This window comes from Notamacropus eugenii, chromosome 2 (genome assembly GCF_028372415.1).
Source record: "Notamacropus eugenii isolate mMacEug1 chromosome 2, mMacEug1.pri_v2, whole genome shotgun sequence".
Lineage (NCBI taxonomy): Eukaryota > Metazoa > Chordata > Mammalia > Diprotodontia > Macropodidae > Notamacropus > Notamacropus eugenii.
This window is the reverse complement of record NC_092873.1, coordinates 69,771,450-70,058,493: the sequence shown is the minus strand read 5'-3', so window position 1 is coordinate 70,058,493 and position 287,044 is coordinate 69,771,450. Positions and strand designations below refer to the sequence as shown.

At 47.2% G+C, this 287,044-nt stretch overlaps 2 protein-coding genes and 1 long non-coding RNA gene across 8 annotated transcripts; 1 reads left to right on the top strand and 2 right to left on the bottom strand.

The window, feature by feature from the left end:
* Positions 1-27,302: 27,302 nt before the first annotated feature.
* On the bottom strand, positions 27,303-34,092 carry LOC140525422 (uncharacterized). The gene is made up of 2 exons (XR_011974035.1): positions 31,213-34,092; positions 27,303-30,854 (listed from the first exon to the last, which is right to left on the bottom strand). It is a non-coding gene; the product is annotated as an uncharacterized lncRNA (long non-coding RNA).
* A 16,347-nt stretch (positions 34,093-50,439) lies between these two features.
* Positions 50,440-57,610, bottom strand: LOC140522646 (uncharacterized). The gene is made up of 6 exons (XM_072637987.1): positions 57,445-57,610; positions 56,668-57,267; positions 56,044-56,236; positions 55,652-55,808; positions 53,538-53,635; positions 50,440-52,252 (listed from the first exon to the last, which is right to left on the bottom strand). The coding sequence occupies exons 1-3, from the start codon at positions 57,608-57,610 to the stop codon at positions 56,178-56,180; spliced, it is 825 nt and encodes a 274-aa protein (XP_072494088.1). The 3' UTR covers positions 50,440-52,252; positions 53,538-53,635; positions 55,652-55,808; positions 56,044-56,177.
* Positions 57,236-244,203, top strand: ADARB1 (adenosine deaminase RNA specific B1). 6 transcript variants are annotated; one of them, XM_072640834.1, is made up of 13 exons: positions 57,236-57,347; positions 117,189-117,330; positions 136,862-136,895; positions 151,714-151,831; positions 182,739-182,813; positions 189,345-190,279; positions 197,704-197,818; positions 199,954-200,122; positions 202,006-202,154; positions 202,587-202,755; positions 219,663-219,844; positions 236,929-237,107; positions 237,993-244,203. In XM_072640834.1, exons 5-13 carry the CDS (start codon positions 182,786-182,788, stop codon positions 238,173-238,175), a joined length of 2,109 nt encoding a protein of 702 aa, XP_072496935.1. In that variant the 5' UTR covers positions 57,236-57,347; positions 117,189-117,330; positions 136,862-136,895; positions 151,714-151,831; positions 182,739-182,785; the 3' UTR covers positions 238,176-244,203. The 6 variants fall into 6 exon arrangements, with proteins under 6 accessions (XP_072496935.1, XP_072496936.1, XP_072496937.1 ...); XM_072640835.1 differs by lacking the exon at positions 151,714-151,831 and adding an exon at positions 145,058-145,130; XM_072640836.1 differs by lacking the exon at positions 151,714-151,831 and adding an exon at positions 140,920-141,120.
* Positions 244,204-287,044: the final 42,841 nt, after the last annotated feature.

Below are 287,044 nucleotides of genomic sequence, written 5' to 3'. Positions count from 1 at the left end.
CTTCCAGGCTCCTAGAGAACAGAAATCACCCGGCTTCTTAAAACCCTCTGTAACTTGCAGGTCTTTTGGGGCCAGGCGCCATCTCTGCTTCTTCCTCTCTGAGCAGTGGGCTGAGAGAAGAGATGAATTGTCAGCAACTTGCAGCCATGGGATCCCCCCCCCCATTCCCTCAGAGATGAAGCCAAAGGGTCCTGCAAACAGAGGGTGTTCCCACCCCCCTCAGTCCCTTGGGGAGGGAAGATCCTCCCTATTCTCATCCTTTCTTTCACTCCCTGGTCCTCAGAGCTCATTTGTGTCCATTGGTTTCCAAGCCCTCCTGAAGTATTCCAGCACCAGGGACAAATCCATCTTGGGTGGAAGAGGTGAGGGCCTTGCTATTCCCCGAGACAGGGTGGAGCACACACACACTCCCACTCATGTTCATACTCATATACATTCACACTCACAGTCCTGCTCTCACTCTTACACACTCACACTTAGCTGGAGCCCTCATCAAACTCTAGCTTGGATAAACCTTCCATCCTGGAGCTTCTGAGTTGCTTTGAAATGCTGTCACATGCTTCCATAGCCGGGGAGCCTGGTGCAGAGCAGAGAGAGCCAACCCAGAAGCTATGAAGACCTGGGTTCAAGTGCTGCCTTTGATACATCCTGGCTGTGTGAGTCTGGGAGAGGCTCTCTCTCCTTGTTCTCTTAGCAGCATGCTGAGAACAGCTTCTGATGTGCGCCGGTGAAGGGACTTTCCTCAGCTGAGAGTTCTCTGATCCCAGATCTGGGGCTTGTCCCTGTATTCTGAAGGCTGAATGTCATAGGGGAGAAAAGCACTGGACTTGGCTTTGATGGATGTGAGTTGGAATTCTAACCTTCTGAGTGACCTTGGGCAAGTCCCTATCCCTCCTTGGGCCTCAGTTTCCTTGTCTGTGAAATGAGGACATTGACTAGATGACCTCCAATGCCCCCAGCTCCAGCTCTAGGGTTTTGGGAGCCCGAGGTGCTTTCAGGGACTTGGTTCTAAGAGCTAGAGTGAGGAGGGGGGAATTGAAGCATCTTTCGTGTACTCTCAGTCCTTGAGGAACTGACAAAAGTTCCTGGAAACCCCTTCCCCACTCTAGTACCAAGGTCAACAAAAAGCAAAGGGTTTGAGAAGGGGCTGGAGGTGTGCCCTCTTCCACCCCCATGGCTTGTGTCTCTTCTTGGTGCCACCAGAACAGCTGCAAAGTCCCCTTTCCCAGATCTCTGAAAGGGGGCTTTGGAAACATTGCCTGTTATCTAGTGTTCCCAGACATTTTCCAAGACCCTGGCTCCCACCTTCCTGACAGAGCCTCTCCAAGGAGGGGCTGCTGGCTGTCTGCTTACTGTCTACCCAGATGGCTTTCCCTGCTAGGTTCTGGGGCAATGCCAGCAGGCTGACGTGCCAGGGGTTCTGGGGCTTCCTCCTTCCCACAGTGGAAGCCACACTGTCAGGGGAGAACAGAAATCCAGCCGCTTGCCTGAGCATGTGCTCTACACAGGAACAAACAAAGCCTGAGAGCTGTGTAAAGCTGGAGGCTCATTGCAGGAACTACTGGGCAGCTGACTCAGGACCTGCTTCTCCTAAGACTCTGGCTCCCATCACATTCCTCCTGTAGTCCCAGCTTCCAGACTGACAGTTCTCATACCCTTGGCTATAGCTTTTACTCCTCTGTTTCTTTCAAAATTCAGAATCTTTCCCTGGTTTCTGTAGCCTTCCTGGGTCACCCCAATCCTAAAGGACTCCCACCTCCCTTCCCCTCTCACTTTCACTAGCCATTGACTGCGTGGGTAAGGTACACCTACCTTTGGATCCAATCACTTGGTCATGGTGGTGGGAAGGGAGAGAGAGAGAGAGAGAGAGAGAGAGAGAGAGAGAGAGAGAGAGAGAGAGACAGAGAGAGAGAGACAGAGACAGAGAGAGACAGAGAGACAGAGAGACAGAGAGACAGAGACAGAGACAGAGAGAGAGAGAGAGACAGACAGAGAGACAGAGACAGAGAGACAGAGAGAGAGACAGAGAGAGAAAGACAGAGAGAGAGAGAGAAAGACAGAGACAGAGAGACAGAGACAGAGAGACAGAGACAGAGAGACAGACAGAGACAGAGAGGAGAGACAGAGAGAGGGAGAGAGGGAGAGAGAGGAAAGAGACAGAGACAGAGAGAAGGAGGAGGAGGAGGGAGGAAGGGGGAGAAACAGAGATGGAGGCAGGGAGTGTGTTGTTAGGTCATGTACTAGTATATTATCACTGTGCACTAAGTTCTGGAGATAAAAACACAGGCACAAATAAAGACAGTCCCTGCCTTGGTGGGGCTTACCTTCTAACAGGGGAAAATGACAGAAAATGTAATTGAGAATAGTGGAGAGCAGCCCCTGCAGAAGAGATGACCCGTCGAAACCAATACAAACCTTTGGCTAACAACAAGTCTGGATCAGCCAATGGCACCGGCTTTTGCTGAGTGCTCACACTGTGCCTGGGCAAGTGGGCACAGAGATAAAAAGGCACCAACTTCTGCCTGGGAGGAGCCGAGGGGATAAAGATGAGGTCCAGACAAAGCCTTCTAGGAATGGGTGAGAAGGGAAAGGACCTTGTGGCAGGAGCAATCAGGGAAGGCTTCCCAGGAATGGAGGGGCCTTGGCCACAGGTGTATCTACCACTTGTGGGCACAGCAGCCAAGGGTCTGATTCTGGGCCTGAGACCCCCAGTGCTGCCCCATGCCCTTGACACCTGGTGGGAGGAGGAAGATCCAAACAACTTCCATGACAGCTGTTGGCATCTATCTCAAATAGAAACAGTCTGACTAGCTGGTGCCCAGGGATCCCTGCAGGTGCAGTGACAGAAAACCACATGTTCTCATCTCTTTTTTATTAATTTATTAATTAATTTAATCAATAAATTAAAATATTAATTAATTTTATTAATTATTAATTATTTTAATTAATTAATAACATGTTCAAGTCAGCTTGGATGACATTTCAATGCCCTGTGATGTTGGGCAGTGGCTACTTCTGTTCTGTTCAATGGGTCCCAACCTGTGCTGGCCTTTTAATGGACACATTTGGGAGCATGAAGGCTGGGCTTAGCCAGGACCTGAATCCCCGGGGGCAGATTCCAGAAGGAAACTCCCCTGGGATGTCAGTTGGGAGGCACATTTCTATGGGTCTGAGTGAGGAGCTGTAGAAACCCTTCAGAATCACTGAGCTTGGGCAGAGGGAGAGCAGGCTTTCCTGCTCAGCCCTGAAGGTCAGAATGAGGGATAGGGGAGGGAGGTGTGAATCAAGGATCCACGAAGAATCAAGAGAGACTTTTGTCCATAAGGGCTGCCTGAGCCTGGCACACACAGTGTCAGCAGGGAGGGAGGGCTTCCAGTGGAGGCCGTGTGGGTGATCCCTCACTGGAGACCCTGAAGAGGGGATTCCGGATCACACCACAGGCCTGTGAGCCCCCATCTAGCTTGTAGGGAGGCAGCAGGAGTTACCTGGGCACAAAGCCCAGTTTGGCTCCTTCCCACCTGTGTGACTGTTCTCATTTCACTCACCCTGGATGGCCTTGGGGTCCCTCCCTGCTTTGACTGTGATCCCAGGAATCAAGATTGAGGCTGACGCACACATATAAGGCCACACATGGGAAAGATCTATATTTTGGAGTTTTTCATTCCCAATGCTCATGCAAGGCAACAGGGGCTCAGCAGAAGATAGTAGAGAAGGCTCTGAAGTCCAGGGATCCCCGAATGGGCCACCACACCTTGTTTCAGAGAAAGGGAAGCAGCCCAGAGTGGGGAGGGTCTGGAGCAGTAGATTTGCCCATCAGCCACCTCTCTTCCAAGGATGGCTATGGACCATGTCAGTGTGGAGGGGAGACACATGGAGACGCTGCTGGCCTTTGAGATGCCAGGCTCTGGCATCCCTGGGCTTCCGGGTCCTCATGATGGTTTCCAGATAGCAGTCTCAGGACAAGTGGACCCTGGGTGATTGATGCCAGCTTCTCCTCTCAGCTTATAAAACACAAGAAAAACGGCCTCAGGAAGCCAAGATGTCCACAAAGTAGATCCAAACAGAGATAGCTGCCTCCCCCACTGTGGTCTAAGGCCAGCGAGCTGTCCCCAATTCCTCCTTTTCTGGGCCATAAAGTCAAAATGCTTCCCTTTTTTGGGCTCCTCAAGGCTCCCTAGTGGGTTAGTGACTGGAGAGCCCTCCCTCAGGGGAGGCTGCTCAGGCTCCGTAGCTTCCACCACCAAGTGGAAGGCTATCAGGTGGTGGGAGGGGGCTGCTGATCTGGGATCAGATAGCTGAGAGCAGAGTGTGTGATGAGAACTGGGGAGGGGTGATTGTGGGGGGAGGGGCAGATGGAAATTGGGCAGAATGGTGGACCAGCTGGATACTCTTGGGCTTTTGGCCTTTGTCCTCCTCTTGGGTCACCATTGTGCTGAGTGGGCGTCTTTGTGCTAGTCTGTACTGGCCTTGGCTGGCCTGGGCTCAAGGCTTTGTGGTCTACATGGAGTGATGGGGTTTATGTTTTGGTCTTTATCCACTTGGGTCATTAAAATGGAGAGTGGGGGTGTTCCAGTGGCCTGGCTTAGTTTGAGTCAAGGCTGTGGCTCCAGCACCAGAAAGAAAGGGACTCCCTAATGAACTGGCAGTCACATCCAGTCTCTCCAGGGTCTCTTGAACCTGGATTCAAGACCCAGACCCTTACCCCAATTTGCTGCCTCCTTGGTTGGGACTCCCATGGAAGGAGGGAGGGAGGGTGAGGTTGGGCCATGCCCAAGGTCAGCTGCAGCCCAGGTCCAGGTGCTCCCAATGACCTCCTCATGACATTGTCCAGAAGCAGGCCATCCAGAACGAGATGGCCATGGTCGGGCATGTTGAAGGAGCCGGAACAAGCTGGGCTGGATCATTTCCACCATGTCCTGGGGACTCCTGCACTCAAGGGACCCCCTGTGTTCTCACATATGCATTGTTGGAGCTCTCTGGCATTCTTTGCTCTGGGGCCTTAAGGAAAGGGAGTTGGTGCAGAGTATATGTGTGTGTGTGTGGGGAGGTGTGTTGTATGTATGGTGTTTGTGTGTGTACATGTGGTGTGTGTGTATGATGTGTATGCATGTGGGGCATGGTGTTTATGTGTGTGTGCACACACGTGTGCAGTGTGTGTGTGTGTAGTGATCCTATCTGGGGTCTTGAGAGGTGCTCTATGCCACCTAATTCTTGGTGATCCCACACTGAAAAGAGCTCTGGACTTGGGCTCAAATCTCTCCTCTTCTCCTTCCCCATGTGACCAGAGGAAATTCACTACTGTATGCCTCAGTTTCCCCTTTTGTTAAATGAGGATAATAATGTTCCCACCTCACAGGACATGAGACAGAATAAACCCCCTGGGAAGTGCAGAGCCTGAACAGGCCACACTCAATCTTGTATCCCCTTGCTGTGTGCCTGAAGGCATCCCCTCTCTAGATACAGCAGCATCGTGGTAAGCGTCCAGCAGGTCCAGTGGAGCAGCCTTGAGTGACAGGGTCCCTGGGCTCAGTCCAGCCTCAGCCCCTCAGCCTGTGCTGGCCTGGCTCAGGTCTGGTCACCACTCTGGCCTCCCCTTTGGCCTGGGTATCTCTTAGCTCCCTGCCCTCTCACTGGCTGGACTCCTGGATGCAGAGGCATTCTGACCCAGCACTCTGTCATCCTCCAGGTGGGCCCTTTGGGCATCCCCGAAGCCGATGATAGCAGAGTGTTTGTGCCAAGGCAGGGAGCTGGGTCAGGAAAGTCTGATACTGCTGAAGAGAAGAAAGCCTGCTTTGACTTCTGCTCCTGTCTCTGGGCCTTGGGGAGCACAGCGAGGTACTTTTCTGTTCTGCAATAAGTACATTTTTCTGTGATTTACATCAGGCCCCCCAGAGGGCCGTGCCTGCTTGTTCTGGGGCAGAGGTGACCCTGGGCTCAGGCTCCTCCAGCTGAGTACTCGATCTATCCTTGGGTTATTGCCTCATGGGACTCCAAACTCTACTGCCCAGAAGGCCTGTACAGTTGCTGAGGCTTCATTCGTTGACCTGGCATTGGACTGCTGTTTGAAACCTAGTCCCTGGACCTTCCTAGGCCTGGAGCTGAGACTCTGGGCAGGCTGAACTCTGCCTATGGAAGGATGTGTCAGGCCCTGGCATGATGGCCAGGCAGAACCAACATGCCATGAGGAGGGGATATGAATGAGCCCATGAGTCAGGTGCCAGGCCAGCAGCAAGCAGGGAAAGGAAGGAAGGGAGGAAGGAAAGAAGAAAGGAAGGAGGGAAGGGAGGGAGGGAGGAAAGAGAGAGGAAGAAAGGAGGGAGGGAGGCCCCAGTCCCAGTCCAGGGTATCCCCACCCTCCTAGGTCCCCAGGCTCTCACTCACTTTCCCCCCTGTATCCGATCTGTCACCAAGTCCATTTGTGCCTGTCTTGGTAACATCCTTCCAATGTGTGCCCTCATCTCCCCGGGTGCTGCCCACAGCCTGGGCCAGGACCTCATCACCTCACCCTGCTCTGTTGCCATAGCTGCTGTAGTGTCTGCCTGCTTCCAGCTCACCATCCACTCTCCCATCAAAGTGATTTTTGGTGTGAAGCTCAAGTGTGAACATGTCACTTCCCCACTGTAAACTCCAGGGGCTCCTGTGGTCTCTTGGGGCCAATACAGATGGCTCAGTTTGCAGCCTCCTCACCCCCATGCCCTGCCTCAGGCATTCTCTCTGGCTTGCCCCCTTCCTGGAAGTCTCCCCCTCTTCATCTCAGCCTCCTTTAGGTCTCAGCTAAAACACATCCTTGGCTTTTCTCTGGGACCCTGTCCAGCCCACCTTGTCTGTTGTGTTTATCCATACTTGTTTGGATATCATCTTCCCTTTAGAGAGCCATGCCTGGCATACATGTGCATGATCAATGATTCTTGGCCAACTGATGGAGAAACTGTGTAATTTGCCCAAGCTACCCGGCTGGTCCGTGTCAGTGGTGGACTTGAACCCAGGTCTCCCTGATTCCCTGGACCGCTCTTTAACCACTGGACCACTCTGCCTCCTGGCTGACATGAAGGCTTGACATTGTCCTAGTGCTCCACCATCTTTCCTCACTTCTAATCCTCTCCCTGGTGTCCGTGGCTCCTGAGGGCTGGCAGTGGTGGAGGAAATTGTGCCTCCTACCCTGAGCTTTGGGAGCTGCCGCCCCTGAGACCAGGCATCCTGGAGGTAGACTCCGGAGAAGTTGGAGGCTAGCTTGTTGAAATAAACACTCCATGACTGACTCCAACTCATATCTGAATGCTGATTCTTATCACCAATAAGGCAGAGAGGAAATTATTGGAGTTTGTGAAACAAAGCTGGGGGTAGGAGCTGACACCAAGCCTAGAATGCATTCCCAGTATAGCAGGGCTGCTGGGGTGGGCTTTGGGTTGCTGGATGGGCTCAGGGCTGCTGAGGTGGGTTCTGGGCTGCCTTGCAGGAAGAGCCCTAGACTCAGACAGGATGGGATCTTTTGGGGCTCTGAGATGTTCCTTCCTCTGTGCAGGTGGTTATCCAGTGTCTACACCATGTTGTGGGGTGAGGAGGGGGGCTAGTAGATTCAAGATGGTCCAGAACAGGGTGCCCAGGATGACAAAGTCTGAGAACCGGGTAATGGTGAGAAGAGCTGAGGAAAGGGGAGGGAAGATAGGGGTGGGTGGGAGGGACCTAGGGGGCTCCTTTCTTACAATGCAGACACTCCAGAAAAGGAACAGGGAGACAGCCTCCTTGTTAACCTCCCTCCTTGCTGGGAAAAGCAGGGGTGCAGGATGACTGATGAAGAAGAGGGGGCCGAGGAGAGGAAGAGGCCATCCATGCATCAGCCAACCCACCAATAGGCTTGGGGGGATTCTCGAGAGGGGAGTGGATCTCCAAAGGAAAGGCATGGCCTGGGGCCCTGGGGGCCACATGTGGGAGGTTGGATTGGAGGCTCAAGAAGTCCTGGGCACCTCCCCTGTACTCTGCACCCCAGGTTAGTAGGACCAGGACTCTGAGCCCAGTCCAGGAAGGCTGCCCCTGGCACACTAGGGGGCTGAAAGAGATAAGACATGTAGAGCCATCACTGAACCCAGGAGGAAACTGAGGAAACATGGAGAGATGGGGCATTACACAAGGAGCTGTGAGAGACCAGAGACTCCAGCCTGGGGCTCCATGCTGGCATCCTTTCCCAGGGCTCTCCCCACCGGAGGAGACACTCCTACTCTTATCCACTCACATATTCACTTTTCAGGGTCTGAGAATCTGGTGGGAAATTCATGCCCTGGAGATGGCCCCGCTCAGTGAAGCAGCTCTAATAATGAAGGACGGGCCTCACCCCCTGGGCTTTGCTCAGATCTGAGGAATGAGCTGTGACAAGCCAAGCTGGGCCTCACTGCCTACTGGTTCCCCGGGTGATAGGTGCCCCATCCCCTCCTCCCTCATGCCCCCTTCTTTCCGGCCTGGAGGCACCTTTGGTCCTCACCTGCTGCTGAGGCCAGAGGAGGTACAGGAATGGGGTCATCCTGAAGGCTGGGACCTTGACCACGAGCCTGGCACGGGTAGGGGCAATGGTCTGGCTAGTGGAAGCTGGCACCCTTGTCAATAGCCCGCTCAGAGCAGACCTCTCTTCGGCTTCCTCTCCCCTCCCCTTGCCCGGTGCAGGCGAGCTGACTCTGCACCCCCTCAGAACTGCTCTACTGGGGGAGGACTGGGGCTGGAGCCCGGGGTGCCCTGGGGCTACCTGAGTCTTCAAGGGATTTAACAACCTCGGAGCAGTTGGGAGGCACCAGGGTGCATCTCACTCAGCGTCAGAATTCTCTGCTTCTACCAATGAAGGGTGGGGGTGAGAGAACTGCCGACTGGAGATGAAGATGGAAAATGGAAATGTCTTCCGCCCTCCCTGCTTCCTTCATCCTTCCCTCTTTCCTCCCTCCATCCTTCCCTCCTTTCTTTCTTCCTTTCTCTCTTCCTCCCTCCTTCCTTTTGTCCTCCCTCCCTCTGTCTCTCCATCCTTACTCCTCCTTCCCTCTCTCCTTCCTTCCTTCCTTCCTTCCTTCCTTCCTTCCTTCCTTCCTTCCTTCCTTCCTTCCTTCCTTCCTTCCTCCCTCCCTCCCTCCCTTCCTTCTTCTCTCTACGTCTGGCTCTCTGCAAACACTCACTGAGCAGCTGTTAGGGCACAAGATCTGAGGTTTAGTCCCTGCCCATTGGACACTTACAATCTAGCAGGAGAGAAGCAACATAGACGAAAAGAACCGGAACACAAGGCAGACTATACCTCAGTTTCCTCTTCTATGAAATGAAGGCAAGAAGTATTTGGTGAGTTGAATTAAACTGAATGGAGTGGTAATCTGACTTGGTCTCTACCAAGCTGGAGGACTTCTCGGCTCCTCTGCCTCCTCTAAGAAATAAGGGGGCTAGATTGAATGAAGCCATCTGCCCTGAGTCCTCAGGTGCCTGTGGTGATTCTGCCTCAGGTGCAGATGCTTGGGCTGCTGTGATGAGGCACCCCAGAGGGACCTAGCAGTTGGCTCAGGTGATAAGATGACTCTCTGAGTTTCCCCCTTTTTGTACATAGGACTGCAGCAGGACATGGGATGATGGCGTCCGAGGGTTAGGTTAGAGAGGCCTTTGGGAAGGAGCTTTACCCTCCAAAATTTGGAAAGCTGATGTCCATTTCTTTTGGTTAAATGTCTAAATTTGGGGTCTCTGTTGCTGCAGCTGGAGCTATAACACCCCCCAGTGACTCTGAGACTCTGCAATGCAGAGGGGGCTTTGTAAAGCATCCTGCTCCACTGTACCAGAACCTTAAAATTCCTGCACACCCCAGGAGGCCGAGGGACCAGCATGATACAAACACAAAAGCTGATGGTCAGCTGCTGAGAAGAAAAAACAGGAGGGTATTTTCCACATGTGAGCAGAAACCAAAGCATCACAGAGGACTTTATTTAGAAACAGAGCATTTCTCTCATCGTTGGCCAATCTGGGATTCTGTAAATGTCTTGGCCCGAGATCCAAAGGAAGGTGTCTGAGTGTTGGAGTGGCCTGTGACCTTGGGTTGGGTCAGATTACCTGGCTGAGAGGACTCTGGCTTGGGTGGGAAAGGGCTTTTCCAGTGTGAAAAAGGGGGTGGGGTCGCCCCACTCCAGCCTGGCGACCAGGTCTTTGCCCAGATCAGGCCCTGATGCTGCTCATTCCAATCTTTGTTGAGAACAAAGTCTGTGTGGCACTTGAAGCAAACCCAATTTGTAAAAAGATGCATAGGTCCTGGCTGGCAGTGGCCTTACCCAGTCATGTCCCCCAGCTGTCTCCTCACCAGCCTTGCCTAACAATTTGCCATCAAATGGGTGCTCCCTGACCCCACCTCTCCAGTTCTGGAACCAATCAAATGAACTTTGTCATTGTTCCTGGATGGGGGGGGGGGGGTGTGTGTGGCAGTGCCAATACTCCCCTTTGGCTCCATTCACCATCTAGGTAAGTGTGGGTCCCTGACCAGCCCTCACCCCGCTATGTGGGCCATCTCCTTCCATGGGGGCAGGCTCTGGTCTTGTTTTTGTCTTTCTATAGGACTTGGCACACAGTAAGCACTTAAATGCTTTCATTCAAAACTAAAAAGTCCTTGGGAACAACATTCCAAATTGTTCCCGTGGCTACAGCATCAGGAGGTGGCACCAGCTGAGTGACTCACCGGACTTTGAGCTTGTCTGGCTCAACCAGGCAGGGTCTCTGAGTTCCAGATTCCCAGAATCCCACCCTGAGGCTTGGCTGGAAACTAGGACCCTGGCAAATGGGAGGGGTGGAGAACGACCACGGGTGGCTGGTGATTTTGAAAAGCAGAATTAGCCTGCCCACACACAGCCTGACTGATGTACCCTCATGGCTGGCCAAATCTTTATCCCCTTGCAGTGGGTGAGGAACCTCCTGCCAGCCTGTCAGGGCTTGGCATCAGCAAGCTTGTGCTTGATGCCTTCCCAGCTCAAGGGTTGGTTGGAGCTCATGCTCCTGGCCTGTCCTTGGAGAGGTCAAGTTTCCTCCAGTACCAGGGCCAAGGGGCCATTGAGGCCCCTTTGGGAGGGCTCTTCAGAGAAAGGGGGATGGATGGCATGAGGCAGAAGATGGGGTCTCCCAACACCCTTGCCTTTCTCAGATGCTTTGTTCACAAACAGCTCTCCCCAAAACAGATTTCCCAGGACCCCACTAGGGCCCAAGGCTGTTCACTAGCCCTCCCATGAAAGCACGAAGTCTTTCCTGTCCCCTCTTTCCTTCTCTGTCCCAGGCATTCTGCTCAGCAGCCATTGAGTTCAGGTCCCAACTTTGACAGAAGAGTAAACTGAGGTGCAGTGAGGAGAAGAGACTTTCCAAGGAACCACAGAGATTAAGTGACTGATCTGGGATTCCAACTCAGAGCCTAGGGATCCAAACTGCTGCTCCTTCTACAGTACCAAGCACATCCTTCTACCATATTCAGCAATTACTAGGTGATGCTGAATGAATAAAAACTTCCACAAATGAATGAAGGGGTCTTTCTGTCCAGAGTCAACTAAAAATCCTTAGTGAACTCTGACCCTGGGCCCAGGCCAGGAAAGGTACTGTGCTCAGCCCTGGGGGAGGGGCTGCCAAGACAAAAGGGGACTCAGGTCTGAGCCTGGCAGCTTCCAGTCAGTGATTGCCCAGATCATTACTGTGGGTTTGGGGTGGGGTGCTGCCCTTCCCCGGGGTCCCAGTCTGGGCAGTTCTCTTCCTCCTCTTTGCAAGCCGGCTGGCACCTTCCTCCTACCCCCAGTCACCAACTTCCTTGATGCTTTATCTTTCCTGTTAGGGACTGTCTTGCTGGCTTTTAGCTAATCTCTGGCAGGAGGAATGGCTGGTAGAGAACCTTCCTCTGAAAGTCTGACTTTGGTTGCATGGGCATTCCTTCTTGGGTGATCTCACCCAAGACTGGCTGGGCACTGGGCAGCCTGTCCTCTGTTCATGGGGTCCTTGAATGGGGTGGGAGAGCCCAATACACCTTTGGAGAAGCATCTAGGGAGAACTGGGGTAAGACCAGTGTGAGATGGGAAAGAGAGACTGGAGCCCTGCATAAGCACCAGTATGGTGGTTGACCCAGCTTCCCTGCCCCATCCTCCTCCTCCTCCTTCGAATAGCTTGCCTGGGTTTGCTGGCAGACCCAGGAGAGCTGGCTGTGCTGTACAGATGCAAGCATACCAGACACCAGCAAAGCGCTCCAGGGAGGTCTGCTTCCAGTCCCTCTTCAGGGTCAGGAAGTCACCTGAAGTCAGGGACTGCTGCAGCAAGCTCTAAGGACAGGATCATGAGGAATTCAAAAATGTCTCTGCAGGCTCATAGACCCAGCGTCTCTCTCCCATTTGTGGAGAAGATATAAGGAGTTTTGCAAATGAGGATGATTTATTTAACTGGAGGAGAGCCAATGCATGTTTGTTCTCCCAGGAAAATAGAAGCTGCTTGAGGACAGGGTCTTCTGATTTGTCTCCCTGAGGCCTGCTTGCTGTCTGGGCACACAGTAGGTGCTTAATATATTTTTGCCAAATTGAATCAGGGCTTACTTGGCCTGGGAAGAATCCATGGGCACGCTCTGAGAACAAAAGGTTTTAGCTGACAACATGTCAGACCCTGTGATCCAGGAGAGGGTCTAAAGACAATTGGGCGCCCCCATTTCTTGAGCATTCATTGTGAGAGTAAGTCAAGAGTCAGAGAACCAAGGTGGTCTATAATGAGAGATGGAAGACAGCAGAATTGGGAAGGAGAGGCAGCTGCTTGGCCTCCTCATCTGCCCTTCTGGCCAAACCTGAGGCAGCATAGACAACAGCTGGCCCACTGAGGGATCACACCATCTTAGCAGAGGCAGATTCCATTTCTTTAGGACTTTAGGGTTTTTTAAATTAATTTTTAATAAACAAATATTTATTTTATTTTGCTCCCATCTCCTCCCTTTACTGAGAAAATGAAAAAAACCACCCCAACCCTTGTAACCAACATCAACTAATCAACCAAATAAATTCTCATATTGTCCATGTCCAAAACGTGTGTCTCTGACGGGAGGTGGGGAGCCGGCTTCATCCCACTGCACTGGCGCCACAGGGGTGGTGTTTTGTACCACGATGCTGTCACGTTCTGAATGGTTCTCTGGTTCTGCTCACTTCTCCGGCCTCCTCCGTTTGACTAAGTCTTTCTAAGTATCTCTGGGGGCCGTCCCTTTTGTCCTTTCTTATAGCCCAGTCATCTTGCATTATGGTTGGTCTTCTAGAACTTGTTCTGCAACCGATGAGCACCCTTTTGTCTCTGGTTCAGAGGACTTTAACTTTGACAAAGTCTGCTCCTGGCCTCAGGCTCCTGAGAAAGATGTGGTAAGCATAACATTTGTGTTTTCATTCTTTTTCTTCCAGAGAGAGACGGAGACACTGAGAAAGAGGGGGGAGAGGGAGAGAGATAGACAGACAAAGAGAGACAGAGGAAGTGCAGTCCAGCAGCTATCTATATAATTGAAGTTCCCTACATTGTGTGCCAGGCCTGTGATGTGTTTTCCAAGCTCTTGATCTGTTCTGCCCAGGTAAGCGGTAAAAACCCTTTTGTATTCCTGCCTCTGTGGATCTCCACCCAAACGCTCTCCACTCCTCCTTCCTCTGGCACCCTGGTGAACCTGCACTGCTCACCAGGTCTTATTTCTAATTCATTCGGTCTCTTTGGAATCTCCTTTGCTTTCGCAGGGGAATCTTTCTCGGGTTATTCTCGGGGGTCTTTTTCGGACGTGCCAGGGAGGACGCCTTTGCCTTGCTCCCATGCCTGGGAGATGGTGAAATGAAAGGTAGTGGGTTTTAAGCAGGCGGTGTCTGAAAAATCGCAGCCGCCCTTTGCCCTGCTCTGGAGGGACGCTGCAGGTTTTCCGGTCCAAGAGCCTGTCTGCAAAGGGGCTGCCGCAGTCATGGGAGATCTCGCCCTGGGCTTTGTGCCTTAGCTGGTTTACAGTTTTATTTTTAGCCTCAGGAATTCAGCACTTGAAGTTATTTGGGTTTTTATGGAGAAAAGCGAGGCGAGGGGAAGTTGGACTCCTCAGTCCCAAGCCAGGTCCCAGACTGCTGAGGTGCCAAGACAGGGCAGTAGCCCCAGCAGGGGAAAGCAAGGCGGCGTCCTCCAGACCGAAAGGTAAAATCGAGGCCCAGTGGTGTGGCGGGGTAGTGTTGTTCCTTTGAGGGAGAAAGACTGCTTCCTGCTCTGATGCGCACTTAGAATGAGATGGAGGTCACAGTCCACCGCGCCCATGGCAGGAGACTTGCATTCTTCTGGTCTGGGCAACCAACACAGGGGAGGGTCTGGGCTCAGGACGCGGCCATTGGCCACCCGAGCCTACCAATCAGACCTGAGAAATGTGAGGCATCCCAGCTTCAAGAGCCCACAGCTGGGAAGCCAGGAGTCCGAGATGGGAAGGATGTGGTCTGGGAGCTGCCCGCTCTGGAGATGGCCGAGGGGACGGCCTCCTAGCACCCTGGTCCTCCTTCCGGCGCGCCTCCTCTCCCATTTCACAAATGAGAAAGCTGAGGTCTAGAGAAGGGAAGTCACATGCCTGAGATCACACAGGGAGAAAATAGCAGCTGGGGGTTGGCTGGAAGTCTTTGTTCAGACGGGCCGACGGTCGGACAGACAGACAGACAGACAGACAGCCCCTGAGAAGGATGAGGTCAGTACAGCCAGATCTGAGGCAAAGTGGGAAGTTTTTGGAGGCAGGAAGTTCACGAGCAGCTTCTGACCAGTATGAGGTTGTACAGTGCAGGGTGCGAGGCCCCTCTTCAGGGCATCCCTTGACCCCTAGCCTTCCTGAGCCCCCCCTGCTCCCCAGTGCATGGAGTCTCCCCGTCTGCCTCTGGCACCTGCTCACATGCCCCAAGGGGACAGGCACCATGCAATTTCTGGGAGGTGGCTAGGCACAGTCCTCTAGTTAGGACCGGGATTCGAAGCTAGTCCCTACCGCTCATTTCCTGTGTGGTCCTGGGCACACAGGCCCCTACTTGGGTCTCTGCTTCTGTCCAATGAGGGACTTGGCCTCAGGGGGAAGACTCCAGACTCATTGAAATCATTCCACTGAGTGGTGCACATTCAGACAGTGCACTTTAGGGCTCTCCGGTCTCATTCCTCATCCCGAGCCTTCTTCCCATCTTCACCTGTGGGGATGCTGAGGTTATCTGGGGCCTGCAGTGTCCTGAGACTGTCAGAGGAGGGCAGGGAGCAGGAAGCTTCCACCTGGTCAGCCGTTGGGGGTAGGGGTGGGGTGGAAGCCCCCGGGGTCACAGTTCGAACAGTGGGTCACTGATTCCTTGGAAAACTGAGAGCTGGTCTCAAGTGGAGGGAGTGAGCCTGAAGCACTCAGGAAGGCCCTGAGCCCTCGAAGACACTAGATTGGCACCCAGATCAGGAGCCAACAGCTGGGACAAAACCCTGGGCTTCCAGGGCCCATCTGGTATGTGCAGCATAGATACTGTCATTTTAGTTCAGGCACAGCCTTAGAATCCCATTCCCTGGGAAAAGATTGGCTGCTTAAAATCAAGGCAATCAAAGGATCCCATGCAAGATACAGACAATAGGTACATGAGTAAACACATGTGCAAGGCAGGCATGTACATGTCACATATATTATGGAGACTCTTGTCATCTCTTACTGAGTGTCCTCTGAAGGGAAAAGAGCCAAGCCCCAAGAGGATCAAGCAGATGCTCCTTTGACTAGTCAGGTGCCAAGGAGAGCCGGAGGAGAGGGGCTGCCTGGTCGAGAGCCAGGCACGTGGCCAACAGTTTTCATCCCCGAAAGGAACAGAAAAGTCTGTTTGCCAGCTGAATGTCTGCTTGAGATCAACCGGAATCAGGCAGCTCTTGGAGGTGTGCATTCTTTCCTTGGCCTTGACAGCATCGTCTCCCCTCAGCCTCAAAACACAAAGTGGTCTAAGCTCTGGGCTATGAACTAAGGCCCTTGAACAGCCTTGTTTGAGCCCATGGGCACCTGCTAAGGCTTTGGGCACCTGCTAAGGCTTTGGACGCTGTCCAAAATGGTAGCCCCACCTCTTCCTGCCTAGCTCCCACAGCCTCTTCCCTCCCTACTATTAACATATCTTTTTGTATATCTATGTGGACATGTTGTTCCTTTGGATCCTGAGCACCTAAAATCATGCCTAGCACCCAGCAAGCACTTCATAAATACCAGCTGATTGATGATTTTCAAAGGCAGTGTGGTGCAGTGGAAAAAACTTTGGGTGTAGACCCTCCTCGCCCTGCTCCTCTTCCCCCATGAAGTGGTCCCATCATCCTCCTGCCCCCCGCCCATGGACCCTTAGCGTCATCTTGGATGCCTTTCCATCTTCCTATCTCCATTCAGATGACTCCAGGAGCTTCCCCTCCATCCCCAGTCTCTTTCTCCTTCATCCCCTTCTTTGTCCCCTTCTTTCTTTTGACAGAGCTGTGGCCACAGCACAGACCCTGGTCACCTCTCATCTGGCCTGTTACAGAGAGCTCTTCAAGGTATCACTGCCCCCCCCTTCTTCCCATTCCAACCTCTCCTCCGAACACCTGTCAAAGTGATTGACTTTCCCCAAGAAACAGCTCTGCTAGTGCTCAGTAAACTCCCCTGGTTCCCTATGGCCTCTGGGGCTGGCTGCCCTCTGTGTGCTCTGTGAAACTCTTCTGGCATCTGGTCCTTCCTGGCTGTCTGGGTGCTCCCCCTCCTGCCTCTGGGCCTTCACCATTGCTTCCCACATGCCCTCACCCCACTCTTGGGTGGCAGCCCAAGGATCCTGTTCCTCCTCTGTTCCCTCCCCTGCTGTCTCCCTAGACCTGGTGACTGCCCTGAGACCTGTGGCCACCACAAGGGGTATCAGCACTGCTGGCCTAGAGATGGGAACAAAGTGGGCCTGAAATGATCCCTGGCCTGAATCCTGCATATAGATAGCTGGGAGCCCTGGACCTTCCTTGGTCACCATGTGCTGCAAGAGAATGTCAGAGAAGGATTAATTTCAGCTGTACCACTAGAACATGAAATGTTGAGAACACTGGACCCTGGACTGAGAGCTGGGACAGCCTCAGGAGCCACCTAGAGCAGGAGAGGTTCTTAGCCAAAGTCATCATCAGACACTAGAATTAGGACTGGTGAGGACCCCAGAGTGGAACATCCCTCCCCCATTTTACAGAGAAGGAAACTGAAGCAAACAGAAGCTGCATGACTTGCCCAAGGTCACACAGGGAGTTAGTAGCAACCCCACAGATCTGTCCATTAGACCTACACTTCTTCAGGATGACATGAGAAGTGAAGTGTCCCCAGGCCAGGGGGAGAAGACTTATCAGAGACTATTGATGTAGAAAGATGCTCCACGATTGTACAGAAAGGATGATGGATAACAGCAAGGCTACCCCAGAAGAAAGGGCCAACTTGGTGACTTCTGGACAAAGGAGAATGACCAAGCCCATCTCTTTGGACAAGGACTTTGGTCCTTGGGCTTGGTAACCCTTCTTGGGCCTCCTGAGGAAGGACAACAGATTGGCTCTCTTTTCATGGCCAAGGTTTTCAGGATGGCCCTTTTCAGAAGCAGGAGAGACATCTGCTTTTCACAGATAGTGGATTCTTGTCCTAGAATGCTAAGAAAGGCTATAGCTTTGGCCAGGGGCACCTGCACAGATGGAGAGAAAACTCAGAATCCAAGTGTGTGTGAGATAGTGACTGCCTCAGGAAGACAGAACATGATGGTTCCCTCTGAGTACTTTCAGAGAGTGCTGGATTTGGAATCCTGAGATCTGTGTTCAAATCCCACATCTACTACTTATTTCCTATATAAGCTTGGGGAAACCTTAGCTACCTCATCTGGAATGAGGGTTAGCAATTTCTAGGGTCCCTATCAGTTCTAAATCTTAAGAGCTCATTTGGGTTTATTGAACCCTTAGAAAAATCTAATGGGTTGCTTGGTACCAACCCACATGGCATTCCCAGGGAGCCTGTTGGACCTCTTGGAGATCTGCTCCAGCACCCCAAGAGTTGCCATGCAATTGGTCCCATTCAAGGACATTTCAAGCACTCAGTTCAGTTCTGGGGGTCAAACTTGAGGAGGACATTGACAAGCTAATGAGAGTCCATGAGAAGGTACCCAGGATGGGGAAGGGCTGCAGCCAAATCAACTTGTTCGCAGATTTTGCTTCAGTGTCGCCTGCAATCCAGAACACCCCCTTTTTACCATCATTAAGAGTGAGAGTTGTTCATCCCAAGATCAACCACCTCCTCCCTCCAATTGGTGCCACTCTCACCTTGAGCCCCAGATGTCCTCTGGAGCCTCACCCACTCAGCAAGTGACCAGAGAGTGAGGAGATGGGCCAGGAGGTGGGTGAGGAGGCAGCCAAGGGCCTTCTGTTCTGGGCCTCTCTTGGCAAAGGCTCCAGGGGCCTCCGGGGCTTGGATACAGTCCCTGTATGTGGAGGCTGTCTCCCATTTCCATCGTACTTCAAGGATATGGATAGAGTCTGTCTTGGGTTATGTTCTTGCCCCAGGGCAGGGCCTCAGGAAGACTCCCCTGTTGTTGTTTTCAGTATAGGCCTCTGAGTGCCAACTTGAGGGTGTCAGGGCTACCAGGGACTACAGGAAGAACTGAAGGCCAATTTCCCATAGCCCCTAACCCATCAGCAGGGAAACATCTGCAGCGAGATTCCTTGTCATTGGCCCACAGAAAGAAGTGGCTGGCATCAGAGCTGTTCCTGGGCTAAAATGTTGATTTTGGATGGGCAGCCATTTTCCCAGTGGATTTTTTCCAACAAAGTAACAAAATAAGTTGTTTCAGACTTTGTGTGGGCAGAGAAACAGGTCTGCCTGCGACAGAGACACTGCAAATGCCTTTGAAGGGGGGAGGGTGGGAAGGAGGGGTGCCAATAGACAGAGAGGGGTAGAAGTGAAGCTCAGCTGCTCAGCGCCTGCTGGACCAGCGCCTAATGGCTCAACAGCCCAGCACCCAGCACCCCGTGCAGAGGCCTTGCACACACAACCCCTTTATTACCTCCAGAGAGGGATGGGGAAGTTGTGGGGGCTAAGCCCTTACCCTAAAAGGCCAAGACTCTCATTTTACAGGTGAACTCAATATGCTCAATCAGTAGCTAAACCGTGTATGTCCTTCGTTGATGAAGAAGACCACGCTATCAGAGAAATGATGACATGACTTGCACTTGACTTTGTTTTGAGTGAGGGAGGGCTGTGCAAATCACCAGCCTCACTTCTCCTCCAGAGCCACCTAAATCCAGTGACCAGTTAGTCAGCTAACTAGGGACTAGTTCAAGGTGTTCTGGCTCAGGCAAATCTTCCCTAAATGCCCTGGCTGCAACTCAATCCCCTTTTCTGGGTTCCCTGGGTATCTGAGAGGAGAGAGGAATAATCCTCTCTCCTCCCTGCTTCACCCTACCTCCTTCCCCCTACATCCTCCCTCCTCCATCCTCCATCTTCTGAGATAAACCTGGAGAAAGCTCTTGTGGGCCTCTCCTGGGGTTTTCTTCCTTTGAATCCAAAGAACTCCAATTTCTCTAACATCCTCACCACCCTTGTGTTCCCGAATGGGGTGGCCCATCCATGCTGCCCTCCAGACTCCAACACTAATGAGAGATTCCTAGATACAGAGAGAGCAGGACTGGTGAAATGGGGCAGAGGGGGAGGGCTGGCCCTGAGTTCCAGGCCCTGCTCACTCCTGTGTGACTCTGGGTAAGCCCCTTCCCTGCTCCTGGGCTTGGGTTTCCATGTGTGTCAACATGAAAGTTGGCCTAAGGTCTATATGTCCACACTGGCTCCCCTGGTAGAATGGACCCTCCCCAGGGCAGGGCTTCTTTCTTTATGTGGTCTCTCTAGTCCCAGAGTCCAGCACACAGTAAACACCTAATATGTGATTGTTGATGAGTCGGTTAGGCAATCTCTCAGGGCCTTGTGGAGGTTTATGGGGAAATTCCTGTTGCCAGGCTAGACCTAAATATTTTTTTTGGGGGGGGGAGGTGGTATTACTTCTGGTCTGTGTCTCAGACTCTGGAGAAGATGCTGCTTGTGAGATGCTAGAAGACCCTGACTCAGGTCTGGAAAATGTCATTCAGACAACAAAAGAACAGCAGGGAGGAAAAATGGCTTCTCTTGGAGAGGTTGTGTTTTGGGGGCTGCTCCTTAAGGGCAGAATCCCTGCCCAGAGGCCCCTGGTCCCCATGTCCCTTCTTCTTGCCCCCCAGTGCTTGATGGCAATGCCCCAAGGCCAAGACCATAACTCTCTCCTCAGACCAGGCTTTGCAAGAGCCCAGTGGGGGCAAAGCTGCCTTGGGTGCCTGTCATGGGCTCAATCCAGAAGAGCCCCTCTACCTGGCTCGGCAATCTGGTGGAGCCAAAGAACTACTTACCTTGGCCACCTAGCTCCCTGCTTTATTTACACCCTGAGATGCAGACCCTGTTCTCTTGACCCACCTTAGGAAAGGGCCTAATCTGGGCTGTTGCCATTGGCTTTGACTTTTCCCATGCTGTCAATAGGCTTGGGGCTGGTGATCCTGAAACTGGTCCCCAGAGTGGAGCTGGAGATCCACCAGCAAGGAGGGTTGAGATGCCTCCCCATGTCCATTCAGGGTCCCCCCACTCTTACCCAGCTGTGGCCTTCACTTCTTTTTTAAAAAATGACTAATTTATTTATTTTTAATTTTCAACAGTCACTTCCATAAGTTTTAAATTTTCTCCCCCTCTCCCCAAGATGACACGCAATCTGATATAAGCTCTATAGATACCTGCTTATTAAACACACTTTCACATTAATCATGTTGCATAAAACAATTAAAACGAATGGGAGAAACCATGAGAAATAAACAAAACAAAATGAAACAAAAAAGAAAATAGTCTGCTTCATTCTGCATTCCAACTCCATAGTTCTTTCTCTGGAGGTGGATGGCATTTTGCCTCAAGAGTCCTTTGGGAATGTTTTAGGTCCTTGTATTTCTGAGAAGGGTTAAATCTATCAAAATCAGTCATCGCGTACTGTGGCAGTTACTGTGTATAATGTTCTCCTACTTCTTCTCACTTCACTCAGCATCAGTTCATATAAGTCTTTCCAGGTTTTTCTGAAGTTCATCTGTTCATCATTTCTTATAGCACAGTAATATTCCATTACATTCATACACCACAACTTGTTCAGTCATTCCCCAACTGATCAACATCCTCTCAATTTTTAGTTCTTATCCACCACAAAAAGAGCTGCTATAAATATTTTTGTACATGTGGATCCTTTTCCCATTTTTATGATCTCTTTGGGATACAACCCTAGAAGTGGTATTGCTGGGTCAAAGGGTATGCACATTTTTATACCCCTTTGGGCATAGTTCCAAATTGCTTTCCAGAATGGTTGGATCAACTCACAACTCCACCAACAGTGAATTGGTGTTCCAGCTCTCCCACATCTTCTCCAAAATTTATCATTTTCCTGTTTTGGCATGTTAGCCAATCTGATAAGTGTGATGTGGTACCTCAGAGTTGTTTTGATTTGCTTCTCTCTAATCAGTAATGATTTAGAGCATTTTTTCAGATGACTGTAGGTAGCTTTAATTTCTTCTCTGAAAACTGCCTGTTCATATACTTTGACCACTTATCAATTGAGGAATGACTTGTATTCTTGTAAATTTGACTCAGTTCTCTACATATTTTAGAAATGAGGCCTTTATCACAGACATTAATTGTAAAAATTCTTTCCCAGTTTCCTACTTCCCTTCTAATCTTGGTTGCTTTGGCTTTGTTTGTGCAAAAACTTTTTAATTTAATGTAATAAAAAATATCCATTTTGCATTTCATAATGTTTTCTACCTCTTGTTTGGTCATAAATTCCTTCATTCTCCATAAATCTGACCAACAAATGTTCCTTGCTCCCCTAATTTATTTTTAGAATCAGCCTTTATATCTAAATTATGTACTCATTTGGACTTTATTTTGATATACAGTGTCAAGCATTGATTTATGCCCAGTTTCTGCCATATTATTTTCCAATTTTCCCAGCAGTTTTTGTCAAATTGTGACAGAATTACCCCAGAAGCTGAGGCCTTTGGGTTTATCAAACAGTAGATGGCTATAATCATTGAGGACTGTGCTTGTGTACCTAACCTATTCCGCTGATCTACCCCTCTATTTCTTAGCCAGTACCAAGTAATTTTGATGATTGTTGCTTCGTAATACAATTTAAGATCTGGTATGGATAGACTTCCTTCTCTAGCATGTCTTTTCATTAATTCCTTTGATGTTCTGGATCTTTTATTCTTCCAGATGAATTTTGATATTATTTTTCTAGCTCTAGGAAGAAATTTTTTGGTAGGTTGATTGGTATGGCACTGAATAAGTGAATTGATTTAGATAGAATTGTCATTTTCATTATATTAGCTTGGCCTACCTATTAGCAACTGTTGTTTTTCCAATTATTTAGATTTTATTTTATTTGAAGTATTTTGTAATTGCGTTCATATAGTTCCTGGGTTTGTTTTGGCAGGTAGACTCCCAAATATTTTATAATGTCTACAGTAACTTTAAATGTAATTTCTCTTTCTATCAGTTGCTGTTGGGCTTTGTTAGTAATATATAGTAATGCCGATGATACATGTGAGTCTATTTTACGTCCTACCACTTTGCTAAAGTTGTTTTTTATTTCAAGTAGTTTTTTACTTGAATCTCTAGAATTCTCTCAGTATACCATCATATCATCTGCAAAGAGTGATAACTCAATTTCTTCTTTGCCTATTCTAATTCCTTAAATTTCTTTTTCTTCTCTTATTGCTAAAGCTAACATTTCTAGTACCATATTGAATAACAGTGGTGATAATGGACATCCTTGTTTCACCCCCAATCTTATTAGAAATGCATCTAGCTTATTCCCATTACATATAATACTTGCTGAAGGTTTTAGGTAAAGGCTACTTATCATTTTAAGGCAGGCTATCTAGTGTGTTTAATAGGAATAGGTGTTGTATTTTGTCAAAAACTTTTTCTGCATCTATAGTGACCCTCACTTCTGAGGGTCTGAACCAGAAGGGGGTTTTGGACATGGCTAGTCTCTGTCTGGGTTGTAGTCCTGGAGGGCATGTTGGACCAGGGATCCTATTAGGTCTTGGGGGACCTTCATCTCTGTGTTCCTGCAAGGAGGGCAAGGGGCACTTCTTCTGTGCTCCCAGAGAGCCAAGTTAGAGTGGAAAGAGGATGGGCCTGAATGTAGGAGGGATGTGGCTCAGGACCTGCCTCTGTGTGTTACTGGCTGTGGGGGCCTTAGGAGCCCTGGTGGCTCCATCTCTAAAGGGGGGACAGTAACATTTGTTGCACTTCTCAGCACCATGTTGACACTCTGGTCAGAGAATATCAAACCTGAAAGCCTCAGAGGAGCTGAGAAATCACCACAATTCCTATTTAATGGTTCCTAGGCAGTGGGACACCATGCACAGAGAACCAGCCTTTGGGGAAGGAGTGTGCTAACCCTACCTGGACAATCTCTTCTCTCCCGAATGTCCCAAGTCTCTCTGCATTGTCCTTCCACTTTGTGAGGGTGTAGTGAGAGGGGAAGGGAGCTGAATAACAGAATAATGCACCACTCTCAGACACAGATCTGGAATTTTTAAGGGGCACCTGAATCTAAGGATGGGTTTATCACCCTTAACATGCCCCCAAGGCCACACAGCAAATTCAGGGTTGAGCCAGAACCAGATGCCAAGTGGTCCAGTGCCTAGCTCAGGCTCCTCTTTTCTGGAGAGGAGTAACCCTCAAGCTCCTCCAGTTCTATGGACAAAGGCTCAATGCTAGAAAGGGTCCCCTTTCCCCCAAACAAACAAACAAGCAAATAAAAGGAGAAAAGTGGGCCTCAATCATTCCCTCAAAATAGCCAAATCTAAACACTCAAAAGAGGAGGGGTTTTAGAAAACTGTTGAAAGAATTGGACCAAGAAGCACTGAGAAATATTATGGATTGAGAGCAGTGAAGTCAGAAAGATGAGAAGAAAGCATCCTTGACAAAAGTATGCGGCTACAGAAATGCAATTCATATTTCTTCAGGCTATGATCAAGTAAGTGAGGGGAACCCTGAAGAAATCGAAGGGAAAAATGAGACTAGCAAAAACACAAGACTGGAGAAAAAAAGACCTGAGGATGATGAAGAAGACTCAGGATGGGATCATGATGAAACTCAAGAGTTTGGAAATATCAGTTGGAAATGTAAACAAAGCAACAGACTCAGTGAAAGACAATATTTTCCCCTCACTGGGGAACCAGAGCAGAAAACAGAAAAATAAGCCAAAAAGCCATTTTTCTAGTTAAATAACTAGAATCTACACAGATGAAAAAGATGGGTGTGGAGGATCAAACAGGGAGAGTTGGAGAAGGAACAGATTTTCCCAAAGCTTTGAGGAAGAAAAGACTGACTGCTGAGTTTCTGGAAATTATCCTCAATTTTCTAGCACTACTGAGTAATAAGGACAGACTATCCCAATTCTGCCAATTGGACAGAATTCCTGGGATGCCAACAAAGATAAGCCTCCAATCCAGCTCCCCTAGACACCTCATTGCAAAGCTTCAAAACACAACAAGGTGGAGGTGATTTTTTTTTTTGAGTGCCAATAGAAAAGCAGACTAGAGGAAAAGTAGCCTATATCTCAATTCAGATTAAACAAGATTTTCCACAAAACTGAGAAATGAAACACAGCAAGAGAGACTCTATGCCCTGATCCTCTTAGCAGGTACCAACACCTGTTTGATTGAAGTAGGAAATCAGTTTCTTAGAGGAGAAAGCAAGGTTAAATGAGAAAAGGGCTTGATCTCTTGGGGATGATGTTAGGTGACTTAGTGTATGGAGGTTTGTGGAAAGAATTAGAAGGATTTCTGAGTCCAGGAGAGCAGAGACCTTTCACATAGGAAGGCTGTGAAACTCTGAAAGCCACTGGAGGAGCCAAGCCTGGAGCCAGAAGGAAGCAAAATGGTGGGGGGGGGGGTGATCCGAGACGGAAGGAATGTCACAGTGGTTCTCTCCCTTGACTGAGTTATCAGAGAGGCTGGACCAGCAGCAAAGAAGGCATCCAAGCAGGGGCTGAAGGAGGACCAAGTAGGCAAACTGAGGAAAGGAGGCCTTTGGGGCACATGCCCTTCTTCGAGTGGAGAGAAATGTGTCTTTGGGGCTCTCCACTGGCTCTGACCTTTGGAGCCCAGCAGGGAATCTCACCTATACCCCCCTCCCACAGCCCCCCACACATACACACATCCATGGAACTTGATGAAAATGCCACAAAAAGACTTTGCCTTTCACCATAAATTTGAGCCAACTTTTTCATGGACTTTATGGGACTTTTGTGCGAATATGCCCCAGACTTTGGGGAGGATGTTTTAATATCAACTGTTCTTACTATACCATCTCAACAAATAATCCCCTTTAAAAAGCTAATTGACTGGCTAGCTGAGGTGGAGAACACATCAGGTGGGTGTGCACCTTCGGAGTTACCCTCAGAACCCTAAGGCAAGAGTTATTCGGTTATCTCACCTGGGCACCCAGACTACCCATGCCACTGGGAACTGAGAAGGAGCCCTGGAGGGATGCTGCAGGTAGGAGACAGAACATGCTATCCCCCAAATTAAGAAACAGAGGATTCCGTTTTCCAGCCAGTCTAAGCATTTTGTTTTTGAAGACAAGGGACATCCACAGGAATCTCAGGAACTTGAGGAGAGAGGAGCCAATCTTAAAGCAGCTTTCAATTATGCAAACCTAGCAAGAAAGTAGACCACAGTCAGGATGGAAAACAATTGGCTGGAATTTGGCCTCAGCCCCTCTCCAGAATGTCAAGAACTGACGTTCCCAGTGATGTTGGTGGAGAGCCTGTGTGATTGGCTATCATGGGGGAATCTGGGAATGCCAAACCCTAGAAAAGATGGAAAACTAAATGAGAGAACCCCAAGTTAGGGTTCCCAGCCTCATCCAGAAAAATGACACAGATGGCAAGAGGGGGCCGACACTGGAGGGCAGGGAATGCACCATTCCTGAAGTGAGAAGTGGTCCAACCACTCTGGGAAAGCCATTCTTCTGCTCTGACCCAGAGCTCCTGCTGCTAGCCATGTGACCCAAATCCATGAGAGAGAGGAAAGAGACTGGAGCCCTCTGTTGTAGCAAAGCTCTGGAAGCAAAGGGGATGCCTATCCATCTGGGAAAGGTTAACAGGTCATGGTCCATGCACATGATGAAATATGACCATGCTGTGAGAGCGGAAGAGTAGGAAGCCCTTCTCAGCACCATGCTCAAATGACCATTTCACAGCGTCTGTGGTCCATAGTGGCACTTCAAACCTTCTTCTGTTGTTGTTTTTTCAAAAGAAGTCTGAAATTCGAAGATTATGTCCTGGCCACTCTAATGAAAGATGTTGCCCAAATCTAAACTATAATCTTATGATGGAACAATTTTAACTCCTGTTTCTAGAGGCCTTTTGAGGTTGGCAAAACACTCACTTCCCCATGACCCTGTGAGGACAGTGGGGTGTTTTATAGATGAGAAAACTGAGGTTTGTACAGATGAAATGACTTGCTTAGGGTCAGCTAGTGTCTGGGGTGGGATCTGAACCCAGATCTCTTGACTCCCAACCAAGCACCCTTTCTGTGTGAAAGGCAAAACCATCCCTCCTTTCACAGAATGTGACCATGCCAAGAGCATACTGTTTGTAGCAATGACCTTCCTTGCTGGTCTTTCAGCTCTGGACTTGGCCACAAAGGCCACTGCAATGGGCTGGCGAACATCTTCCAGAACCTTCCATCTTGATGGGGATTATTGGACTGAGGATGCCAAATTGGAATCCTCAGTTTGGACTACCTTTGTTTTTCTCATTCATATCCCAGCACTTAGCATGGTGCTTGGCATAGAGGAGATGCTTAAGAAATGTTTATTGAGCTGAATTAAGTATATGCACTTGGGGAGTGTTTAATGTTCTACGGGTCTCTGCAGGGATGATCCAGGTGGACACCAGCCATCCAGTGAGTGATGACTGAAGCTGGATCAACTGCTTCCTGACAGCAAAAAGGATTCACTGCACTCCCAGGCCTTGGCAGAGTGGGGAGATATTATGCCAATGGCAATCAAAGAGAGAAGTCAGGGTATGTCCCCGAGGTCGTTTGCCAGAGACGCTCCTGGGGAACTCACTGGATGGAGTGTTGACCTCAGAAGGCTTGAGCTTTAAATTCTGCCTCAGACACTTACCGAGCTTAGAGACTCTGAACAAGTAACTCACTTGAATTCAGTTTCCATTGCTTTCCCTATAAAATAGTTCATGATAATTCCTGTATTATGGGCTTGTTCTTTATTTTATTTTAAAAACAAGTATTTATTTTCTCTCCTCTCCACTCTCCAACTTAAAAGAAAAAAGAAAAACAAAACCCTTGTAGCATATATGCAGTGCGGCCAAATCAAATTTCCCTACTGACCATGCCCAAAAGGTTTCACTCCTTCTGAATCTTGAGCCATCCCCACTGCCAGGGTGAGTAGCAAGCCTTATCAGGGGTCTTCTCCAATCCTGGTCACTGCATTAATAAGCTTTTGCCTTGTTTTCGTACAGATCCTTCTCCTGGTCATGCTCACCGCACTTGGCAGTGAATGAGGAAAGGATGTTTCAGGTCCAAGTACTGCCCGGAAAGAACCCATCCCATGCCCACAAAGCCAGGATGTCCACATGGCTGACCCACAGTATGGTTTCCTCATGGGCCCCTCTATCACTGTTCTGCTTGGGTGCATGGCTGATGGGGCCCGGACCTGAGAGAGGGTGGTGATGGCCAGCCTCACTTTCCCCGGGTTCATGCACACCAGGCCAGATGCCTAAATTTGGCCCCACACTTGGTTCATTCTTCTCTTTAGGCCTAGACCAGAGGATACAGATATATTGTTTCTTTCTATATGGAAACAGAGCTGGTGGGTACCTCCCTCCCCTTCCATGCCCCTCCAGCCTCAGAGGGCCTGCAGTGTCTCCTGGGGTGACACAGTTCACTGTAGGACAGCCCCTATCAGCAGGAACCCATAGGTGGGATTCCCCAGGGTCAGCAGCCAGGCCTCTGTCCTCGGTCTCAAGGCTACCTGCTGCAATGGAGGGATCCTTTGGTCTCACTCTGGGCCCCTCTGGCCACTTCCTGTTCTCACAGGCTGTGGACACAGGCCGGAAGCCCTTCCTTCCTAAGGCCACAGGCCCTGGAGAACGGGAGATGAACTTAACAGGGGAATCTTTCCTCACCTCAGCTGGTTCCCAGATTTAGCATACAGACTCTCCAGGGCCTGGCAGGTGCAGAAGACTTCGCCTCCACTGGGATTTGCACCTGGATCCTAATCAGGGTGTCCTTGACCTGACTAGAAGCCTCTCTCCTACAAGCTCGAGGGCATGCATGGCTGTGAGAAGCTCCCTGGACCTGGATAGCAGGGGTTCAAGTCCAGGGTTAGAGTCTTATCTCCAGAGTTTGCTGGCAAGTCGTGCAGCCTCCATGGGCTTCAGTTTCCTCATCTCTAAATAGCTGTGATAATAACAATCAGCATTTGCAAAGTTCCTTCACGTCCTTCCGAACAACAAAGGGCGCAGGTTCTGTCCCCTCCACCACCAAACGCAGAGGAGCTGAGATGTCGGCTCTGAAGGCTGCAGGTGTGTGACCAGCGACCAAAGCTGGCCTGCAACCGACCCCTCCGCAGGGCGTCTTTCAGATCTTGTCGCTGCTCAGGAGATGAACATTCTCGGCATTCGAGGCTTGGTTGGAGTCAAGGTCATTGTTGTCTGGGTCTTCTCTCCCAAGCTCGCCACACGTTGACCTCCTCACGGTCCCGCACACCTAGGACGTGTCGTCTTCCGTCTTTGGGGGAGTGCCCTCTCCCCCCCCCCACCTCCCTTCCACTCAGCCAGAATCCTACCTTCTGCCAGGACTGCTTACCCTCTCCAACAACATTGGAAATGCATAAATTATGCATATATTTACATATATTCCATCACTTCCCCCTTTGGAAGGGAATCTTTCTGAGGACGAGGACGGACTGTGTGCGCGTTTCCAGTTGCCTAGCGAAGTACCTGGCACATAGTAGGAAATGCTTGTTGGATTGATTGAACAAGGGCCTGGGATGATTTCTGTGTAGAGAGGGTGCACTCCTTGAGGGCAGGGACCGGCTCCCTTTTATATTTGCACCCTCAGCACCTGACGCTCGTCGTCGTTGTTATTGCATCATTTCCAATCGAATCCGACTCTTTGTGACCCTATTGGGGGTTTTTTTGGCGGAGGTAATGGAGTGGTTTGCCATATCCTTCTCCAGCTCGTTGTACCCATGAAGAAACTGAGGCCAACAGAGGCAAGTGAGTTACCCAGGATGACACAGTCAGTGGAGTGTCTGAGGCTGTATTTGAGCTCAGAAGGTGAGTCTTCCTGACTCCAGGCCCGGCTCAGGGTGCCTTTTATTTCGGGGCTCCCCCAGCTGCCACATCGGTGGTTGTCCACTCTGTGGCGGGGCTGGGGTCTTTTACTCCTTCCACTATCCCTAAGATCATGGACAGTGTTGGCCAACGTCTGGGCTGAGGGTCCCACCTGGTTATTTTGGGACTCAATGCAAAAAGAAGCGTTGCCCTATTCCGCAGCCACGCCCTTCGGGGCTGGGCCTCCAATTCAATACCACCTGGAAGGAAAGGAAACGTGCCTCAACCTCCCCACGCTGAGCCTCGGTTCCATCAGCTCTGAAGCAGCTGGTGGTTGGTGGGGGAGGGGAAGAGCCTTGGGACACACTTTTCAATAGGCCCAGCCACAAAGTGCTGAGGGACAGTGGGCAGGGCTCTCTCACTTGGAGGCAACTGAGTGGCTCAGTGGATAGAGAATGCTGAACCTGGACTGGAGAGAAAGAGTCAAGTTCAAAGTCACTTAAAAATGGTCGAATGCCTCAGTTTTCTCATCTATACAGTGGACATCATGATAACACAGGATTGTTGTGAGGACCAAAAGAGATGATATCTGCCAAGCACTTTGCACACCTCAAAGCACTATTATTATCCCTTTCCCCATAGCTCCCCATTCATCTGTCATTCGAGCCTTAAATTCCACCATTAGCGATTTATTCCTTTGAGTGGAGAAGACTTTGGTTTTCAAGAGTTGTCATTAAAATGCAAATACTACTGGGAAAGGCGACCCTCTAGCTTTTATTCCCTGGTAGGTTGGTTGATAGCCATCTGAGAGAGCAGCCTTTTGGGAAAGGGTCCTGGGGCCCCAGCAGGGCGGACAGGCAGTGTAGAGGCTGTGAGAGGGGGTGAGAGGCTCTAAGAAGGGAAGTAAAACCAGGCTTCAGGTACCTCTCAGGTGTGCTAATGAGGAGGGCTAAGGACTAGCCACTACAGTCTATTCCTGTAGATTGGAGAGGGTGGAGACACTGGGCTGGAAAGAATCGAGATCCACAGCGAATGGGGAAGTGGAAGGGCCTGTAAAGACAGAAAGAGGGAGGATGGGTACCCTTAGATGCCAGGGGAGCCCTGGATCGAATGAGGAGCCCCCATGGCAGTGGTGATGATGGTGGTAGCAGGGACTGCCTCTGGGGAATCTTTCTTCCTGCTGTTTGGAGGAGAGAATGTGCTGATTCAGGTGGAAAGAGATGCCCACCAGAAGTCTACCTGGTAGAGGGCTTCTCAGGACTACACTCCATTAAAAAAAAAAAAACAAGCTCAAATAAATGACTTTGGCTCATTTTTCAGTTTATGTGAGGTGAGAAAGTGCTTGTTTAAAAGTGACTTGAGAAGTTTTGTGATTTTGCCCACAAAGAAATTGAAAACATCTGAACCTTTAAAAGCTGAAAGTTTCCATACGCCTCATCTTTGCTCAGCGTCCCCTGGGTAATTCTGGGAAGAAAAAGAAAAAATAACAAAATTATAAGTAATTGAAAAAGCACTTCAGTGTGGAGAGCTCAGAATTTCTCCCCATGAAGGCTCTGAGACTGAGAGCTGTCAGCCTGAGTGATAAAAGAGGGGATTTCAGGCCCAAGCTGGGCAGCAATGGGCGGGGTAGGGGTAGGGGGGTGTCTTCCTTCACCCTCACAACCCAGCATCCCTTTCTCTATTCATGCCTTTTAGGGAGAAAAAAGAAGGAAAGGAGAAAGGAATCATAAACAGAAAGAAAGAGAGAGGGAGCGAGAGAGAGAAAAAGGAAGAGAAAGACAGAGAAAGAAACTTCCCTGCAGAGCACAGTAATAAATCCTACCTGGATCAGGCACCTTCCTCCAGCAGCCTGGGCTTCTAAAAGACTGTCCCAGCTGTAACCACGACTCCTCGACTGCAGCAGTCTCCCATGCCCACTGTCCTATCCCTTTGCCAGAGCATGACTGTTTCAGGCTGGTGGGGGCCATTGGGGGCCGTTGGGAAATCTTTGCCGTCGTGAATGAGAACCATGACCCACCCAGCAGAAGAGGATGTGGCTGTTTGATCTTTGTTGGATGTTCCAACATGTAACTTTAATGAGTATTCTTCCCTCTAGGTTGAGAGCCATGTTAAGCCTTCACTCTGCAGCCTAAAGAGAGACAGGCCTCTGTCCTCCCTCAATAAACAGAGCATCTGCCCTGAAGGCACAGAAGACACATGCACCAGATTTTTCCCATGATGCCCAGCTGGGAGGGCAAAACTCCTCTCCAAAGACCTCCAGTCTGGGCTGAATAGAATGAAGTTCTACAGGGATCAACGTAAAGTCCTAGCCTGATGCTCCAAAGAATCAAGGGCTCTAGGAGAGAATGGGTAGGACAAGAGTCATGCCCATAAAAGTTATTTGCTGACTCTGTGACCTGCACATGGCCCATGAGTTGGTGGTCAGTGTTAGCCTCCAAGCTGATGGAGTCTGTGGGTGAGTCACCCATGAGGAAAGCTGCCTCCAGTCCATGGGCATCAGGGAGGAGGGAGACTCTCCAGGACTCCAGGCCAGTGCTGGGGGGAAGCCAGGGACATTAATGGAGAGTGGCTATATTTCATAGCCTGTCCTGAGGCGACTGCCCAGGTAGGGGGACCAGGGTCCTCTGCTTAGGGGGAAGACTTTTCAGATTGCTTTTTTGGTCAGCTTGAATGAGACCCGTCCTCTGTTTGATGAGTGATTTCAGAAGAGTGGGAGGCTCTAGGCATAACCAGAGGAGCCAGAGCCCCACTGAGAGTGAGGGACACCAGATGCATCATGCTGGCTGTGGCAGGAGGCTTCCTGAATTCAAGCAATGATGTGTCTGCCTGGTCCACCCATCTTGGGAGGCTCCAGCTCTGGCTGCCCTGCTTTAGGAAGGACATTTCCGTGATCTAGAGTGAGTCCAGGAGAAAGATGTGCACATATAGACCATGAGAAGAACTGGGTACATTCAGCTTGAAGAAGACAAGACTGAGGCAGTACTCAAAGACTGTCTTCGGTGTCGTGGAATGAGAGCTCCCTGAGGGCCAATTCCTCTGTGTCCTCAGCACACAGAAGTGCCTAAACTAAGCTTGTTGATTGATTCATGAGTTGATAAGAACATTCAGAGAATATCTGTCATGGAGTTTCAGAGCTGGGAAGGGCCTCAGGGTCCATCCTGTGCAGCCCCACCTCCCAGAGAAGTGGTCAATCAGCCTTTGCCGCAGGGCATCCTCTCTCTCAGCACATCCCACCTTGGACAGCTCTCACTGGGGTCTCCTGGAGGCTGAAGAGGGCAATGGGTGGATGGCTGACTTGCAGGCAGGAAGATTATTGGTATGGTGTGTATGTGGGGGGCTTCCAACTGTCTCTGCAGCTGCTACCTAGTACTCCCACACCTCAGTTCTGTTGAGTGCAACAGGTGACCCCCAAGGTCCTTCCCAGCTCTAGTTCCAAATTCTAGGTTAACACTGGGCTTTTCAGCCGCCAGAACATGGGAAGCACATTCATCCTGCCATGACATTGAATGTAATTTCCTTTTCATGGGTGGAGAAGGTGCTGTTCCATCTTGGGGGACCTCCGCCTCCCCTCTGCTTAGCTCTGGTTCCTTGGTTCTGCTTTTTTGCCTCAGGAACCCAATCCCATCAGTGCTTCAAGTAGCTTTTATCTCTCCTCTAAAAGAGGAGCCCTCCTTGGGCCCAAGTAGAATCTGGTCCCCTTTGTGATGTCTCTGCAGAACTCATGTGAGCATGGCCCCTCCTGGACCATGGCCCCGACATTGGCTCCTCCAGGGTCGGAGGCTGCTGAAAGGCCCAGCTCGATGTCTCCAGACAAGAAAACCTGGATCAGGAAGACACCCTGGGTCACAGAGTAGTTTGCAGACAAGTCATCGGCAATGAAAAATCTGGGGATGATGCCTGTAGTTTTGTGAGCTGCTTAGAGGCCCTCTGGATGAAAAATCTGTTGCCTGGAAAGTGCTGCCGGATGGCAAGAGAGGGACCTGGCTCACTTGCCAAGAGGGACCCTCCCCAAGCAGGAGATTCAGCCCACTTAATTAACCCCATTAAACATGACCCCCTAAGGCAATAGTCCTTCTCCCTTCTTTCTGTGGGCCCTTTTCCGGGACTTGTGTTGAGTGCCACAGGGGCCCAGGAAACGTCCATCCACATGGATGCTGCCTCTCTTTCTTCACCTCATCCTTCCCTGGAGTCTAATTTCCCACCCGATTTTAAACAACAGTGTAAGACCTGCCACAGATCAAGGATGTGGTTTGGCAGTAGCCTGGTTCTGGACAGAATGTTAGACAGAAAAGCCACCTTTGCCAACCCTTCAGGAGCCTTGCCTTTGGAGGTAAACACTGTGTGCATACTTTTGGTGCAAACTGAAAAGCAAACAGCTTACTTGGAATTTGATTACACAAGAATTTAGGAAAATCAATGAATTATGAAGGGACTGAAAGGGAGACAGAAAAACCAGAAAAAATCGGAATATAAAAAGAGCACCAAAAATCAGACTGAAAAGTCAGTCAAAACAATAACAGTATTCCTCAGAGATCTGCAAGAAGTTTCACTTTGCATCCAGAAGATTGGACTCCTTCCAGCCACTTTGGGGGGAGGAATTCCTCCTGCACCGTTATTGTCCAAATCTTGCTTTGGTGAGTCCACCTGAACACAAAGCCACACAAAACCCCCAGGCTCTGGCAGCACAACGAGCCACACAGCTAACTACTTGTTGAGTGCAGAGTGGAAGTGGGGAGGACTCACTGTGGCCTCAGCCCCCAGGCAGATCCTAAACCAAGCAACCACTGAGACCTCATCAGGCCAAAGAGCTCAATGGTTCATGATGGGTGCAATCAACATGCCTCTGAGGAGAAGGAGGAAGAGGGGGAAGGGAAGGAAAAGGAGGGGGAGGAAGAGGAAAAGGGGGAGGGGGAGCTGGAAAGACTTATACAAGCTGATACTGAGTGAATTGAGAAGAACCAGGAGACCATTGTACATGGTAATGGCCGCATTGTGTGATGACTGACTTTGATAAACTTAACTCTTCTGAGCAATGCAAGGATCTAAGACAACTCTAAGTCTTATGATGGAAAATGCTGACCACATCCAGAGAAAGAACTGTGGAGTCTGAATACAGATTGAAGCCAGAATTTCTCCCACAGTGCTTGGTGTGTTGGCCAACGGCCAGCCGTGGGGTCACTGGGTCTTCCCAAAGTAACCTGTTTTGCACAATGCTAAAAGACACAGTTTACCCATTCCTCCCCTCTCCAAAAAAAGAAAAAGGGACCACATACCATAAGAATGAAACAAAAATAAGCTTAATTTCTTCATCTCTTTGTCAAAAAAAATCATGACAGGTCTTTCTTTCCCCTGACTTCTCATGGGGAATGAAAGATTTTGAAGATTATTTTAAACAACTATAATTCTCAAGTGCCCTGCACACCAAGCTCTCTGTTTACCAGTACCATTGGGCTTAGAGGGTGTAACCAAGTCTCCAATTCATGAAGCAGAAGAATGAATTTCATAAACCAAGTCTAGCCAGGGGACCACAGAGAAATGAAGTACAGAGGCAACTAATGTTCCACGTGGCAACATGGCTGCCTACAAAAGGAAACCCCTAGACTCTGACATGTGCTGGCTCTGGAAGTCAGGTGAGGCACCTGGCCTTTTCCTGCCCCCCTCACACATCTCTCCGAGGAGAAGGGGCAGAAAGGTTCATGATGGCACTCGCAGAGAGAGTGCCTTACAGTAGTGACCGAGGAGGTTGAGTAGAATAAATGTATATACATTACTGAGAAATTGGCTTTAAAGTGGGAAGATCTGGGTTTCAAATTCTGCCTCTAACACATCCTGGCTGGGAGATGCTGAGCTGGTGCCTTTACTTGCCTGAGACCCAGGCAACTCTGTAAGAGGATAAGCTGCCCAAGGCCTGCAGCTCTTGTCCTGGTGGAAGGGTCTGCCTTGAGAACTGTCTAAGCCGATGAAAAGGCAGATCCTGGGAAAGCAGTAACAGTGATGAGGATGTTTACAGCATTTATATAGACCCACTATGTGCCAGGCACTGTACTGAGGGCTTTCCAAGTTTATTAATAATAATATACTTGTATATTATTCATATGAATATGGATATCTATAATATTCAAATATATTAATAATTATTATTATTATAATATGTAGCAACAACAATTCATATCTGAAGGCTCCCAGACTTTGGGTTGGGAGAGACACTAGATGCCATCAAGGCCAACCTACTTGTTTTACAGATGAGGAAACTGAGGTCTACAAAGTTATGAGTATCCTACAAGTATGACTTAGGTAATAAGAGAAAAGCTGGGATTCAAACCTGGGACCTCTGCCCCGAAATACAACCCTGCTCTCTACTGGACCAAGCTAGGCTTGAGACTTACTTATCTTATTTGCTCCTTAACAACACCCTGGGGAAGTGGGTAGGACAGGTATTAATGTTCATGATCTTGGGCACCTTAAGCCAAAAGGACACAGTTCCTGACTCAGGCAACTTCTGGGCCAATGGCAGAAGCTGGAGGCAGTTATGTGAATATGAGGGATCTAAGGGGGGGCAAAGGGCAGTCTCAGACAAAGAGCCAGGAGCTGGAACCTACCTGGCCATGGCTGGAGCTCAGGGGAAAGGAGAAGATGCAGAAGGGAAGGAGAGAAGAGAAGGGTCACTGAAGCCACAGGAGCCAAGGAAAGACGAAGGGGGAGAGTGTCCTTGTGGTGCTCCAAGCAGCCAAGAGGGAAGTGAGGGAGATGGAGGAGGAGGAAAAAGAGGAAAAAGAGGAAGAGGAGGAGAAAGAAAAAGAGGGAGAGGAGGAGGAGAGGACGTGTTTGTTCTCAGCAGCCCAAGAATGAGGCTGATGTTCATGGCCATGGTATTAACAGGGGCCAGCACTCACATTCTAATGGCAGGTGGCTCAGAGGAGAGGACACTGGATTTGGAATCAGGGAATCTGGGGCCAAATGTGCCTTACCAGCTGTGGGGCCTGTAAAATCCCTAAAATGCCCCATGCCTGTTTCCCCTATCAAGTGAGGAAAACACAACTCCTCTGCTCCCTCAAGGGGTGTGAGGATCCTGGAACCAGACACTACCTGTCAAGTGCTCTGGAAGGTTGGGGGGTGTCCGAAGGTTAGTGGCTTTTGTCATCATCCTCCCCCTCTCATGGCCTCTTCCTTGTCTAGGACCTCTCCCTAAAAACTCCCTGGGGATCCTCTGACTCCCTATGTTTTCCTCCTGGCCTGAACTGCAGGGAAAGCAGCCTCTGTGGACTGTGGGCTGTGGACAGCTTTGGGAAGCAACTTGAGATGCTGCTGCAGGTGCATGTGAGGGAGGGGACACACTGAAGCTTGTTCCACTGCTGGGCCTCCCTGTCCATCCAGGCCCACTTTCTGAGGGGCAGAAGGAAAGTGTGCACCTCCTGGTAATAGAGCACCCATCCTTGAGAGCCCGCCCTATGTTGGCTCTCTTGGCACATCTCTGCTCCAAAATGTTTCTTATTTCCCGGGAATGTTCTTTCCTCTGGGATTGGCTGGTCCCACGTTCTGCTGGGGGGAGAGGGAGGGCAGGAAGAGGTGCTCAGGATGTGTGGACAGATGGACACTTGAGCCTTCATGGACAACCTGTAGGGAGCATTCAGGGAAGCCTGTAATCATCTCTGGACCTTGTCAAGAGTGGCTGCTTGGGTGGACCTCCCCTGGGGATGCAGCAGGGCTGCAGAGTGGGGACTGGGAAAAGACCCCTGGTTCCGGTTTGCTTGGGCTCTGGAAGGCACAGAGGAGCCTCATTTCAGCCTCTCAGATGGCTGCCCCTGACAAAGCTGCTGCGGAGAGAATATGGCCCAGGCTCCCACACGTCCGGAGAGAGTGAAGATGTGAATTTGTGCCAGACTCAGTGACAGGATGGAAAATGGATAGTGAGTGGCTAGCACATGCCCAGAAGAAATAGAAGTGTGGGGAGGGCAGGCATGAGAGTCATATAAGTCCCGGACTGATGACAGGAAGACTTGTTCAAGGGCTCTCAGTCTAAGACCATGGCTGAGAGCAGCCTAAGTGCTGACCTTCTGCCTGGTCCTTGGGTCAGTGGCAGATCATTACTGTCCCAGAATCAAGGCCACCTTTTCCCTGCAGCCCCAGATAGTGATGCTGACAATCTCAGAGGAATCAACATTCTCACATCCCAGAAGAATCTGCAAGGCAGGAGGAGCAAAGGACAATGGAGAGACGCACGAAGTGGGGGGAGTGGTGCTGAGCCCACTTAGGATGACTTGTGCCCTAGAAGTGGTGAGGCTCTCAGCAGAGACCTGAGGACCCAGAAAAAAAGAGTGGAAGGGCTGGCCTTTGATGGGCCCCAGGGGTTGCCCTGAATGGAAGGACGTGGAGGAGTATCTCTCCCTTCTTCTGGGGCTCTGAGGGCAGCCATCTGCCAGTTCCACTCACTCTCCTGATTCCTAGGCTTCCTCTCCACCCCTGCCCTCCTGTTGGTATTTTCAACATCTGTGTGGATGTCTTCTCAAATGCTCTGGCCTCCTCAGCTACATGCCCCTGATTTCTATGTGGGTAGAGTTCTGGACTTGGAGGCAAAAAGTCCCGAGTTCAAATTCTGTTATAGACAGTGTGTGACTTTGGATAAATCTCCCCACCTCTTTTAGCCATAGTTTCTTCATCTGTAAAATGGGTGTAATAAGCACCTACCTCAAAGCTTGTATTGAGGACCCAGTAAGACTATCTGTAAAGCAGCCTAGAAACCTAGAAGTCCTCCAGAAATATTAGCTCTTAAGGCAGGCTACATCTTCCCCTCAGGATTCTGGAGGGAGGCTTCTCTACTGCCTTGGCTCTATCCCCCATCACAGTGAGGCCCCCAACCCTCATCCTTGACTTAACTGCCAGCAACTGGCACCAGTTACCTTTAAGCAATTAACATCAATTAGCTTTTTAAAAGGGCTATTTATGCAGAGGTAACAGGAATAGACAAAGAAGCATCACTTTCTTCACCTCCCAATTCTAAGACCTAGGTCCCCCACTCCACCTCCTCCCTTTCATTCCATCCCCTCAGGCTCTGGGGTGAACTGCATGTGGCCTGGATCCCACTAGGTCCGTGTTCCTCACTGCTGAATGAATCTCGGGGCTGCAGGCAGGGCTGGGGGCCCCCAACATTGCAGGGTCTCAGCTTCCTCAGGTATGAGATGATGAAGGTCAAGGTGGACTAGAAGGGACTGAGGCCAGCCCTAAGCTGTGTGGTCCTGTGGACTTAGGGCAAATGGGGAGGGGTCCAGGAGGCTGGAGGGGCTGGAGAGAGGAGGCCACAGGAAGTAGGAGCTTTCCCAGAGCCCAGGCCTGAACCCAGAGGCTGGCCGGTCCCCGTGGTTTGGGCCCCTGGAGCTGGAGGCAGGGCCAGAGCATAAGTCCTCCCCCTCCCCCCTGCAGTCAGCCCAGATGGACCAGACAGAAGCTGTTTTCTGTCCCCCAGAGTAAAACGGCCTGAGGATGACTAAAGCCATTGGATCTCCCCGTGGAAGGTCACTGATAACCTTGGGAAGTGGGGGGGATGGATTCAGAGCAGACAAAAGAACAAACGTTTATGAAGTGCCTACTATGTGCTTCACAAATATGACCTCATTTGATCCTTATACACAACCTTGGGAGGTCAGTGCTGTTATTATCCCCGTTTTACAGATCAGGAAACAGATTGAGTGACTGGTCCAAAGTCACACAGCTGGTAAATGTTTGAGGTTGGATTTGAACTCAGGGCTTCCTGCCTCCAAGCCAAACATTCAGTCTATCCACTTGTCCCACCTAGCTGCCTCCTGTGGGTCCAAACTATCAGTTCCCTGAGAGTGGGATCAGCCTGACTACGAAAGTCCATTTGGGATTTGCATCACAAGTGAATGTTTTCTGAGCCTGGGAGACAATAATTGGAGACCTCACTGGGCTTCTGGGGAGAAGGAGACCCTGGAACTTGGGCTTCTGGCCCTAGAGCTGGGAGGGAGCTCAGAGCCCTAGAGGCCCAGGCCCAGGGAGTTCTGAGTTTTGCTGTCATTCACTCAGGGAGAAAGGGCAAAGCTGGGATTTGAACCCAGGGCCTCTGACCTGCCTCCGGTGCCCAGATGGACACTGCTCGAGTATTTACTGAGAGATTTTTCCTTAAAAATATCTTTCACTTGGCAGCCAAAGTCCAGCTTCCTTAGCTCCTGTTTTGGGTGTCCTAATAACACTCCCAGAGCATGGAGCCAGAGAACCAGGACCCGCCTATTTCCTGCTGACCAGCCAACAGAGTGGTCGGCCTTGGCAGAGGGCAATGGAAGGAGCCCTTGGCAGCCAGGCAAAGGGATGGTGGCTCGGGCACCACCACCAGGGTATTTTTAGAGCCTGGAAACACATAAAAGGTTCAATACCCCAACAGGGCAGGGGGGAGAAAGAACAAGGAAGTCCTCATCCCTGAGTTCAGCCTACATTGCCCCACGGCCCCTCCAGCCTCCTGTCGTCCAGCTGGTCAGTGGTGACTAGCACAGGTCAGGTCTTCTGGGGACTATGAGCTGGACCAAGGTCAATGGGGGTGTTCAGAGAGCATCCGTTAGGACAGAAGAGAGCTTAACGGAAGTATGTGAGCCCCTCCGCTCTACAGTGGGACTCACAGCCTTTGACTCTCTGGGCATAAATGATCTCAACATAACTCCCATGCCATCTGGGACCTTTCAGACTCAGGGTCAGCAGAGCTCCCCCCTCATTTTATAGAGGAAAAACCTGAGGTTCAGGAAGAGGCAGGGACTTGCTCAAAGTCACAATGGCTAATGGAGGACTTGAATCCAGACCTCAGGATTCCAGAGCCACTGCCTCTGCCTCTGTCCATCTGCCTCTTGGCTGCTCCACAGGTGCCTACACATCCTGTCAGGAAATTCCAGAGTTGCTTTGACTCCTTTAGGAAATATCACCCTGTCTGAGTCATTCAGTGCCCCAGCAGCCTCTGTCCTTCTGACCGGCCAGGCCACAGCTATCTATCCTGCTTCCCTTCATCAGACTTCCTCCCCACACCCTTCAGACTTGCCTATTGTTGGAAGTCAAGAATGAAGACAGAAATGAAGATGAAGCCAGTCAGAGCAGACGGAGGCCCCTGGGCAGCCTGCCTGGGTCCTCTGAGCAAAGACCCCAACAGGCTGTCATAGCAGGTGTGCTGGAGACCCTTGCGCCCTGCAAATGCCAGTCATAGGTAGGCCTTGGGTAGGCAAAGAGGTCTGTGGTGATGGACAATCCAAGGAGCCCCTTGCAGATCTGGGTCTACCCTTGCTCCTGTCCTGGTCTTCCCCCTTACTCCCCTTTCCAGCTTTCATTGAGAGCCCAAAAGGACTGTGGAACATGGCCTTCCCAGGTCTTTGAACTGGAGACTGTAACCAATGATAACTGAGGAACTGGAAAGAAAAGGGTCTCTCTAATTAACTCCAGGAAGGAACCTTGAGTCTGGAGTCTGAGACTTGATAACCAAACCTTCTTGGAGAATGTATTCCCTCTTCTGTCCTAGTGGTACCCCACCTCTCTACTGCTCTGTTCTCCCATTTCCAGGGCCTCTGCTGAGGCTTTCCTTGTCCAGGCTTCACCTTCCTCTTTGCCATCTCTTTCTTCCACATTCACCATCTTTGTGACTTCTGGATTGGTGGCTCTGCCATCCACCTCCCCATATGTCTCTGGATTACTTTTACTCTTCACTTTTTGATGAACAATAATCTTCCATTACATTCATATGTCATCCTCACTTCAGCTCCTTCTCAGGTCCCTGGAATCTGCCTCCTTTCCTGCTCTTTGCCAGCGTAGAGGGAATTGCTTTGAATATTTCTGGTTTTCTTTGACTTTTGGTTTTGGTGTCTGCTCCCTTGTTGGGAAGGCCTGGAGAGGCAGAGGGAGCATTACGGGCTCAAAGGGCCCAGGCAGTCCAGTCTCTTCTCTTACCTGATTCTAGAAGGCTGACCAGTGGGGCTGGAGCACTCATCCTCCTATACCTCTGACCACATTCCTCCCCTACTCAAAAAGCCTCATGGCTCCCTGTGGCCACTTGGATCAAATGCAAGTGCCTCAGCTCACTAGCCCTCTGTGTTTTCCAGCCTTCTTAGACCTCACCTCACCCTCCACAGACTCTTCCCTTGGGTGACCCCCACCTGTAAGCTGCTCCTCCTGTAAGACCCTCCCTCTCCTGACAGGCATTTTCTCTGACTGTCCCCCAGGCCTGAAATGCTCTCCCTCCTCCTCCTCACCAGCTTCCTCAAAGCCCACCTCCTCCAGGAAGCCTTGGTACTTGTTTGCAGGTGGTCTCCTTAAACTGGGAGCTCCTTGAGAGCAGGGACTCAAAAAGGTTAGTTTGGTTTTTTTCTTGGCATCCTCAACACTTTAGGGCAGTGCCTGGCACACAGTAGGTGCTTAATAAATGCTAGTAGCTTACAGTTTGGAGAGATGATTGGGGCTGATGGGCCAGAAAAGAGAGAGAGAAAGACACCCAGAAAATGGAAAAGGGCCTTTTGCACAAAGATATTTCTAGCGGCTCTTTGTGGTGGCCAAGAACTGGAAATTGAGGGGATACCTATCCATTGGGGAATGGCTGGACAAGGTGTGGTATATGAATGTAAAGGAATACTATTGTGCTATAAGAAATGATGAGCAGGGAGACTTCAGAACAACCTGGAAAGACTTACATGAACTGATGCTGAGTGAAGGGAGAACATTGTACACAGCATCAGCAACATTGTAACAATAATCAGCTGTGAAGGACTTGTCTGTTCTCAGCCATGTAGCGATCTAAGACCATCCCAAAGGCCTAATGACGAAGCAGGTCATTTGCCTCCACAGAAAGAATGGATGAAATACAGACTGAGGCAGGCTATTTTTCACTTTCCTTTTTCCTCTTACTAGTCTTCTTGTACAAAATGACTAATATGGAAACGTTCTACATAATTTCACACATATAACCTATGTCTGAATGCTTACTGTCTCAGGGAGTAGGGAGAGGGGAGGGAGAGAGGATTGGAGGGATACAATTTGGAATTCAAAACTAAATAAAAATGTTAAAAATTTTTTAAGAAAAGAAAAGAAAATGGAGATGGCTTGGGCTCGATCCCTTTTGTTCCTATTTTCTGGCTTTCCCTGGAGACCTCTCCCCCGGCCCTCTAGCAGGAGCCTGATGAGAGCTCTCTTAGCAGAGAGTTCATGACCATAGTGCACTGGGAATGCTCAGCCCATCCACTCCCAAATACTGCTCTCCCTCCTGCCCTTGCTCCCAGGCTGGTGAGTCCCTAGGGGGGCCAGCCACTCAGGGTGGCCCATTAGCAGGCTCTGCCTTCCTGGGGGCCTGCAAGATGCCCAGAGGCCTCCTCTCTCTGGGCACCAGTTAAGGGACACAAATGGGATCAGGCTTCAGTTTCTCATGCTCCATTGGACAATGGCAGGAATAAAGGAGGCAGTGACCGTGAAAAGGCCCCTTTCACCCTGGCATTCCTGAAGAATGGGAGGAAGGCCTGGGCCAGTTGGAGGACCAAAGCCCCTTCCCCAGGCAGGAGGAAACCAGTGCAGACCCTGAAGCATCAGGCTTCTTGGGGGCCCCAGAGAGTCTGAAGTTCACGTGCTAGCTAAGTACCAAGAGGGCAGAGCTGGATGATCTGGAGAATCTCCTTCAACAGCTTCTGTAGTGACTCAGTCCCCTCTCCCTCCTCTCCCTGCCCAGGCCAGGCAATCTTCACTAGGCTTTACTGCAGGAGCCTCTGAATGGGCCTCCTTGCCTTTAGCCTCTCCTCTGCATATATCCTCCTACAGCTACCAAGGGGACATTCCTAAAGCCCAGAGCTGACCATTTCACTCCCCTACTCAAGAAGCCTCATGGCTCACTGTGGCCACTTGGATCAAATGCAAGTGCCTCAGCTCACTCTGGAGTATAAAGCCTTTCATCATTTTACTCCCACTTTCCTCTATAGCATTTTTGTAACCTCCAGCCACTGGCAGCTGGCTCATCCACAGATATGACATTCTGTCTCCCATTGCCACGTCTTTGCCCAGACATTCCCATTTGCTTAGAATGCCCTCCTTCACCCCACCATTTCAGAATCCCTCTCTTCCTACCAGACTGGCCAGGAAGCCTTTTCTGGTTGAGACTGCAAAGTGTTTTCTTTCTTATCAGATATTCTTACAGCATCGAATCTCCTTTGTCCCCCTTGTCAGCTACCCCACATTTACTAATAGGCTCATCGCTTTGGGGCTGGCAGGACCTGAGAGGCATCCGGCCCAGCCCCCTCTTATTACCGATGAGGAAGCAGACTCTGAGAAAGGAAGGATGACTTGACCCAACTCATGCCTGGCCTGTAAGTATCTGATATAGGATCGGAACTCAGGTCTCCAAGTCCAGCACCCCCCCCACCTTCCCAGGCTCCCTCTTTGTGGTACAGAGACAAGAAGCCAAAGTGGTGAAGAGAAGTCAGCTGCCCTATACACAGAACCCAGGACTTGAGCCCGGCCCTGGAGCCCCCTGGGGGACGAGCTCCCTGAACCTCTCATCTGTACCAGGATAGTTCCCCCAGGAAAATGTAAGCTCCTCCAGGGCAGGGGTAGAATCTTCCTTGTTTCCCAGAGTCCAGCACAGGGCCTGGCCCGAAGAATTGGGTGTAAGGGAGATTCCTGAACTGAACTGAACAGACTAAGCAGAAACTTCCAGGGGCCTTATTTGAGGGTAGATACAACCAGGCTGCCTTTTGTGAACCTCTTGCTTTGCTTTACCTAGGAATCCAGGTGAGTTGGGAGATTCCAGATGGGCACAGGAGTCACGGGGTGCTAGGAGGGGAGGGGTCACATAGTAGACAGGCCATTGGAGGATGTCTGCTGGGACAATGTTCTGATTCGTGAAAGCTGGCTGCCTCTGGAAGTCCCTGCTGCCCATCAGGGGAGGCTGGATGGGCCTTTGTTGGGGGCCTTGGTGAGCATCTGCGCCTCTTCTCCCCTTGCAGTCCCTCAAGGATCCAAGGGGTCTGGGCAGAGCAGAACATGACTCAGGCCTGGGATCTGACCTCACCTAACCACCAGAGGTGCAGCTCCAGGGTCACTGAGCCAGTGCCTAGTAGACAAACCTTCAGCCCCCTCCCCCTAATAGCTTTTAGAGGATGGGGGGAGGGGCAGCAGGCCCTGTCACCCACAGGCTTCTAATGAACTCTCTCGTTACGGTGTGATTCAGGTGCCAACTGTCTCCACGGCTCCCCAGGAAGAGCAAGAAGGGGATGAGTGAGAAATGATTCAGAGGAAAGGGCAAGAAGAGCTCTCTCTAGCTTGTGGAGACCCCAGTCAGTGCCACTGACAGGTGGGGAAAAGCTGAAGGGAGGTCATGCACTCTGGCTACGTGGGCATGGAGGTGGTCCATCTGGAAAGGCCAGTGGAGGCCGATGGGAGGAATCTGCTGTCCAGGGGGAGGTGTCCAGTTCAGTTGCTGTCCAGCAGGAAACTGGAAATGGCCCCCTGTGCCAAAGGCAGCTATGAATCAGCAGCAGACGGGTGGGGAGAGAGGAAGAGAGTGAGCTCTTGGAGGGAAGTAGGGCAGGGGGCTGCCTGGGGAGGAGAGGTGGCAGGAAGCAGGAAGAATTGAGGAGCCCAGACCTGGAGGGCGGTGGCCTCAGAAAGCCCTCAGCTTGTGCTGCATTTGGTGTCAGAGACTCCCAGAACACAGGCTCATTTTCTTTCTGTCTCTGTACCAGCAAAGCATTCAGGATCTTTTGCTTGAATTATCTGGGGCTTACTTAATAAAAGGCAGAATTGTCCTGCCCCAGGTAGCACAATCGAGTCAGAAGCAGAATTGGGGGCAGTGTGGAAAAGTGGATGGGGCCTTGACTGGGAACAAGAAGCCCTGGGTTCAAGTCCTTTCTCTGACACCTACTAGCCATGTTCTCCTGGGCAAGTCACCTCCATACTCCCTAAGGTTCCTTTGAGCTTGTGCTCCTGAGATCTGAACCCAGGTCCTCTGCTTCCAGGCTAGTATACTTCCACTGCCTCCCAGGGCCTCAGTAACATGAAGCTGCCTCTTGATCATCAGCCTGTCCAGCTTCCCTCAAACCTCCAGAGCCTTCCCTCCGTCTGTCATTTCCTATGTATCCTATAGCTTGCTCTGTACAGATTTGTTTGCACTTTAGTGTAGAGGGCAGGGAGTGTCTCTTTTGCCTCTTTTTGCATTCCCTACACTTAGCTCAATCCCTGGCACACTATGGGTGCTTAGTAAATGTTGATTGATGGAGAAGAGACTTGAGGCAGGGAGATCAGGCTGTCACAGTGATCTAGGAGCACTATCTGTCTGCATGACCAGAAAGCAGGGGTCACCCAGGAGTGAGGAAGGCAGAAATCTGGTAAGTGGGTGCAGAGGCTCAAGGAGGGTCAAAGACACCAAGACCCCATAGCTGGGAGGCCAGAATGGGGCGGGGTGGCTTCTGCAGGAAGTGGCTGGGTTTGTGGGGAAATATTGTGACTTGGAGTTTGCAGCGTCCTTGGACAGCCAATCCCTTGGGCTGTTGGCCATGGGATCTGAATCTCTGGCCTGCGGATCTGCGAGTCATCTACCTAGAAATGGCAAACCCAGGAGAGCTGATATGGTCACTGAAAAAGAGAAAAGTGTAGAATAATCCTGGGGACACCTCCGGTCTGGGGCAAAGGAGACTGAGGGAGAGCAGAACCTCAATAAGCTGACAGAAGATGGGTCCAAGGAGTAGAGCTGGGGGAAGGGGGAGGGCCAGATTTAGGGTTGAAGGGAGGGAGGTGGCCTTGTCAAATGCCCCACACAAGTCCAGAAAAGCTGGGGCTTGGGTTGGTTGGTTCACTTTTCTCTATCTCCTCCATCTTCCCCCAAACCCTTCTGCATCTCCCTCCCCTACAATTGTACCCTTCCTCAGAACAAAGAAAACCATTTCAGCAAAGTCAGTGGGAACAGTGACTCTGTCTGACCCTGTCTACCACCTGCTTCCTTCCCAGCTTCCTCTGATGGAGGGTTTGAGACTATGAGGGTGGTCCCAGAACCTGAAAGGCCACATCACAAGCATGACCCTGTATGTATCAGTTGCTCCCTGATCAGCACCATGCCTAGCAGGGAGGACCATCCATCCATCCGTTCACTCATTGATGGAGAAAGCATGTGTGTATGTCTTGTTGGTGTTGGTCTCCCCAACTAGACCGGGAGCTGCTGAGGGCTGGGTTGTGTTTCTGCCTATCTTTGTTTGGCACAGCATCTGACACATAGTAGGTGCTCACTAAATGCGTGCTGACTGACTAACAAGCCTATTCCTCAATGGAGGTTTTCAAGCCAAGGCCAGATTACCTCTGTGGAGGAGGGGACATGAAGGTTGGAGTGGGTGTAGGGGTAACAACTGTCTGACAAAGGAGCAGTCTGCCTTGCAGGTAGTAAGCTCCCTGTCACCAGGTACCTTAAAGTAAAGGAGTAAAAAGCCAAAGGCTGAGACTGGAGGTTTGGGGGAGCACAGTTTAGGAGCAGGAGATAGAGGCCATAAAGGAGCTGAAAAGGTGCATCCAGGTAGGAGAGGAGCTGGGTGAGTGCACAGATAGCTTGGAGGAGGAGGAGGAGGAGGAGGAGGAGGAGGAGAAGGAGGAGGAGGAGGAGGCAGGCATTGTTTGGGAGTCTGGACTTGACAGAGCTAAACTTGTGTAATCCAAAGACTCAGCAACAAAGCTCCTGTGGGATGACCATAACCAGTGACTTGGCCTTTTGGTCCAGTGCCCAGCGGGGAGCTGCGATGCTTGCCTCTGGACGTTCGTTGCCCATACCCTGGCCAAACAGACTTCTCTCTCCCTGCCTCTGACACCCAGACCAGTCAGACTGGGGATGGACTCCTGGTGGGGGGCCCTGCCAGCTGCGGAGCCAAGACTTCCTGGCAGACTCAGCCTTGACTTGTACAGCAGCTGCTCTGGCTAGTCAAGATGTCAGCATCTTTCAGCAGAGAGGTTAGAACCTGGGAAGGAGTGAGCGCACCCATGGGAAGGCTTTGTCCCGGACGTAATAGCGGCCTGAGGGAGCCTGGCTCTGGGCTAGGGCTGGCTGAGAAGCACTGGCACCACCTCAGGAGCTCCTGGCAGGTTACTAAGCTGGGAGGACCTTGACTTCCCCATTTCTACAACTGGGAAAGGCAAATGGACTGCTCGTGAATTGAACTGTGCAGATTGCCCAAGGAAGACACAGCTACTTAGGAAAATTCTGGTGCCCTTGTCCTGTGAGAAGGTCCATCATAGTCTCTGTCACCCTGAGAAACCTCTGCTCATGTCCCTCTGGCTGCCCATCCTGATTCTGGAGAACTCAAATTGCTCTGGAGTTCCCTCCCTGCCATTTCGAGTCCCCATCTGCCTCTACTGCTATGGCCCATCGTTCATAGTTGTAACCACATGGAGCAGACAAGAAATGGCTGATCCTTCTTCCCCCCTCAGATTCTTGGATACAGGCCTTCTCTTCTTCAGGCTAAACCACCCTAGTTCTCTCCCTTGATCTGCACATTCTATTATCACTGACCTTCAACAGATGCCCCAAGTTTGTCAGTGTCTTCAAACTCACAACTGAACCCAAGGTCCCACCATCTTGATCTGTCAGCAGCAGTCACACTGTGGACTCATATTGAATTTTCAGTCTACTAACACTCCAGGATCCTTTTCAGATAAACTGCCATTAGGACGCACCTCTCCCATATTTTGCTTTTTGAACCCAAGTGGCCTTTGATTCCAAGTGGCCTCCTCTCCACGTTGGTCCAAATGGTCTTCAGCCAAGGGCCACAGAGCTGTCTGAGCACGGCCTTCTGTGACTAGCTGCGACTGAGAAATGCTTGTAGTGGTGAGTATGAAAACTCAAGAATGAGTTTCCTTGGCTCCAGTGCAGACCTGGCTGGACACATGGGCTCTCTTACCTCCCTCTGTGACTCCAGACAACAGTTTTCCATTTGTGTGCTGGATGTGGTGTCTACATTCTCCTGCCTTGCTTGCCTCTCCTTTCTCTCACATTTCCCTGGTATTTCATGCTGCCCCTCTGCTAACTGACCATCCTGCTCTATACAACCAGCCTTTTGTTTCAGTCCCCTCACAAGCTGAGACTTTTCTGAGGCTGACTTTCCCACCCCAGCCAACTTCCCCCAGCTGGCATTGGGCCTGCCAGACCTCATCCAGTGCTCTGTGGTTCCAGTCCCTGGCTAGCCTCTGCTCGTGGCCCCAAGGGGCACAGTACGGGTCAATGTTCAGCTGTGGAAGTAAGAACTGGCCATATGCCCAGGACCTAAAGAAGAATGAGCAACACTCATGACATTCAGGTAGTGGGGCAAATGGAGAGAACCATCTGCACAGCAGGCGATAATGGTGGTGGGGAGGAGTGCCTGCCACGAGTGGACACTGTCTGGGGTTCTGTTCCCCTAAATTAATGGAAATTTAAAACTGGTGGAGATAGATCAGACGCCAAGATGGCAGTCCTGAAACATGGGGGCAGAGTCACTGATGGTGACCGAGAAAGCCTAGAAAAAACCCAGAGCAATCCTGTTACCCAAGTCAATTTTTAGTGGGACCAATAAAAGCTTCCAAAAGCTCTTTGGAAGGCTGTGGTTGGAGATTTCAGTGTGCAAGAGAAAGATGACTGGATTTGGAGTTCAAGGACCTTGATTCAAATCCTTTTCTGCCATTTACAACTTACATGATCATACATGAGTGCCTTCAATTCCCTGGGTCTCAGTTTCCTCACGTGGACTCTGTGACCTCTGAGCTTCCTTCCAGCTCTAGATAGATCTGATCCTAGGAGGATAGAAGTTGTTTCTACACTGTAGACTTGTGTTTCGAGAGAGAGAGACAGTGTGGTATACAGGGCATGGCTCAAGGAAATTGGAATCTCATCAACTGCACTTACCAGCTCTGTGACCCCTGACCACAGCAAATATGTGTAATGGGGGTGAGTGACTCTCTAGCCTCTCCCCAGCCCTGCCCAAAGGGGGATCTGGTCAACCTTGAGAGGTCAGAAGATTTGGACTTCCTATCAGAGAATTCCAGGAGAAGTGGTAGCCCAAGGACAAACACATGGAGGGAGAGAAGACAGCTTTAGAAAGTCTAAGCCTGTTGGAATGAGCCCTAAAAAGGCACTGAGCTTCAGAGCTACCTGTCAGGGAATTCCATGAAGGCTCCAGGATGGGAGGAAGACTCCCAGTAATCATGAGCTGAAAGTGACTCTCTTGCCACACACAGTCCTGAAATTTGAGCCCACTTTCCCCCGGACTCTGTGTGTTCTTGTGGGAGAATGCATCCCCAGTTTGTGGAATGTTCTGCACTAATTCTTAGTATTGCCTTAGTAACTAGCTGTTCCTAAAGTTTTGGTTGGCTAACTGATAATCAGTGGGGAACATGGTGGTGGGGGCTCACGAACAGCAGTCCTAGAAAATCCCACAGCTTCTCACAGTTACCTCAGAATCCTGAGGGGAGGCTAGCTATTCATCCTCTGGTCATTGATTGACCACAGCAAGTGGGAGCTGGGAATAAGCCAGAGATAGAGCCTCACCAGGAAAGCTTTTGGTGAACTTTCGAGGATTGGGAGTCACTCTTAGATTGGTCTTGTCACCTTCAGGCTCTAGTTTGTGCCCAAAGAGGTACCTCACCAACACTGCCACACTATGGCTCTGCCCATTTCACACAGACTCCAGAATCTTCAGTGGCTCCCTAAGGCCTCTAGGGCAAAGTGCCATGTGTTAAACCCAGCCCCATCTGGCTGCTTGAACCTGCATTGCCAGGCTTATTCCACGACATTCCCTGTGACACACACACTCTCCTCTCCAGGCAAACAGGTCTCAGAAATGTCCACCTGCACACTCCTTCAAGCAGGAGTCCAGTGGCTCCTCATACACTCCCTTGGGCCATGCCCTTGGACCACCCCCTCCCCCTCCTTGGGATTATGTAAGACTTTGCACACATTTGAATGTGTTTGTGTTGTTCCCTCCCCTATTTCCCTCATGGCAGGTTCCCTTAGGGCAAGGCCCTTTCCATTTTGTCTTTGTATTTCCAGGGTCCAGCACAGAGCAAGGCACACACAAGGAGCTGAGTGAAGGTTTGCTGATTTTAATCAACCAAGTGTAATATGGGGAAGTGTAACAGATTTGGAGTCAGAGGTGGCTGGTGTTGGTGTCCAGGGACCTGAGTTCAAATCCTATTGCTCCATGGATGGCCTTGGGCAAGCCAATTAATGTCTTTGAGCACCATGGATGGCCTTGGGCAAGCCAATTGTCTCTGACCCTCAGTTTCCTCCTCTGTAAAAAAGGGAGTTGGATGAGATCCCCTTTAAGGTCCCTCCCAGCTGCAAATCTATGAACCTATGAATCACTAACATATTATTATAATTTGGGGGCTAGACTTGTGATTTCATCAATGCAGGAAATGGCTGGTGTGAAATTCCCTCCAGGGAGATGGGGGTGAGAGGGGTCAGCTAGGAGCTCCATTTTAGTTTTCAGTATTCACTTTGATACGATTTTGAGTTCTAAATGTCCCCCTCCCCCAATGGCAGGTGATCTGAAGTAGGCTTTACATGTATGATCATATTAAACATATCCACATTAGTCCTGTTGTGAAAAAAGAATCAGAACAAAAGGGGAAAACAATGAGAAAAAAACAAAAGGCAAAAACAAAAAGAGCAAATCATCTGCTTTGCTCTGCATTCTGGCTCCACAGTTCTTTCTCTGACAGCTTTTCCCACTGTGAGACTTTTGGAGTTGTCTTAGATGCTTGCTTTGCTGAGAAGAGCCAAGTCTATCGAAGATGGTCACACATAATGTGGCTGTTATTCTGTACAATATTCTCCTGGTCCTGCTCATTTCACTCAGCATCAGTTCATAGAAGTCTTTCCAGGATTTTCTGAAGTTCTATTCATCATTTCTTATAGCACAATAGTATTCCGTTACACTCATATACCACAATTTGTTCAGCCATTCCCCAATGGATGGACATCCTCTCAATTTCCAAGTCTTATCCACCACAAAAAGAGTTGCTATACATTTTTGTTCATGTGGGTCCTTTGAGGGACTCAGTTTTAGAGCATCACTTGGGGGTCCTGAGAGGGTGACACTGGCCACAGAGACACTTTTGTATACCTCTGAAGCAGGATTTGAACCCAGGTCTTCTGGGACAGCTGTGTCTCCCCTGCACTAGGCCACTGAATCCCTCATGACCATTGTCCATGTTTTCCTCCATCTCCAGTTAAGAGCAGCCTGTCGATAAACAAGGAGTCTGGATGTATGTGGAGCTGCAACTTGGTCTCCTGGCACACTCTCCACTTTAATAAACTCATGCTGGCCTCCCAGGAGACCATCATTTGTAAATGATGGGAGGAGGCATGAATTGAACACTGAGTGTTCTCCTGCCGTGGCACAGACCCTGAGGCCAGCCATCTGGCGGTCCTGTAGACTGAGCTTCTAAGGGAGGACAGTAGATCATTCCAGGAGAGCCGGTTTGCTGGCCCTAAGAAGGAATCCGACATCTTCCCACCAGAGAGGATGTTCCTCGCTGAACACCCCACACGACCTGAGCACCTTCTGCATGTAGACTACAACTCTAATCCCACTTGGCCTGGTAGTCTATTAATCTTCGTTTGGGGCAATATTTTTCTAATGTAATCTTTCTGCACATCAATGCTGCAGTTGGTCCAGGAGGAGGTGGCTTCTCTTCATCATCGCAGGAAGCGACCTATGTCTTTTTGTTACATTCACCTCTTTCCCCATCAGTTCTCCACAGAGGAGGCCCTCACCTGCTTGGCACCTTCCTTCATCTGGTGGGCACAAGTGTGGTCCTCAGGCTGTATGCTGGGCATCCTTCCCTGTCTCCTTTTCTGAGTCTTTATAGCCCTTCTTAACCAAAGGTCTCTGTGGGGGAAAAGTGGCAGCAGAACTGTACCCACTGTGCGCCTCTCCATCTCCCCTTGCTTTCCCTACAACTGGGATTCTTTAGCACAGCCAGGGACTGACCTGAATAGTACAGAAACATGGCCCCTTTCTCATGCATGTCTGCATGTACTCTAGAGAAGCAGATCCTTTGTTGTGTGCATGGGAAGCCCCCAAGGAGGCAGGGAACCCTGCTCAGAGACACCATGGCACTCTCCTTGCTGGAGGGTACAGATGCACATTTATTTATTTACAGAAATGGGCTGGATCCTTCCAGGAGAGACACCAGAGGGGTGGGCCTTTGCTGGGGAAAGGAGGCCTGCACCACCTGGCCTATGGCGCAAGGAGGTGTGAGTGAGCACAAGCCTGTGTTATTGGATTGTTAGAAAGAAAATCTCTGGGCCTCAGTTAACTGGACCCTTTATCTTCGGAAGGCCAGGAGCTCTCTGATAACAGCTCTGCTCCCCCTTTAACTGGCCAGTCCTAGGGACAAATGCATGCTGGGTTGAGGAGGACCCTGTCCTTTGTGACCCTTGTCACCCCTATAGCCATGCCTGAGCATAGCATTGTAGGCTTGGAAGCTCAGATCACTGGTACAGTGGGCTAACAGGGTCTCAGGCTAACCCCTTTTACACCACCAGATCTTGGGATTTGTGCCAGATGGGCACATCTCTCTAGCTGCAGGCCAGCATTGTGGGGTGGGGGGTGTTAATGACCAGAGAGGCCAAAGGGGTGGGAAGGAAGTCCTGTCCCAAGGAACCGAATTTGGCAATGTAATCCTTGGCAGTGTCTGACTTTGGCACCCTGTCTGCTATCCCTGTCTGCTCCACCCTGGTGGGCTGAGGAGAAGCTGTTCAGTCTTAGGTAGGTAGGCATCAGCCTGGGAAAAACTGAAGGGGAGGCCCTGAAGAATCCAAATTGGAACACCTGAGAGCTGGTCTGGGGGCCTTTCCCTCCCTCCAAGGGATTCTGTGGGTGCCCACTTCTCTAGACTGCGTCGGTCTGGAGGCTGCTCATCCCTGCACCCCCCACCTCTGTGATCAGGTACCTGGAGACCCAGGGGAGGCTGTAACGGCCACTGTCGGGTACTCCCTCAAGTACACTCTCCCCCTCTGCGCGGGCGGGTGAAAGGAGAAGCTTGTTTGGTCATTGACTCGGCCCCTGCAACTCCAAACCCTCGGCTCCCTCACCATTTGTTACTGATGTTTTGCTTATAAGATAAACTTGTCAAGTTGATGGGAAAGCATATAAAAACGGTCAGCTCTACCTTGCCAGCATCCTTGCAGAATATCAGCGGGGATTTCTCTGATGGATTTTAGTCAGTGGTTCCCGAATACACTGTGCTGGGGAGTGTTTACACTCTTTCTGTGGAGCACAAACATACTGTGAGAGTGCGACACTATGAACAGAGACCAGCTCTTGATTAGAGGAAGGCCCGGCTTCCAGTCTGGGCTGCTTCCAAGCTTGCTGCTCCAAGGCAGTCCAAGGACAGGGAAAACCTTCCTACAATGTGGCCTCCTCCCTCTCACTTAGGCCCTCCTGAGAGACCCAGGGCAAGTCTCCTTGGGGCAAGGGAGCACACAAGAGCAGGATGGGGGGAGGGGCATCTGGGGAAGAAGGGAGAGAGCCCAGATCCAGAGTTATGAGGGACCTAAGCCATCTCAAGCAAATCAACAAACGCTTATTGAGCTCCTACTGTGTGCCAGGTCCTGTGCCAAGCAGTGGGGGTACAAAGAAAGGCTTACAGTCTAAGGAGGGTGACCAAATGGAAAAACCAAAGATAAACAAAGGAGATACAGATACACTGGAGACCACCAGGAGGGGAAGGCATTAGCCCTGAGGGTGAGCTGGGAAGGCTTCCTGAGGAGGATCATATTCGAGCCTCAAAGGAGACCAGGGAAGCCAGGAAGGAGGGAGAGCATCCTTGGAGAAGATCACCTAGAGGGGCTGAGGGATCTGGCCCTAGTCCTGTAGGTGATCAGCAACCACCAAAGGAGAAGGGAGAGCCTGCTACCAAGGACCTGGTCACCCAGACAGCATGGCTCTGTGGTCAGAGGCAGCAGTAGCTTTGGGCAACTGTTCCCAAGGGAAAGGAATTTAGAGAGTACCTACTATGTGACTGGGACTGTGTGCTGAGCACTTTTTAATAATATGATCTCATGTGATCCTCATGATCACCCTGTAGGGTAGCTACTATGATGAAACTTGAGACAGTGGGGTCTGGGTCCTGCTTGAGCCCTCTTGCTTTCTCAGTTTGCTCGAAGTCTGTTCCATTATTGGTTTGTTCCTGGGTGTCCACAACACTCTTCCAGAGGCCAGGAGGCAGCAGAAAGGGGCTGACCAGGAGGGTGTGGACTGAAATTTGCTCATTACCTCGGGAGAAAAAGATTACCCTTTGGCAAGAGCAGGCCTGACGCTAGACCTCTGAAGGAGATGATCTCAGGAGATGATCTCCAAAGGTGTTTTACACCCCATAGAAGCCTGGCTCAGCCTCTACCATCTTTGTCCTGGTCAGTGCTGATCATATGTTATACATGAGGCATGGAGCCAAATGGGATCTCCAGTTGAGGCAGCTGGGGAGAGTTACGAGAAGCCTCACCCCTGGCCTAGACCCATGGCAGCTGGGTGCTTGGATGCTGTCTTCCTTCTTTCCATCCCATCCATTCCATAGCCAGAGCTTTAGGTTTTCAGGGCTGTTTGGGGGCTTAGGAGGTGGGTGCTGGGAGGCAGTTGGAAGAGTACTGACCAGGGGTGCTTGGGCGGGGCTCTTCTGCTCTGGTTGATGAAGGGATGGGGCAGATGACCTCTAAGAGCTCTCTCAGCTCTGAAGTTATGGGGGACCCAAAGCTTAACTGGATAGAGGCCTGAGGGAGGGAAGAAATACCTCCGGCAGTTCATTTCAACTTTTATTAAGTACTGCCTGCAAGACCTTGGAGACAGATACAGAGATGCAGAGAACCTCACCATTGACCGCAGGAGGCTTCTGTTCTGGGGGAACACATCCTGAGTACAGATCAGTCTTACAAGGGGAGAGCGGAGGGCATCCGTCATTACCAGTCTATTACACATGGCTTGCTTTTCTCTCCCATTGTGTTCCCTTTGGGTTCAGACCCTCAGCTGCCAAGGGCCCCATCCCTGTTAATTGACCCCATCCCCGTTATTTAGCCCCAGAGGCAGCCAAAGAGAAGGTCTGAGTATCTGCTCTACCAGTAACTTGCCACTTGACATTGGGCTAGTCACCTCCATTCCTTGGTTCTACTTGAAAGGATGTAGCTGGAACATAGAGCTTGGGGTTTAGAGCTGGAAGTGACCCCCGGGGCCTCTCAGTCCAACACTCTCCTTTTCCTGGTGAGGTTACAGAGGCTCTGATAAGTGACTTACCCAAGGGCATTACGCTAGAGCTGGGATTTGGACCTGGCTCCTTCCTCTCCCTCCACACCCAGCCTCCTTGGGTCCTTCCTGTCTTTGTCCACAGGGCTTTCTCTTGGGTGATATCTTATGCTTTCTTCTTCAGGTTCACGTCCCACTAATACGTGCCCTAAAAGGAAATGTAAGCCAGCTCCTTGAAAAAGAGGGGAGAGCCTGTGTGTGCGTGTGTTTGCATTCCTGTATGTGTTCGTGTGCCTGTGTGTTAGCATCCCTGCACTTAGCAGCCATCAGACCCTTAAGAAGGGAGAGGGGAAATGAATGAATGAATGAATACTTGCATGGGGGCCTGCCTGCGCGCAGAGACCACCCTCCCCTCTCCTTCCCACCCCATCCCAAGGTCTAACCTGCCTTCTTCAGTCACGTGGCTCCGGAGGGGCTTTTGCTCCCCAACTGTGTACGTTGGGGGGGCTTGCTGAGCAGCCCACAGAGTCTCAGCCTACCGCTCCCCTCCCCCTCCTGGCTGGACGAGCCTAGAGACCTAGGCCATGGCTGAGGATCGCAGGATCATCTCCCGTTTCCACGTCTCAGTCTCCCTACCTGTAAAACAAGGGGGTGAGGCTAGATGGCACCTAGGGACCCTTCCGACTCTGCATTCTTAAAGGTCTGGACCCCCATCAGGCACCTCTTGCTCACTCCTTGAGCGCCTCTGGGAAAGGACCTTCCTTTCCAGAGCCTCAGTTTCCCCCCCCTGTAAAAGGCCAGACCCCTTCTCCACCCAAACACGGAGGCGCGTCCCCGCGCCGGACTTCCATGCTCGTGCCCGTCACCGCAGTTGGATGCTTTCTGGAGAAGCTCCGCCCACACCTCTTGGGCACTTGGCCACGCCCCTAGATGATCGGCCCCGCCCCAGGCCACTGGGGCTGCCGCAGGGTCGATGGCTCGAGGAAAGCCCCGCCCACAGACCCTCCCCCCTCAGACTCTTCAGCAGGCAGTTCCGGCCCAATAGGAGCTCAGTGGCTCTCTCTTACCCCGCCCAGGACCCGCCTCCTGAGCGCCAGGATCCTCCTTTGACCACTTTGGCTCGGGTAGCCGCAGGGCTGATGGCTTCGGGGAAGCACCGCCCACAATCCCAACCTTCAGAGAGCTCCGCGACCAGCTGTTGCCCAATAGAAGCGCAGCGGCCTTCCCCCGACCCGCCCCCTGAGCGCTTGGGTCCGCCTCCGACCGATATGGCCTCGCTGCGGCAGCACGGACGGTTTCGGAAAGCCCCGCCCACAGATCCTCCCTCAGAGGCCTCCGCGCCAGCCCCAGTCCAATAAGAGCCCAGCGCCCCGCCCCGGCTCCGCCTCTAACAGCCAGGCCCGGCCCCCGGGCTCCAGGCTCTCGCGCCGGGCCGCTGGGGCCCGAGCTGCGGCAGGCAGGAGCTGCGGCCTGGATCAGTCCGAGGGTGAGGAGGGATGTGTGCGCGTGCGCGCGGAGAGCCCGGGGGCGCGTCCCCGCGCCCGTGACGTCAGGGCCCCGCCCCCGGGGCGGGGCGGGGCGGGGGCGGCGGCGCGGGCACTGGCAGGCGGAGGGCGCGGGCGCGGGGCCGGCAAGGGCCAGTCGGGCGGCGACGGCGGTGGCGGCAGCTCGGGGCGCGGGGTCCACGCGGACTGAGCTAGGGAGGGACGGCGCTCATGGCGGCCGCGCCGCGCGGCCTCCGGGGACGGTGAGTGATGGGAGCCCACGCGCGCTCCCGGGCGCAGACTCGGGGGGGGGTCGGGGGAGAGGGGAAGGTGGGGAGACCGGGGAGGGGGCGGCCTCACCTTCCCCACCCTCCTTGAGTGGGTCTGACGTCCCTCCCGTGAGGTGTCCACGCGTGGGCTCCACGGAGGGCTCCCCCCCTGACCTCCGTCCCATCCATCCCTCTGTGCCTCCGGTGCCCGGAGCCTGGGGCGACCCCGCGTGCGCGCTGCGTGCTGGACAGGGCATGTGTATGCACGTCTGCATCGGGGTGTGTATGTGTGTGCGTGTGCGCGCGTGGGAGCCCCCGGGTTCGAGCGTGGCCTCCGCTGCCCCCAGGACGCCCTGGGGTGGAGCAGGCGCCCACCTGCCTGGACAGAGGGAGTGTGCCCCTCGGGGATTCCTCCGCCCTCCCGGCCCCGACCCCAGCCCAGACCCCAGCCCCCCCCGCGAGGCTTGGGATCCCTGTCTGGCGCCCCGGAGAGCCCACAGGACCCCGACCTGCAAAGGTGTTCCCGGGCGCTGCCAAGGTTGGGCACCGAGGCTAGCCGCAGACACCTGGTGAGCGAGCCCAGTCTCCCCATTGGGCTGGATGTTGTTCCCTGCCGACCCCCCCCAAAGCATACGGGGGGGGACCCCCTCTTCAGTCTGGCGCTGGTGCCTTTGCCAGGCTTACAAAGACACTCCCCACCCCCACCCCCAGTGCTGCATTTTGACAGCTTCGGGCGGGAGGACGAGCGCATCCCACCTCCAAGCCTGGGCATCGGAGCCTGTGTGGCCGACTGTGCGGCCGCCGCGTCGGACCGCCTTGGCAGATGCTTATGAAGGAGAAGCGATGTGGAAGGGCCCTCAGCCTTTCCTCCTTTCCTCCATCCCTCCCTTCCTCCCTTCCTCTCTCCTTCCTTCCTTCCTTCCTTCCTTCCTTCCTTCCTTCCTTCCTTCCTTCCTTCCTTCCTTCCCTACTTCCCTCCCTCCTTCCCTCCTTTCCTTCCTCCTTCCCTTCTTCCCTCCCTCCACCCTCTCTTCAGGCACTAGAGAAGGGACCTTTTAGGATGCCTGCAGACAGGTGTACACACAGCTGGGGAGTCGAGGCCAGAGCAGAGTGAGGCTGCTGCTGAAGTAGAGCTGTGGACCGGACTCTTTACAAGATCGAGACTAGGGGCTTGGGAAGTCAAAGGAGGTTCCTTAGGGTCCAGGGGTCCAGTTGGAAGCCTAAGGTGTGGTTGGCCAGCAACAGCCAGCCAGACGTGCTTGGATGGCAGCTTTCTGGGGCTGCTGGCTCCTTGCGAAGTTGGAACAGCCTCTCCGGCGCAGAGAGGCCTCTGCAGAGAGGGGGCAGTGCTGAGAAGGACAGCGATCTGGCCCTGGTAAACTGACGACAGTCTCTAGGCCTGGTGGGCACCAGCGCTGGGGATGAAGTCATTCTGGGGATGGTCCCGGAGACGTAACTGTTTGGGGACAAAAAGGGGGCAGTCTGGCTGAGGAGCTGAACTCCTTCTGTCCTTGGGGAAATGCCAGGGGCCAAAAGATGCCAACCTATTTGGAATCAAGCCAGTGCTGTTATCTCCTCATGTGGCTTAGGTCTTCACTTTGCAAGGAAATCGAGATGCGCCCCCCCACCCCAGTTTACCCAAACTGAAGAGGAAAATAGGGTTCTTTTGCCCAGCACTTCATTAGCTACGATCTTAGAGTCTTAGATCCGCATCTCTGCTTGTCTTTGTGTGGTTTGGGCTGTGAAAAAGAGAAAAGTCTAGAAGCATGTGTGCTAGTCATCTGGCTTGTCCGAGGTGAGTCTGGTGCCTGGGGACCTCGGGGAGGCAGAAAAGTAAACAAATCTGCCCCTCCATAAGCTGGATTTCTTTAAGATGTAAGTTTTATGCTCCTTTCCAATGTCATGTTCATTTGGATTTTTACTATGGGAAAGAGTGTGGTTAGGTTGGCAGTGAATGTAAGAAACACATTGGAAAAAGGTATTTGAGTAGAGCCTCATATGCATAGCATCTAAGAGGGTTATGTCAGAGCCCCAGACCTAGAGCTAAGGGACCTCTGAGGCCACCCAGGCCAAACTGCTTTACAAAAGAAGAAACTGAGGCATGGAGAAGTGAGATGGAGATCCTCATGGCTGAGGATCATGGGCTCCTGGAGGGAGGGCTGTAGGGAGCCGGGAGGCTGCTGAGGCCTGGCTCCTTTGTTCCTAGAGCTGGTCAGTGGGCTTGCCCAGGGTCACACAGGATGAACCAGAGATGGGACTCCTCTGCAAGCAGAGATCCCTCCAGACCCACTTCCTACAGGATTGTTCCTCCAGGTAGTTGTGGTCAGTTTGGGTTATGGTTCAGAGACTGACAGAATTGTTTTAAAATGAAGAAAGTTATCTTTGATGTGCTCTATGATATTTACTCTTAACATCAAAATTAGATTTTCTTTCATTCAAAAACTTGGCTCTTTTCCTGGTGCCCTTTTGAATGGTGTTTTGTCCTGGTCCAGTTGCACATGAGTAACTGTGCTGTGTACCACCTTGTGGGCTCTGCCTGTGCCCTGTGTGGCTCTGACTCTTTCAGGAGCCTTAGGCTGCAGCCACCACCATGTCCCAGGCACCCACAAAGGGACTTACTTTATGGCCAATGATGGAACTGGCTGATAGGAGGGGGCGTTTGGATGGGGCTGTTTGCTTTTCCCTCCTGCTCCACTGGCTATGTCCCCAGAGGACTGGGAGCGCCTGAAGGAAATGGGGTGGACTTCCTTTTCACTGAAAGGGGCTAGAACCATTTTTAGGACAGTGACCTACAGTCTTAGGGTAGTGATAGTCCCTTCTCCAAGCCCATTGCTCCTGATTGACTTCTGGTCTCTGGCTGTGCTCCCCATCCCCTTGGCGCCCCTCCCAAGGTTAGGGTTGTGCTCAGGAGCTGCCTAGCCCTGCCATTCTTTGCTAACTTTCTTCCTGGAAAAAGTGGTGGTGGGAATCTTCGTTTCCTCACTGAGTTACCGGGAGGAGAGACTAGCTTCACAGAACTTGGGGAGTGGACAAAGGACTTGGGTGCAAATTCCACCTTTGCCACTTGCTGCAACTGCTATGATCTTGGGCAACCTTGGGACAACCTTTGAATGCTACTGAACATAAGCACAGGGTGACCTTGGGTGGAGTTACTGAGCAGCGATTTGTTGGAAGTCGCTGTTCGACTATTGACCAGGACTGTGGTTAGTCGAACAACTGACCCAGAACTGAAGAGCTCTGCTTTGGCTCCTCTTCCGGAGCACTAGGCTGCTTCAAGCTGTTGCTTTGCTATGTGCGCATCACCAGAATGCCCCCTGGTTCTGAGGTCTTGGTGATTTGTGACCAAGCCTAGGAGGACTGAGCTCAGGCTTCCTGCTCCTGCCACCAGAGCTGTCTGAGGGGGCCTGGCAGCTTGTCTGAGCCCCTCTGATTGGGACAGATGGGCCTCGTTGATTTGCTCTGGCTTAGCTTTGCCATCTGTTCCTCTGGCCTCTGTATTTGGGCCCTGTGGTTTCAGAGGTATCAGGCTCCATGAAGCTGCCTCTGAACACTGGGAAAGTCAGCCTGCCTGGGCACCCAGGCCTGTTCGTCATTGAATGGGAATGTCGAGGCCAGGCTGTTTCAGGGCCAGCTTTTTTTTTTTTTTCCAGTCTTTTAACACATGTGACAAAGGTGTAGCTGACATGTGTAGTTTGTTTCCTGGATTCTTCTGACTGTTTGGCAGGGGAGCTCACACTTACCTTTTCCTTTTCACCTTCTGAGGTAAAAAGTGTTAAAATATTTTAAAATAAAAGTTGCTGTTTTAAAACTTCTGAATCTGAATTTGGAATCTGCCTCAACCTGAACCGTGAGTCTGAAGTCATCTTTAAGTCAGGCCAGCTCAGTCAGTCAGCCTGGGACTGAAGGTTTGGGCAAAACCCCAGTTTTCTATGTGCACTCTTTACTTTCACGTTGTCTCAAGATTTCCCTGTTTTCCTCTTCTTGAATTAAGGATTTATGAGAACTTGGGGAATTCTCCCCCTGAGGCAGGTTTAGGCCTGGGCTCAGAGAGGTTAAATAAACTTCCCAAGGTCACAGAGTAAGTGGATGAGACAGGAGACAAACCTAGCTGCTGTCTCCAATCGCCTGGTCTCATGGCCCATAAAAGGAAGCTTAGGGAGGATTTGGGAAATGGCAGATTTAGGGACCAACCCCCTTATTTTGTAGATGAGGAAACAGGGAGGTTAAGGGACTTGCGCATAGTACCCCAGGCACTACCTAGCAAGTCCCCTTCCTCCCTCCCAGGTTCTGCACTGAGGGGATCCATAGAGAGGCAGCATTGGAGGCCTGGCCTTTTCCCAAGTGTCCTTTCCAGGTCAGACCTTGTGCAGAGTGCTACAAATGTCATCTCGCTCAATCCTCACAACCCTGTTAGACCAGTGATGTTGTTCTACTCCAATTTTATAGCTGGGGCAGTGAAGTGATTCTATTAGGGCCACCCAGCTAGTAAGTGTCTGAAGTCGGAATCCTAATTCAGCACTTCCCAGGTCCAGGTCCCCTGGCTTCACCTGCCTGCCTCCAACTGTACAGACAAGGTACAGCCAGTGGGGATGGAAGGGAAGCTGAGAGGGAAGGCTCCGAGAGACCAGGGCTGTGGCCATGCTGGGGTCTGCTCCTGTGGTTCTCCAGGCAGGACTTCAGGCATGAGGCAAAGCTGCTTCTCAATTGTAAGGTGGACACATTTGGAGTTGAGTCCTGAGCCAGGGGATCCAAGGGAGGGAGGAGGGGGGACCTGAGCTGTGGCCCCACAGGCAAGGCCTTTGCCTATAAGATGAGGAGGTTGGACAAGGAAATGTTAGTCATTGGTTCAACAGATATTTGTGAAGGGCTCCTCATTTGCCATGTACTCCTATGCCAGGGACTAGGGACCTCCTGGCCTTCCCAGGAGGAGAGAAAATTCATTTCTGTTGCAGCCAGAGATGACTGGGCCTGTGTACAAGCTCTGTTTCCTGACTGATTTGCTGGTGTCCTTTACTGTGCAGCCAGGTGAAAGGATTCCCTTTCTTCTGGGAGCTAAGATGCCCTGAGAAGCTCACTTCCCCTGCCTCTTCCTCCCCAGCCCTCCCAGTCACATGGCTCCCTGGCTGACTGCTCTGGGAGCTGTGCCTCTGCTGAGGAGTGGTCATGTATCGAGGCCTGGGTTAAGGGGACCTTATTGGTTTGGTTTGCCTCTAGATGACATGTTAGAGCAAGGCTTTCTTTTCCATGCCAATTTTTTACACTTAGAGGCGTGTAAGATTGCTTACTGACAAATACATTTTGTTAAACCTAGTGGGTCATTTAAAAAAATACCTGAGAAATTCAAAGGTCAGAATCCTTAAATGTTAGAAGAGAATGAGTCCTTGGACAATTCTTTAGAGCTTTAAGCATTATAAAGTGTGGGTGAAGTTATTATTCTCATTTTATGGATGAGGAAACTGAGGCACACAGAGGTGAAATGAGCCTAGGGTCCCACAGCCAGTAAGTAGTCTAAGGTAGAATTTGAACTCATGTCTTACTGACTCCAGGTCCAACGCTCTGCACCATAGTGCCACCTAGTGCCCCAGCTGCCTGGACAGCATCTAGTCCAAAGGCCTCTGCTGGTCCAGAGCAGTGGTCTTTCCCTAGAACCTGCAGGATCCTCTACCATCAGAAGTTCCAGGCAATAGCAGCACAATGAAATGATCCTAGGGAGAAAAGGATCATCCAAGCCACATGGGGAGCACTGTCTTGGGGGGAAGAGGATTATCTGAGCCACATGGGGAGCACTGTTCAGGGCAGCAGCAGAGAGGCCTGAGCTGCCCAACTCTTCACCTGTGTCTACTTGATCTGCCAAAGAGAGGAAGTCTGGGCTGAAAAGTGTCTGGTAGGATCCTCAGGTGAGGGAAGGAAGCAAAGTCCTCTGGCCCAGATGGGCTTCTTACAACCTGCGGATTCACTGATGGAGTCATGGTCAGTGGTATTGTAAGAGGTGCTGCAGGGCTGGGGAGAGGCAGATGGCTTAACTTCTAAAAGAAGTAGATGCCCTGGAGTGGAAGTTGTAGGCCAAGATAGAGTCTTGGGACACATAATTAAAGAGCTGGCAGAGTCCTGGGACACATTATTAAAGAGCTGGTTAAACAGACACTTAGAAAAGAATGCTGTAGTCCCAAAGGGCCATCATGACTTCTCCAAGATCAGATTGTGCCAGCCTTAGCTCCCTTCCTTGGGTGATGGATTCCTGGACTGTTAACTCAGAGGAACAGTATGAACAGCTTACCTGAATTTTAGCTGATGAAGAAACCAAATAGCTTGGATAAGAGACATCCATCGAGTTCCAAGAGTCCTTATGATGCACCTTCCTATGCATTGTGTGTTGTGAGTGGATGGAAACAACCGCCAGTACTAGGAAGGAGACAAAACCAGCTGCTTAGGATGTCCAAAGCCTGATGTAATCAGGTAATCAGGGAGGATCCCACAGAAAAGCCAGTCTGCCCTAGCTCTCTAGGAGCTCTCACTCTATCAGGGCGCAGTCGCAGGGTGGATGGCAAGGTACAGTGACAAATCTCCAACTGTCACTTCCATCCATAAGACCATATTTGATGCTGAACCTTTGGACAGGTGGCAAGGCTTTGGGCTCCAGGAACTTTGTTTTCTGAGGTAACTGTGACTGCCGAGGCATGGCATGATGGCCAGGGGTCTGCAGGGGTGACCACTCCTGGACAAAGTGTCAGACAATGAATCCCATGCTGTCCTTGTAGAGAAGATGAAAGCCGGATGATAGTACTGCTGGGTGAATTTGAATTGACTAAATGCCTGGACCCAAATCATAGTCATTAATGACTCTGTGTCTGCTTGGCAGGAGGCAGAAGGTCTCTAGTGGAGTGCCTCAGGGATCTGTGCTTGGCTTATACAGTTTCATGTTCTTGTCAGTGATCCTCAAGAAGACATAAATGTCTTGCTTATCAGATTTTCAGGTAAAATGAAGCCAGGAGGGATCCATAGCATGCCAGTAACACAGATTCCAAACAGATCCTTCAGGCTGCAACATTCATTGAGTTGAATCTAAACAGATAAAATTCGGTAGAAAAATGTGGACTCTGACACTTGCATTGCCAAATTACCTGAATTAGTTCCAGGCATCCAAGATGAAGGAGAGGCAGTGAGATGGCTAAATGGAATCTTCCTGAAGGAGAAAGTCAGTCACTTCCTCCTCCCTAGAACTTTGAAAGAAGTTCCCTTTGGGCCTATGTTAGATTAGGTGACTCCCAAGGTCCCTCCCAAAGCTGCCGTTCTATGATTTTGTGTTTGAAAAACATCAAGGATAGAGGTAAAACCCAGGAGGGTGTTGAGAAGGCATCATTAGTGGAAAGAGCTCTAGACCTGGAGTCAAGAAGGCCTGGATTCCCATCCTTCTTCTCGCCTTTTCTGGTTCTGTGATCTTCGAGCACCCACTTGGCCAGAAGAGATCATATTAGTAAAGTGCTTCCTGTATCTTAAAGCCCCAGGTGAATGACTGGGCTTTAAATGATCATTACTGACTTCTTGTCTCTAATATGTTTTTGAGAAGGATTTGTACACTTATCAAGGGTATGCTTGAAAGAAAGTATGAGAAGGGAAAGTGGTTTTGCTAATGAATTTCTGCAACAGAATACATTTTTGCTGTCACACAGTTTGCTGAAAGATGTAGAGAATGTAAGCTCTGATTATAGTTATTGTATTTAGAGAAAAGACCACTACTTGAGGCTGGAGCCATCCAGCCCTCTATTCTAACAAGAAGTCTCCTTTGCATGTATTAAGATCACACAAGAAATAACGTGGTTCATCAGTCCCCTGACTCTAGGAGGGTGCTGCCTGTAGAGGGGTATACTGCTATCCTGGATTCCATCTTGTGAGGAATCCAGCTGCTAAAGGGACGCTCACTTGATGTCGAGGTTCTCCCCAGGTCCTGTGACCCAGATAGTGACGCTGTACTGATGACTCAGCCCCAATGAGTTACAGCTTCCTCCATGAGTCCGATGGCCACTCAGAGTGTATGTCTGATGATCCATATGGGAAAACCCAACTGCATTGTATTCTTCCTGTCTCGGGTCAGACATAGAACTACATGGTCAGTATTCTGGATGAGCATTGTGGATGGATGATGAACCTGGCCCAGAATTTAATAGGAAGAGAAGGGTTTGCAGTCCATCCCCATTAGCAGTGGTATGGGGACAGATATCATCCAGGGAATGGAAGCCTGCGAAACTATTGGACCAGTTGGGCATGTATTGAGTGAGAGAGGGTGGAGACAGTCTGAGCAACTATTTGGTTTCTACAAGGCATCAGAAACCCCAGAGGAGGGTCTCTGCCACTATGGGTGTATCCTGACTGGAGATTCCTAGGAAGGCATGAGCACAAATAAGTGAATTGTAGTCTGGACTATGTTGATGGATTCACAGAACCATGAAAGGATTGAAGAGGGAGCCCAGAGAGCCATGTTTCTAATTATTAAAGAGCTTAACCAGTTTACATTCTTTTAGGAATTAGCTGCTTAAATCCTTTGGACAGTCATCCACCTGAAGATGGCTTTTTATCTTACCAATTTGTGATGATTCTTTTTGATTCTGGATGTCCCACTGATTGTCTGAAAGAAGCTGTTGTTAATGTGTGTGATTTCTGTTTCTGTTTTCTTTCACCTCTTTCTGAGAAATCCCTTTCTATTAAGAACTACATGTGCATGTGCCCCTATATCAAAAATCTTATGGGCATTGTCGATTTCAGTGTCAGTTTCTTGTCAATTCTGAAGCCTATATTGGCAGAATTTTGTATTTGTTTGTATTTTGGCAAGGTGGGAAACAGCTTGCAAGCATAGGGCTCTCTGGCACATTGTCTTGTTGTGACTGGTCCCTGATGTAAGGCAGTCAGCAGTCTATACTGAGAGCTTACTGGTGATTGTCCACCAGTGCGCTAAGCACAGAGTTGCTTAAGGTGGCTGGGCTAAGAATCCGAAGAAACAAATGGCCAGGGAAGAAAATCTAGTTGAGTGTTGATTTCAGGCTTTGTGCAGCATTCTGGGAGGTACAGAAGGAGAAGATACGGCTCTTTCTCTTGGGGAGAATATAATTGACTCAAGGAGAAAAGATCCTCTCCAGATGAAGCAGCTAGTTGGATTGCTCGATCACATGGCCCTGACCACAAGATGTATTGAGAAGGGAGGGGTCAGGGTCAGGGTTGTGACTTCTAGGCTTCTTCCTGACTTTATAAGGGTGACTTGCATATCCCAAAGTGGTTCCGTGGATAGAGCACCAGGCCTGGAGTCAGAAGAACTTGATTTCAAATCTGACCTCAGACACTTAATAGCTTTGTGACTCTGAGAAAGTAACTTAACCTTGGTTTGCCTCAGTTTCCTCATCTTTAAAATGGAGATAATACTAGCACCTCCCTCACAGGGTGGTTATGAGGGTCAAATGTGCTTTGCACGGTGTAAGCACATAGCCCAAAGTCTGTGTTATTTAACGTTAGTTATATTATTAGCTATTACGATGATGTGGGGGTGCTCATGGGGATCTGAATACTCTTTATGGGTGTGTAAAGAAATTTTGTATCAGGTATTGGTCCTCCAAACCTGCTTGTTTTTGTTGGTTGCAAACATCATGGACTTTTAATTTGGCAATGAGTGATTCACTTTAAGAAGTAGCACTGCTTTTCTTTTCATAGATTCACAGTTTTTTAGCTTTAGAAGCATGAATGAAGGTACAAAGGACACCCAGGAATGAGGCCCCTGCCCTCTTCTCTTCACCCCAGAGTCCTCCCCTCTACCCCAACATGCACGCAGACCCATATGCTTCTTGAACTCCAGTTGGGCCACCAGATGTGGCTTTTTCTTGCAAGGCTCATGGGAGAGCTGTGGTGGGTGGTACTGCAAGAGGCTGAGGACAGAGAATTCTGGAGAGCAGGTAAAGAAAGCTGAAAGCTGACTCTGTCTCTGGAGGCGCTTGGCTTCCGCAGAGCTGTCCAGGGTTCTGAACTCTACTGCTGCCTGAAATTCTTTCTGACCTAGTGAACCAAAGCCCTTTTTCTGCCTCAGCATTTGCCTACCTGGAATCCTCCCCTCTGTGCATAAGCCCTGCCTGCCCCATTTGTACTCTCTGACTCCAGCTCCCCCTAAACTCCCTGCCTGTCTAACCCCAGCTTGTGTACATGTCTGCTCCTAACTCCTGAGGTGATTCCATGTCATGAGCATGTCTCCTTTTCATTTTATAATATCTTTGCTGTCCTCCTTTGTGTGACTTCACCCGCATTCTACACTTGCCTCAGCAGCGCCCCACACTGGCTGCTCACTTCACTGGTGGATGATTCTAGCAAATCTCAGCCATCTACCAGAGGTCAGAGGGCAATTTAGTGGTGGTCCTAGGAGAAGAACCCATTTTTCATTTATTTCCCTGTACCACTTCCCCCTCTCAGATGGTTTTTCAATAACTCAAACAACAGAACTTGCCCTCAAAACTAAAATAATTGTCAGTAAAGTTTTTTAGAAACTGAAAAACTCATTTTGGATGATGTATTTATTAGAAAGACCCTTACAGTGAAGACCTCTGAAGTTAGACATGAGAAGGACTTTGAGGGTTGTCTGGTCCAATTTCTTCTTCTTACAGATGAGTGAACTATGGAGAAGACAGATAACCTGACTGCCCAGGGGCCCTGGTAGGTTCTCTTTCTGGTTATTTGTCCTTGTGGCTGTGTCCTTGGGCCGTCTCTGTTGGCAAAGACAGGCTGTTCTGGCTCTTTGTGCATAGCAATGGGAATCTTTTTAATGTTATTATTAACCATCATTTTTATTCAATTCTGAAACAGTTTTCTGTGACTTAGATGGTTCACTTATATTTTTCAGTGCTTAGAGAGATAAAGAAAAACATGGATCAGATTATGTATACAAACATCTAAAAGCATTCTTCCTACTTCATGAGCAGCTGTGTTTAAAATACAGTATTTAACGTTGAATTGGGAGCCTGTTAGCTAAGCTAACTGACTTTTCAGAGTGGGCAACAGATGAACATTTGTGGTGGAGCACTGGTGATACCCGAGGCATCATCAGCCCCTTTTGGACCCTCTGTAAAACTTTGATTGGCCCAAGTTTTCTGTGTTTATTGGAAAAAACGCAGAGGAGAATTTGGGGTGGTTTCAGAAGCACTAGGTGACCACTACGTGCTGGCCCTGCTCATCAATCTTTGCTTCTAAAATTGGGAAACTAACCAGATATCAGTGAACCTCAAAGGGAGGAGTCCGGTAGAGTCATGCACTGAAAATAGGAATGTCTGTGCTTTCGATGGAGGGCGTTAGTGCCATTCCCTGTTCTGCCAACAAGGGGATGATCAAACTTTCCCTGGGAGGTTAATAACAGCAGCAAATACAAGGGAGTGAAAGGCGAGATGGAATTTTTTGTGTGGGGGAGGTTGGCACCACCATTTGAGGGAATCAGGGAAAGCAGCAGCTTCATGCAGAAGTTGGTTCCTGAACTGTCTCATAGCTAGGGGCCTGGCACCTAGCAGGTGCTTAATAAATACTTATTCTCATCTCCATTTTACAGATGAGGAAACTGAGACTAGAGAAGATTCCTGGGATCATTTAGCTGTTAAGTGTCCAAGGCTAGATTTGAACTCAGGTCTTCCTGACTCTACTGTAGCACCCTGTCGACTTGAAGTTTCTGTTTGCCCAAGTAGAGAAGTGTTCATATTGGGAGTTCCCTTGATGTGTGAAATCACACATCTGGCCCAAGAAGGAGAGGAGGCGGCAGCTCAGCCTTTTCTCCATCCCTAGTGGGCGTCCTTCTGGCTGCTTCTGGCAGGGGCCTGTTCCATTCCCCCACCTCCCTTTTGGCATCTTTTCCATAGGCTTCCTCATTAGCCTGTAGTCTAGCATCAGCGCTCCTGGTCTTAGAAGCCCAGGCCATAGCTCTTTCACTTCTCTGGCATCTGCTACAAACACAAGGGGTTGTGACAGTTTTCTTACTATGATGCCTGCTATTCTTATAGACATTGGAAACATTTCAGCTGCATGTGCCCCATGGAGCATTCTCAAACCATCCTTTCCCTTCACCTCCAGCTGTGACCTACTCTAAACCTCCAGCCTTGGGCCACTGCCCCTTCTTCCTGATGCTCAGCAGCTAAAGATGACGGTGGTGAGGATGGGGACTATAGGACCTTCAGCCCTCCTACTAACCTCCAGCTTCTCATCTTGTCCCTGTCTACCCTTGTCCCTATCTACCCTTGTTGCAGCTGGATCCTGGGAGGATTCTTAGAATTTCAGATTTCTCTATAGCTGGGCTGAGATGGAAAAATGACCTTTGGCTAATACTGCAGTTGTTGGAAGTCAAGTTGGTTAAAGTAGATAGGAGGCAGCTAGTGCATAGTGCCAGGTGTGGAATCAGGAAGACCTGAGTTCAAGTGTCACCTCAGACATAAACTAGTCGGGTGACTCTGGGCAAGTTACTGAACCCTGTTTGCCTCAGTTACCTCATCTGTAAAATGAATCAGAGAAGGAAATAGAAAACCGTGCCAGGATCTTTGTCAAGAAAATCCCTGATGGGGTCATGGAGAATCCGTCATGACTCAACAACAGTAAACAACCACAAAGTCAGACATTTGTGGGTATAATTTTTAATCATGATCTGGCCTTGTAAAAATCTGACTTTGGGTCAATGGTTTTTGTTAAATGAATTCTTTTTGTTTTAAAGTGGTTCCCACTTCAACTGCTTCAATCTCTGTCCCCATCAGGGTTTGGGGGGAGGGTTCCTTTGGTGGAGGTGGGGGATTGTAAAGAAGATAAGACTTCTGAGTTCCTCTTGGTTGCATTTGCCTTAATTAAGTCAACTGGTGATTTCTGATTGGTGTGAAGTGTGTTCTCTTCACTCCCTTGCCCTTGCCCAGGGCCTGGCTCTTAGGGGTCTTTAACCCTTCTGGCATCTGGGGAAGCCCATAGATATCTTCTGGTGACCACAACATCCATTAACTGAAGGAAATCCTGACTTTCCATTAGAAAAATTGGATTGAGAACCTCAGATTAAGAGTAGTCATAAGGGCTAGGGCAGCCTGAAGGTGCCAGGGTGCCACACAGTCAGATACTGTTTCCTCTGTGACTTCTCACTTGATAACCTTCATATCAACCTGGTAGATGCGATACAGCAGAGATATTTTTAGATTGAGAACCCAGGAAATCCCCTGCTGGTATGTGGCATCTCCAGGAAAGGTCTGGGATGGTTGATTGGGAGGTGAAGCAGCAGGAGGGTCCAGAGTCTCCTCAAGGAGGGTCCAGAGTCTCCTCAAGGAGGGCCATGAAGCGGTTTGGGGTGGGAGGGGAGAGTATGGCAGGGAGGGATACTGGGGGGATCTCTGGAAGGAAGTGGGCTTTTTGAATCCCCTCCCTGCCCATAGCTTGGGTCTGGGGAGGGACAGATACCATGCGTTAGGGGGACCTACTCCTGTAGGAGGAGGAGGAGTGGTTGGCTGGAAGTGGTCACTAAGGAGTTGGAATGGGGTGGAAAGAGGGGAGGCAGGGCCCTGACTGGGCCTGCCTGGCAGATCAAGAAAGGCCTCCTTCCCCACTCCTCCCCCCCACTTCCCATCCCCAACTCCCTCCTCCTGCTGCCCTTGTGGCCCTCTCCCCCTCCAGGAGGGCTGCAGTGCCCCCCAACAGATCCCTGAAATGATAGTCAGGAGGCAAGATTTAATTTAGGAAATCTGCCACCAACCACCCCAGAAAAATCATTCATTGAATACATTACTCCCCAGGGGAGGCACCCCTTGGGTCACCTACCATCATCCTGGGGGCAGAGAGCTTCCAGACTGCTCTTTCCATGCCTCTTCAGGGAGCCGGCTAGTTTAATTTCTCTCGCCTTTTTTGGGGGAGTCACCAGCTGCTCATTTCCTCTGTCCTTCTCCCTGATGAAGGCCATGTATTCTTCTGTGGGTGTCACTGTAGTTTTACTGCTCTTTCTGGAAGAGACCCCAGTAAGTCCCAGAGGGCTGCCTGAGCCTGCTGGGAATCTGTATTTTTATACTCAGTAAAGATGAAAGAGATCCTTTTACACTGAGAGTTTAGCTCTTGCCAAAGGGGGTGAGGTGGATGAGCACCACGAGGGCCAGTGCCCTCCCATAGGATGGCCTTCCCCTCCCAAATGGACAGGCTGGGTGGTTCTGTCCACCTATCTCCCAGCGCAGTCTTGTTCATTGTGTGGACCCTGAAGTCTTCTCAGGGTGTCTGAGCTGGCACAGCAACTCTTCCTTCTTCCTTTTTGTTCACACCACCACTGTGTCCTGGACCAAACATCTGCATTCCAAGGCTGTCTCCTGGGAGCTAATCTTAGCACTCCTCTGGGCTCTGAAGCCCTTTGGTTAAGAGGGCCTCTCTGCTATTCATCCCAGCCATGGGGTATCACTAATAGATAGGGTCCAGGATCACATGACATGCCACAAAGCCTCACTAGTGGATCATCCTCTGAGGCTTTTGCTGGCCTCTGATCTCACCAGGGGACAGAGAAAGAATTCAAGTTAGAGGCAATCTTGATTTCTACGATTCTTAAATGAACGATTTCCCATATGTAGGGCACTCTCCTGGGCCAGATGGCAGGAGATTGGGTGCCGGGGTGGGGGGTGGGGGAACCATCCTCCAGCAACTTTCCTGCCCCTCCCTCTCTTCTCCCCAGACAGAGGAAAGGGGGCTAAGAAAGCTCTAGAATAGTCTTTGGAAGTCACTTGACCCTTCTTGTTCAACCCTAGAATGCAGATTGGCTGTGCTGCTGCTTGCAAGACCTGTGTGCCCAGACATGGGGCCTTTGGGGACCTTCTCAATACCACTTGGTCTCTGGCTTTTGTTTTGTGTTAGTCTTTTGGGGGAAATTTTTTATGTGAAAACAATCTCCAACATTCTTTTTTTTTAAATTTTGAGTTCCAAATTCTTTTTCTCCTTTGCCTCTCCCTGATAAAGGTTGTACATGTGCAGTCTTGCCAACTATACCTCCATACTAGTCATGTTGTGAAAGAAAACGCAGACCAAAAACACCCACAAAAATAAAGAATGTGAAAACATAGTCTTCTTTGACCTGCATTCAGACTCTAGCCCTTCCCTTTTGTTCCCTCTTGGATAATGTTTTTTCCAATTATATTTTATCAGTCTTCGATGTTCATCACTCCTTTGTCCTCCCAGGGAATGGGGCTGTGTTGAAGGCCCCTTGAACCTTGATGTGGTCACAAGGTCACACATCCTGTCTCTGGGGACTAGGTACAGCACTAAAATCACCATGTCCTTCTTGTTTGGGAAACAGTTTGCCTCCCTCCATAACCTTGTCTCCTTCTGGGCTTGGATCCCATAATCTACAGGTTTTATTGCATGTCACTGTCCCTAATGCCTTGTATCAGGGACAATAATAATAATTTAATATAGTGATTTAAGATTTGTAAGATACTTCACAGACATTACCATGGGAGGTAGATATTGTTATTATCTCCATTTTACAGTTCAGGAAACTGAGGCAAATAGAAGTGAAGTGACTTTCCCAGGGTAACATGGCTGGTGTCTGGGGCAGGATTTGAACTTAGGTCTTCCTGACTTCGCCTTGAGCTCTCTATCCCCTGGGCTACCTTGATGCCCGTGATGAAGTATCAGATGTCAGAGGATAGCCTGGTGCCTGAGCCCTGGCCAATTCTCGGGGTATTTTCAAGTGAAGAGTGTCCCAAGTTAAGTAAACCACAGCCAGATTTATGTTATTCCTAAGCTGGACTTTCTCCCAGCCTGGCTCTTTGGGAAGTGGGTCTCACCTCAAGAGAGAGAAAAAGAAACACGTTTCTGTTAAGTGACTCATCCTCTAAGTATAAGCCTCCAAGGTCCATGCATATCTCATCAGGTATCAGAAAGTCCTGAGTTCAAGACCAGTCTCCACTCTGCCCCCCCCCCACCCCCAGCTGATGACTGTTGTTTAACTTCTCTAGTCTTCAGTTTGCTTAACTCTAAAATTGATGGAGTTGGAGAAAGAGGATCATGGAAGTTCCTTCCAGAAACAAAGGGCCATGATTGTGCCTCATTTTCTAATGGTTCAGTTCAGTGATGTGAGATTGACCCCTTTATACCTGTTATGCCCTTAAGGCCTGAGGAACAAGGACTGGACCTGTGATGTGATTGCTTCAGGGAACTCTAGGGAGAGGTCATGCCCTCTACCAATGCAGGTCAGCAACACCTCTGCCACTTAGAGTCTCAGGATGGGTTGCTGGGAGCCCCAAGGGATGGAAGCAACTGGTCATGTTGTGTCAGAGGTGCCCTCCAGCCTCCAAAGTCAGTGCTCCGTCCTGCACCTTGCCTCTCCAACACAAAATGTGCCATTTGGTATTTTTGGTTATTTGAGGGCAGGGTCTGGGTCTCATTTAATCTTGGTCTTTTCTCCAACTCTGGGATGGGACTCAGCTCAGAGCCAACATGAAATAAGTGTTTGTCCAGGTGGGAAGGTTTGTTCCAGATGCCCTAGAATGCCTTTCTTAATAGAAGTGATGGGTAAGGTAGATAAAGTCTAACCAAGACTCATCTCCATTCCTCCCTGTGGCTTTGGGTTAGATACAGCATGAAAAAGTATCTAATGTTTTCAAAAACTGAGAATGTGACTTCTGAGTCACAGAGTCAGCCCACTCACCTCTGTGCACTGAATTAGCTTCCAGGACCTGCCTGACTGTGTTGGGACACAGGATAGCCCTGGATATTCGAGCCGGCAGGGACCTTCAAGGTGTTAGTTATACACTGTAGTCTTCTCACCTTACAGACAGGAGAATGAGGCTTGTAGGTAATAAAGAGAAGAATTTCCAGTTCAGGGACATTGGCATGACTAACTTAACCGCCCCCCGCCCAACATTGTTAGACTTTGTTTTAATGGATCCTTGAAGGCAGAACCAGGAACAACAAGAGAAGGTGGTTTGTGGTCAATGTAGGGGATGCTGCCTAATGCTTAGAGTGTGCATGGATTGCCTGGGAAGGCAGTAGCCTCCCCTTCAGTCAGTTAGTCAGTCAATTAACAAGTATTTTTTCAGGACCTGCTTCATGCCAGATACTGTTCTGTTACCAAGAATGAAGTGTCCTTGCTCACAAGGAGCTTACCTCATTAGAGAGACAGGCAGGACATATGTGTGTGTGGATGTGTTCATACACACACATGCTTATACTTTCTGTACACTCACATACGTGTACATCCACACGTAGCAACAATGTCACTGGGATAGTTACCAGTAAGTGCCAGTAAAGAATACTGGCAAGGTGGTTTGGGGGGCAGGGTTAGGGTACTGGCAATCGGGGGATGAGGACCAAAGGCTTGATGCCAAGGCATGGCCACATGTTTGGGAACTTGAGGATGGTACCCTGGCTCAGCCCCTGACTATTCTGGACAGCACCTCAGCCCCTTTCCTTCCCTGAGATACTGTGGTTGTGCATTCCACTTTCTCTGCGGGTTACTTATTCAGCTCAGTGTTGTGTGAAGAATGAAGGCATGACCTGCCTTTCTCCCCTATCTCCTCTGGGAGTGCTCCTGTCATTCCTTAGCCTGCAACTGTGGCATGTCTGTGGGGTGGGTGCCCAACCTTGTACCAGGTTCTGGGGGCACAGAGAAAAAACAAAATAGTGCCCACCCTTGAGGTGCTTCTTTTGTATGGGAGGGAAGCAACATGTTGGTGTCCATAGAGAGTATGGGCTTCCTGGGGCAAAGTTAGGGCAGGCTCCCTAGAGGAGGTGTGCTAAGGCTTCCTTCATAGCCCCTTCCACTCTTCTTTCTTCACTGGCTTCTTGCCTGTTGCCCTACGAACATGCACAGATCTCCCTTGGCTTACAAGAGTGTTCCCTTGCCTCAGTCACTCCTCACTTTCTCCCCCTCTTCCTCTGCTCCTTCACAACCACACTGTCAGGGAAAGTCCCCTGTGATTGCTATCTCCAGCTCTCCCTCAGCATCCCTTCTTCCTGGGCTCTCTGAAGGTACTAAGGATTAAACCCTTTTCTGACAGTTCTGTCTCCTCCAGCAGATCACCCCCTCCATCACCCCTATTCTCTCACTTATGATCTGTCTCCTCTGTCCAGTGGCTCATTTCCCTCTGTCCATGTCTCCCCATCCTGAAACCCCCATCACTGAATCCATCTGTCCTCACCTATGTCTCATGTCTTGCCTCCCTTTGGTGGTCAAGTACTTTCCTGAGGCTGTCTGTACCAGGTACTTCTACTTCTGACTTCATCCCTCAACTGGAGCTGCATCCTCCAGAGTGACCCATGATCCCTTAAATGCCAAATCACATTTCCCCCTTCTCATCCTCATCCTTCTTGAGCTCTCTGACACAGTCTGTTACTCTTCTCTTTGATCCTCTCTTCTCTCTAAGCTTTCTGGATACTTCCTGGCTCTCCTCCTCCCTCTCTGACTGCCCCTTCTCCAGATCATGCCCTGTAACCATGGGGTTCCTTAGAGGTCTGTCCTGGGGTCTCTTCCACTCATTCTCTAAGTTTCTGATGACCCTGTCAGCTTCTGAGAGTTCAGTTACTGTTTCTCTTATCCCCAAGCTGACCATTTCCAGTGACTCTTGTTACCTCAGTGATAACAGATACACTTTTGGAGCCACCCCCAGAACCACAATCATTTTTTTCAGCCTCATCGGACCATATCCATCTCCTGCCAAACTGGCCTTCTCTGTGCTCTTCACAAAGGACTGTCATCTCTCATTTCTATGCTTTTGTGCCAGCTGTCTCCTCTGCCTGGAATGCCTTCCCTCCTTTGTATCTCGTGACTTTACATTTGTGGTGTGCATATTTTTTATAGGTTTTTGTTGGCTCTCCCTTTAGAATGTCAGCTGCTTGTGAGCAGGATCTGCTTTATTTTATACAATATTTGTCAAATAGCAAATGCTTAAGCAATGCTTGCTGATTGATGGATCTTTTTACGGATGGCTTTGCTCTCCTCATGTCCATCTCTCATCATTTCCCCTAATACCGGTATCCTAGATTTGTGACCCCTGAGCCATCCTCCCTCCTCCCCCACATCCAGGCAATTGTCTAATCCGGCTTCCTCACAGCTGCCAAAATCATCTTCCTTAACGGAAGTCAAACCACGTCACTCCTATCCAGAAGAAATGCCCATGGCTTCCGTTTGTCTCCAGAATAAAATGGAACGTCCTCACACTGATGTTTAAACCTCCCTCACCAGTGTTTCTGAATTCATGACAGATAGTAAGTTGTGAGAATTAGGAATGAGAAATGGAATTCCCCAAAGCATGTCATTCTATATTTTTCATAATATTTTATTTACATGTTTAAAATAATAATGAGTGACCATAATAAAAAACAGTGAATAACTTCTCTGTGTCAGGATTATACTAACCATTTCAGAGGTTCCCCTCCCCCAAATGCATGATGTATTATTATTATGAAAAAATCTATTGTGATAGTGATTTGTAACATATCTGTGAACAAGTAAACTGATTCCTTTAATTTTTCTTAAAATACTCCCAACATTCTTCATAGTCTTTGCTCAGTATTATGCATATCTAAAAATTCTGTCTAGTAAATAAGAAGTGTTTAATAGTATTTACAAAGAATTGTAGCCTATAGTGAATTTTCAAATACCGGAAAATGTCAGCAAACATCATTGAGTAGCATTCAAATAATATAGCATTCAGATTTCTTAGTGAGATTAACACTGCTACATAGAATCACCTGTCAAAACGGTCAATTTAAAGACTTACTTTGCTTCCAAAACATGTTATTTCTTAGAACACTGCTCATAGCACTAATATAAATGTGCTATGCATGTAAACTTATTAATTTTTTCATATTTGCAAGAATGACTGTTATCAGCAGACTATGAACATATTAACATGTTACAAGCCAGACTGACTCACTAGATCATGCCTTCTCCTCTCTCCCATGTACCCTTTCCGGGTCACAGAAATGTTGAATTTAACCTCTGACTCTGTGTATCCATCAGCTTTTCCTGCTCTTACTTTCATCTCGACATTAGTGGATTCCTTCAGACCAGTAAGATCTCTGTAGTGATTGTTAACCTTTAAATCTGGCCAAATTATAGTAGGTTTTTTTTTCTGATTTCTTGACTAATTTTTCTCATGATTTGAGATTTAGAAAGACACAGATATTTCCCAAGAAATGCCAGGGAAGAATTCCCATATAGAAATACTAGCTCCTCATATTTGAGTTCCAACCTGGAAGCCCTATTATACTTCAGGTGAACATTATTAGGTAATAGTTATGATTGTAAATAACACAAAAGTAAAAATACACATGACAAAAAGAGATAAGCAGGAAAACTATATTAGCCTTAAAGAACCATAGATAGTGAATCAATATTACTACTTCATATGCATACATACATATATACACACATATATAGATATGCACACATGTGTATACATACGTACATATGTATATTTGTATGTCTGTGTATGTGTACCTGAGAGCATAACATCTAAATACTTAAAAGCTAATCAAAATTCAGGGAGAAATAGTGGAATACTTCAATGTATCCTTTTCAGGTGTAGACAAATCAAAGAAAAATATGCACAAGAAAGAAGTTAAGAATCTGAGAAGAACTTTAGAAAAGCTAGATGTTAGTGGTTATTAAATGGGGACATAAAGGAGTTTACCTATTTCTCAGCAGTTATAGCACTTTCACAAATATTGGCTACGCATCAGGGCATAAAATTCTCACAAAGATATGCAGAGAAAGTTTTTTTTTTAAAATCCTTATTGACTACAATGTAATAAAAATGTATTAAGTAAAAGGCTTATTAAGAAAGAATTAAAAACCAATGGGAGACTAAAAACAATCCTAAAGAATTGTTGAAATAAAGAAACATTCACAAAAACATTAGGAAAGTTCATCAAAGAAAATGACAACAGCAAGACATACCAAAACTTTTGGGATGCAGCTAAAACAGTTCTTAGGGGGAAAATATGTCTCTAAATGCACATATTAATAAGAGAGAAAGAACAGTTCAGTGAGTTGATGATACAATGACAGCAACAAAACTAGAGAAGCAACAAATGAAAAAACAAACAAGCAAACCCAACTAAACAACAAAATAGAAATCCTGAAAAATCTAAGAAGAGATGATCAAAATAGAAAGAAAAGAAACCTATTGACTTGATAAATAAAATTCAAGGCTATTTAAAAACAAATGGATAAAATAGTTAAACAGTTAATTGATCTGACTAAAAATAGATAAAGAAAACCAATATGTTTGTAATAAAAAAGAAAAAGAATTCACAATAATTGAAGGTAAAATAAAGGAAATTGTCGCACTTATTCTGTCTAATTATATGACAATAATACTGATGATGAAATGAATATTTCCAAACTATAGAATGCCCATATTAACAGAGCAAGAATTTAGTTATTTAAATAACCCAATCCTAGATAAAGAAATTAAACAGGCTATAAATGAACTCCCAAATTAAAAACAACAATAACAGCACCACAAATCAGGACCAGATGGATTTACCACTGAATTCTATCAAACATTCACATGAGAATTCCAATAAAATGTAAACTGAAAAAAGAGAAAAAGAAGGGATCCTTCCAAACTCTACCAAACAAATAGGGTCAACCCAAACCAAGAAGAGGCCAAACAAAGAAAATATAGACTAATGTTGCTAATGTACAGTGATGCAGAAATATTAAATAGTATTACCTGAGTGGCTTCTAACAACACATTAAAAGTTTAGACATTTTGACCAGGTTTTTATGTCAAGAATGTAGGTATGATTATATCCTGCTAAGGGCCATATTAATAACAAAAAAGAATAAAAACCATATGAGTATCAGTAGATGCTGGCAAAGCATTTTACAAAATCTAACAGTTCTGTTAAAATTTTTAAAGAAAACATAGGGATACTTCTTTTCTTAATATGGTAAATAATATCTTTCTAAAACTAAGAGTCAACATAATATATAATTGGAAAACTTAGAAGCTTTTCCATGAAGGTCAGAGGTAAAGCAAGAGTGTTTTGTCATCCTTTTACTTGGTATACTTCTGGAGTTGCTAGCTATGGCAATGAGAGAAGAAAAAGATATTGAGAATAAGCACAAGTGAAGAGAAAACGGAAAATAGCATTAATACCTTTTTGCAGATGATATCTTTTAGTGAACCATAATCAACAAAAAATCTATTGAAACAATAATTTCAGAAAAGTTGTGAGACACAAAGTAATTCTTTTACACTATTAGCATTTTTATTTCTTGCCAACAAAACTCCATGCGAAGAGATAGAAAGAAAAATTACATTAAATTATATATATATACAATTTTTACATAATTATATTATATAATTCTGAGTATATGAAATACCCAGAATCCTATCCACCAAGACTCATAGGAACTGCATGAATATACCACAAAATAGTCTTTACAGAAATACAGAACTAATGGGAAAATATTAATTGCTCATGGGTAGGCTGTGCTAATATATTTATTTGTTTGTTTGTATATTTATTTATTTCCAGTTCTGAATTTCATTCCTCCCCCCACCCACTGAGAAGACAAAGAGCACAATATCAGTTATGTATATTGGGTCATGCAAAATATTTCTATATGTGCACATATTTTTAAAATAACAATACTGTCTAAATTACTTATTCAGTGCCTTACCAAACTATCGAGTTTATTTTAGAGAGCTAGAAAAAGTAGTAATGAAACTCATCTGGAGGAACAAAAGATCAAGAAATCAGAAGAAAAATTATGAAAAAAGTAAGAATGAAAGGGATGCCTAGTGGTCCCAGATCTCCAGCTTTTCTAAAAATCTGTAATCAGCAAAGCCATTTGACACTAGTTAAGAGATAAAGAGATCTGCCAGCGGAACAGGTTAGACACACAATATATAGAAAGAAATGATCATAGCAGCATAGTGTTTAATAAATCCAAGGACCGCCCACCACTGGTGGGGGTGTTGTTTAGTCATATCTGACTCTTTATGACTCCAGGGACCATAGCATGCCACGCCCTTCTATCGTCCACTATCTCCTCAGGTCCCTGCTGGTGTAAAAACTAATTATTTGACAAGACAAATTCTAGGAAAGCAGTCTGGCAGAATTTAGGTTTAGATCAACATCTCATACCATTTTATAAAGTCCAAGTAGATATATGACCTAGAAATAAAAATGTAACATCATGCATAAGTCATAAAAAAGAAAAACCTTCTCATATATATAGATAGAAGAAGAGTTCATGACCAAACAAGGGTTAGAGAGCATCACAGAAGAGAAAATGGACAATTCTGATTATATAAATTAAAAAAAGGTTTTGAACAAACAAAACCAAAGCCATTAAAATTAGAAGGTAAATAGCCATCAAGGAGGGAAAAATCTCATCAGAAAATTGGTAAGGAGCTAATTCAAACTTACAAGACTTAAGAACCATTCCCGCAATACCGTTGTGTTTGTCCTTAATTTTTGAAAAGGACCATGACATTGGAAAAATGATGACATGACTTGCACTTGAGTTTGTTTTGAGTGAGGGAGGGCTGTACAAGTTCACCAGCCTCACTTTCTTCTCCTGAGCCACCTGGATCCAGTGACCAGATATTCATCAGGATGACTGGAGATGGCTCAGGATGTGATGGGAGACCTTGGCCTCTTTGGCCTTGAGCCTATTCAGGTACTCACTTAGGGTGAGGTAAGGCTCATACAGTGAATAGGACTGTTTAAGAAGTAGTCAGGGGGTGGCCCCTTTAATGAACAAAAGAAAACGAAATCAAGCTGGAAGGGAAAGGAAACAGTTACAATTGATCATCACCCTTTAGCCAGGAGGGGTCCAGGAAACAGCTCTTAAGTGAAGTTTGGGCAGGCACCTAGTCTATGGACTTCAGAGTACAGAAGGTTTAAGGTTTATGGTCAGGAGGGGAAAGGACAAGATAGCGAAGCGAAGCAAAGCTGGCCAGTAAGCCCCAAGTTAACTGGGCATGTCTGGCCATCCCAAGTTACCTTCCTTTCGAGAGGAGAAGGCAAGGGAGAGGGAGACAGATGGGAGAGGATGACCTGAGTTCCTCAATAAATAAAAGGCCAAAGGATACACATACATTGATTTTAAATAAAGGTATCCACATCAGCAACAGTATTTGACAGTGCTCTAAATCACCATTCTGGAGTTCCATATCTCATCAAGTCGGCAAAGTTAACAAAAAAAGGAAAATTACAACTGTTGGAGAAGTTGTGGGAAAATAGGCACACCTAATGCAGTGTTGGCACTGTGATGTGGCCTGACTATCTTGGAAAGCCGTTTGGAAGTGGCCCCCAGAATCAGTGAGTCATACATACCCCTTAACCTAACTGTGCTGCTAATAGGTCATTTTACTTGAAGATATCAAAGACTCACTTGTACAAAAATATTAATGCAGCTCTAGAATCAGAGACTCATCGAATGGTATGGTGCACCAATGTCCTGGAATCACAGGACACCATGGGGAGTTCTAGAAGGGAGGGTTTCAGAGAAACATTAGAAGACTTGCATGAACAGAAACAGAATGAAAGGGAGAGAACTGAGAGCAATTTACATGCCAGCAACATTGTAAAGACTTGAGAGCTCTGGTCAGTGCCATGGCCTATCATCGTTTCTGAGGATCTCACCTACCTCCTGATGGGTGATGGAATTGTAAAACGAGACATTCATTTTCAGACACTGGGCAGGAATTTGTTTATCTTGACTATGTATATTCATTACAAAGCCTCTCTCACTTTGGTTAGGGAGAGGGATTCAATGGAAAGGGCTGCAAAAGAAAAAAGAAAGGAAGAAAATGTTTTTGAAATGCCCAGAAAGAGTCAGTCAATAAGCATTTATTAGATACCTACTATGTCTGCAACTCAAGGAATTCAGAATCTAATAGGGGAGGGGAGGTATATAACCTACAAACACATATTTACAAATGAGCTGTATACAGGATAACTAGGAAATAACGAACAGAGGGGAGGCACTGGAATGAAGAGGGTTTGGGGAAGGCTTCCTATAGGAGATGGGCTTTTAGTTGTCACTTAAAGGAGGCCAGAGAAGTCAGTAGTTACAGCAGAGGAGGGAGAGGGCTCTAGGTCTGGGGGACAGCCAAAGAGAATGCCCAGAACCGAGAGATGGGGGATCTTGTTTATTGAAATAACCAGGAGGCTGGGGTCACTGGATTGAAGAGGCATGTCAGGGAGCAAGGTGTCAGAAAACTGGGAAGGGAAGGAGGGAATGGGTGATGAAGGCCTCTGGATGCCAAACAGAAGGTTTTGTATTTGATCCTGGAGGCCAGAGAAAGCCTGCAGTTTACTGAGTAGGGGGCAACATAGCCAGTCACTTTGGGCAGAAGGGAGACTGGAAGGAACCACAGACAAGCAGGGTGTTCCTGAAGCAGTAAGCTGAATTCATTTACTCTTATCTGTGCCCGAGAGATGAACAGTTTCACAGACAATCCTTTTTTTCTCTTCTGTTGTGAGTATTGGCATAATAATTTTAGTTAGTGTTTGTTAAGTTCAGGAAGAAATCTTTTTTTTTTTAATGGTTATTTATTTATTTATTTATTTAATTTAGCTTTTAACATTTATTTTCTTTTTTTTTTTTCCTGTCAATTCTTTATTTACCATGTTTGTTGAATTCATCTGCTCTTTTCTTCATTAGTACATTTATTCCTTCATTCAATATTTGCTATTTGCCTGCTGTGAGCAGGACAATATTTTTTTTTTCTTTTTTTTTTTTTTATTAATTTTTTTATTTTTTTTAATGTTTAACAATCACTGCCATACAATTGCGATTTTATCCCTCCCCACCCACCCCCCACTACCTCCCTCCCTCCCCACGACTGCATACAATTCTGTATAGATTCTACATAAACTTTCCTATTGAGTATATTTTCACTATCGTCATGCTGTGTAGTCAGACTAAGATAAATGAAAGAATCCGTATAACAAATCAGAACATGATACACAAACAGATACACATACACAAACATGATCTGCTACATTATGTGAGTGACTTCCATATTTCTCTCTCTGAGTGTGGAAGGCTTTTTGCCTTGAGGTCCACCATTGGGATTTTTTTTTTTTTCAGAAGTTCTTGTGTTATTACAAAAATCTAAGTCTACCAGAAAAAACTCTCACACACTGTGGTTGTTGCTGTGCATAAAGTTCTCTTGGTTCTGCTCCTTTCACTCAGCATCAGGTCATATAAGTCCTTCCAGGCCTCTCTGAAGTCTTCTTGTTCATCATTTCTTATGGCACAATAGTACTCCATTACATTCATATACCATAATTTATTCAGCCATTCCCCAATTGATGGACATCCCCTTGACTTCCAGTTTTTGGCAACTACATAGAGTGCTGCTATAAATATTTTTGTACATGTGGGACCCTTTCCCATTTTTATGATCTCTTGGGGATATAGTCCTAGTAGCGATATTGCTGGGTCAAAGGGTATGCACATTTTTGTAGCCCTTTGGGCATAGTTCCAAATTGCTCTCCAGAATGGTTGGATGCGCTCACAGCTCCACCAACAATGAATTAGTGTTCCAACTCTCCCACATCCTCTCCAGCATTTATCATTTTCTTGTTCTGTCATGTTTGCCAATCTTATAGGTGTGATGTGGTACCTCAGAGTTGTTTTGATTTGCATCTCTCTAACCAATAGTGATTTAGAGCATTTTTTCATATGATTATAGATAGCTTTAATTTCTTCCTCTTTAACATTTATTTTCACAAAATTTTGGGTTACAAATTTTCTCCCCTTTTATCCCCTCCCCCCCAAACACCAAGCATTCTAATTGCCCCTATGACCAATCTGCTCTCTCTTCTATCATCCCTCTCTGCCCTTGTCTCCGTCTTCTCTTTTGTCCTGTAGGGCCAGATAGCTTTCTTGACCCCTTAACCTGTATTTCTTATTTCCCAGTGGTAAGAACATTACATTTGATCCTAACACTTTGAGTTCCAACTTCTTTAGCTCCCTCCCTCCCCACCCCCAGGAAGAAATCTTGCTTTGCATTTAAGTTTTCTGGGCCATCACATGTTAAGCTTCCTCAAACACTGTCTTTGAACCTGAACTCCGCAGCCTCTACCCTGAGAACTATGGAGACTCTCAGCCCCCCAGCCTCTTGGCTCAGAACATCCACCACTGTCTCTTCTTGCCTGCTAGAGCTGAGAGCCTCCCATCTGGCTTCTCGGCCTTGTCCAATATGTGCTCCTCTCAGATGCCAGAGTCATCTGGCACAAGGGTGACCATGTCACCATCCCTTCCTTCACCACCCACCTAGTGCCTGCAGCTGACCTTTTCAGGCACCCTGCTTACACTTATGTGACCCTGTCCTGGTCTGCTCCTTGTACCTCACCTGTGACATTCTGCCCTCTCAGGCTCTAAGAATACCTAGTTTTCTCAGAGATCAGACCAAGGATTGAACCTGGGGGAGGTGATGTCACCAAGAGGAAGAAGGTGAAGAGAGGAGGGCTCTGAGCCACACCTGGAGCAGGAGTACCCACCTTTAGCAGCTCAGTTATGGATGATGATCCAGCAAAGGAGATAAAGGAGGAGTAGTCCCACATAGCCCTAGGAGGGGAGAGTTTAGGAGTAGGGGGAGGTCAAGATGGAGGAGAAGAACCCAGAAAAGGTCATTGGACTGAGACAAGTCACTTCTCTCTGGGTCTCATTTTCCTCATTTGTAAAATGAAAGATATGGGGGACGGTGTCTAAAAGAGTCCTTTTAGCCCTTGGTTCATGTTCCTATGATGAGCAATTAAGAAATCACTAAAAGTGAGGTTATCTGCTTAATTGTAAGGGATTGATGAGTGAGTAGAAGGTGAGAAAGTGGTGGCAGGGAGGGTAGACAGATTTTTTAGGAGTCTGGCTGAGAAATAGAAGAGAAATAGAATGGGGCAGCTTGAGGGGTCGGCAGGGTCAGGTGAAAGTTGTTTTTAAGGCTGAGCTAATCTGGGTAGTTTGCAGACAGTAGGACAGGAGCCAGTGCAGAGAGAGATTGAAGATTGGAGGGCTGAGGTGAGTGATGGGGCAGCTGCCAGAGGGGGAGGTTTGTGTGAGTGAGCTGCATTGGGTTTGCTTTTAATAGGATAGATGAATAAATATCAAAATGCACATGTTAGGCACACATACACCTCCCTTCTGCAATCCTTTAACAAATGAATGGAAAAAAACTGACCTTGTGCCTTTAAGAATTGCCAGTGGGCAGTGCAAATACATGTCCCTGTTCACTTCTTAGGAGGGGACATCAGGGACATCAGGTTGGGAAAGCATCCTGTACGCCTTGGACAGCACCCCACAGTATTGTAGTTGGTCGAGCTGGGGGGAACTCATCAGAGTATGTCTGAATCTTTCTGGGGCATGCAGAAAATTGGGAGAATCTATCCCAACATTTACTTTAATAAAACTTTCTTAGGCCTTCCTCCTTAGGGACCTTGGACAGCTCAGCCTCCTTCCCCTACAGATGATTCATCTTTAACCCAGATACTCCAATGCATCCCCATCTCATCGATTTGGATGCACTCCCTCCATGGATGCAATTAATCACCCAAAGACCTTCCAGTGTCTACCCTGCCCCACGGGATGCAAGTATGTGAGTGAGGCAGCCTTTCCCTCAAGGAGTCCACTCTCTCCTAGTCCAGTGGTTCTCAGAGTACAGCCCCAGCACCCCTAGGGGTCCTTGAGGTCAAAACTATTTTCCTTATAATACTGAGACCTTATTTGTCTATTCCCTTGTTCAAATACATAATTGTGTGAGGCCTGATTTTCTTCATATACTTTTACAGAAACAGTATATCACAACAGATTGAATTCAGAAGCTGATAGGAGAATCCAGCTGTTTTCTATTAAGTTAGACATTAAAAAGATCTGTAAAAATGTTAAAAATGCTATTATTTTCATGAAGTTTTTAGGAAAATGATTATTCCATAAAATGTTATTCATGCTAACATTTAATAGATTATTAGTCTGAAATGAATTAATATTTTGAAGTTCATTAGCTTTAATTTCTAATATAGAAACTACCATCAGATTCAACCTACGTAAATGAAAGCTCTTGAGAGTCCTTAATAATTTTTAAGAGCTTAAAGGGGATCTGAGATAACAAAATTTGAGGTCTACTGTTCTAGAGGGAGGTGAGGGGGGGTGGGCAGGGAAGGGAGTTTAGGACTAGACAGTCTCAGGGGATTTGGAGGAGAGCCTTGGGCGTTGGCAATACTGACTAGTTGGAGCAAGAGGTAAAAAGTGGTTGGGGACTGGAGGGAAACAAGCAGATTACAACTCACTCATATCTGTTTACCACGTGCCACTTGTCTTATCCAATTGATTCCCACCCAACTTGGCCTCTTGTCCCTGTGCTCCATGCCTCCCCACACCCTAGGTGATGGTGGCATACTCGGTTAGCATATTTTTTCCCTCTCACCCCTCCCAACCCATTTCCAATCTCCTGTCATAGTTCTGAGGCTCTTTCTTACCCTTTCTGGAATCAGAACAGGGTCATTTTCAATCTCTGACCACAGTTCCTTTCTAAGTCTTTGGCCTGGTGAGACCCCTACATGGGTTGGGTCAGGATAGCCATCATTTGAATGGCTTTATTTGATGTTTTCTCCAGCTCCCCCCCCAACTGCAAGCCTGAAATCCAGGTACCTGTTTTCAACAAGAAGGAAGAGCCATGGGGAGCTGTGGGGAGGCCAGAGGCCATCATGCTGCGTTAGCTCAGTGTCCCCTCTGCATTTTCCAGTCCCTTGTCTAGTCAGAAATAAACATTAAAGGGAGACCATTCATACCTACTTGGGAGTTATTCTTTTTATTAATTCATTGTTTGCCATTTCACTAATTCTCTATTCGAAGGCAGGGCCAAGAAAGTGAATCACACAAGGCAAGTGTCAGGCTGGTTTTGGACTTGAATTCTTTCTTCTCTTGTTTTCCTCCCAGTTTGGAAGAGGAAACACAGACACAGACACACAGACACACACAGAAATATACACACACACTCAGACATATACACAGAGACACAGACACACACAGACACACACAGACATACACAGACACATACACAGAGACTCAGACACACACAGAGACACAGGCACAGACACACACAGACAGAGACACACACAGACACATACAGAGAGACACAGACACACACAGACATATACACAGAGACACAGACACAGACAGACACAGACACACAGACACATACAGACACACAGACACATACACAGAGACTCAGACACACACAGACAGACAGACATATACAGACACATACACAGAGACACAGACACAGACAGACAGATACACACATACAGACACACACAGACACATACACAGAGACGCAGACACACACAGACACACACTTTTCCCTCATCCATATTCCTTCTTCCCATCTTTATAAAGCTTTTAGAGTAGTTTATGTACATAGCAATGGTATCCATGAAGAAAACAGAAGGGATCAGGTAGGCTTTTAAAGGCTGTTTTCCACTGAGAGGTATAGGGAATGGAAGATGGTGTGATGGGTTTCCACTGGTTACCAAAACAAACAAAGAGAAAAGGAACAATTGCTTGGCACAGCAGAATTCACTGCCAACCAGGCGTTTTCCAGACATTGGTAAAGATCATATCCGATCCCTTGATAGACACACCCATAGAACTAATGGTGGCTGATGTTCCTTTGGTTGTTAATATCAAGGGAAGCTGGGAGACATGGGTCACCAAAGGGGTTTGTCACTGTCATGCAGGCTGCTCTGCCCAGGGCCTTTGGGAAAGATGGATTCTCCAGATACACATGTTTGCATGTGATGTTATATTGATTTCAATAAGCCCTGAAATTATGAAGCACTCCTAGTAATATCTACGTCTACTTGAGATCATCCTAACAAGCCACAATGGAGAAACCAAGTAGATGAAGAATACGTACTGCCCAGATTGGAAAGTACATTTGGATGGATAGCAGTTAGTCCACTCAGTGGGTAGAACTGCCAGGCCTGGAGTCAGAAAGATGTGAGTTCAAATTTGGCTTCAGACACTTACAAGCTGTGTGATCCTGGGAAAGTCACTTAACTAACCTCCGTTTGCTTAGTTTCCTGATCTGTAAAATGGAGATCATAATAGCGCCTTCCTTCCAGGGCTGTGAGGATCCAATGAGATAATATTTGGAAAGTACTTAGCACAGTATCTAGCACATAGCCAGCTCTATGTAAATATGAGTTATTATTATTGTTAGTCATTATGGGTAGCCCCAATGGGTGAGGCATTAATGTATAGTTCCTGGGCAAGTACTCCAGATGGACAGTTGAGCCTGAGTCTCTCATTGGCAAACTGAGCAGTACTTTTAGTGACCCCAGGCCCTGATCCCAGCTCTAAAATACCCTTTCCCCCTCCACACCAATATTCTGTGTTGAGCTGAGTGTTATGGAAGACGACAATCTCAGAAGAATCAGAATTCCAGGGGACCCAATGAAAGCTACATGGAGGAGGGAGAAGAGACACAAGATACTGGGGATCCTTCTGAGTGGCTGAGGAGGGGCACCGGCTGGGTGCTGCAGTGGTATTTGAACACTGTATAAAACAAAGGAATGCCCTTTGTGGGGTGCACAGATGCCCCACTAGAGGATTTGTCAAAGGGAGTGGACAGAAGATATCCATGTGAGAGGCTGTGGATAAGTGAGTGCTGAGCTGTACCAGTGGACTCAGTAGCGTGCTGGTGAGCGTCTTCCAGAGCTGTTTCACCTCAGGGCTGTGACTTTGGAGTTTAAAAAAAGAAATATTTGGATCACTGTATTTCTGTGTAACTGGTTTCCTTGGCAATCCATGTGTTTTACTTTTATGCATTTAAAAATCATGTTTCTGAGGAGAAAGATCCTTAGGCTTGGCCAGACTGCCTGTCAAGAGGTGCATGACACACACAAGGTGAAGAATCTCTGTTTTAGGCTGTGGGGGTCTTCACTGGTAAAGATGAGGAAAATTGGGTTGTTGTGAAGGAGCTGCTTTGCAGAATATCAAGGGCTGAAAATGTAGTCTTCTTTGGCATTATGCGTAGACATCCAGGCTGAATCATACAACAATGACTCTAGGCTTACAGCTGAATGGGACCTCGGGCTCAGATCATCCAAATTGATGCCAGGGATGGGGTGATGGGAGAAGAGGTTTGGTGTTCCAGTCTTCTGCTGGAGTCTTCTAAGACTCCGACAAAGCAGACTCACTTTCTGGCTTGCCCAAAGGATAGTTGTGTCTTTTAAAAGGCAGAGGACCCTAAATGAGGAAGCTTTGATTCCAGATTTGGTTCTCACTAAGTAGCAGGAACTTCTTGCTCAGGTGGGGATCATTGTCTGCATCGGTGATAGAGAATTTGGGAGAGAGGAGAGGAAAGCCAGCCAGAGGCAGATGGGCCCCTGAGGTTTGGGGAGAACACATTCTGGGGAGCTCAGAGAAAGGATAGTTAAGATTCCAGGGACTAAAATTCTGCTTGTGAAGTCAGCCCAGGTGAGGAATCATGGCTTTCAAGAACAAGATTCTAAGGCAAAGAAGAGAAGTGGGTAGTTGTCTCAGCATCCAGTGTGGATCTAGAAGGAACTCTCCTAAAAGCTCAGATTGGGGAAAAAAAGACATGGAACCAAAGACTGGTAACAAGGTGGGGGTGGTGGCAGCAGTCCTTGAGGAACAGTGATGGGAGAGCCAAAACCCACGACAGGCAGACACCAGCAAGGAAGGTTCAGGCCAACAAAAAACTGGATTAAAAAAAACTCTAGTGGAGGAAAAAAGAGGGTCTAAGCAGGGCACAGACTGTACTTGAGACCAGTTGGAACCGGGAGAGCCAGCAGCAAACCCAGATAGATGTTGGACCCTTTTGCTTCTCCTCCTTTGTCTAATAGGGAACTAACACCAGCTGAATGGGGAGATGGTCACAGATGCCTGTGTGCCCTTGGTGAGTTCAGGTCTCTAGACCTGGAGGAAATGTATTCTCAGACACTAAAACGTGACGGCAGATGTGACTTCTGAGTTCTGCCAGTGGCTATTGAAGTGTGCAGCAGGGACAAAGGGAAGATGCTCTGATCTCCAAGGAAGGGAGGATAGTTGAGTGAGTCCTGAATAACAGAGCCATGACTATCATTTTGATTCTTGGTGAAATTCTCAAATCCATGTAGATTAAGGGGATGAATAGTGAACATCTAGAAAAAGAAGCAGTGGCCACAAAGAGATAGCCCAGCCTTGGGGAGAACAGGTCATGACAGAATCATCTCACTTATTTGATTTTTTATGAGGTTAGTGTCCTGAGACCGATGACAGAAAGGAGGCAGATATATTTGCCTAGATTTTAACAGTCATTAACAATCTCTTCTGTGTTCTTCTTTTGGGAGAAAACATGCTGAGAGCTAAGATAGACAACAATGTGACAAGGAGACTCTGGGCCTTGTGATGTGGTGTCCGCTTATAGAATGAAGTCAGTGGCACTCCAGGGATCTATGATGTGTGTCATTTTTGTAAATGAGGCATGCTTTTACCAATGCTTATCCAACTTGAGGTGAGATAGAGCTGGGAGGGAAAGCTAAAACCCTGGAATGATCAAAGCAGGACCCAGAAAGATCCTGCCAGGACCGAAAATTGTGCTGAATCTAATAAAATGAAATTGAATGGGCACAAATTTTAAGGGTTTAACTTGAGTTTCAAAGTCCATTCAATCATCTCATCTGAGGAAGATTTAGGGGCCTTAGCAAACCACAAGCACAGTGTGGATCAATGGTGTGAGGAAGCCAACCAAACTAGTGCAGACTTAGTAGAGGCCAGGAGAGGAGAGGCTGGAATTCAGCTGCACTTTGCCCTGGAGAACCATTTTTTGGTGCCAGAAGCCCCAGTGGTGGCTGCATCTCCAGGTCAGGCAAGATGGGCCCTGCAGGGGATCTTTAGCTTTTATTAAATGTTCATTGTGCTGAGCACTAGGGACACCAGGGAGAGGGAAGAGCACAGCCCTGCCCTTGGGCATCTCCTGGTCTGAATCACTGTGTACAGACAAAACAGTCCAAGTGGGAGGTAACTCCGAGCTGAGAGACTAGGGGTGGGCTCACTGAGAAAGGCCTCTTGTAGAAGGTGGGATCTGAGCTGGTGGCGGGTGAAAGGTGAAATGAATGGAGGAAACAGAGGTTCTGTCCTCCGAGAATGTGTGCGTATTAAGGAGTGCATGTTGATCGTTCAACAAACTGGTTCCCTTTCCTCAGCTCAGGTCTGGCTCAACCAAATAAGACCCATTAATTGAAAGGTAACGATGCCAATGGTAGTCCGATTTCTAATTGGAGGAAAGATGAGGGACTTCCCAAATTGGGAGAGGGAGATTGAACAGGTGCAAATACCTGAAATAAGAAGAAAAGATGTTCCCCTCCCCCAAGTGTTTGTAAACAGTCAAAGTAACGTGGAAACAATAGCTGATTGACCAGGACAGGGCCAGTTTTCAGATAAGACACATGAGCTTCTTGAGATGTAGAATTGTGAGAAAACTGCTTGGCTCCACCTTTGGATCCCACCTTCTGGGTCAGCATAACCCAGGTCCTTGGCAAGGGTCTCTAAGCAGCAGGGAGAGGTGGCCCAGCTTCCCAGCCACCCAGGACCAGGTTCAAACAATGCAATAACGTTTTCTCCCAATTCCCCCAATTGAATGCAGTTTTCTCACAAGGCAGACTTTGGACTAGATCCATAATTAAATAGAAAAGGAACTGAGCTAGCTCCAGAACTGCGTCACAAGATGAAATCAGTGGGGTTCACTCAATTCCCACAGTTAACCTCTTGCTATCCTAGTCCCCTCAATTCCCTTCAGCTGAGTCTTGAAGAAAGCCAGGGAATCCAGGAGATAGAGATGAGGGGGAGGGTATGGGCAATACAAAGGCCCTAGATGGGGAGATGGAATATTGTGTTCTGGAAATAGCCAGGACAGTGTTGCTTTGTCCCAATGACTGGGGGGCAGGGACAGGGAAGGGAAGGGCAAGGTGCTTGAAGCCTGGGAAGAGAGGAAGGGACCAGGGTATGAAGGCTTTAAACGTCAGAGGGAGGTCTTTGTGTTTCAGCTTGGAGGTAAGAGAGTCACTGGAATTCACTGAGCAACATGTTCAAGCGTGTGCCACGGGATGGGTCTGGGGCTAGGCTGAGCCAGTGCCTGCAAACCTTCAGGAGCCAATCAAAAACATTTTCAGTGGAAGCATTTACACTTCAAAAACCAGTAAATGCCACAAATCAGGGCTTGTTTCCTGGACTGTCTGGAATCATGAAAATGACAGAGAAAATGTGTAATGCAGATTAAACTGAAAAGTGCATTTTTGCATACATTTTTTTCCTTAGAGGTACAGTAGTTAAACATTTATTAGCATACCCCTGACTGCAGTAGAGAGAGACAAGCAGAAGGGAAAGGTTGGGTATGAGGTGGTGAGGGCCTATGTCTGGGTGCTGGTGGTGTCTCTGGAGAATAACTAGACCTGACAGCAAGTGGGGGGTAGATGAGGTCGATGCCAATGGGGAATTGAAGGTGAGTTTGTGAACTGGGCTGGCTGGGAGGACAGTGACTCCTTCCTGGGATGTTTGAGAGGAGAGGGGTAGGAGTAGGGCAAAGAAAATGAGTTCAGTTTGGATGTGTTGAGTGTATGAGCCCTTGTAACAAATATACAAGAAATAAAATTCTAAATATGTAAGAAGTAGTCAAGTAAAAAAAGGCCCACATTGACCGTGTCCGTAAAACATATATGTGTCTTCATCTGCACCTGGAGTCCATCCCCTGTCTTTTAGGAGTGGGGTGCTACGTTCCATCACTGTCCTCTGAAATCCTGATCAGTCATTGCGTTGATAAGAATTTTCCCAGCTTTCCAAGTTGTTTCTTTCTGCAATGTTATTATTGTATGAAATGTTCCCCTGGTTCTGCAGACTTCACTTGGCATCAGTTCATACACATCTTCTCAGATTTCTCTGAAACCATCCCCTTCATCCTTTCTCATGGCGCAATAGCATGTTACTCACTACTGGCCATTCCCCAGTGGGTGGGAACCCCTTCGTTTCCTGTTCTTCCCATTAATAAAAAGTTTCTGTACATCTTAGTGGATCCTTTCCCTTATGTTTGATCTCTTTGGAGCATAGGCCTGCTACTTTTTAGCTATCATTCCAAATGGTTTTCCAGAATGACTGCAGTCATTCACAGTTCCACCAATGGGATCAAACTAAGGGACCTCAAACCCACTGGCAAGTTAGAGGGTGTCTACCCCAACTGTGTGAAGCCTTTCCCCAGTGGAATGGGTGGATTTAAACAATTGGTTCCAGTGGCCATGACGGTGGCTGAAGAAGGCACTGTGGAGTGCTTGGAGCTTGGTCAGACATGTAAAGTACCAAGGTCATTCACTACATCCTGGGCCATTACCAGTCATCCTGACTCTTGTCTTGTCACTAGACTTCGATGACTTTAGAAGAGAGAACGAGGCTGACAATTTTTCTCAACTCTGCCTCACTTAAATCCAGTTCATGTGTAAGTCAAGATATCACCCATGATGTCATTGGTTCAGGTTGGTTGTTGTGTTTGTCCTTTGTTCTTAAAGAGGACCACAACATCAGGGAGATGATGACATGACTTGCAGTTGACTTTGATTTGAGTGAGCTGTGCAAGGTCATCTCCTCCAGAGCCAGTGGCCAGATATCCACCAGGATGAGGGGAGATGGCCCAGGATGCAATGGGAGACCTTGGCCCCTTTAGGCTAAGGCATTTTCAGGTTCTCACTTTGAGTGAAATAATGCCCATACAGTGAACAGGCCTCTTTAAGTAGTTACTCAAGGTATGGTCCCTTTAATAAAAAAAAAATTAAACTGAGAGGGGGAGACCCTCAGGGTTCCTGACCAGAAGAGAAATGGTTAATATTTAGTATTTATATTCACTCTGTGTTCAGAAGGTGGGGACCTGTTGTCTAATCTATGAGCTCTAGAGTGAACTGGGCTTAGGACAGAACAGGGCAGGAGAGGAGTCCAAGGTCCTCTTTGAAAGTGAAGGATGAACAACAACAGTTGAGGAAACTGAGGCAGACAGAGGTGAAATGACTTGCCCAGTGTCATGCTACTAAGAAATGTCTTTGACTGGATTTAAATTCAAGCCCAGCTTTCTATCCATGTACCACCAGATCTCTCTCAATTTAACTGCTCTCAGTCTCAGTTTCCTTGTCTGCAAAATTAATATAATAGCACCAACCTCCCAGGGTTGCTGGGATCAAATGAGGTACTATCTGTACAGCACTTGGCAAATCTTCAAGAGATGTTTGCATGTTAACCATAGTTGTTACTTTCTTGTGTCTTCTGATGTCTCCATAGGATCCTCCTTGAGAGTGGACAGATTTTATCACTGTCAGGAGGTGGATTTCCCTCTCAGGTCCTTCCTCCTGTCTTTTTGTTATTGTTCTAAAGAAAAGCTGTGGCTGCTGTCCTTTCTCTTTGGAAGTATGATGATGTGGCTTCTCACTGAGTTGGAATGATCTCCTTTAGTGTCCACCTATTCTTTGGAATTTTAGAAGCCATGATGTCATCTGCAAATATGAGGGACGCTTGGGTCTTTGCCGCTGTTCATTCTTTTGATTCATTTCCCTTGTCTCCCTATTGTCATGCACATCTCTAGAAAGATGCCAGATCATAGTGGTGAGAGGAGTCATCTTTGCTTTACCCTTTTTTTTTAAATAAAGAAATCTTCTGTTTCTCCGTTGTATAAAATACCAACTTTTGGCTTCGGAGAAACATTTTTTAGCATATTAAAATTTTCCCTCATGTAACTATTTTTGTGATAGTTTAAAAAACATTAATGAATATTATATCTTGTGAGAGGCTTTTACAGTCTCTATTGATATGCTCCTGGGGTTTTGTGGGGCTTTTTTGCTTTTAACATGATTATTTTTATCCATTTCTTTCCTAACATTGAATCATTCTTGCATCTCTGCCCTAGGTCCATTGGGAACAATGTTTTTTGGTCTTTTTGCTGTGCTTGTTTTTTAACATTTTGTCCTCAATAGTAATTAGTGATACAGGTACAGCATTGTGTCTTTGCTTGATCCACATTAGGCCCATATTTTTCTCACAAAGCTTAGTGGAATTATTTCTTTGTGATCATTTGGCCTCCTCTAGTTGGTTCCTCAGGCCAGACACCACCTTTACCCTCTGCAGCCAGAGGAGGTGAGTTGGAATTTCACCTCTGCTGCTCAGGACTTGGGTGACCTTGGCCAAATCTTTTCTCCAGGCCCTGCTTTTCTCCTCTGTAAAAGGAGGGTTGGACCAGATGGTCTTGAACATCCATGTTGGGGTGTTCATCGACTGGCACTCAAAGCTCGGCAGCCATAGGGTTCGAGTTTTCTTTGCTTTGGGTGGGTGTAGTAGGGAAAGCACTCTGGGAGGTTACTCTGTACAACTACCTCTGGGAGCGTTTGTCAGCGAAGCCTCCAATTGTGGGCTGCTTTTCCTTTCTAGCAACTGCTACTGGCAGTTGGGGCTTCTTTAAGCTTTATTTTTAGCACATTCTTCTAAGTATGGCAACATTTAGGACGGCTGTAATTTATGCTGAAGTGTGGATCAGAAATAAGACAGCGGCCCTGTGGCGCCTAAAATAGGCCCAAGCGCAGGCCTCTCCCCCAAGGCTGCGTTGCTGTTGCTCTGTCATCCAAACCAGGAATGTTCAGAACCATCCCCTTGGGTACCTGGAGGCCTCTCTTGTTCAGGTGGTTCATTTTCAGCAGAGGGCTTGATGTGCCCGGGGGCAACACCTCTTGCTGCCCATTTTCGGATTTGACCCTTTCCCTTTCAGGGGGGCAGAGGAAGAGGAGGGTGCTGGGCACTAGAGTTTGCCCTGGATGCTTCTTTTGACCGTTCTCTGTATCCCTGTCACTACATAGGGCTCTGGACCAAACGGGGACTTGCCCAGCACCTTGGCTCCCATCATGGGCCACTCCCACTGGTCGACTGAGCCTCAGGATGCACTGAGATGCCAGTCCCTCATGGTGGTAGCTTACTTCAGCAGCCGAGGCATTGTATGCACACACACCACACACAATACACGTGCCACACAACGCACAATGCATACTCTGCACACCATACATACACACAGTGCACATGCCACATACCCCTTACACATACCACATGCAATACATACATGCACACACATACATCCACAAATTTCAGTAGCTGATCCTGACTCCCGATTAAGTGAGCCAGCATGGGTAATTTATAGATTGTTCAGACCCCATTGTTTTCTTTATTCTACGTATCCTGTAACTAGGAGCTAGTGGCTTTCCAAGGATTATCCTCAGACTTGAGCCGTACACACATTCAAGGGAAAAACAAGGCTTCTGAGAGCTCGCCTGCAGTAGTGGTTTTGGGGGAAATAGTCTGAAACTCCTCTGGGTCTCCTCACTGACATCAGCCTTATCGCTGCTTGTGAAGTGGGTTTAAAATATGGAAAAATGCCTTGTGGCTTTTTAGACCATTCTCCTCCCTGTGTGCAAGGGGCCAGAGTAACCATGGAAAGTTTTGTTACCAAGTGTTGTTGAGTTTTTGTACTGACGTGGCTTTGCTTTCTGCACCTGGCAGAGGAAACTTTAATGTTTGGGTGTTGTCACCAAGCTGAAGAGTTCCCCCTACTCCAATCATGATGGGGCTGGGGTGATGCCGGGAGTATGACAAGCCAGGAGGAGCGTGAGAGGGAGATGAGAGATCGGGGAAGGTCTGGTCTGTCCTGGTGCTGGGGCCTGAGCAACAGTGAATTCACTATCATTTCTCGAGCACCCAAAGGTCTGCAAAGAGTTTTACAAACAAATCATTGGATCCTCACAATAACTCTGGGAAGTGGGTGCTGTTATCCCCATGTTGGGTGATTTGCCCAGGGTCACAGGTGGTAAGTGGTTGGGCCAGGAACTGCCAGAGTTGAGGTTGGAGCCACTTCTCCTGAGCCCATATTCCATACTCTGACCACTGTGTCCCAGACACTGTGGAGGAGTAGGTCTGCCTGAGATGGGTGTGAAGGAAGGAGTGGGGAGAGGGACCAGGGGAAGAGTTTTTGCCTAGGCAGCCTGTCACTGAGTCACCGGGTTTGGGAAAGAAGAGGGTGCCTTCTAAAGAAAGGTGCCTGGTGACCTGACAGCCCCAGCTCAGATCCTGGTCTGAGACCCAAGGACTTTCTCACCCCTGCCTTTCATTTTTTGCCCTGGACATTTGAGAGTAGAGGCTCAGTGCTGGAGATGCTGGGGGTTCCTGACCTCAGTAATGACCTTAGATATTGGGTCCAGCCCAGAGTTTCTGTCTTTCTGGGTTTCTGTTATGCTAATGATGGCAGATCTGAGGTGGAAGCTATCTGATGTACCCCCCTCCCCGCCCTGCCCCAGCTTGGGTATTTGGGTATTCTTGTAGGTCTCTTGGGGTCTGTGCTTTTGGCTACTCCTTCCTCCAGGCCTGCTTCCCTTTCGGCTGGACTTGTCTGGGGTAGGATCAGATCGGATTACCCTTTGAGATCCAAGGGTTACTCCCAGCTCCTCCTGAGGCATCAGAGTTAAAATTATAGAGTTGTACATATTGTGCTGAACTCAACCAGAGGGAAGCCTTGGGTTCAAATCCCACTTCAGAAACTTGCTATCCCTATGACCCTGGTCAAGTCCCATCACCTCTAGCTGCTTCAGTTTCCTTCTCTGTAAAAGGAAGGGGTTGGATTTGGTGACTTCCAAGGTCCCTTCTAGGTTCAAATACAAGATCTTATGATATATCTTTTGGGGTTAAGTATCTGATGTACTTATGATTAAATCAGCCCCTCAGTCTGACAGTCATTCCCTCCCTGACTCTCTGCTTGGGTCTCCCAGTGATCTCCGCCAGTCCTGCAGCCAGCTCTGTCTTGCCTGTCTCTCCTGGCAAGTCTTGGCACTGTCCTTGGTCTCAGGATGGAATCTGAGCTGGAAGACCCTCTGGGGCCACTGAGTCACAGGGAAGCAAGGATCCATCTTAGTATATGCAGACTGTGAGCTGACTTGAGGGTCAGAAAGACCGGTGATGTGTTGTCAGACCCCGAGGCCACTTTCAGAGATGAGAAGACACAGTGCAGGGGCTCTTCCCTTGGGAAGCCACTTCATGTGGATGGGATGTCAAGCTTGGTGTCTTCCGGTTCCTCATGGTGCCCTGCCCCTCCTTCCCCTCCTTGGTCCTCTTTAACTTTCAGCCTGCTGCCTAGGCCCTCCTCCTCTGGCAGAGTCTTCCTCTGACTTTCCAGGACTCTTTAGCCACCATCTTGTCAGCCAGATTTCCTGGATCAGCCTTCCTTCAAGCAGGAGACTCCATGGCCCTGTCCAGGGCCTATTCTCTTTCTTCTTTCTGTTTCCCCCCTTGGATTAGCCAAACTGCTCCCAAATCTGTCTTGCCCTGGTGTCCTTCCTGAAGTGCAGTCTTAGGTGGAATGAAAAAAAATTGGTGGTGACTCCCCTGTTGCCAGCTGACAGAGGGCATATCTGTGGGGAAGACCTATGGGCACCATGATAATGACAACAATGAATAGTAATCAAATATGATAGTCACCAACATTTTTATGGCCTTTAGGTGTGCAGAGCACTTGACTTGTGTTCATCTCTACTGATCTTTTCAACCATCTGGTGAAGCAGGTACTATTATTATCCCCATTTTACAGAAGAGGGAATCTGACTTGTCTATTGACTTACCCAGGGTCACACTGCCAGTGAGGTCTGAGGGAGGATTTGACCTGAGGCCTTGTTGACTCCAGGCCCAGCACTCTGCTATCTTGCCAGCCCCTCTACATGAGCACAGGGGAGGTCATTCTCACCTCCTTGCAGTCCACCCTTTCCCCTGTCTTTCCTCTGCCCTTAGTGGGGCCACCCTCCTTACAGACCCCAAAGCCCTCCCCAGGCCCTCTCCATGGCCTCTTGGCCTGTTGGTTCTAGTGTCTCTCCTGGAAGGATAGAATGCCTGAAGTGAGAGCTTCTTTGTGGGGGGCAGATGTGAATGCCTCGAGGGTTCAGGAAAGGCTCTTGTGATCCCGGATCTAGAGTGACTGCTGGTCCAGACCCATGATCTTAGAGATGGGTACCCGAGACCTGAGCCTACATGGTAACAGGTGACCAAGGCAAGATTCCAATCCAGTGCTGACCGCATCCCTTAGCCAGGCTCCCTTCCCCTTGCACCTGGATCACAGCAGCAGCTTCTGAATTGGTTTCCTTATGTCATTGGACCTTGATAAGCCATCCCTCACCCAGCTGCCAAGATTACCATCCCATCCCAGTCCTTAGCCCTGTTCACCGAGCTCCAGGGCCTGTGGGAGGGGGGAGCAGAATAAAAGTCCTCAGTGTGGGGAGTTATCCTCCACAAGCTGGTGCCTGTCAACTCCTCTGGAAGTATTTTTTCTGACTCCCCTGAGGCACAGACTTCCCTGTCAGCTCCGGGCCAGGGCTTGGGATTTGGGCTCTCAGCTTGATGCTTCCTCACCTTTCCCTCTTGGAATTTGTTACCCTCCTCCAGGCAGCCTGCCCTGATTACCACCCCAATTCTTACTTGGCTTCCCACTTGCTCAGTATTTGCTAACTTAGGCCCTGTGCTCTCTTCCTTGTCCCTGAAGACAGGGGCCATTTCCTTTTGTTCTCTCATCCCCAGCACTTTGCAAAATGTTGGTGCTTAATACATGCTGTTGAGTTGACCTGTGGGATCCAGCTCTGGATACCTCAACAATGTACTCCATTCAAGAAAACAAGGAAATGCAGCCAGGTCCTGATTAGTGCTAATTAGGAATTCCCCAGGAAGTCGGTGGCATTATTCAAATTCTCTGCATATTTCCAACAGACTGGAGCCAAAGGCCATAGCTCACCGAATTGTGAGTGTGAACAGAGAGAGTTCAGACTTGTGTGACCTTGCAGAAGATCTGTGTTTCTTCCCTGTGGGCCCCACTCTGTGGATGCTGATTGAAACTCTCTGTATACTGAGACTCCAGATGGTAGAACCCTGGTTCTAGATATAGAGGGGCCTGAGAGACTTTGAGCTTATCCGCATGACCTCAGCTGGGGAGTCTGTTCGTGCCAGGCCTCAGTTCCCTCAGCTGCAGACTGAAGGGTTGCCCACATGAATCTCTATTGCATAGAGCTTGACTTTGTAAGTAGATTAGACATCCCACAGGTGACTTTCAAAGCTGTTCTATTTGTCTGGAATTCCTTCTGGCCTTCCTTCTCTTTTTAGTTCTTTTGAGGGAGAGAATACTATCTCTAGCTCCCTCCCTCTCTTACTCTATTCCCCCAAAAACTGTAAAAGAAAAAGAAGAGCCTTTTCACAGCTATATATAGTCAGGCAAAAAAGAAAACCCTACATTGGCTGTGCTTAAAATCTGCGCCTCATTTTGCAACATGGGTCAGTTATCTCTGTGTCAAGCAGGGGTTAGTTAGCATGCCTCATCATCAGATCTCTTTTCTTTCAAAAATTAAATTTTATCTCAAAAATGAACAAAATTCAAATGATCTTCCTCATCCCCCCCATATTAAAAAAAGGAAAACAAACCCTTGTTCCAAATATATGCAGACCCTCCCCTGCCCCCTCCCCCACCCAGGCAGATGCATCATTCTGCACCTGAGTCCATCATGCTAGTGGGGAGCTGGGCAGCTGGGTCATCAATGGACCTCTACACAGATCAGCCTTCTTAGGTTTCTCAGAGCTGCCTTTACAACATCATCCTCACTGTGCGAATCGTTCTGCTATCTTCACTCTACATCTGTTCATACGAATCTTCCCAGTCTTCACTGAAACCATCCTTGTCTTCATTTCTTGTACATAATAGGATTCAATCACACTCATCTGCCATAGTCTTTGACCATTCCCTCATGGATGACCAGCCTCTTAGCACCACAAAAAAGAATGACTATCAATGTTTTTGAATGTGGTCCTTTTTCCTCCTTGAATCTCTTTGGTGTAGAGACCTAGTTACAGGTTCTCTGGGCCAAAAGGCTTAGTGACTTTGGGAGCATGGTTCCAAAGTGTTCGGAATGGTTGGGCCATCTGTGTGCTTGCTTACTCAGAGTTCTGTTGACATTTGACATTTTCCATTCTTGTCAGCTTTTCGTGCAAGGCCCTGTACTAAGTCTAGGGAGGCAGAGACAGAAACAACCAGGGGCTTACATTCTAGTGGGAAGCGGAGGACTGTGGGTGCTCAAATAAATAAAGACAGTGCAAGCCCCAAAATAATGCAGAGTATTTTCAAGAGGGAATGAACATTAGTGCTTGGGGTCACCTGGATCAAAAAAGCCATCAGAGTAGACATGGCAGCTTCTTTCTTTCTCCTCACCAGCCCAGGTACTTTTGTATTGTACAGGTCCCCCAACTGGACCAGATACTAGGAAGCAATTTTTATGGGGTTTTCTTGGTACAGATACTAGAGTGGTTTGCCATTTCCTTCTCCAGCTCATTTTATACATGATGAAATTGAGGCAAACAGGGTGAAGTGACTGGCCCAGGGTCACACAACCAGTAAGTATTTGGGAGAGGATTTGAACTCAGAAAGAGGAATCTTCTTGACTCCAGGCCCAGTGCTCTGTTCACTAAACCACCAACTGCTCCAAAGCTGTTTATTTTTGTGATTGTTGTTTCATGTCTAACTCTTCATGATCCTATTTGGGATTTTCTTGGGAAAGATACTGAAGTGGCTTACTATTTCTTTCTCTCACTCATTTTACAGATGATGAAATTTGAGGCAAACAGGGTGAAGTGACTTGCCTAGGGTCACACAGCCAGTTAGTGTCTCAGATGGGATTTGAACTTAGGAAGGTGAGCCTTCCTGACTCCAAGGGCAGCATTCTATCCATCGTGGCATGTAGTGGCCCTCAATGATCTTCTAGCTCAGCCCCAAATCTATGGTCTTGAGGTCCTTCTACAGAAAGAATGGTGTTCCCAGACTTGAGGTTCATGGTCTCCATGGATGGTAGACCTGTTCTGGAGCTCAATCAGCTAGGGAGAATTTCCATGGCTTCTGTGGCCATGAACTTTCTGGAGAGGCCCATGAAGAGGGTCTCTCCTTCCCTCCCTCAGGAAATTCAGGTAAAGTAGCATTGTCTTGAAAAGGCAAGGAATTATGGAGGTCTCCCATGAAAGATTCATCCATCCTGACTGTACAGGTCATTCTTTCCAGTGCTCTTCTTCATATGATGTGCAATGGATGAGCTGATATTTTGTCACAATTCCTTCCTCCTCTTCAGGGTAAATCTATGATCTCAAATGAGTCTATGGAACCATTCATTCCCTGCAGATGCTGAATTAATGAGGTGTTACTGGGTGTCATATTTTTAGAAAAGAGAAAATGTTTATTCTATAGAATATTAGTGACTACTCGGCAGGGTTATTTCTGAGAGTCTCATTGGAAAATATATTTTCATTGTAGCAGTAACTTCTAGAAAAAGACAGGGTCAAAATCTTCCTGTTTATGTTGGTTTGATATCACTTGGTACTGAAAGTGTTGGTGATAAGTGTTGGGCACAGGTAACCACAGATGGCACCTCATTTTCCTTCCATCACATATGTGCTCTAGCCTGCCATCTTGTCCCTCACTGTTGATTCAGCAGCTTGGCCTTTTGCCATTTAAATGGATCATTTTGCTAACTTTGATTTGATTTCTAGTTTAATAAAAATGCCTAGGATGCCATTTTTGTTTGAATCCCACTATTTCCCTCTTATTTCAGCTCCTAGAACTGCTCCTTCTTGTCCTGAAGGCTGCTCTTTCTCCTGATCACTGTGTGCTTCCCTTCTGCTAATTCAAATAATAAGAATAACATATAATCATATGATGTCTTAGGATCAACAAAGGGCTTTCCCCCAACAACCCATGAGGGAGGTAGGGGATGTAAACATTGTCACCATCTTGAGATGAGAGAATGGACCATCAGAGGGAAAATGGTTGGTCCATGACCATAGAGATAGGAAGGGCTGAGATGGGGCTTCCATCCTGGTGGCCTCTTCTTGGGAGTAGGTCTTCATGGGGACCTGTTCTTCTTTCACCAACCTCCTGTCTTTGTCTCTCGAAGCAGCTTTGATCTCATCTTCCTTTAGATCTTTCTTCCTTGTTTGAGTCTTAGACCTATGTCAGGTGTTTGGTGTGACCTGGGAGGCCCTGCTCAGAACCAAGTTTGTAGAAAATCGGAGGAAATCCTACATTTCAGTTTGAAGTTTGTGACAACACAGATGTCCTTTTCTCAAGTTTGCCAGCTCCTTCTGATCTGCGTTCAGGCGCAGAGCCTTGCTTTAGAAAAGCTCCTTATCAGGACCCACAGACCAGAGGGGCCAAGTGCCATTCTGCCCCAATTTCTCCAAAGCTTCCTTCTCTTTCCATCATTTTCAAGTTCATTCCCCCCCCAATGGCCTTGTTTTGCTCAGTGCATTGCCCTTTTGTCTTCCCAGTCCCCGGGCTCCTAGTCACTCATAAGACTTGCTTCCCATTGCCAGGCAGAGACCATGGTCTGCCAGCACTTCTTTGGCAGTCAGTTTCTTCATCAAACCCTGTTCTGTGCTGCCCACATCACCATCAGACAGACCCTGCATGTTGTCTGACTTGTGCCGTCTCTTTTCCCCCACTTAGAAACCTACATTGTCTTCTCATTTCCTACACAGACAAGCCCAAACTGGCGGGCCTGGCACACATGGCCCTCTTCAGTCTGGCCCACATCATCTCTCCAGACTTGCTCTCTGACTCCATTCTTTCTGGTGAGTTTGTTGCTTTCACAAGTCATCTTGCTTGTTCATGCCCCTGTGTATTTGCTCAGGGCTTTCTCTCTGCCTGGCATGCCTTCCTTGATCCACTCCTTTAAGACCCAGCCTCCACCCAGCCCATCTTCCTTGCCAATCACTTCTGCCAGTGCTGACTCTTTCTCCTCAGATCTCCTGTGGGGCTCATTGCACCATTGGGTTGGTGCTCCAGGGTTCCCATGCCTTCTGCAGGTGTTTGTAATGCCAGCTGGCACCAACCCTCTGCCTTCCAACTGGTCCTTTCAACAATGACCATAGAGACAGAACATTCATCTGGGAGGCCCCAAAGTAGTTAATGCTCTTAGAGGCACAGCACAGGGAGAGTGTGACCCAGCAAGACAGAGGCTGTTTTCTGGAAGCTGTGAATTACACCAAGTTGTCCTGACTGAGGATGACTCAGATCGAGGTAATTTAAACACCATTCACCCTGGTGACAGCAGCCTGTCTGCTGTGATGCTGTAGAATGCACACTGCTCCTGAGGCCCGTTTCCCTGACAGAATCATCCTTCTGCGGTCCAGAGGCTTTCTAGATTAAATTCTACTCAATGAGAGAGTGTCCTTATTAACTTCTGCTGAACCTGCAGGGGCAAGATTGCTCTGTGGATACTAATAGTAACCATATCAGTGGCCAGGAGTGGTCGGCTGGTTTCAGGGTTGCCATGATGCCTTATTTCCATCTGATCCTCTCAGCAGCCCTGGGAGTTGGTGATGTTATTTATCCCTGTTTTAGTGATGAAAACACTGAGACTAAGAAATGTTAAGTGACTTTCCCTGCTAGTATCTGAGTGTTTAAGTTTAAGACCCACCCATGATGCCTTTGGCTTTCATTATTAATCAGATTTGAAATGTTATTACAAGAACCTTAGCATAGGGCCCTGCTCTGGAAGAAACCATAAGGGCATCAGTGTCTTGTTGCCAATGAGGAAACTGAGGCCCAGAGAATAGGGACTTGTTCTATGGCAAAAGCCTGCATCAGGTCAGGCTCCTGCATTGTGCCAAGTACCAGGCTGAGCACTCTCCCCATTCTCTTCTGTCATCCATTCAGCCACTAACATGATTTTCCTAAAGTGTAGGTCCAACTATGTCAACCTCTTCCCAGCCATTGCCTCCAGGAACAAATACAAAATGCCCTCCTTGGCATTCAAAGTCCTTTGTAGCCCAGCTCTCTCTTCCCTTTCCAAGCCCTGACATGTTCTCTTTGATCGAGTGACCCTGGCCTCTAGGCTCTGGGTCTTCTCTTTGACTGCCCCAGTCCTAGGATACTCCCCTTCCTGCACTCTGACAACTGAGTTCCCTGGCTTCCTTTCAGTCCCAACCAAAAGTCCACCTTCCACAAGAAGCCTTCCCCCCTTTTTAATTCTGGTGCCTTTCCTCTGGTCATTATAGAGCTGGCTTTGGATAGATTTTTGTGTGTTGTGTCTACCACTAGACTGTGAGTTTCTTGAGGACAGGGTCTGGCACACAGTAGGCACTTAATAAATGTTTGTTCACTTGTTGACGACAGGCAGTAGAATTCTGTGACTCAGCTCAAGCCCTCCCTGCCCTGGGCCAATCAGAGTTCTAGCTGAGGTATAGCTGCATCAGACAAGGTGACCTAAATAAAGGTTCACAGTTGACTGTACCAGATGAGCTCATGGAAGAGGAAGACAAGGTCACAAAAGACTGTTCCCAGTCGTCTGGTGGAGGAATATTTCTGGCCCCCAAAGCTGCTCCAGGGCAGGGGTCTCGAAGCTGGCTGGGTACTGGATGGGGCACCAGAGGATCAGTGAGGTGACAAAGCATTCCTCCTTAAGGGGGGTACTCCAGCTGCTGGCCAGGCTCCCTTTCCTTCTGGGCACAACGACCAACATGCACAGAATGGGATGGGGACAAGGATGGTGGTGACCACAGTGCCGGCACCCACATGTCCTGTTACTATCCAGGCAACTGTCAAGCTTGTGTGTGGATCAAATGAGACAAGTCTAGATTCCTTGCAGATCTCCAGACATGGCCCCCAAGGGGAGTTGTTAAAGTACATTGGGACCCTCCAAGGGCCGTGACAGATAGATGTGGTCTCTGTCAGCATGTCAGTAGGGCTCTTCATTTTCCTTAAGAAAGAAGATGACTACATTTTTTAGTATAGCAGAATTCTAATTTCTGGATAATTAAATTATAATGGGACTGTCACTTTAAGCAGGGAAGTACAGTGCCTTACTCATTATAAATGGATTTGTTATTGTCACTGAAAGCCCCCAAGTGAAGGAGCTGTGCTTCCTCCTTGTGTTTCTTCGAAGCTCTCTTCCAACTCGGCCCTTATATCCAGGTGTCATGGGTCCAAGCTGAGAATGAGAACATTCACTGGTTCTTATTGATCTACTTCTTGCCTCTCATGTAGGACACAGAGGGTCCTGTCCCTGCACCCCACCCGAGAGTGGGTGCTCCAGCCCAGGAGGCCTCAAGCTTTCAGGAGCTTCATCATCCTTTCTCTGCCTTTGAATGATTTTGTCCCTTCATTTATTTCATGATCCTTTTCAAGTTTCCAGTTCATTAGCGATGCCACTGATTAAAAAGGCAATTGTTTTGCATATTTAGTTGTATTTTAATGAACATTAATCAATTATGTTCCCATCAATTTATCAAATCATATTGCCCTTTTATTTGGCCTGTTGGTAGTTTAATTTTTTTTACCTTTGGCTAAGTATTTTAAGATTTTTTAGTAAGAGGGTATATGAGGCTCATCTATGAAAACACTTTGAATTCTGTGTTATATATAATATGGTGGTTGTGGTTATTATTCAATTGTGTCTGACTCTTCTTGACCCCATATGGGGTTTTCAAGGCAAAGAGGCTGGTGTGGTTTGCCATTTCCTTCTCCAGTTAATTTTACAGATGAAGCAACTGAGGCTAGCATGGTTAAGTGAGTTGCCCAGGGTCATACAGCTAGTAAGTGTCTGAGGCCTAATTTGAACTCTGGAAGGCAAGGTTTCTTGCCTCCAGACCTGGCAGTCTATCCACTGTGTTCTATACATAATATACAGCAAAGTCTATAAGACATGGTAATGCCTTTGGGGGGAGCAGTTAGGGGTCTATGGACTGTTCTAGCAGGTGACTTGCAAAGGACTCTGGTCATACACACATTTAACTTACCTGAATTCAACTCTCCATGCTCGACTGAAAAAAAAGAACCAGGATAAAGAGCAGTGGTGGGGGGCGGGAGGAGTTTGCCTTTGTGTGGAAGTGGGCAAGGAGATGGGGGTGAATCTGCCCTTCCTACCTTCGCTCTTGCTCATACCCTCAGAGTCTCGATGTGCTGAGGTTGTGGGACAGTCCTTGGTGCTCCCCTGGGCCTCTTTGGGAGCCCAAGTAGTGTGAATGCCATCTGACACGCTCTTGATCTCACCTCTTCTGGGTAAAGCCCTTCCAGGATGGCTATGGTTTTGTTTGAACTACAGTAGCTTAGCTGGGGATAAAGAAAGATACCATTTACCTTCAATCGTTTCCATAGCAACCATTTCTCTGCACCATCTGCTCTTTGATACAGTTGTGAGATCACAGATCCCTTGAAATGGAGGAGGCCAAGGGCTTATAGACACCTCCAAAGTCTCCTGCCTGGAAAGCCAACAGGCATGGAGAGGAGAAGAAATTGTCTCAAGGTCACCCAGCTCAAGTGGTGCAAGAGCAGGACTGGGAACAGCTTTTCTTCCTTGCTCGAGATGATTTAGACCTATGCGTAGTGGGTACACAGGGGTTCTCAATGGCAGAAGGAGGAACAGTGTTTGCAAGTGGCAGGCAAGATGACTTTGGCTCCCTGTGAGGTCAGACCACCTGAAATGAGAGTCATCTGCAAGTGACTGGGCTGCCGGGGGTAGGAGGAAACAGGTGACCAAGCTTGAAGGGCCTGGGAAGGACTCTCGCTCTGATGCTGCACTCGCTGGCCTTTGAGGCTCTTTCCAGAGCTGTGATTCTGAGTCTGGTTCCTGTTGGAAAGCATTAGACACCATCCCCAGGAGATGGACTGATACTGTGACTGCTAGCAGCTGCTCACTGATTCAGGGGCATTTCAGAATCAGTTGTCTGAGGGAAGATGATGAAGCCCCAGGCGAGTCAATGCTTGTTCTCCCTGTTCTCCAAGACAGGACAGGGAAGGACACGTATTGGATGTGAATTTGGGGAGTGTTGGGCACTGCAAGTGCCTCCTAAGTCTGAAGTTTGATGGGGGATCCCGAAGAAGACCTATCCAGGGCATCCTTAGAAGGGATAAGGCACCAATTGGCCACTGTCCTCCACCTTGCTCAGACCCCCATCTGGAAGGTGTGGTGAGGAGCTGTAGAGTGTCTGGAGGAGGGCAGCCAAAGAGTGGGAAGGATTTGGAGTCCATACCCCTGTAAAGGTCACTTGAAGGAACTGGAAATGTTTGATCTGGAGACAAGAGTGGTCTGGGGAAGATGGGGTCAGAGAGCTTTCTTTAGGTGTTTGAAAGGTTGTGTATGGAATGATTTCTTTGGCCTCCGAGGGCAGAACCTGGAGGAATGAGGGAAGGTACAAAAAAGCTGATTTAGGCCTGAGGTTGGGAACACCTTGCCCACCAAGAGGGTCCTCCCAGCATGGGAGGATCAACCTTGAGAGATGACCTCTCTTGGAGGCCTTCAAGCAAAGGCAGACTGACCATTTCTTTGGTAGTTTGTAGTGACATTTTCTTTCCTCGCCCCCTCCTTCTTTCCTTCCCTCTGTTCATCCTTCCTTCTCTGCTCCCTTTTTCCTTCCCCTCCTTCCTTCACTCCCTCTCTGCACTCTCCCTCCCCCTCCTTTCTTCCTTCTGTTTTCCCTCCCTCTCTGCTCCCTTCAAACTCTATCCCTTCCAGCTTGGAGCCTCTAGTCTTTGCAGCCATGACTATCTCAAGGCTTTGGGGCCATGTTAGGGATGACTGTGGGTGACATTTGGTTTGGTCCTGCTCTCTCCCAGGTGTCACCCTTCGGTGTTATTGAGCTCTCCTTTCCCCTTTGTCTTTCATTTAATACACAGCCCCATTTTATGTGTCTGCATCAAGTAAAGGCCCTGATGAAACTTGCTTCCCTTTCTTGCAAAGCTCTTTAGGTTTATTATCTCATTTGAGCTTCACAACAACCCTATGAGGTAGGTGCTCTTATTAGCCCCATTTTACAGATAAGAAAACTGAGGCCTAGAGAGATGAAAGTCATACAGCAAACAAGTGTAAAGACGGGATCAATTCTGGTCCTTCTGACTCCAAGTCCAGCATTCTAGCCCCTTCAGCAAGCTGCAGATTTTTTTAAATGCGTATTTATTGAGAAAGACAGGAAGTATATAATGAGCAGAATGAAAAATATTGTGTTCTCTTTTCCCTTTTCCTTCCCCTTTTCCTTTAAACTTAGTAACCATCAACAAGAATAAACAAGATCGTATATGTTTACATATATGTGTATTGGTGTATATGTACGTATGCACATATATGGTACACACACATATGCAGTTATATGAATAATCACCTTTTCCACCATTTCTCCTCATAGACACTTACTTCTCTTATTCATTCTTTTATTTCCAAACACAGCCACAATTCCCCACACAGAGAAAATTCTAGTTCTTTTGAATCACTGAATTACTAAGTAACTGTTTGATTCTTACCCAGATCTTCAGAATCAGCTTATTTGGGGAGAAAGTAGAAGGAAGAAACAAATCACTCAAACAGGATCAAAGTAGCCTTGGAATGAGAGTGGCCCATGGACAGTGACCAGGTTCTGAAGCAGAGCTTCACCAGCAGTGAGAACCATGAGATGAGCAGCCATTTGACTGCTAACTGATCATACTTGTTGGACGGGAATTTCAAATCCCCTGAGCTCATCTGCCAATAAACTCGTGTTTACATTTTCTGGTTGGCCATATCTGGTCCCCAGCCCCAGCTTAGGTGTTTGGCATTCTGATCTTTCTATTCAGGTGCAGGGCTGTTGGGGGAGCCTTCTGAGGCTGGGGCTGTGTTTCCCCTCCAGAATGTTAAATATGGAACTATGTACATATATATCAGAAATACTCATTGTTTGGCAAATTTTCAGCCTGGAAATTGGCTTAACTTTTTCCAAGTCACTGAAATTTCTGAATCACAGAATTGGAAGGAATTCAGTGATCTCCCAGTTTCAATCATGCCAGAAAGCGGTCTTCACTCACATCAGTGGTCTTCTGGGCTCTGTCTTTAACCCCAAGACCTTCAGGCCCCAGCATTTGTTGGGTTCTGTCACCATATTTCAAGCCCTCCAAATTTCCCATGTCCAAGTTAGTTTGGCAACTGCTGCCCTAGGTCTGGAACCTTAAGCAGAAGTCACCTTCTCAGCCACCCAGGACCCTCACAAAGCTCCCCCAAACTCTATTTTCAAAAGAAAGACATAGAGGAGGGAAAACCAGCCAACCTTCAGGCTTTGTTCAGTCCTCAGCTGGCAGGCGCGGTGCTGGCACCAGCACCAAGTTCCTGGATCAGCACTGATTCAGCTCCATCTCTACCTTGGAAAGAGATGCTTGCTGGGAGGGTGGATGATTGATGGTCACAGGGGGAGCTGAATAACAACAGAGTCGGCCTGAGGGAACGGGAGCATCCTGGAGAACTCCGGTTGTTTTCCTGGAGAAAATCCCATTGCCCATGAATAGGAAGGCAGCACTTCCTTTATTTCTACAGCACATTCCCTTACCATCTCTCTTCCCATTAGATGAATGTATTCTGTGCTTTGAGTTCCTGTAGCAGTGACTGGCCTCACCATCCAAGCATCAGCTCAGGTTGTTTTCATAGATTCTGATTGGGTAGGGATTTCAGTCAGAGACATGCAGTCAGGAGCATTTATTAAGCACCTGCTATGTTCCAAGTACCCTGATAAGCACTAGGGATACAAAAAAGAGACAAAAGACAATCCCTGCCCTCAAGAAGCTCGAAATCCAAAGTGAGAGACAAGTAAACAAATCTATACAAAGCAAGCTCTATACAGGATAAATAGGAATAATTAACAAAAGGAAAGAATTGGAATTAAGAGAAATTGGGAAGGACTTCCTTTAGGAGGTGGACTGTAGTTGAAACTTAAACAAAGCCAGAAAGGTCAGTAGTTGGGACAAAGGAGGGACAGCATTCCAGGATTGGGGGACAGTCAGGGGAAATTCCTGGAGCTGAGAGATGAAGGTTCTTGTTCATGGGTCAGCCAGGAGGCCAAGTGTAAGAAGACTGGAAAGACAGGAGGGGGCTGGGTGATAAAGCACTTTCAATTCCAAACAGCGCTTTGTATTTGATTCTGGAGGCAACAGGGAACCACTGGAGCTTACTGAATGGGGGGGGTGGGGTAGGATGGTATGGTGTGGGGGTGACTTGGTGACAATTGTTCTTTAGGCAGATCCCATCGTTGGCTGAATTGGGAAGATGGATTGGATTGGGGAGAGACTTAAGGTAAGCAGATGGCCCAGCAACTATTGCCATAGTCCAGGTGTGAGGAAATGAGGGCTTGCTTCAGGGTTGGGGCAGTCAGAACAGAGAATGTGATGTATTGGAGAGATGCTCAGAAGTGAAACTGACAAGAGATGCTGCAGAGGTGAAACTGACAGGAGATACTGCAAAGGTGAAATCTATAAGAGATGCTAAAGAGATGAAACTGACAAGAGATGGTGCAGAGGTGAAACTAACAGGAGATGCTGCAGATGTGAAATCTACAAGAGATGCTGCAGAGGTAAAATCTGCAAGAGATGCTGCAGAGGTGAAACTGATGAGGATGAGGTGAAATTGACAAGAGATGCTGCAGAGGTGAAATCAACAGGCCTTTTCACCACATTGGAGATGGGCCAGGGTGAGACAGAGTGAGGAATCCAGGATGACTCCTAGGTTGGGAGTCTCAGGGATTAGAAGGAGGATGTTACACTCTGTCATAGAGAAGGGAAAGTAGGAGGATGGCTCACATAGCTCACAAATCTGAGGCCAGATCTGAACTCAGGTCTTCCTGACTCCAAGACCAGGACTCCATCTACTGTGCCATCTAGCTGCCCTTCTACTTTTTCAGTTATCTTAAAAAAATCCACCAACTTTATTTTGATTCTATTTGCTGCAGTAAATGTTTTTAATTTCTGTGTCAGTGAATAGTCCTTATGGGATTATGCTGAAACTGGGAGAGATTAGGGTTCTTTGAGGGTCAACTGTAAGTTATGATGTAATTAAACTTAATAAATGTTTTGGTCTGTTTGGAGACTTACCTCCTTGAGGGAGTGGCCTGGCTGTGGAATCTCTAGGTCAAAGAATATAGACTTTTAACCACGTTAGTTGCATAATTCCAAATTGCTTTCTGGAAGATTAGTTAAACTAATTCACATCTTCATCAACAAAGCATTAGTGTATCTGACTTTACAAGTAATCATACCCAAAAAGAAGTGTTCATTTGGCCTCCACCCTTGGCTCTTAGGCCTTTTTCCACCAAGTGCCAGCATCCTCCTCACCTTGCAAGATCATTTTACCTTGACTCTTTCATCCTGAAAGTTCACTCTGTTTCTGTGGCCCCTTCATCTGATTGTTTGGTTCTCCTCAGAACTTTCATTTTAAGGAAAGTTATCTGTATCTATATTTTGTGTGTGTATCTATCTGTCTGTCTGTCTGTCTATCTATCTATCGGTACAGTAGATAGAGTGCTGGGCCTGGAGTCAGGAAGGCTCCTCTTTTTTGTTGTCTTCCAGTTGTTTCAGTCACGTCTGACTCTTTGTGACCCCATTTGGGTTTTTGTTTTTTTTTTGGCAGAGATACTGGAGTGGTTTGCCATTTCCTTTCCCAGTGGATCCATTTGTCAGGCAATCAGAGGTTAAGTGACTTGCCCACAATCGCACAGCTAGGAAGTTATCTGAGGCTAGATTTGAACTTAGGTCTTCTTGACTCCAGGACTATTGCTGTATCCAGTGGCACTAAGACTCCTCTTCCTCAGTTCAAATCTAGCCTCAGCTGTGTGATGTTGGGCAAGTCACTTAACCCTGTTTCCCTTAGTTTACTTATTTATAAAATGAGCTGGAAAAGGAAATGGCAAACCACTCTAGTATCTTTGCCAAGAAAACCTCAAATGAGGTTACAAAGAGTCAGACACAACTGAAATTATTGAACAATATAAAAATTAATATATACACATACAAAATCAGTATATAAAATTTATATATGTATGTATTTATACATGTATTTATATATGTATGTATATATCACATATATTTACACACATATATGTGTGTGTTAGATATATTTACTGAAGCAAATATTCATTTATTATAGCACAGTAATATCCCCTCACCGGGAGCTCAGTAATTCCCCTGTCCATGGACATCTTCTTTCCTTCCAAAATTCTGCTATATCAATTTAGGTGTCCCCAGGGCTTTTATTTCTGTCTCTGACCTGCTTGGACTATCTGCTTAGTAGTGGCCTTGCTGGATAAAAGAGCATGGGTGTTTTTGTCACTTACTTAGCATCATCCCAAACTGCTTTTTCAAATGGTCAGATCTCTTCACAGGTTTCCCAACAATGCCTCAGCGTGTCCTTCTTTCCACAGACTGTCCAGCTTTTCCAGTCCCGTCTTTTGTCATCCTTGCCAGTTTGCTGGGTGTTAATGGAATGAAAAGGCATTTATGAAGTCCTCATTGTATACCAAACACTGTGCAAAGCATTGCAGGGACCCATAAGAAGGCAAGGGAGTCCCTGCTTTCAGGGAGCTCACTCTGTCTCTGGTAACATACAGAAGAGGATCTGCAGCAGAGCACATGGAAAGGACTTCTGGAGGCCAGACAGTGAGGTCCAGGAATCCTTTGGGGATCTTAAGTGCTTTTGTTTTGCATTTCTCTTATTTGGGGATTTGGAACCATTTCTCCTGTGGTTGTAGGTAGTTTTCTATTCTTCCTTTGATATGGTTCATGCATGTCCTCATCCACAGCTTCAGGGGACAGCATCAGCGCCGGTATATGGAGTGAAGCATGTTCTTAATTTCTAGGGCTTGTGGTGAACAGGGTTTTTTACGTTCACAACTCTCTGTCTAGTTTATTGCCACATTTTCCAGCCCAATTTAGCCCTGGGAGGCCGGTTTCCAGAAGTAGTGAACGAAGAGATCCTGGCTCTCCTCAGCCAGACCAGCCCTAGGCTCAAGGGCTTTTGAAGTGCAGGCCACTGGAAGCAGAATTTGTCAGATCATCAAGGCTTGCTCATGCTAATTAGGCAGGGATCTGAAAATACCTTCTATTTAGAAAATACACAGCATTAGTAACTTAGGAAATTGATTTTATATTTTGTCAAGACAGCACCGGTTTTAAGAATGCACCCCTAAGGTCATTCACTGTGTGCTGACCACTGCATCCTTGAAAAGCAACCCAAGAGTGCTGTTTTTCAGCAGAGTGAATGGCCCAGGGCCCTGTGTCCAGCTTCCTCTTCCAAGGTCCTTTCCAGCTCTTCTCTTCTCCCAGCATCTCATGCATGCCCTCCAGGTATGGGAGGACCAGAAGCATGTGCCCAGAAAATATGGCAGGTGCTGCTTGGCCTTTCACCATTAGTTATCTGGGTACTTGGCCATTTGTCCAGGCCACTGACTTCTACATTGTGAAATGGAAGCTGCTGCTTTTTTCCAGAATTTTCTTATGTAAGAGACAATCATCTTTTATCTAGTAAGAGGCCGGTATCTGAGCAGACTTTTAAAGATAGTATAGAATCTTTTTGCTGTGATCAATGTCCAAGCTTGACTAGCCTTTCCAGCCAATTTCCAGGGAAATGCTCCAACTTTGTCTAGCTCTTTGCTCTCTCTGATGCTGATGGATGCTGCCTTGGCTGCCTCTCAGACTGTCCCCTCCTCCATTCCCACTTCTTGGGTCCCATCTGAGTGGTTGCCAGGCTGCTTTCATAGCTGGACATGACTCCATCAAAAGGGACAGAAGTGCCTCCAATTCGAGCATCAAGACAGTCCTATAGGGCCTCTGACTAGGGACCCGTGGCCAGTTTCAAACATTTTTTAAAATATATTTTAATACCTATATGTCAGTGTGTCAATAGAATTGGCCTCCTTTGTAATTCTGTGTATTCTATTTTAAGCATTTAAAAGCAGAATTCTGAGAAGGGATCCTTAGGCTCCCCCAAGCCCTCAGTGCCAAAGGTCTCCCTGATCTAGAATGTTTGCCTTGCTGTGTGTCCCATTTTCGTCTTCCTGCTCTGAAAGGAGGTGCTAGATGGGACTGGTCTTATTCCTATGAGTACTGCGAATCCCATTATTCATGATCATCCTTGAAAGAATGTTGAGATTTCGTCTTTCCCCTGGGCTGAGGTATCTGCAGGAAGCAGGTGAGTCTGGCCATGGGAGCTTCTGCCTCCCATAGCCCTTAGGAGAAGGGAGTTTCAGAGTGGGCTGGTAGTGCTGAGGCTCTATGGGCAGGTGCCTACACTGGTGTTAGCCTAAAGTCCAAGGGTGTCTGATTGAAATGAATGATATAGATGTTCTAACAGAGAATACTTGTTCTGTTGTTGTTGAGTTGTTTTTCAATCATGTCTAACTCTTCATGACCCCATTTGCGGTTTTCTTGGCAGAGATCCAGGAGTGGTTTGCCATTTCCTTCTCTAGTTCATTTTACAGATGAGGAAACTAAGGCAAACAGGATGAAGTGATTTGCCCAGGGTCACATGGTTTGTGAGTATATGAGCCCAGATTTGAACAAATGAAGATGAATCTTCCTAAACCTGCACTCTATGTACTATGGCACCACTTCAGACCATGGAGTTTGCCTTCCTCACAATTTATGCCAGTAGTGAATCCAGTCATGTTCAATATATGCTTCCATTGGACCAAGGAGTCTGGTCTCCCTCACAGTGCTGGGTGCTCCTCTCCCTAGGCTCCATGAGTCAGGACGTTGTCCGAGGTCCTGTGGTCCTCATTTAGGTCCTGTTGGAAGCTTCACCCCTCATAGTCTCCTCTGAGACCTCACCCTGCTCCAGGGGCTTATGTGTCCTCTTAGGCCTTGCTCCCTGCCCCATTCCCTTTGCTTCCTCTAAGACTGGTCCAGGACTTTTCCTTTTCTAAGATAATTGGTCTTAGTAGCTTTTTATCTTGGGTGACTAGCACTGGCATGTTGTGAAAGGCTGACTCCTCCTGTTTGGGGGGGAGCCCTACAGAATCTGGGCATGGAAGCTGAGGAAGGGACTTGGGGCACAAGGGGCACCCTGACCATGGGGCCATGTCCCTTGTCTGGGGGCATCTTGTTGGAGAGGTCCCTCATTGCAGGAACTCCAGTGGTCATTCATCAGTAAGCGTTAATTAGTCCCTCCTCTGCCAGCTCATGGGAACATAGAGGCTGTTCTTGGGAGTACTCAATCTTAGGAATGGGACAGGGAATGGTTTGTGCCCAGAGAAGCAAAGACCAGATGGAGTCAGCATAAAGAACAAGAGATGGGGAGGAGAACGACCCGGCCACTGACTCATGAGAACCTTCTGAAGGAGGCCAGGGGTTCTTGAGCTGGGCTTAAAGGAGACACAGGGACAAGAAAGTGGAAGGAGAGGGAGATCAATCTGGAAAGGCCGATGGAGGGGAGCCTGGAATCAGGGCAGCCAGAGCTGGCAGTCACTTGTCCAGGAGTGGACCCTGGGCACCTGGCATGAAGGCACTGCCCTGGTCAGGAACATGGGTGATGTTGGGAGGCAGGCAGGGATCAAGACAAAGACAATGACCTCTCCCTGTCGGACCTGGGGCCATCTCTGGGATCATCAGGAGCAGATGTGGCCCTAAGTGCGGGGTTGGTTGTGGCAGCCAGTGGGGGAAATATCACGATGGTCAGCAGAGACAGAGGGGAGGTGGGCAGTGGTGGTGACCAGTGCCCTGCTCCCTTCAGGCAGATGCCCTTCATTGGTGGGCAGGCCACTATTTATTTACAGTTTGAGTTTGGAAGGCAAACGCCTAAAAGATGGGTTTCTGGTTATGAGTCCACATGCACCATGTGGCAGGAACCACTTCCAAAGGGAGATTGTCTGCTCTGAGGTCTCTCTGGTTGTGACCCATCTTCTTCGGAAATGTACATGACATCAGTATTTGTGAAAACAGTCTCAATGTTAAATTTAGGTTATTAAGTTATTAAAGTGAGTCTCTTTCTTTGGTTCAACAGAGTGAAGCTTTCTGTGTTTGGTTCTGAGCTGATTGAGTGATCTAAGGAAACTGTCCAAAGGAGCAGCCCATCACTCCTTTGGAGTCCCCTCCTTCCAGCAAAGGGGGCTGTCACCTTGGAACAGGGGAAAGCTATCTTCAAGGTAAGGTTATTTAAAACAAGCAGTGAAATTACTTTTGTTCAGGTTAAGAAACTTAAATTGAGAAGCAACAGGGACAGATTTTGGGGAGACCTGGGTTCAAGTATGCTCTTGACTCTCCTACCTGGGGGCCCACCATGCAAGTCCATACTACTCCCTGCCCCAGGGATAGGATGTATCTGGTTGTTTGCCATATCATCAGTGACCCACAAAATAATCTGTATGGTTCTGTGTTCATTCATAAATGGCACATGTCCACTCCTGCAGGTAGTCCTCAGGTCAGTTGACTTTGAGGCCCCCAAAGGTCTGCAGACTCCAGTGGAAGCCCTGCACTGGGGGCAACCCATCTACCTGAACTTTGGCTGGTAAATGTCCATATTCCCTAATGTCTACCACCTGGGAAGTACTGGCTAGTTTTAAAGAACTGGGTTTGAAGCCCATGGAAGTTCGTTGTCTAGAACTTTAGGAAGCAGGCTGGAAAATTCCTGTCCCCAGATTTAACATGTGCAGAGCTATAACACAAACATCTTTTTGGAGGTACAGTCACACGACAGGTATCTTTCCTGGCTCCTCTTCTCTGCTGAAGAGTCTCTCTTGAAAACCAATCACTTTCTCACTCTCTGTGAAAACTATACTTTACCAGGGAGGGACAGAGGAAGCAAGATTATCAGTGGAACAGGCATGAGCTAGCGATTTCACCCCTGCTAGACTCTTGTATGTTATGGGAAAGGTCAGCAGATTGGGAGCCCGAGTCTGTCCTTCATCAGAGGAAAATGTGTCTCCCTTCTCTTCAGGTTCAGTGGCATTCCTGAGGGAGCCCTTTGCCAGGAGACAATCAGCCAAGCTCTGAGTGGTCCTGACCCATCTCCTTACCCCATCCTACAGCCTAGGGGAAGCACTGAGCCTCATCAGTTCTTTGAAGAAATCTGTGTGTGTGTATGTGTGTGTGTGTGTGTGTATGTGTGTGTGTGTGTGTGTATGTGTGTGCCAAGGGTTGAGGACTGGTAGGGTCAAGTTAACTAATCAAAAGTGATGCTTTGAATGAATTAGCCTCAACTCTGGAGCCTGAGCCAGCAGGAAGGAGCTGCTGATGGTATTAGTGGAGTGGCTTTCTTCTCTGGGAGCTGGTCTCATTGGAGAGATCTCATGGAAGCCTAGTCCTGGCTTGAGTCACTAGCAAGGACTTCCTCACACTTTTATTTTCACTTAATAGTATTTTTTTCTAATTACATGTAAAGAGAGTTTTCAACATTCATTTTTGTAAGATTTTGAGTTCCAAAATTTTCTCCCTCCCTCCCTTCCCTCCTCCTTTCCTAAAACAATATAGGTTATACTGTACAATCATATTAAACATATTTCCACATTAGTCATGTTGTGAAAAAACAATCAGAACAAAATGGAAAAACCATTGGAAAAAAAAACAAAAAAAAATTAAAATAGTTTGCTTCAATCAGCATTCAGACTCTGTAGAGGGGGATGGCATCTTCCATCATGAAGTTTTTGGAAATGTCTTACTTAGATCATTGTATTGCTGAGAAGAGCTAAGTCTGTCAAAGTTGCTATTACTGTGTACAATGTTCTCTTGGTTCTGCTCACTTCACTCAGCATCAGTTCATGTAAGTCTTTCCAGGTTTTTCCTAAAGTCCACTTGCTTATCATTTCTTACAGCACAATAGTGTTCCATTACATTCATATACCACAACTTGTCCAGCCATCCCCCAGTGAATGTGCATCCCTTCAATTTCCATTTTTTTGCCACCACAAAGAGTTCCTATAAATATTTTTATATATGTGGGTCCTTTCCCTTTCTTATGCCCTCTTTGGGATACAGACCTAGTGGTCTGCCTCACACTTAACAAAAAAGAGATTTACTTACCCAGACAGGCCATTCCCTCCCTCCCTTTCTCTCTCTCTCTTTCTCCTTTTCCTCTCTCCCTCCCCTTCCTCCCTCCTCCTCGTTTCCCTCTCTTTTTTCCCTTTCTCTTTGCCCCCTCTGTCTGTCTTTCTCCCTTAATTGGTATTTCCAATTCCACCTCTTTTCAGAGCCCCAATGTCTCATTGGTCCCTCAGATGCCCCTTTTCCCCTTGCCCTGTCCCTCTGCCCTGGCAGCTTCCTGTCTGTGCCCCCATATTTGGCCCTGTCCCTTCATTCACCTCTGGTGTTCACCTCCACTACACCAGTGGCTCCTCTTCCCCATCATTCAGAGGGTGTCCCCTCATTCATTGTCTCCTGCCTTTCCCAGGCCTTCCAGCCTAATTCATCCATCCCTGATGTTGTGACCAAAACAACTCTGCTTGCCCCATTTTCCAGCCTTTGTGGAGTTCCAGAATTCCAGTCTTTGAAAGGGCTTGGTACTAATTTCCTGAACTTGTGACTCTCTGTCCTCTTCACATACCCTTTACTCCCCCCCTCCAGACCTTTGCTCATACTGTTTCCTGCTCTTAGCATGCCCTCCTTCTCCTACTACAGTCCTGGATGCCTTCTCCTGAGCTCCACCCTTCCAGGCTCCTGTGTGCCTCTCTTTGGTGACTCTCATCAATATAGGCTTCAGTTCCATTCAGGGAGCCATTCTGAAGGTCCTGAGGTGTGTGGGGTTCCAGGTTAGGTGGAGCTTCCCCTTCAAGTCCTGTTCTGCATTGCAGCTCTCTTCTGCTGTTTTAGACTGGGAGTACATTGATGGTAGGTTGGCACATTGGTCCTGCCCTGAGCTCAAGGACACAATATATGAAAGATGCTAAGACAGACATTGGCCTTGAGGATCTTCCTTTCCAATATGTAGAGACAATACATGGGGTGGGGGGGGCAGCAGGAAGACAGGCCATGGAGATGGGGAGAGGGGAGGAGTCAGTGGCAGGGAGGGGGCTCCAGCATGCACAGAGCATCAGGCTGGAGTCTGGAAGAATCAAGTTTAAATCTAGCCTCAGATGCTTCCTAGCTAGGTGACTCTGGGCAGGTCACTTTGCCTCTGTCTGCTTTGTGTTCCTCTCCTGCAAAATGGGGATAATAAGACTGTTGTGAACATCCAGTGAGATCATGGATGTAAACCACTTAGCCTGGTGCCTGGCACACAATAGCAGTTCTCTCTCCCCCCATTTTAGATCCCAGCTTTCCCGGAATGAGGATGAGAGTATAAATGATGATGCTGGAGGAGGGGGAAGGCCACAGAAAGTGCTATGGGTGACCCTCAGGGAGATTGTGTGCTTGGTTTCCATGGTTTGTGTGTATGCTGTTGGCTTTTGCTGTAGAGGGTGGTTCTTGTAACCAGCTGCCACCCATCCTTCTGACCAGGACATGGGTCACATGGGTTACTTTGGAGGTCTGACCAGGTCACTCATCTGCTCCAGAAACTTCCGTGGTTGCTTCTTGTCCCAGAGTCCCCAGCTGGGCATTGGCCTGGGCCTCGGTCCCCAGGCTCGTTTCCAGTCATTCTTCTCCGGCCAATCTGCTCCTGCTTCCTCTAGCTCCTCCATCCATCTGTCCCAGCCTTGTTGCTTCCTTGTAGACCCAGATGGGGACTATTCCTCATCTCTCAGTGGTCCACACTATTTCTTCCCTGAGACTGGAGGGCTCTGATTCCTAGTGCACTTTTTCTACCTCGAAATAGAGGGGGTACCATGCAGGACCCTGGCCCCTGGGCATTTCCTCATTAGTCAGGCCTCTGAGGGGGCGACAAGGGGGGGACCTCGGCAGAGGGTTCTAAAGGATCGGCTTGTTCTCACAATGAGAGGTTGTGACTTAGGATTTGTGCTCACTTTGGAGACCCTGTTTCCCTTTGTCCTGAGTCTTCATTCCACAATTTCTGGGGGAATTCTTCAAAGGGGCAGGAACAGAGGGTCCCTTCCTACCTAGAATGCCCAGGGCACCTGCACAAAGGGCATCCAGCACTGGGTTCTTGGGGAAGGAGGGTCTCCAAACAGGTCCTGCAGATGCAGGCATTTCAGGAATACTCTTGGGGTACGCTGGGCTGTGATTTCAGGGGGTTCGTTAGGCCTGTTTTTCTCATCATCGTGTCCCGGGCTCCATTCCCAGCCCTCTGCTCCTGCCTCAGCGGTCATTGCTGAATCCAGTAGACTTTTCTCTCCTCCACCTCATTCCCTGGGCCCTGAAGCATCAGGAATCGCTCTCTCTATCCCTGGCAGCTCAGACTGGCATCCGGCTCAGCCCATATGCCTTCTGTCCTCAGCCTCTCCTGCATCCAGCGTCCAGTCTCCGGCCTCGCCAGTAAGCTCCCCAAACAACTTCCCAGACAGAGCCTGCCTCAGGCACCCCCCTTCTCTGGAAGCTGCAGAGGTTTGTGCTTTCTCCAGCCCTTGAAAGTCTGGCCCAACTTGACTTTTCAGGCATCGCCTTGTCATCTGCCTCAGTTAGGAGAATGCCCCTTGCCCTTCACCGAGCCTTGGTATTCGGTGCCCTTAGAATGTCCCCCCTCCTTACCTTTGCCTCTCACAAGGCCAGACCTTCTTTAGGCTCCATCCATGTGCCATCCTAGCCAAGGCCGTCCCGGATGTCCTGCCCCTGTGTCTTCTATGTCTCTGGGCTATTTGATTGATTGGTCACTGGGGTACCTGCCTAGGGGATTTTGCCTCCCACTCCCAATATTCTTTGGACGCCTGAGGCAGCCTATGACAGATTGGTCACGACTGTCGTGTTTTTCTTTGGTGGTGGCCCCACCAGACCAGACCACCCTCTCCCTCCCCAGGGATTGTGGTTCTACAGGAGTCACACCGTGAGTGCTAAGCACTTTTGCCTCCTTGTTCTGGGCAGATTCAGAGTTGAGGGGAGCAGGAATGTTGCCAGATGTTTAGATTCCCTGTGTGAACACTGGACAACTCATTGGGAACGGTGGGCCGACCTGGGCTTGCCCCCGCGGGGCTTCCTCAATGAGAGTTTTCTCATTGTTCAGAGTTGTCTGTAAGAGGGACATTCAACCAGACAGAACCCCCCCCCCCATTTCTTGCTGCATTGTAGTCAGCCAAAAGCCCCCTTTTGTGGCCAAACACTCCCACCTTGTGGTCAACATGCAGAGTTCACTCTGCTCACCTGCTGGTTGTCATGGTTGGCAGTCACCTTCAACCTGAAGGTGTTTGGGGGTGCATTTGGCCATTATTCTGCTTTGATTGGGGCAGTGAGGTGGCACAGGGCCCAGAGACAGAAAGATCTGAGTTCAAATCTGCTTCAGACACTTGCTAGCTGTGTGACCCTGGGCAAGTCACTTCACTCTGTTTGCCTCAGTCTCTTCTGTAGAATGAACTGGAGAAGGAAACAGAAAACCACTCCAGTATCTCTGCCATGAAAACCCCCAAAGGGGACATGAAGAGTCAGACACGACTGAACCACAGCTACAATCTGCTGTGATGTCTGCGCCTCGGACACCTTTGGCTTCCTGCTGGACATTCTCTGGGCATCACATAATAAGCATTTATTAAGCAACTTCTACATGCCAGGTACTGAGGATACCAGAAGAGGCAAAGGACAATTCCTATCCTCAAGCAGTTTACAATCCAATGGGAAGGCCAGCAGGCACGCAAGCTCTGTACAGGATCAGTCGGAAATAATGCACAGAGGGAAGGTCCTGGAATGAAGAGGGCTGGAGGAAGACTTCCTGGAAGAGGGGATATTAGGTGGGACTTGAAGGAAGCCAGGGAGGCCAGCAGGCAGAAATGAGGAGAACCCCTTCAGACATGTGGACGGCAGAGAAAACTCCAGGAACTGAGAGGTGGAGGGTCTTGTCTGAGGAACAGCCAGAGGCTGGGGCACTGGATCAGAGTCCATGGAGAGGAGTAAAGTGTGAAAAGACTGGAAGGGGAGGAGGAGGACCCCAGTGAGAGAGGAAGGGCTTTGAACACCAAGCAGTGTGAGGAGCCTCTGGGGTTTGTTGTTGTTATTGGTGTGTGTGTGTGTGTGTGTGTGTGTTTGTGTGTGTGTCTGAGACTGTGGGTATGTGTCTGTGTGTGACTGTCTCTGTGCATCTGTGTGTGTCTGTGTGTTCATATGACTGTGCATGACTGTGTATCTGTGTGTGACTGTGTGTCTGCATGTGTGTCTGTGTGTGTGTCTGTGTGTGACTCTGTGTGTGATTGTGTCTCTATGTGTCTATGTGTGTTTGTAACTGTGTATGTGACTCTGTGTGTATCTATGTGTGACTGTGTCTCAGTGTATCTGTGTGTGTCTCTGTGTCTGTGTGTGTATCTTCATGTGTGACTGTATGTGAGTGAGGTTCTGTGTGTGTCTCTGTGTATCTTGTGTGTGTATGACTGTGTATATAACTGTGTGCATCTCTGTGTATGACTGTGTCTCTGTGTATCTGTGTGTGTGTGTTAAGGGGGCAGTGGTGACATGGTCAGACCCAGGCTTTCGGATTATCACTTTGGTGACTGAATGGAGGCTGGACATCCAATTTGAGAGGTTTGAAAGGCAGCCAGAGATGCAGGACAAGAGGTCAGCAGGGAGACTGGGGCAGGACAGGTAGATCTGAAAATCCTCAGTGTAGAGATGGTTATTAAAGCTATGGGTGTTGAAGAGATCCCCAGGTGAAGCAGGATAGAGGGAGAAGAACAGAGGGCACAGGACAGAACCTGGGGGACACCAGTGGTTAGAACTTGTGGTCTGGAGGAGGACCATCATAGAAGTGGGAGGAGAACCAGGATGGGGAGGAGAGTGTCCAGGAAGAAAGGGTGCCTCCCGGTGTCCAAGGCTGCCGAGGGGTCAAGGATTGAGAGCAGGCCATTAGATATGGCCACTAAGAGATCACCGGTCACTGTGGAGAGGGCAGTGTGAGTGGAATGATGGGGTCAGAAGCCAGACTGTAAGGGGTTAAGAGTGTGAGAGGAGAGAAATTGGAGGCAGCTGGTGTAGAGGGGCTTGGAGGAGTTTAGCCATAAAGGGCAGAAGAGACACAGGACGATAGCAGGAGTGGGAGGGTAAAGTGAGGACTTTTTTCAGGATAGGGGAGACTTGGACCTCTTTGTAGACAGGAGGGAAGGAGCCAGTAGAGATGGAGAAAATGAGGGTAAGTGTGAACGTGGAGGTGACAGAGGGGGCGATCTACTGGAGGAGATGGATACAATGAGGTTGCTTGAGCAGGTTGGCCTTGGGAAGGAATAAGGCTGTCTCATCACAGGAAACAGGGCTGGAGGAGGAAACCATGACAGAAAACACCTGAATGGGAGGAGATAAGGAAGGAAGAGAAGGGGGAGTTCATGGCAAACAACCTCAATTTCTTTCTGTAAAATATGAAACCAAAAGTCTCAACCGAGGAGCAGGGGGAGCCATAGGAGGCTTGAGGAGGTATGGGAAGGTTTGGAAGATCTGCTGTGGAGAGTGGGGCAGTGAAGTGAGGAAGGAGGTGTAGAAGGATTGCCTGGCAGCATTGAGGGCCCAGCTGAGGTAGTGTAACATAAATTTGAGGTGGACCCAGGCAGAATGGTGGCATGATGTTTTCCATCTCCAAAGGTGTGAGTGAGTCAAGGCTGAGGCTTGGCTGGGATTAACTGAGGATGTGATAAGGGGGGCAGAGATTCAAGAGAGGAGGACAGAGTAGAGTTGAATTGGTTTAGCAACGGGTCAAGGTGGGTGGAGAGGAGAGAGGTACTAGTGTAGGAGAGATGGCCTGGGAGAAAGCGGAAGGGTCACAGGGTTGAAGGTCATGTGAGGATGATGAGTAGGGTTATGTAAGAGAAGGCAGAGGAAGAGACAAAAAGTCACTGGTCAGATAAAGGCATTTCAGAATTCTTGAATGTGGAGGTGACTCATTCGTGAGTGAGGGTGAGATTGAGGGTGTGACCATCTCTGTGTGTAGCTGAGGTAGAGTGGAAGAGTGGGGCATGGGAGGAGAGTAGATTGAAGAACTAAGTGGTTGGGAATTGGAGGAAGAATCAATACTTATGATGAAGTCCCTTAACATGAGAGCAGGAGGTGGGAAGGAGAGAAAACTTAGAAGCTCTATATAGAATTCATGGAAGAGGAGACTTATAGGGTGTGTGGATAACAGCTTCCAGGATTTTGATTGGGTGGTAGAGATGAGTAGTATGAACCTCCAAGAAGGAGAGGTTACTGTGATGATTATAAACTTGATATTGTTTGATTATACTTTAATGTCATGGGATAATGCTAGGATTCCAATATGGCATCCCTGAGCCCAACTGGGCCTAATGCTCAGAGGAACTATGGGCCCAACAGACACACTGGTTCTTTTCCACTGTTAACTCCATGGTGGGCACATAAAGCTGGCTGCTTTGGAGGAACCTTGAGCTATTCTCCTGATGCCTTGGTTAACATGAGACCCTCCCACCAGTTTATGGTCCCAATAAAGGAACTTCCCCCTACTTGAGCTTCACTACTTCAGGTTCCAATAAGGGACTCGAGTCCTTCCCCACCACATCCGGGTCTGGTTAGAAATACCCCCTCCCTACATCTGGCACTGACTTGTTCTCAATCAAGCCTCCCAGCTCCCTCACCCTCTGGCTGAGGACAAGTCTGTCGATTTAGATTGCAATAGTGGATGCATATACTTTGCTGGACCATACAGCTTATGATCATCTCATTTTCCTAGTAACAATTTTCTAGAAATCCCCAACCCTGGAATTTGCTTTAACTTGACCCATGAGAGGCCAAGTAAAGCAGTTGTTGAGTGATGCAGGAAGGTCATGGGGAGCAGAGCAGCCCATCCCAGTGCTAGAGGATTGGCCAGGGAGGCTGAGTCATAGGGAGAGCCAGGTCTCTAGTTTGGTCTTTAAAATAACCCCGAGGTGGGGATTTGGTTATTATCTCCATTTTACAAATAAGTAAAGTGAGGTACAGAGTGGTGAGATGATGTGTTCAGGGCCAAAGTGTCCTTGACTCCATGTCCAGGCCTCGTCCTCTGTGCCCCATCGCTGCCTCTCAGATGTCCAGAACATGGAGAAATAGATCTGGTTATCTTTGGGGGTAGTGTTGCCCCTTCTCCAGACTTCCTTGTACCCTTCTGGTTACCAGCGTTTACAACTTCAGTCCTGTGTGTGTGTGTGTGTGTGTGTGTGTGTGTGAGAGAGAGAGAGAGAGAGAGAGAGAGAGAGAGAGAGAGAGAGAGAGAGAGAGAGAGAGAGAGAGAGAGGAAAGAGAGAAAGACAGACAGAGAGAGAGAGAGAGAGAGAGAGAGAGAGAGAGAGAGAGAGAGAGAGAGAGAGAGAGAGAGAGAGCTTACTTACAGAATTCTTCCTGGTAAATCAAGCAAATCCTTACTCCTGAAACCATTTCCAGTTCCCATTTTATAGTAAGTAGGAAACAAAACAGAACAATTCCACTGAAATGCAAACGCTTCCCTTCTGTTAAAGTTTTCAGGATTCCCAAACAAAGAGATCAATATTCATGTTGGCACACAACCTTGGCTAAGATCCATTTGCCTAAAAAACCTAAGGGAGTTTCCACTTTCCATTGGGTCGATGGTAATTTGAGGGATGCCTTTGCCCTTGATTTGGTCCATGATAAGCTAGGAGATGCATCCACTCTCACTTTGGTTAACAAAATGACTTTCCCTTTTATTGATTTGGCTGCTGGTCTCCAGTTTTCCTTGGGGGATTAAATACGCTCTCCCTCTTGTGTGAATGGCTTTCATTCTGGGGGAATGGCCTGTGGAGTTGTGGATCAAGAGCTGCCTTGGGGCCAGGAATGTACCCGACTCTAATCCCTCCTGGCTAGGTGACCCTGGGTAAATTATTTCACCTACTGTTTCTCTCCATGACTAAGACTCACAGGTGCAAAGAAGGAGGCAGCCTCCACTGATGGAGGCTGTTTCTTCCTCTGGAGTTATTGGTACCAATGAAATCACCTGTCTAGGCCCTATCCCTTCTATTCAAGGGACTAAACGATATCGGCTCAAAATTTAAGTTTTTTAAAAAAATGAATGGAAATCTATTTTTTTTCCTCCTTATCTCCTCCTCTACTGAAAAAAGCCCCAAAACTTTTGTAATAAATATGCAGAATCAAACAAAACAGATCCCTCCATTGACCATATCCAAAAATGTACGAATCATTTTGCACCCTCAGTCCTTCACCTGTTAGGAGGTAGGGGGCAAGTTTCATCATTGGTTCTCTGGAGTCCTGAATAGTCAATGCATTGATCAGAATTTTAAAATCTTTCAAAGTTCTACAAGGGCCCTACCACGTGCCAGGCACTGTGCCAGGTGATGGGGAGCGATGTACAAGGAATGTAATTATCCTTCCTCCCAAGGAGGGGGAGATGACAAGTCCATGTAGAATCCATAGAAAGTGAATAAATAGAGACCTCCACAATGTGGTTAAATATAGGTCCACTTGGAAGGAAGAGTTGAGGAAGGCTTCATTCCCAAGATGGCACCTGGGCCATGTCTTAGAGGGAGTGAGAGATTCTGCATTGCAGGAATGGGGGCATGGAGACCAAAGAGGGAATGCCACAGGGGAGGCACAGAGGGGAGGCACAGAGAGAAGGTACCAGAGGTGGTACAGAAGGGAGGCCATGAGTGAGGTACAGAGGGAAGGGCACAAGGGAGGCACAGAGGGGAGGCCATGAATGTGGACAAAAGTCCCATGGGAAAAGAAGAGAAAGAAGATGACAGACACTTTGGGGCCCCCCCTAGGGACAGAGACACTGGCTGAGTTGAGAATGTGGGTCTGAGGCTGGGGATAGTGAAGAACCAGAGCTGACATGGGTTGGAAGTAAGAGCAGTGCCAGTCTTGGTGCCCAGGACAAGCTTGGGCCATCAAAGAAAGTGCAAGAGAAGAAATCATGGGCAATTTTGTTTCATTGGTATTGTAGGCATTTGGAGGAAACTGAGGATCAGAGATGGTCTGACCACAGAAAGGAGGCTGGGCAGCACAACCTTTACCTTCCATCTTCTCTACCAAGGGACAGTAGCCAATAAGACTCAGATTAGTGAGAGTGCCTTCCTGCCCACCTGCCTGCTCTTGAGTCTCTGCCCTCCCCTGGTACAAGTGAGTTGCACTCCCTAGGCCTGAGAGAACTAGTAGTCACCTGTGCTAAGCAACAGTGAGGGATCTATTTTTTAAAACTTTTTAATTATTAGGAGTTTTCCCTCCCTCCACCCATTGGAGAGAGAGAGAGAGAGAGAGAGAGAGAGAGAGAGAGAGAGAGAGAGAGAGATGGAGAGACAGAGAGATGGAGAGACAGAGAGATAGACAGGGACAGAGACAGACAGACAGACAGACAAAGAGAGACAGAGACAGATAAAAAGAGAGAAAACATCTGTATCCTGTAAACACAATCAGGCAAAACCAGTTCCCACATTGGCTACAACCAAAAATGTGTTTCTGATTGTGTACCCAGGTCCATCATCTCTTTGGTGTGGAGGGCAGCCTCCTCTTCATCAATGCTCTGGAATCTAACTGTGGCATATGAATGGAATGGAATACTGTGGTGCTTCAAGAAACAAAGAAAAAACAGCTGCAGAGAGAGCTGAGACAACAGTCAATGGCATCTGAATGTGCTTGGATGATGAGGGTACTAGTGCATGACTAGGGAAGGGCTAGTGTCCTGATTTTCCAAAAAGGAAGGAATAGTATGGAAAAAGTAGAGGACAATGATCTTGACTTTGATTCATGGCAGAATCCTAGAGGTGTCATTAAAGGGAGGGATCAGTGATATCCAGAAGAGGAAGTGGTGACCACAGAGCCAGCCTGGCTTCATGAAGAGCAGACCAGCTCACATCCACCTTACTATGCTTTTCTTCTTGGTATGACAGGGTTTTTAAAGTGGTAGGTTAAGGGCATATCCAAATTACAGCTCGCCTAAGCTTTATCAGAGCTTTTAATAATGTATCTTGTGCTTTTCTTATGGAAAGAGTTAAACAGATGGGGATCAAATAATTGTACAGTTAGATGAACTTAGAATGAGTTGAATGACTGGACCCAAAGAAGAGTCATTAAGACTTGGCTTGGAAGGAGATCTCTAGTGTGGTGCCTTGAGGATCTACATTTGGTCCTGTGTGACTTAACATTTTTACCAATGCCTTCTGTAAAGGCCTAGAAGACCTACTGTTCAAAGTTGCACATGACCCAAAGCTAGGAGGGATCGCTACTGCTCCTGGATGATAAAGTCAAGCATCAAAAGGACCTTGATAGGACAAAGCATCAGGTTGAATCTAATAAGATTCAATTGTATTGGGATACATGTTGAGTCTGATACTTGGGTTCAAAATATTGACTTCATGGGCCCAAGATGATAGAGACTTGGTTAGGCAGCAGTTTGTCTGAAAAAGATCTGGGGGGTCTTATTAGACTTTCAGGCTCCATACTTGTTTGTCAGTTTTTTAAGGTGATAGCCAGACAAGCCAGTGTCATCTTGGACTCCATTAAACAGGCCATTTTGATTGATCTTAGAAGTAGAGGTGATAGCCACTTTGTACTCTGCTCTGGTCAGATCTAGGTTCTTGAGACCTAGAGTGTTGTATTGTGCTCATTATGGGGCACCACATTTGGGAAGGACGTTTTTCCTACTGAAGTTTGTCCAGAGAAAGGCAAACAGTATGGGAAGGACCTTGGGTCGATGCTAAATGGATAAATGAAAAAGCATTTATTAAGACAAGAAGGACCTTGACAGATACATACCCCATCAATATGCAGTGAATAAAGACAAAGTAGATCTCAACCCAAGGGAACCTGGGAGAAGGGGTGAGGCTTACTGAGGGCCCGTTCCCTTCAGCAGCTTCCAGTGATGCCCCAGTAATCCCACTGGGAGTCTTTCCTCCAGGCCTCTTAATGATCTCCGGGCTGCTGAGCATCCCTGCTTTTAAAAATCAGCTAGACAGACAAGGGCATGTTTTATTAGAAAGGAAATCATTAAGCATTGATAGACCCAACTGAGGTGGCTGGTGGTGTCACCATGCACCATGCACAGAGCCCTGGGCCTAGAATCTGAAAGACCTGCGTTCAAATACAGCCTCAGACACCTGCTAGCTTTGTGACTCAGGGCACATCACTTAATCTCTGCTCTCGTCATCTGTAAAATGGGGTTGCTAAGAGCACCCCGTCTCAGGGTGGTTGTGAAGATCCAATGAGATGTTTGTAAAGCACTCAGTGCAGCTCTGTCATGTAGCAGATGTTATAGAAATGTTTTTCTTCCCATCCACTCCCCTTGCTTAGCAATGATTTACATTTTAATTGATTTCAGCACATAAAGTTAGTAGCTCTAGGTCACTCCCTTCACCTTTCCGTTAGGGCTTTTCCTTTCATGGATGGGCAGAATTAGCCTCTCACTTATTCCTGTAGATCCACTGTTTTCACTTTGAAGCTTTTGAGAGGTTGCACCGGATCTCTTGGTCTTTCTCATTGATTGAATTACATGACATTAATGGACCACAGCCTTACGAACTATGGTTCTGTTGTTGATCTGTCCATGGCTTCTAGCTTTGCTTTGTCTGAAATGATCAATAATTCTTTGATGAATTAATCAGGCAATATTGACTACGAGCCTGGGCCAGCCACTAGGCTTGACTCTGGGGAATACGAGGGCAAAGAATGAAACATCTACTTGCAACAGGTTTATGCTCTAATGGGGGAGGGGAATGAGAACATATAAACATGTTTGCAGTATCAACATAAAGTGACTATATAAATGTATAGATGTGCGCATATATACACACATATGTGTACACAGAGACATGTGCATATACATATATTTTTATGTATGAAGTAATTAAATGGGAGGGAAGGCACCTCCTGGCACTGGTAGGATTGGGAAAGGCTTCCTGCAGAAGGTAGGGCTGCCCCCAGAGAGTGCATCTCCTGGAGATGATGGCACTGGCACCAACGGTGACTCTAGTACCATGGAGAACATCCTCAAAATTTGTGCCCTTGTCCTCCCGCTTGAAGTTCTGGTGCTGTTCTCTGACCCAGAGCTCCTGGAGGCCAAGGGCATGGTACTGGGCTGGGACCGGAGACTAGAGTCCCCAGTTAAGGGTGGAGGCAATGGAGAAGGTCTTAGAGGACACAGAGGATGAGCTTTGGGCTCAGCAGTGATGGGGAATGAATTGCCATCTTGTTACATTCCAAGTGATGCCTGGGTATTATTAGGAGAGTATGACACCCAGTGGTCAAGTAGAAAAGGGTTCCTACATTACACTAGAGTTCCTTTGGGCTTAGATTCAAAGAGTTAGTGTCTGTGAAGCACTGTGTAGACCTTAAAGTAGGTGCTCTCCTGATGGCCAGGCTGCAGCTGCTTTCCTCAGGGTCAGTCTGGGCAGATCCCAGAGATTCTCGCAGAGCCCTTTAGGTCTCTCCTCCCCATGGCTGGCACATACGTGCTGGGTGAGCTCACTCTGGTGATTTGGCTGGACATGGTCATTCCTCCAGATTACCTGTTAATGTGTGTGTGGGGGGTATGGCCTGGTCATTCTACCAGAGGTTTCAGTTAAAGAAACCAATATGTGTGGAGATACTGCAGAGAGGCCAACATCATTGCAGCAAAGGGCACCATGCTGTGATTCTCTCTGGAAGCACAAATGACAAAGGCCAACAAGTTTGCTGACCCAGAGCAGCCTTGGGATAGAGGGGAGGTAGCCTGGCCTGGGGGCAGAGTGCTAGCCTCAGAGCCAGGAAGTCCCTCACTATCTCTGAAGACCCTAAGTTGCTGACCTGAATGACCTGCCTGGGTAGAGGGTCTTTCCCCCCTTGGAAGGTCTCATGCATCCTACCCCTGTCTCTCTGGGTAGAGGCAGTATTGTGATGGAGAGAAGGCTGAGCTTGCTGTGAGGAAGACCTAGGTTCGAGTCTGATCCCTAATTGCTCTGTGATGCTGGGCAAGCCACTAACCACTCTAAGTTTCAGGCTGTCCCACCAGGTGCTTCTTACCCTGACAGACCCTTCCTGTGTTCCTGTGCTGCATCTCCATAATTTCTAGCATCACCTCTGGCCCTACCCTGCAGATGCATGACTGAGGCTCCGGAGATTGGTGCTTCTAGCAGTGGACAGACCGCACTCCCCTCTCCACTCTCTGTAGGAGTGGCCATAGCTGCCTGTTAGCCCAGCTAGCACTGAGAATTGTAAGTGCTGCCACAAACCAGATCCAAAACCAGAACCAAAGTCTCCAAACCAAACCTTTACCATAGATTTAGGGACCAATAAGGGGTTCATCAGCAAGAGAACCCTACCATGGGAAGGGAAGCTCCCCAAAGAAACAGGACAAAGCTTATGTAGGTTTCATTTTGGGCAGGAGGTGAAGTGGTTGTGGGGTACCTCAGGATGAAAGGCCTGCTGCTGGACTCTTCTGGCCAGCTATCTCTTGTCACCTTACCCTAAGCCAGACTGTCCTGTTTCAGCAGAAGGGATGGTGGCAGATAGGGGTGGGGGCAGGGGCAAGATAGAGGAGCTGTAAACAAAATGGAGTGGCTTTAGCTCTCCCTGCTCCCTACAGCGTCTTCGGAGAAGATGCCTCTCAGGGCTCACATGGTGTGAACGCAAACACTTGCTTTTTCTGAATATAGCATTCAGAATGTGTCTTTGTGAATCCATCGGATTCCCCACATCTCCTTTCCATCTACCTGGATCTTCTCTGGTCCCATCCTGTCAAGTTGTCCTTTGCCACTCTGTGTTTCTGGGGCCCCTGGTAAAGGGGAGAAAATACTTTCTTTATCTTAGACCTTTCTTCCTTCCATTCTTTCCATCTCTCTTCCCATAGAAGCCTGGTTCTCTATCCCAAGATAGTCATTCTTCTGGAGAGAAAGTGGTCTTGAAAGAAAAGTGAGCATAATCACCCTTGTCCTTCACTTCCAGGGCCTCCCTGCCTCCCCTGGCTTCCTCTGAGGCTCCCTCTGTCCATCTCGGTCACCCTCCAGAGGTCCTAGGCACAGTTGTCTGCCAGCTTCTGGGTGAGGTGCCGTTGGGTTACATCTTTTCTTCTTCTTGACCTGAACTTCTGACCTGATCCTTGGAGGCTTTGGTGCATGTGCGAATGTCGCTTCACACAGCCCTCAGTGAGGGAAGATGCATGGGGTGTGGGTGGGCCACACCCTGGCCACAGTTCTGAGGCCTTTGCTTTCTGTTGCATTAATGTGGTCTGTCCTACTTGACTTGTCTTCCAAAGGCCCCTGAAGCCGTCATGTTTATTTTCCCATGATGCATTGCTGTCCTGTCTCATTCCCAAGCCATGGCTTGTTTGGCCATTACCTGGTAGATGGGGACCTACTTTCTCTCCAGGTTCTGGAGGAGGGAGTAAGGCTGGTGACTTTGCACAGCTCTCTCTCACTTAAATCCAGTTCAAGTGTGAGTCATGGCGTCACCTCCCTGATGTCCTGGTCCTCTTCAAGAACAAAGGTCAAGATTTAAGTAAGTGGAAAAACATTAGCTGCTCATGGGTAGGCCGTGCTAATATAATAAAAATGACAATTCTACCCAAATTAATATACTTATTTAGTGCCATACCAATTAAACTATCAGACAATTACTTTCTAGAGCTGGATAAAATAATATCAAAATTCATTTGGAAAAACAAAAGGTCCAGAATATCAAAGGGACTAATGAAAAGAAATGCCTGGGAAGGTGGCCTAGCGCTACCAGACCTTAAACTGTACTATAAAGCAGCAATTATCAAAACCACTTGGTATTGGCTAAGAAACAGAGAGGTAGACAAGTGGAATAGACTTGGCACTCAAGATGCAGTAGGCAAGGAATATAGCAACCTTCTGTTTGATAAACCCAAGGACCCCAGCTTCTGGGATAAGAACTCATTGTTTGACAAAAATTGCTGGGAAAACTGGATAACAGTGTGGCGGAAATTAGGCATAGACCCATACCTGACACCGTACACAAGAATAAAGTCCAAATGGGTACATGATTTAGGTATAAAGATTGATACCATGAATAAACTGGAGAAGCAAGGAATAGTGTATTTATCAGATCTATGGAGAAGGGAAGAATTCTTTACTAAAGGAGAGATAGAATGCATTATGAAATGCAAAATGGATAACTTTGAGTACATTAAACTGAGAAGTTTTTGCACAACCAAACCCAATGCAACCAAAATCCGGAGGGATGTAGTAAATTGGGAAAAAATTTTTACAGCTAAGCTCGGGGATAAAGGCCTCATTTCTAGAATATATAGAGAACTGACCCAAATGTATAATCATACAAGTCATTCCCCAATTGATAAATGGTCAAAGGATATGAACAGGCAATTTTCAGAGGAAGAAATTAAAGCTATCTATAATCATATGAAAAAATGCTCTAAATCACTATTGGTTAGAGAGATGCAAATCAAAACAACTCTGAGGTACCACATCACACCTATAAGATTGGCAAACATGACAGAACAAGAAAATGATAAATGCTGGAGAGGATGTGGGAGAGTTGGAACACTAATTCATTGTTGGTGGAGCTGTGAGCGCATCCAACCATTCTGGAGAGCAATTTGGAACTATGCCCAAAGGGCTACAAAAATGTGCATACCCTTTGACCCAGCAATATCGCTACTAGGACTATATCCCCAAGAGATCATAAAAATGGGAAAGGGTCCCACATGTACAAAAATATTTATAGCAGCACTCTATGTAGTTGCCAAAAACTGGAAGTCAAGGGGATGTCCATCAATTGGGGAATGGCTGAATAAATTATGGTATATGAATGTAATGGAGTACTATTGTGCCATAAGAAATGATGAACAAGAAGACTTCAGAGAGGCCTGGAAGGACTTATATGACCTGATGCTGAGTGAAAGGAGCAGAACCAGGAGAACTTTATGCACAGCAACAACCACAGTGTGTGAGAGTTTTTTCTGGTAGACTTAGATTTTTGTAATAACACAAGAACTTCTGAAAAAAAAAAAAATCCCAATGGTGGACCTCAAGGCAAAAAGCCTTCCACACTCAGAGAGAGAAATATGGAAGTCACTCACATAATGTAGCAGATCATGTTTGTGTATGTGTATCTGTTTGTGTATCATGTTCTGATTTGTTATACGGATTCTTTCATTTATCTTAGTCTGACTACATAGCATGACTATAGTGAAAATATACTCAATAGGAAAGTATATGTAGAATCTATACAGAATTGTATGCAGTCGTGGGGAGGGAGGGAGGTAGTGGGGGGTGGGTGGGGAGGGATAAAATCGCAATTGTATGGCAGTGATTGTTAAACATTAAAAAAATAAAAAAATTAAAAAAAAAATTAAAAAAAATAAAAAAAATTAAAAAAAAAAAAAGAACAAAGGTCAAAAACAACAGAGTTGTTTGCTATCATAGAAAGGGCTGTGCTAAGTGGTGTGTGTGTGTGTGTGTGTGTGTGTGTGTGTGTGCATGTGTGCACATGCATGTGTGTATATGTGCGTGTGTGTATGTGTGCACATTAATCTAAGAGACCTTTCCTTGTCTGACTGCCTTTGAAGAGGTAGTGCTGAGTCAAAGAGGAGACATCTGGGCTGTACATTTGAGCGACTTTTCTGGCATAATTCCTTGCTGTTTTCCTGAACTGTCCAACCAGTTCCTTACTCCCACAGTGCATTAGTGTGGCCAGCTTCCCACAGGGCCTCTTACAGATACTATCCTCATTTTGGTGGTTGTCTTGGCTAATGTGATGGGTGTGAGCTGAAGAGTCAGGATTGTTTTGACTTGCATTTCTTAAAGCTCTTCATGAGTTGGCCTTCTCCTGCCTTGCAGCCTTCTGACCTCTTACCCTCCGTGTGGTTCCACAAACAAAGCTCTGCATCCCCATCACCGAGCCTTTGCATGGCTGTGCCCCATGTCTGGAGTGTACTGCCCCTTCCTGGCCACCTGCTAGTCTCCTTCACTCTCCTCAAGCTGAGACCAAATCCCCTTTCTGCAAGAAGTCTTTCCCAGCCCCTCTCCATGCTACTACTTCCCTCTGAGATGATCTCCCAGATGAAAAATGTACACATTGAGCTCCTAGGTGCATTGTTGTGTTATCTTCCTTACTAGAATTGGTGATTATTCTGGTGAGAGGGAAAGAGATGACAGACCAAACAACTTCGTTGCTTGGAAAAATCTCTCTGTCTCCCTCTTCCTCCCCTTCCTCCTCTTCTCCTTCTCTCTCTCCCTCCCCTCTCTTTTTCTTCTCCTTCTGCCTCCCCCCTCCTCTTTCCCTTTCCATCTCTTTCTCCCTGTCCCTCTTCCTTCCCTCTTTCTGTCCCCCTTCTCCCCTTCCCTTTTCCTTCCCCTTCTCCCTCTCCCTCCCTCCTCTCTCCCACTCCCCATTTTGGAATCAGTTATAGTTTCTGGGACAAGAGACAAGCTTTTACAATGTGAGAAGACACAGTGAATAGGTCAGGATAAAAGATCAGTTAACAGTTTGCTTCATCAGCCAGAACAACAATCCCTTAACTCCTGTCCTCCTCCTTTCCATCTTTGCCTCCATCTTTCCCTTGAAAATCTTAGCCTGTTGTTCCGGATGAGTTGGATTGGGGTCTTTTCCAAGTTCTCTAGCATAGCCCTTGGCAGTTGGTTCTGCTTGGCTTTTGGAAGCATCCTCACTTTTCTTCTTTGGATCCTCCCTAACCGTGGGGGCAGGCAGGGGTGAACATCTCCACTCATGTCTCCTGTTGTTTCTGTGTTGCAGGGCTCAAGACTTTTCTTCTAAGATTGTCCATCAGGTAAGACCATCACTTTCCTATGCTTTATGGCATGAAACCACTTTGAAAAGTGCAAGTATTATTTTGAGAGAAGTCTCCTGAAGGGCAAACCTGGGTGGTGTTTTAAGAAGTGAGTCGGTGAGCATGTTCTACCTAGTGGTGATGTTTGCTCTGCCGCTGTGTAGAAGGCTGGCCCAGAGTCTGGTTCTGCAGCCCAGGTTCATTAGGGGGAGATGGTGCCAGGACCTTTGCCTGTATACTGCCCTTCAGGAGGTAACTCTGGGAGAGGAGCCTCTGTTTCCAGGGCCTCCAGGCCAGCAGGAGTGCATTTCAGGTTAGCTGGTGCTTCAGAGTCCTGGGAGCCTGTGGCATGACGGAACTGGTGATGTGACGGATAGAGCTTGGCCTGCCAGGTGGTGCTGGGGGCGCAGTGGTGAGGGAGACTTTGAGTTGACAGTGAGTGCAGCAGCAGTTTTCCAGTCCTGAGTTTCCATGGAAACCGCACCTTCTGGACACATTTCCTGCCCAGGTAGAAGAAAAAGTTTGCTAGCCTCAAGCCCTTTTCCTTTTGATGTACTAGAGGAGGGGCCTGGGACAGGCCATCGCCTGTGGCTCTGCGGCCGGTCATTCAAATGTGTCTGCTCAACCTCCATGGCATCCCGTCTCCAAGCCCAGGACAGGCTGTGGTTTGGCAGCGTGAAACTTTCTGTGCCTGGCTGGCAGAGGCAATGGGAGCCTGGCTGAGGCTAATGCAGGCCCTGGAGATGTCTCACTACAGGAAACTGAGGCATCATGTGGTCATTTAAAAATCATCAGAGAAATGATGTCTTCAAAACCTGTTAAGTAAACACCCAAGAACCTGAGGGTGATGAGCCTTTGCTGTATCTGCTAGGATTTAAAAGTGTTTATTGAGGGCCTCCTACTCAAATGATTTTAGAAATTTGGACATTGGCTTAGTAAATATCCATTGAATGTCCCTGAAATACATTATCTTTGAAACAGTCTTGATTATATGGGGTGAGCATATTTCCTCCCCTAAGAGCTTGCTACGACTGGTGAAATAGTCACCTGACAGCCAGCCTGTGGCCAGGCCCTCACCTGGGCGTAATCAGGCCTCCTAGACTTTGGGAAGTACAGGCTCAGCCTTTGGGCTAGGCGTTGAGGCCACAGGGGTTTATCACAGCACTTTCCATGCGTGAGTGCTGTGGTACCCTCTGGGCATGTGGAGGAAAGGCCAGAAAAGCCCCTGTTCACATGGATCCAGGCTTTGCCATATCAAAGGCTCGATTCACACCAGCTTGGAAAGGCCCTGCCTGGAAACAGCCAGGCCGATCTGTAAAAGGATTGCTACTCCTGCCTTTCTTACATGAGCTGAAGCACAATATATTCTGCTCCATCCTTTGACCTTTATCCTATGTGTATCCCCCCGTTTCAAATGTGTTTCTTGTAAGCAGCATATTGTTGGATTATGGCTTTTAATCCATTCTGCTATCCGTCTCCGTTTTATGGGAGAGTTCATTCCATTCACATTCACAGTTATGATTACAATCTGTGTATTTCCCTCCAACCTCTTTCCCACCATTTGTGCTTTTAGCTCTTCCGTCTCCCTTCCCCTCCTCAATAGTATTCACTTTTCTCCCCCTCCTCCTGCAGCCTTCCCCTCCTTCTTTTAGCCCCCCTCCCTTTTACTCCCCTTTACTCTTATTGCTTCTTTCCTCCCTTTTAGCCCCCCTCCCCTTTCTTCCCCCTTCCCCTCCTACTACCTATAGAGCTAGTTAGGATTATCTACTTAAGATTATTGTTCCCTCCTTTAAACAAATCAGATGAGAGTACCTCTCAAACAATGCTCATCTCCCTCCCCTTCTTCCCTCTACTATAGTTTTGTACTTCTTCCTGTGATATAATTTGCCATTTTCTGCTTCCCCCTTTTCACACCTCCTATTACAATCCCTTCTCATACTTAAGTCATATTTTTGACATGACATCATTTACTTTATACCCGTTCCCTCTACGTATATTCCTTGTATCATAATAGCTGCACAGTTCTCAAGATTAACAGGTATCATCTTCCCTTATAGGGAGGTAAACAGTTTGCCCTAATTGAGTAGCAAGTTTTTGTTTTTGTTTTTTCCCCCCTGTTTACCTTTTTATGATTCTCTGGAGACCTGCATTTGAAGATCAAATTGTCTATTGAGTTCTGGTGTTTTGGTCAGGAAGCTCTGGAAATCCCTTATTTCGTTGAATGACTTTCTCCTTGCCTGAAATGTTATGCTGAACTTTGCTGGGTAGTTGATCCTTGGTTGAAGTCCCAACTCCTTTGCCTTACGGAATATTGGGTTCCAATTCTTTCGATCTTTTAATGTAGAAGCTGCAAGGTCCTGTGTGATCCTGACTGTATGTCCTTGATATTTGAATTGTTTCTTTCTGGCTGCTTGTAGTATTTTCTCCTTCACTTGATAGCTCTGGAATTTGGCAACGATATTTCTTGGGGTTTTGAGTTTGGGATCCCTTTTGGGAGGGGAATGGTGGATTCTTTCGATGACTATTTTGCCCTCTGGGTCTAGTACTTCTGGGCAGTTTTCCTTGATGATTTCCTGGAAGATATTGTCCAGACTCTTTTCTTCATCATGGGTTTCTGGCAGGCCAATAATTCTTAAATTTTCTCTCCTGGATCTATTTTCCAGGTCAGTTGTTTTTCCAATTAAATATTTTACATTTTCTTCTGTCTTTTCATTCTTTAGATTTTGTTTGACTGATTCTTGTTGCCTCATTGAGTCATTAGTTTCTACTTGCCCAATTCTAATCTTCATCGTATTGTTTTCTTCAGTTAACTTTTGCATCTCCTTTTCCATCTGACCAATTTTTCCCTTTAAGGAGCTATTTTCTCCATTTAATTTTTGTACTTCTTTTTCCAATCGACCAATTTTCCCAGTTAGGTTTTGTGTTTCCTTTTCCATTTGATCAATTTTCCCAATTAGGTTTTGGGTTTCCTTTTCCGTTTGATTAACTCTTCCTTTTAGGGAATTATTCTCTCCAGTTAATTTTTGAACTTCCTTTTCCATTTGTTCAATTTTCCTTTTCAGAGTGATGTTCTCATCAGTGAATTCTTTTTTTATAATTTTAAAATCATTGGCCAGTTTTTCTTTTATTTCCTTCTTCAGCTGTTCCAGGTAATCTAGTTGAGCTTGCGAGAAATTCATAGTGCCTTCTGAGGTTTCAGATGGAAGTACAGTCTCAGCTCTGACCTCTTTGGTGTTTGTGTTTTGGTCCTTATCCCCATAGAAAGATTCTATGGTTTTTTCACTTTTCGTCTGCTTTTTCCGATTCATGTTGTTGGCTGAGTGTTGTAGCTTCTGGTTCTTTCAGTCAGAAGGTACAGATCTTTGTGTTGAGCTGATGTGTGTCGAGGCTAAAAGCAGGTTTTTGTTTTTTGTTTCCCAGATCAACCCTGGGGTTAGCTTGTTAGGTGTGTGGGAGGGGTGGTCTGGTCTCAGGAGATCTCCTCAGCTGACCTGAGGCAAAGGCAAGGTCAGGGGATGGTGATCCCAGCTTCCCTATTGTCTTCCCTTTTCCCCTGAAGGGCTGGGGCACGCCTAGATGCTAATGCGTGTTCCCACCCCTCCTGGGGCTCGTCTCCCTGCGCTGAGGCTTGCCTGGGTCTCAGTGCGAATTTTCTCTGCCCTGGGTCCTCTGTCCTTCCGGATTGCCTCCGCCACAGTAGGAAGAATCCCCCTTTGCTATTTTTCTAGCCTCTGGTGTTATGAGACTATTTGCCCCCTTCTGCTGTTCCCGCTGATCCAGGATTTATCTGGGGAAATATTTTATGGTTCTTTCACGGTCATCAGGGGGGAGGAGAGAGCATTTACTGATCACTCCGCCATCCTGGCTCCCGGAAGTTCAAGTAGGTGACTTACCGAAGTTTAGTCTTCAGGCTGAAGGTTTCAAGGGCTGCTGCGCTGATATCTGGCTCTCAGCGGCTCTCACCGGCTCGGTTTGGCTTGTCTCCTGCTCTGCTGGTTTCGCCCGCCACTCTCGGGCTTCTCAGGTCCCTTCTGCCCTGCTGTGCTGACCGCGCTGCGCTGTGCGCTGGGGCTCACCCCCGCGGAACAGATCCTTCCCGTGGACCTTCCAGTCTAACCTGGGCTCCGAATCTGTCAAAGTCTGTCACCCACTGGATTCCACACCTCCAAAGTTTGGTCAGATACTCCTTTCAGAGATATCCAGAGGAGTTTGTCCAGGAGCTTAGGTGAGTCGTTGCTTTCACTCCGCCATCTTGGCTCGGCCCCTCCCCCCCTCCCGATCTGTAAAAGGAAGGAGCTTGGAAGACTTTAGTGCAGCATAAATGTGGGTGATTAGGGACCGGCGGGCCACCAGCTCCTTGTGGATTTTTTCTGAGACAGTCCAGTCGTCCCTTTGGTAGGTCAGCCTTGTGGAAGAAACCGATGATGGCCTACAGGAAAACACAGCAACCACTTAAGAGCAGCACTAGGGTAGGAGGGCATTTAAAGCCCAAAGGTAGCTTGTGGGCCATCACTCTAGGGGCATGAGGGACAGGTGGGGCAGTGATTCTAAGGAGCGTGGGTCTGAGTAATGACTGGAGATCCACGTCTCCTCACCACTTTGGGAAGGCTTCCTCTATAGGAGCTATGGGGGAGGGATGGGAGGGGCCTGGACAGAGCCCCACAAGACGAGGGGCCCTCCTGGAAGGCGCTCCTCGACTTTTGGTTTCTGCTGCCTTTCACAGTGCTCTGCGCACTTAGCGAGTACTTTGCGTTTCCAAGCAGATTTCCCCTCCTCCCCATCCCAGTCCTGGACCCTAGTCCCGGTCCTCTACTGCTCAGTACTTTTTGTCTGCTCCTGCCTCAGTGCCTTTACCCATCTCCCTTGCCTCTGCCCTCCCACCTGAGCCTTGCTGTTGTGGTTTTGGAAGTCTCTTCTATAGACATTTTCCAATATTGTAATGGAAGTACAGGGCAGGGCTGAGCTCCCTGGGGCTGCGCTGTGACACCTCTGTCTAGCTCCCACCCCAGCCTGCCCAGTAGCTGTCCTGAAGATGGTGCCTCAGGGCTGCACCAGCACGGTCCCCTGTTCCGTGAGTCATTGCCTGCTCAGAGCAGAGACCTCTCCCCAGTCCCAGGTCCCTACTTTCACCCATCAGAGAGGACCCTACTCAGTATATAAGACATTTAACAACAGTAGAGCAAAGAAAAGGACATGAAGAATCCCCTTCACACATACCTGCTCCCCAGGGCAACTGCAGCCCCAGGAGGGAGAGCTGGAAGGGATGGATCTCCTTTTTCTGTAGCTGAGGAGGGGTGACATGTTGTGGTAAATGACTCGTATGGGATTTGAATCCAGGTCCACTCTCTACTTTCAGTCTTTCCCCCACTATACTGCAGTTCCCTCTGAGAATAGTCCAAGAGAACTGGTAGCCAGAAAACAGATGGAGGGTGACCCAAGGGCTGAAGCGCATTAGCTGCTACCTCCTCATAGGGTCCCTTCTCTGGCTGGCTCGGCCAGTCCCAACTGGAAGCCTTCTTTCAGTTGTTGCCTCCAGCGTACATGTGTGTATGTTGTTGGGACACAGCATTTGCACCTTTAGGGTCACCTGTGAGCTTCCCTGGAGCAGGGAATGTTTGGTTATTTATAGTCTGCCCTTTTCTGGCATCCCCAGACATCTTCTTAGCACATGACCTGCACACAGTAGGTGCCTGAGAAATGCTTGGCGACTTTATTGAACTTGTGGACTAGCCCCAGTGGTAATGCATTTACACACATGCCTGTGTATCACCCCATATACACACCTACATGTATTAATACCCCATACATACATGTATGTATATGACACGTATGTAATACCCCACACAAACACATATAGATGTGTTACTCCAAACACACGTATATAAATGCACATACGTACACCATATATAAAAATATAATACCTCTGGTGCTAACCAACATATCATGTTCTATCTATATATAATGTGCATATATTGCAAAATTATATATCATAGCAAAATTCTACATTTACATATATGATAACCACAAGATACACACACGCGTCTTGTCTTGTACGCTGTAACGTACTAGACAATCATCGGCCCCTCACTGTCAATCCCTAGGGCCTGTAGGGGCAGAGTGTGGTGCCATATGGGTACGCAGATGCCTGCCTGGAGCCCCTAGGCCAGGACCGATGTGTCCATGGAAGCCCCGCCTGGCAGGTGATCTGGGCGCTGGGGCTGCTGTCTCTGCTGGACTCTGGCTCCACGCTAATTAAACACTTGACATGATCTCTTCTTTTCACTTAATATCTGTAATATGTTTTTAGGTTGGGTCAACATTTGGGTGTTTGCTGAAAGCGTCTTTCTAGTGGCTGTCGGGAGCAATGTGACCCAGCAGATGGCGCTGCTGGACAGCATTGCAGGAGCCCAGGACTCCTTGGAGGGGAGCAGGGCATCAGGCATCAATGTTTGTAAATGTGGGAGGGCTCCCTCTCCAGAGCCCCCCTAACTCTCAGAGCCTTCCTTCCTCCTAATAGGTGGTCCATGAGGATGGCCTTTGGTTCACCTCTCAGAGTGTGAGCGTCCCCAGGGGACCCCACCCCTCTCTGGGGGTAGGAGGGTAGGGGGATCTGCTCATCTACCACTTTTTCCTTTTGATAGAGCATGATAGAAGCTTTGAGAAAGAGAAGGCACAGTCTGTTCTTGTTCCATCACCTGGACCACCCTCCTAGCCTGCTAGCATTTTCTCTTCCTTTGTACCAATAAAGCACGCTATCTTTTAGGTTGCCATCCTGGATGTTTCGGGGCTCTGTGTAGTGCTTAGTGGCAGAGAAAGAACAAGGACACCTCAGGAGAATTGGCATCTACCAGAAGGGGACCATTGTTCTCCCAGAGGGCAAAAGCCACTTGGGGTGGGAGCCCCTTCCATGGCCAACCCAAGGTCAGCAAGCTAAGGGATCAGGCTGTAGCCTTGTTTTGGTATGACCTGGCCTTCCAGCTAAGAAGGGTTTGCACATTTCAAAATCCTATTAAACTTTATTTTAAATTGTAAAGACCATTTTTAGGTTGGGAGTGACTCAAAACAAACAGCAGGATTTGACCTTAGGCTGCAGCTGGCTGACCCCTGAGCAAGCCCAGGACACCCCAGACACAGCTTTGGCCACAGAGTTGGGTCCTGCTGCAACAGGATGATGAGATTTGAGTGAGAATGGACTGGGTTGGTCATTTGATCTGTAGAGGCAACAAGACCAAGGCCCAGAGGTGGGCAAAAGCAGCTTTTCTGACTCTAGATACAGTGTTCTGTCTGAGAGGCATTCATGATGACCACAGGATCCTGACCAAACCCTCATTTTATAGAGGAGACTTGGGCCCACAAAGGGTCCCACAGGGAGTGACAGAGTCAAGATGGGAAGCCTGGTCCCCAGTGGACCACAGCAGCCTCAGGCTGTTGCTTGGTGATGTAGGACCAAATCTCAGTCTGAAAGGGGCTGTGCCTAGGTCACCAGTTGGCAGCCTTGTTCCCTCTTAGGCTGCTGCTCCCACAGCTGTATGGACTGGCCTTTGCCCCAGGACAGCGGAGGCTCTGTTGGTCTACCCAGAGGGATTGGGGGCCATGATGACATCCTTCTGTTCCCAAGGGACACTTTTTTCTGGTCTGAGGCAGGACAGGACAGCTGTCACTCTGAGTCAGCCTCAGCTGTGGCTTCCTGAAGGTCATGGATGTAAGACCTGGGGGGCTCAGGCTTTTCCTTTGACTGAGGCCCACAGAAGGGCATTCACTTATTGGGCCTGGCACCCAGGAGGTGCTTAATAAATGTTTACTGACTGACTGACTGATGGTGAGTGGTTGAGCCAAGGGCCCTGTGAGTTCTTTCTGTTGTGTCAGATCTGAGGTCCTAGGAGCAGAGGCATGGTGGGGTGGTGACTGTTCTGAACTGTAAAGAGAGCATCGACTTCCGGCCCAAGCCATGGGCCTCCAAGGGTGGAGCTGTTTCTAAGTGAGAGGGCAGCTGGCAGCTGCCCTAGCTCTGAGCTCCCCTTACAGAGGAGCATCAAGGAAGCATCTTGTGGGCGCTGCCTGATCTGGCAGACGAAAGTGAAGATGCCCCTTGGCCAGCACCTTTGACAGGTGATGCCGCTGGGTGAGCGGGCTTCTCTTGTTTTTGTTCCCGTGTTCTCCAGAACGTGGCTTGGTGACTTCCAGAGGTGGGACCCTGCCTCCCCTGCCCCCAGACTACTTTGTTCCCTTCTTTGGGTAAGTTTTGCCCTCCCACCTGTGAGCTTCGCCTTTACATATTTATATATTCTGTGTGTTCACTCACCTCTTGATTTGCTTCCTGTGAGTGATAGGACCCTTCCAAGAGTTGGGGATGCTGTTGGCCTGCCCCCTCTCCCCCAACAGCTCTGTGAGGATCATCATCCCCACTTTATAGGTGGAGATACTGAGACTAAGTCAGTGGCCAGTGGTCATACAGCTATGGAATGTAGGAGGCAAGGTTTGAACCCAGACCCTGAGACTCCAAGTCCAAGACCTTTCCACTCCTGCAGAGCTGCCTCTTCTCTCAGGGTGCATCCTTCTATCCTTTATCTTGCGATAAGAGCATCAAACCGTGGGGGACTGAGAGAGACTTTCTTTCTGGACTACAGGGTGTAGCACATGATTGGCCAGAACAGCCTCATTCCCATTAGAACAAAGACTGAGAAAAGAAATGGCTGGGGTTCTCCGCTGGCCCAGGGCCTGTCTGGCCTATGGTTGGCAAGGGTCAGTGCCCTGGATGGACTGGGGCAGTGGCTTCAGTGCCACAGTCCCTAGGCCTGGAAGTCAGAGGGTAGAATGATGGCCCTGTTGGTTGGGCCAGCCCTGCTCTTCCTGGGGGGCAGCCAGAGGTCCTGGAGCTAAGCCCGGAGGGCAGCCAGGGTTCCCAGATGTGGAGAGGAGAGGGGTGCTGCAGGCATGAAGGCAGGAGATGCTCTGTTTGGGAACCAGTAAAAAGGCCAGTCTGGCAGAAAGGTCTGGTGTGTGAGGAGGAATATTGGGGTGTGAGTCCAGTAAGATGGGCAGAGATGCATTGTGGAGACTGTCAATGCCAGGAGAGGAGCACTGGAACATCTTTGGAAGGGGCAGGGCTGCCTCAGGCAGAGCTGTGCTCTAGAGATAGCTGGACGGGGCCGGGGTCAGGAAGTCAGCAACAGGATCCTGGCAAGACAGTCCAGGGGGAGTGGCCCAAGGCCTGAATTAGGCTAGAGGAGGGCAGCGGAGGCCAATCTGGCCAATGTCATCACCTGCTCAGGGCACTGGGAGTGTGAAGAAGAGGGTAGAATCCAGAGCATTCCTGAGTCAGCCAACCTGGGGGGCAGGAGGGATGATGCACCCTCTGCAGAAACAAGGACCTTTGGAGGAGCTTGGCAGTTCCATCTGGGGAGGCGCAAGGGTTCAGTGTTAGCTGACAGTGTTGAGCTGGCCATCCATAGTGTCAGGTCTGTGAAGGGAGGAATGGGAGCCCAGAGCATCAGTAGTCTGGGAGAACAGATGGGGCAGAGGGCCTGGAGGTCATGAGGAGGATACAGAGGAGTGTGGGAGGGCTAATATGGAAATGATAGACAGTATTTTGGACCATAGAAGGGGAGCAGGATTGGGTGATGGGAATGGAGAAGGCCCCAGGGCCAGGGTTTAGGGCAATATGGTTCTGAGCCGGACTTTGTCAGCGGGACCTGGAGGGCTGGCATTGGTCTAGATAGAAGTCCGGTAGTGGGCCAGCCCAGCTGCTAGGTGACTCCTGGGAATCTGCTCGAGGCTACTCCTCCTCCTGCCTGGCCCAAAGCTGCTTGGCCTTTCTCCAAAGGCCTCTTTGCTGCTTCTAATGGGAGGAAAGGGTGGGAAAGCCATTCTGCAGATGGTGTCACTTGAGCTAAGTCTAGAGGGAAGCTGAGAAGACCTGGAGAGAGGGATGAAAGAGAGGATGAAAGGCCAGGAGGCCAATGTAACTGGTCACAGTGTGTGTGTGTGTGTGTGTGTGTGTGTGTGTGTGTGTGTGTGCAGTCCAGTGTCCAAAGGCTGGAGGGCTTGGAAGGACACAACAGAGGGAGATCTATCTGATGCTGAGGATGATTGAGCCCTTGGGACGATCACCTTGGCTGCCCGAATCAAGGATTCAAAGTCAATCATCAGAGGGGGAACTGTGCAAGCAGAGGACAAGCTCTGGCAGCCGAGTGCATTGAGGCTACCACCTGGAAGCTCAGAGGAGGGAGGGTCTGCCAGAGAAGGAACAATCTCCTCTCAAGGTGGTGAATTTCAGGACCATTTCTGAACAGAGTGATTTCCATTTGGAGTGGAAAGACCTTTGAAACACAGTGCTAGGTCACCTTTAGAAAAAGTTTGCACCAGGACATGGTAGATAATTTGTGTATAAAGTACTTACTTTAAGAAGTTAAAAACTCTGAAGGGGGTTTTCTTTTTTTGTTAAGAAGGAATGCTTTTTATGATCTTTTTTCAAGAGAACATTCTGAAAACCTTCTAATTACAAATTGGTGACTTTAAGGGCATAGGCAAAAATAAAATAATTGAATGCTAGGAATGTCAGAGGCTGAATGACACCTGATTATTTGTGACCTTCTCTCAGAATTATACACTTATTAACTTGCAAATAGGTGGCAGTTGGAGGTTGAAACTTGATGTACACGGTGGTCAAATCGGAGCAGAGAGGTGGAAAATGTTCCTTCAGATGGTAAAACCCAACAGTGCTGGGTTTGGTCTTGAAGGAAGTCATGCTGGGGGCAGGAAGTCTTGGCTGTTCTGCAGGGAGGGACTTGCTGTTCGGACTCCATGACTGTTCAGTTCTTAGTGTTCTCTTACCAGATCTGGATGGGGGTAGGGCAGGGCTGAGGAGAAGAGGAGTGAGCAGGGGCCCTCAGATGTGGTGGAAGGAGTGACTAGGCCCTGGCCCCTCCTTAGTAGGAGACTCAACTATATTAACATGCAGTGAAAGGAGCTGATGCCCCATTAGGTGTAATCTCTAGTTCACGGCGCACACATTTACCATAATTAGGGAGCGTTTGACTTGTCATGCTGAAAGATTCTTAAATTACTCTGACTTTCAATAAAGAAAAAAAATATGGCATTTATTATGTTGGGAAGATTTACTGGGCTCTGGATGGAATCATTTAATAAGGAAAAGCATCTTTTTAGATTGTGACTTAAAGACCAGAATGCCATAAAGACTGCTGGCATGTTTATGTGAGGCAAAGACAATGCCACAGACTTCAGATTAAATCTGATGCTGACAGAGGTGGAGCCATCACGAAGAAGTGGACATTACCTGCCTGGGCACCTCTGTTGGGTCTTCTTGCCTGGAACGCCAACCTTTCCCTCTTCCAAGGGTTGGTTTATTTTGTCCCCTCTGAAAATGTTTTTTAAGAAGAAAACCAAATTAAGTGATATGCTCCAGGCTCATACTTTTGCAGTAGATCTATCCTTTTTTTTTTTTAAATATCTGTTTAAGTTAACTATGTTCTAATCAACCCAGCATCCCTGAATCAGAGAAGGGAGGGCTACTTAGCTTTTGGCTAAGGAGACTGGGGGTAGGGTGAGTGGGTGAGGGAGCTCTCTCTCTCTGTTTCTTCTCATTCTTTGTGACTCGTGTCTATATTTTCCCATTTATCCCCAGGGAAGATCTGTCCAGTGCCTCCTTTGGGTAGAGGAATAAGGTTCTGTGGAGGCTGCTTGCTGGTCAGCAGTATGCTTCCTGGAATTCAATGGATGATGGACCAGTTCTTAGCAATAAGTCAGTCATCTCTGTCCTGCAGTAGAAGGCATAAAAGTCTTTTAATTGCCCTACGTTGGATTTACCCAAGCAAGTACAATTTCCTATTACATGTTAAATGAACCAGGATTGAGGAAATAACCATTTTTAAAAATTGGATTGATAATAAGATTTTTGTATATTTTAAACTAAAACACTTGTTTTATATAATCAATGGATTCCTGAAAAGTTGTAAGTCACTGATTATTGTTTGGGGGTAAAACCAATCACATGATAAATATCCCCCCTCCCCAATCAATCCCTGTGATTCCCTCTCACTCAGAGGACTGAAGGAGACTTCTCTCTTTGGCCCCTCACATCCGGAGCCCATCACAGCCTACCTCTGCTTACCTGGCAGGCTTTGTTCCACATCCCTCAGTTCCCCACTCACTATAGACCAGCTAAGCTGGCTTTCTCATCTGTCTATCCACACAACACTCCATCCACTGTCTTCAAGGCTTGGACCTGTCGGCTCCTGGGCCCTGATGTTCTTCCTTCTCATCTCTGCCCCTTTCGATCCACTGGTCCCCTGCAGGCTCTGCTCAGGCTCTGCCTTCTTGATTCCTCAGCTCACAGGGTTCACCCCTCAGGGATCCTGTGTCCCTCTGTGCGTGGATATGCTGTTCAGTCTCCTCCAAGGCAAGGAAGCCCTGGCTTCACTTTTGTCCTGGACTGGCCCCTGACTAACATATATAGTAGGAGCTCACCATTGGATTGACAGCATATGCCATATTCTGCACCCCTGGCCCCCCACTCCCTGAAAAGGGGGGGGGGCTTTTTCAGCTCTTGTATAGGGTCAAGAGGCCATTCGTCGACAGCCTTTGTTCCATTTGTCATCCATCACTGTATGTGGTGTTTTTCTGGCTCTGCTTCTCTCTGTCCATCTCAGCCCTAATATTTTCCCCAGCCTTTTCCAAATTCATATTTGACCCTTCTCACAGAGCAGCACTATCCCTTGATCAGAACCTGTTTAGTCAAAGTCCACCCATGACAGGTGCTCCTCAGCAGTGGTCGACCCAGGGCTGCAGCTCTCTAAAAGAGGGCGTGGGTCCCTCACTGCAACTTGAAAGCCAACAGGACATCAGACATCTGAGTAAGGGGACAGTAAACCCCACCAGGGCTTGTGTGCAGCTGAGAACCATTTGCAGACCTGGCTAATGACCTTAGAAATGTACTAGAACTCCAGAGAGTAAGGAGGGAGTGGAGGAACCACTTTTGGAGTGCCAACTGAAGGAGTGAGGGACCTGTTTAAAGAGGATCAAGGGGAGGATGGTAAATAGTCAGCTGACTGCTGAGTACTTCCTGAGGGCCTGTGGGGTTAGGCTGGTGATTCTTTCTGTGGGCAGACCTGTGCCCATGTGACGGTAGTGCTAGTGGTTCAACCATTGACTAGAAATTCAGCTCAATTCAACCTGCATTAATTGGACTCACTGAGGATACCAATGAAGACAGCCCTTGTCTTCAGGGAGATTCTGCTCTAATGGGGGAAGATGCTACATGAAGGGGCTGAGGAAATGACCAAAAAGTGCTTGGGTAGCCTGAAAGCTTCCCTACTAGAGCCTCGGGGCCCAGGTGAAGAGACTAAGCTCCACTGGGAGCGTGTGCAAAGGAAAGGTCAGTTTGGGTAAAATATTTCTCATGAAGAAGAACATTATGAAATGTCTAGAAAGATAGGTATAGATGATCTTGAAGTAATTATTCTGATTAATTTTAAACCATGTAGTACTTCCATCACTTAGCACAATCTTGGCACAGAGTTGGAGCTTAATTCATACTTGATGATTGAGCAATAGAGATAATTTTGGTTCTTTATTCTTGCTTATTACCTTAATTCCTTATTTGATTATTTTGGTTAACATTTCTAATATATGTTAAATAATAATAATGATAGTGGGTATCCATTGCTTCCCTCCTGAGCTTGTTGGAGGTTTTCTCTGTTACAAATAGTGCTAACTCTCAATTTTATTGATATTGTATTTTTACCAATCATTTTAAAGAAAGGTCCTTTCATTTGTATGCTGGTGTAGGGTTTTAATGGAAAGAATGCTTTATTTTTATCAAATTTTGTCCATCTATTGATATAACCGTATTTTTGCTTTTATTATTAATAGATTATGATGCTCATTGTTTCCTTTATGTTGAAATACATATTTAAATCCAATATGATTGTAACGAATAATTTACATTGCTGCAGTCTTTGTCACTGTTTCCATTTGTATTTTACCATGAGTTCATGAGTAGTATGGAACTATAATTTTCTTTTTCTGCTTCATCCCTCTCTGATTTGAAAATCAGGCCTATGTTTGTCTGAGAAAGAGTTTGGTTGATTATCTTCCTTCTGTATTCTTAGAAACAAGTTATGCAGCATAGAGATTTTTTTGTTTTTTCAGTGTTTGATGGAAATCATTTGTAAATTTATCTGAATCTGGATTTTGTTTTCATGGTAGTTAATTTATGGTTTGCAAAGTTTCTCTTTTGGGGTTGATTTTGTTTAGGTTATCTAGTTCCCGTTTTGTAGATTTTAGTATTCTGTGTTGTTGTTCAGTTGTTTCCAAGTCCTTGTGACCCCATTTGGGATTTTCTTGACAAAGACACTGGAATGGTTTGCCATTTCCTTCTCTGACTCATTTTACAAATGAGGAAACTGAGGTAAACAGGGTTAAGTGACTTGCACAGGATCACTCAGCTAGTGTGAGTGTCTGAGGCTGAATTTGAACTCATGATGAGTCTTCCTGACTCCAGGCCAGGTGCTCTGTACACTATGACGCCACCTAGTGACCCCTTAGTATTCCATCCTTTGTAGATATCCATCCATTTGTTGCCATATAATTTAGTGTAGGAGTTTCTGATAATATTCTTTCTTTCCTCCCTATTTTTTATGAATCACCCTTTCAGTTTTGATTTTGCCAGTTGGTTTTGTCCTTGCCTATGTACTTAATTGCTATTATCAAATTATTTTTTGTCAGTTTGATTTGTCTTCGAATTTTCACAATCTCCTTTTCTGCATGTTTTACCATTATTAATTTGTTGGTATTCTAGGTATTAGACAAAGAGGAAGTGATGGAGTTGGTGTAGCCAACTTTGGAAGAGAAGACTTGGAAATAGGCGCAGTGGGGCATAGGGCAGGGAAAAGGCTGCTTGTGCAGGAGTGAGCCAGGTAAGAGTATGTTAACATGAATGTGTTATAAGCCTCATGACATGACTGTGGGGAAAGGGGCAAGGGGGGATTGAGGTGAGGTGCTCAGAGGAGTTGGCTGGTAGGTGTTCATCCAGGGTTTGGATTGGGTAAGGGGAAGGTGATAGACCAAGGGAGTGCAGGATTCAAGGGCAAAGGATAACCTTTCTCATTGCCTTGGTTAATGATGAGGCTAAGATTGTCAGGGGAGAAAGCATGTCTAGGGCACATGTTCTGAACTGGGACTGTGAGGAGGTGTGGTGAATCTGGAGATCATGATGACGATGAAGACTAAATCTCAGACTTCTCCTGCCCATTCTCTGTTCTTCTCTTGCTTCACAGCCCTCTGACCTGGAGGTCCTCCAATTGCCCACCCTTCTAATGCCCTTGTACTTTGACCTTGGGTCAGTGATGGGGCCCAGGGGCAGAGGCTTCTCCTGGGAGAGCATTCCACCCCAGAAAAACTACAGCTTTGCCAAGCAAAGAGGTGGCCCAAATCCCCAGCTGGCCATCTCCCCATGGTGGGGAGAAAGGATATTCAGGGGAATGTTGTAAGAGTGGATAACAATCAGGCTGGCCTTGTGACCCTGGAAGGGGGAAGTGAAAAGGGAGCAGAAGCAGAAGGTTTAGACTAATGTGGCAAAAAGTCTGGGAAGGTCATGATCTGGGACAACAATATCCACAGATGCCTGATGACATCCCTTTGGAGACCAGAGGAATTTCTGTCTGGATCCAGTCTGCATAGATGGATCTACTGCCTCAAGGCCAAAGGAGGTCCAGTCACCAGACCAGATGGACAAGGGGCCACTCTCTCACCTGGTGGAGGCTTGGAGACTCTCCAGCTGAGATGGAGACTGACTGATGGCTTAGAATGGCACATGGTAGCCAAAGTCAGTGTATTCAAAGGAGATGTTTGGGAATTGGAGCCTATTTGGAACTAGTCTACCAGTTGTGGGGAGGGTAGAAGACCATCTTACTGTGGTGCAGCACCACCTCCCCCGCTCCTCCCCACATTCAAGTGGGTGTTAGTTATAATCAGTTATTACTACTTCCTATGGTCTTCTAAGTTGTGCCAATATCCATCCCCACTCCACCAAAGCAGTCTTGTTACTTCAGACTGGGAAACAATGGTCTGATACTTTGCCAGAAAACAGCAATCTCTCTTTTTGGTGTTTTTTAGTAGGTGGCAATATTGTTTGGCTTAAAATCCAAGGTGGTCTACTTTGGTGAAGGGATAGGCTTTGGGAGAGTTCTGCCCTCTCAGTTTTAGTGGTGTGAGAGGTGGGGGAGGTACTGGGATAGTAGTCTATGGGTGAGTACTCCTTTAACCTCCAAAAGGAGACACAGTAACATGGAGTCCCAAGTAGTTTGGGGATTCAGGGCACAAGACAATTCTCATGCCAGGCAAAGATGTTTGGACCTGCTCTTGTAGGCAGTAGGAGGTGAGTGAGGGGCTGTGGGAGGCAGTTGCTCTGGGGTAACAGGCAGGAAGGTAAGAGGCTAGCCCCGAATGGGCAAGGGAATCGTTCCTGTGAAGGAGAAGCCTTTTGGGGGGTTGAGGGGGTGGAGGAATCCTGACCAGTGATTTCGCCAGTGTCAGTCAATCAGTCAGCAGACATTTTTGTGTCTGCAGTATGTCAACTAAACTCCGTGGGGGTGTGTATGTGGAGGCTGGAAGTTCTTTCCGCGGCTGCAGATGGCGGGCACCCGCCCTGCAGCCTCTGCCCGGAGTCCAGAGAGATGAAGGGACTGGTGGCCAGTGGGTATCAGAGGATCACAATCGAACTCAGGTCCTCCTGTGTTGGATGGCCGCACTGCCTCTCGATCCCAAACCCGTAAGCAGTTCAATTAGAAGGCAGGGTCAGCCACTGACTCTAGGCTCCTGAGGGCAGTGACTGAGGAGCTGGCACCAGCAGTGAGTTTCCAGCCCTGGGCGAGTTCTGTAATTCATGGAGGTCTAGCAAGTGGTCCTTGACCTTTGTATTGACTCGGCCCCGCCCACGGGAGCTGGTCGGATACCGTGCCTCCCCTCAACCCCGCCCCCGGATGGACCAGGTCTTGAACTTGGCGAGCTGGTGTTTCTTTGAGTAGGAATCGTCTTTTTAAAGCCACACCACAGGTGAAACCAAAAGGGAAGACATTCTAAAGGTTACCAATCAGTTGTGTGGCAATTGTATGTACGTTTCTTATCGCCATCCAACAGTAGGCATTTATTAAGCACCGACTGTGTGCCTAGGCGTTATGGTGGGTGCCAAAACAAGAGTAGAACTTCCAGCCCCCGGGAGCTGACCTACCAGCCTCTGCACCCTGTGCCTATGCCCCCTCGGCCTCGCCGTAACTAGGGAAGGAGCAAAGGCGCTCTTCAAGCTTCTCTTTCCTTTCTCCTCTACCCTCTGCCAAACTCGCCACCCTCAGCCTGGGATTCCTTTCTGTCGCTTCTACCTTTATGTATGTCGCTTCCCTTTAACCCTTCCCTGTCTCACTGCCACTTTCCAGGAGGGCTCTGGGACCCAAGCTGCTGCCAGCTCGCGCTTCGGCGTCCCGCAGTTTGGAGCTCCTGGACCCAGGCAGAGAGTGTGGGGAAGGGTTAACGATCACATGCGCCCGCCCGCCTCTGGTGCCGGGGCGCAGGCTGCCTAGCCCGGCTAGTCTGGCTCTGCGGAGCTCCTTGGGCTTCTAGTTTGATGAATGAACCTTGAGCGGAGCGGAGCAGCTGCAGCCACTGTGGGGAGCCCGGGAGCCTGGGAGGTCGGCTCGCTGCACTGTGCTCAGCAGCCCAGTATGCGGCCGGACCTTGGCCGGAGGTCCGGAGCCTAGCGGGAGGGATGCCCAGCTGTTCCTGGCAGCCTATCGTGGCTATGGCCTCCCTGCTCTCGGGAACTTTGACCATGGGGACCCTGTCCAGCATTGCGAAGCGGCGTTGTAAGCGGAGGCGCAGGAAACGTTCGGAGAGGAGAGGTAGAAAGGGTGCCTGTCGGGGTGCATGCCTGCCTGCCTGCACACAGCGCTGGGTGACCCTCCCTCCAAGCTGGGATCGCGGTGACCCCAAGACTTGCCCGAGGTTGGGCACCTGGCGGCTTGTTTTTTGCCGAACCCTTTCCCATTAGCATCTCAGGAAAGGGGCCAAACAGCGTCTGGGGGCTACTGTAACTGCCTGGGTTCCCCTCCCGCCCTCGCCTCAAAGCTTTAGCGTTTGTATCTAGAAAATCCAAACTCCAGAAGTTGGTAGCTTCGCAACTGTTTAGGAGGGTGATGAGTGTATGTGAATATGAGTGGGTGTTTGTGTGTATATGTGTGAATGCATATGTGTGTTTCAGGGTGTATTGTCTTCCCCCCCAAACTGATCCGGAGAGCGGCCCTCACTGCGGCTTCTCTGTCTTGCTCATTAGTTGGTTTTCTAACTCGTCCAGTGACTTCTACATGGCCAGGACAGGAACGATGGCCCCATTGGGAGAGCCCCCCACCTCCGTGTTTGTAGAGTTGTGAGACAAGCCCCCCACCCCACTTCTGGGATTCTCTGGCCCAGCAGGCCTTCAGTGGATTCACCACTAAAGTGTTTGTGGGGGCTTCAGGTCCACCTGCTAGTAGAAACCTCCCAGGATAGCATCCAAGTGACACATTATCCGACCTAAATAAAGGCTAATTGGTTATGGCTTCCAGTGCTGCTGGCTGCTGGTCTTCTTCTTGCACTGTGTGCTCATTCATGGAAATGGCTTTTCTGGGTGAGATGGAAACCACAGCTATTAAGAAAGGACTTGGGATTGATTGAAAGATGTCCCCATGCTCTCCTTCCATCTGCATCTGCCCCCTTTATTCCAGTCCCACTGGCCTAGGGGCTTGTGCTTTGCCGAGCTGCAGCGACCACTGGGGAGAATTCAGGCCCAGTTTGTCAGTGCTGGAGGTGGGGTGGGAGTTGTAACTGACAAGAGGAGTGAGGCTCCTCATCCAGGAGGTGTCCTGCCTGAAGGTCTTCCTGCCTTCAGCTGTCCTGGGGCTCACATAGAAAAGGTTAGGAGGGAACAGCAATCCTTGAAAACACATGTTCCCAAACACTAGATGTTCACTGATACCAAATCTCTTGTTCTTTGGGCTATTAAGGGTGGCTGAGAAAAAAGTCATTATGGGCTCAGAGCCTCTCCCCCGAGAGAAGCAAGCAGGCATCCAGGCAGCCTCCTGGTCAGATCCTGGCAGGGGGGGCTGCTTCTTGGGCTCGTTCTGAACATCAGACAGGGTGGCACATCTCCTTTGTCTTTTGGTCCTTTATTGAGAAATTAGAATGTTTATAGGTCTTTCTTTCATACATCAACTAATACATGTTAGGATATTTTTGGGTCAGATGCGGGGAGGATGATGCAAAGATTGAATCAAAGTTGAAAAATGATAATTTGTGAATTATAATTGGGTTGTAGAGTTCCATTTTCATCTAGCTTTTCTTCAATAAAATAACCTAAGTGATCTGGACTAAATATAATCTTAAGCAAATAGGAAAAGATCCAGAGAAGAAAGTGTCTTTGGATCATAATTGTGTGTTGTTGGTCTGGTGGGTTTGCTTCCATTTGGGTCCAAGGCATTTTTACTTCGCTAATATTACCATTTGCACATGTCTCTGGGGGGGGCACTTTACTCTTTTTCTGTCATAGTTTATCTTCTTGAGGCTCAGAAAGAATCATCAATATTTATTTCTGAAGATTATTGAAGGAAGGATGCTAAACCAAACCTATCACTCAGTAGATCCAGGCATTCATTGAGAAGAATTTGATTCTAATTAGTGAACTAGTTAAAAGAAAGCACCTCAGATGCAGCAATGCCGCCCCACCCCCCGCCACCCTTCCCCCCCCATACACGAGAAGAGAGTGTAAGAAGCTGGCTGTGGGCTTCCTGAGCAATGCCCAGAATTCTCAGATTTCTCACCAAGTACAGAGAGGAAGCTGCTTGTACTCTGAAGATCTGAACAACCTTCTTGCTCCTGAATGATCAGAGGCCCAGAGTCTAGGTCTGAGCCCCACACCATCCACTTCCTCATACTAAAAGCTCAAGAAAGGAAGACTTCCTTGCCCTTACTTTTAATGACTGGTCAGTCCCTTCTTTCTCCATATAAAGGATTTCAATCTTTCTGGGACAAGTTGGTGGCAGGTGACCCTTGGGGAATGAGCAGTGTTTGTCTCAGCTTATCTTTAGCAATGAGTGCCTGAGTAGGGTGGTTTCTAATATCAGTGGCATTTGAAATGAATAAAATTGCACTTCTTTAATACACAGTTCTATAAATATGGTCAAAACAGGCTTTCCTTCCATTATTTCAGATTGGTGGATTTTAAAAACTATTTAGAGGCTTTTAGCCCCTTCAATAACTAAGCCTTATTCTAGTTATTTCTCATATTAAGAGACTCTAAAGACTTTTTGAAATAAGCTTTCTGTGTGTACCACGAATCCTGGTCAGTATAAGGAGGCCATGTGTGACACATGACTTGACTGTAAGACCGTTTTCCCAGCCGCTCATAAGGAAGAGAGTGAGCCCCTTGTCCCAAGCCTGGTAGAACATGGGCTGCTTACTGGGGCTTTCGAGGCAAGTGAAGGTCCTGGCTCAGCTAAGACCTTCTTCTTGGCTGTCTCAGGAAGGGTCCCTTGGCTCCTTAGCCTGGAGAGGGCTCCTCCCGTGTTTCTGCTGGCACATGCCTGGAACTTGAAGGTAGTTGAGGGGCAGACCTGAGGATCTGGAGGCTTTGGGGAAGGGATGAGGAAGGGCTTTGTGACTGTTCCCACAGGACCAGGTGCAGGAAGGAGAGTGGAACAGGAGACTGGTACGTTATCAAAACAGGTTCCCTCTTTCCTTCTCCCTGTTAAATCAGTGAGCATGCCCAGGGTATGAACTCTGGTCTGAAACCTTCCCAGTGCTGATGGGGCTGCCCTGCCCTGACTGCCCTTCTACTGGCCTGGAGGGGCCTTGCTTGGGCTCAGGAGCCCTTTGAGGCTGGCCTGGGATGGGGGGCATGTGGAGGCAGGCCCCTGGGTGTTCACCTCTGGGCATCTAGAGCAGACTGACTCTGGGGGGGGGGGGGCTCTGCTTGGAGTAACACAGGAGGAGAACCCGGGGCATGGATAGAGCTAGAGTGTACTGCCAACATGTCTGAGGAGGCTTGTGCATGTGTTTGTGTTCATGTATGTACATATGTGCGCACATTTACCTGTGCATGCTGCTTGTCGGAGCCCCCAAGTAGCTCTGTTTAAGCTGAGTGGCCTAGTCACTAGGCACCATCCTGTCGTGCCAACTCCTCACCCTCCCCTTCCCCCACATCTACCAGGATTGTCAAGTGTGACTGTCAGTGCTGGCTCCAGGCCTCAGACTAGCGTTTTCGTTTTCTGTCCCATGCTCAGGCTCTTCTGCAGGTCAGAAGATCTCCAGAGGGACGGCCCATGGGGGCTGCACAGCAGGGGCTGCTCTCCTTTTCTTCTAAGTAATTTTTTTTCAGTGAGCAGGCATTGCTTTTATTTCCCTCCCACCTCTAGCCTTTGTAACAAATATGTAGTCAAATATAAACTGGGACCCTGGCCACCTCCCTCAGAAAAGGCTTGGCCTCTGAGTCCTTCCCTCCTTTCCTTTCTTCAGGGAGGGAGGGAGGGAGCAGGCTCCATCAGGCCCGTTGCAATCAGGGGCTCTGGAATCAGAGAGTTCTCTGTAATCAGATTTGGTCACTGCAGAGCTCTTAAGTCTCATACCAATAAGTTGGTGTCATATTTACACTGTTCTCTCGATTCCTTAAGTAGAGGGAAAAGCCCCTGACTGACCCCTTCCTTACAGCTTCAGGGTGGATACTTGAATGAACAAAACAAAAATGGATGAATGAATGAGTGAATGAGTGAATGAATGATTGAATGAATGAATGAACAAGCATTTGGTTAAGTTCTTCCTGTATGCTAGGCCCTGGGCTAAGCATTAGGGATACAGATACAAAAAGTGAGTCTGGGTCAGACAACACCCAGAGGCCAGTGGTACTCAGAAAAGAGTGCTGAGGTCTAGTGAGAGCAGGGAAAGGATCAGTGTTCCCAGAGCCACAGATGAGGGTGAAGGTGGAGTAGATGCCGTGCTGGCATGGGGAGTCAGGTGCATGGGGTGTGAAGTGTGGTCTGGTCTGGGGATGGCCAGGCAGAGTGGGTTTGGTAAACCAGTCACCTAACTGGGCTGTTTGCCCCAGGGAGAGAACTTCAAAACTTGGTGGATTACCTCCTCCAGAATGAGATGGGGCTAGTGGAAGGGGATGGATGCTGAGGCGCAGGCAGGACAGATGTCTGGGAGTCAGAGGGAGGGGCAAGAAGCTTGAGGTCATCGGGTAGAAACAATGTGTGCCAGAGGAAAGGGAGACGTTGAACGGTAGAGTCATTTGCGTGAAATGGTCCCATTTTCACACACTCACAGGAAACAGTTCAACAGAGAATGTCATCACTAGCAGGACAGCTGGAATCAGTATCTTATCTGCCCCAAATGGCTGCCTCTTGCCCACAGAAAAACTTGGGTGTTGGAGCGGTAGCCCTTTCTCCTCATCCTCATGCTCATGCTCATCCTCATCTTCCTCCTTTCCTTCCTCCTCTTCTTTTCCTTCCTCTTCCTCTTCCACCATGTTGTTTGCACAATGAATTTGCCTAATTAACACTTTAATTGGTGGGACAGAATTAATTTTGGCCCTTGGTTGGCAGATGGGTCATGAGTTTCAAACTAGGGAAACACAAATGAAGGCTTCATATGTTTTCTCTCATGTCCTTCTAATAAAGAAGACCAGGTCCTGCTAATCTTGGCTTTTATGGAGGGCAACTTGATCAAAAGTAGGGAAGCAGAACTAATCTCTGTCTACAGAAAAGGGGGCCACCTGCCTGGAAAGAGAGTCTGAGGGGACTAGAGGATGGGGAAGTGGCAGCCCCACAGCCCCCTGCTCCATCATGGCTCTAAGACATCTGCTGTGTTGTATTTGGCTCCCAGCACCACATTTTAGGAAGGGGTGCATCCTGAAGAGCCAGCCAGGGATTGGAAGTGATAATTGAGCACCCTTAGACTTAGGGCAGCATTTAAACTGGATACATGCAGGATGGGCTCTCCCTGGAGTAGGGAGATCCCCATTACAGGTGCAAAACATTGACAACCTTTTTGAGTTAAAAACAATGATGTAAGACTAGGTCATTTTCCTTTAAAATTCAATTAGAATGACTTAAATAATTTAAAGACATTAATATATTGTGTCTTATTTTTATTGGTGCTTTTTGGTTTTGTGCAACATTCTTTTCCATCTCTGTCTGTCTGCGTATCTATCTGTCCATCTATGCATCTGTTTGTCTGTCTCTCCTTCCCTCCTATCACTCATCAAGACATGTCTTGTAACCAAGTTTAAAGATGAAAAAAACAGAACTAGCCAACTCAACCTTGTCTGACAAGATGTGTGCTAGTTCCACACCCATGGCCTGATCTTCAATGAAGAAAGCGTGCTATGTTCTATCAGTTCTTCTTTAGGATAACCAGTCATGGTCATAAATGTCCAGCTTTCATTTTCACTGTTTTGTTTTCATTGACTTTAGCAGTCATTACACACACACACACACACACACATACACACACACACACACACAATTGTTTTCATGAATCTGTTTCCTTTACTTTGCATCTGTTCATATGAAGCTTTCCAGGCTTCTCTAAATTCTTCATGTTTATCACATGTATGTATCACAGTTTGTTCAGCAGCTCCCCTACTTTGTTCCCAGTTCTTTGTTACCACAAAAGGGGCTGCTGGGAACATTTGGGGGTCTACGGGGCTTTTTGACTGACCTCTTTGGGGTGCTTGACCAGCAGCAGAATCAGTCAAAGGGTAAGAATGTTTTAGGCATATTCTTCACATAAGAAAGTGCCGCTGATCGAGTAGGTGAGCCAGCCCAGTGGACACAGCCAGGCCCCCCAGAAAGAGCAGGAAAGACAGCATACACCATCTCCCCTACTCTCCAGGTAGAGGCAGAGCCCAAGAGTTCAGGGAATAGCAGCATCACTCCCCACCTCCTTCTGGCCACTGTAATGGCTATAGTCCACTCTCTGTAGCCATACCCTGAAGAAAATGGCCTCACTATCCTCACCATCCCCACCACTTGCCAGTCACGGGCCCTGGGAACAGCAGCAGCAGCCAGCCAACCCTGGCTCCCAAGCTATCATCCAGGGAGGCAGTACTAGAGAATAGGTCTCTGCAGGTGTGGTGGCCCCTTTTTCTGAAGAGCCAGAAAATTTATCCCACTGAAGTCCTTGGTGCTGTCTAGTGGTTTGACATCAGAAGATGCCTCAGAGTCAGCTTCTGCTGCTGGAGCAATGGGGCCTTCCGGTGGGTCCTCCCTGAGCACAGGCACTGACCTACTCTGTGGCTCTGGTCTCCATAGGGAACACTTGGCACACACGTCAACACTTCCCATTGGTTGAGGGTTCTCAGTTGCTTTCCAGGATGATGGGGCTTCCTTAGAAGTCTGTCCGCAGTGCTTTAAGCTCATCTTTTATGGCTTAAAAATAAAAGCTGCTTGTCAATCAAGATCAAAAGTCTTTTAAAGATGAATTTGGGCATTGTTTAAGCCCTGCATTAGGTATTTCTTTTTATGAGCAAACTCCATCTACGCATGTACAAGAATGGTGCTGGTCAATCAGAAGGCATTCCAGAAGCATTTGTGTTGGCCAGACCCTGTTCTGATGTGGACAGTGACCTCTCTTTGGCTGGTACAGACCGTTAGCACTCACTCTGTGACTAGTAAGAGGTCAAATGACTCACGCAGCTGGTATTTCCCGAAGGTCTTTTGGTCATGAACTGAGGCTGGTTGTCTCCAGGGTACCATGCTTTCCAGCACATAGGCTTTAATTTAGACTTTTCTTTTGATTTGGATGCTGATGCAAATGTGAAAGTGATAGTCACTTCCCACAGACATTTACAAATTAACCCCTTAACTGAACGAAGCAGGCTGGATGCCATGGCCAACCACACAGGCTTAGGAGTCAGACCCGGCCTTCTAGGCTAGCCCTGCCCTGTCTGACCAGACAAAGTCACAGCACTGGCCCCTGCCCTCTGTCCTCATCTGTACATTCAGAGATCAGACCGAATGATTTCTTTTGACCTCTGTAGGTCCAGAAGTCTGCACTCTCTAGCTCAGACTTAGAGGCTGTGGATTTGCCCCAGAGGCTGGTTGGGCCACCTATCAATAAACTGACTAAGCTGAAACCTTGGCAGCTTTTCCTTCAGGACCTGGCTTCTCTGCCCCTATAATTATCCAAGTGGCCCTCTGCTGCTCTCTTATCAATCTACACTAATTAATTTTCCATTTGCATTGACTACGAAGCAGCTGGTATTAGATAGAGAATGGCAGGTAGTTGGGTTAGTCATGGGCTTGGTGAGGCTCCAGGCACAGTTGTCCTGAATGAGTGCTGATCTTGGTTCATATCCTCGTGCTAAAGCTTTCAAGCCCTGATACCCTGGTCACAGCACATGACCTTTCTCAGCCTCAGGTGACAAACTCCCTGACCACATCCTATGTTAGAGGTGGGCTTTGAGAAATTCCCATGCACATGAAAGGGTCGATTAGCATTTATCCTAATTGTGTAGATCAGCCTGGGCATGAGTCTGCACTCAGAGCCTGAGTTTCCTCGTCTGTAGAATGTCAAAAATCATGTCTCTAGCACCTGCCTTCCCGGCCATTGGAGGATCAGGGGAGTTTGAAAGACCTGGGCAAGCCCTCTGGTGCAGAGCGATGCTTCCATCTGCGTGCCTGAGTCATTAAATCTGTTTTAATTGCAGCCACTGATATGTCCTTGATAACTACTGACTTTAGTCACACTTTGAAGGAAGCTAGCTCTGGAGCATGCAACTCAGCAAATGCTTCCGGTGTGTAGAGATCTGGTCAGATACTGGCAAAGCCTTAAACTAAGTGGGAACAGGGCTTTGTGGGGAGGGGTCTCCAACCCCAGGTAGGCTTCTCCACTGTAAGTACAGAAGTTAGCCTGGAGAAGGCATTGGAATGAAGCTGGGGACCCCTGACCCAGGCCTGCCCTGAATTGGTGAGCCCTCTCCCAACCCATGAGAAGATGCTGAGATTGAACCCCAGCCCTGATACTGAGCAACCCATGAATGTGGACATGGCTCCTCTTCTTTCCAGATCAGTTTACTCCAATGCGGGGCTTGGATCTGATGACTTCCTTAAACCTTGTGGTCCTATGAGTTAGTCCCTTGGGGCCTGATTTTCTCATCTTTAAAATGGGAGGGCTGGACTTGGTTTCTGGCATCACTTCCAGCTTCTCTCCTTTCAACTATGCCACGAGAAATAGAGTTTAGGGAAGATTTAGATTCTAACTCGATAGAAATATGTTTAGAATGAAAAGTTCTATGATGAGGCCAATGTACACTTGACACTTGGGTCCAAAATCATCTTCATGAGTATCAAAGGGGCAGGAAGGGCATGACAGTCATTGACATTCAAGACGCATTGAAAGCAGCTTTTTGGATGGTGCCAAAAACCTCGCACCTGAGGGAGGGCCCATCCATGGAATGCCAGTCTAGTCATGACTCAAGACACCAAGAAGGGGATGGTTTTGGAGAAACTTGGGAAGATTTGTATGAACTGATCCAGAGCGAAGAGAGCCAGGTCAGGAAGGATTTTCTTTTGAATTCTGGAAGTAATTGCGAGAGGCATGATATGGTGTGACCCGTGCTTCAGGAAGAGGACGCTGGCAGCTGAGTAGAGACATGCAGTGGGCAGCAGGGATGGTGAGTTCAGTTCAGAAAGTGTCCAGAGGAAGGTGCTCAGTATTACAGGGAAGCCCATGATCAGGGATGCCTGACTCTTCCCAGGACTTTCTCTGGGTGTGCATCTTTCATGGTGCCTCCAATCTTCCTCAGCTACACTTTGTCCCAGGCACGTCTACCCATCTTCTTATGACCTCTGGGTGAGTGCTCAGCCTCACCATACTCCCCGGAGAGATGGTGCTAAGGAGCACAACTTTTGTTTCAGGAAAAAGGGACTGATCATTTAAAGACAATCCCCATGTCCTTCCTCAATGTCTGTACTAGAGAGGTGGTGGATACAGAGTCACCTTCAGACCTAGGTTTGAGTCCTGTCTTTGGCACATTCTGGGCAAGTAACATCATTTCTCAATACCCTAAGCAACTCTTTCAGACTGTAAGAAAGTGGAATAGATGAAGATGCCAGCTACTTTGGCAAAGGGTCTTTCCTTACCTGGGAGTTCTTTCTGCCAGTGAAGTCATGGGTCCTGTCCCCCTGTGCCCCTTGGGGGTTTACCTGGTTGGACAGAGGGAGCATGGATCTCCTGGAGGAGGGACTTGATGTCAAGAGCTCATGAGGACCTCTGCATCCCATCGATGTCCCCACTCCACCTGGGTCTGTTGGAGGACATCCCCCTCTTTATTTAATCCTATTGATCCTGATCATGGCTGACCCTTGCCTAGCTCCCTCCCCCCGCATTTGGAGAGCATTTCCCAGACAGATTCTGCCATTCTGTGAGGCGGGTGCTCAGGGCATCTCATTTCCCCTGAGGAGCAGCTGGAGGCTCTGAGAGACCCAGAACCTCCCCCTATTCTGCACTACCTCTAATATTAGTGATAGTATCATCCATTCATCTTTTCACATTGTTCAAGGCTCCTTGTCTAATTCTGACTGATGCATGAGGCCTCTAAAAACAACGGCTTTTGGTTTTTTTATAGTCAAAATGCAGGAAACTCAGCAGATTCTTTGCCACCTGTGGGATTGTGTCCACTGTGAGACCCCACCTGGGCCCATCTCCTGCCTTCAGCAAACTGCCCACTCTCCCTCCCCTCCCCACCCCACCATGCTCAGCGATGTGTTTGATTGAAATGGTCATTGTACACGTTCTAATCCTTCATTTATTGGAGAGACTTCATCTTTCAAAATGGGATAGTCTAATTCGGAGTTAATGGAATTTGATTTGTGCCTAATTTAGATATAGACATAATCCTAGCTGCCCAAAGACACATGAATTTGAAAATGCCCATCTTCTGCAGGTCTTTTAGCATCACAGATTCCAACTGATGCCTCAGTGGTTAAAATAAATGGGGTCTTGGTGCCAGGAGCTGAATTATGAGTGATACAGACAGTGTGCAGGCTGGCTTCTGGCCCAGTGTTCCCTCTGCAGGTCCATGGAATCCTTCCTGATTCCTGCCAGGGCTTCTCAGACCCAGCCAGTGGCAAGACCCCCAGACACACAGCTCTGCCACTGTAGGACTATTGGGTCACTGTGGTAGCTTTCCATAGTGTGGCATTCTGCTTTCACTATAGATGTGTATGTGTGCATGTGTGTGTATGTGTGTGTATGTGTGTGTGAATGTGTATATGTGAGTGTGTGTGCATATGTGTGTATATATAAATATAATTTTGTGTTAAAATAGGGTAAATTTACAGAAATGTTCTTTCACTTGAGCTGCCATCTGGGGGAAGAGCTTGGTGATAATGGGAAATTCTGAAGAGAGAGTGGATGCTTTCCAGAAATTGTTGAGTAATTCTTTGACTGTGCCATGAGATTATTTTTGGAACTGGGCTCACTTGGCTGTTGTAGGAAAGAGGCCTAGGCCTTCAGAGGCCATTCAGCCTACCCACCATGGTAGAGGTGATGAGACTCAGGCCTAGAGAGGTCAGATGATCTACTCAATGTAATGCATAGAGCATCTAGGCAGGAATAGAACTGGGACCAAGGTGGGGCTCTTTTGCCTCCAGGTTGTATGTGTGTGTGTGTGTGTTGGGGGGAGTTCATTAGTGTAGTAGGAGAAGTAGACTCAAAACCAATCCCAGACTATGACTTTCCCAGTCTAGGAGGTCCCTCTAGTGAAGGCAATCACATCTCATTATGCCTGTCCATCCTATGTGATCTCATCCCATGTTTTTCCCAAGCTTTCCCTCAAGAGACCCTCCCAGTGTGACTGCTGGTCCTCCTCATCATTCTGAGGATACCCAGGGGGCACAGTGGCACCTCCTGACATCCTGAGGGCACCCACAGTGCACAATGTCTCCTTGTTGTCTCCTATGGCCAGCCCATCTTCTTTCATAACCAGTTTGATGATGTCCATTATTCTCTTAGTGTTTTGTGGGAGTTCCTCATTATTTGGGGATTTGTTTGCTTCCTTCCCCACCTTGCTTGTCTTTAGTAGTTTATAGTCCATGATCTCCAGGCGTCACTGCCATTTGGCAGTGGTGGTAAGATCATTGTTGTAATGTCAGTATTGGAAAGATGGGCTTTTATATTCACAGGAAGATTGAGGTCATTGAAAGCCATCCAACCTGCCCTCTTGTGGGCCTAGCCCCTGGCCTGCCTGCACAGTCTCCTGACAACCCCAGCCAGGATGGTCTAGAGGGAAAGTTCTCCTCATGTCAGTGAGAGTAAGACTCAGAGAGGAACGGGTGTGTTCTGGGGAGTCCTCGGGATGGGAACAGTGACATAGGAGCTACTGCTCTATTCATCTGATTTCTGTTGGTGGCACAAGGACAGCAGGCAAATGAAGGATGATCTGGGCTCTGAGGTCAGTCATCAATGGGGCTTTCAACACTCATGGCCCACAGAGGTTCAGTGATTGGAACCCATGCCCCCACTGTGTGTCTAGTTACTTATTTATACAGGAAAGGAAGAGATTGCTTCACTCGTAATAGTGTACATTAGAAAACACAACAATAGCGATTTTGAAAGGATTGAAATAAAGATGAAGGAATATTGGATTCTAGAGCCAATAAAGAGTTGTTGTTGTTGCAGGGAATGTGGTGTGTGTGTGTGTGTGTGTGTGTGTGTGCGTGTGTGTGTGTTTGTGTGTGTGATGGTCAGATGAACTTCAGTTCTTGAAAGAACTATAGATAGATCATGAAAGAATCCAGGGTCATAAGAATCATGGTGCTACAGGTCATCCCATTTTGCAGATGAAGAAACTGAGTCCAAAGTTAAGCAACTTGCCCAGGATCACACAGGAGTAGGCGGCTTAGCCCTGGGCCAGGCTTGGGTCCCATCTCTCTAAGTTCAGGACTCTTGGGCTAGTGAAGTTCTAGAGAAAGAAGCAATGATCAAAAAGAGCCAACATGCATCCTCTGTACTACCAGGCTACCCTTATCTCCCTTTTGAAAGGTTAAGGGGTGCTCTTGGCATAATTGAGAGGGACTTGAGTAAAGGTCTTGAGAGAAGGAAACATCTGATACTGTGGGCAGCCAAGCCCACAGTCCAATGCGCTGGATTCAGAATTGGTTGAGTGGTCAGACTCAAAGTGTCTACACCCATCCCCCTGCTCCATTCTAGCATTGACATGGCTAAGGCAGAGGGGGCAATCTTAGCCGATTTGCAGACCCCACAGAGATCAGGGAGACAGCTAACAAACACATCGCTCCACAGAGTCAGGCTCTGACAAGATCTCTGCAGGCCTGAGCAGGGGCTGAAATGATGAAGATAAGCATCAATAGGGATGAAAACTTGGCCATTTGGGTGAGGTAAGTCATTTCTTGTGCTTAGGATGGGAGAGGTAAAGTTAGAAAAGAGAGGATTAACATCTGGATGCCTCTGTACACTGCAGGCTCAGGATGAGTCAGCATTGGGATAGAGGAGCCACGCCAGCTGCTGAGATCTTAGGCATTAGGAAGGTCCCAGACACCAGAGCTCATTGACCTCCACCATCTCAAGGACTGGACTTAATTCTGGGAACAGGAGTCTGAGAAGGGCACGGAGGAGCTAGAGAATTTCCAGAGGAGGTCAGCTAGGGTAGGTCCATCATGGTGGGGATGTACCTGAGTTCATGTCTTCTAGGGGGAATTGAAGGATGAGAATGGTAGCATTTATAGAGTGCCTGCTATGTGCCAGGCATTGGACTAAGTACTTTACAAGTATCCCATGTGATCTTCACCACAACCCTACAAGGTAGGTACTATTTTTTACCCCCATTTTGTAGGTGAGGAAACTGAGGCAGACAGAGATTAAGTGACTTGCTCAAAGTCACACAGCTATTAAGCATCTGAGGCCAGATTTGAACTCAGGTCTTCCTTACTTGAGGCCATGATCTCTGTCCACTGGACCACATGGCTGCCTCAAAACTGATGATGTGTACTTGAATATCTCTCAAGTGTGGTAGAAGTTAGGCTGGGTCTGTTTTCCCCTTTAGTTCCTGGGAATGGGGAGGAGAACCAGACAAGAGGCAGATTTAGATAAAGCTTCTCATGATCAGAGCTGAGTTGCCTTCAGAGAGCACGGCTTTCTGGTTATGGAAGGTCTGATTGCCTGTCAGTGGGGATGCCTCATCAGTTATGGGCTCAGTTAACCAGACAGCCCCAAGACGCTGTGATCTAGTGAGCTGAGGTGTGAAGGGAGTTTAAGGTTCATGGTAGTGGGCATGAAGAGGGAGTGGGTGTATTTCAGATGGGAAGGGGCCGTCTGTACAAGAACTTGGAGGTTGGAGCTGAGGGCATCAGGATTTGGCAGTTTGGGCTGGAATGTTGGCCGTGTGACAGAAGTTTGGAGACTTGGACCAGGGCCACATCCAACCCGAAGAACCTATGTTTAACCCTAGTGCTAATAGAGAATGGTTTGGGCAGCTTTATGGGGGAAACGTGGGGGAGGAGAGGCAAGGAAACCAATCTGAGGGCTGCTGTCCAGGGTTCTGAGAGCAGGGAGATGGCAGAACACAAACGGATCTAACCCTGCTCCCATGCAGGTTCATCTCTAACACTCACTGGTACAGGGACTTGGTACAAGCTGGTTAATGTGTCAGGGAGTCAAGGGACACCAAGACCCAACTGCAGCATACATGCCAGTCTGCACGGGCAGACTAAGCTTCTGGCACAGGAGTGAACAAGAGGGCAGAAGGAGGAGCCAGAGGAAATTCGCTTTTGCAATCAGACTCCAGCTCGTTTGGGGGGAGCACATCACTCCAGTGTGCCTATGAAAGTCCCCCTAATGACAAGCAAGGGGCCTAATGATCCCACAAATGGCCAAAGTTGAAAGGTCTGGGACACGGTCCTACTGGGACGTTTTCTCTTGACCAAGGGCCAAGGTCAGGGTCTCCATTCTGCTGCTCCTGGCCTGGCTCTCTCATGAACAACACTGCGACCTTTTAGGATGTGGCCATGCATCTTGCCCAGACATTTTCCCCCCTGATTGACCCTGAGATTATACTTTGTCTTTTTTTTATCCTTGTTAGTTTAATTCCCTTTGATTTGCTGGTTGTCAAATGTGGTTAATTGAGGAGAAAAGAAGGGACTTGAATAAAAGCTGCATGTTTTGGTGTTTAATGGGGAAGGCTTCACCTTTCCCCAGGCACAGATAAAAGCCTATTTACCCTGATGGGATTGCAACCAATTTTTAGAGCTTACCTCATCCAGGAAAGCTATAAATAGGCATCCAACGTGCTAGGCTTTCATTCTACAAGAGACAGGTTTTTATTTGGAGCTGAGTCATTTGGTTATGGAAAATGGTCTGCTGGGAGAGTTGAGAGTTGGTGCTGTGTGTGGTCCTCTGCCCTCTGGGTATTCTCCATGCTTAGCGTTTGTAAATTGAGTCCCGGGGATGATTCATTCACCTGGTTCCTGGGGTGATCACACTGTCCACCCTTCACCCCGGTGTGCGCCTTGACCATTAGCCAGTATGGAATAAGCAAGCACATGTTACTCGGAAATTCACTCTAATTCTCCTTGGGCCAGTGACCAGTGCTTTTTATCTAGATCCTTTGTTAGATTTGTTAGCTGGATTAATATGCATCCATTTGATTGGAGTTGTGGATGCCATTGGCTAGTGCCATACTTAATACTATTTTCCACCTCTCCCAAGATTATTGGGGGCTGTAAACTTGACTCTCCTCATGAAAAGGGGCACATGAGATTTTTGTTTGTATCTTTAGTAGGAATCAACTTCAAACATGGGACAAAGTATGGGAGAGTGTCTTTGCTGTTCATAAAGAATCGTTCCATGGGAAGGTGACCTCTAGACTTGGTAAAGAGAAAGTCCAGTGAGTGTCTACAGGTAACTTTTTTTTAGCATTGGGCCTTCTGAGAAGGGGCTGATCATTCACTAGCAACCTGTTTTAGTAGTTATTGTTGGGTGTGTAAGCTCAGTTTTCACGTGAATAGTCTCGGGCAGGTAAAAGTGAGAACTCTGAGGTTTAGAAGTCCTCACTTTTACCTACCCAAGACTGTCCACGTGAAAACTGAGCTTACACCCCCAACAGTTATAATGGACTAGTTTTTCTGCTGTAAGACTTTTCTCTGTGATAAATCAGCACTTTATCCAGGGCAAGTGGTTTTACAGAAACTTATAAAATATGAGCAGAAAGTCATCGTGGATAGGAATTTGTGGGGAAAGGATAGGATGAAAATTTTCTGCATTCATTGCCTGTGTAGAGCGCTTTGCCTTCTCCTCCCTACAATACTTCCTCAGACACAAATTCCTCTGACTGTCCACCAGCCCTGCCCAGCCTTGGTTACAGAAGTGAGACACCATAGGTGGTAGTGGTTCCTCCTTCACTGTGGAAGAGAACCAATGACCTCATTTGTCTTAACTCATGCATGAATTGGATTGAAGTCTTCGACATCACTCTTTCTTCTAGAATCATCCAAGTCCAGCAATGAGACGAAAGTCAGGACTGGTGATGACTGGGAAGGAGCAGACCTTTGGAGGATCTTTGCTCTGCCTCAAAGAGATGGTCCATCCAATCCCCATGGGCCCCGGCCTCTCTGCTCCTGGCTGCTCGCAGGAAGTGCTGTCCCACCCTGATCTCTCCCTTCCTTCTCCTTGTTGCCCCTGTGCCTCAGACTCTTCCTAGCCCGGGTGTGTCTGGGGAGGCTGTTCCTGGCTGCACAGTGAGGCTTAGTACCTTTCAGTCTGTGTTGTGCAGACTGTACATGTCCCTTTCCTAACTCCCAGGTCAGTCTGCACATCTGCCCGACAGTCCAAAGGTTGCATTAGTCTCAAATTTCCCTGAAGGTTGAGAGGGAGTCCTTGTTCCCCTGCAGGCCAGAGGACTGCTCTGCCCTAGGTTTTAGAGGCCACATCTTGCCCATTTATAGCCAACGAAGCAATGTCTTAGGTGTGCCTGAAAAGAGAGTTTCTAATGGTACACTCCTGTGTTCATCCATGGAGAGGCCCAGGAGGACCAGGGCCTACAGAGGGGTGGTCACAGACATTTTATAAGGGCTACAGAAAGTGAGGCAGAGAAGGTAACACTCACCGTCCTTGAATATTGGAATAAAAGGGATGGATCATTGCAACAGCTCCCTGAACAATGACCTATATAGAAGCGTCTCCCTTTCCTTTCCCTTCCCCCTTCGCCTCCCCTCTCCTCTCCTCTTCTCCTTCCCCTCCCCATGCCTCTTCCTGTATCTTCCCCTTCCTTTCCCCTTCTCCTTCCCTCCCCTCATCCTTCCCTTCCCCCTTCCCTCCTCCTGTTCCCTTCTCTTTCCTTCTGTGTTTCAGAGAATGCACATATGTCTTTCTATATGCCAGACCTCCTTTCACAACCACTTTGAATCATTGTCTGCCCTATATTTAGGAACCAAAGATTGGCTGTGAGAATCTGAGCGATGACTTAGAAACCTCACTCAGGTGAAGATGAGATCATTTTAATCTGTTGATGTGGACTTCTTACCTTAATAATGTCCATGGAAAGAGTCTTTTAAAAAAATGAAGAGGTTTTTTTCTTTTTTTCCTATTGAACAGAAGCTTTGGGTTTTAAGGTTCTCTTTTCTAAGTTGTCCTTGTATTGCTAGCAATTGGAGCATGGTCTATAGCTCTGCAAATGCCCCATCAGTGTCTTCCCTCCCTTAATAAGCTCAACACAGGATGAGGGGAGCAGATGTCGTCTTGCGTGACCCCATCCAGCTGGGGCCAGGAGGGATGGGGGCTGCCTCTCAGCACTCAGGTAGTTAGTACGGACCCTCTTTGGCATCTTGTCAGTGGCCATACCAACTTCTGCCTGTCAGGGCAGCTCATTGGGAGAGCAGCTTGGGAGCTGTTTAGTGGGATTCTTATTAATCTGGGGACGGAACTATCTTGGCTCAGCCATCCCTTTCTCCTTTGGCCTTCAATCTTCAATCTTTCCCAACATCAGGGTCTTTACCAGTGAATCTCATTGTCTCACTACGTGGCAGAAGTAGTTCGGCTTTAGTATTTGACCTTCCAGTGAATAGACTGCAGTAATGTCAAAAAGTAAAGTATTGACTGATCTGACCTCCTGGCTGTCCAAGGGCCTCTCCAAAGTCTTCTCCAGCCCCACAATTGCAAAGCGTCAATTCTGTGGCACTCAGCTTTCCTTATAGTCTACTTCTCACAGCCACACATTGATTAATATGACTAACGCAGAACTGTGTTTTGCATGATTGCACATGTATAACCTCTAGCAAATTGCTTACTTTTTCAGGGAGGGAAAAGAAAAGGGAAGGCAAGAGAGAATTTGGAACTCAAAGTTTTAAAAAATGAATGTTAAAAGTTGTTTTTACGTGCAAATAGAAAAACTAAGATATTTTCTTTAAGTAATAAAAATAAAACCTTTTGAATTAAAAAAAGAATATGGCTTAAATACTGTTTTTTAGATGCTTTGGACAGCATCCCGAAAATCCTGAAAATTAATGAAGAAACCCTGGGGACAGAATTTTTCTGAGTCAGATGTACACAGTTTAAGTGAGAGAAGCTGGGATCCACTGATCAGGAAAACAATATTTATACAGAAACTCAAGTCATGTAATCAACAAGTATTGATTAAATACTACATGCCCAGCACTATGCTGAGTTGGATGTACAAAGAAGGCAAAAACCAGTCCCTGCCCCCAAGGAGCTTGAAATCTAATGGGGAAATTTGGCATGCAAACAGGTGTACAAACAAGAGTTTTCCAGGAGAAGTTGGAAGTCATTGACAGCAGGATGGCACTGGCAGGAAGGGGGTTGATCAGCGCCTTCCTGGAAGGAGGGGGGGACATTAGTGGGGACCTGGTGGAAAGGAGAAGGGGAGTTCCAGGCGGAGGTGGGGCAGCCAGTGAAAATGCCTGGAATGAGGAGATGGAGAGTCTCGTGGGAGGTATAAGCCAAGATACCATTGTCCCTGAAATGCAGAGTATGGGGAGAGTGGTTTGGCAATGAAAGTCTAAGGAGGCCAGAAAGGAAGGAGGAGATCAGATTATTCAGGGCAATGAAAGCCAAACCAAGCATTTCATATTGGGTCCTGGAAGTAATGGTGAGAGAGTGTGAGGGGTCAAGGTAACACGCAGGGTGCAAGTCTTGGTGGCTTGTGAGGATTATTCTGCCCTTGAGAGTAGCAGGGGAATTAGGAAGGTGAGGGGCATTAATGAGCTCCATCTTTGACATGTGGAGTTTAAGATGTCCACAGAACATCCTGTTTAAGATGCCCAGTAGGCAGCTGGAGGTGAGAGCTTAGTGATCAGCAGAGAGGGGAAGGCTGGATAAAGCATCTGGGGAGCATCAGCATGGAGGTGAGAAGTGAATCCATGGGGGCTGGTGAGGTCCCCAAGTGATGTAGTCTCAGAAGGAGAAAAGCCAGAAGCCTGGAATACAGTCTCAGAGGATGGCTGGGACTTACAGGCATGACCTAGACAAAGAATCAACCAAAAGAGTGAGGTCAGAGAGTGAGCAGGACACAGCTGGGTCACAGAATCTAGAGAGAAGACAGGGTGATTAGCAGCAGCAGCAACTGCACTGAGGTGGAGAAGAATGAGGGCTAAGGACAGCCCATTTGAGCTGGTGACTGAGAGATCGTGGGTCACTTTGGAGGGAGTAGCCTTGGTTGTGCAGAGATGGGCAGAGGTGGGTAAAGCCTGCTTGGGGCATGAGCAGCTCAAGCTTCCTTCACTGCCTTAGTAGCATTTTTATCATTCTGGCTAAGTGACATGTCTGTAAAATAATAGGATCTTTAAAAAAGCAGATTAAAAACCCAGAATATGCAACAGGCCCAAGCTTCTGGCCCTAAAGTGTTGTCTTAAGCAATCTGTTTATTCCAGGGCCAGTGAAGGCTTCAAAAGCCTTTGGAATGCCCAGCATTGTTTGCTGTCATTCCTTTGAATGCTCCCAGGTGTCACAAATGTTTCACTGAGTGAGAGGACTTGGCTCTTGGAAACAGAAAAATAGTTCAGAGCCAGGCCTGGGAAATAACATTGGTGACTGTCCTGGGATCTACATCTTGGCCAAAATGAGGGAAGGGCAGCTATAAAGCTGTATGCCCTAGGCTGGCATTCTTCATTTGTGCTCCTGGGGCTGGATTTCAAGAGGTCCATGAACTTTTCCATGGGGAAAAGTAGCATCTTGTTTTTCACTCACCTCCTACTGAAATCCTTCACTTATGAAGATAGGCAAGAAAATATGATTTTGGGAAGGGTTCCACAGGTTTCACCAGCTTGCCCAAAGGGTGTGTGTGTATGTGTGTGTGTGTGTGTGTGTGTACAGGTGCGTGAGTGTGTGTGTGCATGTGAGTCCTGAGGACTACCTGAAGGCCATTTCCCAAAATGTTGTAAGTGTATGTCTGTACTCCCAAGGTTGCTTACTCTGAAGACCGCAACACTCATTTGGACGTGTTTCTTTACAAACTGTTGTGTTCTTCATAGTACTTGGTTTATTTCAAAGGGCCATTCCATACTTTACACATTTGCTCCTAGGACTGTGGCCTGGCTTTGCATCCCTTTGCATCTTAAGGCTTTTTGAAATGAAGAATCCACAAGGTAAAATCCCTTTTGGAGTGAAATACTTGGTTTTGTGATCGCTCAAAGATCAGCCCATGCTGGTGCCTTGTAGTGACAGTCAGATGATAGGCAAGCCTGTCTCTTTTGGAAGTAGGGCTGGTAGCCCTTTGACATTCTGTCAGCTCTACTGATACTTCATACACTTCATGGTTCCCTCTTCCAGGAAATGCAGCATCATCCATAGGCAATTTGTTTACCTTCACTCAAAGTGAACATATAATAAATTATACTACGATGTCTTTCCTTTTTCTCTCTTTTGGCGGCTGTTTCTCCATCTGGCACCACAATGAAACCCTTGGCTAAAGGATTTCAGCAGCCCCGAGGCCACATGTGACCTTCTAGGTCCTTGGGTGTGGACTTTTGACTGACTCTAAGTTTTACGGAACAAATCCTTTGATTAAGGGGATTTGTTGTGTGAAGTTTGGATTCAGTCAAAGGGCTGCACTTGAGGACCTGGAAGGCCTCAAGGTGGCAGGTTCCTTACCCCTAGATTAGGCTAATTATGCTATATTTTAACATATTCATTCAGATTTGAGAGTCCTAATATATGATTTCTGTCCTGCTTTTCCTTTTCTTTATTCTAGGGACTGAGATGTATGTATTGTTTGCTTTTTCTGATTTCTGAGTCCTCTTTGGCCCAGTCCCTCTGCCCATCTGGCCTTTGGAATTTGTCTTCTTGCAAACATTGTAGCCCCTTCCTATTTCCTCACGTTGGCCTTGTCTGAACATCTCTTCCTCATGCACCACTCTCCTCATTCATGTAGTCTTGGCCCAGCGATGGTACAGCTGCATGAGGCGGGTGAGCCCTGGAGCCAGGCAGTCTGTGGCATCTGAAGCCTGCCTGCTGCTTGTGAGGGGTTTTGTGGGGACTTTGGTGGTACATTTTTAGGATTTGTCTTGTTGCAGTGATTGTTTAATATCTTCTTCCGTCATTGAGTGAAATCAGGAGTCCTGTGGGGAACAGAGAGGGCCAAAGCACCAGACGGAGCAGTTGCTTTAAGGATTGGTGTCAGAGGAGAAGCAGAAAGTCAGAGTAGGCAGAAGATGTCTTTCAAAGTGGACTGATCTCATCTTCTTCCCTCTAGCTGGCATGGTTTGGCCTCAAGGACAACTCAGATACTATGACTTCAGGATTGTGGCTAACTTTAGGCCTGCAGAGAACAGCATGCAATGGAGATGCCACTTATGGACAAGGGGATTCAGAAAATAGGCAGCAAGCCTACTGTTAGGAGAGAGGCCTGCACACATGGTGGTACCATGGGGCAGTGGGTGGGTGATGGGTTAAACAACTTTAAAGCAGGTTGGGCATCTCTAGGGCAGGAATGGCTGCCATATGTTATTTGTGATGTCACCCTAATAGAGCACGGTGTCAGGTTGATCTCTGCTTTGCTGTTAGGTAGGCATGGCAGTGAATGGTTTGTGGAGAGCTGTGTACCCTTGGAAGATGGGACGGGCAGGAAGAGGACTTCCAGGACTGGAAGCCAGCTGAAAACTGTTCAAGATCATGATGTTTTATTTCTCATTCATCCTCTGACTCTCTGGTGTTGGTGGTTTAGAAGGAAAGTCAGGAGCAGAGGCACAGCCATCCAAAGAGTGGGCTGTTGGTGAAAGGGAATCTAGTTGGAGCAAAAACAGTCCCTTGGGCCCCTGCAGATGAAGACAAGGGACCCATGTGAGTGACCTCCCAGTGGGGAAGAATCTTTTCAGAATCTGATCTGATGCTTTGCAAATGCATTGTGCAGAGCAGTTTTCCTTTTCAAAAGAAAAATGAAGAATGGAAACATTCTGGAAGATGCTTTTTATTGTCCTAAGTTGCCTTCTAAGGCAACGAGAGCCAGTTGTATGCCACAGGCCAGAGGTCATCCAAATCTGTGTCAAATGTCTCAGAGAAGCTGGTAGAGAAGGAGGGTTTGATCTTGAATCACTATGTTCCAGGGAACTGAGAGCTTATTTGTGTCTGCAAATTCTGTGGGAAACATGGTAGTCGCAGGAAAGATGGACCTCTTGACATAACAAATGGGGAAACCTCTTTTGTTTGAGGGCATGTTCCATCAAAATCTGCCAATGTCCAGGTAGACATGTGGCCCTATAAATGAGTAGGAGAAGAAGTATTTCCTTCCATTGGAAAAGACATTCTGGTTAGATCAAGAGCTAGCTTTGCTTGAAATGGAAAAACACTAAAAACATTACCAGTATCAACAGGAGTAAAGCGGCCTCCCTTCCCAAATGACGTTGTAGCCATTTTGTAGAAGTGTTTCTGCCATTCTGTGTGGGTGTTCACTTCTCTGCACAGAGTAGGGGCTGTGTCCTTGTGTCTTTAACACTTAGCATGGCACCTGACAGCCCCTGCCTTTACCCCTCTAGCAGGTGCTTAGTAAATCTTAGCTTGATATGGGCAGGCAGGGTTTCGCAGAATTGAAATGGGGAAGAGAGTTGGTTGTGACTCCTCGGCCCCCACCTTGTGGTCCCAGTGTTAGCTTCAGACCTCATCCCCTCACAGTCCTGATTCCTGAAGTCCTCCTCTGACATCTCTGGGTATGATTTTTCCTCCACCACTTCACCAGGGGTACTTTGCCTGGCTGGTCTTTCTGAAGTGCCACTGCCCTGCTCAAGCCTCTTCTCTGGCTTCCACCCTACCAGACCATTGTAAGGGCAGAGCCTGCTTCTTAGGGCAATGTGCCTAGATTGAGTCACCTCTGCTCACTGGATCCTTCTCTTGGCATGGAGGCCAGTTGTCTGTTGGCTAAGGTGGGTTCTGCACCCTCTTGAGCTCCACCCATTGGCAACTGGTTAATAGGTAAATTTTTAGAGGAAATGGTGATGATCCAGGTTGATCTTCTTCCATTACCCTGACTAGGCACTGGACAGATGGGGCAGGTGTGACAACTTCTCCCAGCAGCCCTAACTTTCACAAACTTTTCTTTTATGTTGTGAATCCCAGTAGCCATCAACAAACACAAATCATTCAATAGACAAAGCAGAACAAAGACTTGTAAGACCACGAGCTCATGTTCCTTTGGGACACCCAATTTAGAAGGTCTTCTTTGGGACTTTGTCCTCTTTTGGCTGCTCCTTCTTGTCAGTCTTGAGGATCAGCCATCTTCACCCAGATCTCTGAGAATTAGAGGGAACCAAAGTGGCTGCTGGGGAGCAAATTCTTTGGAAAGCCCCTCCCTACCAGCAGTCATCCACTGGTTTTCCTTTGGAAGAGAGTGACTGGGATGGCAGATGGAGGTGTACAGCAGACCAGCCTTTTAGGGTCCAAGCAGCCTCAGATGGGAAGGCTGCCCACAGCAGAGGAGGTGGGGGGAACTTTCATTTACTTTCTTTTTCCATGTTTAGTCTGTTGATCGCTCTTTCTCCTGAGGGTTTCTGTTTGCTTTGTCTTTGTGTTCTCATCAGGTTTGAGTGTTTGGGCCAGTAAACGGGGTAGCCTCTTAGGGGGAACTGTTTGGAAAGAACATTGGCTCAAGAGCCAGGGGATGTGGATAAGAGTCAGCTGTCATTTCAACCCGCTGGGCCCTTGGCCAGGTGGCTCCCCATTCCCTGAGGTCCCTAAATACTGACCTCAGGGGTGAGGGGAGGGGGAGGAGTGTCAGTTCCACTATTAGAATGTGTTCTTTAAGGCAGGGTGCTTGGCACCTTCTAAGCACTTCATGACCACTTGCTCCGTCCCCTCTGGGGCATCTTTTCTGAGGTGCTGAGGCATGACTGGTACCAGGGCTGACTTCACCCCTGCCTCCCAGGCACTGAGTGGGAAAGCTGCCCCCAGAGCAGCGGTCACCAGACAGATCTGGGAGGCTGGAGCTCAGGGAGGGAAGGAGCTGGTGCTGGGCTGTTTTCTTTAATGGAAGACAGAAGATACCTGGTGATTCATCTTTAATACAGAAATAATTACCACCAAGCAGCAGCTGTCCCTCACCATTAATTCAGATGAATTTAGTCTCTTCCTGTGCTGGGAAAGGTTAGGAAGTCTCTGTGAACCCTCGGTTTCCATTGCTTCCCTCTGTGACATTTCACAGACTGATTGCCTGCAGCCCCATGCCCAAGCATTTGTTTCTCCTGGTGCTGAGGATCACCTTGGAGCCTCCATGCATCCAGGAGGCTGGAGCCCCCTCAGCAGCCTGTGAGCAGCATGACTGACTCTGAATGCTAGAGTCAGCCTCAGGGGGTGAGAAATAGGTTATTCCTTCTAAGAGTTATCCCCCAGGAAAGGGCTGAGGTGGAGGGACGGGAGAGAGGCTGGCAGTCGTGGCCTAGTTGAGCATCCTCTCCAGGGCAGGTGGGGTGGGGGAGGGGGGCTGATGGGATCCAGAGAGCCTTTGTGAGAAGAACTGTGGGCTCGGGTCTGGGTCAGGGCCAGGATCCCCTGCAGATGCCCGAATGGGATGTTCTGGGAGCAGCCCTGCTGTACCACCAGGAATGCTGGCTCTGTTCTCATCCAACATCTGACTGCCATCCCTGGTCATGGTTGGGGTTTTGTGGTGGAATTAAATTGCTGAGGACAGTGAATGTGTGGGTCAAGGTGAAAATTCAGGACAAGGGTGTTGGAAAGAGCAGAGTGCTAGGATGTCCGTTCCCATAAGCTGGACCTGGGCAAGTCCCTTTACATCTGTAAGGTGAGCTGGGCCACCCAGAGTTAGTCTACGGAAGCTCTCAGGGACTCCAGCCATTGCCCCTCCCTCCCCTTCTCTTTCCATGCTCATCAGTCATCAAGCACTTGTGAAGGACCTACCATGTACCTGGGCTGGGAGGCAGGAAGAAAGCCATACCCTGCCTACCCTCACAGAGCTTTCCCTCTAAAAAGGGTGTCCAGGGTGGGCTGTACTGTGACCAGTGAGGACGGGGCTAACCTGGGTGCCTCCTTAAATGGAGGGGGCTGGTCCCCAGGTGTAAATTCCAGGTCACCTTCCAGCGCACAGAGGGTTCTGGGACCTGCTGAGAAATGTGAAAAATTGGAGAAGAAACCAGAGCGTAGGATGTGCCCAGGGTCATAGAGGCCCCCGTCTTGGAGCCTCAGTCCTGGTCAGATGTGTGGGATCTATTCAAACCTCAGTCTTCCACTTCCACCCCCCAGACACTCCCCCAGACTCAGGTTATTGAATCTGTCCAATGAGAGGGACCTCCTCGCTGCTGGGAACAGCCTGGTCTACTCTGGGATGTTCTTTTTAAAAAGTTTTTTTTTTTTGCTGTGTTTTGTTTTTCTATGACAAACATTTAGGGATTGCTCCCATTCCATGGGAGGTGTCTTATGACAAAGTAAAACCATTAGCAAAAGTAAGGGTACTGTGACCTCCCATGAAAGTGTATGTAAAACACTCTTCTTCTGTAGTAACCTTCCACTTCTCTAGTTAACACAGTTGCTTGTAATTAACAGAAATCGATTTTCTCTTTTTCCCATTCCCAACCCCATTGAACGAAAGAGAGAAGAAAAGCAAATTCCTCGCAACAAAAAAGTATAGTCTTGCAAAAGAAATCCCCCATTGGCTGTGTACATATATGCACATATGTATTATGTCTAGTCTTCACAGAAGTCTTTGAAATTGTTCATTTGTATAATATTAATGTCATGGTTTCTGCTTACTTTACTCCACATCAGGTCATAGAAGCCTTTCCATAGCGCTTTGAAATCATCTTTCCTCATTTCTTGCATTACCGTTATATTCACATCCACATACCATTACTTGCAGCCATTCCTCCATCTCTAGGCATCCCCATAGTTTCCATTTTTTTGCCACAAAATGAGCTGTTACAAATACTTTTGTATCTATGAGACCTATATTGCTATCCTCAATGCTGGGGCCCGTTTTTGACACGTAGTAGGTGCTTCTTTAGTGTCTGCTGATTAACTTCTCTCTCCTTGTCTGGGTACTCTTTCACATTTTTACCAATGACTTGGCTAAATCATCAGTAGCATCTATAAATTTGCAAGTGAGACAAAGCTGGGGAAAGGACTGCAAGATTCGGAAAGGTCTCTGAGGTCTAGAACACTGAGCCAACCTAAAGTGAAATTCTTAGGGTTTTGTTCTTTTAATCCCAAGTACTAAGTAGAGGAGATGTCTGATGTCAGTTTGTCTGAAAAGAAAAGCTGGGGGTGGGGCACTTACAGAGCTCTTGGTAAGTGTGATGTCAGTGTAGGGGCATTAGGAGGCAGATCTTTTTTGTGGCCAACTCTGCTGCCCTGGTCAGACTACATCAGAAATATTCTGTTCCTTCAGGTCTGGGGGGTCAGGATGTCATTGGAGAAGCTGGGAGCTTCCAGGGGAAGGCAGCCCATTCAGTGTGAGGCCTCAGGGTCATGAAGTAGAGTAGAATTAAGGGAATGGGGATATTTAGCCTTGGGAAGGAAGCAAGTGTGGGGAACATGATTGCTCTCACCAAGTACTTAGAGCTGTTATTTAGGAATCTTCTTGTGACTGGTATCCCCAGAGGGCTGAACCAACAGACTCCATGAAATTGTAAGACTTCAGGCTAATGGGCCACGTTGGGCTGGATGTCACAGCCACCATTGTGGAGATCAGCTGGCTCCATGCTAGTTGACTAGGATCACTGGACCTTCACCCCAAGTTTTCCATTTCTGGACTTGGGTGATGGGTCCTGGGGCTCATCAGGACACTGATTCCAGCTAGGAGTTGGATTGTTCCCGACATCTTTAGCCAAACAGAGTGATTAGTTCCTTTGTGGCTTCACACAGTGTCATTTTTTCTTCCCCTTACATGATATCATTGTCATAGAAATAAGAGGAGAAATCCAACACTGCTGATGGTGGTAAAGTATCATTGGTTTTTACATGGTGGCATCTTCCGAGCTGTTTCTCATATTTTCCCATGGTCATTGTATTGAATTTTCCCTTCAGTGAGCACAGCATGAGTTCTGGTAATTGGCTGCATGGGTTAAAGGGTTCTTTTTTTAGCATCCATTCATGGCCTTAAGAAAATGGAAGTGAAGCCTCATGTGGGAGATATAGGGGTGTTTTAAGTGGAGAATGGAAAGTGTGTCTCAGTCTCCTATCATTCTTTCATGCTGTTGGGACTAACGATGACTCTGGTTTGGTTTTTGGCAAGACTTCTTTTTGTTCTTCCAGACTTTGGAAGAAAATGATTTATTTCTGAAGAATTGCTTTCCAAACCTAGTTCTTCTATGCTCCTTGTGACTGATTCTCATTCTTCACTGCATCACCACAGCACAAGGAATTTTAAGAATTTAGGGAATATCCATCAGTCAATCAGTCACCAAGTATGAGGTGCCTACTGTGTGCCCAGCACTGTGCTAAGGTCTACAGGTACAAAGAGTGTAACAATCCCTACTCACAAGGAGTCCATATTCAGTGAAGATACAACTATAGAAATAAGCATATCTGCAATAAATATAAAGCGAACCGATGCAAATCCAAAGGAACAAAATACAAGGCAGCCAGCGAGGGTGGGGGTCAGAACAGGTTTCATGCAGAAAGCGGTGTCTGTGTCTTCCACAACCTTACAAAGATAAAAGGGGCTCCAGGAAGTCAAGGTGAGAAAAGGGGTCGTTGAAGGCAGGTTGACCAGTCAACATGCAAAGGATCAAAGGAATGGGGGAATGACTTCTATGTGTGCCTCATAGGATCACGAATTTCAAGCTAGAGAGGACCTGAAGTCTTCCCAGGGTAGGAGGATGGCCCAGAGGAAGTATGGCCATGTCTGGGGCTAGCTAGATCTAGGCGGCTCTTCTCAACCAGTTTATGGACCCCTTCTCAGCATCGTGTTTTTAAATGCAAAAAACACAATACTGATGATTAAAAAAGAAACTAAAGGGTAGTGAAAATTAAAGTATAGTTTGTTCTCATCTATACTCCCTCCCCCTCCAAATGTCTTCATGGACCAGGTTCATGAAATCATGAGTATGTGTCAAAGGCCACAAACTGGAACATGCAACAGGATGCAGAGAAGAGGATGCTATGAAGAGGAAGAGGGGGCACAGCGCTGGCCGCCCAACAAGCAGACCAGTTCTGAGTTAAGGCATTTTGTCATGAATGGAACTCTCTTGTGTGGTGTTAGATTTCAACACCTACAATTATTTTACAAATTGCTTTTCTCTCAGGTTCATAATAATGCAGCAATTGCTTCCTTCTAAAAGATAACTTAAATAGAACAGATAACCTAAGCTCAATTTTCTTGCTGTCTTTCAGACAGAAGCAATCTCCGCCAGTCAAGAAACCAGCCAAAGTGTTTCACCATGGATATGGATGATGAAGAAAACATGAGTAAGATTTAGGTCTCTATACTGTAAAACTAGTTCATTTTCCTCGAGGAGCCTTTTGTCTTTATAAGCTTATATAAGACCAATTTTAAGGGACATCATTTCCAAATGGCACAGCCAATCTGCTTCTAACCATGAATGGCATGTTTCTTATGGTTTTCATGTCTTCTTGCTAATGAAAGAGTCATACACATTTTCCTCAAAGCCTTCTGATCCAAGTTGGAGCCCAGTAGAATTTGCTGGCTGACATCGTGTGCCAACCAATACAGAGTCACACAGGGACACACATGTACCTCGTGCCCCACGCCCTTGTGTTGTTCCTGCAGCTCTCACGCTGGGATTGCAAGCAATGCATGGGTGCCTTTTCTGGGGGGTAGGCCTTCTGTTTGGGGAGTAGGATGCTGACCAAAAAGTCACCAAAACATTGCTTGTGTTGAGGGTTCACTTCTTAAATTTAGCCAAGTTTAAGATGCCTATCCATCCTCTCCTGTCTGTATTAGATGAACAGTCCAGGATTCATCTCAGTGCTTAAATTCTGACTTGCTAGTAAGTGATAAAATAGAGGGTTAATCCAGTACATCCAAAGAGACTGAACACACCTGAGGTTCTTATAAGCTGTAAATGGGCCCTGTAAGCCAATCCCAGCTCATACCAACATCTTGGGGGCTAGGCTGGCCTGCAAGTGACCTTTAGCTGAACACACCAGGCTTCCTGACCACCATCACTTCCCTCTCCTTTCTGTGTCAACCATCAGTAGGAGATTCCAGGTGTGTGTGTGTGTGTGTGTGTGTGTGTGTGTGTGTATGTGTGTGTGTATGTGTGCATGCATATGTATGTGTATGGGCATTGTGTGTACATGTGTGTAAATTTGTGCATATGCACGTGTGAGTATGTTTGTATGCCGGTATATGAATTCATGTGTGTATGAAAGTATGTATGCATGTACGAGCGCATTTGTATGCATGTGTGTTTATGTGTGTATGTGAATTGTGAGTGTGTGTGAGTGTGAATGTGTGAGTGTGTGTATGCCTATGAGTTTGTGTGTACATGTGTGTATATGTATGTGTAGATGTGTCTGAAGGAAGAACAGCTGAGTCACGGGGATGAGGCCTATTTTTCCTACATCTAAAGAATTTTAAACGTCCTGATGTTTCCTCCCAGGACTGACTACATACATATTTAATGAAATGAACTGAGAAAAAATTGTTTTCCTGTCTGTTGAATAAAATGTAAACTAGCCCCACCTGCCCTGCCCATTCCTCCCCTGCTGGACCTCCTAGAGCAGACTTTGGTAATGTTAACATGTTTTCGATGACCCTATGTAGTCACTGTTTTCTTTGCCAGGGCAGAGGTGACTGACTCCGAGCCATCCAAGAGCTGGGTGAGCCAAGTGTCCCATCTGTTGTCTTGCTCAAAGCTGGGAAACATGTTTTCTTTGTACTTTCTGGAGCTGCAGGCTCCAGGGTCCTTCTCCCATTCTTTGATTATGGGGTCATCATCCCAGCATGGTTTCTACTGAGCCTCTGAGCTTTTTAACCTTGTCTGAAATGGATTCAAGTAACACCCATCAGGGCCAGGGGGGCCTTGGGAATCTCAGCAGCACTGTTCTTCCCTTTAGGAAGCTGTACCCAGAGGCCCTGCCCTCCCTGACTGACTGGTGTGTGTCTGAGCATGTGAGGTCCTTGGTCTTGGCTCACTTTAGATTAGCATTGCTTTTGGTCCGTGGGAGAGCTTCTGTCTCCCACTGCAGCTTAGATTGTGTGTCATTACCAGCAGGAACTGGGAAGGGTGATCTTTCCCTAAAGTCCTTTCTGGCTTCAGGATCTGAAGTCAATGACCCTATCTTTAACGTGTCACTAAATCAAGGACCAGAGATAATAACAAAACCTGGAATCAAGTCTTCACCAAGAGAATCAGGAAGTCAGCTCAGTGCAGGCCAATCTCACAAACTCTTAATGAACACAGCTGGGCAGCCTCCCTGGTTACCTGGGGAGCTTCAAGAAGAGCCACTTGTAAAACAGTATCACTGAGCTATGTGTTGACGGGGGAGCATTTTTTTTAAGCAACAGAGCCTGAAACTAGTCAGGAGATGTGTATCTGTTGCCATTTGAAAATTTAGGAAAATGAAGATTCTAGTTAGAGAATCTTTCCAGGGAAAAGTAGAACAAGGTCCTTTCCCTGGAAGGGCAAACCCCTGGAAATGAGCACTGGCAAGGTGGCTTTTGACCTGAGTTAGGAGCAGCGGTGACTGGCCACCTTCTCTGGGCTTCCTCCCCAGGGAGTTCCTTCCTGGATCTTAGCTCACAGGCAGGTCCAGGGAGTCATTGAGGAGTCACAGCCAGAGAAGGCATGAGAAGGCCAAGGGTGATGACAACCTGATGGGCAATGCTTAGTTCAAACTCAGTGAGACGAGAGTATTTCTCATCTTCCTAGGCTCTTTGGGAAGCCCCTTCTCCCAGGGCTCACCCTGACCCAGCCCCTGTGCTTGCCACCTCAAAGAAGCCTTTGGTCACAGGTGGTCACCATACGTTTCCAGTCAAGCCCACAACCCATGTCCAGTGAACAGCGCACATCAGATAAAGCTGATTGGATCCTTTGTGGGCATAGGATCCCACCTCCAAGGCTGGGATCCTCTGTCCTTTATCATTTCTCTTTCCAGGGAAGCTGCCTGTCTTGACATGATTTACAGAACAGCAACCTATACATAATATTCCTCCCAACATTTATTGAACACCTTTGGTATTCAAGGCATATAGCATAAGATAATACCTGCTGCTTAGCTGTTGTCCCCAAGGGACTAACTGTTTAGTGGGGCAGACAAGGCCCGAAGTTAAATACATTCCCGTTGGCCAGAGATTGGAACAGAAGATGTCTTTTCTGCCTCCTGTGGCAGCTTTGGGCTCTGTGACACTTACCTGCCCCTAAGAAATCTCCTTTGAGATCCTCAGGGAGATTCCTAGTTGGCTGATGGTTTGGAGGGCAGAACTAGCCTAGGCCTGAGAGTGTGGCTCGGGGGTAAGCCTCCTCTGTCCCATCCCATGTCCCCTTGGCAGAGCCATGCATAGCCCTGGGGTGGGGGTGGGGTGCCTCCTCTGTAACAGTGTTTACATTCTGTGTCTGAGCTGCACTACCTGACAGAGACAGGATAGTCTGGGAGGGGGGACTGTCACAGAGCCACCAGTCTCACCTGGCAGTAGGTCCAACTGAGTCGTTTCATTAGATACCTTTCTTTTAATACGGAATGGAATGAAAAGGTCAACCCTGGGATTCTAAATGGGGCTGTATTGATGATTTCTGGATGGTGCTAGGGCCTGCACATCCCCAGGGAAGTCAACAAGGAAGCAAGCATATTTTTAAGCACCTACTATATGCCAGGGACTATTCTAAGCACTTGACAATTGTTATCTAATTGTATCCTCACAGCAACCCTGCGAGGTAGGTCCTGTTATGGTTTCTATTTACAGATGGGGAAACTTAGGCAAACAGAGGTTAAGTGACTCGCTCAGGGTCACACAGTCAGTGTCTGAGACTGGATTTGAACTTGGGTTTTACTGACCCTGGGTTGGGTGCTCTGGGTACTTTGGTGCCCCCTAGCTGCTCAGGGGTCCCACGCTTCTGTTGCATTGAGCATCTTTCAGGTGCCCTTTAGTTCAGAAATACTCCCTTTCCCACTTGAATGACAATCCTCTAGACATAGGGTTGGTGTCTGCTTGGGACTCCCCAGAAGTGGATGGCCCTGTGGGCAGGCAGGACAGGGACCAATGGAGGCGCCATTCTTGTTCCATTGTTATTTCTCCCTTCCAATGATAACACAGCCCCAGAGTACACCCTGCCCCCCAACTTTGCATTCACTTTTTGCTCTGTTGCTCACAGAGCACATATTCCAGAAGTATCTTTTACCCTTGAGACAGCTGGGTCTTCGTGTGACCAGTCCAGCCTGGTCAGGACCTTGCCTGCACAGCCAGCTCCCCAAAGTCCAGCAAAAGGTCAGAATGGTGAGGGTCCCCAGGGCATGTCATGGGATTTGAGCTCTTGGGAAAGCTTTGGTTGGATGCAGGGACCTCAGAGGAGGGCTGACCAGCTCCCATGACAGAGGCAGCTTAGGGAATCTCCTATACCTATGCTTTCTGCTCAGCATTGTCGATATCACCCTCAGTCCTCAGCTGCCCTGAAGAGGATTTACCTTAACCTAGAATCAGGGGTGACCCAAGAACAGAGAAGCCCCCACCAGAGGTCTGTGGAAACGCTTCAGCACAGAGGAGTGGGGTCCCTTGGACCCAGTTTACTGCCCGGGCACAGCCCTTAGGCATAGAGAGGGACAACATGCTTCTGGAAATATGCTTTCCCCTCAGAATGCTGCCTTGACGCCTTGCAAGGTTTTCACTTGACTTGTCTTTTTCCACAGTCAGGAAGTATGGCTTTCACAAGTCAACTAGAGATGAACAGATCAGAATAACACAGCTTTGGCTCACCAGCACAACTCTGGGCACTGTTCATTAAACAGCAAAAACATATGAGTTATTGAAAAAATTAATTTCTGCTCAATAAAAATGTCATGAAAATTGCCCTGCCCCCCCGCCCCGGGCTTAGGTCCAAAATGTTCAAAGAGCCACCTTGTTGACTGATCCTCAGTTTGGGTTGGGTCTTCTATCATCCCCTGATGCAGATTTGCTGGTTCCCACCTGTGCATCTTCCCCCAAGGGTCCCAGCAAAATGATGATCAGACAAAAAGGCCTTTGCAGTCACTGAGGCTGCTGGGATTCCTCCAGTGCTCCCAGAAGCCACCCACGGCTGCAGGACAGCCCTTGAAATAAGGGGTTGGAGGCCATTCTAGCAACGGCTCCAGACACCCTTTCTGTTCGCGCGGGTTCACGTTCTTTGTCCTGTGTCAATCTCTAAATGTCCATTCTGGCTGTTTCTCTCCTTTGTTTTTTGAGCACCAAAAGGAGTAACCTATCGAGCTTTTGCTGGAGGATGTTATAAATGAAAATTTAATCACCATTCCATCAGCTTTGTCAACTGGGAGAAGTGGTGTGTGCCCAGCAGGCGGTGGGGAAAGGCCCTTTTAAGTCAGTCCTAGTGGCTGCCGAGACTTTCTCACTGGCAAGCAGCCTTCCACTTGGGTTAGTTTAAAAGGGAGCTTTTAAAATTATTATTATCTTTCTACTAAACTGAATGAATCTGCTGCTGGAAATCAGAGCTCTTGAAAGGAAAGATTGGGAGCCTTGGCGTAGTACCTGGAGTAAGGGTTGACTTTTTCATTGGCCTATCTGATGCAAAAGTCACATATTTGGGACAGTTTGCTTAGCATCATGAAAACCAGCCCTCGTTGTGAGGGAAAAATGGTCCTTAGTGGTAGTCACTGCATTTTTGTCTAAATGTCTAAAAAGGCTGGCTATTTGGATTTCCTACATTTTTTATTGTGAATTTTTCTAACATACTGAAAGAAATGTTTTGAAGATCGGGGGTCTTCACCTTTTAAATACACACACCTATTTTAAATCTTTCTAAGCATTTGCCCACATGCTTCATGGTAAATCCTGACTGTAGAATTTAATCAGAACAGGAAAAGTGAATCATTTCCCCCATCTTTGAAAATAAACTATAAACTTAGGAGGGTATATGATTTCCCCCTCCCCGTTTGAAGCCAAGATAATCCTCCCTTTGCCATGAACTTAGTGATTTATTGGAAATCTGAATGCCAGCTCTCCATCATGACCTGTAGTCAGGTTCTCCTCTGCAACATTTTCCCTAGGACTATATTAAAAACCAAGAAGGAAAAGGCAGAGCAACACGCTTGCTGAGGAGAGTCCGTTCCAACTTCGTTTGCTGCATTGGCAGATGGGACTCTCTTTGATGAAGCACTCTAGGGCATTGGAGCTCAGTGATGCTCACTGGGTAGACTGAGGCTGGAAATCAGAGCTCTAGCCCCCTCTTCCCCTAGTCAAAGCTGCCCAAAAGAACGGGCACCAGCTACATAAACAATTTCTCATGCTAGTGAGTATGTGAAACAAATCAAAGACTCACAGTAATTGAATATTTATACCTGCAAGTCAGTTAGCTGCTGAGTACATATTTCTAAAGAGCATTGTATCTCCTCAAAATGGTGCCTCAGTTAAACCCTACAAACCAGACTCTGGTCAAATAAAATGGGAAATAAGATATAACTAAAGCAAAATGACCATTTTCCTAGTACTGATGGTGACCCGCCGTTCCATTAGTATTATTAATGGAAAGGTCTTTCGTTGGCCGCCTGCCACCCTTCTTTCTGAGTAGTTCCCTAAAGTGTTATAGGTTGAGGCCCTTTCACCCCGACCTGCATGGATGCCTACTCAAGTAGGACCTGCTGTGCCCACCCTCATTGTTAGCCAGTACTCGAGGCAGAGGCGGGTTGGGGTTGGGTCCCCCAGAAGAGGCGGTTTGGGGAGCACACATCACTTAACCAGTTACAAAGAGAGATGAAGGAATCTATAAATTTTGCATTTACAAGATCCTACAACGAAGGCGTTGTAAGTTACTCTTTTGGGCACCGTAGGTTCCAGCAGCGCCGATGTCAAGGAAAACCGCAACCTAGACAACGTCCCGCCCAAAGACGGCGGCGCCCAGAGTGCGGGGGAGGTGGCCCAGCTCCCCAACGGAGGAGGCGGTGGCGTCAGCAGGAAGCGGCCCCTGGAGGATGGTACCAACGGCCACCCCAAGTTCCGACTGAAGAGGAGGAAGAAGATCCCAGGGCCCATTTTACCAAAGAACGCCCTGATGCAGCTCAATGAGATCAAGCCTGGCTTGCAGTATAAGCTCCTCTCCCAGACTGGGCCAGTGCACGCTCCTGTCTTTGTCATGGCAGTGGAGGTGAACGGACAGGCGTTCGAAGGCTCGGGTCCCACCAAGAAGAAGGCCAAATTGCACGCTGCAGAGAAGGCCTTGCGCTCTTTTGTCCAGTTCCCCAACGCGTCCGAGGCTCATTTAGCCATGGGCAGGACCCTCTCTGTCAACACTGACTTCACGTCGGACCAAGCTGACTTCCCCGACACCCTCTTCAATGGATTTGAGACCCCTATTCAGTCGGACGCTCCCTTTTATTTGGGCTCCAATGGAGACGGCGGGTTCAGTCCTAGCGCAGATTACGGCGTGTCCGTGTCTGCTGCCCCCAGTGCCCTGATACAATCACCCCTCCCCCTCCCCATCCCCTACCCATCAGCGAGTGGTAAAAACCCTGTGATGATCCTGAATGAGTTACGGCCTGGCCTCAAGTACGAGTTTCTTTCCGAGAGTGGGGAAAGCCACGCCAAGAACTTTGTCATGTCGGTGGCTGTAGACGGACACAGCTTCGAGGGGTCAGGGCGAAACAAAAAGCTGGCCAAAGCCCGAGCCGCCCAGTCTGCCCTCGCATGCCTCTTCCACATGCAGCTGGACCAGACGCCGTCTCGGCAGCCCATCCCCAAGGAGGGCCTCCAGCTGCATCTGCCACAGGTGAGGACCTGGGAGCGTGGGCACCCCTGCAAGGGAATCTGGGGGATTAATGTTGTCACTTCCAGGTAGCTTAGGTCTCTTAGCCTGTCTTCACCGGCGGAGCGCTTGCTGACGAACTTCTATAGTACATTTACTTGGTTAGAAAAGTAGGAACTGAGAGACAGGCACTGGGGCCATGGAAGTGAGTAGAGTTAATGAAGGTGCCCTCTTCTGATGCATCTGTCGACTTCCTGTCCAGGAAGAGCCTCAAGGGCTCTCCTTGGTGACTTCATCCAGAATTCCTCCTAGACACAGGAACCCTAAGCCATTCCTGGCGCCAGAGTCCCTTTGGGTCTTCTTTCTCTTTTGGAGGTGCTCATGGTGAATCAGGTCCTTGTGGGCTACAGAATGGAGACAATGGGGATCCTTGGGTCATGGTTGTCCCTGACATGGTTGTGACCCAGTCCTTCTCTGGATTGCTGGGTGCTCCCTGACTCCATTCTCTGTTTTCCAGGGTGGCCAAAGGCTGGGCTTCACCCCAGCACACAGAGTGGTGCTTCTCCAACACCCAGGAGGATGGCTAGATTGTAGACGTCCCTTCCATTGGCGGGCTATGTCTTCTTTACATTTTACAACTGTGGATGAGCTGGTTGAAGTATGACACAGGCTTGAGAGAGATTATCACTTCTCTTTCTCCTTTTCCATAAGTGTTATTATTTCTGATAGGAAAGTATGTCTCTCTGAAGCAGGAACCTGATGGGGGACTGGGAGCACTGAAGGTCCCTCTGAGACACGCCTACAATTCCCTGCAGCCTTTCCTCTTCTTCTTTGTCTTGCCAGGCCCCATCTACCCCAAGGAGTATCTCCTTTCTTGCTCTACTCATGCCAGCCCTGGAGATGAGGGTGACTTTGCTGCCCCCCCTACGCAGGAAGGAATGACCCCCTATTTTATAGATGAGCAATGTGAGGCCCAAAGAGGTCCCATGATCTGCCCACTGCCTCCCAGGTTGTCAGAAGCAGGGCTGGACTTTGAAGTGGTGTCCCAGGGAAAGAGGGGGAAGCTGGAGGGGGAAGTGGAGGGGACTTCAGGGTTTCATTCAGAGCCCAAAGGGTAGACCCTGTCAGCATCCCTTGTCATCTCCATTCTCAGTGTCCATTCTTCTCTAGGCCATGGAAGGTCCTTCTGGTCTGATGGAAATGTGATGTTTCAGGGAGAGAAGCTGGCTGCCTTTTCTTTTTTGGCCTCTTGTCAAAACCTCTGTTCCAGTTTCCTGATAAGATGTCTTCTCTGTGAAGCTCAAGGTTGCCTGGTGAGGCAGCGTGCATTTCTGTTGGAAAAATTAAAATCTATTAGAACTGTCCTTGGGCTCATTGGGATAGTCTGTGACACTTTCCAGAATTGGCCAACAGTCCTCAGGAAAAGGGGTAGAAATTATGTCATTTTGCCGAAGGTGACCCAAGAAATGTCATTTCATTGTAAAACAACACCTGAAAAGAGGCAAATGACATTCTGATAAAACAAAGACCACCCCCCTTCCTTGATTGTTCTCTGGCAATGGTGGCTGGAAGCTCTTGTCCATCAGTCTCTTGGCAAGTTAGCACTTTGTCAAAGTGATATTTTGGAGGCAGTGGGATGCAGTCAGTGGCCTGATAGACTTGAAGTCAGGGAGGCCTGAGTTTGAATCCTGTGTGAATCCTGAGCAAGACACATCATATCTTTAGGCCTCAGCTTCCTCCTTCATAATAGGATGAGCTGGCCTGATGACCTCAAGGGTCCTGTCTAGCTCCAGTCCCAGGACCCTTGGAGCCACTGAGTTCTTGAGGGCAGATGGAGTTGGAGATGTTCTCTGGCCCAATCTGTCCTTTCTTAGCCTCAGCAGAACAATACTATTGAAGGAGGCAGAGAGCACCCCTAGATGTCAGCTACACATGTCCCACCTGATGCCTTACCTCACATTTCCTTTAGGAAGGCTCAGGTCCCATTCTAACCCAACAGAGGTGGCAACAGTTGGAGGGCGTGGCCATGTGTGGGGCAGTCCCTGCTGCTGCTGCTGCAGCTGCAGGTTTGGCTGGGATAGGATGTGATCATTGTCTCCTCAAGAGCCATTCAACAAATAATTGTGATTTTCCAGTTCTCCTGAAGAACTCAGAATGCCAGAGCTTCCAGAATGCCCAGAGCTCTGTTGGTGAATGGCCTCCCCCTTAAGAGAGCAGGGAGAAAGGCTCCTTGTCTGAGGCCTCCTGGGCTAGAAGACAGAAAGCCTAGTTCCCCCATAAGTCTGGTGGTTACTTGTAGGCCCAAAGCCCTAAGGAGGGCTGAGGGAGGGTCGGACCAGGCAGTTAGCCATCAATCTAGGGTTCAAGCAGACAGAGTACCTACACACACAGCAGAGGTTGTGGAGACATCCCCTGCCCTCAAGAACCTTGTGTCCAACCTTGCTGGATAGTCCAAGGCTCCATATCTGTGACTTTTGGGCTACCCTGCCTCTCTTTCCCTCCCACTCAGAGAACTAGAACAGGAAGTACAAAAGAAACAACAGTAAAACACCAACATATGACTAAGTCTAACATTATAAGCTGTTTTTCACTCCCATAGTTCCCCACTTCTGCAAAGAGAGAGAGAGGGATTATCATCCCTGCTTGTCTTCTGGGCCAAGCCTGGTCATTGCTGAGAAGCAGCTGATGGCTCCATACTGTCCAAAGCTTTGGACCTGGAGGCAGGAAGGTGTGAGTTCAAATCCAGCCTCACACATTTATTGACTGTGTGACCTGAGGCAAGTCACTTAACTACTGCCTGCCTCAGTTTCCTCAATTGCAAAATGGGAATAATAATAGCACCTATCTTGCAGGATTGTTGTGATAATGAAATCATATCTGTTAAAAGTGCTTAGCACAGTGCCTGGCACCTAGTAGGCTGATATAAATGCTGATTCCCTCTGTTCAGTTTCCTGGCCAACACTGCTCTCCCTGGTGCTGACAGGTCATTCAAAGGACTCACTGGGGTAGCTGCTGCCATTTCTGAGACCCTGCTCAGAGCACATGTCCCACAAGTTCCACAGGAAGAGCAAGGTGTTTCCAGCAGGGACCCTGCTCCTGACCTGGCCTTTCCAGATGGGGGTGGGGTGTGCCCTCACACTGACCTTGTGCTAGGTATCCATACTCAGATTCAGACAGGCTGATGGGGATGCAAAATCAGACAAGACACTGCTCAGGCAGCTGCTTAGAAATCACCAGCCAATACTTCAAATCCATCTTTGGGGTTCATTCAGGTCACTGACTTGTTTAATTGAAAGTGTTTTACTCTGATCATTAGCAGAGTGGCTCACTTAGTATGAAATCAGCCAACCAATCAATAAACATTTAGTAAGCACCTACTGTGTGCCATGTCTTGTGTTAAGTGCTGGGGATGCAGAAAGAGACAAGAGGCTTGCCCTGCCCTCCAGGAGCTTAGAATCTAACATTTAATTAGATCATCAGAATGCGGACACCCGCGTGTGTGTGTGTGTGTGTGTGTGTGTGTGTGTGTGTATACAAAGAAAACTATTTAGAGACTAAATTGTTTTTCCATCATGTCAGTCACATTTGACTCTCCATGACTCCTTTTGGGGTTTTCTTGGCAAAGACACTGGAGTGGTTTGCTATTTCTTTCTCCAATTCATTTTACAGATGAGGAACTGAGGCAGAATTAAGTGAGTGACTTGCCCAAGGTCACACAGCTAATGTCTGAGCCTGGATTTGGACTCATGAAGATGGGTTTTTCCCATTCCGACCCCAGAGCTTTACCCATCAGGCCCTCTCACCGCACCGCCCCGCCCCCCCTCCCGCCCCCAAATAGGAAATACCAAGCAGAAGGAAGGCACTGGAATTGAGAGGGGTTGGGGAAGGCTTCCCGGAGAAGGTGGCTTTTAAGGAGAGCCTTGAAGGAAGCCAGCCTCCAGGAAGCACAGAGGTCAGTAGTCGAGCAGAGGAGGAAGAACGTTCAGGCAGGGAGATGATGGCCCGAGATTATACCCCGAGCCCAGAGATGGGTCCAGGTGCTTGACTAAGCTCAGGAGTTGTGGGGTAGGGGCTGGTCGGCCTCGGGAAGGGCCGTTTGTACAGCACAATCCATGGTAGAAACCCTCCCCGTGCATTTTGTGGCTGCTTCCAAAGACCATCTACTGATGTGTCGGATGCCGAAGCCGATATCTTGTGTCTACGCCAGTCAGCAAGAACAGAGCCGCAGGGTGTCTTTTCTTCGAAGGCTTTGGGGCAGCCTTGGGGGGGCCGCCTTTGCTCCGGAAGCTTCCCTTCAGCCTGGGGAGGCTCGCGCGGCCTCCAGCGCCACGCCAGTTTTCATTCCGGGTTGGCTGGTTCCCTGATGTACAAACCCAAGACTCTCCCTTAATGTCCCCTCTCCATTTGGCTTTTTGCCTTCGGTCATTTCCCTGTTTGCCGTTCACTCCAGCCACCATATTGATAATTGATCCCTCTGCCCTCTGGGCTTCCTTGACCGGTTTTACTTTTTCCAGTTTTTCCACAAAGAGCTGTTAAGTCTGTATCCTTCCATCCTTGACTAAAACATCAATTTCCGAAATACAAGATGGTGGCGATGTGCCTTGGCGTATGTGACAAAGTTCTGGAAGTCATGGGCTGTAAGCTCCCTCTCTCAGTATGAACCCTCTCTGTGATAGCAGGCAGCCACCTGCTATCACAGGCAGCAGGTGCCAGGAAACAGCGCCCTCTTAGCCGGCCTTAAGAGGGGGACATTGTCTGGGTTCCAAGTCTTCATCTCCCTGGTGTCAGCCTTGCTCAGAGCCTGATCAGCAGGATTGTGTCGAGTTTCCAGGGAGGGCTCCTTAGAGGGGCTGGGAGAACGTCAGGGACAGGTGAGCAAAACAGTGAGGGACCGAAGGCCAACCAGGGGGCAGAAATGGGAGAACTTGGGTGGGGTGGGGAGGCAGGGGAGGGATGGGGACATGCTAGCTGTCTTCAAGGATTTGAAAGTTGTCATTTGGAAGAAAAAGTAAACTCTTTCTTCTTGGTCCCAAAAGACTGAAGCAGAGATCATGGGTCCAAGTGATAGGGAGATAGATGCTCTATGAAATCTATACTTCCTCACAGTTAGTTCTCTTCTATGGTGGAGGGGCCTGCTGCAGCAAGGAAGTCTTTCCAGTGGAGATGCAGAGAAGACTGCTATTACGAGGTAGGTTGGACAAGATGAGCTCCAAGGATTTCCTCAGACTGTGATTCTTACCAACATCCTTCCCCAAGTAACCATCCTTCTTCAAGTGCACCCCTCCCCCACCCTTGAGCACAGTCCTCACAGAGTGCACATCTACATAGGCACCTAATCACAAAATACTCCAGGTTAAGACACTCCAAAGAGAGCTGGCATAGAACTGGCATGAGGTTTCAAGCCCACCATTACCCCAAAGTGCAGAGGACCATAGTCAAGGAAGGACTCTAGAATGATAGTCACTTGAGGAAGGAATCACAGTCTCTGAGTAAGACTTTGGAGCTCATCTTGTCTAACCTACACAACATTAGGGGGCTTAAGTGTTAGCAGCTTAGAGCTGTCCTCAGATACCCTTTTTAATTGTAAGGGCAAAGATTTGATTAGTTGAATACCTGCTGAAGTCAGGGATGGTCTGGGTGCCTCATGACCGAGGATGAAGATGCCCGGGCCATTTGGTGGTGTGTGATGCACTGAATCCTCCCTCCTGGGTCCCTTCACCAGTCAGTATGAGCACTGCATTGGCCCCTTCATTGGCCAACCTCAACTTTAAATCGTTGAAATTTGTAATAGCTCATGATCCATAAAGTTTACCTCCAGAGGATGCAGAGCTGGTGCTGCCAATGCTCCCCTTGGCACAGCCATTGTTGCCCTGGGCATGCCCCAAAGGAAGCCCTCCTAGAAGCCATTCTCTTTCAGAGATCTGACTGAGTCCCTCAGACACGTAGCCTTGGCCATAGCTGCCAGAGTGGGGGGGTGGGGCAGAGCCACATGAATCAACCTCTACGTTCCAAGCACTCAAGCAATTCCACACTCCTAATCAGACAGATGTGGGACCACCAGAACATTCTTCCAGCCTTTAGAGAGTGATGAGCTGAGAAGCAGCTGGAGTCCATTTGGTTTGTAACCTGAATGAGATATGTCTCTCAGAAAGTGTTCTCACTGCAGTTTTCCTGCACACATAGCTTTATTCCTACATGGATATAGTTTCCTGTTTGCTGCCATAAAGGCATTTTCTTTAACTTTATTTAAAAAGTCTTCATTTACTTCATTTAAAAAGAGACCAGCCTTCATGGCCTGGAAATCCGTAGCTTAGTCCTCTCTGATCACCCTATCTCAGGGATCCAGACCAAGCTTCAAGATTCAGAGCTGGATGCGCTTCTGAGCTGCTTTAGTGGATGAGCTTCTCCTCCCCCGTCCCAGGAGTTCCCCATGCCAATGAAATTGTAGGTCTAGACCAAGAGGGAAAAACTATTTCTACCCAAGCATGTCATTATATAGAGAGAAAGTGATCCTGCAGCCAGGTGAATTTATTTTCTTATTTCTTTATTCTTTATTGTTTTTCATTTTTTGGTTTTTTCTTTTATTTCTTTTTAGTTTTAAACATTATTTTTTAATATTATTCTCCCTTTCATTTCTGATATTATTTGTGATTCCATCAACTCAGGTGGCCAAATTTATGTAGAGTAGATTGGATAAAAGTCCCATGTCTCAGTTGGACGGGCACTGCCCTGAGTACTTTACAAACACTCTCTCATTTGACCTTCACACTCCTGCAAGGCAGGTGCTGTCATTTTACAGGTGAGGAAATTGAGGCCAACAGGGTGAAGTGACTCACCCAGGGTCACATAGCTCCTAAGTGTCTGTGGCTGGATTTGAACTCAGATCTTTCTGACTCTACTATCTAGCTCTCTCCATTGTACCCCTGCAGTTACCTCTCATTAGTTCTTTATAAAGCTTACCCTTTCTTGCATCTAGAAATGTTTCTTTTCATTGGCACAATTCTCCTCTTTGGGTCCGAGAAAATGGTCCAAGGTGCTGGCTCCAGACTGTTTCCCGTTATCCCTGGATTTGTCAGGGACTCTCCCAGCGTGGGTCCAGGCAGTCTTGTGCACTCCAGGAGGGGTGCACTTCAGTGGGGGCTCCACAGGTCTCATCGGTTTTGAAGGGAACATTTTGTAGGGGGTGAACAGAGAGGGTTCAGATGTAACTGGTGGATTTCCTCTGGAGAATGAAGGTTTGGGGAGAGTTGTCTTAGGCTGGAGCTCTCCCATGGGCCGCTCTTGGGGTGAGTGTCCCTGCTGGCCAGCTGGGTCAGGGTTAGCAGTGCTGCATTCCCAGGACCACACAAGGAGCCCATCCCTGATGGTAGAGGCTGGCACGGAGCAGAGATGCTGCTCGGGGCACCCAGGGGCTCCCAGCTCTTCAATGCATCTTCTGTGGTCCCCAGGTACTCGCCGATTCCGTGGCCCGCCTGATAGTGGAGAAGTTCAGTGACCTGACGGACAACTTCACGTCCCCCCATGCTCGGCGAAAAGTGCTTTCTGGCGTTGTCATGACGACAGGTAGGCTCCTCATTGGGCCGGTGGAGGAGCTCGGCATCCTCTTGTCTGGTGGCCTGGGTGGGGACTGGAAAGGGGCACAGAGGCCGAGCAGGGGAGAAGGGATTTGCCTGGTAAATATTGGGGTCTCTTCTTTTCAATTAAGTAAGGTGGTGGGGTGAGCAAGGGGGAGGAGTCTCACTGGATCTTAAAAGGGCGACTTATTTGTCCACCCACGAAAGAAAATCCTTCCCGTGGACAGCCAGGGCCACGTGCTGCACCGTCTTTAGCAACATCGGGGAAACAAGCCTGGTCCCTGCTTGTTGGTAGTTCGACTTTGTGCCGAGTGCTTCCCCGCTAAAAACTTGGGAGGTATGCAGTGCAAGGCCAACTGACCCCATTTCACAGAGGAGGACACTGAGCCTCTGAGAGGTGCATGTCTTGCCCTCAGTATCCAGAGCCTTCCTGCTGAACCACCCTTGTACCTTTGTTTTTCCAAAGGCACTCCCTCCTCCTTGTACCCCAAGAGTCCTTCTAGGCCATGGGGAGCGCAAGTCTATTGAGAACAACAGGTTGACTTTAAAAAACTCTCTGGGGAGGGTGAGGTAAGGAGACGGGAGGAGAGAGTGAGGGAGGAGAGAGGAGAGACAGTGACGAAAAGACTTAAAGAGAGGAGAGAGAGGGAGAGAGAGAGAGAGGAGAGAGAGGCACAGAGGAGAGAGAAGAAGGGAAGAAAGAGAGGGAGAGAGGAGAGAGAGGGAGGGAAAGAAGAGAGGAGTGATAGTGACAAAGATACATAAAGAGAGGAGAGGGGTAGAGAAGAGAGAGGTATAGAGGAGAGAGAGGAAGGGAAGAAAGAGAGGGAGAGAGGAGAGGGAGGGAGGAGAGAGAGAGGGAAGGAGACAGGGAGGGAAAAGTAGGGAGGGAGGAGAGAGGAGAGGGAGGAACATGAAAGGGAGAGATGGAGAGAGGAGAGACAAAGAAAGGGAAGAAGGAGGGATGGAGAGAAAGAAAATGTGAGAATACACCTTTGAATATAGGTGCATTTTCATTTTCATCTGTGGCTGCTTGTTTTGTAAAAGGATTACTTTTTTTACTGAGGAGAACAAAGGCTTGCTAACATTCTCTATAGAAGCATTTTTCACAGGCTGTTCAACTTTCCTTAGAATTCCTCAAGCCATAGATTAGGGAGAGAATTGTTGGCAGCTGGCTGTGGACTGCTCAGGGGGATTTTCCAACTTCTGACAGGTTGAAGTAGGTGATTCTGTTCCACCCAGAAACCGCCCTTCCTAAATGGGCTGCCACCTGAGTAGCCTCCTGGATAAGCCCAAGAGATTTGGCAGGAGATCACAGACACAGCTTGGCCAGTGCCTCAGTTTCCAGGACTGTCATTTTGTTATTCAAATGGTTGGAGCTGAGAGAATAAGGCCAAGCACTGGAGGGATTGATTTACAACCTCACAGGGCATGACTTGACTTTAAAAATGAGTTTGTGTCTCTGGAGGTTCAGTTGTTCTGTATTTTGACCCAGCAGTAGGTTTAAGGTTTTGGGAGAGAACAGGGCAGGGGCAGGAGACATGACCTAACTTTAAATGAGTTTGTGTCTCTGCCAAACTAAGACCTGAGAAAGATCTTAGCTTGAAAAGGCCAAGTTCCACCCCTTCCAGGAGAAAGTGAGACTGGTGACTTTGCACAGCCCTGCCTCACTTAAGTTCAGTTCACTTGCATGTCATAGCATCACCTTCTCAATGCCATGGTCCTCTTCGGAAACAAAGTCAAACAAGTCACAAAGCCAATGGGAGCCCCCAAAGTGATGTGACTGGTCTTAATGATGGTTTGCTCTGTGTGCAAAGAAGGGTGCTTGGTGCATTGCAGCCGAATCCATTCCTGAGCTCCCCAAAGAGTTCCCCCGCATACTGTGAACCATTCATTTGTGTGCCATTTTAGGTCTTGGTGGGCCTTGACCTGCATTAGTGGTTTTGTAAAAACCAAAGTGGAACCTGATCCAGTCCAGGAGCTTGGCTTGTGGGATGAATCTCCAAGATAACAAGTCATCCCTGGAGTTAGCCAGTCATCAGAGAATGGGAATGGAGTGTCCGGATGTGTAACCATCCTGGTTGAGACCACAGACTACTAACTGAAAATGTCTTTGGTTCCCAGGCACGGATGTCAAAGATGCCCAGGTGATAAGCGTCTCCACAGGAACCAAATGCATCAATGGAGAGTACATGAGTGATCGTGGCCTGGCCCTAAATGACTGTCATGCAGAAATCATATCTCGGAGATCTCTGATTCGGTTCCTTTACACACAGCTTGAACTTTTCTTGAGGTCAGTTCAGTCCTATACAGCTTAAGACAGTTGACCTTTGGGAGGTTGTTCCCTGCCCCCAGAGTAGCTCAGAACAGTGGCAATGGAAACAGTAACATTCAGAGTGCAGACAAGATCTACCGAACGAAGCTTCAGAAGTGGAAGGAAGAGGGGGATGTGGGCCAAGCCATCTATCATCTCAGCGTTTAACCAGTTTTGCTTCTATAACAATTGTGTAAATTTGCCTTCTCTCATTAGAATAGTTTGGTACTGGTAATGAAATAGAGAAATCAGTGGAAAAGATTAGATAGAGGACAGACAGTAGCAAATGAACTCAGTTTTTGATGAACCCAAAGATCCCACTTCTGGATTAAGAACTCACCATGTGAGCAAAAATGCTGAGAAAACTGGAAAGCAACATAGCAGAAACTAGGCATAGACCAGTATCTTACACCATATAGCAAGGCACACTCCAAATGGGCACATGACTTACACATAAAAGTTAACATCATAAAAAATTAGAGGATCAAGGAAGAAATTACTTTTCAGATCTGTGGATAGAGGAACAATTCATGCTTAGACAGGGCAGAGAGATCACAGAATATAAAATGGACAATTTTGATTTCACAAAATTTTTAAAAATTGCACAAACAAAACTATTGCAAAAATAGAAAAATATTTGCAGCAGGATTCTATGATAAAGGTTTCATATACAAGTTGTATACAGAACTGAATCAAATTTATAAGAATAAGAGCTATTCTCCAGTTATATATGGTCAAAGGATACGAATGAGTAGTTTTCAAAGGAAGAAACCCAAGCTATCTATAGTCATATGAAAAATTATCTAAATCATTAATAATTAGAGAAATGCAAATTAAAGTAACTCTGAAGTTCTATCTCACATCCATCAGATTAGCAAAATTGGCAAAAAAGAAAATGACAGATATTGGAGTGGCTGTGGGAAAACAGGTACTTATTCTGTTGGGGAAACTTTGGATTTGTCTAGCCATTCTGGAAAGCAGTAGGAGACATGGTCAAAGAATTAATAAACTGTACAGACCTTTAACTGAGTGGTACTACTAGGCCTATCACCCCAAAGAAATTAAAGGAGGAGGAAAAGGAGCCATGTCTACAAGATTACAAAGAAGAGCATTTCTTTTGTGCTGGCAAAACACTAGAAACCAAGTGAGTGCTCATCAACTGGGGAATGGCTTCATAAATCATGTTATATAAGTGCAATACAATACTATTGTGCCATATGAAATAATGAAAGGAATGGTCTTAGAGAAACCTGGGAAGACTTGTCTGAACTGATGCAGAGTGAACTTATTAGCAGAACCAGGATAACTGTTTATACAAAATATCAATATTGTAGAGAAAATCCACTTTGAAAGATTAAGCACTCTGCTCAGCATAATGACCAACCACAATTCCAGAGGAACCATGATAAAGCATGCTCATTACCTTCAACCAGAGAAGGGATGGACTCAGAATGCGGTATAGAGAGACAAAGTTTTATCTTTTGGGAATTTGTTTTGCTGGATTATGAATATTTGTTACAAGGCTTTGGTTTGGTTTCTTCTATGGGGAAGGGAGTGGAGAGAGAGGAAATGAATGTTTTAATTAAAAACATTTTAATTTAATTTAAAAATAAATGTAGCTTGGTGCTGTAGTCCTAGGGAAAATGAAAAAGGAAAAGTTCCTTACATAAGGAGGCTATGGCCACTGGCAGATGGGCAGTGGGAGTGAGACTTTAGCAGAAGGCCTGGCTGGGTGTGAACTCAAGCATGAACTGCCAACATTCTTATCCCACAAAGGATTCTCTCCATCTCCTGAAGGTCCAGTGTGGTCCACCATCCCTCAGCAGTGGCTTTGCCTTGATTTCAGCTTTGCTCTGTTTCAGTACAAGAGAGGACCAACAGAGATCCATTTTCATGAAATCCCAGCGTGGAGGCTTCAGGCTCAAGGAGACGGTCCAGTTTCATCTCTACATCAGCACCTCTCCATGTGGAGATGCCAGGATCTTCTCACCCCATGAGGCGGCACAAGATGGTAGGTGACTCCTCTTAGTGATGTACAGAGCTGCTAGACGTAGTCTATGAAGGCCCTGACAGCCTATATTGGGCTAAATCAATCTAATTAAGATCACCTATTAGACAGAGCAAGCACTCCCGGGAAGTGGAGCGTTGCTTTCTAGCTTGTTTCTGCAGGCTGGTTTACCTACAATTAAATGAGCTTTTGGGGACGATCTCAGAGTCCAAGAGTGGATGCTAGAACATGAAGTCCTTGATATTTCCAAAAGAAACACTGAATCAAGGGAATGCCTCACCATTTTGACCAGGACAGGGACAGACTGAACTGCTCAACCTGCTTCCTCAAGATACTTCCCACTGGCCTGATCTGGGCATGGTTTTGCAGTAAGGACAGTGGGTCTCCTTTCCTGGAAGGCTGCGCCTGCCTCACCTCAGCCTTTGTCTCTTTCAGATCAAGCAGACAGACACCCAAACAGGAAAGCAAGAGGCCAGCTCCGGACCAAGATCGAGTCTGGGGAGGGGACCATTCCCGTGAGGTCCACAACGACCATCCAGACGTGGGACGGGGTACTCCAGGGTGAACGGCTGCTTACCATGTCCTGCAGTGACAAGATTGCCAGGTGAGCCGGGCCATGGGCTCCATCATCTTCACTGGCAAAGAGCTGGAAACCCAGGTGGTAGAGGGTTCCCCACTGCCTGCACCTGCCTGGATGGGGACGCAGGTGCAGGAGAGCCAGATGATGTCAGGCATCCATTTCTTCTGCTCTGCCCTGGGCTCGGTGCACCCTCCTCCCCCATGGCCCCATATACACAAGAGTGACAGTCACATTGCTCTGGCTTTCCTTGTGGGTCTTAGGGCACTTGGCCTTCTCTGAGCAGCAACATTCAGGGAATGGCCTCCAGGTGTTGGGAAGACTTCGATTGTCCTAGAAAACTGCTCACAGTCTGTTCCCTCTCTCTATTCAGAGAGGACAATGGCCATGTACAGCTAGCACTTGGATTTGGACATTCTGTGTCTCACTTACTGAGACATTTTTGAAAACTGGTATCTGGGAAGGCTGGGGGGAAGGGAGGAAAGCTTCTCTTAACACCACACTGTCACCGAAAGTCAATTCTGGATTGATGAGATCTCATAGTATTTCTGCCCTGGTTGCCCTCTGGGTAGTTGTTGTCACATAGACTGGTTTCCCATACACACTCCTAGCTCACATTGGGATAGGAATAGAAGGCAGAGAAAGACAGAGAAAAGTGGGGGAGAGAGAGAGAGAGACAGATGAGGGAGATAGACAAAGAAAGGTGAGAGGGAAAGAGACAGAGAGAGAAAGGTGGAAGAGAGGGACAGGGACAAAGAGAAACAGGTGGGGGAAAGAGGTGGGAGAGATCAACAGAAAAAGATGGGAGGGAAAGAGCAGATAGAGAGAGACAGGTGGGGGAGAGAGGGACAGAGAGACAGATGGGAGGGAGAGGGACAGAGAGAGAGTACTGATTAAGTGTTTACTCTTACAAGTCTGTCAGAACCTGTTGTGCGCAGAGAGGCAAGCTCTTTGTGATGTCATCTCCATCAGATATCGCCTCCAAGTTTGCCCCAAATGGAAACCTCATTTATGGCCTGAGTCAGCACAATCCACCACAATCCTGGACGCTTTCCAGTCTCCTCGGGTCTGCCTCGCTCTCTCTTTGGTCATTTCTTCCCAACATGAGACGGTGGCCCTTTCGTCCCCTTCCCGCCATGGCGTTTGTCCTCTGCATCTGCAGACCTTTGTTTTTAGCCCTCCCTGCTTCTCCCAGTCTGCCCTGCCCTCGGCCCCTGTCCCACTCTTTCCAACCCAGGGAACCTGCTCTCTCCCTTTCACCATCTGGCGCAGCCTGGCTTCCTGCCTCTCTCTTAAAGGTCCCTCCCACTGTTTGCACCCCAACGGTGCGCTTCTTCTCGTTGGTGACAATTGCCTGAAGAGCTTCCCTTTGCTGGGTTAGCTAGAGCAGCCGCTGCCCCTGCCTTCATAGAAACTTATCTAAACATCCGACTTCCGACTCAGCTCTCCAGGCTCCCTTTTCTCTGTGTAGTTCCAGTGTGTAGCACGCAGCAGGTACTTAATAAATGCTTTTTGGTGCCATTCTGCGCATCTGCACCCTTGGTCAGAGACCAGCCCCTCGGCTTCATTTCTTAGGCTAAGGTCTGGGCAGGCTCTCTCGCCCGGGCCAAAGGAGGGGAGGCCCATGCGCCCTATTGCTATGACTTTGGTTGGTCCGGATTTCCTGCCCCCTCCCGTCTCCACATTGTGCTCTTCCTCCTCCTTGGAATTCCTCAGCTCTGGGTTCCTTCTGACGCTTTCAGAGGAGGAAGCTCAGGTAGAGAAATGAAAGACGTTCTTCCTTCGTACGGGGAGGGGAAGGGGGAAGGGGAGGCAGAACCTTCCCCTCCTCCCTTGGGCAGCCTCCAGATCAGCGGATGGGGCCTCGGACCTTGTTAGGAGCTGCATTCAGGGCCGGTGATGACAGGCTCCTTACGTTTGGGGGCACTGCAGGGGACCCTACAGAGCCATCTACCCCAGTCCCAGCCTGAACAACCATTAAGTCGACAAATTGGGGAACATCCACTGGAAGGACCAGAAGTGACTCATTGGTTGCTGTTTTCTATTTCTAGAAAGCCATTCCTTCCCAGCCCCACAGGCTACCATGACCCTCCCCTCAAAGTCTGTCATCGGAAAAGTCTTGTTTTCCTAAGCAGAAGTTGGTTAGAAAGTAAAGGGTTGGCAGCTTCCGGATCTACTCATCAGGACTCTCCCAGGGCCATCCACACTCATTGGATCAGTGCTGAATCCTTGGCACCTGCATGACCCTTCCTGAGCAGACCTGCACACCTCTTGGGGCTCAGTTTCCTTGCCTGTAAAATAAGGGGGTTTGAAGGGGGTCTCTTAGGTGCTTCCAGAGCTCCTTGGGGAGGCTCTAAGGAGGGGGCATGGCCTTGCAGAAGCAGTTCTGCTGTTGGGGACATGACAGTGTCTCAGGGTCAGGAGAGAATGGATGGTTCTTGGCTGTAGCTTGTTTACAAGTTGCCAGGATGGCGAGCTCAGAAGGACGACCACTCCAACCAGAAGTCCCTTGTCAGAGCCTTGGGGCATAGTTCAGTCTCAAGGGTCAATCTGTGTCTGGGAGAGTTGCATTGGAGGCCGGTCTTGGCCCCATCTGGGTCTCAGGTCCATTTGGCCAGAAGCACATTAGCCAAAGGAGCCTCCTTGTCCTGTCTCTGCATCCTCTCTCACTCTGGACCTGTGTGGATGCCATTCACCCAGGAGCTTGCCCTCTCTGATGATTACACTGCTCAGTTTATAGAATGTCTCATAAACATGAATTCCCCCCTGCCTCCTCCCAGGACTGGGGAAGCTACCCCTTACTAGGGCTTCCCAAGCACGGTTTTATCCTGTCCTCCCGGCTGGCAGGAGAGATCCCAGCAGCATCCTAACAGCACAAGCTGAAACCTGCTCCCCAAATGCCTTGGACCCTCCTTCCCCTGGGTGCCCGAGACCAAAGCACCAGAAAGTCATTCAGATTCTGGTCTGTGAGCAAGTGATTCACATCCCAGGCAAACCTGAGACCTAAAGTCCTAGGGCCCCTTTCCCTGTGGCCCTGGCTGGATGCCTGTTCTCCTCATGACCAGGACCCAGGCCCTCAGTAATGCTCACCCACATTTTCTTGTCTGGGAATTGCTGGGAACCTGGGTTTATTTCATGTGTTCTTCATTTTAACATCCAATGAGAAGACTGAATCTCCAGGATTCATGCTGCTGCCATGTTGGTGTGAATCACTGGGACTGGTGGATTTGAGGTATAGTATTAAGTGACTGGTTCTGGGGGTGGCAGCTGGAAGTTGGACCAGTCACCTCTCAGTTATTGACAGTTGTCCATGGTGCCAGAGCTTCTGGGAGGAAGGGTCCTGGGGACTTGTTCCTCAAAGACAATGTATGAACCCATTACTCTTTCCTGACAAGTGAGGTCAGCAGAGCCAGCATATTCTCAGCCGCCCTTTTCGGGGCTTCTGGGGCTTGTTCCTATCTTGCGTTTTGTGCTAGGATGTCCCAGTTTAGTCCTCAGGCCAGAAATAACTTCATTTTTCTTTTGAAAAGGGGATAAGGAACAATCCAAGCTCTGTCTGAGTGGCCTGTGGAGTTGGCAGAGGGTTGGTTTGCTTCCTTCAGTTTCTCCCCCTACCCTTCCAAAGTTCAGTGGATGAGCTGTTCAGTCAGCACACCCACCATCTTTTCCAAGGGGAAGAAGAAATGGGAAGGACTCTGACTCTTATTCGAATTCCTGCCCAGATCCTTTCTGGAGTGGAAGGGATGCCACTTTCCTAGGGAGCAGACCAGCTGTTATTAGTTATGCAGCTTCTTAACTGAGATACGATTGTAGGAGAACTAGCCTTTCCCCCAAAGAAATCCTTCGTAAACTCCTCAGGTTTACTAGACCCACCCAAACCAAACCTCTAAATGGAGGAGAAGCCAAGCCAGAACCTGGGGATCAGAATTATGCAAGCCTATCCCCTCATGGCCTGCCCTTGTGGATTGATTGACATAGTCCCTTCGCTGTTCTGGCTGCCTTCCTCTGAGCACACCAGGTTTTCCATGACCTTTCTAAAGCATGCTGTCCTGCACTGATGCCAGGCCTCCCTCCAGAGAGGCCAAGCCCCAAGCCTTCGGCCCTCCATGGAAAATCCTTCTGGGGATGTCAGTCCACAAACGACTAGGCTTTGGGTCCAACTATTTAGCTGATTCTGAAAGCACCAGCCCCTTCACAATTTTCTGGCCCTTGTCTCTGTCCTTGCTACAAGACTAGCAGGAGAGTCTCTGTCAAATGCTAAATTTGTTCCCAGAGCTCTGTGATTCCATTTTCCTCTGCCTGGAGGCAAAAGAGGGAGCAGCAAATAGGTCAGAATGGTGGGAGTGGTGGTGACTAACCAGCTTGGGAAGATCCTCTAGGGCTTTAAATGCCAGACAGAAACATTGGTGTTTAATCCTGGGGGCAACATAGAGCCACAGACCTGTTCTTTAGAAATATCAGTTTGGCGATTTGGGGAAAGATAGACTGGAGAGGGGAGGAAGGAATGCAGGAAGAACAATTATTGGGCTATTTCAACAGACTGAGTGGTGAGGGTCTGAACTAAGGCAGTGGCTAAGCAAGTAGAATGAAGGGGACAGGTGTGAGAATCCACCATATCTGTGGTTGAATTGGATATGAGGGGAGAGACAATGGAGAGTCAGGAGTGACTGTAAATTGTCAACTTTGGGGACTGGAAAAAGGATGGTGCCCATGAGAGAAATAGGGAAGTTCCAAAGAAGGGCCTATGTATGGGGAAAGAGAATGTGCTTTGTTTTAGATATGCTGAATTCAAGGAGCCAGTGAGGGATATGAGAGGAGCCATCCAGGGGGCAGTTGAAGCTGTGGGATAGAGGAAGCTAAGAGCAAGAGATGCCTTCTTGAGAGCCATTTGTATAAAGGTAATATTTGAATTCACGGGGCAGATGGAATCACTGAGAGCATGTGGAGAGAAGAGGGCCTAGGACAGAGTCTTGAGGTACAGCCAGGTCGTTGGCGGGATGTGGATGATGGTCCTATACAGGAGTCTGAGAAGGAGCAGTCCCATTGGCAGTGGGGGAATGAAGAGAGAATAAGCTTCATGAAAACTTTTAGAAGAAAGACTTTCCAGAAGGAGATGGGGAAGAAAGGTCAATCAAGAGCCATGGGATACTACAGAGGGTCCAAGAAGAATGAAGACAGATAAAGCCATTTGATTTAGCCATTAAAACTCAATCTTCATGACCTTGGAGAGAGATACTTGTGTAGAGTGGTGAGTATGAAAGAGATTGTGAGTGAGGAAGTGAAAGAAGAGGAAGTAGAGCCATGAACAGCCTCCTCTAGTAGTTCGACTATGAAAGCGAAGAGAGATATAGGCTAATAGCCTGAGGGAATGGAGGGTCCCAGCAAGAGTTTTTAAGGATGGTGAGATCTGGACACATTCATAGGCATCATAGTGACTAGAGAGACTGAAAATTGGGGAGAAAAGAGGGAATAATTAGGAGAAAGGAGGGGGTAAAAACAAGAGGAGTCCAACAAGGTTTGACTTTGGCAAGGAGATGAGCCACCTATTCATCAGAGATTGAAGCAAAGGAGAAAACAGACCGTGCTGTTGAGGGTATTTGAGATGGCCTAGGGCCTAGATCAAGGAAAGTGTTTGCCAGACTTTGAGAAGAGAAGGCTGAGGACAGTCAGAGGGGAAGAGTCACTGGGGCCAGAGTTACAGTCAGGTTTTTCCACAGGATTAGAGTTTGTAATAAAACTTTAGGTTTGAGCTTTGAATTTCTATCCACTGATTTAGCGTCTTATCTAATTGTTACTGGGATAAGATTATATAGGATCAGGGGTGCTGGTGCCTGATCAAATAGTGATTATGATGAAAACATAATCCTGGCAAAACATTAGGGTTTATTAAAATGAAATCATGATAAATGGCCCTGTCTCTTTGCTTCTGGGAAATTGCCCGGGTCAGTGTTGAAGGCTCAGGGGATATTCATGGTGGCTGTGTTTTCCTATGTCAGCTTTCACAGATGATGTGGGTGAGTGAGTACCCCTGGGGCAGAGAGGGGAGCAGGTGCCTCTTGTCACCAGCTTGTCCCATGATCACATTATGGAAGGACTCGGGAGGGTTGTCTTTGATGGTTTGATTTGGAGATGTATGTTCAGAACTTCTAGAAGTGCCAGGATCCCAGGTCTAGAGCCAGAAGGGTCACAGAGGACCAAGGACATGTCCCACAGCAGGCAGGGTATTGGTGTCAGGATTAAAACCCAAGTCCTCTCCTTTGAGAGTCAAACCTTGTTCTACCATCACTCTGTCCTTTGGTAGTTTGGCAGTTTCAGGTGGGTCCACAGGGCAGCAGCATCTGGGGGCACTTGCCACTACCACTCCCAGATCTTGCCAGTGTATAGGGACAGGGAACATGTCTCAGTATGCTTTGTGTCTCTGCTTATACCCAACAGCCAATAATGGAGCCCCAAGATGTGAGGAATTGAATTAGATTTATTATTTAAACTGCTGCACATCTGAAATAGCAACTCACATTTGTGTGACCCTTTAAGAGCTATCAAGCACTATCTAAGGTCAGGAAGACACGTAGTACTATGTCCATTTTATGGACTTAAAAAACACCTGAAGCTCAAGGAGGTACCCCACCCCCCCACCAAGGCATTCGACTTGTCTAGAGTCACAGTCTTAGAGATGGCAAGGACCTCAGGGGTCATCAAGTCCAACCTGTCCTTGAATGAGAATACCCTCTATGACATCCTGACAGACAGGAAGACCTCTGTGGGGTCCCACTGCCCTTCAGTATAGTTCATTTGACTTGAGTATGGGAGGAAGCTTTTCTGGCATTGAGCCCAAGCTGTCTGTAATATCCACTCCCTCTCATTCTGCCTTTAGGTGAAACCAAATCATTTCAATCCCTTTTACAGGTGACAGATCCTCACATACACAAAGACACTTATGTCCCTATAGGCTCAGCATCCCACATTTCTTTGACCAGTCTTCATGGACCCAAGACCTTTCAGCTTTCTCTTTGCTGGGTGGTTTCTGGCTTATCAATGTGCTTCCCAAAATGTCTTCATAAGATAGATGTTATAGATCGCTCATTTTTCAGTCATGTTTCTCCATGAACCTATTTGTTTTTTGTTGTTGTTTTTTTTTTTTTGGCAAAGATACTGGAGTGGTTCACCATTTCCTTTTTCAGCTCATTTTATAGATGAGGAAACTGAGGCAAATAGGGTGAAGTGACTTGCCCAGGGTCACACAGCTGGTAATTGTCTGAGGCCAGATTTGAACTCACCAAGATGAGTCTTCCTGACTCCAGATCTGACACTAAGATAGAAAGTTTGTGTCAGAAGTAGATTCCAGCTCAGATCTGAAGTCTGTCACTTTGCCAGGAGCCCCTTGGTGCTACTTCCAACCTCATCCTGCTATTGGGCTAAATGTTTCTAATTTTTCCTCTTTAGAAGTTAAAATTAATTAGGGGCTGCTTGGTGGCCCAGTGGATAGGGTGCCAAGCCTGGAGTCAGGAAGACCTGAATTCAAATCTGTCCTGAGACGCTTTCTAGCTGTGTGAGCCTGGGCATGTTCTGTAAGCTCTATTTTCTTCAGTTTCCTCATCTGTAAAATGGGGACAGTAATAGCCCCTCCCTCTCAAGGTTGTCATGAGAATCAAATGATGTAATTCTTGTAAAGCACTTAGCACAATGTCTGGCACATAGTCAGCTCTGAATCAATGTTAGCTCTTATTAGTAAAATTAATTCTCCAGCTTTTTGTAGCAGGATTTGGGTAGAGACTGGAGAACCACAGAATATTTGCCTATAAATCACTGGAGATATCATTATGTGTGACTGAGTGAGTTTTCATCATCGTGCAATGACCTTCACAACCTTTGAGAAAGTGGAAGGGGTGGAATGTTATTGAAGAGATCAAGAGATTTGCAAAAAGAAATGGCTTATGTCAATGACTGGTCCTAGTACTCTACCCCTGTCCTTAGTCAGGCCACTCTAGGGAGTGGATAAGTATTTATCTTGTTCCAGGTGCTGCGCTAAGCACAAAGGGGTACAAAGAAGGACAAATGAGTCTTTACCTCAACGGGCCCTGATGTGAATTGTGGAGGCAACCTGTAAATGAGAATTCTGCTAAAAACCCCCACACCAGCTCCCCAACAGCTGGGCCTTTGATACCTTAGATGGCAAGGAAGTAAAGTGGTCTCCTCACCTCCTTAAAAGACCTCTCCCACCGTACAAATAATGGGTTCCTTTCCTACAACATCCCACTACTTAGTCCCAAAATTTTTCTAGGAGAACTTTTGCCACTAAAATAGTCTTAAAATAATTCTGAGCTCATAAGCAGTGCTAGAGGAGAAATGTAATACACACAAAAATAATACAGTCTTTAAAATTACAGTAAAAAGGAGCTTCTAAATTCAAGGACTGGGGGCTAATGTCCTGATAGAAAAGCAATAAAGATGTTCAGGAATAGCACCAGGAATGCTGAGTCAAAATCATAGATGATGGCACCTCCTGTGCCACCAGTGATCCCTATCATCCCACCAGAAGTGTGCAGAACCCAGCCCTAATATAAAGTCTGGAGTCAGGAAATAGACTACAAGAATGAGCAAACACCAAAAGGACCCCACTAAAAAGTTGTTTTGGTGATATGGACACAAGACACAAACCCAGAAGAAGGCAATGACTCCACAACAGCTATAAGCAAAATCTCAAAGAAAAACACATCTAGGACACAAGTTCAACTAGAATTCCTGGAAGTGATGAAAAAAGAGTTAAAAACATTTAAAATGTTTTTACAAATGAAATGAGAGCATCAGAGGAAAGATTGGAAAAGAAATGAGAACTATGGAAGAAAAAATTGGAAAAGGAGTTAACAACTTGGCACAATAAGTACAAAACGTTGCCCAAGGAACAACAAAATTAAAATGGACCAAAGTGAAGCCAGTGGCTCCTTGAGACAAGAAATATTAAAGCAAAGTCAATAAAATATTTAAAAAATAGAAAAACAAGTAAGATATAACAAAAAGAAGTGATCTGGAAAAGATATGAAGGGGAGATATTGAAGAATCATTGGACTACCTGAAAGCTGTGACAGAGAGGGGGGGGGGAAGGGGGGGGGGGAGAGAGAGAGAGAGAGAGAGAGAGGGAGGGAGGGAGGGAGGGAGGGAGGGAGGGAGAGAGGGGAAGAGAGAGCCTACACATCATAGTTCAAGAAACCCTAAAAAAAAACCCAAAAACTGCCTGGATCTTTTAAAACCAGATAGCAAAGTGAACACAGAAAGAATCCACTGGTAATTTCCTGAAACTTGAAAGCGGAAATTTCCTGGGACATTATAGCCTACATCAAAAGTTTCCAAGTCAAAGAAAAAGATATTCCAAGCAGCCAGAAATTAAAGTCAAATTAACAAGTCACAGTAAGGATTAAACACTATTTAGCCTCCTCTCCCCCCCCCCCCCCCCAGTATAAAAGAGCAAAGATACTAGAATAAATACTCTAGAAGGCAAAAGATATAGGCTTTGAACCAAGAATAACATCCAGAAAATTTCAGTATAAACCTACAAGGGAAGAAATAGATCATTAATGAAATTGAGGACTTGCACACGTTTCTGACAAAAAGACTAGAGCTATGTAGAAACTTTGAGGTGCAAACACAGGAGCCAAACAAGGAACATAGATAAACAATTATAAGGGAATATAAACAAGGATAAACTGTTTACATCTTAACATGGAGGGATAATACACGTGTTCCCTCAGAACTTTGTCACCACCAAGGATCAAAGAGGTAGTCTAATTAGACAGAGGTCCTAGGAATAACCATTCAAGTATTTGCCATGCCTTGATTGTAAAAGAAGAATGGAAAGAGAAATATACTAAGAGAGAGGAAGAATGGGGAAATTATCTCACATAATCAAGGTATGCAAGAAGTCTGTAAACAAGGAAGAAAAAGTTCAGGGAGCGGGCAACACTTGAACCTCACTCTCTAGAATTGGCAAAGGAGGGAAGAATGCACTCAGACCTGGATACAGAAATACATTTCACTCAACAGAGAAACAGGAGAAAAAGAGAGAAGGGGAGTAATAAGACAAAGGGGAAATTAAGGTAGGGAAAATCTTAAGCAAATCAATTTCTAAGGATATTCAAAAATGTTTATAATAACTTTTTTTGCAGTACCAAAGAATTGGAGGTTGAGGAGGTGTCCATTGATTGAAGAATGACCAGACAAATTATGATGTATGCATGTGATGGGATGCTATTGTGTCATAGGAAATGATTAAGAGGACAGTTTCAGAGAAGTCTGGGAAGAATTATATGAATGAATGCAGAGGGAAATGATCAGAACTAGAACAATTCATACAAGGACCACAGTATTTTAAAAGACAAAAACCTCTGAAAAACTTAGGAACTGTTCAGCATAATGACCAGCCACAATTCCAGAGGACTCATGGTGAAACATGCTATCCACCTGACAGAGAGGCCAAGAACTCAAGTGCAGATTGAGACATATTTTATTTGGACAGCACTAATGCAGGAATTTGTTTTACTTAACTATGAATATTTGTAACAGAGGTCTTATTTTTTTTTCTGTTTCAGTGGGGTGGGAAGGTGGCAGGAATAGAAACAGGAGGGAGAGAAGGCAGAGTTTTTCTTAGTTGCCAAGGGTAGTTAAAAAGATGGAAAACTTAGTGAATATGATTTTGATGGGACTATTCTTGGATCTTCTTAGTGGTAAAAAGGGAGCATGGATTTGAGGCTATAGTACCAGGGGCCAAAGGCATTGATTTGAGGTGATGGTGCCAGGGGCCCATGAAGAAGATGGATGTATTTTGTAAAAGTATTGTGTTAACTGTTGTAGCCAATTTAACTGACATTGAAGTCCTTTATCCCAAATAATTCTCAGCTGCACTGAGTGCACAACTATTCATTTCAATGGAGGAAGAGGACCAGTTTAACCAATCTGCCAGTCTGGAGCAGATTGAGAGCTACTTGGTGGGATCCTGCCATATTGATCCTTCAAAAGCAGATTTTCCAGCTGACCCAAAGACCATTGTTGAACAGAAGTAGCCACACTGTTCCAAGTGAAGTTCCAAGGTTATAGGGTCCTGTGCTTGCCATACTGGGGCTTCATAGCCACCATGTTCCCATTGATGATGGACCCAGTCCCCAATCTCTGATATTTTTATAAGGGCATCAACCTGATTGTTTGGTTCAGCAGAAAGTGTATGATGTCTCTGGTGGGCTCTAACATGCCCTACAAACATCTAACAGGGAGACTACAGCAAAATCCCTCCATTGGTTTTGAACCCGAAAAGAACCTTTAATTACTTAGTCTTGTTCTTTCTAGTTCCCAAACTAATCAACCATGAAATCTCCATGAACACTACTCAGGAAACAATATAAATGAAAGTCTTGTCTGCCCCATCTCTCTAGGTGTTCTCATGTGCCAGCCATGATGCTCGGCCTCCTGGGAATCATTGCTAGGTCTCCCAACACCTGGTGTTTCAGTTTATTGAATTTAATAGCCACTTATGTGTATACTTCCCTCATAATAGACAGAGCCATTATTAAACTAGGCAAAAAGACACTTCACAAGAGCTAGGTCTTAGTGTGCATGTGTGTGTATATGTATGTGGGGAGGGGGTGGTTCTGGCAATGCCAGTGGCTTTCATTTGACTCTGCCCAAAATAATTGGCTATGGTAAATGCCCATCGAGATATTCGTAAAGTGCCCAGGGTACACTCCTCTGATTAACATCCACATGTGAGACCCATAGAGGGGACCTTCTAGCAACTGAGAAAGGGTGTGCCTTCTCTTGTTAGCTTTCCTGCCAAAACTTCTATGGGTATTGGGCTGCAAGTGTCTTATAGTTGTTCTTCAGTCATGTCCACCTCTTTGTGACCCTATGGAGCATCACACTCCAATACTATCCATGGAGTGTTCTTGGCAAAGATCCTGGAGTACTTTGTCCTTTTGTTCTCCAGTGGATTAAGAAAAATGATGAAATGACTTGCTCAGTGTCATACAACTAGAAAGTGTCTTAGGCTAGATTTGAACTGAGGTGTTTCTGACTCCATGCCCAGTGCTCTGAGTCATCTAGATGACCCTTACAAGTATCTAGCAAGACCCTCATATATTTGGTGCCACAATGACTTGGGAATATGGCTTCTGGTACAAATGTGATCCTAGTTAGGACAGCCTGAACCTTAAGGGATGTTCAACTTGCATCCCAGGAGAACTGCTCTCAACCATCTCTCATATATGGATACAAAGGGGGTGGAGCCAAGATGGCAGAGTAAAAGCAGGGACTTGTTACAGCTCTCTCTTCAAACCAAGCCAAATTCCTGGGAAAATAATGTAAACAAATTCTGGAGCTGCAAACTCACAGGAGTGAAGAAAATGTCCAGCTCAAGACAGCTTGGAAGGTCAATGAAAACATCAGTTGCACTGGGCTGGGAAAAGACCACAATCCAGCATGGGCCAAGCCAGCACAGATGGGACCTTAGTAGGCCTGGGGGGGACTGAGTCACTGGCACCTGTGGCAGTTTCCAGACTTCATGATACCAAAATGCCGAGGACAAATTAGAAGGTCAGCTGGAAAAAACCTGTTGAACCTGTGTGAGAGAGTAGAGTAGTCTGGTCCCAGCCCCAGGGTTGTAGAGGAGGCAGAGGAGTCTGCAGCAGTGGCAACAGCAGCTGCAGTTTCTGGGGCTCTATGCCCACAGATTGTGGGGGAGATAGAGCAACTGACAGTATCCGCCTGCCCCCCCCCCCCCCGGAAGCAGAGATCTACCTTGACAAAGACCTCAGAAGTCAAGTAAACGACTGGGGAAATGAGCAAAAATGGGAAAAAGTATCAGAATATAGAGTCTTACTTTGGTGACAAGGAAGACCAAAATATACAAACAGAAGAAGACAATAAAGTCAAAGCTCCTACATCCAAGCCTCCAAGAAAAATACGAATTGGTCTCAGACCATGGAAGAGCTCAAAAAGGATTTTGAAAATCAAGTAAGAGAAGTAGAGGAAAATTGGGAAGAAAATTGAGAGTGATGCCAGAAAATAATGAAAAATGAGTCAACTGCTTGCTAAAGGGAACCCTAAAAATGCTGAAGAAAATAGCACCTTAAAAAACAGATTAATCCAAATGGCAAAAGAGATCCAAAAAGCCAATGAGGAAAAGAACGCTTTAAAAAGCAGAATTGGCCAGATGGAAAAGGAGGTCCAAAAGTGCACTGAAGAAAATAATTCCTTAAAGATTAAATGGAGCAGATGGAAGCAAATGACTTTAAAAATCAAGAAAAATAAAGAAATTATAAAACAAAACCAAAGGAATGAAAAAATAGCAGACAATGTGAAATATCTCATTGGAAAAACAACTGACCTGGAAAATAGATCCAGGGGAGAGACAATTTAAAAATTATTGAACTACCTGAAAGTCATGATAAAAATAAAAGGGCCTAGACATCATCTTTCAAGAAATTAACAAGGAAAATTGCCCTGATATTCTAGAACCAGAAGTTAAGATAGATATTGAAAGAATCTGCTGATCTCCTCCTAAAAGAAATCCCCAAGGGAAAACTCCTAGGAATATTGTAGTAAAATTCCAGAGCTCCCAGGTCAAGGAGAAAATATTGCAAGCATCCAGAAAGAAACAATTTGAGTGTTGTGGAAATACAATCAGGATAGCACAAGTTTTAGCAGCTTATACATTAAGGGATTAGAAGGTTTGGAATATGATATTCCAGAGGTCAAAGGAGCTAGGATTAAAACCAAGAATCCCTTGTCCAGCAAAACTGAGTATAATACTTCAGGGGAAAAAATGGTAATTCAATGAAATAGAGGACTTTCAAGCATTTTTGATGAAAACATCAGAGCTAAATAGAAAATTTGACTTTCAAACACAAGAATCAAGAGAAGCATGAAAAAGTAAACAGGAAAGAGAAATCATAAGGGACTTACTAAAGTTGAACTGTTTACATTTCAACATGGGAAGATAATATATAGACGGGAGCACAGAGTGAGTTGAATAGGTAGGGATGATATCTAAAAAAATAAAATTAAGGGGTGAAAGAGGAACATATTGGGAGAAAGAGAAAGGGAGAAATAGAATGGGGTAAATTATCTCTCACATAAAAGAGGCAAGAAAAAGCTTTTTCAATGGAGGGAAAGAGGGGGGAGGTGAGAGGGAAAGAGTGAACCTTGCTCTCATCAGATTTGGTTTAAAGGGGGGAATAATATGCACAGTCAATTTGGTATGAAAATCTATCTTACACTACAGGAAAGTAGGACAAGGGGATAAGTGGGGGTGGGGGAATGATAGGAGGGAGGGCAAATGGGAAGAGGGGGTAATTAGAAGTAAACACTTTTGAGAAAGGACAGGATCAAAAGACAGAATAAAATAAATGGGGGGCAGGATAGGAGGGAGGGAAATATAGTTAGTCTTTCACAACATGACTGTTATGGAAGTGTTTTGCATGACTACACATGTATAACCTATATCGAATTGCTTGCCTTCTCAATGGGGTGGGTGGGGAGGGAGAAATGGAGATAAGTTGGAACTCAAAATTTTAAAAACAAATGTTAAATATTGTTTTTACATGTAACTGGGAATAAGACATCCAGGCAATGGGATATAGAAATCTATCTTACCCTACAAGAAAATGGAGGGGAAGGGGATAAGAGAAGGAACAGGTGTGATGGAAGGGAGGGGAGATTGGGGGAAGGGATAATCAGAATGTCCACTGTCTTGGGGTGGGTGGAGAGGAGAGATGGGAAAAAATTTGGAACTCAAAATCTTGTGGAAATGAATATTGAAAACAAAATAAATAAATAAATAGATTTTGTATATATGGATACAAAAGCTTGGGGAGCTTTGAACAACTAGCCAGGAAAGGCAATGACCAAAATGCCCTCATTGTGGGCAGGGCGGGAGGACCTTTCTTGTCCCAGACCAGATGTCACATAACAATTTTACTGACCCTCTAATAAGCCTGAAGGTGTACTTAGTGATCATCTTCTTGTCCATATTTCAAAATCCGCAACCAAAACTTCATATGGGAAGAAATCTCAACCTCGTCCACCCTTAATATGGCAGAGGGCATCTACCTGTTTGTGTGGACTCCCCTCCCCCAGCAGCTGACAGGTATCCTACTCAAATCTCACCAGCTATTCTTCTCAAACTGGTATGAAGGGCTGGTGGTGAAAGTCTCTAATTAAAACCAGACACTGTCCAGGTGAGATTCCACCCAAATGGCCAAAATTTAATTGTTCCTGAATCAGACTGACTTTAGGAAATGGTAGGTAAAGGTTATGAGGCATAGATCCAGTCTGCCAGACACATTGCTTTAAAAAATATCAACTCTCCTTTACCATTCCCCATTGGAGGATTAATTCCAAAGAGAATTCATTTTTGTGGAGCTGAGTTTTTTAGTGCCTGAAAAAAGAGTCCCCATTTAGGTTTCCTGCTGGTTTAGTTAACTTTGTAAAAGCAAATCCATGGTAAACTCGGAGTTCTGCAGAACTCTTGAAAGCTTTTGAGTTGACCTCATTAGATTACACTCTTGATAAGTTATCGTTTTGATGATTCATTAATGTGCTTTTAATGCTTTTCCTGTAACTTCTCAAGTTCCTTAGTGGTAAAAATCAGTGGGCTATGTGCCTCTCCTTAGGAAGATGGAATGCACTGAGAGAAGTCATGCCATTGGTCCAAGGTTCTCTTCCCTCTGTCTGGGCCTGCAGTCCTCCTCAGCACTCCTCCTACTGTCCTCTTCCCTTATGGCTCTAATCCCAGCAGGTTTAACACATTCTGTAGCAGTTCTGGCTGGCCATCGATAGCCTAGCAGACCCCACCCCCATTAGCAGCACTGTCCTTTTCCTCTGGGCTGTAACTGGGTCCATAAGACCCTTCTTTTCCTTCAAAGATCAAAAGCTTATTACCCTTTGGCTCTAACTGCCAAATACACAAGGATAGTTTATCTTCATTTTCCTTGTGACTAATCCAGCTTTTCTAAATCTCTGGAAGAGCCAAGGGATGGATCATTTTGCTAGGTTTTTACTTTCCCCTTCAAGCTTCTTGAACATCCATTGGAATAACGGTAGCAGGTTAGTGGTAGGTCTCTCCTCATCCCACCGCCCACCCCCATGCCCCAAGTGCCGCAGGACAGAGGATCCCTAATCTAGCCTGGGCACAGTCAACATAGCCACAGTTTCTTTTACCCTAATCTTCCCCCAATTCAACAATGAACTTAACCATGAAGTCATTATAAGCCGTGCCTGTCCACCATGCCTGTTACTCTGGGCCAGGCCTAACTCCGGCCAACCAGTGATTCAAGCTCAAGGTTAGAGTGCAGATGGAACCACAAAATGCACTGAAATGCAGCTTTACTTCTAGTGAGATTCAAAAAGATAAGTTTCCTGGTTAGATTGAAATCCAATTTGGATGTTACTTTGCTCTCCGTGTGTTTCCCCTAGCCCTAGTCCATACTAGGTCAAACCTGTGTGCCCACGGGGCAGTGGGAACTTTGTTAGAGCCTCGGCACCAACCCCAGAGTGGGCTCTCATATGTTTTAGGAGGCAGGGAGCTGGGCAGCCCTCTGTGAACATCCACCGCGGTTAGACTTGGGGCCCCATAAAAACGGGCCTGAATCCTCCTGGGCAACACTGACCCTTTAAGGGAATAACGAGAGCTCTCGGTCCTCTGACGCCCAGTGGGCCCAGGACCACGCGATGTCCTTGGGTTGGAGTCCATCCCCGCCTACTCTGGGGAAAAGGGAGGGTCCAGTCCGACTCGGAGACAGCGAGAGCTCAGGAAGGCCTCAGGCCGGATTGGGCCAGACCCCAGCTCCGCCGAAGGAGCGCGGGAAGGCGGGGGGCCGCGCGGAAGGACGAAGCGTCCGGAGGCGCATTAACGGGAGGTTTCCTCTTCTTCTGTCCCCCTCCCCGCGCAGGTGGAACGTGCTGGGCATCCAGGGGGCGCTGCTGAGCCTCTTCGTGGAGCCCATCTACTTCTCGAGCATCATCCTGGGGAGTCTGTACCACGGGGACCACCTCTCCAGAGCCGTGTACCAGCGCATCTCGGACATCGAGGAGCTCCCGCCACTCTACATGCTCAACCGGCCTCTCCTGAGCGGCAAGTATCCGACGGAGCCCTGCCAGTGCCGGGGCTGGCAGCCTGGGGACCTCCCATTGGAGGCTGGGGATGCAGCAGGTTTGGAGAGAGAAGCTGGACCCTGGGCCCTGCGGGGACCTCTGTTGTTTGACTTGCCTCTGCTCCTCTTGAAGCCTTCTGCCAGATTTGGCGAATTCCAATTTCTGTGTTGTTCCTTATTGTACCAGGTTCTATATTCGTTCCAAAATTGGAGCTGGGTTTTCCTTAGGAAAGCGAATTTCCAAAGTCCCTGCTCCAGGGCCCAGAGAAGGAGGCGGCCAACCCTAGATCAGAATCAGATGTCCTTGATTGCCTCCGCCCTGCCCCGCCCCTGCCCCGCCCGGGCATAGTCCTGGTCCCGCCACGCCCGCACCCTTGGGCTGGCATTCTCCACCCTCCCGTAAAGTAAAGCCACGAGTCTGGGTTGGATGAGCGAAGGTCAGTCAGCCTCCCGCCAGAACGCGTAACTGGGTTGTTCACCTTGCTCCAAGCCGCTTTTAAAGCTCTTTGTTACTGTTTTTTAGAATGTCAGTGGCTAGCGGTAAAGTGACCAAGAGCAGTTGAATTCCAGGGTCCTAACTTCTAAGCCCACCCCTATTTAAAAGGACACAGTGAAGGTATTTTTATCCTTTTAAACATCTTGATTGCTCACTGTTTATAATATTTCGTTTTTGAAGCTTAATATCGAAGCCCTGATGACCGACCAAACGTGTTTCCTCCTTTGCGGGCATCCACTGCTTTATTTTCTTGTGCTTGGCTACTGGCATGTCTTTAATTTTAGAGGAAAAAAAGCCAGATGGAATTTTATTTGGCAGCATGTTTAATGAATTACAAGCATTTTGCAAACAAAGCTGGAGTGAGGAAAAACAAGTACAGGGGATTAAAACAGACCAAATGTGGTAGCCTGAAATTACAATCCTTATTTCCATGTCTGGGTCTAAGACATTTGGGTTTAGGATTTGGTTGCATAATAACTAAGCAAATTAGTTTTTCATGACTGAGAGAAAAATAGTTTGCTTCATTGGTACTGTGCTTTCTATATTTGAAGGACGGGTAGACCATTTCATGCTAGTGGTGAAACATTTAACCTTATGTCTTTGAATGATTAATTTTGTGTTAATAGATTACTGAGAAATAACTAACATCTGGAATGTCAAAGGTTTTGGCAAAGTTGTGCTAACTTTGTTAAAATAAGATTCCCAGAATTTTTGAAAGGTTTCTCATCCATGAAACTCAACTTTATTCTTGTAAAAAATCTTTCTATGTGAGTATGTATGTTATGTGTACACACATATATGTATATGTGTGCATAAGTTACCATCCCCTTTCTCATGTCGACAAATTGGTTGTTGAAACGGGCAAGAAATGTGGTTTTGTGCGTTTTTTTTTTTTCTCCAAAATTCATGCTTGGGAAGAAATAGAGAAATGTAGGGCATTTGTATAAAGAAGTGAGGGAACTTGTTTCAGAATGGAGAAATAGGTGGCTCAAAGGAAAACTATTTCCTCCCTTTATCTCATCTCTTTTCTTTTCCAAAGGGTCCATGTTCTGAAGGGTCAACCTGTCTATGTTATCATGATATAAATTTGGAGGAATTATGACTCTTAAGGACCAAGTGACTGAAAATGGAAAATGTCGATTTGAGTTCTGATTAGTGAAATTTATGTCGGTCTTTGTGAGTCAAGAAGGAGAGAAAACCTTCCTGGTTAAGTAAAGACCCAGAAAAGAACTAGGAAATAACTGGAATTGCTCTAAGAAGGGCTGGCTGATCCTGTCCATCAGACTGTGGGCTCCTTGGGAACAGGGACTGTCTGTGACCTTTCTTTGTATCCAAACATAGGCCTAAATAGGCAAATAAGTGGGCACCCCGAAGTTATTAAGAAGTTCCAACTCGTCTGGGCTCTCTTCCCTCCAGTAAAATGTAATCTCCCTGAGGGAGGAACTGTTCCGTTGTTCTATCTTTGGAGCTAACGCATGACCTGGAACACAACAGGTACTCGGTAGAGGGATACAGAGCTGATTCTCCAGGTTTTAGATTGGGGCATCCCATTGTGCTGAACCAACTTGCAGATATAATCTCAGGACCATTGTTCATGGTCTTTTAGAAACAGAAAATGAGAAGGATTCTAGGGACCTAAAATGGAGAAATACTTGGATTTTCAAAAAAAAAATAAAAAGGGAGATTCCAGAAATTACAGACCAACACATTTCTTGTTACTCCCCAAAAATATTCAGAAGAGATTGTTAAATCAATGAGATGAGATCACATTGATTTTTGAAACCAACCATTCATTGACCTGGAGATCCCACCATGTTCCCCAAGGAGGTCAATGACAAAAAAGAGATTTGAACAGTGCAGTGGATAGAGCACTGGGCCTGGAGTCAGGAAGACCTGAATTCAAATCTAGCCTCAGACATTTACTGACCCTGTTTGCATCAGTTTTCTTAGCTGTAAAATGGAGATAGTAGTAGCTCTTACTTGCCCCTCCCCCTAGTTGTTGTGAGAATCAAATGAGGTAATAACTTTAAAGTGCTTAGCATAGTCCTTGGCCCATAGTAGGCACTACACCAATGTTAACCATGAGACCAAAGTATTTTCAGGAGCACCTTTTATGGTAGCAGAGAAGTGGAAACAAAGTGTATGCCCACTGATTGGGGGGAATAGGGTAGAACTAACTGGGACAAATGATGGATACAGAGAGACGTGGAAAGATTTAAATGAACTGATGCAGAGGGAAGTCAGTAAAGCCAGGAAAACAATATATCTGGTCACTACAACAATGGAAATGGAAAGAACAGCAATTAAAAGTGAATCTTGTGAAATTTGAATGACCTCAGTTGGCTTCCAGAAAGAGAGGAGAAGATCCCTCCCCCCTTTTCAGGCGTTGAGGTCCATGACGATGGAAGGGTGTGTATAATATCTGATTTGTCCAGTGTTGGTTGCTTTTGCTGGGGTTTTTCTCCTTTTCTTAAAAAAACACCTCTGATATAATGGATGGTTTTCTGGGAGATTGTTCATTTATTTATTTATTTATTTTTTTAAATTTATTTATTTAACTTTTAACATTCATTTTCACAAAATTTTGGGTTCCAAATTTTCTCCCCATTTGTCCCCTCCCCCCACCCCAAAACACCTAGCATTCTAATTGCCCCTATCACCAATCTGACCTCTCTTCTATCATCCCTCCCTTCCATTGTCCCCATCTTCTCTTTTTTCCTGTAAGGCCAGATAACTTTCTATACCCCTTTACCTGTATTTCTTATTTCCTAGTAGCAAGAACAGAACTCAACAGTTGTTCCTAAAACTTTGAGTTCCAACTTCTCTTCATCCCTCCCTCCCCACCCATTCCCTTCGGAAGGCAAGCAATTCAATACAGGCCATATCTGTGTAGTTTTGCAAATGGCTTCCATAATAGTCGTGTTGGGTAAGACTAACTATATCTCCCTCCATCCTATCCTGCCCCCCATTGCTTCTGTTCTCTCTTTTGCTCCTTTCCTTCCCCAAGAGTGCTGACTTCAAATTGCTCCCTCCTCCCATTGCCCTCCCTTCCATCATTCCCCCCACCCTGCTTATCCCCTTCTCCCCCACTTTCTTGTATTGTAAGATAGGTTTTCATACCAAAATGAGTGTGCATTTTATTCCTTCCTTTAGTGGAGTGTGATGAGAGTAAACTTCATGTTTTTCTCTTACCTCCCCTCTTTTTCCCTCCACTAAAAAGTCTTTTGCTTACCTCTTTTATGAGAGATAATTTGCCCCATTCCATTTCTCCCTTTCTTCTCCCAGTATATTTCTCTCTCACTGCTTAATTTCATTTTTTTAAGATATGATCTCATCCTATTCAATTCACTCTGTGCTCTGTGTGTGTGTGTGTGTGTGTGTATGTGTAATCCCACCCACTACCCAGATACTGAAAAGTTTCAACAGTTACAAATATTGTCTTTCCATGTAGGAATGTAAACAGTTCAACTTTAGTAAGTCCCTTATGACTTCTCTTTGCTGATTACCTTTTCATGCTTCTCTTCATTCTTATCTTTGAAAGTCAAATTTTCTTTTCAGCTCTGGTCTTTTCATTAAGAATGCTTGAAAGTCCTCTATTTCATTGAAAGACCATTTTCCCCCTGAAGTATTATACTCAGTTTTGCTAGGTAGGTGATTCTTGGTTTTAGACCTAGTTCCTTTAACTTCTGGAACATCATATTCCATGCCCTTCTATCCCTTAACGTAGAAGCTGCTAGGTCTTGTGTTATCCTGATTGTATTTCCACAATACGTGAATTGTTTCTAGCTGCTTGCAATATTTTCTCCTTGACCAGGGAACTCTGGAATTTGGCCACAATGTTCCCAGGAGTTTCTCTTTTGGGATCTCTTTCAGGAGGTGATTGGTGGATTCCTTGAATACTTATTTTGCCCTCTGGTTCTAGAATATCAGGGCAGTTTTCCTTGATAATTTCATGAAAGATGATGTGTAGGCTCTTTTTTTGATCATGGCTTTCAGGTAGTCCCATAATTTTTAAATTGTCTCTCCTGGATCTGTTTTCCAGGTCAGTTGTTTTTCCAATGAGATATTTCACCTTATCTTCCATTTTTTCATTCTTTTGGTTTTGTTTTGTGATTTCTTGGTTTCTCCTAAAGTCATTAGCCTCCATCTGTTCCATTCTAAGTTTTAAAGAACTGTTTTCTTCAGTGAGCTTTTGAACCTCCTTTTCCATTTGGCTAATTCTGCTTTTGAAAGCATTCTTTTCCTCATTGGCTTTTTGAACCTCTTTTGCCAATTGAGTTAGCCTATTTTTCAAGGTGTTATTTTCTTCAGCATTTTTTTGGGTCTCCTTTAGCAAGCTGTTGACCTGCTTTTCATGCTTTTCTTGCATCTCTCTCATTTCTCTTCCCAGTTTTTCCTCCACCTCTCTAACTTGATTTTCAAAATCCTTTTTGAGCTCTTCCATGGCCTGAGCCCACTGAATATTTATTTTGGATGTTTGGGATACAGAAGCCTTGATTTCTATGTCTTTCCCTGATGGTAAGCATTGTTCTTCCTCATCTGAAAGGAAGGGAGGAAATATCTGTTCACCAAGAAAGTAACCTTCTATGGTCTTATTTTTTTTCCCCCTTTTCTGGGCATTTTCCCAGCCAGTGAGTTGACTTCTGAGTGTCCTCTCCGCACCCACCTCGCCTCCAGATCCACCCAGCTAGTGCTTGGGGTCTGAGATTCAAATGCTGCTTCCCAGCCTCAGGGATTTGGGCGGGGGCAGGGCTGCTAGTCAGTGTGAGATCAAGTTCAGCTGCTCGGGTGGGGGCAGGGTCGCCTCAAAGGCTCAGTTCCCTCAGGGGGTTTATGCAGAGACCTTCAACAATGGATCCGAGCTCCTGCCTGCTTTGGGAGCCCCTGTCTGCTGCTGCCTCTACTGCTGCCTCCCGAGGGGGCCTGAGTTATGGGGACACCCCACCCCCTCTCCACAAGCTGAAAAGACCCTTTGGCACCTGTGGGTGGAGGGACCTGCGTGGCTGCTGGAGATTCTGTCCCTGAAGCCTGCTCAGATCTGCTCCTCTCGGTGCCATGTGGCCAAGGCAGGACTGGGCTCTGCTCTGGGTCCAGTGCACGAAGGGCCTTTCAGGTCAATTTTTCAGGTTTCTCTGGAACAGAAATCTCCTCCACTCTGTTGTTCTGTGGCTTCTGCTGCTCCAGAATTTGTTGGGAGTTCTTCTTTACAGGTATTTTATGGGCTGTGGGATCAGAGCTAGCATATGTGTATCTTTCTACTCCGCCATCTTGGCTCCTCCTTTCTGGGAGATTGGGAGGGATACAGGTGGCAATCCAGGTAGAGTAAAAACAAAATACGTTTTAACTATTTCCAAAATCAATTGTGCAAGGAAACTTAATTTGGAAACACTTAAAGTCAGGCAAAACTGGAATGATTAGTTGATTCCAAATTTAATCCTCCCTAAAGCTTCTTGATGACTGGGACCATTTCATCTTTGTATCTCAAGAGTCTATTAAAGAATGGTTGATTAAGAATGAACTGAGTTATCGCCTCCCCTGGAGCAGGGGTGAACTTCCTCTCCCTAGAAACAAACAAAACCCATGTGTCTGTCTGTGTATGGGACTACAGAAAGATGTGCCATCCATCAGTATACTCATACTCAGTGCCAGTGCATGTGGGGGATCATCCATCTAAAGATGCTTCCTGATATTTTGTGAGGCTCTCTGGCCTGATTCAGCTGAGCATTCCTCCTTCTAGATTGGTTCTTAAGTTGAATCCTCATCTGTCCAGCACTTGGTGCTCAGAGTTTGCTCTATCTCATCCATGGGCTTGGAAGGAGGCTGCAGGGCTGAGGTGGGGGGTCACCATTTTTACACCCAGTTACTGCTTCAGTTCTGACCACTGCTGCAGAGTCCATCTTGCCCCACATCCTTCCTGCCTCATTGCTTCCTTTCCCATGACCAGACTCAAAGGTGTATGGCTTTCCTACTCTTCTGTTTCCCACAGTTTCTTTTAAAATGAGCATGAAGAAATTCTCGGTGACCTTCTCTAATCAGTCCTTATAGGAGAACTCACCTTGCCCACAGGATGTGAGGGTTTTCTGGCTTCTCTTGGCATGGATTTGCACCAAGAGTCACTTGAGTAGTGTTTATTAGGTTCTTGCTGCATGCTAGGAAGTATGCTAAGAACTAGGGACGCAGAGAAAATGAAGAACAAAAGAGTACAACAGCTTCTGCCCTATGGTCTGATGGGGGAAGTAATGTGCAAACCTTGATGTACAAACAAGATACATACAAGATAAATGATGGTAGTCTCAAAGACATCCGCATCACGGGGGACCAGAAAAAGCTTCTTTCAGAAAGCAGGACTTTAACTGAAATTTGAAGGAATTCACGGGAGCCAGGAGGTAAAGCTGAGGAGGGAGAGGGAAAGTCAGTGGGGATGCCCAGAGTTGGGGGGGGGAGGAAGAAGAGCCAGGGCAGTCACTGGATGGCAGGGGATATGGTAAGGTCTAAGAAGACTGGAAACGTAGGAAAGAGCCACATTGGAAGGGACTTTAGTAGATATGAGAGTCAAGGTTTGTGACACTCCCGGGAAAATGAATTTGTAAAATCTTAAACTCTCCTCTGATTAAAAAAAAGTTCTATAAATAGAGACAATGAATTATGAGCATGAAGGTTGGACAAATGATCCTCCAAGAGATATAAGACTGGCCATAGATATGGACAAGTCCCGGAGAAAGCCAGAGAAGTCCAGAGCCCCTGCAATGTGCTGTCTTGAAGAGTACCCTGGTGGGGTGACTCTGAGGGAGCTCAGGAAGAGCCAGTGTGGATGGGCCAGGAAGGGAAGCCCCTATTGGTGATGGCCTGCATCCACTAATGAACTGAAGGATGTTGTTTTCCAGTTGCTGGTCAGACTTGTGATCTCATAGGCATGGAAAATTCCCTAGGGGAAACCTGGCTACCAACTGACTGGACTCAGCCCCTCTTCTGCAACATCTAGTCTCTGAGAGAAGCCTGGGGCATGGGGAGGATAAGTAACTAGCCCAGATCAACCAGTCAGGATCCTAGGCCTTCCTGACTGTCCTCTTTACACTGCACCATGTCTTATTGAAGTGTTGAAGCCTGCAGATAATTTCATTGTAATTTTTGGTTTCACAGATTCCATTTGTTTCCTGGTCATCTCACAAATCATTAGTTTATTTTCCCCTCTACTAAAAGCAGAACAAGGCCAGTTGAAGGTGCTATTTTCCCCTCAACTTTAATGAGTTTGGCTGCTTCACAACTTTTATCTTCACTTTACCTCTCTACTTTTTGGTGGCCCTGAGGAGCAGGAGGTATAAGACAAACCCAGAATAGGCCTGCCATGGAAGCAGGCTCTAGGTATGCTGAGGCTATCTCTTCAGGCTCTGCTGGGCATTGCCTGGGCAGGAGCTCTCTCTGGGCCACCTTGTCCTGGATTAACTGGACCCGGACCTGGTCCAGGCCCCATCACAAACAGCTTTAATCCGTTCTTGCTCTCAGGGAATATGCCACTTTTTTTTCTTTTGAAAAAGGAATTTAGTGGGGAAGAGGAATGAGCCTCCCCAGTACCTGGTGTCCTGGCTCATTATAAGTGGCCAGGGACAGGTTCTAGGATGGGAGAGGTCCAGTAATTGTATTGACAAGCATGTTTGTCCTAAAGCATCTATCTATCATTTTTCTTTCTAATGCCCTATATTAAGAAAATGTATTGGGAAACATTGCCTCCAGTAAGAATGATGTGGTTAGTGCTTGCTGATTAGGTACTCTCTGTAAGACCCTCTGGTAGTCAAGGCACTGAGTGCAATGTGTCAGTCCAGGAAGACTGAGAGGTGTGCATATGTGACATTTTTGGGAAACACTTCCAGAGGGAGAGACCATCCCAATCAGAGGCCACTGGAGGACAGAGTGGGGGAGTGTTCCAGAGTCAGGGAAGGGTGTAGTCAAGTAATCCCAAGTCATCAAGTTGGGCCTAATGGTGTAAGGATTTCAGTCCTTCCCCAGGACCCCCCCCTCACCCCATATTTGTCCGTGTATCCTCCCTGAGGCGTCACACCCCACTCACCTGGCTCTCCTTGCTCTGGGCCTTCTCAGGCTCCCTGGGGACCACCAGCCCCTCCTGGGCACTCCTTTCCCTACACATTTCCTGGAGGTCTCTTTTTACATCATTTAGTGTATGAAAGATGCCATTAAGCTCTACTTCTCCCTCCCTCGTCTCTCTCCAGTGGCCTTCAGGTTGTCCCCAAACAGGATTCTCCAGGCCTTCCAATGGACTGGAAAACAGACTGGCATCTTAAATGACAGAATGAGGAGTCTGTCCATTATTTATCAAGAAGTAGGGACCCAGACGTTGCGATATTGTTGTCATATGAGAAAACCATGAGACTGCAGGAGGTCAGTGGAGGGGAGATGAGCCCTGAGCTTTGGGCTACACTAGTGTTCATGGGGCAGGAAGAAAGGTCCCATTGGAAAGCTGCCAACTCTGTCTTCTAATTTCTATTTCTCAATGTTGTGCCATTGGGCGCACCAGGTGATAAGTAGGAGCCTTGTTATAAAACTTTCGGAATGACCTTTTCACTAAAACTACTTAGACACTCAAGAGAGTCTCTGAGTCATTCCTGCTTTCTTCAGGGTGTCCTATAATTAACTCATTACCCTAGTTCTCAGTTTACAGCCTCAGAAAGATAAGCTCTCCACTGGTTGACAGGCCCATTTTAGTTTGTGTCCGTTGGGACAATACATTTGTACCACTGTAGCTGAAACCCATCCTCGGGTCATGTGGGAGCTTTGTGCTTCCCAAGAAACAAGCAGAAATAATGGAAACCTTGGGGCTAACTCTCATTGGCTGCCTCATCGTTTTCTTTCTGCTAAAGACACCACTTTCCTTAACCTTCCTGGAATCTTAGCCATATTTCCTTTCTGTCAATCCAGCCATATCTCACTCTACAAGAGATGTTTACCCATGACTGTGCCAGGGTCACGTTGTCCGACCATCAGTAGAGGTTGAGTCTCCTCCAACCCTACACCCACACCCAGGTTCTTTCTACACTGATGAGCTTGGAGACATCTAAATGGCCATCTTGTTGATTAATCCACCAAAAACCCTCTAATAGGCTGGGGTACGGGCAGCCACCATTCCATCAATCCTACTTTCCTGTACTGCTTATTTGGCACCTGCAGTATGCACTGAAGAAAGACAAGGATAATTAATGCACAGACCATGTCTTCAGGAATCTTGAGATTAAGCACAGTAGGACACATGCAAATGCATGCACCTGCTCTCCAATAACTCAGTCAGATGAGATAATATGTTCAGAGTGCTTTTCAAACCTTAAGTCTCTGTAAATATCAGTCATCACCAATCCATGGAAAACACATCAAGACCACCAGGGGCTATACAGAGTGGAAGGAAGGAAAAGTCTTTCTGCAAAATCATGGATTTGGGCTGCAGGCCACCTTAGAGCTCCTAGGACCCTTTCTCTAGAGCTGGGGGCTGGGGAAAGGTGTCACAGAGGTTCCAATAAGAGAGAAAGGGAGAGGGGCATCAGGGGAGGCTCCTTGGAGGAGGAAGCCTGTGTTCTCTCTGTCCTATTCCTCTGAACACCACAGGCACCAAGACTCACTCTGATCTCCTCCTCATTTATTCCCCCAGGACTCATCACATGAAATATCTAATGAAGATTGATTGAATTAATAAATTTGAGTTGGGCTTCAAAGGAAGGCAGTGATTTTCTATTGTGTACAGTGTAGGACTCGCTCAATTCAATGCAAAAGTGATTCATTCTTTGGTGCTTGGACATTCCTCCTCGTCTTAGTAGAGCTTGGAGTCGTGGGGGTCAGGTAGGGCTTCACCATCACGGGCAACTGAGCTGTAGCTTTGGGTCTTAGGCACAAAGGAGCAAAGACCTGTGTCTCCCAGAGGACTCACTTTCCTTCTGCTAGGCCTGGGGAACAGGGGTCTTCAGACTTTGCTCCAACCTTGTTTTCTTACCTGGGGCTCAGCAGAGAAGTGCAGTGCCTTCCTCATTGTTTTCTTTTAGAGGATAACCCACCATGGCTCAAGAGAAATCATTATTCCTCTCCCCTCTCTTCCCACCCCCTACTCAGGGGCAATGAGGTGGCACCACATGAACAGAGTGCCCAGTCTGGAGTCAGGAAGACTCATTTTCCTGAGTTCAAATCTAGCCTCAGACACTTACTAGCTATGTGACCCTGGGCAATTCACTTCACCCTGTTTGCCTCAGTTTCCTTATTTATAAAATGAGCTGGAGAAGAAAATGACAAAACAGTCCAGTGTCTCTGCCAACAAAACCCCAAATAGGATCATAAAGAGTTAGACATGACTGAAAAAAAGTGACTGAACAATATCAACTCTCTTCCTCCCTGCTAAGAATTGCAAAGGCCTGTTGATGAGTGATCTATTGTCTTCCTCTTTTCATCAATAATTGGGTGCCTCACATTTTAGGATTATTGCTATAGGTTTCTATTTTCAGTATATACTATTCTTTCAAAAATAGGTTGGCATGTTTGTACAGGGCTAGACATGTCCTTTAGAATTCTATTGCTTGGTGGTAGTCTAGATAGTTATTAGATAGTTATTACTGAGATAAAACTGCCTTATATAGAATACAGGTTTCATACTCTCCATTAAATGGGATTTGGAGTTTTGAATCCTGGCTTAAAATAGAGGCTTAATAGGTTCCTGGCAAGGGAAGGAGTAGAATCTTTGTTCTCTAGCCAGTAGAGAAGAATCAAAGGAGGCCTGGGACCGTGGCTTGAGATACATGATTTATGAGAGATGACAGAGAGAAGTGTGAACTGCTTCATTCTAATGTTGCTTCTGTTTTCTCTGTCAAAGAGAATGAATCTTGGACTGGAAAGGATGAAACAATTATGACTAATAAAAAGCTGATCCCCAGGATCAGTGACAAGATCCTATTAGGAAGCCACCTTGCCACCCTTGATGAGTTTAACTTAACAAGTTCTGATGAAGAACATCCTTGGTTCATGAAAGAGTGGCAACTACAAATGCTGAGCCCCTGGCCATGGTCCTTAAAACTCAAAGAGAGTGACTGAGATACCATAAGATTGGATGGGGGAGAATGTCCTCATCTTCCAGATGAAGGGAAAATAATACCTTGCCAGCTACAGTTCAGTGAGCTTGACTGATTCCTGGAAGGAGTCTAGAGCATAGTTTTACAAAGGAACAGGTAGTATGGAAAAAGAAACAATATCCCTACCAGGTATAATGGGACTAGCAACGACAAGTCAGACCAGGAAGCCCTCTTTTTTTGTTGTTGTTGTTGTCACCACTTGGGAAAGACTGCCAAAAGTTCATCTAGATACAATCTAAAAGATAGGACAAAGTCTTTGAGCTTCTTCTTGGGTACAAAATGAGGCATCATTTTGGGCACAGATGGGCACAAAATGAAGACTAGACAGTGGTCCCATTGGATCTGCTCAGACAGGGTGGTAATGGCTGGCTCCAGATCCGCTTCCAAGGAGGTCCTTGATGGAGCATCTTCACCAGTGACTCAAGCCAGGGTCTTGATGGCCCACCTCTTCAGTTCTCTGATAGCACAAGCCTGGAATGGATTACTCATACACAGTATGGCAGAATCGAGATTTGAAAAGGTCTGGACAAGCTCGAGCCATAGAGTAAATTAAATAAGATTCAGTTCAAACACACATTACTTCAGTGAGTTGAGAGTTAAGTATTGCTCTCATCTTTCAGCAGAGAGGTGGTAGACTCTAGGTAGGGGAATGAGGTGTAGATTTTGTTTTATCTTAGATTTATTTTTTTTGTTACATTTTGAATTCCGAGTTGGCTCCCTCTCTCCTTTCCAACCCTACACTAGAAAAGGCCAAACTTTGTTAGAGATATGTATGTGGAACCATGCCAAACATACTTCCATATATAAGTTCTTTATTTGGAGATGGGTAGCATTTTCCTTCCTAAGTCCTTCGTAGTTGATTTGAAGGATTATATCAATCAGAATAGCTTTATCACTCATAGTTACTCTTTGAACAATATTGCTATTGCTGTATGCAGTGCTCTCTTGGTTCTGTTTATTTTTCTCTGTATTATTTTTGCAAGTCTGTCCATATTTTCATAAAACTAGCCTTCCCATTTCTTACAGTACAGTAGTATTCCATCACAACCATATACTACAACTTGTTCAGCCATTCCCTAATGGATGGGCATCCCCTCAATTTCCAGTTCTTGGCCACCACAAAGAGAGCTGCTATAAATATTCTGGAACATATAGGTTCTTTTCTATTTTTGCTGATCACCTTAGGAAATGGACCTAATAGTGGCATTGCTTGGTCAAAGAGCATACACAGTTTTGTAACTTTTGGCATAATTCCAGATTACTCCCCAAAATGGTGAGATCAGTTTGCAATTCCACCAACAGTGGAATATACTATATAATTAATATTCTAATTTCTTACTATCTCTTCTTGCAGGTCTTTGTTGGTGATATCTAGAAATGCTATTGATTTATGTGGGCTTGGGTTTATTTTATATCCTGCTTTTTAGCTCAAGTAATTAATTGTTTCAACTAATATGTAGTTAAGTTTCTAGGATTTTCCAGTATGCCATCATATCATGTGCAAAAAGAGATAATTTTATTTGCTTGTTGCCCATTTTTATTTCTTCAATTTCTTTTTCTTCCCTTATTGCTAATGCTGGCATTTCTAGTACAATATTAAATAACGGTGTTGGTAATGGACATCCTTGCTTCACTCTTGATCTCAGTGGGAAAGCTTCTAGCTTGTCCCCATTGAAGATAATGTTTGCTTTTGGTTTTAGGTGAATGCTTCTTATCATTCTAAGGAAAAGTCCATTTATACCTATGCTACGTGTGGTTTTTTTAAAAATAGGAATGTGTTCTGTTCTATCAAAAGCATTTTTTTGCATCTATTGATATAATTATATGATTTTTGTTGCTTTTGTTATTGATATAATCAATTATATTAAGCTTTCTTTTATATTGAACCAGCCCTGCATTCTGTGTATAAATGCCCCATGGCTGCCGTGTCTCCTAGCTAGTACCATATTTAGGATTTTTGCATCCATGTTCATTAGTGAAATTGGTCTGTAATCTTCTTTCTCTGTTTTTGCTCCTCTTGGTTTAGATATTAGCACCGTATTTGTTTTATAAAAGGAGTTTGGTAGGACTCCTTTTTTCCAAATAATTTATTTAACATTGGAATTGGTTGATCTTTAAATGTTTGGTAGAATTCACTTATAAACCCATCTGGTCCCAAAGCTTTTTTTCTTAGGAAGCTCATTTATGACCTGTTCAATGTCTTTTTCTTAAGTAGTTGTACTTAGATATTCAATGTCCCTTCTGTTAATCTGCAAAGTTTGTATTTTTGTAAGTATTTTTCCATTTCACAAGGCATAGACATTTTGATTTGGTTATGCCTTGATTTGGTTTTGCCTGTCTGTACTCTGTTACAAGGAATCCTGGGGGTGGGCTCTTTGAGAAATGGCAGTTGGACAGCATGTAAATAACAATAAAAATTTCCCAACAATTAGACCTACCCTGACGGGGAATCAGTGAGTTGCTCAAGCAAGTAATGAGTTTTCCCTCATTGGAAGCATTGAAGCCAAGCACGGCCACTAGTTGGATGTGTTGTAGAGAGATTGTTTTTAGGTCTGAGTCAGATAGGTCACGGAGGGCCCTTCTGACTGAGATTCTGTGATATCTGTGAGTTCATGGTAAAGAAAATGTACATTTGAATCAATTTGAAAAGTTTAAACGGTGTAATGTTGGTGTGAAAGTTAAGTTCTTGCTGAGTAGGCACTTGCTGGTTGACTTGCTGAGGTTTTCTACATGACTGAAAAAACCCTTTGTTGCTTCTGTGCCCAGGAATGTTCCTGAGGTTAAACTAGGCATTAGGTCTTCTTCAAGCATTTCCTGGGCTAGATTGGAAGCCCCTTGATGGGAAGAATCCTCTCCCTGTACATACCCTGATTCCATGTTCACTGAATCCCCACAGTGAGGTTGGACAGCCCTCCCTGCCCCACCCCACCCATTATCACACAAGCTGCACTATGACAGGGAGCCCCTACACTTTCCTTTTTTTTTTTTTCAGAAGAAGGGGGATAGGTTCTACTTTTGCATATGGGATGGGTTTGAAGGTGTATCACTAGGACCTGTGCTAATGTTTTTGTGTTAAAAGTGGGCAGCTAGGTGGTGCTGCATCAGATAGAGCCCTGCTCCTGGGGTCAGAAGGATTCAGCTTCATGAATTTAAATCTGCCTTTGGACACTTACTAGCTGTGTGACCTTGAGCAAGTCATTTCAGCCTGTTTGCCTCAGTTTCCTCATCTGTCAAATGAGTTGGAGAAGGAAATCGCAAACTGCTCTAGTATCTCTGCCAAGAAAACCCCCAATGGAGTCATGAAAAGTTGGAAGTGACTGAAATGACTGAACAAGCCATTATAAGCAAATTGTCTTCAAACATTCATCCCCCACACACACTGCATGATGACTGGACTCAGGAGCATTTGATTCCATGACACAGCTACAAGATGCTGCCCTGACACAGAACCACAAGACTGGGGCATCGGTCCAGCCCAACCCCCAAAGGAATCCCTGCTGCCATCTTCAGCCTCTACCAGGGGACCTGCCAAAGGGGAAAGATACCCCACAGTCAGAAAGGGGGTCCTGCCTTCAGCTGTCTTCCTCCCCCAGGCTCGGGCTCCTACAGATCACTTAACACGTGCTTTGTCTCACTTCTTGTGGAGCTGAGAGTCTTGGGCTCTTTGAGAGCCCAGACAGCTGCATTTTCTTCCTCACTGTCCCCAGTGGCCAGAACAGTTCTTTGCACATATGAGGCATTTAATGTTTTTTGAAATGAATTGAGCCTGAGAGACATGTCAGGTGTTTGGAGAAAATGGAGGTAAATGATACCTCCAGCATGGCTCATTCTTGGAGAAGCCATCCTGGTTATTGAGGTCCTTGATTCCTGGGCCCCCCTAGAATGCAGTATCCTCCTCTATCACATGAATGGTTTAGACTGGGTGACCTTTGAGGTCTAGACTGGGGGTCCTATGACCATCCTCCTCCATCCCTGGATAGATGATGGGCTGCATGATGTGGCACTTTCTTTGGACCAGGCCCCCTTCTCCCCGGGCTGAGTCACAGGACACACAGCTCACTTTAGGACTGATGGCGACTCATCCGACCAGCTGCCATACCAACAGAGAATCTTGGAACTGTGAAGGGCTTCATCACCTAGGCCAGTGTTCTCATCAGACAGATGAGGGAAGGGAGAGTGGGAGGGGGCCACTAGAAAGTCACATGGCTGTTTGGGGGCAGAGGTGAGACAGGGCCCTCCTCATCTGGCCTCCCCCTGGGGCGTTCTCCTCTCCTCTCTTCTACTCTCCTCTCCTTTCCTCTCCTCTCCTCTCCTGTCCACATCTTTCCCTGGACCTCCAGGTGGATGCCTAACCGAATGCCTAGGAGCCTTCCAGGGGCCATGCTCAGAGGCTTGATCATCCTTCTGGTAGTATCAGGGAGAAGTGTTTTGCCCTCCTGATTTTTTGCTCTTCCAGGTTTGCTAAATCAGGACCTCAGGCTTTTAGAAGGAGGAAGGAAGGAAGACGGAAAGAAAGAAAGCAAGCATCAATTGAGCCCTGTGCCAGGCATGTGCTGAGCAGTTTACAGATATGATCTCATTTGATCCCCCACTCTGGGGGGGAGCTATCATCCCCATTTTACAGTTGAGGAAACTAGGTAGACAAAGGTTAAAGTGACTTGCCTGGAGTCCCATAGCTGGTGTTGAAGTGTCTGAGACTGTATTAGAATTTAGGTCTTCCTATTTCCGGGCCCACCACTCTGCACTATGGCACCCTCTAACTGCCTGATGAAGGAGAAGACCATGGCCCAGACTGCTGACTCAACTACCCACCCTAGGCTGTCCAGCATCTCAGAGGTAGACCCTGACATGCAGCCTTTCATCAGCCTGTTATACCAGGAGGGTCCAATGCCCCTGAGATAAGGACATGGAAGAAGACCCCAAGAAAGGCTCATTGTCTGTGCCCACCTGGTGAATGAAGGTGGAGGAGGCAGCAGACAGCCCTATGCCTAGAGCAGGCTGTAGAGGATGGAGCCAGACAGAAGGCAAACGGGCCCCTTGAGATTGGGATATGGTACCCGCTCAGTGGATGGTGGGCTCCAAGGCTGCTGCTCAGTTCTAATGCCAGGGATCATAGCTAGGATGCCCATGGTCATTCACATTCTTCCTCTGTCTGCCCATGTCCTTCCCTCCTTGTCCTCAGAAACATGCATGCACGATTCTTCAGATCCCGTGATTCTGCTCCTGGGCTGTGCATCTGGACATGACGGAGGCGGGCAGCTGGGGATGGTGAGGGGCATGGCTCATCCAGCTGCATCTCAGAAAAAGTGGGAGGTTCCCAAATGCTTGCGTGTCTAACTTTGTGTGCAGACAGCGCGTGTGGTTGGGAGTATGGTTTTCCACCAGGAATTCCTCAATGTCCAGATTAATTAGTCTCTGTCTGGGCTCACAAGAGCTTTCTCTCTGTGCATTTCAGGGATCAGCAATGCAGAAGCCCGACAGCCAGGGAAAGCCCCAAACTTCAGTGTCAATTGGACAGTTGGGGATCCCAACCTGGAGGTCATTAACGCCACCACTGGGAAGGATGAGATGGGCCGTGCATCTCGCCTCTGCAAACAAGCGCTTTATAGTCGCTGGCTCCGCATCCATGCCAAGGTATGTCCAGTCCACCTCATACCCTGAGCAGGCTCCCTGTGGACAGAGGCCTGGGAGGCTTGGTTCATGCCCCCAGGTCACAGGCTTCTGCCCCACCCCCACAGCTGCCATGTCTAGTGTTTAATGGCATCCAGATTCAAAGCTGCCTCGTGAATATTGATTAGGCACGGCCACTTAAGGCAGGCAAGAATGAATCAGAAGCAGAGAGGCATCCTGACACCTGCGACAACAACAGGCCCATTTTAAACTCAGGGTGGCATCATAAAGATGCCCATGCTTTCCTTGATTCCCTCCTCTTTGGTGTTAAGGGGCTGATTTTAGACACAAGTTCTGAGCTTAGTCCCAATTGCTCTGAGCCCTGTCAGGAAGATTCCTTGCCCGTTCCTGGCCATATTGTGGTTGAGGCAACATCATGAGAAGGCAGGTTCTGTTCTCACATCTGTGGGTAGAAGGTGGTGGACAAGCCAACCTTTCCTTGAGACTTCTTTCTACCTGCAGTATGAATGAAGGCCCTGGACATCTCCCCTCTCACCCATGCTAGTTCCAACCTCCAGTATCCAGATGTTCAGAATGTCTTCTCCCCATTCTTGGAGGTGCCTTCCTTTTGGGCAGATTCCTTAGGAAGGACCCTCTTTCTCACACTGGCTTTGAATGATTCAAGCCCTGTTCACCCTCAGTTCATTGTTTGATTCCATCAAAATGTGATCTTGACTAACAAAGGTAATTCCTTTTAAGTGGGTGGGATAATCACAGGAGTCCTACCCCTACAGGAGAACACAGGGCCTTGCCTTTCCTGGTGCAACAGAGGTTTTCTCTCCCAGGATGCTTTCTCCCCTCCTCTCTCCAGCCCTCAGTTGTGACTAACAGTCGTTCCTTCCCTCCTAGCTCTCCTCCAACATGCGTACCAAGATTGGCAAGCCCCACCTGTACCATGAGTGCAAGCAAGGTGCCATTGAATACCAGTCTGCCAAAGAGTCACTCTTCAGGGCCTTCCTCAAAGCAGGCCTCGGAGCCTGGGTGGAAAAGCCGATCGAGCAGGACCAGTTCTCTCTCAACTGCACACCCTGACTTGGGGGATGGGAGGTCGTTCCAGATGGCACCTGGACACTCGATCGTCACCTGGCGCCTCTGCCACAATGAGCCCTTCTGCGCGTGCGCACACCCTCTCACAACTCACATATGCACACATGTTCACTGCACACACACATGCGCACACATGTGTGTGCACGCAGACACCCTTTTTAGGATTAACCAGCAACTGCTTTCAGTCCCTTTTCATGTTTTGGAAATCTCATTGTTAGGTTGTTTAATTTTGTTTTTGAAAACTTGGGTGTAATTATCTAGCAAATCCATCTGTCTTATAGCAGCTGCAGTGTAGACTGGGTCTAATTTTTACATCTCCACTTGAGTCAGACCCCGGCCCCTGGCACTCCCCTTCTTCCACATAAGGCAATACAGGCAGGTGCACTACAATGTACATACTTCCATTGGGGTTTTCACAGCATTTTTAGGATGTGGTTTGAATTTTTCTAGAACTCAGCTACAAAATCCATTTTTGCTCCTTTGTAAGCTTTCTGTGAGTGAGAGAGGATGTGTGTGATGAGGTGACAAAGCCAGAAGGAGAGCCTGCTTGTCCCTACCTCCTGGTCCTTTGAAAACCAGCTGCTGAGAAATGGTTGTCGATGTGTGTATTTATTAGTCTGTGACCCAGTTCCAAGTACTTGACCTTACCTCCCATTTCCATGTGGTGTAAAGTTTTTTTTTTAATTACCATTATCAACTGGAAACCAAGTAGAAGTCATTTGTAAGTTCAGCAATTAGGTCTGTATAACATAGAAGACGTTGACTCTTAGTAACTGATTTTTCCTCTGCCCCCTATAGTTATATATATGCATATATGTATACATACATGCACGCACACACACACACACACATACATATATATATATATACAGGAATTCAGAGTACAATCACAGCTTTAGCATTACTAGGGCACCTTTATGAACCAGCGTGATTAGTTAAGAAAGTCTGAATGCTGGCCCCACTGCTTCTCCTCCTTCCTGAGGACTCTGTGGGACCTTTAATTCTGGGATTCTTCCCTGATCTATCTGTGTTCATCCTTAATCTGATCCCTGGGTCTCATGGGAGTGGAGGTCCGTGGACTAGAATCTGCTAACCTAATGGCCAGCTGGTAGAGACTTGGGGGCTGGACCAGGTGACCAGAAACTCCCTGTGTTTGCTCATGGTGCTGTTGCAAGATGGCCTTGGGTCTCTTTCTAGGCTTTCCTATCCACACCTACACATGGAGCCCAGAGCAGGACTGATCTGTGGTGAGGAAGTGGGATCAGAGGCTATTTCTGCCAATCAGACCTTTGGGTAGAAGCATCAGAGTGGCCTGGTTTGAGTCAGAGATACCCTCCATGTCTCCTCCCATGGCTCCATTGCCAAGGATAGCTTTCCCGGCCATTTGTAGCAGTCCCCTCTCCCCTAAGTAGAAGTCTCAGAAGAGAGGAATGGTCACATTTGCCTAATGTAGCAGCAGCATGCCATGGTTCAGGCAGCCATGGGAACAGGACCTGCGCTAAGGAAAGGTGACCATTGCTGCTGCCCAAACACGTTGACTATTCAACTCCTGGAGCAGCAACTACCTCAGCCTGGACCACTCCCTTTGGATTAACCCACACCTGGCCAGAAATGATGAGAAGAAGGCCAGAAAGCAGCTTCTCCACTCGGACGAATCGTAGAAACACTTTATGTTGCCACAGTTAACGGTCAGCATCAGGTCCTTGCAAAAGAAAGGAAATTCGATTTCCTAATAGGAGAAAAAGGAACTTTGGCAACTAGGTGGAACATTAAGAACAAGGATGAGGATTTCTGGAGAGAAGAGACAGCATCAACTCAAGCAGATGGAAAATAGCTAACCTAGAAATCCAGGGTTTGTGTGAGAGGAAATAGCAGAAATCTGCATTGTGTTTGTAAGGGAATTTTTTTCCCCTTAAAGGAGGAATGGTCTCTTCTATAATTTTCTCAAATTATATTTTAAGAATTTATTTTTTAAAAAAGTCTCTTTCAGAATATGAGCTCTTAGGAATAGGGCCTTTTAAAGTCCCTGGCATGGTGAAAAGAATGGGAGCAATTTTGCACAAAAATCTTGAATGGTCCATGTTCAAGGGTAAAGGGCCAGGCGAGAGATAGCACCTTCAGAGGCTATTCGTTGTCGTGGCGTCCGGTCAGTTTTCTGACCAGTAACTTTGGTCAGCAAGGAAGCTTCTCTGTATGTGGGAGTGGAGGAGAAGGAGAAGGGGCAGGTGAGGGCGCCCAGGATTCTCTGGGCTTCCCTCTGCCACTAGAAAGACTTGCCGTGGTCTGGTAGAAAAGACTGGCTCTCCGTATTGCTTGGCATTCTCCCTGGTATTCTCCCTGGTCAAGTGAGAGCTCAGGTGCCATGTTTACTAAACTCGGGGACCTCCCTCCTTTTGCTGCCATCTCTTTCATGTCCCCGATGGGTTAATATGGCAGCAGTCATGGAAAGCCTTTAGTTGCTTTAACTCTGAACAATCAAAGATGAAAATGTGGCCATTAAAGGCCAAGGAAGTGTGGGGCTCCTCTGGTCTCCCAGGTCAGGCTGTCCTGGTGAGGCACACGCTCAAGCCTTGGTTATTACAGAAAGCAGTGATGGGAGATGCCAGCTCCCAAGCTGGCCTCATCCTTTCCTTCTTCCTTAACCCCGCCCCCCCCCTTATTTTCATTCTAATGAGTGAATATGAATGTTTGCCTCAGGATCATCACAAAATTGAAAGAAAATGAGTTAAGTGGATGTAAATACTTGAAAAATATAGCAAGGTTTTCTTCAATTCTATTCTAGCTTTATCAAAGATATATTAACAAATTGAAATGATTCGGCCTGGAAGGCCATGAGACAATATTGTGTAGGGGTGAGTCGGGTTGCGTGGACATGAGCCTCAGAAAACTGGCGCAATTGCCTTGTTACCACACTCAGGATTAGCGAAGGACTCGGGGTGAATTTGTCCCGCCTTTTGTCACTGAAGCACATATTTTCTGGCTGAGAAGCAGGTCTCCACAGTCCCCCTTCATGCAAGCGTCGGCCACTTCCTAGTCGGGCTTATGCATGAGGACAGCTGGGTGGTGCTGCCAAGGGGAGACCACCAGCCGCTGTCCGAGGGGAAATTTTTCATCTCTCAGAGTTGGAGAAACCAGAACATGTCAAGGATAAATACAGTATCCATTGTCATATCTAGTGTCTGTATTAGGTGACTGCTGAATTGCTGGAGGCCAGTCCTCTGGGGCTGTGCCCTAAAGGAGACATGGTACTGACTTTCAGGGGTGAGCAGAGCATGCACTGCCACCCGGTGAGATCCCGATATGCCAGAGAAGAAAATGGGCACCTGAATGGCATTTGCACATTGACAGAGGCTCAGCTCATGTTCACCATGACCAAGAAGGGGTCTCTTATTCACAAAAGACTCAACTCTTGAAGCGTTTCAGCCACGCCTGTCAGGTGATCAAATGGAGCCTCTTCTGGTTGTTTTGTTAAAACAGGTTGAAGGGTTTGGGTTTTTTTCCTACCTAGAAGCCAACAGGCGTCTGAATGGTGTCACTGCCTTGGATGGAGGCGGCCTCTTGCACTGAAGAATACCTTGTATGTTGTTGCATTTTTATTGTTGTCAATAGAGAAGATGTTGTATTTTTTCTAAGGGGGTGGGGAGAGCTTGTAATTCAAATCATGCTATTTTTAAGAAACTGTCTATTGAAGCGCTGCTCTAGAAATATAGGTGAGTTGTCCCATTTTGTCCAGCACGTCCCGGCTGTGTGATACGAATTCCAATTCCCTGCTTCTCCTCTAACCTGCTGCTGTGCTCCAGTGCACTATGGCCGTGTCCTCCAAGTGGGGACAGAACTCCCCAAGCTTTGCTGTCCCCCTTACTGGGAGACTTTGGTTCTCAGGATAGAGGAGACTGACCTCATAGGTGCTGTCCTTGGGAAATCCAGGCTTTGGAAGCTACCTGCAGTCTGTAATCAAGGGCTTCACTCATAAGGAAGGAATCCCTTTGCACATGTGGGGTGCCCTGCGTGGCCCAGAACCTGGGTTGATCCCTACAGGGGTAAGCACCTTGTGGGATTCCCATGACCCTTCAAGGGTTATTATGAATGTTAGGGTGAATAGGGCAACAGCTTGCAGGTCTGTGGAGGTGGGAAGGGGCAAGGGCTCCTGACCTCATGCCAGAACAAGAAGGTATCTTTGCCTGGAGGCATGATCTGAAACCTCTCTTAATCAAGGGAACACTGTAGCCCAAGTCATTGGAAATCTGAGTTGTTCACCCAAAGATTCAAATAGTTTAAGAAAAAGAGGACTTAATGGCTTAAAATGGCAAATGGCGCAAGGTAGACTTGTGCCTCCCAACACCAGGAGAGACCACCATGGCTGCCTACCATGATTTCATGTCATTTAATGATCTGGGTCCTTGTCCCCAAAGGAGGCCTCCCTGGAAGATGGGAGAGAATGGAGAATGTCTGCTCCAAAGACATCATCCTTCCCTTGCCATCACCCTTCAGTCACCCATAGATTGGCTGGTATGGCTCCAGGGATGGAATGGATGGCTGAGTATTGTACCTTCCTGGACCCTTGGAGCTTCAGCTGGCACCCTGCCAGAGGAAGAGGTAGTGGGTATCCCTTTGATGTGGGAGCTTTGTCCTGTGCTGGAAGGTCTCCCATCCCACCCTACCCCCCATTTGGTGCCCACAGAGCTTATCTGAAAGTGACACTATCATTCTCACCAGCGTGTCTGTCTTGGGGCTCCTCAGTTCTCACGTCCTAGATTATTCAGGGATGGCCCTCAAAGAAAGCGACAGCTGCCCCAACAAGCATTTGGAAAGTATTCTGCCTTTGCATGATGCTTCGCATACATCAGGTGCTTAATAAATACTTGTATTGAATTGGTTTGGTCAGAATTTTGCCTTAGAAGTAGGTCTTCAAAGTGTGCCTGGCACTGGAGACAGTGCTTTAAAGATGCCAGGTTGACTGCTGGACAATGAAAGGCATCATTTAATCTCTGCCTCACCCCCACCCCACCCAATCATTTCAGCTGCTAGAATATTCTATACTCAGTGCCACCTTAGAAACACTGGGTCCTTTCCAAGTATTAAAATGAAGTCACTGCACAAGAAAGGTTAAGGAAGTTAGTCTGCCTTTGTCATTCTCAAATTCTGGGAAATGATAGTGCTAATTGGGGGGTTGGGTATTTCAGGTCAAAGCCAAACCAAGCAGGGAGCCCTGGGAGCCCCTCAGTCTTGGGAAGTCTATCCCTTCTTCATCCATGCTGTTTGACAGCCAATGTCTTCAGTGGGACCAGAGGTCAGAAACAGGCTACATACAGGTAGATGAACTCACAAGCAGCTGGCTGGTGTTTGACAATCCCACCCCCACTACGTATCATGTGGGTTGGGCTGTGGCTACTGGTTCAGGTAATGAACGTGGGGTTTCTTTTAATGGAATTTTTCAAAACTGCTGTCTCTTGGAACCTTCATGAGTAGCTGTGAGCTGAAAGATCGGATTTTTTGGTGATTTTGGGGTGATTAGCAAGAGGCACCGCAGGCCCTCTGGGGGCGCAGGCCATGTCTTGTTATACATTTTGTGCCGACAATTCCCTTCCTGGATGGAGGAATCCCTGGAGTCCTGTTCCTGTGTTCTGTCCCTCCAAAGACCACCTCTGGTTGCCGTGACAGCCCTGCTGGGCGCTGTGTCAGGCGCTGGCAGCCCAATCCTCAAAAGCACAGTTTGTGAATCATGAGTGGAGGGAGCAATCCCTTGTGGACCTCACAGTCATTCGCTTTTCCAGACTTTGGGTTGTTTTCTTTGGATTGTGGTTTTACCAATTGGTTAATTTGTATGAATATAATCCAACCAAGAAACTTGTCCCTAAGATTAACCCTGCAGTATTCTCTGTATAGATAGACAATATTATGGCCTGCATGAGCTTTCTCTCACACTGAGACCTAGCCGGAAACGAGCATGAGACGCTGTCCTACATAGACAAAGGGATTTAAAGTGTTCAAAATAAAAATACATTTAACTACACTGTGAAGTCTCTCAGGGTAGTATTTTTTGCTGACCACGATATCATCTCCACCCTTCACCCACATGATTGGTACCACAGTGGGCATTGGAGCTGCAGAGAATGGGGGGAGGGCACTATCTTGCAGTGGCAGATCTTGTAGCCATTCTCCTCTCCTACAACTCCCATTGTGGATCAGTCCCCAGATTTTGGCATCTGGCTTCCACAACATACAAGCATTTAACAACAAAATTTTATTAAGTACCAGTGCTGGAGATTCAAAGAAAAGTGGGAAAATTGTCCTAACTGAGCTCACTTTCTGCTAAGGAGAAATCAGTCCATGGGCAAGTGATGGAAATCTATAAGGTAAAAAGTAATTTGTCCAGAAGACAAGTGATTAAAGGGCAAAGACAACTTAGGAGAGAAGGGACAGGATATCAACATTCATCCCCAAATCAGAGAAGTGAATGTTCCACAGCTGACAGATTTGGAGGCACAGAGGGAGGATGTAACGATGGAGGAAGGGGGGAAAACAGACCCTGTGAATTGCTCCAACTGATGTTTGAAGATGTTTGGATCCTAAAGTCGGGGTCCTCCCCAACTGAGCTCTTAAATGAATAAATTCAGTTTTAAAGTGAGGTGGTTCATCAGCTTTTATCCTTGTATTTTGACCCTCACCGAAATAGCAATTACATCTTCCTAGGACAGGTCCTGAGTGAGCTCTCAGCCATGTCATCTGGTCCCATTGGTTCCATGTTCATCTGTAGACAGATCACTCTCAGATGTACCACATAGTCCCAGCTTTTCTCTGATTCTGACTCAGTCACCAATTAACTGCCCACTGAACAATTGCAACTAGATGTCCCAGAGGTGTTTTGAACTCAATGTTTCCAAAATGGCTCTTTCAAACTAGTGAAGACTCCACTGGCTGGCGATACAGGCTGGCAATTCTCTGCTCTTCTCCACACACACACACACACACACACACACACACACACACACACACACACACACACACACACACACTGAATTTTGCCAAATCTTGGGGTTTCTATCCCCAGGACATGTCTCCAAAAAGCCCCCTTCTCCCTTCTGACAGGGCCAGCCAGAACACTGGTGCAAGCCCTCATCACATCATGCCTGGAACATTGTGATGGGCTTCGCTGCCTTCTCCAATCTACCCTCCCCATAGCCATTGAAGCACTGGAATGACCATGTCACTTTCCTGGTCAAGCAATTCTGGTGGCTTGCTGTGACCTCGAGGATTAAATGCAAACTACTCTGGCATTCAAAGACCTTCCCAACCTTGCTCTAACTAAGGAATGCTTTTAGGTATATTACCCATCTCTCTGTCTCTGTCTCTCTTGCTCCCTTTCTCCCTCTCTTTCTCCCCTCTCTCTCCCCCTCCTTCCCCCCCCCCTTTCAAACTAGGCTTGGCACTTTTTCTCTCCCTCGACATTTTAATCCCTCTCTCCAAGCACTGTGCCCAGTGCCTGCCAATGACTCTCTCCTTATCCTCACCTCTCCAAATCCCAAGATCCCTTCCATGGGGAGCTCAAACACTTTCTCCCCAAAGAAATTTATTCAAGTCCTCTAATTATTGGTGGGCTTTCCCTTGCCCAAAAGTTATTCTGTATCTCCTACTTTTGTGTTCTTTCTCCCATTAGAATGTGAACTTCCTGGGGGGCAGAGACTGTCTCCTTTCTGCCTTTGTAGCCCCAGGCCCCATCAGAGTGACCAGCGCTAAACGAATGCTCTTTCAGTGAACTCCCTAAACGTAGTTGCTCTACATTTCAATCAATCAATTGTCAAGCATTTACCAGTGTTGGGAATAGAAAAACAGAAGTGAAACAGCCACAGCTGCTGGGCGTGGGGTGGGGGAGATCAGAAAAGTTTCCTGAGCTACACCCCATCTACTTCTTTGGATGTGCTGCTATCAATTCACTATCATTCGACTGGAATGTTTATTGGGAAACCATCCGACTGATTTCAAGGGCAGGCTTCTGAGGAGCAGCCAAGACATCTGTTACAATCATTGCATGACAAGATTTGACTCAACTCAGAAAGCGTTTGTTCAAGGCACCCTGGCTCCACCTAGATCCCAGAGAACATCCAGCTTTCCAGTAGCGTTGTCGTCCACTCTTGTAGATGCCTTGGATGGGGAATAGGCTCATGGTGCTGTTGGGAGGGCTAAGGCTCAGACCTATTGGGTAGGGACTCAACGAAAGGGCAGAGTCATTGTGTAGAGAGGGAAGGATCAAGATAGTGATGAAGGAGAGGGAAACGAGAAGCTTTGTTGTCCTTTTTGCTTTTTTTTTTTCTTTGCCACGAGAATGGACTGGAAAAGTCAGAATAGAAATGGCCAGTAGAGAGAGAAACACTTTCCTCATCTGTGTATTAGATTGGCCTCTGAGGTCTTTTTCTGTTCTAAATCTGTGCTCCCCATAAAAGAGGAGGGAGTTGTACCTTTTCTCTGCCTTCTATTAACTTAGAGACAAAGCCCAGTAACAAAAATGGTTAAGAACAGGGAGTCCAAAGGGAGCTCCTTATACTACTAGATGTGTGACTTTGGGTAAGTCATTGAACCACTCAATCTCCATTTTCTTATCTTTAAAAGCAGGATTTTAAAAATAGAACTTGCAAGATTAAACACCCACAATTCTGAGAATTACAGACTTTCAGAGCTGGAAAAGATCTTGGAGACAACTAAAAGATTTCCTCTACAATACAACAGGCAAATGAAGACCACAAGCGAGGTCTCCCAGCCCAGCCAAAGTCACCCACTTCATCTTGGGGAAGCTTTAGCTTCCAGGAAGATTTTCCAGATGTTAAACATCAACATTCCTCTTTGCAGCCTCCTCCTATGGATTCTAGGCTGGCCCTCTCAGGTTAAATAGAACAAACCCAGTCCCATGTCTATAAGTCCAATGCCCTTAGCTTTAGCCCAACCTGTGGTCCTGCCATTTTAACACTGCTGTCTCCTGGTTGGCACATAAGGCTTATTTGAAAGGACTGGGCTTACTTTAAGACAAGGGGGATTTGAAGGCTGTCTTCAACATTTTTGAGGGCTGTCATGCACAGGAGGGACTACACTGGTTCCCTATTGTCTCTAGAAGGTGGAGCCAGGAGAAATGGGTGAATGTGGCTGAGGCCAGTTTAATCTTGATGTGAGGAGAAACACCATACCCAATGGCACTTGCCCCAAGGAGAGTTACCTGTGAGCTTCAAGAAATAGCAGGCTCTCTTTCCTTGGAGCAGTGGCTGCATGAAATCTTGTTTGTTTGTGTAGGGGCAGCCCCTGATGGCTGCTGGTCCCTTCTAGTGCTCCCATTCTGGGATCCTTCTCCTACATGTCTTGGCTCAGTCATTGTCTCTAGCCTGTCCTCTGTCTGTCTGTCCTCTGTCTGTCTGTCCAAAATATTGTACTTTCTTCTTCTTCTTTTCCTTCTTCTTCTTCTTTTCCTTCTTCTTCTTCTTCTTCTCCTCCTCCTTTTTCTCCTCCCTCCCTCTCTCTCTCTCTCCTCTCCTCTCCTTTGGCAACCTCATCAGTTGCCCCAGGTTCAGTTATCATGTCCTGGAAAGAAACATCTCCACCTATGACAAGACATGACTCTGGGCTACTGAAAGAATGGTGATGCCATCAACAGAGATGGGGAAATTATGGGGTTTGGGAGGAAATAAAATGGGTTCCAGCTCTCCCCTGTTTTAACCAGACACCCTTGGCCTCTCTGAATCCTGTTATCAGGTTATCAGGGGGTGAGTAAGAAGATGGCTCAGGATTTCCCTTGTGTTACAGCTCTGCTCATCTCTGTCTGCATGCCTAAAGATTCAGAACACCCTTTGTATATCTGCATTGGCCAACAGCTCCAGTAGCATGTTGGTTCAGGGTGAATGTACTGATTTTTTACCCACTGCTTAGATACTGGGTATGGCTGAAGAATGCCAACTCAGCACAGGTGAAAGTTTTCTTGTGCTCTTATGGGTGAGGAAAGTCATCAGTCCTCAGAACCTACTGCCCACAGTTGCTTGTAATAGTCAGAAGGAAGACATCTGGTTGCTCAGGTTAGCGAGCAGCTTCACTAGGGGATGGCTCTCAGCTCTTGGCTTTCTGCCTTGGTCAGAAGTACTGCTATCTGAATCTCTGCCTACTTAGAGTAGGAGTGTGCATCCTATGAGTGTGTATTGATTTTTAAGGGGAAAAAAGACTTCAATACATGACAGGGCCTATTCTCTAGGCCCTGGGCACTAGACCATGGTTCCAGGAACAGAGTTTTGTCCAAAGTTCTGTGCAAGCCTGACCTGGGAAGCTCCTAGCCTAGAATAGACAATTGGAAGAATTCCTAGTGATAAAAATGGGATGTTTTGGAGGACTCTGGAGTCTAGAGATATAGGCAGGGACCTTTGACCAACAGCCCCTTTCACTGCTTCTCTATCCTGTGCCCTTTGAATATCCAGAGCTCATTCTTAAGGCCCACCCATGTTGACTGACCTTGCAGACAAAGGAACTGAAGACTGCCTCCCTTCCCCTTGATCACCCAATACGCTGACCCATGGCCTTTCCAGTGATCAATCTATGGGTTCGTATACACAGGGGGCATCCAGAGGGATGGTCCTGGTCAAAGGGTGCATTAAGTGACCCAGCCTAAGACCTCGTCTTTGCATGGAACTTAATCTGATTTTTAACAAAATAAAGTCAAAGAAGCAGAGCTGGGCTGCTGGGGGCCTATGCCTGGGAGGAGTATTTAGAGAAGGGATGTGGCTGTTTGATTAAAACCAGGGCCCAGTGACCTCCCCATCCACTGTTTGTCCTCCTGCTTGCCCAGGAGCTAATCAGCTTAGCTTACGATTGGATGAGTGAGAGGGAGGGAGGGAGGAAAGGGAGCTTGTTTGGTCATTTTTTAAAAGTCCTTCCGTTCTCAGTCAGTTCTGAAGACTGCAAAGGCAAGTTAGAAAATCCATTCTAAACCCTAAAAGTAAACAAGCAGAACAACAAAACCTGTGCACTTCCAGCCCCTCCCCCAGCATTTCTGAGCTTCGATATCAGTGAAAGCCTGCATATCATCCTCTCCCAAGCCCTTTACTGGCCAGGTCCCACTCACCTGTTTGCTGTTATCCTCTCCCTTCACAGGGAGTTCAGCACTTGGCATGGACAATGCAGGGACATTGTATTCCTACCAACCCTGCACCCAGGGCCACCTACACAGATGGGCAAAGAAATCTCTCTTGAATTCCCTGACTGTATTTATAGGGAAATCCATGAAGAGAAAGAATCAAGTAGAGGCCCTCTTGTCTGCTTTCCAGGGATGGTGACCTGGCTCTTCTGAGCTTCTCCCATGGGGATTCTTCTCTGATACTTTCCTCTTACCTCCAATAGACTCTTTTTGTCAGAGAGGGAGATCAATGAGACTTGGTGCCTGCTAAGACAGTGGGCTGGGGTGAGGCAGAATGGCAAGTACACAATAATTCCAAGGTTGTGGACCTGGGCATCTTGAAAGATAGTGGCAGCCTCGACAGCCATCAGGACATCAGGAAGATGGGAACCTCTCTTTTGGAGGGGGACCCATGCTGAGTTCAGTTTTAGGTATGTTGAGTTGATGATGCCTATAGGATTTAGAGTTGGAGATGCTGTTTGAAATGTCCATCAGTCAATTGGTGATGAGAGACTGAAGCCCAGGGGGGAGATGAGGACTGGATTGACAAGCATTTATGAAGCACCTACTATGTGCCAGGTACTGTGAAAAGACAAAAATGGAGCCATCCCACTCTTGAGTGCTCACACTCACCTTATGCAAACTGGAGGAGATGATGAGTCCCAGCAGGTACAAGTACGTTCCCTTTGGGGATACTTTTCAATCCTGCTGTTTCCAAAATGACACCTGGCATGTAAAGGTCTGGGAAGCCATCTCTGGTCTTGTGAAGCCTATGGCCTCTCTCCTTTCTCATTCTTGGGTCGTTAGCCAGTGTGCTTCTTGCCATCTTCCCCACAATTGCCCATGGTAAAGCCCTCAAACATCCGGGTGGATGCTGATTCCACTTGGAAGTTCATGCCTCATCCTTCACAGAATTCTAATCTCCTCATCCTCTGCCATGAATGTTGCCACAATAGCTGCTCTTGTTTCCTTGGTGATATTTTTGCAAATGCCCTCCATGGACATCATGGTCAAAGATAACCAACTATCCCACAGAATGGCATTTCTTGTTGTCTTTGTATGAATAGTTAAGTAAACTCTGCCATCCCTTCCCTTTGCTTCTCAAAGAGAACCAAGGAGACAGGCTCCCATTAGCTGTACCTTCCTTTTTCCTAGGTTGGAATCACGGAAAAGACCCCTGACTCTGGAGTGAAAGGACTTGGATTCATGTCTGGCTTGGATGATTTCTACTTGTGAAATCTTGGGCCTGTCACTCTTGTCACTTGGGCCTCAGTTGCCTTCTCTGTAAAATAAAAAATTTGGCCAGATCTAGGGTCCCCAGCCCTTGCTTCATGTACAGCAGGGATTTTTGATCTTTTTGGTGTCAGACCCCCTTGGCAGTCAGGTGAAGCTCTTGAAACCCTCCTCAGAATAATATTTGTACATGCATAAAATGAAATAAATAGTGTTACAAAGGAAACCAATTATGTTGAAATATAAAAACAGTTTTAAAAAATTCATGGACCCTAGCTTGACTCCGTGATTTAGGTTGAAAATGGTTGTTGTCCTTCGTTCTTGAAGAGAACCAAAATGATATCACCATGATAAAGTGGAGTTTCAGTGTGTACAACTATGTCTGATCAGACCAATACAAGCTCGGAATGCTCTACCACAGATTGAGCACAGATAGTTCATGTTAACATTTGGGGGAGTTACTCCAAATTTGCATATCCTACATTTCCTTTGTGCTGTTTCAATTCTGCTTTGCTCATAGAGCACAGCACCTTTTCTGATGTGGGCACACCACGCTGAGCTGTCCTGTGCCAGTGTCTCCTATGTCACACAATCAAATCCAAAGTTCTTGAGAGAGACTTTGAGAGTATCCTTGTATTACTTCTTCTAACCTTCATGTGATCACCTGTCCCATGCAAGTTCTCCATAAAATAGTCTTTTTGGCAAGCATATATTTTGCATTCAAACAACATGGCCAGCCCATTGGAGTTGCACTCTCTGAAGCATAGTTTGAATGCTTGGCAGTTCATCTCGAAGAAAGACTTCAGTGTCTGGCATCTTATCTTGCCAGGTGATCTTCAGAATCTTCCTAAACAGTTCAAATGTAAGTGATTCAGTTTCCTGGCATCGCGCTGGTAGATTGTCTATGTTTTGCAGGCATACAACAATGAGGTCAACACAACAGCTCTGTAGATCTCCAGTTTGATAGTCAGTCTAATACCTCTTCTCTCCCAAACTTTCCTTTGGAGTCTCCCAAACACTGAGCTAGATCTGGCAATATAAGTGTCAACCTCATTTTCAACGTATACATCCCTGAAAAGTACACTGCCAAAGTAAGCGAACTTATCCACGGCATTCAAAACTTCTCTATTTGCTGTAACCAGTGGTTCCACATATGGATGGTGCAGTGGAGCTGGTGGTGTGGTGGCTGATGGAGTATCTGCTTTTTCTTGGTGTTAATTATTAGGTCAAAATTAGCACAAGCAGAAGAGAATTGATTCATACTTTGTTGTATCTCTGCTTCAGAGGCTGCATTGAGTGCGTAATCATCTGCAAACAGAAAATCGTGCACCAGCACTCCCTCCACTTTGGTCTTGGCTTGGAGCCTTTTCAAATTGAAGAACTTACCATCAGTATGATAGTTGACCTTGATGTCATGTTCATCCTCATTGAAAGTATCTGACAACATGGCTGAAAACTTCATGCTAAAAAGCATAGGAGCAAGCACATAGCCCCATTTCACTCCACTGGTGACTGGGAAGGCACGAGAGCATTGTCTACTATCTAGAACTTGGGTAAATATACCATCATGAAATTGATGTTGAGGTTGAGAATATCAATTCTGATGGAAAGGTTTAGATGGTAGGGTGAGCCCCCATATTTCTACTATTGGGGACACTGTGGGACCCCAAAATCTATCTGATGTTTCTTGACTCCCAGAGCTTGGAAAGGTTAACTGAAATAATAGAAGGAAAGTCACTTGGAACTCTGAGAATGCTGAGAGGTGGGATAATTTCCTTATGTTGATTTTAGCCAAATGTTTCTCCAGCCTCTCCTTCAGTCCATGCCAGTGCCTGAATCCTATAGCCATCACACCCCCACTCCCCCCCACTTAGTGCTTCCAAATTTGTTCCCATAGAATCCATAGGGACACTGCAGATGGAGGCCAGAGCACATCTCATCAGCCTCATGGCCCCATCTCATGTCCCCTGCCTGAGTGGGATTGTCCTCTGAAGGGCTGTCACAAGTGAGTTTGTGCCCATTTACTTCTAGGTGACTCTGAGCAATGAGCCTTCCCCATGTCCCTTGAGAACCTGTGCACAGCTCCATGCCAGCCATCCTTGAAGTTGGGAAAGTTTTCTCAGTGAAATGTCTCCCTGCCTGATGTTTCCCCCACATTCCCTGACACTTCTGTTAAGGTAGCCTTCTCCCTTCCCATGCCTGGAATCCATCCAGTGCATGTAAAGGGTCAGCCCTGCTTTTGTCTCAGAGGGGTATGGGGAGGGTATAAGTCAAATCTTGGGCCAACAGCCCAGGAAATCATGCTCAAGCCACCCCTTTCTCAACTGATATCATGGTGGAGAGTTACCTGGTTTTCTTTAAGCCCTAAAGCTTCCACTAACATGGACCCTACTGCTGTTAACAGCAATAACAACCCATATTTAGGTGACATACTATGTGCCAGGCACTGGGCTAAAGGCCTTACATTACTTACTTACTTTAGGTATTTACATTATATTACATTACATTACAATTACTATCTCATTTGGCCTTCACAACAACCCTGTAAAGTAGGCACTATTATTGTCATCTCAGTTTTACAGATGAGGAAACTGAGGCAAACAGAGGTTAAGAGACTAGCCCAGAGCCACAGCTAGTAAGTGCCTGAGGTCGAATTTAAACTTAGGTGTCCCAGACTCCACTTCAAACGATGAACACACTGAAAGTCTTTGAGGTGGGAGCTGTCCATGGTCAGGAACCTCTGACTATGCAAAGGGAACGCACTCTGGTCTATCCACACTTTTCTGCTCATATCACTGGACAGTTCCTCCCAGACCAATCTGGCCATGGGACAGTTTAGGACTTGGAATAAACTGAAATAAATCCATCAATCCAGTTTAGGGGGTCTGGAAGGTGTGTGTGTAATCTAGGCAGGTGGAGTGGGGGTGCATGGGGAGGGGGAGAAATCAGGGAAATTTTGGAGCCAAAAGAAGGAAATAATTTCATTTTCTTACTTTAAAATGGCCAAGCATAAGAACTATCTTGATTTTAGTCCTTAGGTCCATGGGACAAATAGTGACTGCATAAAGTTAAGACCTATCAGCTTCCTTCTGGAGCTCAAGTGATCAGGCCCCCTCGAATGGACATTCAGAAGGAAAGGAGAAGAGATGAACCTCCCAATGGGTGGGGGCTGGAGCCAAGAGGTTCACTGCATAAATTCACACAATCACAGGATCATCGCCCTACAGTTGGAAGTGACTATAGAGTCCCCCTGATAACTTCCTCACTGTATGGATGAGAAAATGGAGGTACAAAGAGACGAAGTGACCTGCCCCAGGCCACACAGCTTGTGAGCATCTGAGAGGAACTTGAACCCACAGCTTCCTGACTCCACAGCCATCACCTTATCCACTAAGCCATGCTGCCCACCTGCCTCAGGCTAACAAAGTGTGCACCCCCATCCATGATCAGGCAGAGTCCGGACCCTCAGTAAAGAGCTGAAGGTTCCCTCCAACCACCCCCGGCATTGGCTGGAGGACACAATTGCCTAGGGGAGTGTGGTCTGCCCCATGCTTGGTTCTGGTTATTGCTCAACCTCAGCTTGGTGGCCAGATGTCCCCCTCACCAGGGTTAAATGAGAAGAAATCATTCCCTATAATGACCCAGAAGGAAAATGCAAGAATCACATCATCTCTGGGAATGAGAACCTAAAACCTCACTCCTGATGAAGTAGAGACAGAGACATACCCGGAAGAGACCTCAGAGGCATCTAGTCCAATCGTTTCACGTTACAGAAGAGCAAATGGAGGCCCTGGTTAATGAAGTGATCTGTCCAAGGTCATCCAGGTAGGAAGCATCGGAAGGGAGATCTGAACCTGTTCCTCTCCATCCAGAGTCAGTATCCAGGGTCAGTGTCCAGTCTACCACTGGATTGACCTTTAGTCCCATGAGGCCTTCACCCCACATGGCCATAATGTGAATTGGAAACCCATATTCTTGGCCTTCTCTGTGGTAAATATTTGGTTCATATGGTTCAATTTCCCTCCTTTCAAATAGAGAAATTTTAAAGGTACTTACCAAGGGAGAATGGTTTGTTAGAATGTGAACCCCAGACTTGGGCTACTCCAATATGGCTACACCTCTGTTCATAGAGGGAGTGCTTCAGATCCACTCTTTTCTCAGAAAGTTGGCAGCAGAGGTAGTAAAACATCGCCCCTGCCATTAGGGCACACTGCAGAGCTTTGTTTCTATTTTACAGATGAGGGAAATGATGCAGAATTAGAGTCCAGTGTTTCACTTTGAGTAGGAGAAACATGAGAGGAATTGTGAAGCATTTTGAGATGTCAGAAGATATGACTTACAACATAAAATATTATGAAAATATCATATTGTAGATGAACTTGGAAATTAAAAGACCTGGACTTACATATCACCTTAGATGCCTGCTAGATATGTACCTTTGGACAGGTTATCTAAAAACTCTGTGTCTCAGTTTCCTCATTTGTAAAATGAGGGAGGAAATTGTCTTTATATGTAATTGGGGAAATAATAAAATATTATTAAAATCTTCATAAAAATAAAATGAGGGGTTTGGATTTGATGATCATTAGCTTCCCTTCCAGTTCTGAATTTGTGGTCCTATCCTTACTCTGAAGGTAAATGTTTGACCTTGTTTTCAGCTGCTATATCCAACATGAGTTCCATAGTGCACTTGGGGATGCAGTCTTCTCCCTCTGGGGAGTCGTGACTTCCTTATTGACTGGGATGTAGATGAAGGCAGTCTTAGTGATGGCTGGCCTCCTCTGTGATGGCTCTCTAGGGCTTTAGCCAGGCCCACAAAACCACTTGGTTCTCCCCTGGTAGTGGGGCATAGAGGCTAAGACCTCTCTCTCCTTTGTTACTGAAGCCACTGACAGAGCTGAGCAGCCACTGCCTCAAGGATAGATGTGGTGCCTGAGATGTCAGGCTGCATGAAGAGCCCCCAGATGTCTCAGCCCAGGGAGGTTAAAGCCTGGCTGTCCTCAGTTATGGTCAGACCACATCTGGAGAGCTGTGCTCTCTGGCTACCTCAGTATGAGGAGAATGTGGATGAGATGGAGACAGACCCATAACCAGGAATGCTGCCATGCAGGGCACAAGTGGAAACGAGGACACAGGAAGACTTCAGGACTCCAGCTTTGGTGGGGAGGGGGTCACACCACTGCTCATGTTGGGTGGTCCTGGCAGTGCTAGAAGGCAGATAACAGGACCCTGAGGGGAGCCCAGGGGGGACCGGGTCCAAAAGATGACTGTACAGAGAAGATTATTCTGGGTGTCACTGATCACTGTTTTCCTTTCTAAGCACTTCCAAAGCATCTCTTTAATATGTATTCCAGAATTTTTCCAGGAAATAAAATCAGTTTCCTCCTTTGGAAAAGGCAGAGGACAGCCTGCCGGAAATGAATGCCATTCATTAAGGCAGTTTGATTAAGTATCATATTTCTTACTGAGGATTCAGCAAGACCCAGGACATGAGACAACTGTCCATTTGTGGATTTTCAAAGTTACTAGGATCTGCTAAGCCAAGTGCAAACATATCCATACTGGGCCACTCATTCGTGTTCATTCCCTCCTCTGGTGTCTCTGCTTAGTGCAGACTGGACTTTCAAAGGCTGCAGAACACATCTGCCCTCAGATCCCCTCAGACTTGAAAAGTTTCATGTCTGGGCTCCGAGACCACCTGTGTGACCCCTGTTAAAGAATGAACCCCGTTAGGTCTGGAGACCTAACATTGCCAGGAAGGCCCAGGGTGAGATGGAGTCTGGCCATAGACATTCCCCAACACCATCTACTAAGTTAAGAGTCTCCAGCTGTCAGAAGAGGAGATTCGTGCTTTTGCTCGTACCTGGATGCTCCACCCCGAAACTTCACCACCCCCCTACCCCGGTCTCATTATCGGGATGACACCATCACCCAGAAGAGGCCAACAGCCTTGGCCCTGCCCCTCATCAAACCCTTGGCCCCTCTGATTGGAGGACGGGGCCATGACTTCCAAACCTCCATGAAGATCGGACTGGCTTCCCTGTGCCAGAGCTGAGCACCTTCTCCTCCTCTGCCCCTCTCCCCTTCTTCTCAGCTTTCTTGTAAGTTTCTCAAGGGCAGGTACTGTCTGTTTGCTTCTGTATCCTCAAAGCTTAGCACCCTGCTTGTACATAGTAGGCACTTAGTAAATATTGGTTGATTGATCAGGCTGATACTCGAAGTATTAAGGTCTCTGTTGTCTTTCAATATGAATTTCTCCAGTGGTGGCCTACTTCTAACAAGCCCTAAATGGATCATCTTGGAGGATAGTGGGCTGTGAACCTCTCTTGGAAACAGCCCACCAGCTTTACCATCCATCCATGCCCAAATAATGAGATGGTTCTGGGTTTTCCAGGGCTCGTAGCCCATCCCCATCTCCAACTGAGGTGTGCCTCCTGGGTGCCCACTGGTGCTCTCAAGAGAGAGGATGTTAACTGGAGTCAATTCTGGGTATGGCTGCCAAGCCGCTGCCCACATGCCCAGCCCAGGGAGCTCTGGGGACATTAAGCCACATCGGTTCATCCTGAAAGAGGCCTCTTAATAGAAACAAGAGATTTAATTTGTCACAGGCAGTTTCTCACGGCACACAGCCTTCATTAGTCTGCTAATGTGGCAGTGAGGAGTGATGGGACAGACTGTGTCAAAGCAGATGGTGCTTGGACGCCCAGGCAGAAATGCGCAATGAGAGCACCATTCCTGAAAATGGGCTTTTAGGCCAGCTTCTCCTCTTTGATTGTGAAAATTGCGGCTGGGGCTCTGTATCCGCAAAGCTCATTCTAGACAACTTCTCAAACACGTTAGCCTTAGACCTCACTTCTCCTTGCTTCTGCCTTCCTGAGGCTCAGAGGGGCCCCATTTCTTCTTGGCTATCCCTCAGCAGCCCCCACAGTGGGGCAAATGGGCAGTCAGCAAATCCTTATTACACACCTACTATGTTCTGGCCATTGGGAAAAGGGCAGATCTCTTTCTGATGAAATGCCATCCATCTCAGGCTCACTCATTCTTTGTCAGGCTGAGTTTCTGAACCTCACAAATTTTGTGTTCGCCCTATTTGATTTTGTCTTATTATTTCAGCCCAATTTTCTGGCCTCTCTAGATCATTTGGGATCTGGATTTTGTGTTTTGATGAGGCCATAGAATACTAGACTCAGACAAGCCTGGGTTTAAACCTGTAAAATGAGATGGTGCTTCTTCTGCATCCCAGGAGGGCCATGACACTTAAGACCCATATCTCAGGTGTACTGTGGCCACAAGGCCAAGTGTAGGTGCCAAGGTAGAAGTGTACTGCACCCACTGTAAGCACCCCTATCAGGGCTGACCAATCACAACTTGGGTCAAGCCAGAGCCTGGGGGAGCAGTGCAGTGATGCCTGGCCCTGGGTGCTGGCCGAGTGCCCTACCCTGCCCAACTTCCCTAGACTCCAGTTTCCCCAGTCAACGCCCAGAGTTAACCATCCTCAGGCATCAGACAGGAGCACAGGAGCTGATTCCAGTTGTGCTTCTTGGATTTCTGACTTTCCTCACAATTGTGTTTTCTTCACCTGGGCTGAGTGGTTTTTGACAGCTGTCACTCCAGGGGTCTGAGAGGATTAAAATGTAATTTCTTTAGAAAATGGAAGTGGTGGAGACAGGAGGGGGGGGGGGTCACCTGGCATGAGGGGATGAGTCTGTGGATTTTCTGTAAGAAGAGACAGGCTTATGATGCACTGCTGCAGTGATTGGGTCTGGATTGGATGCCCTTATCAGAAGACAGCCCATGATGAAGGCTGGGGGATGGGACGTATCTGAAGGAAAGACGGAGCAGGGTCAGCTGCAGCAGAGAGAAAAGAGGAGCTCTTCAGACCCCACTGTTCTCTGTGGGATCTTCTGCAGTGGGGAGCCTGAGGCTGAGGGGACCTGCCCTTTGGTGTGCCCTGTGGCTGCTCAGCAGGTTCTCTCAGGCCTTGGGAACATCAATGCGATTCCTACCCTTAGTAAAGTGGACTTGTGCTTCACAATGGAATGAGTTCTGTGACAGACAACAATAATGACTAAGCACTTCACAGCTGTTTCATTTGCTCCTCACATCAGCTCTGGGAAGTAGGTGCTATTATGATCCACAGAAACTGAGCCACACAAGGGTTAAGTGACTTGCCCAGGGTTACACAACTAGTCAGTGTCTGAGATAGGATTGGAACTCAGGTCTTCCTGACTCTAGGCCCACCATTCTAACCACTGCACCACCCTGATGCCCCCTTGACAATAATGGAATATATCTCTCAATCTAGGAGTGGAAAATAGGATGGCTTTTTGTCCCAGGTTCAGAAATGTAGCCACTCTGGCCTATCCAATAGAGGTGAGTCACCCTGTGCAAGGGCTACTGAGGAAAGGCTGGGAGGGGGGTGAGCATGGGCTGGAGCCTCCCTTGCCTGGCTTTTCTTTTCTTCTACCTCCCAGCCTCCTCACACCTGACTCCCCACCACATACCCTGACAACCAGAGGCCTTCACACGAGGCACTTCATTTCCAAACTCTGGGCATTTATCTCTGGCTGTGGCCCTTGCCAGGAATGCTCTCTCCTCCACCATGCCTCTTAGCTCCTCTGGCTTCTGCCTGCCAGTTCCTCTGCATGCTTGACTCATACCTTCCCTCTGGTGATTGTTGAGTTAGTCCCGTCTTTAGCGTGATTGGTCATAGTTGTCTGCCAGTTGTCTCACCCCATTAGAATGGGAACTTCCTGAGAGCAAGGCCTGACTTGATCTCTTTTTATATGCCCAGCACTGAGCCCAGTGCCTGGCACACAGCAGGTGCTTAATAAAGGCTTGTTGGCTTGTGTTCTCCACAGATCAAGGGAGGGCTCCCCCCAAAAGCCTGGACTGGGCACACTCAGCTGACCTGGGGAAGGTGCGATGCACAGTATGCTTCATGCCTCTAACTTGGCCAGGCTTAGTGGCTCACCAGGGCAGAGGCTCAAAGACTGGGGGAGGAGGTCTGAAAGTTGCTATTTGAACCAGGGAAGTCTGCCAAGATGGAGTGTCTCCTGCCTAACTCCTGCCGACCTCCTCCTCCCCATCATTGCTTGTCCTTCACCACACAGATGCACGACGTCCTGCTGCTCCCAGCTTGTTAAAAATCCCTTGGACGAATTACCCCAGTGCCCACTCCCTCTGCCAGAAGGTATCTGTGCTGTGAGGCTGAGAAAATGAAGAGGATAGAGACTGTGGATCTGCGTCAGAAATACTGTACTGAGGGGGGCACTCCTGCAGCACCCTTGAAAATGAGCAAAGGAGCGCATGTCATCTTCTTTCTAGGGTTCTTTTCCTTCCCTTCCTTCTTCTCTTTCTTCATCCTTCCCTTCCTCCTTTCCACCTTCTCTCCCTTCCTTTCTTCCTTCCCTCCTTCTTTCCTTTTTTCCTTTCTGTCCTCCCTTCCTTCTGTTTAAAAATTTCTCATTAAGATAGTGCTTGTCCTATTGTGTTTCAGAATTGCTTTACAGAGGGACTGGCGAAGCAATTTCTGACAATCTGGAAAGAGAAAGGAATGCATTTCCCCACCCCTTCCCTTACCTAGGGTCACAGTGAATTCCTTTGCTTTGGAGGTAAAAGTCATGGAATGGAACAAAAGCGGACAGCTGCACTTTCCTGTATCCTCTTTTTGACTCTACCCTTTTTTCCTCTGTACTTGCCATTTGCACTTCCAGAAGAGGAGAAAGCTAGGAGTGCCTGGGATGACTAGGGACCACAAGGACAGGGAGCAGATACCATAGCTCACTGGCTCGCCTGTGTTTCCAGGTGCTATGAGGAGTGAAAAACCTGAGGGGGAAGAAAGGAGCCAAGTCAGAAGAGGTTTCAATCCTGAAGCAGAACTCAAGGAGGAAAGACATCCTTCCTTCTGGAGGGACTTCTGGTTATTGGGAATCCCATTTGGCTGGAGAGATACTTCCTCCTGACTTTCCTTTTTCAGTCCCTGAGTCTGAGATAAAGGGAGCATGACCTTCCACGAGTTCCCTTCCACAAGTTCAGATGTGAGTGTGTGTGCATGTGTGTGAGTGTGTATGACTTTCTCTCCTTCCATACATGAAGACCTGGGAAAGGAACAGGAGGAAGTGTGAGGAAACAGCTGGGGGAGGCAACTATCTCTGTGCAGGAGCGTTTGGTTCAATTGCCTTTCCTTTTTATTCCATGTGTAATAAATGACGTGATCACAGTGCACTGTCTTGAGATCCATAAGTACATTACAAAATGACCTGAGGGAGAGAGCTCCACCGTGGTGGGGGCTTGAAGCTAGAGACAGACAACGGTTTGCACATTTTGTAATACTAAAAAGCATCCCATTTCATCCCGTAGGTTAAACTGAGACCTGACTAGGGAAGGGTTAATATAAGTTACTTCAGCACCAAGACCACAGGGGCTCCGTGGGGGGCAGGGGGAGGAGTAACTTGTCCTTTGCAAACAGCTGCCTTTGGCAATATGCAGAGAACCTTTAGGCATGCGCACCACTGAGGAACTGACCAGATCTGTGGCTCAAGTAGCAAGTAGCGGCTTTTGTTCTGAGACTTCGATGGCCTCTTCTAACCCTGGAAATTCCACCTTCACACCAAGAACTCTGTCTCTAAAACCACTTTGTCCCTGTGCCCCATCCCTTCTAGCTTCCATGTATGTATCGTCTTCCCCCATGAGGTCAGCCTTTTGAGAGCGGAGACCATATTTTTGCTTACATTGTAACTCCACTGCGTAGCATGGTGACTAGCACATAGTAGGTGCTTAAAAAGCACTTGTTACCTACTTTTCTCATCCAAGAACTTCCTCTGATAGACAATTCAGATCCTGCACAACTCCCTTGCTGAATAGTTCACACATTGACAGGCTGCCTTCTTGTAAGTTCAAGAATGGTAGTCTTGAGCCACAGAGGCAAACGGCCTCTGTTGGGACACTTTCATGTTCCCAGAAGAAAACTCAGAACTGAAACCATCCTAGGGTTCATTTTAACAGAAGTGAACATCCCAGCTCTTCTTGTGCACATAAACTAGACTGAAAACATCCAGATCTCAGTAAATATCTTATTACCTTTTCATGGATCTTCCTGTACAAAACACATCCGTAAATTTTCCATTCTTGCTTAAATGAGTTTTTCCCTTGTTGGTGAAATTCAAAAAGAGTGTAATGACTCCAAGGGAATAAAGCCTACATTGGGGGGGGGGGGGGGGAGGAGGAGCAGAGGCAGTTTAAGCTGTGCACTGGGATCTGGATTCATAATCACAAGAAGCTTTGGGAAATAAATGGCACCCACTAGTCTAGGGTCAATTTCACTGAGGTGCATTTCTAGACATCCTCTTTGCTCTCTTAGCCTTCCTGATTCACCTGGACATGGGGGGGATGGTGACTCAGGTTAGGGCTCAGCATACCTGAGTCTTAGCTACTGGGGGGACTCCATCTGGGAAGGGGGAGTCCCTTTGGAGCTAAAGATGTGAGGATACTTGTTAGTGTGTCAAACAATGAAGAGTCTGTTGAACCCTCAGTACATACAGAATGTCATTGCTGGCATTCTTTGAGGGTACAGAGAGAGAGGTGAGAGAACCTCGTCCTCTAAGAACTTCCTTTTGAGGTTTGTACAAATGAAGCAGCCAGATGACAATCACAGAAGATCACAGCAGCAAGAGACAATCATCATATGACGTAAACTGAGTTCAGAAGGAATTCTGTAGAAGAAGTGGGTAATACAGCCAGGTGTGGAGGAGCCATTTCTGAGGCATGAGCAGACTTGGGTGAGAGCAGGGGAGGAAGATTTCCAATAGTAGCATCTTAGGAAGAATGGAGTGTCAGGAACAAAGGGACAGTGTGTGAGGATGTGAGGTCAGTGAGGCAACAAAAATGGAGGTAAATGGGGTGGGGGAAGAGGGGACTGATTGGAGAGAAACATTTAGCATATAGGCAAATGAATATTCCAAGGGGAAATGTTTGGAAGCAGTCTTGTATGATGAAGAGCACTGAATTTCCAGTCATAGGACCTAAGTTCAAATCAGAGCTCTCAAAGCTCTGAAACTTACTGCCTTGTGGCCCTGAGAAATCACTGACCCACCCTGGGTCTCAGTTTCCTCACCTGCAAAATAAAGGAGTTGGATCTGATAGTCACTGGAGTCAAGCCACAGGTTAACTCTATAGTCTATGGAAGGAAACTGAACCTGTGACCTCAAGGTCACATGTTGCCTTCTAGGTCCCTGAGTGAAGACTTTTGACTAAGTCCCAAGTTTTCAGAACAAATCCTTTTATTAAAGAGATTTATTCTGTGAAGTTTGGATTCAAAGGGCCACATTTGAGGACCTGGAGATCCACGTATGACTTTGAGGCCATGGGTTCCCCACCCCTGGTATGTTCTAGAGTGGCAATAAAACAAACCCAAGCCATACTAACACTCATCCCTGTCCAAGGAAAGCATATTTTTTGTGGACTAGCCAACCAAACTCAAATGCAATCCTGCAATTTTGTCGTTGGGTCACAGGAGAGGGCTATTTTCAAAGCCACAATGGAGACAAGATGTACCATGTCAGGGTAAGGGATGACACACTCCAAGGAGGCTGTATATATGGTGATATACTTTGCCATGTGGCAACTATAAGAAATCACCTCAGGGGTGGAGCCAAGATGGAGGAGTAGAAAGATGCACATACTCTAGCTCTTCCCTCACAGCCCATAAAGTATCTGTAAAAAAACACTTTCAACAAATTCTAGAGCAGCAGAAGCCAGGGAACAAAGGAGTGAAGGAGATTTCCAACCCAAGGTGACCTGGAAAGCTGACGGGAAAGATCTGTCACACCGGACGTGGAGCAGAACACAGCCCAGCCTTGGTCACACAGGAGCCAAGAGGAGCAGGACTGGAGCAGGCTTCAGAATCCCTGGCAGCAGCAACAGAGGTTCATAGATCCCTCAACCCACAGGCAGCAAAGACACTTCAAAGGTCAAAGATAGAGCTTTTTCACCTCTGCGACAAGGTAACAGAGTCCTCTCCTAACCCTAGTCCCAGGTGGTGGCAGCAGCAGCAGCAGCGGGGCTGTGGGGCTGGGTGCAGTGACCAAGGCAGGCAGCAAACCGAGTCCATTGTTCCATTGTTGGAGCTTTCAGCTTAAAGCCCCTGGAGGAAATAAGCAGCTGATCTGAATCTCAGCCGTGAGCCAGGTCTGGAAATAAACTCCTCTCCCTTGATTGTGCCACCTTGGAGGAACTGAGAACTTACAGGTCCCCAGAGTATACCCTACTCTTGACAAAGGACCCAAAAGTCAAGTAATTGGTTGGGAAAATGCTCTAAAAGGGGGAAAAAAAATAAGACTATAGAAGGTTACTTTCCTGGTGAACAGGTATTCTCTCCCATCCTTTCAGATGAGGAAGAACAATGTTTACCATCAGAGGAAGACATAAAAGTCAAGGCTTCTATATCCCAAACATCCAAAATAAATATGCAATGGTCCCAGGCCATGGAAGAACTCAAAAAGGACTTTGAAAATGAAGTAAGAGAGATGGAGGGAAAATTGAGAAAAGAAATGAGAGAGATGCAAGAAAATCATGAAAAGCGAGTCAATAGCTTGTTAAAAGAGACCCAGAAAAATACTGAAGAAAATAACACCTTTAAAAATAGGCTAACTCAATTGGAAAAAAGAGGTTCAAAAAGCCAATGAGGAGAAGAATGCTTTAAAAAGCAGAATTAGCCAAATGGAAAAGGAGGTTCAAAAGCTCACTGAAGAAAATAGTTCTTTAAAAATTAAAATGGAACAGATGGAAGCTAATGACTTTATGAGAAACCAAGAAATTACAAAACAAAACCAAAAGAATGAAAAAGTGGAAGATATTGTGAAATATCTCATTGGAAAAACAACTGAGCTAGAAAATAGGTCCAGGAGAGACAATTTAAAAATTATAAGACTACCTGAAGACCCTGATCAAAAAAAGAGCCTAGACATCATCTTTCATGAAATTATCAAGGAAAACTGCCCTGATATTCTAGAACCAGAAGGCAAAATAAATATTGAAAGAATCCACTAATTTCCTCCAGAAAGAGATCCAAGAAGAGAAACTCCTAGGAATATTGTAGCCAAATTCTAGAGTTCCCAGGTCAAGGAGAAAATATTGCAAGTAGCTAGAAAGAAACAATTCAAGTATTGTGGAAATACAATCAGGATAACACAATATCCAGCAGTTTCTACATTAAGGGATTGAAGGGCTTGGAATATGATATTTCAGAAGTCAAAGGAACTAGGATTAAAACCAAGAATCACCTACACAGAAAAACTGAGTATTTCAGGGGAAAAAATGGCCATTCAATGAAACAGAGGACTTTCAAGTATTCTTGATGAAAAGACCGGAGCTGAAAAGAAAATTTGACTTTGAAACGCAAAAATCAAGAGAAGTATGAAAAGGTAAATAGGAAAGAGAAATCACAAGGGACTTACTAAAGTTGAACTGTCTACATTCCTACATGGAAAGATAATATTTGTAACTCTTGAAACTTTTCTCAGTATCTGAGTAGTTTGAAGGATTACACACACCACACACACACACACACACACACACACACACACACACACACACACACATATATATGGAGACAGAGAGACAGAGAGCACAGGGTGAGTTGAATAGGAAGGGATCATATCTAAAAAAATATATAATTAAGAGGTGAGAGAAGAATATATTGGGAGGAGAAAGGGAGAAATGGAATGAGGCAAATTATTTCTCATAAAAGAGACAAGAAAAAGCTTTTCCAATGGAGGGGGAAAGGGGGGAGGTAAGAGGGAAAAAGCAAAGCTTACTCTCATCACATTTGGCTCAAGGAAGGAATAACATGCACACTCATCTTGCTATGAAAATCTATCTTACACTATAGGAAAATAGGGGAGAAGGGGATAAGCAGGGTGAAGGACATGATGGAAAGGAGAGCAAATGGGAGGAGGGAGAAATTAGAAGTAAACACTCTTGGGGAGGGACAAGGTCAAAAGAGAGAACAGAAGAAATGAGGGACAGGATAGGATGGAGGGAAATGTAGTTAATCTTACACAACATGAGTATTATGGAAGTCATTTGCAAAACTACACATATATAGCCTATGTTAAATTGCTTGCTTTCTCAGTGAGGATGCATGAGGAGAGAGGAAGAAAGAGAAGTTGGAACTCAAAATTTTAGGAACAAATGTTGCGAATTGTTTTTGTGTACAACTGGGAAATAAGAAATACAGGTAATAGGGTATTTGTAATAGGTAATATATAATAGGTAATTATCTTGCCCTACAGGACAAGAGAGAAGATAGGGATAAGGGAAGGGAGAGGTGTTAGTAGGGAGGGCACATTGGTGGGAAGGGCAATCAGAATGCAAGGCATTTTGGGGTGGGGGGAGGGGAGAGATGGGGAGAAAATTTGGCACTCAAAATTTTGTGGAAATGAATGTTGAAAACTGAAAATAAATAAATAAAAATTAAAATATTAAAAAAAAATAAGAAATCACCTCACCAGCACTGGACACCACTGAGTTTTGTAGCCAATGTGAGAAGGTCTTTCTAAACATTAATTATTCAATTAATCACCAAGCACTATTCAGCACGTACTATATACCAGGAGCTGTGCTAGTGTTCAGAATGAGAGAAATAAAAGTCCCACTGTACATTGCACTGGTCAGAGGATATACTGAGGTTTGAAGGGATGAGACCTATGATTGCAATATGAAATAGGAGGGTTTATCTTACACAAAGGAAACAAATCAGACAGAAGCAGTGAGGGAATAGAGCTACATGCCAAAATGTCATGTATAAGTATCAAAGGACCCATGGGCAGGAACATGGGAATCCCAGTTGTGTCAAGATAAAAGTCAACTACACTTCAGATCATCTGTTTAGACAAGAACTCTAGACAGTTCCTTATATTTTTAAAGCACTTGAAAAAAAAAGAAAGACAAACAATTTGGGGGTTCCAAGAACAAAGAGAGGTCATAGATATAGAAGGAAGAAACCCTAGAAGCCATCACGTCTGATTTCTTGCTTTTCTTACAATAGGTCCATTACATAATGGAATAAATGTGAATACTCCTTCTGAAGGTGCAAATTACAACCTATCTTTCCTTCTGGTCCTGTGTGACTCTTGTCTATGTCCTTCTGTAAACTGGATCCCCTTACCCAGTCAGTGTGCTCAGGGTTTCTCAAGCCCTTGGTAAATCCTGAATGCTAGAGGGGTTATCTCCTGAGAATCTCCTACACCACAGTGTCAACTCATTTTTCTCCAGCCCTACATCTTTCATGTGATATCTCCTGGTCCTTATGCACAATTCTTCTTTGGTAAAACATTGCTGCCTGCTCACACCCCCTGGACACCCACCTCTTTCTTGCCCTTTGGGTGACCCAACTTAAATTCTTCAAATGCTGGTTGAATGTTCACTTACCAGAATTTATCTATGAGCTTTCTCTATTGTTATTTTGGCTCCATCTCTATGGTATTTTATGAAGCAATATCCCTACTCTTCTTCTGCTTTCTTCCTCCATATGATTTTGCAAGTATGTTGATGTTGTAGAGGGGCATTGCCCCTGCTACCATATCTCTCACTTTGGCATGTAAGGGGAGTGTTTGAAAGGTGAGGCATATCCAGGTTCTTTTGGTCTCTGCATTGTGGGAGTTGGCTTACCTTGGTTAAATTTCCTTGGGAAATGGTGATAGTCTGCACCAATGTCTGTTCTTTTATAATTTCTCATTTTTGCTGTCAATGATTTGTTTAAATAGGCCAGATTGGAGTCACCTTGACTGATCACTAAACCTTTGCATTTTTCTTCAATCTTCTACTTTGTTATTGGTTTTGATCTGTACTCAGACAATGAGGTATTCTGATTGGTAGTCATTTTCTGTCTCTTACATTATTATCAGTTTCCTTTGTTATATTTTATTGAATGCCTGTGAGTTTGATATTAATTTCTGACAAAATCCTACAATATATAATTAAAAAGGCTGGTAATGAACAACTAATAACGGATGTGGTAAACAGCCAACATGGCTATACCAAAAGCTAGTCTCTTTTTTTCCTTCCCTTCTTCCTCCCTTCCCTCTCTCCTTTCTTTCCTTCCTGTCTTCCTTTTCTCTTTCATTCTTTCATTCCATCTTCCTTCCTTCCATTTTTTCATTTTCTTAGGGTTCCTAGACCAGTAAGTCAGGGAGCTATAATAATAATATCTAGCCTCTATACAACACTTTAAAATTGGTAAAGCACTCTACATATGTTATCCCTCATTTGGTCCTCACAACAATTCTGCAAGGTAAATTTTATCATTAGCCTCATTTGACAAATTTGGAAACCAAGGTTTAGAAATGTGAAGTGACTTGGACAGAATCTCACAGCTTTTAAGTTTCTGAGATTAGATTTGAACTCAAGTCTTCCTGTTTCCAGATAAAGAAATAATTTAGGCTGCACTCACTGGGCCACTGAACTGACTCCTCAGTCTAGCAAAACCCTTGACAAATTTCATCAGGTTATTCTTGTGGACAAGATTGAAAGTGATGGGTTAGTCGATAATACAAATAAAATGATTTAGAATGGGTGAAATAGTCAAATTCTGAAAGTAGCCATTAATGGTTAAATGTCAGCATGGCAGGAGGCCTCTGGGGCAGTGCTCCAGGAATCTGTGATTGGCCCTATCCTTGAACATCTTTTTTATTAATGACTTGGCTAAGAGTCTCAAATGGTATTTGAGTGAAAGAAAGAAGTACAGTGTATTATATTCTCCCCACAGAGTTAGAGGTCTCAATTGCCAAGGAACAAACAATAATCTCATACCTACATGGCACTTTAAGGTTTACAAAGTTAATTACAATGACAATAGAAGGCATATTTTAGTGTGATCAAATTGCTGTCGAAATACTCTTCCATTTGGAGCTTCCGTGTAAGCCTTAACTCAGAAGAGTCTCCCATGACACTCCTCTGTAGTGTGTGAAGGCAATGTTGAGCCAGGCTACAACATGCTCAGCAAATTTTGCAGGTGACAGAAAAAGAGGAGGTACCATTGACACCCTGGGTGACAGTCAGGATCCAAAGCCCTACCAACAGGCTAGACCACTGGGACCAGGTGAACGTGATGAATTCCAATAAGTGTCAATGTGAAGGTTTCCACTTGGGTTCCCCAAAGTTAACATCCCAAGTCCAAGATCACCCAAGGGCAGCAGTTTGTCTGACAAAGGTCTGGAGAAAGGTGGTGGTAGTGGTGAAGATCAAATGACTTCACATAAATGTCTTTATAAAGGGCTCGCCATACAGTAGCACTAAGTAAATGCTTATTTTCTTCCCCCTTTCCTACTGAGCTGCAGTCTTAGTAAGATTCAGCAGACTGGCATGCCAGCCCCCAAAGTTGAGCTACTTTAGGCTGTGCTCACAGAGGCCAAGGGTCCAGCTCCTGGATGGTGTTGGCCCCACTCTCTTCTACTTGATCAGAACCCATCAGGAGTATGGTGCTCAGATCTCAGTGCCATGTTTGAGAAAAACCATGGGCAAGTGTCTGGAGGAGAGAGACCAGGAGGGGAGTGGTCCAGAGCCCATGCCAAGGGGGGATCATCTGAAGACAGTGGGCATGATGTTCGACCCAGAGAAGATTCAGGACAGGAGGTGGGGAGGGCATCCATATCTTCCAGTATTTGAAGAGCCCTCATGGAAAAGGGATAGATCCCCAATTCTCTCCCACCCTCCCCCCACTGGCTGCAGGAAGGCATGTCTTGGCTTGGAGCAGGGAAAGCTCCAGTTAGAACTGCTGGTAGTCACCAGGGCTAGTTTTCTCTGTGGAGATAGTTTCCTCTCCCTCGAGGTCTCCACACAGAGGTTCAAGGACAACTTGCTCCTAAGGCACAGATTGGGCTGACAGGATTCTGAGGCTTCACCCACTCTGAGCGCCTGTGGGCTCCCACACCGTTATGGGAGGAATCTTCTGTAAAATATTGCTTTCAAATGCAACTTCCCTTACCCAGTCCTCCAGGGATCCCTGTTGCCATAGCTTGATGTTCAAAGCCCTACACAACCTTGTCCTCACGTCACTGTTGCCCAACACCAGTCAGACTGACCTTTTCACCATTGTTCTGTTCCCCTTCCCAGAATGTCCTTCTGCTCCTGCTCTAGAGCAGTGGAGAAGTTTGACACTGAAAAGGAGGGGTAGCTGCAGGTGACTGGTGGCCAGCCCTTTGCCCTTGGACATTTCCTGCAACTTGACTTGTCCCTTCAATGGAGGCCAATGAAGGCAGCCCAGACCACCAGAAAGGTTTGTGGAAACTTCTTCTCCTGTCCAAGGCATTGCTCCAGCTGGCAGAATGTGCATGAAAGCTGGGGCTTGTTCTCCAAAAACTGTGGACTTTGGGAAGTCTGAAAAATGTGCCCGTCAGCAAACCCAAAGCCGTGAACCCCGGGAGGGTCTTGCCAGAGAATCTTAGACTGATTGAAGACAGCAATCTGCTCTGTCCATTAGCTTTGAAGTTCCATCGAAAACCTGCCGACTAACAGCAAGCAAAACTTAACAGAGCAGAGCATCGGGCCCCTGAGGGAAAAGGCCAAAGCAGCCTGCCAGTGTCAGGCAGAGGAGGGGGTGGAGCAGGAAGCTCTGAGCATCCCCTGCCCGTCCCCAGGCAGGGCAAGAATCCTCATTACAGGATGGTGAGGGGAGGGAACAGCGCAGGGGGAGGCAGGAGGGGGAAGGGGGAAGCAGAGGAAGTGAGGGTAGGTGGGGAGAGATGGGGGAAGCAGGGGAAGCAGGGCTGGCAGTGGGGGTGGCTTCAGCCCCTTTCAATACCAGAACCTGATCTATCCAGTACCACTGACTAACTGTTCTAATGTTTCCAATAGCAAAGTGAATGAGAGGAGTGACAAAGACACCAAGGAGGGGAGAGAGACAGAGACAGAGATGGAGGGAGAGGGGGGAGAGAAAGATAGAAACAGAAAAACAGAGACAGATGGAAGGGGAGAAGAAAGGCGGGAGAGGAGAGAGAGACCTTGGAGACAGAGGCAGAGAGGGAGGGAGGGGGGAGAGAGAGAGAGAGAGAGAGAGAGAGAGAGAGAGAGAGAGAGAGAGAGAGAGAGAGAGAGAAGGGGAGAGACACAAAGAGAGAAAGGAGAGAGAAATGGAGAGAAAGAGGAAGAGATAGAGACAGAGAGAAGAAACAGAGACAGAGAAAGAGGGAGAGATAGAGACAGAGAGAGATAGAGGGAGAGGGTAGAAGGGAGAAAGACAGAGGCAGAAAATACAGACAAAGGGAAGGGGGAAAGAGCTAGAGGGAGGGAAGAAAGAAAGAGAAGGAGAGAGAGAGACAGAGAGGGAAGGAGACAGAGAGACAGAAAAAAGGGAGACAGAGACAGAGGAGAAACAGAAAGAGAGAGAGAGGAGAAAGAGACAGAGAGACTGAGAGGAGAGTGGAGGGAAGGAGAGAGACTGAGAGAACGAGAGGAGAGAAACTAAGGGGGGTGGGAGGGAAAGACAGAGACAGAGGAGAGGAAGAGAGAGGGAGAGAGAGAGAGAGAAAAAGAGAGAAAAAAAGAGAGTAGAGATGAGATGCAGGGAGAAACAGAGTTAGAAAGACAAGGTAAGTTTCCAGATACAAAGTACCTTGCATCAAAATACAAAGTGATTTTAAGATGGTGAGAGTGCTAATAATCTGGGGGATCAAAAAAGACCCCATGTGGAAATTGACACCTGAGCTTTGGTGTCAAAGAAACCAGGGATTCTAAGACACAGACGTGAGGGGGGGAGAGAGGGCATTTCATGCAAAGACATGAAAGAAAGATATGCAATGTCATACATGGGGAACAGTGCACAGGTCAATGTGATTGGGAAAGAGATTATACTAAAGGGGGAGAAGGAAGGAGGGAGGGAGGGAGGGAGAGAGAGAGAGAGAGAGAGAGAGAGAGAGAGAGAGAGAGAGAGAGAGAGAGAGACTGGAGTCAGACAGTGATGGGACTTAAATGTCAAAATGAGTTTGCACCTTATTCTGGAGGAAGGAGGGGCCTTGAAAATGTTGGAGTGAGTGTGGGGGGTGGGGGACAGAGCCCCTTGGCAGCAGGTGCAGGATGGATTGAACTGGAGAGATCCTGGAGGTAGGGGCCCCTTGGGGTGGGAGCAGTGCAATAATCCAGGTGAGGGTCGATGGCGGCTCAAACCAGGGTAGAATTATGTAGGTAGAGAGAGAAGGTCATGGGGTAGCAATTCTGCAAATGAAGAGAGTGAACATTCATAAGGCACTTAATATGTGCCAGGTCCTGGGTTAAACAAATAAACAAAAAGCAGATTTCCCTTCTCTGCAGGGTTTCTGTTCTAATGGAGGAGATGGCATCCATGGGAGGGTCCAGCTTTGGGTCAGATGGAAGGTTCCGAAGCCCTCAGGGAGGCTGAACTGACAAGACTATCTGATTGGTTGTTCGGGATGAGGAGAATGATCGTTGCTATTTTATTGGTTTGGTGTCAGAGTTCTAATGAGAGGACCCCAGGATGGAGCCATTTACGTAAAGTGGTCCTAATGCCCACGAGGCAATAACATTCAGGTGTGACTCGTGTCCACTGTATGTAGAGCAGTGAATGCTCACAGCGAATGCTCACAACTTCTGGATAAAACTGGGCAACTACAGGGTCCGAGTCACTCTCCTCCTGCTGCCTCACACGGCTGACTCGAACCCCTTCCAATTTCCAGTTCTAATAAAGAAACTCCCCCAGACTGAGCCTCACCAGCCTCAAGGTCAGCATGGAATGATGTCTCTAAGATCATCTCCACACATCTGGATCTGACTAAGAATGCTCCTTCCCCCATCTGGAACTTCCCCGCTTCAGTCTGAAGTTTAACAGTGGTCTCTACTCAACATGATTCCCTTTCCCTCATGCTGGGAAGGTTTCTTGCATCCACAGGTATGAACCTCTGTCTGTCCTTATTGCTGTAATAATGTGTGTATATTCCTTTGGTTTTGTCTTCTTTCTGGGCTAAATAATAATGAATCTCTCATTTGTTCCAGCTTCCTGGTTACCAATTTCCTATAAATTCCCTAACTCAGGTCTCCCTTTAACCTTTAGCATTGTCTTACATCATTGTATTGATCAGAGCAGCCAAATCATCATCATTGTAACATTGCTAGTACTGTGCATAAGGATCTCCTGGTTCTTCTCACTTTACTTTGCATCAGTTCATAAAGGTCTTGCCATTTTTTCTGACCACCCTCCTTGGCATTTCTTATACACAGAAGTACTCCATCTCTCTGGGACACAGACCTAGCAGTGGTCTGGCCAGGTTAAAGGGTATGCACATTTGATAGCTCCCCACTCCCTGCTGTTCTGTTAGCACTTCTTAATACTATCCTGAACAAAGTATTTTTAGGAAGCTAAATTTGCCAGAGAGACATCCTGGGAGGTCCACCGATGGCCAGTGTGGAATGTTGTTTGTTGTGGTGTCTCTGTCCCCCACCCCACCCATCTTCTCCAAAGCAAACTTTGGGAGAGGGTGTGGCCCTGAGGGAGGCAAAGGAGGAAGAGCCTGGGGCTAATGCTGCTCTGGAGGGTGATTGTGTTGATGCTCTCTCTCTCTCTCTCTCTCTCTCTCTCTCTCTCTCTCTCTCTCTCTCTCTCTCTCTCTCTCTCTCTCTCTCTCTCTCTCTCTCTCTCGTTGAAAGCATTCTGCCCCTGAAGAAGATACTGCCAATTGCTGCTGTTCCTGTTTTCCTTGCTCAGGAGATTTGGCCTTGGAATTCTTTCCCTCTTGGCAGGCATCTGGGTCCCTCCCTTTCTGTCCATAACAGTGCAGTTGGGTGGAAATGCCAAAGGAAGTGTAATTAGTTTGTCCTTTCTTAACACCATGGCCTTAAACCCAGCATCCTGGGGCCTTCTGACCTATGCAGTAGGAGGAGTCTGCTGGGGGCTGGGGGAGGAATACTGAGGCTGAGTGCTGAGAGGGGCTGGAAATATGGGGCTGCTCCAGGCCATTGGGCATCCTGGCCTGGTGAGAGCAGCCTCAGGCAGTCAGCTCTCCAGCTCCTGGGGGTTGCAGGGTGCACACAAATGCTTTCTCCTGTGACTTTGAGCATGATGCTCACAGAGAGCTGGACAATTCCCTGTTCCCCAGCCTTGGTTCCCTTTACCTCTCCCTAGGGCTGCCCATGGAGCCCACAAGTGCTTGCTTCCTTAGGGTGGAGGCACACTCTCATCCTCCCAGACTTGGATTAATCACAGCCACATTTTTTATCCTTTTAACAAGACAGCTCTGCTAAAAGGTCAGCATTTCTGCCTCTCTCCTCTGTGGCTCCTAGTGGGTTGGATCTCAACTCTCAACTGTCCTGGCTAAAGGTTCTGGGGCAGCCTAGTCACCTCTTGTCCAGGTCTCCATCAGGCAGTGACAGAAGGTCTCCCAGGAGAGTGGAGGATCTTAATGAACTCTTCTGTCCATGGTCCTGCTACTGCTGTTGCTGCTGCTAGTGCTGGTGCTGCTGCTTCATTACCTTCATCACCACCCCCTACTTCATTGCCTTCTCTTTTCCTTGTGGTTAGGCTCCCAGGCCTCTCTCCTTTGCTTTGCAGAGTCACATTTCTACTAGGGACAATGGGCTGTATTACCAGGAGTTTCTAGGCTCTGAAAGGAAAAGATAGAAAAGTTCATAGCGAAAATGCCAGGAAGGATTTCCTTCTGCTGCAGGAAGCATTTCTCCCAAGTACAATAGCTGGATCTTTAGAAACTTCTGCCTTCTAAAAGAGCTATTTTAGACAAGAAGAACATGGCATAGCCCATTCTTAAATGAAAAGGGACAGCATTCTGGGGGAAGACTTAAGCTGAAGCCAGAAGTACAGGGAAAGGCCAGGGGAGCTGCTTCTGACAGCAGCCCCAGAGGACCAATGGCTGGAAAGCAGTTGCCCAAAAACAGGAGGGGACCACATGCCCAACAAAGAGTAGATGTCTGCTGGGTACCATGCCCCACAAGCTACCTGTGGAGGCCAGAGTAGGGGGCACCAACAGAAGAGGTCAGAGACATTCAGAGGCGTTAGTTATACTTCAAAGTGTGTGTCTGTGCCACATGTGTGTCCCAAGTGTGTGTCCTTCCACATATGCAGTTGGCCATATGTGTGCCTCTCCATGCAGGCTTCTCATATGGGTTCATTCTTCCTTCTGAAGGCATAAACATTTGTAGGTGAGTGTCCTCCACAACTGTGGGGAAATGTTTTTTTTTGTTTCTTTTTTAACCACACTATTTAATTAAACACCATTCCTATGATTTAGTTATGTCCACTGGCTGACTAAGAAGTGAACCCATCAGTGGAGGGTGATAAGCTACACTTTTGAGTGGATGCAGACCCACAAAACACTTGGTAGCAGGAGCAACCTTATCTGCAGGACAGTGTGCAAGCTGGGGGTGAGGGCTGGTGCTCTGAAGTACTGCCAGGATTAAAACCAAGTCCTACACTTGTGTTCAACAAACATCAGTATCACCAGTCTGAAATGGGAGAGGTGTTACTAGACAACAGTTTGTGTAAAAACAATCTGGAAGTTTTAGTGGAGTGCAGGCTCAATATGAGTCAATAACATGATCCATACCATGCCCCCCCCAGTCCCATCCTACCCCCACTGAAGCCTAAGGGAATCATGACTTGCCATGTTGAGAGGCATCTTCAAGCCTGAGAAGAGGAGATGTTTATCCAGGGCACAGGGCATTGGCAGGATTGAGTTCTGGGCAGCACATTTCAAGATAGACAGTCTTAGGCTTGAGGCATTCAGGAATGGATTACAAGGATGGAGAAGGGGCTAGTGACCATGTCATCCAGCAGGGTTCTTCACCTCTGCTGTGTCATGGGCTTCATGAGCAGTTGGGGCAGTGACCCATGGACCCCAAATCAGAATTGAACACATAGCATTACAAAGGAAACCCACTTTGTTGAAATGCTGTTATCAAAATGTATATTTTAAAACCAGTTTCATGGACACTAGGTTAAGAACTGTTTGAAAGACTCAGTGAAAACCACTAAGGATGTTTAGTCAGAGAAGACTGAAGACAAACACGGCAAAAAAAGAACATAGCAGCCTTCACTCATAAATTTGTCTTCTAACATGAGAAGAACTGGTGTGCTAAAGAGGGATCTGGATTATTCTGCTTGGGCCTTGGAGGCAAAACCAGTAGTTTTGTGGGTACATAGCCATATGCTGAATTCAATGTCAAGGAAGAGCCTTCTTAACAATGAGAATTCTCCCAAAGCAGGCTAGGACGTCTTGGGAGGTGGTGAGCTCCCTGTCACTGGAGATCTTCCAACCAAGACTGATGATATAAAGGCCTTGGAGTGCCCTTGAGCTCTAAGCCCTGCCATTTTGGCCACATCCATGGAAGCTTGGTTACTACAAACAGAGGCCACTTGGTGTGCGTCTCCATGGATGTTAGTTCTCTCTCTGCTTTTTCTTTCTTCCATCTATTCTAGCTCATCAGTCTGGGAGGGGAGCAACATATGGCTCTTGTTCTACACCTGGTTGTTTTGCTAGATGTCCAGCCCACTGGCTTCTAGAAGGGATTGCCCAAGCCCCCTCCTCTCCCCTCACCCATGCCCCTGTGAGAAATCCAGGGGCACATTTGTGGGGGCCTCCCTGGTGATTGCCTTAAAGCTACAATGCAGCCCATTCTGCAGAATGACATTGTGCCTAGCTGCCCCTCACACTTCTGAGCGTGATTAGTGGAGTGATGAAGACATCAAAAAAACTTTGAACTCGTATCAATGACTAACATCCCATCCCTTACCGCTCCCAGGGACCCCTCTGGGAGCAGGTGCCAAGAACAGGTGTACATTTGAATTGCTTGATAGGAGCCTGATAATCCTGCCACTTAAGAAATTGTGGAGCGATTGTTTGGCAGCAGAATGTGTTGGGCAGCTACTGCACAGAGATCGCTTGCTAATTTACTTTTTAGTTTGATTTGAAAGCAAATTTAATTTGGCTCCTTCTAGAAGGTGTGGAGTGGCAAGGAGGGAAGCAAGGTCTGAGGGGCCCACAGCTATTGGTGAAGAGGGTGAGATGGGGAGGGGCCCATGAAGGATAAAGGAGTCAGGTCTCACGGAGGCTCAACAGGAAGAGAAACTGATGGCTTCCTCCAAGACTGAGGAAGCTGATGAGGCAACACCAAGGCCTGGAGCAGCCTGGTTGCTATCTATTCTTCAGTTGTGGAGAAGGAGTCCTTGGTCCCCTTCTTGCTGGACCCCCTCCTCCCAGAGTCCCCTCCTTGTAGAGAAGCTGCTTCCCTTCAAGAACCCAGCCTAAGTCCAGATGACTTAAGCCCATGCTTTCAAATGACTGGCAAGAGCATAGGATACATAGTAAAAATCAGGAATGCTCTTCCTCCCCATTTCTAATTCTTTTCTGAGAAGATGGGGCATTACTGAGGAATTTAAAAGCAAACAGTTGAGAGTCTGAGGCTCAGAAAAGTAAGGTGAGAATAATGAAGGCTCTAGTTTATACTCTTGATGATCTTTGGAATGGTGAACTATGGACCAGTGAGGTATCATGGTGGAGGGTCAGACTTGGTGGCAGCTGATACTCAGTAGTCAGATGCTGAAATCCCTTCCGATTATAAACCTAAAATCTAAAACCAATGATTCTTTTAGCTCTAAAATGCTGACATTTGGTTCATAGGGTTCAAGCTGGATGGAAGCTTTGAGGTCACCTAGTCCAAATCCCATCTTTGGACAGACAAGGAAATTGACATGATCAGTGATGTCAGTGGTCAAGTAACTTGTCTATGGCTACAATCTGGTCAGTAGCAGAGTCAGACTCAAAACCCATGTCTTCTGGTGCAGAGGCCTGCCCTGCCTGTTCAAAGGACTGTGTCAGGACCCTCCTTCACTCTGGTAAATACTGAAGAATATTGGGGTGCTAGGGGCTGGAATGCAGGTCTGCAAAGGGTTCCCTGGAAGGTGGGCACTGATCTGGCCTGATGTAGGCCAAGAGAGAGCAGGTTGGTTGTGTCCACAACCAGGGTATATGGGGAGGAGTAGAGGCTTCAGAGGGACTGAATTGGACTGAGATTTAATGTGTTAGCACACAGCATTTGGAAGGAATTCTAACAGTCTGGACCAACGACCTTCCAGGATTTTGCTTTTTTCTCTCCCACTATAATATAAACAGCTTGAAGGCAAGAGTAGAATCTTTTTGTCTGGCTGGTACACAGTAGGTGTTTGTGGAATTGAACACCCAAGTTTCCACTTTCAGACAATAGCAGGCAACTCATTATCTAATCAAAAGAGGCGTTCTGTTCTTTGGGCACCATGGAAAGATGGCGGGGCATTCATTCTTTGTGAGCTTTAAAAAGCACTGAGCTCTGCATATGGAGACTGGCTCAAGAGAGGTACATACCGATTATCATGGGTTCTGATCTTAGGGCAGCCTCCTGCACAGGATTACATTAAGCCTCTGTGAGTATTATAGAGACATTGCAAGTTGCAGGGCAAGGTCTTTAAATCACCCTGTCAAGTGGAGATAACTTTCACGCTGGAAGTCCACAGCTTCCTTTGTCATACGGGTAGGCATCTTTTGGGAGAGGGGGAGGAGATGGGTCTTGTGCCATATTTTTAAGGCTCAAGAAGATAATACTGGGCCTCTTTTTTCTAGTCCTGTGGTTACTCCCAGTGTGGAGCAGTCCTCTACCAAAGAAGAATAACACTTGCTTTTTAGCTTATGGTCTTAGAAATTTGTCTAGAGTTCTGAGGGTTAGGTGACTGGCCCAGGGTCCCACAGTCAGGATATGCAAGAGACAGGACTTGAACCTGGGTCTTCCTGACTCCAAGATAGCTCTCCTATATCCTATATCACAGCTCCTTCTCTGAAGATGGGTAAATGCAACCTTCAGCTCAAGTCAGAAGAACCAACACAACATTACAACTGACTTGTGGTAGGTCCCAAATCACACATTTCCATCTTCTCCAATGAGTCCAAGCTCCTGACTGTCCATGTAAGAGGAGAGAGAGTGAATCTTGGGACTCCAGTAGCTGGTGGGTGGGATTCTTCATGATCACAGCCCCTTGTCTGAAGCTTGAGCCTCCTAAAGGTTTGACTGCTTGTTCTTGTCCACACTTCATGTGAAGGCTCAATGATGACATAGTGGGTTCTTCCAGAAAACCTGACCCAATCTTCCCTTCCCCTTGACCCCAGCCTCCAACATCATGTTGACATTTCGGAAGCCTTTTTTTGATAAAGAACTTTTTACTGATGTCTTTGATGATCTTAGATCATCTACATTTCCCAGTGTATTCCTTCTTTCTCCCCTTCCAGAGTTCTATGCCTTGTAATATAGACTAGAAATAATAAGAAAAAGAAACATGTATAGTTCAACTAAATTAAACAACACATTGAAAAAGTCTATATTCCACACTCATAGTCCTTCACCTCCATGAAGAAACAGTGGGAGATGCTTTTTCACCTTTCTTATTTGATTCCTAGCTTGGTCATTTTAATTTCCAATAACTATTTTGATGATTTTATTGTTTTATTCCTTCCATCTTCTTTGTAGAAGTCATTTTGTATATTATTTTTTTGTTCTGCCTACTTCACTTTGGATCAGTTTCCATATGTCTCTATATTCACCACTTTTGTTATTTCTAACAACTTAGCAACATCCTATTAGAGTCATGTACCATAATTTATTTAGTCATTCCCCAGTTAATGGGCATCTACTTCTTCCAATGTTTTGGCATCACAAAGAGTGCTGCTATAAATATTTTGGTGTCTATGGGGTTTTGTTGTCATTGACCTCCTTGAGCTATATGCCTACCAAGAGAATCTCTGCATACATTTTAGTCACTTTCTTCACATAATGCTTAATTGCTTCCCAAAATAGTTGGTCTGATTCATAGCTCCGTCAATGACACAAATGTGTCCATCTTTCCCCAACTCCTTTACCATCAACTATGACTATTCTATCTTTTGTCTTCTTTGTCAGTTTGATAGACATAAAGGGAATCTTAAGGGCTACTTTAATTTGCTTTTCATTTATATAATTATTAATAGTTTGTCATTGTTTTAAATACTACTTATTTTCCTGGACAACTTATCTATCAGGTAATGAGTCTATCTTTTTGTTAGTTGTCTATAAATCTTGGGTTATCACACCCTCAACAAGATTATTGGACACAAACATTTTCCCCCAGTTGACTGATTTCCTTCTTATCCTAGTTGCATTAATTTTATTTGTGCAAAAGCATTTTAATTTTATGTAGTCAAAGCATTCTTTATCTTTTGTAATCATCTCTCTCCTATGTTTTGAATTCCACCTCCCACCCCAAACCTTAACTGTGAAAGGTCCTCAATCTGTTTATTTTCTAGTTGGTTTTTTTTTTTAATGGCAGGACTTTTACTGTGAATTTATTATAACATATCATTCAGAGAGATCTTTTTCTTTGATCAGGGGTTATGTTTTGAGGGACTGGGGAAGTTTGGGTTCCTGTGGGCTATCTAACTTTAGATGGAAGAGAAATACCTTCAGAAAGATGTGGTACTGGCTTCAGGATGGGCAGGTAGTGAGTGAAAGGGCTTAGAGATGGGCTAGGTCTTATTGACTTTGAATACTGAGCTTCTTCCCCTTCTCATCTTGCCTCCACCATGAGAATAAAGCTTCTCAAAAGGTCTTCAAAACAGCAAGATCTGGGGAAAGTAGGCATGAGAGAAGTGTAACCACATTCATCTTTCAGACAGAAGATAGAGATGTTTTTGTCTTCCAAGGACCCCACTTTATGTGATAGTATGTAGAGAGAATAAAGAAACTTGAATCAGTGAAGAGAAGACTAAATCCTAGGATATCCTACAAAAGAATGAATTAAATTAGCATTGTTGAGAGGGGCTACAAATAAATGTCATTCAAACTGAGACATTTCATGGTGGGGCGGGATGAGCAAGAAGGATTTTGTACTCAACTCTTATCTAGGCTGGGATAGAAAGGGATTAAAAGAGGGAAAGAAGGGGAAAGGGGGGAGGAAGAGAAGGGAAAACAGAGAGAAAAGAATAGAAGAATGGGGGGAAGGGGAGAGACATACAGACAGAGAGAAATAAGGAGAGGGAGAGGGGAGAGAGACACAGAGAGAGAGAGACAATCAGACAGACAGACTAATTAATAATAGATGGAACACAAAGAGTTTAGTCTTTGGCAGGGCAATGAGAGGGGGAGGGGAGGAGATTTTGTGGGAGGAGCTTGGAATCAGGTAAATGAAAGCCAAACAAATCACTGAGACGGAAGACTGATTCAAAGAGGAAGAGAAATGAATTTACAGAATTTAATGAAATAAAACAAACCTAATAAATATAATCTTAAACATGAGTAGTGGACTCCTCAACAGGAGTAGAGGAGTTGCAAAAAGGGATATGACAAAATAGAAATGGCATTTAAGAAGATGAAGGGGGATGAGCAGTTCTACCTCTACATGAGGTAGAAATCTGTGCTGGAGGCCAGAACAATTTTAAAGATCCCAGGAAACACTTTTTAAGCACTTTACCAGAGAGAAGGTTCCAAAAGAATGGAAAATTTCATAGGCAGTACTTTAAAAATATGTAACCAAAAAGGCCTTTAAGCCTATCAGCTTTGCTATATGTGTAAAGTCTTTGTGAGAAAGGTCTATGAGCACAATGCAAGTAGCCTCCATGAAGGGCAAAGATCAGCTTTTTCTGTGGCTCACAACCCTCTGCAAGCATTAGAGATTTTGAGAACTGACTGATCCTACTCCTTATTGATTAAAAAATGCCTAAAGGGAAGAAAATATGGTCTGTGATGCCCTATTCAGACAAGATGTCCACCACAGTTGCTAAAATGATTGGAACTATATAATGGATGTAGCCACAAAGATTATGGTGTTTATGTGCCTGCTAAGTATTGCCAGTGAGCAGGGAGTAAAACTGAGAGTAGCGTCTTTATCTTCATCATATATATCATGGAAGAAGACCTACACAGAATTCAAACCAAAGAAGGACCCCTTGGTGATGGCTCTGGGCAGATGATGTTATATGAACAGACTTCCTCTGATGTCCCTGAATGAATTATGGCAAAGAGATCAATGATGGGGAAATGAAGCACAGAGATTAAAAGACTTTGGTAGGTACGAAAGAATTCAAACCCAGATCTCTCCAAACTCCCCAGTCCAATCCCAATCCCCTTTCCACAGCCTCATCCTGATCTGTTGGCTGCCTCTCTCCTAGTGATAACATAAGACCAGAAATCATGGAGCCTGACCTTGGAAGGATCATAATTACAAGTCACCCCAAGGCTTATAGGAAAATACCAGAGTGGTGAACGAGCAGCAGAATTACTATTGATATTTCCATGGTATTTTAAGGTTTACAAAGCACTTTCTGACATTATCTCATTTAATCTGCCTCACAGCCTTATTTGGAAATGTTGTTTGTCATCCATTCTTGAAGAGGACCATGACATCAGGGAGGTGATGCCATGACGTGTAAGTGAATTGGATTTAAGTGAGAGAGGACTGGGCAAAGTTACCAGTCTCATTTTCTTCTCTGAAGCCATCTGGTCCAAGTGGCCACATATGGATCAGGATGCAGTGGGGGACCTTGGCATTTTCAGGCTAAGGTCTTTAACAGATCTCAGTTTGACTGAGGCAATGCCTAGTCATATCTGGCCACTGGACCAAGATGGTTCTGGAGGAAAAAGTGAGGGTGATGACTTTGCACAGCCTTCCTCAATTAAATCCAATTCACTTGCATGTCACGGCATCACCTCCCTGATGTCATAGCCCTCTTCAAGAATGAAGGACAAACAACAACTTCTGTGAGTAGAAAATGAGCTGACCACGGGGGATCAAATTGGAACTGGCCAGTTGAGCAACATGGCTTTCTTCCTTCCCTTCCCTTCCCTTCTGTTCCCTTCCCTTCCCTTCCCTTCTCTTCCTTTTCCTTCCTTTCCCTTCCCTTCCCTTCCTCTGTCCACATAGGGTATCACACCCTTATCTACGGGTGCTCGGCCCAAAGTGAATGTGAAATTTAATCTCTGAAACTTTTTCTGGATTAGGTAAAAAAGACATTCTCTGCCTCATTTCTTATTAAGCCTTGGTGACTCAGGAGGAGAAAGTGAGGCTGGTGACCTTGCACAGCTCTCCCTCCCTCAGAGCAAAGTCAAGTGCAAGTCATGTCATTGTTTCTCTGGTGTCACAGTCCTCTTCGAAAACGAAGGATGAACACAACCTGTGAGTAGACAGCTGTCTAAATGGGGACCCAACTAGCTGAGTAACTCAGCCCATCCTCTCTCTCAACCTAGTCCTCTCCTTTTCCTTCTCCTCTTCAAAAGAAGGTAAATTTTGATGGTCAGAAGCTGCCCAGTTATCTTGGAGTACATTGGCTAGATTGCTTTCCTTCCCTTTCCCTTCCCTTCCCTTTTCTGTTAAGGGAGTCACCCCCTGACTACTTTTTTAAGAGGCCTGTTCACTGAATGGGCATTACCTCACTTTAAGTGAGTACCTGAAAAGGTCTTAGCCCAAAAAGCCAAGGTCTCCCATTGCATTGTGGGCCATCTCCAGTCATCCTGATGAATATCTGGTCACTGGATCCAGATGTCTCAGGAGGGGAAAGTGAGACTGGTGACCTTTCACAGTCCTCCCTCACTCAAAACAAAGTCACGTGCAAGTCATGTCATTATTTCTCTGATGTCATGGTCCTCTTCGAAAATGAAGGATGAACACAACACAATACAATCTTACTAAGCCTTAATCATTGTCTGGAAAGGACAGAGGAAGGGAACCCAGGAAACTGGGCTTCCTAGGCAGCTTCCTCAGATCTTCTTGTCACTATTGGACCTTGGCTAAGTTAGGAGGGAGACAGTGGATCATCAGCAGCTCACTCTGCCCCATGTCATGAACAAAGCCCTCCCTGCCACACTAACATGGGCAGGATTCCTTCCCTTCCTGGACTGAAGTTCCTCCTTGAGCCCTTTGAAACCCTCAGACTGGAAGGAGACACCATGAGGCCCTTCCTCATTCCTGTCTGGTTCTCCCCCACTGTCAGTCCTCCCCCATAGTCCATCCCTTGCAGCATCTAGTCAGGACCAGCAGGGATGGAGGCCAGCCAGCCTCTACTCGACCAGATCACAGCAGCCCTCTGCCATGTGGAGTAGCTGTGGCCAAAATTCTCCATTCAGGCAGAAAAGCCAGTGACAAGGCTCTCTGAATTGATTCTTGGATGACAGACGTCCCAGACATCACTGACCCGAAACTTAGAGCCTTTGCAACCAGGGAAGGCCACCAGAGGTTCACTGGATCACAGAGTTGGGAGCTCAAAGGGATCTCTGAGGTCACTAGCCCTACCTTCTCATTTTACTAAGGAGGAAACTGAGGCCCAGAATGGCGAAATTCCTTGTCCAGAGACACAGAATTAAGTGGAACTTGAATCCAGGACCTCTGACTCCAGGACTAGTGCTTTTCCCACTGTCTCTTGCTGATTCCTCATGTGAGTAAAAACACTTAAATGCCCCAGGCCCCCTCTCTTTTCCCCCTTTAAATTCTTGGTATTATTCCTTTAGATCACAAACTGCTGGAGAGCCTTTGTCAAGGGACAGAGGCCTCGGCTCTGCACCCCTCTGGACATGTCATCTAGTGGGTGCCTCTTCTCTTGGGAGGAGATAGCAATAGCAGCTTAGAAGCTTGAGCTCCATGCCACCAAGGTTTTCTGGGTATCAGACAGACAGGGATTTCCAGTCCTGCCAATTCCATCCCAGAATGGCGATAATTAAAATTTCTAATGGAATTTTTACACCTGGGTTCCCTTCTGATTGAAAAGGTTACTGGTGACAAAATTCCCTCCCCCTTTCACTGCCCATCATTAATGCATCTCTGCTTTACTGCCTGCCATGATCAGGCTTACACAAATTAGATGCAAATCTGTGACTGGCATTGGAACTAAATAACTTTGTCTTTAGGGTCTGGTTGAGGAAGTAGCTATGTCTAACCCAGGGGGTAAGAGGTACCAGCCTGGGGGTGACAAGATAGGGAAGGAGGAAGACCCCCTTCAAGTTTTAGCCCCAGAGAGCAGAAGTGCTCACAAGGAGTGGGAGGACCCTCCATGCCTCTCAAACCGGCCCATCCTGAGACCAAGAAGCAGTGGGGCTTTGCCTCCCACTCATTTGAGTAGAAGACTCCAGAGAGATACTGACAAGCTTCCACTGAGCAAATCAGAGATTCAGAAGACACAGGGTCACAGATTTGGAGCTCAGAAGGACCTCAGAGGTCACCGAGTGCCATCATCTCCTTTTCTAGTGGAAACTGGTAGCCTGAAGATGCCAGATGCCTTGCCTCAGATTATAAAAGTTCCAAGTGACCAAGCTTGGTTTTGAACTCGGGTCCCATGTCTCCCAGTCCAGTCCTGCTTTTCCTGAACCCTGCTGCCTCCACAGAAGCCCCTTAACGCTGGGAGGAGAGACCTCAGCATCAGATCATTCTGAATGAGACCCAGGAGATAAATGGGAGCCAAGTCTCATGAGGAACTATTGAAAGAATAAGGCAGATTTGATCTGGAGAAAAGAAGGCTTGGGGTGAGATTTTAATGCCCTCTTCCCATATTCAAAGAGTTGCCATGTGGAAGACAGATTCTATTTCTGAATTGTTCTGAAGGGTGGAACCAGATACAATGAGCACTAGTTACATGGAAGCAGATTTGAACTCACTCTCAGGATATCAATGGCAGGGAGACCATGTACTGGAAATATCGCTAAACCGTCAGCCAGGAGGCTCTGCTCAGTTCGGGCTTGGCCACTTCTTAGGTGGGTGACCTTGGGAAAGCCAGGGTGCTCAGAACCAACAGGATCTCAGGTTCTTCCTTAGAGGCTACAAGTCCACCTTCCCAGCCAGTGCAGTTTCCATAACCTCCCTGAAAGATGGTCAAGTTCTGGGCCCCCCAGCCCACCCCAAGGCAACTGCTTGCATTTGTACAGATCCACCTGTTAGAAAGTCCTCTGGGTCCTGAGGACACAAGCTAAGCATTTCTCTTTGGCACCTTGCCCAGCAGGATGCCATCCTCACCCCCAAAGCCACCATATCAGCAAGTGCTAAAGAAATTGAAAGTCACTGAGCATCAACCCACTTGAACAGAGTCAAAACAAGAAGGCAGACTAGGTCCCAGGCCCCACCCCCAACCAGGCTGTATTTACAAGTCAAAGAGGAATGACTTGTTAATCGTGCTTTGAATAGTCTGAGCAGATAATTTAGGGGCTGATTTTGAAAAAAATAAATCATGCCAGCTTGGTCCCCGTAGAGAGACAAAGCCTTGCCACCCTCAGCCTAAGATCATCACACCTAGATTCTCTAACCCTTTACCTCACCCCACCCCTGCATTCCTGGGCTCCACAGTGGACTCTGATCTGTTCCCAACTTAATTCTCCTGTTTCTTTGGAAATAAACTGAGAGAACTGTTTTTTAAGTATTTTTTAATATTTTTAAAGTATTTTTAAGTATTTTGATATTTCCAGTGGAAGAGGAATTAGGCTTGTAAAGAGGACAATGTAAGCTTGTTATCAGGGTGGATGTCCTAGGCCTGAAAGCTGTCTCAGAACAATGGGCTGTCTGGAAGGGATGGGCTCCCCAGTCCTGGCTCCATGCAGAATCTGGGGGCTTATGCTGGTGATCTCTTGTCTGTATGGACTGGACTCTGGCAGCTGAGGTCCCTTCCAACTCCCTCATTCTGCAATTCAGCCAAGTCCTCAGTCCTTGAGAAGTAATTTTAAAAAGTCCTTCTCTCAGTCCTTTGTGAAGAAGCCTATTGACAGAGGCAGTGGTGACCCTTCCAGGTCACAGACAAGTCTGGTCTCAGGGGCTGACCATTGTGCCCTGTACAACAGAGCTACCTGACCCTGGCCATGAGAAGCTCCAAGGGAAGAAAGGCTTTGCTCAAAAATCTCTTCAGAAGGATGGGAAGGAATAGCTAAGAACCTGTGTCCAAGACATCCAGCCCATGGATGTTGTGTCCTCCAGGAGGGTCCCCTGCCCTCTTCTTCTAGGCAGATCACTTTGTATGAGATGAATGAGCATCCTGGGAGGTAAATGGGAGTCATCTCATGAGGAATGACTGAAAAAATGAGGAATGTTTAGGGACTCCAAAGAGGGTGGGGAGTGGCCAATGGAAGATGGTCTTCCATCTGTGCCAGCCAGAGTTTGTGCAACAAACTCATCTGAAGCCTCTAAGTCTTCAAGTGGAAGAGGGGAGACAAAGGAGTAAGGAGGAGCACCATGAAACATCTGAGTTAGGAGGTCTAGGAACCATAGAAGGGACATAAGGTAGAGAGAATGTGGGAGATAAATAGAGGGAGAAACAGAAGCAATGTTGTCTTTGAGTCAAGTCAACAAGCGTTTCCGAAGAACCTGCACCAGGAACTGCACTAAGCATCATCATGGATGGAAAGAACAGGGAAAATGGTCCCTGATTTCAAGGAGCTCATGATACAGTGGGGACAATGATCTGTAAATGTGTCAGCAACATAGAGATGGGATAAACTG

Coding starts and splice junctions, on each gene's coding strand:
- LOC140522646 (XM_072637987.1), bottom strand. CDS start 57,610: ATGCCCTGTCCAGCACGCAGCGCGCACGCGGGGTCGCCCCAGGCTCCG. Junction 57,268..57,444: donor ACTCAAGGAGGGTGGGGAAG/GTGAGGCCGCCC, acceptor CCGCGCCCCGAG/CTGCCGCCACCGCCGTCGCC. Junction 56,237..56,667: donor GGAGGCGGGTCCTGGGCGGG/GTAAGAGAGAGC, acceptor CTTGTTTTACAG/GTAGGGAGACTGAGACGTGG.
- ADARB1 (XM_072640837.1), top strand. CDS start 182,786: ATGGATATGGATGATGAAGAAAACATGA. Junction 197,819..199,953: donor TGGCGTTGTCATGACGACAG/GTAGGCTCCTCA, acceptor TTTGGTTCCCAG/GCACGGATGTCAAAGATGCC. Junction 200,123..202,005: donor CAGCTTGAACTTTTCTTGAG/GTCAGTTCAGTC, acceptor GCTCTGTTTCAG/TACAAGAGAGGACCAACAGA.